General features: G+C 50.0%; 9 protein-coding genes and 1 long non-coding RNA gene across 20 annotated transcripts; 5 read left to right on the forward strand and 5 right to left on the reverse strand.

Moving 5' to 3' along the window:
- The first annotated feature begins 2,764 nt into the window (after positions 1–2,764).
- Positions 2,765–53,924, forward strand: FERMT2 (FERM domain containing kindlin 2). Of its 4 annotated transcripts, XM_054826306.1 has the most exons (16): positions 2,765–3,144; positions 21,031–21,264; positions 34,084–34,218; positions 37,859–37,891; positions 38,386–38,611; positions 38,775–38,877; positions 39,216–39,323; positions 41,152–41,286; positions 43,129–43,178; positions 45,846–45,970; positions 47,169–47,275; positions 47,639–47,860; positions 50,082–50,102; positions 50,639–50,763; positions 50,990–51,131; positions 52,527–53,924. In XM_054826306.1, the coding sequence occupies exons 1-16, from the start codon at positions 2,988–2,990 to the stop codon at positions 52,698–52,700; spliced, it is 2,097 nt and encodes a 698-aa protein (XP_054682281.1). In that variant the 5' UTR covers positions 2,765–2,987; the 3' UTR covers positions 52,701–53,924. The 4 variants fall into 4 exon arrangements, with proteins under 4 accessions (XP_054682281.1, XP_054682278.1, XP_054682279.1 ...); XM_054826303.1 differs by lacking the exon at positions 37,859–37,891 and having other exon boundaries at positions 2,776–3,144; XM_054826302.1 differs by lacking the exon at positions 50,082–50,102 and having other exon boundaries at positions 2,798–3,144.
- Positions 21,300–27,005, forward strand: LOC129206670 (uncharacterized). Its single transcript, XR_008577256.1, has 2 exons — positions 21,300–25,419; positions 25,687–27,005. It is a non-coding gene; the product is annotated as an uncharacterized LOC129206670 (long non-coding RNA).
- Positions 53,925–67,325: 13,401 nt separating the features above from the next.
- Positions 67,326–73,982, forward strand: GNPNAT1 (glucosamine-phosphate N-acetyltransferase 1). Its single transcript, XM_054826327.1, has 6 exons — positions 67,326–67,414; positions 69,922–70,109; positions 70,818–70,880; positions 71,541–71,668; positions 72,200–72,261; positions 72,491–73,982. The coding sequence occupies exons 2-6, from the start codon at positions 69,938–69,940 to the stop codon at positions 72,636–72,638; spliced, it is 573 nt and encodes a 190-aa protein (XP_054682302.1). The 5' UTR covers positions 67,326–67,414; positions 69,922–69,937; the 3' UTR covers positions 72,639–73,982.
- Positions 73,983–77,756: 3,774 nt separating this feature from the next.
- Positions 77,757–96,009, reverse strand: STYX (serine/threonine/tyrosine interacting protein). 3 transcript variants are annotated; one of them, XM_054826328.1, is made up of 11 exons: positions 95,705–96,009; positions 85,641–85,673; positions 84,789–84,842; positions 83,649–83,746; positions 83,043–83,103; positions 81,707–81,743; positions 81,107–81,146; positions 80,977–81,027; positions 80,094–80,166; positions 79,128–79,221; positions 77,757–78,261 (listed from the first exon to the last, which is right to left on the reverse strand). In XM_054826328.1, exons 1-11 carry the CDS (start codon positions 95,759–95,761, stop codon positions 78,188–78,190), a joined length of 672 nt encoding a protein of 223 aa, XP_054682303.1. In that variant the 5' UTR covers positions 95,762–96,009; the 3' UTR covers positions 77,757–78,187. The 3 variants fall into 3 exon arrangements, with proteins under 3 accessions (XP_054682303.1, XP_054682305.1, XP_054682304.1); XM_054826330.1 differs by lacking the exon at positions 95,705–96,009 and adding an exon at positions 94,416–95,698 and having other exon boundaries at positions 79,073–79,221; XM_054826329.1 differs by lacking the exon at positions 95,705–96,009 and adding an exon at positions 92,684–94,390 and having other exon boundaries at positions 79,073–79,221.
- Positions 96,010–97,789: 1,780 nt separating this feature from the next.
- Positions 97,790–110,148, reverse strand: PSMC6 (proteasome 26S subunit, ATPase 6). Its single transcript, XM_054827498.1, has 14 exons — positions 109,992–110,148; positions 109,173–109,252; positions 108,784–108,823; positions 108,533–108,585; positions 104,901–104,968; positions 104,347–104,461; positions 103,676–103,763; positions 103,441–103,502; positions 103,220–103,343; positions 102,818–102,879; positions 101,676–101,796; positions 101,505–101,585; positions 99,423–99,494; positions 97,790–98,264 (listed from the first exon to the last, which is right to left on the reverse strand). Exons 1-14 carry the CDS (start codon positions 110,116–110,118, stop codon positions 98,146–98,148), a joined length of 1,212 nt encoding a protein of 403 aa, XP_054683473.1. The 5' UTR covers positions 110,119–110,148; the 3' UTR covers positions 97,790–98,145.
- Positions 110,149–110,908: 760 nt separating this feature from the next.
- ERO1A (endoplasmic reticulum oxidoreductase 1 alpha) lies at positions 110,909–132,144 on the forward strand. The gene is made up of 16 exons (XM_054828195.1): positions 110,909–111,239; positions 117,804–117,923; positions 119,509–119,592; positions 121,505–121,543; positions 122,019–122,095; positions 122,186–122,259; positions 122,738–122,858; positions 123,618–123,655; positions 124,888–124,899; positions 125,634–125,660; positions 125,831–125,923; positions 127,835–128,081; positions 128,842–128,911; positions 129,278–129,364; positions 129,926–130,059; positions 131,537–132,144. The coding sequence occupies exons 1-16, from the start codon at positions 111,129–111,131 to the stop codon at positions 131,595–131,597; spliced, it is 1,395 nt and encodes a 464-aa protein (XP_054684170.1). The 5' UTR covers positions 110,909–111,128; the 3' UTR covers positions 131,598–132,144.
- An 855-nt stretch (positions 132,145–132,999) lies between these two features.
- Positions 133,000–149,421, reverse strand: GPR137C (G protein-coupled receptor 137C). 2 transcript variants are annotated; one of them, XM_054828460.1, is made up of 7 exons: positions 148,872–149,421; positions 141,378–141,421; positions 140,395–140,623; positions 137,506–137,655; positions 136,811–136,933; positions 136,548–136,663; positions 133,000–135,804 (listed from the first exon to the last, which is right to left on the reverse strand). In XM_054828460.1, the coding sequence occupies exons 1-7, from the start codon at positions 149,241–149,243 to the stop codon at positions 135,633–135,635; spliced, it is 1,206 nt and encodes a 401-aa protein (XP_054684435.1). In that variant the 5' UTR covers positions 149,244–149,421; the 3' UTR covers positions 133,000–135,632. The 2 variants fall into 2 exon arrangements, with proteins under 2 accessions (XP_054684435.1, XP_054684436.1); XM_054828461.1 differs by lacking the exon at positions 136,811–136,933 and having other exon boundaries at positions 148,872–149,420.
- A 299-nt stretch (positions 149,422–149,720) lies between these two features.
- TXNDC16 (thioredoxin domain containing 16) lies at positions 149,721–191,515 on the forward strand. Of its 5 annotated transcripts, none has more exons than XM_054827678.1 (21): positions 149,721–150,376; positions 154,770–155,567; positions 156,390–156,593; positions 157,502–157,584; positions 158,581–158,654; positions 159,458–159,532; positions 159,864–159,985; positions 160,500–160,590; positions 162,346–162,502; positions 163,875–164,041; positions 165,151–165,211; positions 166,563–166,701; positions 167,533–167,679; positions 168,161–168,220; positions 174,325–174,493; positions 175,003–175,139; positions 180,889–180,973; positions 185,371–185,509; positions 186,077–186,237; positions 187,796–187,986; positions 189,425–191,515. In XM_054827678.1, exons 3-21 carry the CDS (start codon positions 156,425–156,427, stop codon positions 189,706–189,708), a joined length of 2,511 nt encoding a protein of 836 aa, XP_054683653.1. In that variant the 5' UTR covers positions 149,721–150,376; positions 154,770–155,567; positions 156,390–156,424; the 3' UTR covers positions 189,709–191,515. The 5 variants fall into 5 exon arrangements, with proteins under 5 accessions (XP_054683653.1, XP_054683651.1, XP_054683655.1 ...); XM_054827676.1 differs by lacking the exon at positions 154,770–155,567 and having other exon boundaries at positions 149,721–149,940; positions 150,259–150,376; XM_054827680.1 differs by lacking the exon at positions 154,770–155,567 and adding an exon at positions 189,089–189,203 and having other exon boundaries at positions 189,425–189,546.
- A 17,791-nt stretch (positions 191,516–209,306) lies between these two features.
- Positions 209,307–215,379, reverse strand: PTGER2 (prostaglandin E receptor 2). The gene is made up of 2 exons (XM_054828616.1): positions 214,498–215,379; positions 209,307–212,232 (listed from the first exon to the last, which is right to left on the reverse strand). Exons 1-2 carry the CDS (start codon positions 215,347–215,349, stop codon positions 211,990–211,992), a joined length of 1,095 nt encoding a protein of 364 aa, XP_054684591.1. The 5' UTR covers positions 215,350–215,379; the 3' UTR covers positions 209,307–211,989.
- Positions 215,380–220,947: 5,568 nt separating this feature from the next.
- On the reverse strand, positions 220,948–224,845 carry PTGDR (prostaglandin D2 receptor). The gene is made up of 2 exons (XM_054827273.1): positions 223,910–224,845; positions 220,948–221,587 (listed from the first exon to the last, which is right to left on the reverse strand). The coding sequence occupies exons 1-2, from the start codon at positions 224,720–224,722 to the stop codon at positions 221,321–221,323; spliced, it is 1,080 nt and encodes a 359-aa protein (XP_054683248.1). The 5' UTR covers positions 224,723–224,845; the 3' UTR covers positions 220,948–221,320.
- Between the last annotated feature and the right edge of the window lie 1,294 nt (positions 224,846–226,139).

The following is a 226,139-nucleotide window of genomic DNA, read 5'->3' on the forward strand; positions in this document are numbered from 1 at the left end:
AAAAACCACCCAGGTGGTTTGAACCTCTCTCACCTGCTGTTAGGCGGTGCCGGAGATGCGGGAGCAGGCAGTAAGTGGTTTGTGCTGCTGTTCAGTCGCTGCCCAAGAGTATTTCTGGTAGGGTATTTTTTCAGAGGGGCTCCAAGTCCCCCATCGCTTAAGGGATGTCTGTAAAGAGCTCAGAGTAAAACTCAGGGAGAAGTAAAGAGCTTGCAAACCCCGTGTGAAGAGGAGCGGTACCAGTGGCAGTGGGTTATAAGGGAGCACGCAGGCAGGGAGGTGTTAGACACAAAAAGTGCCCGGGGGAAAAACAAGCGTCTGCATTTCTCCTTTTTTGGGTTTTCTTTTGATACTTCGCCCTTGTTAAGGAAGGAGTTGCAGACGGGGAATATTGAAACCCAGGTGAACCGGAGGGGCGATGGGGGCCGAGCAGGGGCTGCCCACCACCCGGTCAGAACACGTTGCGCTTGGCCGCACCGGAGCGTTTGAGGAAGCGGAGCTTTCATTTACACGGAGGTTTGGGGAATTTCTCTGTATATGGTGACAGGCTGGGCACTCTGTCGTGCTGCTTTTCCTGCTCCAGTCACCCAGCTGAAGCACCCAAATGCACAGGGCAGGTTTCCGTAGCTGGTCACCCTGGAAAGAGCCAGTCTGACCGGCTTGCCTGCAGCCCCGGAGCAGCCAGGCGGGAAAGCCAGCTGGTTTCAACAACTGCACGTAACAGTTTAAAAACAAACAAAAAAAAAGGTCACAAACAAAAAAAAAAGGCAAAACGAGTCAAATAAAAACCCGCGACAGGGAAGGAGCCGCTCAGCTTCATCGCTGATTTCCCAAAGATGCCCGTTGAGTCATTTCATCGGAAAAGCATCCCGGTTTCTGCGGAGCAGAGGCAGAAGGAGCGGTGGGCCGGGAGCTGTGCTGCCGGCAGATCTGGTAGGTATCATCCCTGTCCCAATGGAAGCGGCTCTGCGTTTCGGCACCTTATTTGGCTATTGCTGCTCGGATGGAGTGAGGACTTGTTGCAAACAGTGGGAAGAGCCCCGGGGATGCTTGGCTGCCTCTGACGCAAGAGCCTCGCCAGTGCATTTTTGACCTTGCTTTGCGTCTCGGCCGAGCATTGGAGATCACACTGCCCGCCTCTCCGCACACCCACCGCCGAGCAGCGGCACTGGGAGGAAAGGAGAGTCTGCGGGGACGGAGAAGGCAGAGAGAGCGGCTTTCCCCTTCCTCAGGGAAAAAGAAACTCTGCAAATTGTTTTAAGAGCGCAGGGAACCAGCAGCCTCTACCCCACGGCAGCAATCAGCTGTACTAAAAGGTTACTCGCTCCGGCGGCGTCGTATTGAATTGCATCAGCTGGGAACCTCGTCCAAACCGTTCTGGTTGAGAGTAACCCTTTCTATTTATTGCCCTATTGTTTCACACTGGAAGAACACCGAGATACAATCTGTGAAAGCTTTATTGTTACAGACCGGCTTTCCCCTGCCTTCCCAAGCCATCACCCTGTGAATTATGCTCCAGCTTTCACGTTTGGGGGGATGAAATGGGGGTTACATTGACAGGGATTAAGGCCCCGGGAGGATTTGGTGGGGGATGTCATCTGCTGTCCGTCCTCCCACCGTTCGGGGCAGCATTACCCAATTTTCCTCTGGCAGCATCAGCCACGTTAGCCCAAATCCTCCGCACTGTTTATGTGTAAAACCTGGCTTACTCTGCCCAGAGCAACTTTGGGAAAGCTTTTATTAATGTGTACGGGAAAACAGAGGAACAGACCTTTAGAAATATCTCCATTATAACAGCAAAAGTGAAAAGGTGGTGAGACTTTATCATCCCCATTAAGATCCCCTTCAAAGCGGCAAAGCTCCCACTGCCGTTTGCAGGAACCGCGCTCCTGGAGAAAGCTCTGGGCTGGCGGAGCCGTCCCCGAGGCTGCCAGGCTTTGTCGGGATGCAACTTTCTACCAGCCGTCACGGTGCAGGACACATCCTGCCCACCGCCACTGACCACCATGCTGGACCTCAAAACGCATCTCCTTCCGCGTGACGGTTTTTCAGGAAGCCCGGTTGCCTTGGCGGGATGTATGTATCATTGGGTGGAGAGCTACAGGAAGCGGATAATATTTTTTTTTTCTCTCCATTTGTGTCGGTTCAGACTCTTATTTAAAGACAGTTCCTATTTCCTAGATTCACAGATGGTAAGGACGGAGGGAACTAGCACATCGCCCAGCCTCAGCGAGGGCACGGCGCAGGCCATGGACCGCGATGCTAAGGTAAGGGGTTTGCCTAACGAGAAGTATTCTGCTTATGAATTAGGGGCTTTTCAATGGCCAGCGTTAAAAAGAAAAACAACAGAACCAACCCTAAAGGCAGCAGAGCGGGCAAGGCTGCTGCGGAAAGGCGCTCAAAGCATCCACGCGTGTTTGGGACACGGAGTTTCCACCGGCCCTAGAGGACGCTGTCCGGGCCGGCTCATGCGCTCCCCTCTCCGCACGCTCCGGGGCGGCCCCGCAGCGAGCCCCGGCCCCGCAGAGAACCCCGGCCCGGCCCGGCTGCCCCCGCCAGCAGCACCAGCCCCCGGGCCAGGCCGGGCCGCCCCCCGGCGAGTCCCGGATGTTGGAGCGGCCCCGCTTGCTCCGTCCTTCGCTTCCATAAAAGGCCAAGGGGGCCCGGCGGCGCGGGGCGCGTTTTTCCTTTAATTATTATCCCCCTCCTCCTCCTCCTCCTCCCCCCCCATCTCCTCTCTCCTCCTCCCTTTCCCCGCCCGCCCCTTCTCCTCCCGCGGCGGCCCCGCAGGCAGCGGCTGGGGGGCGGCGGGGCAGCGCTGCACCCCCCCGATCCCGCCCCACCGCGCCCCCATCCCACCCACACCCACCCCTTCCCGGGGCGCGGAGGCGGGCTGTACCGTACCGTACCGTGCCGAGCCGTGCCGAGCCGAGCCGTGCCGGCGAGCGGGCGGTGAGGCGCGGCTGGCGGCGCAGGAGGCCGGGGCCATGGCGCTGGACGGGATCCGCATGCCGGACGGCTGCTACGCCGATGGGACGTGGGAGCTGAGTGTCCATGTCACCGACCTGGGCCGCGACGTCACCCTGCGGGTCACCGGCGAGATCCACATCGGCGGCGTCATGTTGCGCCTCGTCGAGAAGCTCGGTGAGTCCCCCCCCCGGCACCCCCCACCCCCCCCCCCCCCCAGCCCAGCACCCTGCCCCGGCATCCCCCCAGCACCCAATCCCCGTGCTGTGCTCCAGCACCCTGCCCCAGCATCCTGCCCCAGTACTGTTCCTTAGCTCCCAGCACCCTGCCCTGGCACTCAGCACCCTACCTGAGCACCCCATCCTAGCCCCGAGCAGCCCCTCTCCCCCATGCACCCTTCCAGGCTGCTCCCAGACACCCCCCCCCCCCAGCCCCGGCACCCCCCGCTCCCAGCCCGGCCAGCGCCCAGCGCTGCCGCCTCCCAACCGCCTCGGGCCAAAACCGGCCAAACTTTCCCCCCCACCCCCCCTCGGGGCCGGTTTGACTCTGCCGGGGGCTCAGCCCCCGTCCACCGGCTGCTTTGCACGCAGGGTTTTACACAGAGCTGGGAAAGTTTTTAATTTATGGGGTGATGGGGCGGGGGGGGGGGGAGGTATTTTTATGGTTGCTCTCCGGTTTACAGGAAAATTTAATTGTGAAGTTGTAGCTGGCTCTGTGCTGTTTCGGACAAGGAAGGCGCCTCTCAGGGTACTTTGGGAGCATGGGGCGATTAACGGGGTGATGTGGGCGAGGGGGGGCTTAGGCTTGGGGAGCGGGGACACCGCGGTGTCCGGTGGCTTTGGGTGCGCACCTGGACAAAGAGCCCGTTTGTCTGGGACGCGTGGGAACGCGTGGCCGAAGCCACCCGGGATGGTTTCGTGGTGGAAGAGCCAGCTTGGGCGCGCTCCCCGCCGAAGAGCGAGCACCCCAATCCAACCGGCCGTGGGGAACTCTGCCCCGCTAAACCTTCCTCTTGGGTTTTTTTTTTTTAATCAGCTTGTTAGGCTCGGGTGTTTACTCAACGGTACAGTCTGGGATGATGACTGTAATTGCTCAAATAAAGTATTAATTGCAAAGTCCTCGCGCGTGCCTGCGGCTGTGGGAGTAGCGGAGCTGTCAGCTGCGCCTGCAGGTCCCGGTTCAATGCAAAGCCCTTGTGCGGCTTTAAAAATACCATCTTCCACCATGCTTAGGTTTTGATTTATTAATTATCTGAAGTTAAAGGAAGGAAGAGACGGATATAAATATGCTTGTTTCAAAAGGAAGCAAGTGCTCGCATCAAAGAGTCTCGTGCTGGAGATAGCCTTGACTCTCCAAAAACTTAATTTTTTTTTTTTTTTTTGTTATTTTTATGCTGGAGCTGCAGAAAGATTTGCTGAAGTTGAGCACTCAGTGGCTAGGGAAAAAAAAAATAAAAAACCCAGCTTTCTAGAAACAATAAAAAACCATCCCGTTGATCAGAAATGAGTAAGCGATGCTCCCCTCTGTTTCGAGTGGCGCTGGGTGTCAGGGCTGGGAGATGCCGAAGCAGAGCCGGGGCCGACTCGTGTGCCGAAAGCCGGGCGCGTGCATGGGGACGAAGCCCAGCGAGGACCTAAATTAGCGCCTGACGTAATGCATCCCCTCCCCTAAATGTGTTTGCCCGGATCCTCTCCACTTGTTAAATTAGGGATTGTATTAGAGGGAAGGAATCCAGCGGCCGCAGCGCTGGCCCTGGCAGGGGGGAGCGAGGCTGGTTGCTCTCCCGGGGGGCTCAGCCCCAATGCCCCCCTCCCCGGGACGATATAGACCCTGGATATCTCCGGCTGTTGCCTTCCCTTTCCCCTTGGCTTTTGTCGCCGAGCCAAGCTATACGTATTTAGTTCCTTTTAATCTTCCTGCATGTCAGCTCTTCCAGCCCTCTCATTATTTTTATGGCTCTTTGAGCTCTTGCCAGTTTATCAGGGTCGGGTTTAGCAGAGCGGGGTGGGACGGGACTCACTCCTCACCCTCATGTGCCTCCTCAATACCTTCCTTCATCCAGCCTCTGCCGCTGCTTCGTCTCCAGATATATTAATTTTGCAATTTTTCCACGTCGAAACCCTTTCCCTACATTTTTAACCTGTTCCTCTGTCCCTGCCGGTGTTTGTTTCCCTTTGTTAACAACTCCCAGCATTAAAAAAAAAAATTATTCATCTTTTGCAAAGCGGATTTTTTGCTGTGAGTTTTAAGGAAATGTCTTAAAAATAAACTTTGCCTGCAGCTCTGGGATCCCCTATGAACGGCTCCGCTTGCATGTTGGGGGGGTGGGGGGGAATGGGGGGGGCTGTGCCTTGGGCAGGGGTTTGCCAGCCCCGTCCTTTGGGACAAAACTCCTGTAGGCTTCGTGCTGCCGGAGGGAAGGGAAAGCAGATTTTTGTGGCCTGCCCAGAGTTCCACTGAAGTTTAGGGCATCGCTCTGAATTTGCGGCAGACCAGCCCTGCTCTGGTTTGTAGGATGCTGGTAGAAGCTCTTCAACCTTTAGTGAGCTGGAGGGGGGGGGGAAATGCCTTTCCCCCTCCCAGCAGCAAGGGGAGCTTGGAAAAGGGAAAAAAAAAATCTAGATTTACATTAGTAATTTCTGATGTTTGTAGGAGAAAATGATCGCAGTGAATAGCCCTTTGCCTTGGAGAGGGCTGGGGTGCACAGGGACGTGTGTTGGGGTGCCACAGTCGGAGCAGGAACGCAGGAAAGTCTTTCCTCCCTAATTGCAAGGCTGTGGATATCAGTAAATCTTGTCGACTCGCTCCTTGCCTGCGCAGAGCGGCTGCGGTCGGACTATTTGGGAATAGGCAATTAAAATCTGTCACTAATGCAGGCAGGGATTGGAAAAAACCCAAGCGGCAGATAGGGATTCTGGTTACTCAAGTGAATTGCAATGACCTGTTCGCTCCCCTGTTATTTATCACCCCGCTGGAGTAAGCCACTTCGTTAATTGAGCAGTGCCGTATGCTTGGCAGAGTCATCTCTGAAAAACAGGCAAAAAAAAAAAAAACCAAACCTGCTGAGGTTTGAAGGACAGCAGTATTTAGTTGGTCCGTGCGGGCTGGGGTCTGTACTGGCAACTCCTGGTGTTCACCCAGGGGTTTTTTTAGGAGTTTTGCCACTATTGACTTAAAAAGAAAAAAAAAAATGAGGCTTAAAATCTCTGGGAGCAGAGGGAGGAAGGAAGGAAGTGAACAGAGGTTATTGTTGTTGTCAACTTCAGGCTGTTTTAAACGCATGCAAGAAAAAAAATTGCTTTTTTGAAATGCGCTTGGGTGAGCTTTGTGGGATATACGTTAAACACAGGATTGCGTTTGGGGGATGCTCTGTCCGGTAGTGGGAATAAAAGGCTAGCTGACAGAAACAGGGAAGGGGGGGACAAATGGTGGCTGGCAGAAGAATGGTTTAAGACAGATGACCTAAATGTGCACTGAGCAGATGCAGAAAGTCCATGGGTAGAAGTTTTGCAATGGAAATGCAGATTTCTCCCTAGGTTTTTTGTACAGGCAGTATGTGCATGGCAGCCAGCTCCAGTTGCGGGGGCTCACTGGGAGCACTGGGGGAGGACTGAGCACCTTTAGGTGTTTGTACCTGAAGAAAACAGATAAGTGAACAAAAAAAAAACCCCAAAACCCACCTGGGTTTGGAATTCCGATACTCCTGGACCAAAAGGCTGTAAAGCTTGCTGCATCCCCTGGCCAGGGCGGGAGGGGAGGGTGGCTGGCGGTGCTGCCCCGCGGCGTGGTGGCATCCCCATTTTATCCGGCGTGGTGGCATCCCCATTTTATCCAGCCAGGACGGGCACACGGGCTGCACCAGCGATAAATGTCAAAGCAAACCCCCTGCCCTCCATGGAGAGCGGCTGATAACGCCAGGCAGTGATGACATCTTCTAAGGCCTTGGGGTTTTTGTGACTCACGTCTTTGATAAGGGTTTGGGCAACTGTTTTAAACTCCATTGTTCCCCGTGGCAGCTCCCTCGCTATCTCCTTTCCATCAGTTGGGAGAGGGCGGGACGTCACCTGAGGACTGGCACAGGAGTTGTCACATGCAAAGTGTTTTGGTTTAGGTGACATAGCACATCGTAACAGATCAGGCTTGCTCTTTTGCTGGTTTTTAGCCCGCAAATGTGTCTGGGGTTCACCCAGGAGGCTCTGTTCGCAATCGAATGGACTCTGCCCACGTTACGTTGCCAATGACTTCAGCTGGACTTTTTGTGAGATCGATTGGAAGTATTAGCGTTCTCCCTGTAAAGTCTCATTTTCTTAATGGACCCCTTAAAGGGTTATGAATAAAACACCAAGAAAGTGCAGCGTCATTGATTTCCCCAGGTTTGCGTTTGAGGTTTTGCAGTGCTTATAAATGCTCCAAGCCGTCGTGAGACGTGCTGGGGAAACGCTTTGCCTTGAAACTGGAATGAACTCTTTGAAACAGCTTAAAGCTGTGTGAGAGAAATGCAGAGTCCTTGTCCCAGCCCATTCCTATTGCAAACACAAGGCAGGATGAGTCTGCAGAGCTGTCTTGCAGGCGACTTGGTCCTTTTGCTTTGGCCATCTCCGGGCAAGCTAAGGGCTCACTAGGTGACCATGTATCACCTCGCTGTTAGAGGAGGCGAGAGAAGTGGTTGGAGGCTGAAGAGAAATAAAGGAAGGGTTTTTATTGTAGCCATGCTTTCCAAAAATACTTACCTGAGCATCAGTGCTTGGTGCCTGGAGTATGGTCAGGACATTTCTCCGGTCCATGCTGCCAGGATGACAGCTGAGCATCTTCATCTGCAAGATCTGCAGATATTTGTCTGGCCATCAGCTGTCAGTCGAGACGAGAAGGATGTTTTGCTTCAAAATCGGTGCTCAGTCACCCCTCAATATTGCTTTTCAAGTACGTGGCATTCAGGAGAGGACTCTGAGTGCCATTTAATATGCCGGGAGGCTTGTAAGAAGCTGTTTGAATTCCCTTTGAGGCGGGGTGGTGAGCGGTTGTCTCAAATAACGTGATAAACGGTGGCCGTGTTTGCTGCTGAGGGCAGCTCGGGCTGCTGCGGTTTGGGCAGGCGGGACTCCTGGGATGCTCCGCACTGACCCCCCGCCACGTTTCCTTGGAGAAACCTCATCCCAGGCTTTTAAACAGCTAAACCTGCACAGCTGCGGGGAGGTGGGATGGTGAGCACAGAGGCTGGGGGGGATAAAGTCCTCCTGCTCCAGAAGCAGGCAGGGGTTTGGGCCATTTTGAGGCGAAAGTGGTACCCTGGAGGCGGCCAGACGCTGCCCAGCAGAGATGCTCCAGGCACAGACGCTCTCGCTTCTGCAGCATCTTCGTGGAGACCGACGGAGCTGCTAATGCACCCTGCATTTACATCCTGCCACTCGATTAAGACCTTTGCTAGTGACCTGTGCTGAATCCTTGTCCCCCAAATAACACGTTTTTACTGACATTTAAATGAGAATATTCAAGTGCCTGCTGACACGGATGCTCTCTGGCTGCGCACATTGATCTGTGTGGGGCTGGCTCTTTACATTAAGTCCAGCTTTTGCCTCCAGGAAGCTTCCACGTAGGCCCACACCAAATTACAGGATTGTGTCTCAAATAATGTCCTCTTTGTTAGGCTAAGTGGAATATTCAGCTGAACTGCCAATGACCAGAGGAATTTGGGGCGGGGGTAGGTAAGAGGCATATGCAGGCAGCTCCAAGCTGCGGTCACGGCAATTAATATTTCTACCCAGAGCAGTGATGACTCTTTGGAAGCACAAAAAAAAATATTAATTTTTTAAATTTTATTTTTATTTAATTTTTTTTTAAAAACTCTTTCACTACGAGCTATCTGCTTTGGCTTGAAAGAGCCCGGCCGATGACACAGATCCCGGTCGGAGGGGGAAGAGAGCGGGACGGGAGGCGGCGACGGCGTTCCCGCGAATACCAGAGCCTGGGTTTGTTGTACCACAGACAGGAAATTGTTGGGTTTGCTGCTCCCACCCAGCCCAAATCAGTAGTTTCCTCTTCCAGCTCCGTCAGGTTTCGATTTGACGTAAGGCGCGCGGGGAAGCCGGTGTGGGGAGCTGCGTTCATCATGCTCATGCCACTCCAAGGCAGCTAAAATGATAGAAATCATCACATTCACGCACTTCCCTTTTTTTTTTTTTTCCCCCCTTTCTTTTTTCCCCCCCATAGCCATCCTTTCCTTTTCCCCACCCTTCTCCATCAAGGCTTGCATTTCTCCCAGGCATCTGGCTGAGTCTCCCTCAACCCTATAAAAACCCAAACAAATTGTACTCAAAATAGTTTTAATATTTCCGTATAGAAGCCAAATGCCTCCGGGTGTTCCCTGGCAGGGATTTCTGAACCCTCTCCGTGCTGTTACGCGAGTGATGGTTGCGTTCCTAGCAGGCACCATCCTCCTCTGGGTACCAGGGTAAAATCGTGCCCCACCTCTGATTTTTGATTTAAAGAAATGGCATTTGGTAGCTGTCGGTCTGTAGCTTGCCGAGCGCCGCGGGTTTATGAGCAGCTTTTTGCAAACCCGCTATGGGAAGTTATAAAAAACAAACCAGGGATCTGCGTTTTAACCCTTGGTCTGTGATTAGGGATGGGGGGAAGGATTGTGGATAACTGCATGAAATTGGGGGAGGATTGTGGATAACTGCATGGAATTGTGGATGTGGGGAGTGTTTACCGAGTTGGGAAAGAGAAGAGGGAGTATTTGCACTGCAAACTTCAGCCGTTTCGACATCACCCATGACACTATCACCGTGAGCTCCTATTTTGGGTGTTTGGGGGATTTATTTATTTTTTTTTTATTGGTGGTTTTTCGTAGAGACAAGGGGAAGGAAGGAGATTTATGGCGCTCGTGGGGCTCTTGGCACACCGACTGCGGCCCAGCATCCAACCCTGGGCGTGCCTGGGGGAAAAAGTCTCGTAGCGTTAAAACATCTTAAAGAAGATGCATTTCTTCATTCTTGTTCTGAAATGTGAATTAACCGATAGCTTAGAAAGGGGCAGAGAAACAAAACCGAACCAAGCTCCTCAGCTGGTGGGATTCGGTTCTGAACGTTCTTTGTGGCTTCCAGGGTTTTTCAAGTGTTACAATTCAGAAAAATACCGAGATGCACAAATTCCTGCTGGATGGAGAAATGATGAGGTTGAGCAGAGTTGCCGTAACTTAGTTTTCTTGCCCAGGTTTGCTTTTGCACATTGTTCTGGTTTCAGTTGTCCAGGCTGGAGCTTCCACCAGGTAGAAATGGTGGGGAAGGGGAAGAGAAGAACTCAGCAAACCAGAGGAAAGCTTCTTTATTTTCTTTTTTCTTTTCGGAGAACCGTGCTCCTCTGCTTTACTTGGCGCTCGCCCGTTTTCCCGTTGACTTTGCAGCAGCTCTGGGTGCAGCTCACGCTCGGCGTCCGTTCAAATACGAACCTCGGTCAGGAGCTGTGTGCATGGCGTGTCCGTGTGCCAGCGTTCGTCCCTCTCTTGCAGACAAGGTGGGATCTTGGAGGCTGTCAATTTTTGGTAAAATGCAGCCGAATTTGGACAACAGGTTGAGAACAGCATTGGGAGGGGGTGTGTGTAGGCAAACAGGCACAACGGCAGTTGCATAAACCTTCCCCTTTATAATCTCGGGTGGTTTTTAGCTTGCAAAACAGCTACGCAGCAACCAAAAATCCATCTTGCCCATTATTACATTTTAAGTCTCTTACCAGCCGATTATACGTGTTTGTTTGGTGGTTGGGTGGGGGTTTTTTTCCCCCCCCTCGTCCCTGCAGGCATATGTACTTTTGGAAGGGTTAATTACCAAAACTCCAAATTCAATTAGAAAGTCTGCGGTTTATGACATTGCCTAGAAAGAGCTATATCGCTGTCTTGCTGAGCTTCCCTCGCTCGCTGATAATACACAGAGCTTTTCTCAAATTGATGTCCATCTCGAGACCCGTCTGCAGCAGAAATTGTCCTCGCCGCCGCTCTGCATGTCCTGCCCTGCGGCTTTTGTGTCTCAGCTTGGTTGTGTGATGGTGAGGTGGACCCAGGCTCAAGGTTAGAGATCTTAAAGCCCTTTAAAAGTGTGTTGCTTGCGTCAATGGGCTTGGGCTGATGTGCACGAATAAGTAAGAAAAATGGTGGGGTTTCCTCCCAGGGCATCTCCCCATGGCTCTGCAAAGGACCCCGGGCAGAGACCGGCTGCTCCCCCCAAATCTTGCTTTGCCCCAGGAGCTCATCCTGAAACTCGTGCAGGGCAAGGCTGGTGGCATGTGAATTGCTTTTGGCTGCCGTCGCTGCCAGGGAGGGATGAGACTCCTTTCCCTGACGCTCTGCCTGGGGGGGATGCACTTTGGGTGAAACCTGGAAGGTTTGGTGTCCCTCTCCTGCAGACCAGGACCCCCATCTGGACCAACGCTGGCTCACAGGTTTGCTGTGGGGTGAGGGTGCCCAAGGCATCGCCACGGTTGGAAACCTCGCTTTCCGGGGGGTGAAGCTTTTATCGGAGAATAACCGTCATTCAGACACACTTCGGGGAATTGCCTGGCGAGAATGAAGCTTCAGACGAGAAGTTGGGAATTCAGGTTGCCTCTTCCATCCTCCTTTATCCGCTGTACACATCCGTCCCGCCAAATGTCCTCTGGCCCTGTTATTGGGTATGATGTCTTCTTGGCAGGGACGGCTCCCTTATGCCTTGCACGTTCATTGGGGATGAGTCAGGATTAACTGCTGGCACCGTCACCCTGGGGCACTTTTCCTTTTTGGTGAGGGAAGCATGATATACGGCTGGAGGGAGAGCCAGGCTGGTGGTCAAGGCAGTGCAGTGCTCCCTGGGGAAGTGGTCTTCCTTCCTTCCTTCCTTCCTTCCTTCCTTCCTTCCTTCCTTCCTTCCTTCCTTCCTTCCTTCCTTCGCTGCTGTGTTTCTGTCCGATGCTTCCTATTTTCTGCCGGATGAATCATGGAAACCATGTTCCTTAATTGAGTTTTCTGCCATTTCTCGTGGTTCCATGGGAGGCAGGGAGCAGCCGCCGGTGAAAGCCTCCTCTGAGGGGGGGGGTGCTTGATGGGAAACACTCAGCACAATCAGGTTGTAAAGATCCTATTGCTTAAAAAAAAAAAAAAAAAAAAAAAAAATCCACCCTTGCTTTCCTTTATTCCCTTCCATAGAAAAATGAGCAAGCCAAATTGCTCTGGGGTGCTGGGGCAAGGATTTAAAGCAAGGATTTAAAGCAAGTCTGCGCGGCGCTGGCAAAGACCTTCCTGAGCTGCTCGGTGCTTGTCAGCGGGGGGGTGTTGGGGAGCCGAGGTGACCCTGGCTTTTAGCTCCTCCAGAGGATTTCCTGACGTTTCAGCTGGGTTCAGCATCGCTGCAAAACTGCTCTCCCTGCTCAGGGGGTTTAGACGGGGTTGGGAATGGCTTTACTGGGCAAGTGAGCAGCTCGCAGAAACCCGTAGACCTCCTGCTGCAATAGGTGCTGAGAAATAAAATAGATTTTGTTATATATATATGTATGTATGTATGTATAATGAATGCATGCAGAAAAACATAATAAATGTACGTAGGTACCTCTAGGGCAAACAGCATATGCTGGGTTCACAGCTTGGGGTACGGATTGCCGGTGCCTTTTGCATTTGTGGGGTAGCATCAGCGGTGTAAAGCAAATTTAAAAGGGGTTTTGCCGTTCTTTCCGCAGGTCAGTGACATCCGTTCCAGCAAAGGTGCCTTTCGGCGTGGCCGGCACGAGATAAATCGTTTTGGCCCTAGGAGGAGGGGGTATTTGGGTTTCAGTACGAGCAATGCAAGTAGTAGATACTGCCGTGGCATCTTAATGAATTAAATTTCCAAGTGCTAGTTGAGTAATCCTATTAACACTGAAAAGAGCTTCCTTCCGAGAGTTTACTAAAAAAAAAAAAAAAAAAAAAGGAACTTTCAGGCTCGTTGGGATTTGCTGTTCTCCCTGAAGCCTGTGTGCAGACCTGGCTCCGGCAGAGACGCTTGAAGGCTCAGCACCCCGTGGGTCGAGCAGCTCGAGCCCCTCCACGGGGCTTTGGGTTCCGTGTATCAGCCTCGTGCTTTTATAAAGATGCTCATCCACGGGGTGGGCTTGTACGGCATCCCTGCTCCGCGCGCGGATCGTGAAACAATACCAGTGATTTAGAAACCAAGCGGTAAAATTTCACGGGGGCTTTTGCCGTGCCTTGTCGCTGGGCTGTGCACGTGGTGGGCTCTTCAGGAGGGGCTTGGTTTGGAGCAACAAAAAATTGACTGCTGCATTTATTTTGGTTTTTTGTCACCTCTTCCGTGCTTCAGCTGTCGAGACATGGGCTTGCCCTTGTGAGCTTTACTTATAAACTCAATACAAGGACATTTCTTTCTCGAGCAGCGTAGCAGCACGTCCCCTTGTTTGCAGAAGATGCTCCATAATTTTTCTGAGCAAGGACACGTTGAACGTCTGCATTCAGCATTGCATCCTGATGTGCTCATGTTCTCCACACATTGTTTTTTGTTGGGGTTTTTTCCTCCTTTTTTTCATCGCTATTGAATAGCTCTCTGCAATGACACGGCGTGCTTTGACGTCAGGATTTTGCAGCGATGAACCACGAGCGTGTCCCCTGGCACGCCGGGACGAGAGGGAGGTCTCCTGCCCTCGGTCACGCTCGCAGGAATCACAGCGTTGGGAACAAGGCTGCTTTTGTCCGTATTTATTTTTTTTTTTTTAACAAGTCAAACTATTTTTTTTTAATGCAAGAAATGTTCTTCTTAGATTTAAATTCCAGTACAGGTCTGCCCTGTTTTGGACACCTCTCTGGGTGTGTTTATGTTGTCCTTAATATTTGTTCTCCTGAAAACAGAGAAAGATAAAATTTTGGTGATAGTTGCCCGTGGTGGTAAATAGAATTCAAGGTACCACTTTGCATTTGCCAGTGGGTAAAAGCCCTTCTGCAGATGATTCCTGCAGGGTGGCTCCTGTACACTATATTTTTCATAGCGTGTGTCAAATACGTATGGGGCACGCGATTAAAAACCCCTATTAAGTCTCATTAGTACCAAGAGCATCAGATTGTCGTGCCTACAGCTTTATTACGGTAGTCTGATAATAATTTTATAGGACGTTTATCTCCGTGTTTCAAAGTATAATTTTTCAAGTGTCGTGACCAGAGGCTGGGAGGATTTTCATTCCAATTTGAATTTTGCTCTGCAATTAAATCCCCGTCGAGGGATGGAGGGGACTCTACTCCGGTGCGCGCCATACCCCAAAAAACTCGAATCTGCGCTAAAAAATAGAACCTGCCCCAAGAAAGCAACCGTGTCACCCACCAAAACACATCAGCATTTCTGTTGGGCTTAAAATACATGTAAACAATTCCATTTTTTTTTTTTTTTCCGTAATTGTCCTAGGAGTGGCTTTGGCATGTTTAAAGGAATCTGGGTGTAAAGAGGTCAGTGGGAGTAGCGAGGAGGCGATGTCCCATCCCTCCCCGTAGGGAGCAATGGGTTCAGCTATATAGATGTACGTGTGTGTATATATACACCCATAAACTATGGGTACAGCTCTGTGTGTATGTATGTGTACGCACGTAGCTGTACTCATATTTTTACATATAAAAATATGTGTTTGTATTTATGGATATATAGAAAACTATAGCTACATGAATATAAATTAATATATTTAATCTATCAATATAGAGAGGTGAATATAAATACATATGAATACAAATGAATATATTTAATATATGAATATATATATAGTTAATTTTTTAAAAGTAAAAATTCCAGCTTGCTTTTTTGCTGTATTTTGGACCGCAGTGACATTAGCCCAAAATGAGCCAGTTAGGTCCCTGGCACTGTAGGGTCGCAGAGGGTCCGCGGGCCAGCACTGCAGCCTGGGCACATCTATCTGATGAAATCCCAATCCCTGCACCGGTTGGGAGGACTTTCCAAAAGCAAGTGATGATCTTAGAGCCGTCCCCAGCAAACCGCATGGGTCCGGATCCGATCCACGGAGATGCAGAAGCTGATCCCTGCACCAGCGTCAGCAGGCAGGGGAAGGAAACGTAGTGGAATTCAATGGTTGCATCAGTAGTTTCTGAAAAGTAAATAATATTAATGAGCGTGAGAGCAGGCGCTGGATGGAGCGGGACCTTCAGCAGCTCTTTGCTGTAAAACGCTTCTTTATTCTTGCCCGACCCCAGTGCTTCTGTCCTGCTCCGCGCACTGGAGTAGCCTTTTCTTCTTTTCGGGAACATTAGCAATATGCTCTGATTTTTTTTTTTGTTAGCGATGTGAAGATATGCCTTCAGCCCTCACTGACACGCACCGCTCGGTAGTACGTAGAAAAGGAAAACCTACCAAAGCAACCGCATGAGGTCATGCGCAATGATTTTTGCTGTTGGGTTGTGGGTTAGGTTTTGGGGTTTTTTTCCTCCCCTGTTTTTTACTTTTCATCTTAAATTGCTCTCCTTTTTCAAGTTTGTAAAGACTTCTGCCTTGCTTTCCGTGCAGGGTGGCCACGCGGTGCATCCCGATGCGCTGGGCATCCCCTCTCGGGGAGCTCACCCAGGGCACGAGGCACTCCCCAGCTATTTATTGCTGGACGTCTCTTTTTTTTTTTCCTTTGAAAGATTTTTTTTTTTTTTTTTTTTTTTTTTTGGCCCGGTCAGCTTCCCAAGAGGGGTGTGTAACCAGCCAACACCCAGCCTCTGGTTTGGAGAGCCCCTGGCCGCTCCTCAGGGCTTGCGAGCGCTGGATTAATGCGTTATCAGCAGGTATTTGAGTTTAAAGGTGCTTTCATCTCCCAACTGCTTCTCCAGCTGTCTGCTGCCTGCCGTCGGGCTTTTAAATGTGCTGTCCACATCTGTATTTTTTTCAATGAAATCCATATTAATATTGCATATTAACTTAAAAAAATGCAGCCCACTTTTTTTCTTTCTTTCTTCCGTTCTTATAAAACCCCTCAACCAATTTCAACCCATCTGCACCAAACGCATTGAAAACCCGGACAGTTTTTTGGTTTCGTTTGGGTTTTTTTCGGTAGATTACCAAGTACAAAAATCACTTTTTGCAAGAGGGAATGCTTGGCTTGCGAGTTGGTTTCAGTCCTTGCACTGCATCTTACATAGATAGCATTTGTATATGTATGTGTGTGTCTGTACAAACATATTTGTATGTATATATGACACATATATATATTTTATATATGCAGATATATTTTATATATGCATATGTTTTGTGTGTGTATATTATATATGCATATATTTTTTATATGTGTGTATATATATGATGTAAATATGTATATATGTATGTTTATATGCATCATATGTTTCTATCTATATCTGTGGAGCAATTTGAGGTATTGTGTGGGTAACGGAAAGGCATTTTGCTACCTCAGCTTCCCAGCGCGACTGGACCAGAGCAGGGATAATCATCGGTAACGGCACCCCTGGTGCACGCTCGCCGCTGGGGATGAGCCAGGACCGGGGAGGGCTGCTCTGCTAATTCTGCTCCTATGGAAAAACAACCGGCGGGATGGATGGGCTTTGGTTCTGCCGTCTTTTGTACCGGAGGCGGATGGTCCTTCCGTATTGCTCCCCCGGGAGGGCTGAAGACTTGAATCCGTTGCTCTAAAAGCCATCAATTATAATTAAGAAATGAACTGAAACCTCTGCTTCGGCTGCATCCCCCGCCCCTCTTAAGGTGAAGAGTGTTGCAGGGAAACCAGCTTCAGCTGCCCATCTTTGTTTCCAAAAAATCAAACACACAAAAAAAAAATTAAAAAAAAAAAAAAGATGCAAACCTACGTACCTACTCAAGCTTATGCAGGAGCTTTGCAATAATTTGCCTCCGCTGTTAAGGTGATGGAGGCATTTGTAGGCTCTTTGCTGTCTGATGGATTTAAGGGATGTGTATGTGAAAGGGGATCTGGTGCTACCCCGTGGGATCCTTTCCCAGAGGTGGAGAACACAGTGTCCTGCTCGCCAAACCCAAATATCCATCTTGTGGGGTTTAACCATGTACCAGGGAAGGGGGGGGGGGGGGGGAAAGAGGTTTATTTGATCATGTCAGGGCTCTATTGTTGTCCTGAGCGGTGCACGGAAGGAGGGTCCATCTGCAATAGGGGAAATCCCGAAATAACAAGGCAAATGCAGTGTTTATGTAACGCCGGAGACTTGTATACTATTGCTAGTAAGTCATAAGCTCGCACCGAGAGCCTGCCAAGTGACGGTAATGCTTCTGAAGAAGGGCGATTCAATAGCTGCTGCAGAAGCAGAGCAGAAAAGGGACTTTTAAAATCCACGGATTGGCAGAGGGAAAGCGTTTGGAGCAGCCGGCTCCCGGGATAAATGGGATAAACGGGTCGTCAGGCAGAGCGGACGGGGCTGCCTCGATCCTCTTTGCACTTTACCGAAATTCAGTTTTGCTGCTGAAATGATGTATCTGTGCAGTAGCAAGCCCAGAATTAAAATACGCTTCGTACGCATCTCAATTAAGACTTATTTTCTGCTACTTGAATTCTAGATGTGAATTTAGCGGTAGCTGTGGGAATAAAGATCTGCAATTGTAATTAAGCTGGACAAGCTGGTGCGATGTGACTGCGGCGAGGCACCGGCATGAATTGAAAGCTAAGGATGTTTAGGGTTTAAAACACTTTTATTGAGCAGCTCTTCATCTGTTCTCATAAAGTTCTGTCCTCGCGGAGGTCTCTGCAGCCGTCTGGGTGATTTAAGATGCCTCCTGCATTTGCAGGACCGTCTGAACAGCATTTCAAGGTGGACAGCAAGTTTGTTCCGTGGGTTTTACTGTACAAAATGTCCTCAGCATCACCCGTGCCGCCTCTCTGCCTCTTGGCACGGTTTTGGGAGACAAATGCAAAACCAGGTTGTTCCTCAGGAAAAAAAAAAAAAAAAAAATCACAGCCGGGTCCCCCAGCCCTCCCAGGTTTCCAGCAGCCCAGGTTTCGGTTCAGGCTGCTCGGGGAGGTGGAGGAAGCGGGGAGCGGGGGTTATTTTTGATGCCGAGAAGGAAGCGCCGTGCTTCCCTTTCCCGTTGGGCTCCTGGAGCTCCCCGTGCCCTCCGCCACTGACAGCTCCAGGTCTCCACAGCCTCCCCGAAAGCCCCGCAGCCTCTCCAAAAGCCCCACAGCCTTCACCTGGCAGGTTCCTTGCCTGGAAGGGGAGCACGGGTGGCGATGATTTGCTGTGACCCTAAAACGCGTGCGGCTCATTTCCAGGGATCCCTCCGTGCTCTCCTTTGCCCAGGATGACCGTGGTGGGAGGACGCTTTTTTATTGTACCGAGGACGCCTAAATCCTGGTGGCTCTGCTGTTCTCTCCCTGCCGTGCCATAGGCAGCGATCAGCCCAATTTAGACTAATATGGGTGGATTTTCCCACCCCACCGAACAATTCTGTTTCTTTTCCTATTTGCTTTGATTGAGATGCTGAGGAACGCTTGCCAGCTCTATTTCCGCTTCTTCGCCTGACGGCGTTGCCGTAAGGCTGGTACGCTTCGTGGCTGGAAGCAGTAGCTCAGGGATGTGCAAGGAGCATTTAACAACTCAGAGGAGCTTCTGGATCTACAAACACCTCCGCTGAGATTTGCGGCGTGGTCGTGGACCTGTAGTAACCTTTCGAATTTGAGGTCTGGGATCTCTAAAATGAGTTTGCAGCGCTCGGAGACCTACGTGGGCTCTCAGCTCGCTTTCCGTAAACGCGAATTGGCCAGTGCTGCGACTGACAGTAGTATAATGGGAAAAGACTGAGCCGAAATAATAAGCCTCGTCGTAAAGCCGTAACCCCGACAAATCAGTAACTCGTGAATTGGGACGCCGGTGAAGATTTATAAACCTTTGATCAGATTTAACCAGGCGGTTGGCATTCCCCGGTGTGCCAGGGTTGCTCCCAGCCAGCAAGGGAGCCGCTGCCTTGCAAAGCACCAAAGGTTTCTTGTCAACGTGTTAGTGTTAAACTCAACTCCGCAAGTCAGCTGCTAAACATTTGCCAAGCTCTTTTATACGTAACTGCCCCGTGGGGCAGCCACAGACCTTTACCTTTCTGGCCATAGCCAACATCTCACTGTTAATTCAAAGTGTTAATTGCTCTCCGGCTGAAAGACGATGCTGTGCCTATTCGTGCTGTGGCCTGAAAGGTTAATCTGCAGTGTAAACCCAAATCCCCTCTGTTAGGCATAAGTGTTAGTGATTCAGAATGCCGTGGGTTTTTTTTTTCCCCCTACCCCCAGACTTTCAGTGCCAGGTCGTTCAGCTTTCAGTAGGGCAGAAGTTGGACTCCGTTACCAAAGTCCATTGTAATGATTTCTCAGATTTTTTTGAGAGTAGCCAAGGTTGTGCAAGTTTGCGTGCTTTTCTATATTTGGTTTTGTTTAATTTGATTGTACAAAGCTGTTGAAAAGTCTGGCTGAACATTTCCACTTTCTGGCTGTATGATTATGCCATTACCAGGAGTTCAAAGAAAAAAAAAAAAAGCTTCTGCTGGCTTTTCTCAGTAACCCTGAGCTCGAGATCCCATTTTCAGATAGGGACGAAAAGAAACTTCATTTGTCACACTGTTCTCGTCTCGATTAAGTTCACATGTGGCTCGTGGCTCGTGATGTCTGTCCTGGAGTGTGTTCCTTGGTACCTTCAGCCTGTTTGGTGGTGTGTCTGCCGGGGCGTCACTCCTGGGCTCTGCTGGGTTTGCTCTGGATTTCGGGCTGGTGCCCTGCCGCGCACGAGCATCGATGCCGAAGGACGGGGGAAGGAGCTGTTGCGATAAATGTCGGCTGGCAGTTTTAATGTGGGTTAAACTGATGTTTCGTGTCGGGAATCCGGGATCTGAGGAGGATCTGGAGCTGAAAACTGGATTATTTTATTACCGGTGCCTTAACCTGGAAAATGCCTTGCTTTCTAGCTTCTTTTTGTATTATGAAAATTAAAATAATCCTCATACAAAGTCCATAAGCTCCGAACTTACTGATAACTCTATCATTTGCACTATCGAATGCAGAAGCATCCCTGTAACTTGTCCTGCAGCCTCTTGAGGTTCTCGTGTGCTTGCCCAGATGACATCCTGCAGAAACGTTTGGTTTTTCCTTTGAAACGAGAGCTTTGGCTGTCCGCACTGCTGTGGCCATCGATGCTGACACACCCCCCGGTCGGTATTTTTGGAGATAGTGGGTTTAGGCTAAGCAGAGCTTTGCAAAAAAGAAGCTGCAGCGCCTGGATCATTCCCTCCCCTTCTCCTTCCCTTACTCCTGCGTGGTGGAGGGACGTTGCCAGTCGGTGGTTGTTGGACCGGAAGATGCTCCGCAGGAATGGCAGGGGAGGAGGGAGAGCGGGGCAGGTGTTAGTGACAAATATTCCAGATGTTAAGGGAAAATATTGCACAGTGTCTGTCTTTTGGAGTTATCACCATGCTTTCGTTCCCCAAGCGCTTCCCAACTTGGACGTGACCTTCAAAGAGCCCGTGGTTACATCCCTGCTGGGAGGAGACGTGGCTGTTGGGTTTTGCACTGTTGTTCCTCTGGGAAGTAACTTTTAGTTTCATTTGGGAACGTTCCAGTTTCGTTTGTAGAAACTGAAAGATCTGGAGAAGACACGGCATTGAATTCTTCTTGCAGACCTCCTTCTAGTTCTGTTTTCTGCGTGTGCCCAGCGGGGCTGGACTCACCTTCGGGTAGCGGAGGCATCCTATGTGGTGGGGATGGGGAAACCCAAGAATTGATAGTTAACTTAAAAAGCTTTGCAAAATCCCTCCCGGGGAAGATGTCGGGTCGTTCACAACCCCCTTGACTTCATGCTCCAGCCTCATCGCTGCCGGGCTGAGTGATCCATGGACACGTTGTGTCTCACCCTTATTCCTCTTGGGTTCTTTCCTGCTTTTATCTCCAAGGTGGCTTCTAGATGCTATTGAGTACAAGCAATTATTTGTATCTGAAAAGGGCTGCCGGCGTTTTTGGATGGATAGTCGCTTCTCGGTTAAATGCATTTAAACTTCTGCTTTTGTCCTTTGAAGGCTAATTCTGGTGCCAGTTTTAACTGGTAAAACGGTTTCTTTGTTCTAGATGTCAAGAAAGACTGGTCGGACCACGCGCTGTGGTGGGAAAAGAAGAAAACTTGGCTTCTTAAAACGCACTGGACGTTGGACAAATACGGGATACAGGCTGATGCCAAGCTCCAGTTCACACCTCAGCACAAGCTGCTTCGCCTTCAGCTGCCCAACATGAAGTACGTCAAGGTGAAAGTCAACTTCTCGGACAGGGTCTTCAAGGCGGTTTCTGACATCTGCAAAACGTTCAGTAAGTAGCGAGTGCCGAAAGCCGCCGGTGGGGAGGTTGTCGTTTGGTTTGGCTCCTGCCTCTCCTTCGATGCGCGTGCTCGTCTCATAAATTTACTAAATCGCTGGTATTTTCCAGCTTCAAACACCAAACAGTCACTTGGGCATCAAGCAGCCTGGATGTCCGCTCTTTTTCCCTTGTACATCTAACCTTTTATGTGCAAATATTTCAATAACGGGACCGATTGTAGCAGAAATGTAAGAAGAAATATGTTTTCTGTGCTGAATTCTATTTCGTAGCGAGGTTGTTCCAGTTTTCTTTTAGGCGAGGTGGTAGCAGCCCTGCTCTGTGTTAAAGCTGCTGGTGTTGGGTCATAATTTTTTTTCCTGCAAATTTATGTGCTAGATGAGAAACAAACCCTGAAATAGGAAACCTGCCAGCTCCGTGGGTTCTCTTCCAGTGGAAAATCATATTAGAGATTAAGTGATGATGCTTCACTGTAAAACTGTCTGGTGGAGGGAAGGAACTGAGTCTCCCTCCCTCCTCCCCAACTCCTCTTCATGCTGCTTTCCCTTCCTGAGAAGAAACCTCAGAAGAAAGGGTGGATCATTTCCTACCAGGTCCACAGGTTTTGTCCCAGGCTGCTGCTTTCGTGCATCACTTTTTACCCATCTTCACAAATTTCTCATCCCAGAAGCCGGTGCTTCTCTCTCCGCCCCCCCCAAAAAAACCAACAACCCAGGAGATGGTGACTGCATCCCGAGGAATCAGCGCTCGGCATGGGCTCCGCACCGGTATCCTTCCAGCTTGCTCCCCTCCGAAAGGAGCCTGCAACCCGACCTCGGCAGTAGTAAATCTATTTCTGCTCTCAAAAAGCAGCCAGGGTTACTCTTGGCTGACCCAGTTATTTTGTGAGGCAGGAAAAGCTCGGCCGTACGTGCGGTGTTACGGCGTGGCCTCCGGCGCATCTGTGGTTAGGTCGGTATATATAGCTGATTACGAATCTTTGCTATTTCTTTCCTGTTTTTTTTTTTTAATATAAATATTGGGCAATTTCTCCTTTAAAATAGAAAAGGCTTAGCCAGCATTATTTCCCAGTCGATTTTGCTTCCCCGTCTCCCATTGCTGTTTTTAATGCCATGCTAGACAGAGAGGTCACAGGCGCCCGCTTGGTTGCTGATGAATCTTTCTAGCAGTGAGTCACGTCAGGAAATACTGATACACTTAATCACGTAACGAGAGATCTGTCACTGACAACGCTGAGCAGTCAGAACCTTACATGGGCCTGAAGCAGCTATTTCTTCAACTCCAGGGCTCTCAGTGTATTTACGAACGAACCGGCAGAATAATGCTAATATTTAAAGATGTGGAAGGGGAAAAAGCCGCTCGGGTAGCTGCAGCCCACCTCTCTGCAGCAGGCAGGGGGGACACATCTGTCGAGGCTGGTTCTGACTTTTCCCACCGCGGCATCCAACGTGCTGAAATAAAAGTTCCTGATTTTGGGGAAAGCAGGATTTTTGCTGGAAACTTCGCTCTCCTTTTAGTGACTCTTACCAGGATGGACGGAAGCTACGTGGCTGAATACAGTGATTAAATCTTGTTTAGCCCTTGCCTTTGTGTTTACTGGGAGCCAGATGTTCAGCAGAGCTACGGGGAAGACGGCCGCGTCGGCTCCACATCGCCTCGAGGGAAGGGGGGATCGGGATGCAGGGAAGTGCCGGTGCTGGAGCTGGAGGGGCTGGAAGCTCTCCCCTGGACCGCAGAGGTATTTGGACACCTGTATGATATAGATACAATAGCTGTATTTGGACACCTGTTATACGTAGGTGTATATATAATAGGTGTGTTTATAAATCTCTATATAATAGGTGTCCAAACACAGCTATTATATATACACCTATGTATCATAGGTGTCCAAATACCTCTGTGGTCCGGGGAAGAGCTTCCCAATGGCATGACATATATATTTGTATTTTTTTCTCTATATATATTCCTATATATACTATATAATGGAACTAAGAGCTACTTGGAGCAAACACCAAACCAGTCCATGCAAATCCCGGTCACCGCCTGTCCTTTCTTCCTCTGTGTGTGACCTTGGTGCTGTGCCGTGGGTCAGACACGTCCTCGAGCGCGGGGTCCCGGAGCCGAGCGCTGACGGAGGCAGGAGCTAATCTCAGCCGGGAGGTCACGCGCTTGCCGGGCAAGAGGGGCTGCTGCTTTCCGGCATGCAAAAGCATCCCAGGGATGTCATGCTGAATTTGCACGGGGCGTTTTGTTCCTGGAAGGCAAGGGGGATATCTGCCCGCACCTTGGTGCCTGCTACGGCTTGCCAAAAATTAGAGCGGCTGTAGGATGGTGGGATCGTCCCTGCGGCAGCCCAGGGAGCTTGCATTTTCCTTTTTCTCCAACACAACCCTCTCCTGGGGTCTTGCAGACTGTGCTATAACGCTTTCCCAACCTGCCTGTTTCCCTCTTTTTGTTTTTGTTCCCCCCACGTTAGTGTTTACGCTGCCGCGTTTTTCCTCACTACGTTTTCCTGCCCTCCGCGGCATCTCTGCACATGTTGGCTGCAGGGAGCACTCGTACCCCATATTAATCATTTCCCCGTGGAAAACTGAGTAGATATTTCAAGGCAGAAGGGGAAAGAAGTAGTCCTTGCCCTAACAGCATAGCTCTTGTCCCTGCAAATCCCTTGATTTCTAAAGTTAGGGTCTGGTGTGGCTTGGACCAATGTCCAGCTGATGGAACCGTGCTGGTGAGTTGCTCGTATTTTGGCTATAACTATTTGCTGTCTTTGCCTCCGGAGCATTTGATTACACACTTCAGTAATTTTAGCATATGGCATGATTAATGAGTAATGTAATTCCTCATGTTGCCAGGACTCTAGCTGGTTACATTTATAAAATCCTCTCCGTGCAAGTAGGAACACACTTGGGTGAATTATTTAGGGTTGTGCCTTTTCTTATATTCCCTTTAAGTTGTACCCAGAGGTGTCACCGTTGCAGTGTACGGTTGCTTTTAAAAGAAAAATCTCTATTCATGTGCAGAGTGAAGTTACTGCAAAGGGCAGCTCTCGCCGCTGGCCGGGCTGAGGCTCCCCAGGGACAGCCCGGAGGTGGCTGTGGGAAGACGCTGGAGCCGCTCGCACATCCCTCGCTTTCTTGGAGGTCATGCGAAGCAGGAAAAAAAACCGATCTCATTCCCAGCCGCTGAATTGCAGCTCCTCAATTCCCACAGCAAGCGGTCGGGAGGGTTAACGGCACAGATTGACCCTGCCTGCAGTAGGAGCAGGCAGGAGCAGGCAGGAGGAGAGGAGCCGGGCGATGGATGGGATGGGCAGCCCTCGCCCGAAGGGTGGCCTGGAAATCTGCCCAGGAGCAGCTGCTGGCAGGCGGCGCCGGCCTGAAGGGCCAGCTTTGATCTGCAATTAAAGACCAGAGAAAGAGAAAGTAAAACTTCACTTATTTTATTTTAAATTTTTTTTTTTTTTTTTGGAGCGGCAGGGTTTTGTGCTGCCTGCCTGACCGGCAGCCAGGGCGCAGAGGTTGGAACGGGGTGCTGCTTGCGGGGCTCCCGTGTGTCCCCCTCCTCCCCTCATCCCTGTGGGGAGATATTTCTGCCCAGCAGACAGCCCATCAAAAACATAAATGCAATTTGATGTGGCTGCAATCAACGCTTTATTGGTGTGGGTGGGAATATCCTCATTGGAAAGCGGGATTTGGGGAGATAGGAGACGTGGCTGCATTGCAAAGCTCCCGCTAACCCATCATAACAATGAGCAGAAAAATCCTCTTTCGCCCCCCACAACAGTTGCGTTGCGGAGCTCCCGCTAACCCATCATCCTACGAGCGGAAAAATCCTTTTTTTCCTCCACAACGGCTTCATTCGATTCCAGGACAGCAGGCGCCTTGCATCTCCTCATGCCCTTAAGCTGCTTCCTTTCAGCATCCCCTTTCTCCTGCTGCTGCCTGTATTTTTTTTCCACGTGTCCTGGGAGCAATAAGGGACTCCGGGCAGGATCCACTGCTGCTGCCTGAGCACGTGGGAGAGGAAAAGCAAACAGCGAGATGCAAGCGTGAAGGTTTTTTCCCATGCCTCGGCGTTTCCTGCCCCGGTGATGTTGCTTCTCGTGGGGAAACAGCATTACGTTGCAGAGCCGCAGGGCGAGGGGAGGTATGTTGGCATGAAAGCTTGCATCCTTCTCCTCTTCTTCTGGCTGTGACGATTTGGGACCTACGCTGCCCTCCAGCCTGAGCAGAGGAGCAGGGATCATTCCAGTTGGTGCTGGTGGGAGCTGGGAGGAGGACGTGGTGCTGGAGCCGGGAGGAGGCAGCTCTGGGAGGAATTGCTCCAAAATTCATGACCGCTCCCTCCCTCACCCACCCTGAGGCTGTGCAAGATGAAGAAATTCCCTTCAGGTCATTTTATTTTTTTCCCCAGGGGCTGGTAGGGCATCACACCCAGCTCCTGCCTCGTCATCCTCAAAGAGCTTCATGTGAATTAATCACCTGTTTTGGAAAACAAAGTCTGCGGAGCATCCTGTGTGGAGCAGCGGCAGTTTCCATGCCCGCATCCTGTCTTGCTCCAGTCCCCAGCTCCCCCGGGGGCGAGGGACGCCAGGAAATTGGGACCCCTCTTGCGTAGGGTAAGGGTGGTCCCGTGCCGAGGAGCTTGTGGGGCCGAGGGAGGAGGGACGGGATGCGGAGAGTCCGGTATGGGTGACGGTTCCCCTCGCCCCTGCCTGCCCCAAATAGAATCACAGAATCATAGAATCTTTAAGGTTGGAAAAGACCTCTGGGATCATCAAGTCCAACTGCCAATCTAACACCACCGTGTCTACTAGACCATGTCCTGAAGTGTCATGCCTACGTGCTTTTTGAACACCTCCAGGGACGGTGACTCCACCACCTCTCTGGGGAGCCTGTTCCAATGTCTGACCACCCTTTCAGTGAAGAAGTTTTCCCTAATATCCAACCTAAACCTCCCCTGGCACAACTTGAGGCCGTTTCCTCTTGTCCTATCGCTTGTTACTTGTCCCAAGAGGCCAATGCCCACCTCACCACAACCTCCTTCCAGGCAGTTGTAGAGAGCGATCAGGTCTCCCCTCAGCCTTCTCTTCTCCAGGCTAAACACCCCCAGTTCCCTCAGCCACTCCTCATCAGACTTGTGCTCCAGACCCTTCACTACTCCGTTGCCCTTCTCTGGACACACCCCAGCACCTCAATGTCCTCCTTGTAGTGAGGGGCCCAAAACTGAACACAGAACTTGAGGTGCGGCCTCACCAGTGCCCAGTACCGGGGGACAATCACTGCCCTGGTCCTGCTGGCCACACTGTTCCTGATCCAAGCCAGGATGCCGTTGGCCGCCCTGGCCACCTGGGCACACTGCTGGCTCATGTTCAGCCGGCTGTCGACCAACACCTCCAGGTCCTTTTCCTCCAGGCAGCTTTCCAGCCACGAAATAACGAGGTGCCCGAGGCTGCGTGACTGATGGGAAGGCCGTGGCCAGTCTTCCTCGCTTCAGCCTCCAGCCACGAACGCAACCCGAGATGAGGTGACGGTGGCATTTGGGAGCGGCATGATGCAAGCCCAGCCCCAGCAAGGCGACACCGTCCAGCAGTCTAGACGCCGAATATGACCCTACCTTTTTTTTTTTTCTTTATAAATGGTCTCCACTCCAGTACAGAACGTCCTCTGACTTCTGAAGTATTTGTAATATTTCCACGCCCTCCGTTGCCAAAAAAACTTCTATAAAAAGCCGCTGGTTGGTTTGTTTTTTGGGTTTTTTTGGGGGGTTTTTTTTTTTTTTTTTCAAAACTGAAACCCTGTGGTACTCTGAGATGCACAGCGTTCCCAGGGCTCTGCCCCGGCACAATTGCTTTCCAGGAGGCAAAACTGTCTGGAGTTACTCCTGGCTGTCGCAAACCTCTTCAAACCATTTTTTCCTTCCTTTACGCCTCACTGGAAAATAAAGTAGCATTTTTCCTAAAATAGTGGGGCTGAAACGAAGTCCTGGTAGATGCACGTGAGAATCTCAGGGGGTGTTTGGGGGGGGGGTGACCCCAGCACCTCGTAATGCAGTCTCCGGATGCTCAGTAGCACGGCGATGACGCTTGGGGACCGGCGTTCGCGTACTGGCACGGAGACAGACGCGGTGAAACACCGAGGAAGGGTTTGCTGCCTTTTGCTGCCACGAGCAGAGAGGTTTGGCAGTAGCGCAGCTATTTCTAAATATGTCTAGGGGATAGGTGTGGAAGGAAATCTTACCATTTAGAGAGTCGGCCAAATTGCAATGCGCTCAGCTTTTTAAATTGCGAGGCCCAAGTGTGCCGCTGCCAACTTCTTCATTTTGCTATTTTCCTCTTTTATTGCTTTCCTATATTCGGCTGCAGCTGTTGTGTAGGATCCAGACGAACATCAGAAACTGGACTGTAAGAGAAATGACGAAATTTAATTGCAAAGTGACTGAAATGGAAAAAAAATATTCCCCTTTCTTCCTCCCCGCCCCAGTCTCTGTTCTGCCTGTTGAGCAGCATCAGGTTGTATGTCACCGCGTGAGTCAGTGAATTTTTTTATCCTTACTCTGCTGTTGACAGAGACCCTTTAAATAGACTTTCATCCTGAAGACATTAGGAGATGCTGGCAAACTCAATGCCACCGCCTTCCTTAAGATTATTCCGATTGCTCTTTATGGTCCAATGCAGAGGGTGTAAGTGGATTTATTCTCTTGCTTGCGGTGCTTAATTTAATTGAGTTTGATCTGACTTTAGCTGCAGTTCAGACACTTCAGGGGCAAGGCTCAGAGTGCTCTCCGTGCTCTGAGAGGCATCCGGATAACTGGAGTCTGGGGATTTCATCCCACTTGCGGAAAAAACCACCCGAACATTGGGCGTTTGTTGACTCCGTCTCTCCGACGGCCCTTTGTGTCAGCCTCGCAGTAACGCTTGGCTCCATCGCCGCTGGCTCCCTCCTCCTGAGGTCCCCCCGGCCGACGGTGCCCGATTTCGGCTCTGGGTACCGCTCGCGCAGACGGCGTTTGCGAGCGGCGGTCGTGCCGCTGCGAACCCCGCTGACCTCGTTTTTTGGGGTGGTTTTGCAGATGATGGCTCCGGCGGCAAGTTAATAAGTCACCAGGCGCTTGGGTTTTCCACGCTGAATTTGGGAAGGCTCTGGCAAAGCCCCTGCCAGGGTCAGCCCCGGTTTGGTCTGGCCGTGGCACTCGTTGGGCATCTCAGGAGGTTTTGTGGGATGTCCTGACATAGCTGCATGGCCCGGGGCAGCGAGTGGAGAGCTTGGCTTTTACCCAAATAAATATTTAAGCACCCAGGCAGCTGAAGAACCCATAATAAAATGTTCTGAATGTAGGCGGGTGTACAAAGCTAGTAAACTGTGTGAAGGGGGTGAGGACCTGCTCCACCATCAGATACTGCCCAGCGTCTGGTACAACCATGGTCTTATCTCCGGGCACTTCAAGAGTTATATAAGTCGTCTTTTTTCTTTTTTTCCTTTTTTTTTTTTTTTTTTTTGCCTCTGGTCTGTTTTGCAAAACTTTTATCTCGAGTGAATTTATGTTGAAGATAAGTCGGGTACTTAATTCTGTAAACTCACACCATGAAGCTCGATCCATAGAATTCACTCATTCCAAAGAAAAATACTTCTTTTTTTTTTTTTTTTAAAGTCTGAACTGGGAAAGAAATGGGGTTTGAGGTCTCATTTTTCTAAGAATCGTCATGGCGATGCGCAAAGGCTGTAATTTTTATGAGTCATTGCTTCGAGACAGCAGCGATCCAGTGCAGAGGTATCCCACTTGATTCGAAACACATTTCCTGATGGAGGGTGACTGGATCAGCATTAAAGAGAGGATTTCCCCTAAATGCTGTCTGTGCGACAAGTAAAATGATGGAGTTTTTATGCTTCAAAAGCTACCCAGGCGAACCAGCCCTCTGGCCTTTTAAGGGAGCCAGAAATCGGGTGGAAAAATGGATGCTAACAGCTTCTTTGGAGAATTTTTCTTGTATATCGAAACTGGATATTGAAACTAGTGTGATTTCCCGTCATTTTAATTTTGGGGGAAGTCGGTACGTACTCAGACAGCCCTTCCAGTGGGTGATGCTGTGATGCGTACGTAGGTCATGCAGGAAAACCATAGATTTGATGCCTCACGGCGGTGTGAGCCCATCCCTCGGAGCACTGAAATCGTCACTTGAATGTCCCCCGACCCCTTGGCGTGCTTCTTGGCGGGGGCTGCAGACCCCACATCTTGGATGGGGGACGAAGCAGCAAGATCAGCCGTTCTTCCACGCCGAGACACGTGGATTTCTGACCACGACTGCTTTCCCATCACGATACACTGTGGCGGTTAAAGATGCAGCAGCTGCAAGATTTACTTGGTGGATTCGATGCAAAAGAGCATAAATTGTGGATTTTACACCCTGCGAGGCGGCTGTTTTTCTTTAAAGCCGGTTTTCTAGGGGCGGTTGGTGTGGTGTCCTATGAAAAAAGGAGGATTTCATCCCAGTTGTGTTGTTTGTCTCTGGGTGGGAGATAAATGGGCACAGCTGGGCTGGGTGAGCTGTGCAGGGGCTGGATGAGAAATGAGGGATTACACAGGGAAAAAAAGGCCATGGATTTGTCTTCGGCAGGAGACAGCACAGGCACAAGTTGGTTCTTGGAGGCAGATGGAAAAGAAGATGCTGTAGGGAGTAAACTGTCTTCGTCCAACAGTTGGGAAATTTTTTCTTGGAGGTTAAAAGCCGCCTTCCCGGTTGTGTTTTTGAAACGCCACCGATGAAATGCCTATATGTGTGGTCTTTTTGCCAAAGGGCGTTTCCTTCGCTTGATAAAATCATGGAATCCCAGAAGGGTTTGGGTTGAAGAGACCTTTCAAGGCCATTTGGTCCCTGCAGTGAGCAGGGACATCTTCAACTAGACCAGGTTGCTTGGAGCCCCATCCAGCCTGACCTTGAATGTTGCCAGGGATGGGGCATCCACCACCTCTCTGGGCAAAAAATCCCCTAAATTTGACAAAGCCCTTCTGCTAGGACATGGACACGGAGCTGCAACGATGTTAGGGCTCAGCCACGGCTGCAGCTGGTCCAGCGTGGGCTGGAGGAGATGTCAAAATACAAACGGTTCTTGCTCAAATCCAGCTGAAAAATGGTTTTGGACCAGATTTTGCTCGGCGCTCTCCTCTCCGTACAAAGGGTATCCTCGCAGACGGTTTCTGCTAGCGGCTGCCACCAGCGACGCCGGGGATGCTCAGTAAGAGGCTGGATAGCTGGGTTTTCGCGCGCTTACACAATAAATAGAAATAAAATGCTAAAAGGAACATTTACAGTAATTTCTAGTAGACGTTGCCAGTGCCATCTGTCTCGTGTGTACAGACACGGAGTTTCTTTTAAAGCAAACACAGCCCCCACCGACGCGTCAATTGAAGAGTCAACACATTAGCCTTGTTCAGAAGGTCACTTCTCCTGGTCCGTCCGCGTTTCACTGTCCCTTTTTCCTTCAGAGTGACCTTTGGCAGGAGCAGCGTGGCTTTGGCTGGAAAACGGGGCTGAAATCGTTAATGGAGGGTTTCGAGTGGGAATTTGGGGCTGAAGTCAAACCCTGGGGAGATGTTTTACCCCAGGCGAAGAACTCCAGCAAACGGGCTCCTCCGGGTGCAGTGGGATTTAGTAAAAAGCCCAAACCTATATAAAGGACTTTTTACTTTTTTTGCACCACTTGGATACTTTAAGGGTCTTTCTCTTGCTCTTACGGCCAGAAAACAGGGGCTGGGGCTTTGGAGCGGTTCCTTGTCCCAGTTTCCATTTAACTGGAGTCCTACCGTCTGCAAGCCCTTACACCCTGGGATAGGCTCTGCTTTAGCTACAGCAACTAAACACCACGTTTGCCAAGCCCAGCTCTGTTCAAAACACGCTTTTAAGACCCTTTGTACACTTATTAATCGCAAGTAGCGGCAAACGGTTTTTTCACCGGCAGTTTACTGAAAGATTGAAACGTTCAGCCAGAAAACGTGCAAAGTTGCTTCTCGCTTTTTCTCGAAATCTGGGGTGGGAAATAAAAACAGCGTCGCGCTCTTGCTGCTTTTCTCCGCTTTTTAGCATGGTGGGCTTTATTTTTAATGTCCCCTGCAACCCTCAGTTGGCTTCAGCGGGTTTGTAAAGTCTCGGAGACGATGGTATGTCCGGCGGACCGCTATTTGGGAGAAATGTATAGCTCGTCAATGGGAAAGGCGCTCGGCTGCAGGGGAGCAGGGATGCTCCGGCATCGCTGCCTTCGCCGTGCCCCGCGGCCGTGCGCCGTTCCGAAGCAGCTGCCGAAAACTCACCCGTCTCCTTTGTAACCCGACGATAGCGTCACGAACAACTGAGGGACTATAAAAAGTTGCTTTGAAATCAGATGGTCAAGCTTTGGGCCGTCTCCAACAGATTGCTTTCAGGAGCCGAGCTTGGCCCGGAGCCCTTCTCTTGGCCTCTCTGAATGGTTTCAGCTGAGAGGCTGTATCAGTTGCTAATGCACCATAAATAAACATCAGAGTAAAACCTTGCTAGCAAAATACCAGGGGAACTCCTCATTTTAGGCTGTGCCGCGTGTCGTCCCTTGTGAGTGACCCTGGTTGTCCCAGCAGATTTTTTCTTCGTGAGGTAAGCCGGCTGTGATAAATGGGAATGCGAATAGCTGTCTGGATTCATCCGGTAGGTATTTATTGCTAGAAATGGTCAAAAAGTCGTGCGGTGAAACTTCGCCGTTGGTTAGCGGGTGCGGGGATGGTGTTTAGCATGGTGATGTGTAGGTAGGAGTGACAAATCGGTGTTAAATTAAAGCTTAAATTAAGTAAAGCTTATATCTAAATAAATAAATATATAAATGTTATATAAGTATATAAATAAAGCTTAAATTAAAGCTGTGCCAGATGACGGTTTGGGATGGGAGACCCACGATACAAGAGAGAGTTAAATCCGGAGATGCCCAATCTCTGGATTTGGGAACGCCAGGGCTAGCGGGCTCCCTCCCTGGAGGTCACCTAAAATCAAACCCCCCAAACATGACAGGCGCAGAGGGGTTGGTGGTGGTGTATGGGCAGTTGGTTTTTTAAAAAAACGGGAAAAGCAGAGGTTGTTATGTAAAATAGCATTGCAGGGAGGCTGTGGCGGTGTCCTCCCCAGGAGGGGATGGCCCGTGATGCTCACCGTCTCTGCAAACAGGGACACGAAGCCCAGGGATGTGACCTGGCAGGGAAGCCGTGCTTTAATTAATTAATTAAAAACAAAAACGTAATTATTGCAAGGTACTGTTTGTAATGGCAGCCATCCCCTGACAAATCTGGAAGAGCTCCTCCGGTTAATGGGCTCGCGGCGTGTCGCTGGCTGGGGCGAGGTGGGGAGCCGAGCTCGCTTCCAGCCTGGCATTCCCCGGCTCGTTTGCAGTAAGGAAAGATGCTGGGGGGAGATGCAAACCCTCTAACTTCTCCTCGTTAGAATAATGACTTATTGTCTCGTTCAGCATTCCTCTTGGTGGGAAAATACAGCCTGGCTGCAACGCAACCAGCTCCTCACCTACCCTTGCAGCTGCAGCTCCGGGCTTCGATGTGCAGCAGGGACGGGACCGGGGGCTGTTTTCCTTTGGGCATGCCGAAGGCAAAGCTTTGCGCATCTCTGAGCCTTTTCGGGTGATGCATGCAAAAAACAGAGCTAGAAACAACACAGGGGCTTGAACATGGACAACCAGCTGCAGAGGAGAGCTCCGAAACTCTCCCCTCCAGGCTCAAGCGTGACCCATAATCTCCTTTTTTTCCAATCCAAGCTGTGTTTCAGAGCTTCCCCGACCTTTTTGCAGCCTTTCATCATTGCAGTAGGATGGCTTCGTGCCCAGGTGAATGCTTTTCCAGGTCAGTTCCCACATATCGACTGAGGACGGTTTAGAGTAGATGGAGGGGGTTGGGGTTTTTTCTTTTTTCTCCCCTCTTGGTTTTTGCAGCACCGGCGAGGGACTCCTGGCTCCCCTCCAATCCCTCGGTGGTTTTGGTGGTACGACAGATCGTGGGCTCCGCTTTCCCGGAAAGCTCCTTCCAGCTTGGAAGCGACTGCAGCAAGCAGAAGCAAAACCAAAGTACCACCTTTGTGGGAAATGATCCCAAAATTCTCTTTTTCATTAGTCCCCCTCGTACTGCCATGGCTTAACACACAAACACGCTGTGATGCTCTTCGTTTTAAATATCATGGGTTTAAAATTATTCAGGCTGGTTCTGGGCAGGGAAAGGGGAGAGGCTAGAATTTTGCTGTGAAAAGGAAACACTTTGGCCAAGATCTCTTTAAAAAAATGGGTGCTTTAAATATAGGCTCTAAAATTTCCAGTCTGATAAGTAAATAAATTGCATAACTCCTGGATTGCTCCTCTGGAAGTGAGAGTACCTGGCCTGTCACCTAGGTGCCTAAATAGGGGGTTACATGCTGGTTAATTATTTATATTTTATATTTATATTTATATATTTATTTTATATTTATATTTTTATATTATATTTAAGATAATGGGTGGGGATGGTACTAGGTTCTGTTGCGGGACTGGCAGTGTTTGCATTTGAGAGACTGTGCCTGGGAAATTCTGTATTTTACCCAAACGCTATGTTACCTCTCCAGCCAAGGATGGTGTTTGTTCCTGATAGACTTGCAGGGGAAAATGTTCTCAACTTGATTTTTAACCATTGCAAAGCAGGAAAATCAGCCGAGGGAGATACTGCACATTGCTGGATGTTGTTCCTAAAGGAAGGATATTCTTTTTTTCCCCCCCTTTTTTTCCATCCTACCTTTGTAAAAGTGGTCCATTTTCTCCCCAGACATCAGGCATCCAGAAGAGCTCTCCCTTTTGAGAAAACCCAGAGATCCGTCCAAGAAAAAAAAGAAGAAGTTGGATGATCAATGCGAAGACGACGCCTTTGAGCTGGAGGGTCCGCTCATCACGCCGGGGTCCGGTGAGCCGGGGCTTGCTTTGTGATGATGGGCTCGCAGGGACGGGGTCGGCAGGAGGCAAACAGATAATAAAATGGGGAGAAAAACGATATAGCGGTATCGGTCTCACCTAATTCCGTAAGGTCTGTGCAAGAAACGGACCCCAGATAAATGCCACAAATCAGCCAAGGCTGCAGCACTCGGTCGCGGTCGCACAGATGCATGCCCGAAGCTGTCACGCATATAGGGGAGCAGAACAACGCCAGGCTTTATAAAATAAACCAGAAACCAACTGTGACCACTTTAACACTCAGATTGCCTTACTGAAAGGTTTTCTTACCCTGTTAAGAAAGGAATTAAATGGAAAATAGTTCCTAATGTCAAATTCCAGGTGTGTTTAGGCAGTACGACCGTTCTACTCCTTACTTATTAGCCCAGCAAAACCAGTATTTTATTAATTGCATTAGTGTTTCCTTATGTTAAGGTCATAGCTATAGTTCGGGACGCTAAAAAACGAAACCTTTTTATTGCTGGAGGGGGTAGTTTGCCAGTCTGGCTTACAGAACCTGAGCAGAGCTACTAAGAGAATCGCTGATGGAGTAACGTCGCTGATGGAGTAACGTCGCTGATGGAGTAATGTCGCTGATGGAGTAACACCTCTTGCCACAGGCAGCAAATTGATGCAGGGAGGTGTTTGCAAGCGGAGAGGTTTTTCAGCTCCGAGGTCTGGTGTTTGAAGGCAAACGGCAGGAGCTTAAACCATAAAGTCGGTCGAGTGGGAGCACTTTAGCCCAAATGGACTTGCGGAGAAAGCCACAGAGATGCACGCTGACGGGAGGGTGAGACGTGTCTGGCTGCCAAAGCTCTTGGTTTTAAATCCAGCGAGGAAAAGGAAGCAGGGCAGCTTTAGTTAAGGAAAAAAAAAAAATATCTTGGAATTCAGTAAACTTGTATTCGTTGGTCTTAAATTAACTGAAGTACAGGGGAGGGTCAGGCAGCGCGGTTAATGCCGCTGGTGGCTCTGGGCTTGCAAGCAGAAAGGTTTTGGCCGCACAGGGCACGGGCAACGATACCCTGGAGCTGCCGTGCCAAAGTGGTGTGCACCACGGGCTCTGCAGCAAACGGGTCTGGTGCAGGGGACAAATAATCCTCCTTTTGCTCCGGTCTCGCTCTTTCTCCTCTCAGTTACTTAAAAACACTTCTGGGCTAATCCTCTCCCACTCTGGGCTCAGGGAGTTTTGCCTGCGTCGGGCAAGGCTCCGGTCAATTTTCATTTGGCATTTTCATCTTGAAAGTCCGTAATTAGCCTTTCCAAAAGTCACTGTTGATGGAGAGCATCTCCCTTAGATTAATAGGAAATACTTGGCCTGCTCTGGGGGAAATGTACGCGAAAGATAGGTTATTATTTTAATTATTTGTTGGTCTTTCAGCAAGTCACTTTGAAGTGTCTTGCTGGTTTTGCTTTCCCTGTGAATGAAATTACTTTTACTGGAGGTTTAATTACTGCAGCTACCTGCCATGTTTAGGTGCCATTAGTTACAAGTAATGGTTTTAATCTGAATAAACTTGTTTCTAGCGTTGTTCCAACATTAGTTTGTGTGCTGAATGCTTCTGTAAAACGAGTTAATATTTTGAGATCTGCTTAGTTCAGTGCATGTAGATGTAATGGGCATGTTTTGTCACTGAGCACCCCGTACCTGGCAGTGAAACCGTTTAAATCACGGTAGGCAGAGCTGTCAATACACCCACAGTAAATGTTGCCCAACACTTTCCATTAAAAGACCTGTGTTCACTTGTTTATAAGTTAGCCAAACTTAGAGTTATTTCACCTGGAACTTTCCATGACATTGCCTGCCTCAGGCAAATTTTTTAAGGGAAGCTTCTTCTGAGATGTTTGAGATGTTCGGAGGTGATGAGGACAACATCCGAGGGGAAGCTTTGCTCCTCTGGAGCAGACACTCGAGTGGAGGAATGTGGGGGGATGTCCGTGGGAAAACCTGCCCGATTTGGGGCGAGAAGTGGGGTTTTCTTTTGTTAGTCCAGTTTACGCTCAGCCCCGTCTGCTTGAGCCACGTGAAGGGTGAGGCTGGCAAGAGGGCAAGAGCGTCTTTCAGGGTATGGTTTATGGATGGTGGTGGTGGTCTATTGCCGGTTCTTGTTGGACCGCTCTGCTCCAGCGTAACGGCAGTCCGTGGGGAGAGCACGTTTCTGTTGCTTTTATAATTGTAGAATATCTCAAGTTGGAAGGGACCATAGGGATCGTCGAGTCCAACTCCCAACGTACCTGATAGAAGTACCTGGCAAGTCACCCCCAGCCTTCTCCTTGCAAGCGTGAAGCTCCGAGGTGGATATCTCCATCCCTTCATCATTTCTGCAGCTGGTTTGCTCCCGCCCAGTTTGCTGGGTCTGTCTCGGTGGCAGGTTCCCACGGCGCTTACCGGCCCCCAGGCTTTTTGTCAAAAGAGTAATCCAGACCAGGGTGCCAGCAAAAGTAGCAGGAGCACTAAAAGCATCCTGCAGTTTTCTTGTTAGGTGGTGACTGCCAGTTTTCACTTCTATTTTCTATCCCATCAGACAGTTTAGAATCGCGTGTCTGTATTATTTAAGTTTCCTAGCCGAGATGTTGGCCGTCATTGGCGTGCTGCTGCTGATTCAAACCATTCGTACCGCTCCTTGAGATACCCATCACAAAAAAAAAAAAAAACCAACATAAAAGAGTTTGGAAAGGTTTTTCTATTATTTTGCTGTTAGACTTTTCCAGGTGTTTAGCTCAGCTTTCGGTCATTTCTTGGGCGTTCAGGGAGGAGGGATCGTTCGGAGCGAGGTGGTTTGGGGCAGCAACAGGAGGTGGCACAGAAGACCTTGCTTCTGGCATCTCAACCCTGCCACGCGCCCCTTCAACACCCTCAGTAGTGTTCTTGGAGGACGAGTTTGGGTGCCTCGAATCGCACGTCTGAACAGGCTCGTGATCGAAAAAGGACACAGCTCTTTCCCAAAAAGCCAGTGCCACTTATTGGTCCTTCCAGGTGCTGGTGGATTATAGTGGATTATAATCCATTATAAATGGTGCTGAGCTCATTGCCTGACGTGCGTACGCAGTGGAATTGCTGACATTAGAATACGGTCGTTGAACCTCCCTTATTTTGAAAATCTGGATTTTATATTCTTAACATAAAAATCAATGCTCCTGTGAGATGAATAAGGACTATTTAGCTCTACCTAGCTGGGTCCCCTTTCTTCTCTTCATATTTGTAATTTTAAAAGGGTGGGGATTTTTGAGTGTGTACGAGCTGTAACGCTGTGAGAGCCCTGGGAGGAACATGTGCTTCGGGATCAGTTTTGCACCAAACCGCACCACTCGCTCGGCATATTAATACCAAATTTGTTTGGCCGTCTCAGCAAGCTTTTCCGTCCGTGAAATACCGCGTTTCCGCGCCCGGCTGTTTCTCGTAACGTCGATAAAATAACCGCGGAGTCACTTTGGTTGCTTTGCCTGCCGAGTCCACCGGCGTTGCTGCAAACACTCCGTTTGGGTGGTTAAACCTCACCTGTGCTATTCTGCTCTCTTCCAAAAAATGCCTGGTTTTGGCTTCTCTCCTGTCCTACTCTCCGGGTAACTTTCTCTCGCCTTCTCATTTCCCTCCTTTCTTTCCCTCTCTATAGGCACCGATATTCTTTACATCGGCCCCGTCAAAGGTGAGCTCCACCTCAGTAGGACTTTTGCGCTCTGCCTCTGGTCTCTTTGGCTGCGCCCTTAGTTTATTTTCCTGCTCCTCTAAAACTTTTGACTTCCAAAATCTTTAAGCAACAGGTAATACCGGTAAGTCGGGGGCCGTTCGTGTCCCAGGTGCCACCGAAACGCAGGGGGCAGGAGTTTCCCGGCGTGGGAGACCTGTGCTTTTTCCCATGGATTTGGGCTGGAATGAGTTTTCCATCAGTTTTGCTCTCGGAGAAGAGCTGAGAGAGAGGGGCAGCTTTTCATGGGAAAACAAGCAGCGCAGTGTTTTCCCATTGCGGGGGAAAAAAAAAAAAGGTAAAAAAAAAAAATGGTAAAAAAAATGGTAAAAAAAAAAAAAAAGGGAAGGTTTTTTCATCCGCTGGCTTTGGGTTTGTGTCTGAGTTGGCTTGGTTGGGAGCAGGCAGGGCTTGGCCCTAAGCTAACTCCCAGCTTTTATTCCTCTTACTGGTAGGAAACATATATTCGAGCCCAGGACTGTATAGCAAAACGATGACGCCGACCTACGATGCTCACGACGGCAGTCCCCTGTCACCCACTTCAGCCTGGTTCGGTGACAGCGCCTTGTCGGAAGGCAACCCGGGCATCCTGGCCGTCAGCCAGCCCGTCACCTCCCCGGAGTCCTTAGCAAAAATGTACAAGCCACAGGCGCTGCTTGATAAAGCCAAAATCAACCAAGGGTGAGTTAAGGATTTGTTTTTCTGCTCTTTTCTTCTTCTTCTTTTTCTTTTTTTTTTTTTTTTTGTTCTTTTCAATATGCGGTTTTAAATTGCATTCTTAAAAGAGTCATCACGACTTCACCAGAGCTTTTTGTGTGTGTTATCCCGTCTTGACAATTTACAGATGGCTGGATTCGTCCCGATCTCTTATGGAGCAGGAGGTGAAAGAAAACGAAGCTTTGCTGCTCCGGTTCAAGTACTACAGCTTTTTTGACCTGAATCCAAAGGTACAGAGCTATTTGTTTTACTCGCGTCTTGCAAGCAAAGGCTTTGAGCAAAGGATACCTCTGTCTCTAGCGGGCTTTTGTGGGGGTAAATCCTCCATCGCTTTGGAAATTGGTCTTGCAGGCATCAAACCTGGCTTTGCGTGCTCCCGCGTACCGGTTTGCTAATGCTGAGGTGTTGCTGGAGATGTTTAAGGGTTTCTTAGAGCCACCCTGCTTCGGTGGCAGAGGCTTTTCAGTCTCGGATTGAAACGTGGCGTGCAAATGAAAGATGAAGTGGGTTGCCTTGAACCGGGCTCGTACGTTTTGCAACCGGTCCGTGGTTTTGTGCTGTGCCGTAGTACGACGCGATCAGGATCAACCAGCTGTACGAGCAGTCCAAGTGGGCTATTCTGCTGGAGGAGATCGAGTGCACGGAGGAAGAAATGATGATGTTTGCAGCGCTGCAGGTAGGAGACGGCCCGAGACGCTTACGGTTTTTGGCTAAACTTGATTTCGTAGCTTTGCAGACTTCTCTGTTGATGATTATTGATTAACACCCTAAGTGAAATCTGCTGTAACGGCTGTTTTAAGCCTCACCTTGTCTTTGGTGGGAGCTTGGACTTCTCGTGCTGGGAGAAGTCGGATCGTTTCCCGTCTCCCAGTCCTCACTTGAGCTTATTAGGTAATTTAAATATTTGCTGCTGATTACTTCTCATGAAAAGGAACTTGGCCTTCTTTTACCAAACATGTTTATGTCTATCTTAACTTTTAGTTTTGCCCTTCTTAACAAACCCCACTAAGTACACTAGGTTACTGAACTGTGCGTTTCTGGCACGCTGCCCCCCCAAACAGCTGCTGATAATCTGTGGGTTTCCCAGAACTATTTATTTATCTGTTTTATTAAATACTCGTCGTGATTTGGCATAAATGCTACACCTGCTATTGACTTGTGTGAGACGGGTGGCAGGCCATTTACTACGTGTGGTCTGGCGCTGCCTCGTCGCTGTAGGGTGCAGAAATATCCCCATCAAGAGCAGGGCTGTCTGCTCCTAGGACCCCTCCTAGGAAAAAAAGAGTGAAAACAGAAATATAAAGACTCAGTTTACTTCTCCAAGGAGTCCAGAGTGGGTTGGGCATGGTCCTTAGTGTGAGATTTTGTGGATGTTGTGGTTTTCTGGGGTAAAAACAGACGCGATGCATCCTCCCAAACCGGGAGGTGTGGCGGATACGCCACAGGGTCGTGCTGCCGTCCAGAGGGACCTCGGCAGGCTGGAGGAATGGGCCAACATGAGCCTCATGAAGTTCAGCAAGGGGAAGTGCAAAGTCCTGCCCCTGGGGAGGAACAACCCCAGGGACCAGTATATTCTGGGGGCCACCCCGCTGGGAAGCAGCCCGGCAGGAAAGGACCTGGGGGTGCTGGTGGACACCATGTTGAACGTGAGTCAGCAAGGTGCCCTCGGTGCAAAAAAGGTGCGTTGAGCAAAGCGTTGCCCACAGGTCGAGGGAGGTGAGCCGTCTTCCCCTCTGCTCAGCACTGCTGAGCCCACGTCTGGAGCGCTGGGTCCAGTTCTGGGCTCCTCAGTGCAAGAGAGACATCGTGGAGAGAGTCCAGTGAAGGGCCGTGAGGATGATGAAGGTCCTGGAGCATCTCTCCTTTGAGGAAAGGCTGAGGGAGCTGGGACTGTTCAGCCTGGAGAAGAGGAGGCTCAGGGGGATCTTATTATTTATCAGTACCTGATGGAGGTAAAGGAGATGGAGCCAGGCTCTTCTCAGTGGTGCCCAGTGGCAGGACCAGAGGCAATGGGCACAGATTAAAGCACGTGAGGTTCCCTCTGAACATCAGGAAACACTTTTTTTACTGTGAGGGTGACCGAGGGCTGGCACAGGTTGCCCAGAGGGGTTGTAGAGTCTCCATCGTTGGAGATACTCAAAAGCCAACTGGACGACGGCTGCAGGTGGCCCTGCTTGCGCAGGGGTAGAACCAGACGACCTTCAGAGGTCCCTTCCAACCTCAACCAGGCTGCGATGGTGTGAAAAGAGTAGCTCTGCCCTGCGGGGTCCAGAGCGGTGCCCCAGGGTTCGTACCGCCGACTCCTTGGACTGAAAACAGCCAAGCCGGTCATTCCTGACTCAACTGCGCTCAGGTCTCAGCGCCTGCCAGCCTCTGCTCCCACGGAGGGTACGGCTCAGGTTTTCCAGCCCGCTTCCCAAGCACGGTGGCTGTGTCACGACGAGCCCGCGCCATCCGGCAGATCACAGGAGCATCCCGGTGAAACGCTGTGCCTTGCCTTTCAGTACCACATCAATAAGCTGTCCATCATGTCCTCGGAAAACCACCTGAACAACAGCGACAAGGAGGTGGATGAGGTGGACGCTGCGCTCTCGGATCTGGAAATCACTTTGGAGGGCGGCAAAACGTCGACGATCCTGGTAAGGATCTTGCATGTCCCCTTTGCCTCGCACGAGGTGGGAATTTTTCCAGGCATCCAGGCTTTTCTATTTCCTTCCTCTCCCTTTATTTCCTGTCTTACAGCATGAGAAAGTTGCACACAGCCCAGTGGAGAAATGCAGAACCCAGAGCCCAATAATATTTTCTGAAAAATAATGTTTTTTAAATACCGAGGGGTTGTAGCCATAAGACCGTCTTTTATTTTTAAAGATTTGATTTTAGTTTGGGTTTTTGCAGTGAATTTAGCAGGGAGAGCTCAGCCTGTCCCACGTGCCCAACTCTGCTGCAGAGTCAAGTGCAATAATGAATTTTTCCTGCTGGGACTGTAAGACCCCCCGCACCAAGCCACCTTCCTGATGAAATCATGGAAAACTCGGATAAAATTAATTTAGTTTCTGTTCTCGCTACCGACTTTCCAAAAATACTGAATTCTTCACGCCGAGGTTTCTCTTCCACCGTTTCTAATTCATGGCAAAGTTTGACAGTATCTAAAACAGCTGCCGTGATTTTCAGAAATAACTTACACTTATGAAACCCTATTTTTATTAGGCTGGGCTTTAGTCTGGACTGAGCTATGACTGTATTTCAGAAGATTTTTTTTTTTTTTTCCCTGATACGCTGTTTTAACGCTGGTTTTTCCACCTTTAAAAATGTAAAGCCCAAAAACTAAACTGCAGAAAAGGGAGTAGGTCTGGTCAGACTTGGCACAGCACAGCTTTTCCAGGCGTTTTGCACATTTATATCATCTCTGAGTTTCATTTTAAGTTCTTTCAAACCCTAAAATCCCTGTAATTTTCCAGTCTCACTCTTTATAAAATTTTTTTTAAGTGTTTACGAAGTGTCTTTTTGAAGTTAATGTCCATACTTAGCCTGCTTTGCTAGCGTTAATAACGGCGGGGGTTTTACAATATTAACCAGTCGCCGCAGGGAGAGCAGCGCCGCTTCCCTGCGACGGAAATAACGACAAATTTTCCTCGCCGAGAGATCTTTTATAATTTCTTTGCAAACCCAGGTTTGAAGCACAGTACTAAGGAACGGTCCCTGACAGAGAGGAGTGAAGACAAAAATGATTCATCAAAAAAACTCCATCCCTTTCCGTAGGGGTTGCTAGCAGTAGCCATTTCCAGATGCATTCGAGTAATTGAATACGGATAATGGGCAATTACTGGATTGTTTGTTTAGATTCTGCATTTTTTTCCCCCCCGTGGTATCTATAAACAGCATTGCTCACTGCAGACAGAAAGTAAACTATCTTGCTACTGGAAGCTGTCTTTGCTTTTTCTGTCCTTCGAAAACCCTTTAGTTCGAGCTCGTGGGAATTGAAAGTGCCACCCAGTATATTTTGCTCATCCAATGTGTGAAGATAAACTCGGTTTTAAAAAAGCTGGGGCGGGGGGGGAAAAGCCTTTTGGGCTGTCAGAAAGCCCTTCCCCAGTTCTCTGTGGAGGTGCAGAGCAGCATCTTTTCCTTATGTCGGGAGCGTAAGGAAAAACGAAGGGAGGAGAAAAATCCCCGTGCGAACACGAGCCGGTGTGACCGCCGGTGACCTGACGGGTGGGAATTGGCTCCAGCGGCAGCAGGAATTCCTCAAAGGGAAAGAAAACCTTGTCCTCTGGTTTCCAAACAGCACTTCTGTGCCATAGATTTTTCTCCGCTTGCTCCTCCCATGAAGTGGATGGGGCTTTCTGAGGAGTCCTGCACCCCGATGTTGGCTGGCGAAGCCGCCCCCAGCTTCCTCCCCTGCGCAGCATCCCTCCCCTCCCGACCCACCACCCCGGCTCCGCTCAGGCAGGCGGGTGAATGAGCTAATCTCTTCTTTTCAGGGTGACATCACTTCCATCCCCGAGCTCGCCGACTACATTAAAGTCTTCAAGTAAGTGCTGATGGGAAGAGGCGCTTGTGAAACTGGTAATGTCTATGAATAATTAATGGACCTGCTGCCTAATATCCTTCTCTTTTTTATCTCCTGGCCTTAAGCTCTTGCTGCGCACCACTACGTTATCTCGTGCGAAAAGCCACCGAGCGATGGCTGTGTCATACCGCAGCTCAGAGCGTCTGCGCTCTCTTGCTATTAAAACATTTTACTACTTGATCCTGTAGCACAGCCACTGAGTATTTCACACGCTATTTGAAGCATTCGATATATTTGATACTGAAGTTGATCAGTTGTTAAATATAAACCCCAGGGTGTTTTTCCCACTCCCACCGCCCCGGCAGGTATGCATCCCTGCGGGAGAGCTTGCTGCATTCCGTAGCCAGCAGCAGGATATCTCTGTAACGCAATTAATGCCCGTGAAATAATCAAGCCATCCTAAAATTAGGAGCGAAACCTAGAAACCTTGCTCAGATACTTCTCCTGGTTTGCAAGAGACTGGATGAATTCTAAACGGCCGGGATCGCGTTCTATCTGCCCTCCCCTCGCCAAAAGGAGCAGGTTAAGTTGACTGTGATTTAGGAGGTTTTTTTTATTTTTTTATTTTTTTATTTTGCTTTGACTTGGACGGCGGTACGTGGAAACCGGGAACGGCAGCGTCTGGACTTTGAGTAACATTTTGGCAGCCGCAACTGTCTTTTTGCAAATTATTATTGCCTGCTGCGGCAAAGGACACAGTGAAAGTTCTGGAAATAACGATGAGATTTCACGGCATAGCTATAGGATATAGAAGAAAAGCTATAGGCAGCGAAACAGCTCTGGAACAAGCCTTTATTTTATTAATCGTTCGGTTCTGGAGCCAGAACCTGCCACTTCCATTCTGAAAAACTCTTTCTCCCCCTCCAAAGGCGAATTAATAAGGTCTCCGCGTCCGTCTGGGCTTGCGATCTGTCTTAACTGGGGCAGAGTTTCAGGGCTGCAGCCTGTGCCCTGCATCTCGGGGGGGGGGGGGGGGTTCCCCCCTTGAACGAACAAACAAACAAAACTTGCTCTTTCCTTCGATGTGCTTATTTGCCAATAAAATCAGGCACGATTCCAGGAGCTATTTGCTTGCAAATTGGAGCGCCGGTTGGTGGGGCAGGAGACAGAGCAGCGAGAAGCTGCCGGTTCCCTCCCCTCGCCCGGTGCAGCCCCGAACCCTGAGTTGGGATTTGGGGCTGTCCTGCCGCGGCGGGGAGGCACAGAATTGCCGTTTGCTCCTAAAAATGAGGACCAGGAGGTATTTTACTGCCAGAAACGCAACATAAATGATGCGATGTTAGGAGCTGGCGCAGCTTTGGACATGCCTCTTGTCATCGGGGAGGAGCTGCAATATATGTCCCTAGTATGCCTTATATATAAGTCCTATATATACATCCCTATACGTACCTGGTGTTGCTGCAGATACGTGGGATGTTTCTCTTGCCCCTGCCAGCCGGGTTACTGCCTGTGCCAGCCAAAATGCCCTGCCTGCAATTTAAAGGAGTCCCCCAAAAAAAGCTCAAGACAGTAAAAAAAAAAAAAAACCACCCCGTATTAAAACATCTTTAGAGAAGGATGCGAAGCAAAGGATGGAAAAACCCGCGCATGTAGGATGGCTTGGCTGGAGGTTGGTGACCCGTTCTGTTGTGGGAGGCAGCTTTCAAAGGAAATTGCGGTTGTAAAGTTTGCACGGGGCAGGGCTGTGCGTGCCAAGGCTTCGGGAAGAGGAAAAACCAGGAAAGGCAGGAGGAGGCAGCAGGTGCCCGGAGCTCAGATGTCCATCAGAGGTGTGGGAGCAGCAGGGTTCACGCAGACACCGTGTTTCTCCACCACCTCCCGAATTTCCCCGAGCAGCCCCCAACACGCTTTTGCTTGGAAATGACAGTGCAGAGCCTCGCGGAGAAGCAGTTGGGGCCGTCGCAGATTTGATCCTTACAGATGAGGGTTGAGCAGCTAATTCTGGGATGGAGACGCGAGAAACGCATTGCAGCGAGAGGCTGCAGGTAGAGCCTTTGAAGAAATCAGGAGGGGGTTAAGAAAAATCAGAGACTTGGAGCTCTGTGAAGGTCCTGGGCTCGTGGTGGGATGAGCAGGGTCAGGGTACCACCGCGTTTGCTGCGGGCTTGCAGAGCCATCGCTGCTTCTGCAGAGTTGGGCAAAATCCGTGTTTTCCATAGGAAGGAACTGAACCTTTTCTGATGCTAAAAGTCGAGTATTTAAAAAGAAAACAAGTGAACTCATGCATCTGCCTGACGGACAAGTCTTTTAGAATTATCGCTTCCTTTCAGAACTTGAGCAAAGTGGTTCCAGTTTAACGTGGCAGGTGAAGAGGCAGATCTTGCAGCAGTTCATGGACATGTCTGGTTTTGTAATACAGTTCTCGAGCTCCCCCCACCTTGCCCCACATTAGCGGGACCTCCATGGGCCTTAAGAGTCCAAATTTGCAATTGTAGCTCAATTTCTTGACTCAAAATTGTAGCGAAGGGATGGTGAGCGGTGGCTGAGCTCCAAGGCAGGACTGTCCCGGGGCTGAGCATACCCCAAGGCTGCTGGCACCAGGTTTTCAAGGGTGAAATGAGTTTCCCACTCCAGCAACTTGGTTTAGGAGCTTAAACTAAAGGTAATGTCCCTCAACCTGTCTGGCAGGCCCAAGAAGCTGACGTTGAAAGGCTACAAGCCGTATTGGTGCACCTTCAAAGATACCTCTATCTCCTGCTATAAAAGCAAAGAGGAATCCAACGGGACTCCCGCACACCAGATGAACCTGAGAGGTAAGAGAAGCGTGAGCGCCGTTGCATTTTATTCCAGTAATAGGCTGCTCCTCTCGCATCTTGTTCTCCCAGTGATTTATCTTCTTGGTATGCCATCCCAGGGTTGGGTAAATACGTTTTAAGGACTGAGGGTGACTGGGTTTGATAGCATGGCATATATTTAGACTTCTAGAAAGTGAGTACGTGGTACACGTGACCCCAAGGGGAAGCAACGCCAGCTCCCCGATACCATGGGGAAACAACTTGCCGTTCTTTTTGTCGCGGCTATCCGAAAGAATCCAACCGGCTCCCACGGCAGAGCATTAAGTTTGAGCACACGCTGCGCTGGAGAGAACAGACTATTCTCTTCCTCTGCTGCCTTTAAATTTTTTTCCTCCTCTCCCTGGTGGCGGTTGTGAGCAGCCTCGCTCAAGCGCTCCCTGTGAGCCTTGCTTTAAAAACAGGAGTTTTTAAATTCCTACGGTTGCTGGTTTGTCTTATGTCAAGTTAAACATTCCTGCTCCGGCAGCCACCAAACGGCAGAGAGCTCTTTTTTTTTTCCCCCATTGAGGCAGGAGCAGATGTGATGCCAAGCGACCTCAGGCTGCAGTCGGAGCGAAGCCCGGCCCGCAGGACCTTTTTGGGAGCTTTTGACATATCTGCTGTGACGGCACTTTTAAAAAATCTTGGAGGCGGCGTTGAAGCGACGCCCGGGCTGACTTGGCTGCTTCAATTCATCACCCCCTGGTGTTTATACAACCGCTTGTCGTTCTCTCCGGACACCGAAAGCGGGATGCTCGCACTATAGCAGCGATGCGCCCGGCCACAATAACGTATAGGGGTTTCAGGGTGAGAGTCAGCACCCATCCAGCTGCCTTTTCCTACCCTTTCGTGAAAATTTCAGGGTCACGGGGTATTTGCCAGCCATCAGGTCCACTTGTGAGGCCAGGCAGGACCGGTGAGATGAATCCTCTGGGCGTGCATTAGCTTTGGTTGCTTTGCTTTCAGACCAGGTCTTGTTTTATTTCCCCCTATTTTCCTGACACTTGGAAAAAGAGACATCTGACATGGTTTTTGTCCTTGCTGGGTAGTGTTTGTCCCATCGGAGATGCGGCGTAAGACCTTTGCAGCACTGAGATGCTGTTGGACACCCTTTAGTTAAAGTGCTTTGCTTTTTCTTTCCCTTTTTTTTTGTTTTTTGTTGGCTCCCTCATTGCAGGATGTGAAGTTACCCCCGACGTGAACATCTCTGGTCAGAAGTTTAACATCAAACTTCTCATTCCAGTAGCGGAGGGAATGAATGAAATCTGGCTTCGCTGTGATAATGTAAGTTCATCGCTTGGGCCGGTCCTCTCTTCGCCCTTTGCCCACCATCAGCTCACGCTCGATGTGCCGTTAGCTGGGGTTAATTAAAAAAAAAAAAATACAAAATGCACTCACATGCGTCTGATCTCGACGTTCAGAGCACGCGTGTGAATTTGGAGTAGAAAGTCGTCCCCTGCTCTTCCTTGGCTTTGTCCCGTGGTTATAGTCTGCGCGTTGGCCGGGCTTCTGCCTGCCTTTGTGCTTGGGTCTCCTGGGGCTGGAAGGAAAATAAAGGCTCCCCGGAGTTTTATTCGCGGGGGGGGAGGAAGGTGGCACCCCCACCGCTCTGACGGGCACGGGTCTCTGTTTCGGGGGGGGACACAGGAGACGCAGTACGCCAGCTGGATGGCCGCCTGCCGCCTGGCCTCCAAGGGCAAGACGATGGCCGACAGCTCCTACGGCATGGAAGTCCAGAACATCCTCTCCTTCCTGAAAATGCAGCATCTGAACCCAGACCCGCAGCTGATCCCAGAACAAATCACCACCGACATTAATCCCGAGTGTCTGGTTTCTCCTCGCTACCTGAAAAAATACAAGAACAAGCAGGTACGCGCTCGCCCACTCTCCCGGCGCGGTGTTGGTGTCGGTGTGGACCGGGCTGACCGTGCACCCGTTTCGACGGTAGCTGGCGTCTAACGTTACGTGTTTGGGATGTTGTCACTTGATCGGATGCACGCGGTTACTAAAATGAAATGCCGACTGAAACGTGTGTGGTTTCGATCCAGCACCTGGCGATGGCACCCACGACCTTAATTACACCGTATATTACGCGACGGTGCACGTGCACAGCCTCGGCAGCGGGCAACCGTTTATTTTAAACACATTTGGAATTTATGTACATTTATTTTAAAAACGTGGGGAATGGTTTAAAACAGGGGAGCGGGTTTTTTTTTTGCCCCTGCTGATACCGAGCGACGGTGCAGCAAAGCATGGGTCAGCTGCCCACCCCCGCCTCATCTCTCCCCATGCGGATACAGCAGCGATGAGACAAAAATCAATCCCTGGTGCTGGGATTAAAACCCTTTCCCTTGCACAGAGTCCGTGCAGAAATCCTCAGGATCAGCGGAGTTGCAGTTGCTTGCAGCGCTTTATCCAGACTTGGCTGTAATGCGGTTTGCGTATATCTCTCTTTGCTTTTCCACTACTTCCAAATGCCGGTCCTTGAAACATTGCTTCATTTTGAGTTGCTGTGACTCGTGCTTGAACTCCACGCTACATTTGATCCGTGCATGACAGGGCCGAACTGTTCTGCGCTGGAAAATAAATGCATGACTTTCTGAAAGACGTTATATGTCGGTACGGCGGCAAAAATAAGTAAGGCATTGCTCCGTGGCCTTTCGGTGACTTAATCGTTCAGCTGTAGCTTCGCAGCCTGCGTGTTTCAGGCTGGCTGTGGCTGTATACGATTTCTCAAAAACCCAGAAGAAGGCTGCAAGTCAGAGAAGCAGGAAAAATATAACTTTTTATTGGCACAGCACGATGATTTCCTGGCAGCGGAGTTGTATTTTATATAGCCCTTATTAATTCTTCTGAATAAGCCTTTATATCCACTTGGATGGAGGAGAGGCTGCATAAATATACCATTTTAACATATAGAATACCTTCTAGGCCTGAACTCAGTAAAATGGGGGCACCTGGAAAAATATTAGCTCGCGGAACTTGCTTACCACGCAGGTATCCTCGTTATAAAAATAACCTCCGTGGAACCGCGGGGACGGGCACGAGCCCTCGCCCTGCTCCCAAACGCCGGGTCGCCCGCCGACATCGGCTAACGAGCAGATTTAGAGCTTTTCATTGACGGCCAGAGGCAGAGCTCGCAGCAGCGGAGGCTGTTTGCCGGCACAGCTGGGAGGGATGGAGGGACGGAGGCTGCGGGAATGCAAGGAATTCGACCGCGAGGGTCCCTCCGCTGCCTCGCGCAGCCCACGAACGGTGCCAAAATGGGAACTGGCAGTGGGGCTGGCTGGAGGATTTCTAGAGATGCTTGGTCCCACAGCAGCCCCCGACCCGCTGCGGGGGGCGGGGGGTGCTGGTCCCCACGAGCCCTTGCTGGAGCATAGGGTTGGCAGGTTGGGTTTGGGGAGAGCCAGATCCTGACTGCCAAATAAACCCCAACGCCCAAAATAAACGTATTCAGAGCTCTCAGGTGCCTTGCTGGGGTTCGGTGTCGGAGCGGCGTCCAGCCGGTTTGCAAAGGCAGATGCCTCCCCAGGAAGCCCCCCGCCCCCCCCCGCAGGGTTGTCCACCCCCAAGGCAAAGCTACGTCCCTCCGCAGCCCCGCGTGCTCCGGCTGACGGTATCCGGTATCCTCCAGCCGCTTCCCTGCCGGTCTGGGATAAAAGGAGCTCTTGAGCTAACGGCCCCAGGGAGAGCCTGAGCTTCCCCTGCCAGTAAGCGGGCTCGCCAGGACACAAATTCCCCTCTGAGCCGGCAGCTTCACCCTCCCCTTCATCCACCAGCAGAACCAAAACCATCTCAGGACCAAAACCATCTCTAGATGATGCCGGCTAGCCGGGACCGCACCGGTGCTCAGGCAGGGCCGGTACGAGCGGTGAATCTCTGCTCGCTTGCTCCCTCTCCATCCTTACGTTCAGTTTGGCTGCTTTTCTGGCTAAGAAATTGTGCATGTGTTTGGTTTTTTTGCTTGAACTTTGGTTTGCAGATAATTTACACTTTTTCTTTGCTTTGTTGCCATATTTCTGATTGCTTTTTTTTCTTTCTGCCTCCTTTTCTTTTTTTTTTTTTTTTTTCGCCTTGCCATCTACAGCCAGGCTATGTAAGAGACTTGGTAAGTGACAGCAATGATAGAATTAAGCTAAATTTAAAATAAAACTTAAAATAGTCTAGAACCCCTTTGGTTTGGTGAGCAGCAATGAAAAGACTAACAAAACCCACCCACCCCACCCACCCCCCGCGGAGAAACTTGGGCCCTGTTTGGGTTTTAAAATGGTCCCCAGTGATTTATGCTGCGAAACTGGAAACCCTACACCAGAAATTTGCCCCGCCGTTTGCTCAAATCCTGCCTCTTAAACTAAACGAACCGGAGCGGCTCTTTGCCTCCAGGCAGCTCAGATCTATATTTGCTTTTATACGTCTGGAGATACGAAGCCAAAGCAGCTCCACGTTTATCAGCCGTGGTCGCAGGTTGTAGCTGAAATCCATCCTCAGGGTAGAAATTATCGATCATCTGCGTTGTTCGTAACCGCGCTGACTCGCGCCGACCCCAAATACCTCCCGAGTCGTTACCCGTTGGCACGAGGGTGACAGTCGCGATGCCGCTAACGACCCCCCCTCTCTAAAGCCGGTGTGTCTCGCCACCCGCAGATCACGGCACGCATCCTGGAAGCCCACCAGAACGTCGCTCAGATGAGTCTCATCGAGGCGAAGATGCGGTTTATTCAAGCCTGGCAGTCGCTGCCAGAGTTCGGCATCACGCATTTCATTGCAAGGTCGGTGGGTCTGCTGGGCGGCAGAGCGGGAATTTCATGAGTAAATACCCGGAGCGTTAAATACGCAGCACGTCCTTAGCCGTGGAACTTGCACTGGGACTGAAATTAAAAGCGTTAAGTGCGTCGACTTATAAAACCGGTTTTATAAGTTAACTCAGCTGCCGAATTCAACGCGCGTAGCCGCGTATCGCAGGCGCGCGTTTACTAATCCCTCGCCGTGTCGCAGGTTCCAGGGGGGCAAGAAGGAGGAGCTGATCGGCATCGCCTACAACCGGCTGATACGGATGGACGCGAGCACGGGCGACGCCGTCAAAACCTGGCGGTTCAGCAACATGAAGCAGTGGAACGTGAACTGGGAGATTAAAATGGTGAGATGGTGTTTTATACCTCGGCCGCTTCCCCCGCTCCTGTTACGTGAGACGGACGCTGCTCTCGGGTTATTTTTTAAGTCGACTTTGTAAGTCGGCTTTTAAAAAGTCAGGTTTTCCCGTCACTGTTTTCTAAAGCGTGTCCCATCCGGCTGCGTTAATGTAATTAGTTTTTCCTCCTCTCTTTTCCACCCTCCTTGGAGATTTAGCAGAGCTTGTCCTAACTGCTGCTAGAGTTGAGTACGAGCCTTAAAAAGAAGAAAAGGAAAAAAAAAATAAAAATCTTTCTTTAACGCAGCCAGTTACACATTTAACGCGTAACGATTTTCTCCGGTCTCTGAACACCAACTCAAAGGCAGCTAAATAAAATCGAACTTCAGAACCGCTGCTCAGGCTTTATCCTGACCAGTAACATAAAAGTACTGGGCCTTATCCGTACTAAAATCCATTTTATTTGCAGTACAGCTCAGACTTTCATGCGAGGAACGAAAAGCAACAGCAGCCCCTTCGCGAGGCTCCGAGACGGGCTGTTACCCACCCGTTACGTTTGGCTGCACAAACTTTCTGCGATCCTTTTCAGCACAACATCCGAGGAGAATTGCCAGGGCTGCACGAGGGCTGCTCTCCTGCGGTTTGCGGCTCGTTAAAGAGTTGCCGGTGAAATTATTCAGCTTCCCCTCTGCATCGGAGTCTTTGTTTTGACCCAGTTGCAAGCCCCGCTATCCCAATTATTCACCTTGGATATTCTGCTGGGAATCCCCCTCCCTCCCGCAGAGCTGTCACCGATGGGGACAAAAAAATAACGGGCATCGATAAATGGACAGGCTATTCAGTCACCCCAAAATGAGCTCCCCCAGCCCCCGTAAAGCGTTTCCACGGCCAAACTTCAACTTACGAAACCAGAATACGCTGGTAGGGAAAAACTGGAAGGAAATTCCAGCCCTCGACAGGTCTGTGCTCGGTCTCTGTTTCTCTTGAAGCAAAGAGGATTGTCGCCGCGTGCTCACTGCCGAGGGGTGCCAACACGCTGGGTAATTGTCTCTTGAGTCACGAGAGAATAAAAGGTATAATGAGAATTTAAATAAATAGCTAAATAAATTAGAAAATTAAAATAAAGGAATAAAAAAGCAGTAAAAGGTATTTCTGTATCTAAACATTTGAACGATGATCATTGCATCATAGAATCGTAGGATATCTCAAGTTGGAAGGGACCCGTAAGGATCCTCGAGTCCAAATCATCATTTAACATCACTTTTTCTTTTTTTCGCTCAGGCAACGGAAAAAGGTACCTGGCTTACCAGAAAAGAAAAATAAGGCAGAAGGGAAGAGCGTGTGCCGGTGTGGCTCCTTGGGGAAGGCGCCGGTGAAGCTAACCCCTGTGGTTTTACCCTCTAGGTGACGGTGGAGTTTGCAGATGACGTTCGGGTGTCCTTCATTTGCACGGAGGTGGATTGCAAAGTGGTTCACGAGTTCATCGGCGGCTACATCTTCTTGTCGACGCGAGCGAAAGATCAGAATGAGAGTTTAGACGAAGAGATGTTCTACAAACTGACCAGTGGTTGGGTGTGAGTCCCATGTACTGTACACCAAGAGGAAACCCCATGGCCATATTAATATTTAACTTTAAAAAGCTGTTCTTTGAAATATGCTGCTTAATAAAGTAAGCTTGAAATGTATCTTTTTTTTTTTTTTTTTTTTTTTTTTAGAAATGAAAATTTTTGCATTACCAGACCAGTTAATCTGTGTGCACTAATGAGCACTTCTGTTAATTTGCTATAACAAGACCGTATCTGGGCCAGGTGATCGTGCCGCTGGCCTTTGGATACAGAATCTGATGGGCAGATCAGGATAAGATTTGACTGACTTAGAATAGCCAATTTTCGAAGAGAACTCTAAGCCATCTTCTTGTAAAGCCATCCAGGGCTTAACCTATATGAAGTCTATTTATCATGTTTAATGCATGAGTGTTTTCTTTCTTTTTTTTTTTTTTTTTGGTGTTTTTTATTCTGTACATTTGACCTGTTTTGAAGTCATCCTACCCGTAAGGAGAATTTGCCATCTCTCCTTTCACACTACACGCACCAGGACTGCGACAGGTGCCTGACATGACTTTGAAGATAGTTGCGCGTGGCCTCGAAGACGACCTCCTGTTAGTCTGTTATAGCTTGGTTTATTTGTTAATTTGCCTTTTGATAATCATTTATATTGTCTTTTTTTTTTTTTTAAGTTTTATTTTATTTTTACACCATATTGTATTATGACACTTTTAGTATTCACCAGCATAGTCACTGTTCTGCCTATGATATGCAAACTTTTTCATTACCATATGAAGTAAAGGTCTATGAAGTATAGGTTTTGTGTAACTAATGTAAAAAACACAAATTTTATAAAATTGTACAGTTTTTTTAACTAGTCTCACAAGCCAGCTAGAATATTGCATAGATCTGATGTATCAGCATTAACTATAGTATGCCTGTACGGGGTAAGGGGATTAACCGAGAAACAAAACAAAACAAAAACAAACCAAAAACCCCAAGATCAGTGCAGTAAGTTTTTAATCTAAGTTAAAGAGGATTTCGGAGCTGCGCCACAACACCCTGGATAACTGATACCTGGGGCCGGGACCTCCCCGTTCGTTAAGCCAGCGCAGCGTTAACGCTAACGGGGAGCCCTCTCCTGCCCTACCCGATGCCGAGGAATAACCAGTGTTGCGTTCCTGTAGTCTGTGGTTTCAAGACTATGTACAAATGCATTTTATTTTAAATAAAAGTCAAATCTTTTATTTAAGATTCACCTGCCACTCCTGGTTTTTTGTGGTTCAGCTGTGCTCCGGCAAGGCCGGTAAGTAGCTCCCGTATGATACAGCCAGCCCGGTGCTCCATCCCGCTGCTTTATCCTGAGCTTTTCAAAACCAAATGCCACCAAAAACCCAAGGAAAATGCAGGGATGGGGCAGGAAAGTCGGAGGCGGCGGCGGCGGCCCCGCTCCGTGGCCAGGCAGGCGGTGGGGAAGCAGCCCAGGGATGGGGGAAGGATGCTGCCCGGGACGCGCGTGGTCCATGCCCTGCTGTCGCCTAATTTGAGGGGTTGCGGATGGAGCGCTGGGGTGTAAAACAGCCTCGGCACGCTGGGCTCAGTTACAGAGGTGAGAAGGAAAATCGATCTGTTTGCAAACTGGGCTTAAAAACTGCTGTTTCAGCTTTTTGGCAGTGGAATGAAATTGGGTTTGGCGCCGGCGAGGCCCCTTGACCCGCTGCCCGTGCAGCTGGGACTTGGCGAGCGGCGGCGGCGGTGCTGCTGTGCGGGAACAGGGATGCTGCCCGGGAAAAGGCACCGGCGAGGGATTCATCCCCCCCCTGCTCAGCACCATCCTGCTGCCTGCCGGGAGAGCTCCGTGGCCAAAAGCAACCCCAAGAGAGGGGCTGGGGATGCTGCTCGGCCACGTCCGGTCCAGCTCCCAGTTTCAGGTTATCCCAAGCCACAGCGGGACCGGAGGGAGGCAAGGCGGGATGGGAAAGGGATGCCAGAAGCGGGTCAGGACGGCTGCTTCCCCGTGCCTCCGGGTCCTGGGGGACACCAAAGGGCAAGCGACTGCCACGATGCAACACCTGCAGCATCTTCCCTGGCCGCAAGCGGAATTTGCTCCCTTGCAGGCAGATGCTCGGAGGAAATAATGCGTTTTCCCATCGCTGCTGTGTTTCTGCAGCCATCTTCTGGTTTTTGCACCACGTGCCCTTGAACAGGTTGCGCCCTTGCTCCATAAAAGCAGGGAGAAGGGGTGGCCCGATGGTGCCGGGCGATTCCTCCCACTCCTTGGTCCCAAACGAGCCACGGCCAGAGCAGAGGTGTGCTCAGGACGTGCCAGCGATGCTCCCAACCCTGCCCCACGCCCGCGGGCTTGTTCTTTTGGGTGCTGGCAGCTCCCAGCTGCCTGGCAAGTCCAGACAGCCCCGGGAGACACGCGAACGGAGGAGCGGCGTGCACGCTCCTGGCAGGAGGCGCCGGGATTTTGGCTGGATGCGGGAGCGGGTGAGGCACGGCAATAAAAACGTGCCTGGCCTGGAATAGCACCAAAGCTGGGCGTGTGATGGGGGTGGCTCGCTGAAAAATATTTACCTCCTATTTCACAGCCTGAGGTTATGCAGGATGGGGAGGTGTAACGCGGAGTGGAAAAGTAGGGGGAGAAGATGTGTGTCCCCCCCGGGGTCCATCCATCCCCAGCCGCCTCCACAGGGCTCCGCTACGCTGAATCGGGGCCCGATTTTGCAGCTGGGGGGGCGATAAGGCAGGAAACGCTGAGCAGAAAAGCAGAGGAGGTCGGGGAAGGGGCATGGGAAGGCAGAGGCTGCTTTCAACCACAGCCCTTCCCCGCACGGCCCCCCGAGGACGGGAGCCGGGAGAAGTTGGGTGGGAAGCGGGGAGCGGTGCGGGCGCTTGCAGGAGGCTGGGAAGCAGCGAGGGGGTCGCGGGGGGCTTCGAGGTGATCCGAAGGAGGCTGCCGAGTTTTCTAGGATGTCTTTCCTTTCTCCTTGGATGAAAAGATGCAAATGAAACCGAGCTGTTGGAATGGAGGGGGCAGGGAGATTAAAAAAAATGTGTGGTTTACCTACAGTCTGGAGAAACACCAGATAAAATAGAACACGAAGCTAAACTCAAACGCCGGGCTGGCCGGCAGGGATGGGAACCGCCGCATGCCGAGGACGGACACGGGGGGGTGAGGAAGGAGCACGAGGAGCACGTCGCAAGATGGCTTGGAGAGGGAGGCGGTGAGGGCTGGAGCTCGTGGGAGGAGATGGATGATCCACCCCAGGGACGGGCGGCAGCGACAGCAAGGCGGCGTGGGGACGAGGAGGACCTGGGGCTGTTTGCTCTGCTGCTCCTCCCGTAGTCATCAGACATCGCTGGTGGGGTGATGCTGAGTCAAAGGGAAATCAGGACGCGGTGGGTGCAGAGGGTTTCCAGCCATGTGCCGGGGGGAGGTGTCGGAGGCCGGGTGGGTTCAGGGGTGTTTGGGCATTAAAGCCAACAAAGGAGGATGAGGAGGGTCTTGGCAAGCCAAGGCGATGCAAATCCCAGTTCCCGCAGCACCAGCGCTGAGGGGAGATGCGGAGGTTTATGCTGCTGATGCAGTGAAATCTGGCTGTGGGTGACCCTTTTGGGTAAACAAAAAAAGTAAACCGAATTAAAAACAAAAGCAAAACCGAGGAGAAACCAGCCCGTGGGTGTCCACAGCCCCCTGGGGTGACTCAGCCTCGGGGAGGAAGAGCAGTAACCGTCTGGTATCCACAAACTGGTGGCTGCCCTGGGGAAAAAAAAAAAAAAAAACAACATTATCTCCAACTATTTTGATAAGCACATGATGGGGAGGGAGTTTCAGACCCAACAGGGCTGCCTAAACCCCAGTTTAACCAAAACAAGCAGCAGAGTTGCCTGAAGACGGGATTACTCCAGCCCTACAACAGCGGGCAGGGCCAGGGGGATGGATGCTCCTCCCTTGCCGCCCCTGCTCTAGGACCTTGATGGAGGGGGGGGGAAAGGAAAAAATAAATCACTTCACCAAAAGGTACTGATGCAAACCGGCTGCCGGGGTGAAAAACCGCTCACTTAGTGGATGCAGGGGATTTGCATTCCTGTCCGAGCAAGGTATCGGCTGGGGTGTCGGCGGGGATTCACGCAGCTTTTTAAGCCCCAAGTAATTTAATATCGTGCAGATGGGCAAGTGACGTAGAGGTTTTAAGGCAGGAACAGCAGTTTTATATGGGGGAAGAGATTTGCAGACCCATGGAAATTCGAAAAGCAAAGCAAAAAAAAAAAAAAGAAATATCTCCAAACCAGGGCTCTGCAGCGAGGGCGGGGGTGAGAGCTGCAGGGCCCCGGTACGGAGGCACATCCCGCTACCGTGAATGGGAGGGAAGAGGACATTTGGGGAAGCCAGCGGTTTTTGAGGGGCATTAAGACAAAAATAGCCTAAACAGGGTCGTTGCCTGTGACCGGGGCACAGATCCGGTTTCTGAGGGTGCTGGGGGAAAGCTGTCCCCCACGGGACGGCCACCCGGGGCAGCGGGGCTTTCCTGCGGCAGGCAGGGGCTGAAGAAATTCCTCAAATTAATCCACAGTAAAACCAAGCCGGATGAGTTATTTCAGCGTCTCAGCCCTGCAGGAAGCACGTTAGGGACTTTCCAGCCTTCGGGCCGGGAAGGGGCTCCTGGGTGGCCGGCACCAGCTCCCCGGGACCGGCTGGGTGCAAAGGCACCTCCTGAATCCCCGGGGGGATGCGAGCGCCTTCCCCTGCCTCGTCCGGCCCCTCCAAGCCTCTCGCTTGGTCCAGCATCGGGGGCCGGGAGCCCGGCGAGCCCGGCGGGGCTGGGATGAGCAGCATCTCTCACCCTGCCCGCTGCGTGAGCCGGCCGAGAGGGGCCCTGGGCAACTCCGAGGGCACTCAGGGCCACTGGGGATTTGCCCGGCGGTGACCAGGGACGCAGGAAACCCACCGCCAGCCGGGATCTGGTCCAGAGACAAAACCACATACGGATGTGAATTGCCTGCTTCGGTCCGGCTGCCGAGAAACCCTCCCTTCCCGGGTGTATTAACGCTCGTCTCCGATGCGGGGAAGGATGGTGAAGAGCTAAAGCCCTCAGCGACGGCACCAACTCGGATGGCAGGAGCGGTTTCATCAGTCTAATTAAATTCAGACTGATCAGCGACAGCACTCACATGGCTCAGAACCTTTCTGGAAACCAGTGGAGGTTTTTATTTGTTTGCTTTAAGTATCATAAAAGCACTGTACGCTTTTATTTGTAGCACCGAGGCACTAAAGAGATAAAAGATCTATAAATATCAGCTGGATGTTATAGATTTTAAAAAAAAAAAAAAAAAAGCGCCTCCTTGCTTGCATCTTTTCCAGTAAGCACCAGTGCAATGCGGTCCGAGCAGCCCGGCCTCATGCCTGCTCCCGTTTCGATTGGCATCCCAGCCTTCCCTTTGAAATCCTCTGCATCCCTCCAGCTGTTCAACATATTTCAGGCTTGAGTCTCCCCCCAGAAACTGCTCCTTTGGTTTCTCTTAAGCTCTCCCGTCTGGTTTTCATAACTGCAGAACACAAGCAGGGACTTTTCCCAGGGTGTTATCGAGGCCGCAGGTCTGCGGTGCCCCGGGGATGCAAACCAGGACCTTCCCCACGTGGGGAGCCGAAAAAACTTGCCTGGGGGAACCGTGCCGATGGGCTGCGGAGGGAGAGGATGGGAAACACCAGTTTAAAAAGAATCGAAAAACCCAACATGCCAAATTCACCCCAAAAAAATCTGCCAGGGAGCTGACATCGGTTTGATCAGCATTTTATCTGATCCGTGTAAGAGGCCGCAGCGTTTGCACTTTGGGGGGGTGGGGGGGTGGTTCTTTTTTTAGCTCGACACAGGAGCATCAAAATATTTTCCTAAAGCCCAAATGACTCAGAAAGGCCAACCCCATATTTTACAGTAACTCAAATATGCGAGAACCTGTCAGATACTGAAATCCTTCGGGAAGTTTTCCCTTTGATCCATAGTTAAGAAAAAGACCTGGAAACGGAGTTCCCCTGCGCTGTCGGCTCCCGGCGAAGCCACAGATCCCCGGCTGGTGGGAAGGCTCCAGCTGGAGGACTCCCACTCCCCCTCCTCTGAGAAAGCAGCAGTTTGAGCAAATAAAGCATTTGCTCTGGGTTTTGGGTGGTTTGGGGTTTTTTTTTTTTTTTTTTGGCTTTTGGTCAGCAGCTGGTCAGCCCCTAATGAGCAAGCTGGGCTTTGATTTCCTGCCTGGGAAAGGGGGCGTAAAAGAAACAGGAGAGGATCTGGGTTAGAAATTTGACTCAGGCAAGCGATCCCGGCTGGGAGTTGCTCCCCTTCATCCCTCATCCAGGGACGTGTCCCAGAGGCAGGCACCGCATCGGCTCGGGGACAAGCCTAAGGGGCCACGGGGGGAATTGCAGCGGTGCCCAGGAAAGGTGAAGCCTCCTTGCCCCAGTCTGCCCGGGAAGAGGCACCGCACGCCCCTGCCCTCCAAACCCGGTTTGCGCCGGCCAGGGCTTGCAGGATGGGACACCGGCAGCTGAGCCCCCCCCAGCCAGCTCCCAGACATCTACATCTGCCCCCAGCCACCTCCCCACAGGGCTCCTCTCCCCGCATGCTCCTCATAGGGCTTTCGCACTCCCGACGTCGAGCATCCCGAACGCAATCCGCAGTGCCTCATCCCGGCCAGACAAGGCTGGAGATAGCGGCAAGCCCCGGCCGTGCTCCCCACATCCAGCCCGGGAGCAGGACAGGGAGGGTCTCAGCAGCCCAACCTGTGTCACGCAATGCGTTCAAGGGACTTTCTGGCTGTGTTTAGAGGGGGTGAAGCCTTCCCTTGCCCCTTCCCACAGTATTTGTGTGTATTGTGTCCCAGGTGGCAGGGATGGCCGGTCCTCACCTGGGACACAGAGTAAAAATTGGGTTCCTGGTTTCCCTAATGGCTCTCAGCAGATTTAGGCAGGGGGGCAAAGAGGGAGCTGCTGTTCGCTATCGGTGGCCTTAAGGAAAGAGTTTTGGGTGTTTTGTTTTTGCCCTGATGAGGCAGCGAGGGTGAGGAGGGCTCTCCGGAATGGTAAACCTGGAAAGAAGCAGCCCGGAAAGTCTTGGAGAGGCTCTAGGTGTAACGCCAGGAGCAGGGGTTGTGCCCAGGCTCAAGCAAAGCAGGATGAGAGGGGGTCACTGCAACCAGTCTGAGACCAAGCACAGCCCGAAAGGGAGATGTCCCTTCCTAGAGCTCGGGTCCCAGCCCACTGATGAGACCGCCCGGCTCCCCCCCACGATGACAAACACCCCGAGATGCTCCCCCCCAAAGCAAACACACGGTACAAACACCCTCAGCCAGCCCAGAGCCCAAGGTGTCCCCATCCTGCCAGAGGGACGGAGCCACCGAGGCCACCTCCAGCCCCCCCTTCCGTGCTGTGCCCCATCCCGGGCGACCGTCTGGAGGGACCGCATCTGAGTCACATCGCCTCGCAGCTGAAAATCACGTGTCAGGCGCTTCAAAGGGCACGGCCTTCCTTGCAGCCGAGGGGCTCCCCTTGAACTCGATGGCAAGCCGCCCCGCCGCAGGGTCCGGGTGACAGCCGGGGGCGGCTGCTTTATCTCCTGAATGTTTTTTTCCCCGTCCCATAAACAGGAGGAGCGGATGGGAACATGTCTGAGACCGACGGGGAAATGACGGTGGAGGGGAGGGAGAGGGGTGTTAAATCTTCAAAAGCCCCAAAGTGCTGGATCCTGGAAGAGACCCCGAGACCAGGGAACGTCGCTGGTGGGGGAACGAGCTGAGCAGCAGGGAGAGCACTGGGCGAGCACTTGTAACATTTTTCTTTTACATAGAGTTGCAAAAAAAGAAAAAGAAAATCATTTCAATGACCTAAAAGATGTGCGGACTGACCCTCTCAGCCCTGCAGCAGCAGCACGTGGTGGAGACGAAGGGCCCGAGGGTGGTCCTGGCCCTGGGCACAGCGTGGTGCACAGTGCAGGGTCCGGCCCCGACTGCTCCCCCAGCACCCGCAGCCAAACCCCCCGCTATCTCAGATGTCCGCTCGGCCTGGGAACGAGCACATCTGGAACCAACGCCTCCCAAATTGTCCTTCAAGCCCTCTGCAGCCAAGCCAATCCCGGCCGCTTAACAACGCCGTGAATTAATCCGGAGGACAAAAATAGCCCTGCAGGATTTCCTGCCTCCACTCCCTCCCCTCCAACCGCACCACAAGGTAAAAGGAAGGAGGAGAAGCTCATAAAGCAGAATTAAGGGAAGGTGCTCCAGCCCATGGTACGTCCCCACATTATCACTCTCATTCCATTTGGAGAGACCCCGGTCTCTTCCCTGCCCACGCACACCCAAAGCACAGCTCATCCTTCCCATCCCATGCGGGCAAAACGCAGGTGTAAGCCCCCCAAGATACGCTGGGCTTCATTAAATTCAGGTCATTAAATTCCCAAGAAGCACCCGGATGCAGACAGGGTGACAGGCACCTCACCGCCCGCCCGGCTGCTCTGCGGGAATGGGAGCGAGCCAAAAGCTGATGTGGAATAACTCCAACTAGAGGGAAAAGGGATGGCCGGGTGACATGGGCCACAGGTGACTGCGGCACGTTCCCCGTCGTCTGCTGGCTGGGACCGAGGGATCGCTGCCCGGACACGGAGGTGGCCCTGCTGCAGGTGGCCCCGGGACACCAGAGTGAGCATCGCTCGCTGCGGCAGTGGCACGGTGCTCAGTCCCACGGGTATACAAGAAGCCACCATCAGTGCTCAGTGAGCCCGCATCCTAGGGCACGGACATCTCTGTGGACAGGCCACACAACAAATTCAAAACTGGTGGGGAAATTAGAGCAAACACACGTCTTGCCACGGTGCTCCGATACACCCGGTGCTAAAATACCCCCCGAATCTGAGAGTTTGTTCTCCGCACCCACACGCTCTGGCTTTCTTTTTTTTTTTTTTTTTAAAAGCAGATCCATCTGCAGTCTGGTCAGAGATAATAAGAGCTGGGAAGTGCCTCCTGTCTCATCCAGCCCCTCTGCCCATCTCCAGCCAGGACGGACTCCACCAGAGCTGGGAGTGGGGTGGCCACGCTCTCCCCATCCGTGCAATGGGAGGGGGGGGTTCCTTCCGAGGGAAATTTGGGACTGCTCTCCCTACTCCTGGCTGCATCTGCCTGAGCCCCAGCACAAAGGAGGGTCAAGGATGGAGGATACCCAGGGGTGGGAGGAAGGAAGGGCCAGCCCAGAGCCCAGGAGGAGCTGGAGGAGGACCATCACCCCGGGCAGGGGAGGTGGGAGCACCGCGCAGGAGCAGCCCCCCTCGGCACAGCCCCTGCAGAGACCTTAGCAAACTACTGAAGTTTTCACGGCCTTGCTGATCCTCCTCAGGCGCGAGCAGGCGGCCGGCCGTCACCGCCACGCGATTCTGAGAAACCCCCCGTGTTTTCTCCTCCCACACTTCGCAGGCCCCCACCTTCGCCGACCCACTACTCATCCTCTTTCAGGCCCCGCTCACTTCAGCCCCGCTGCCCTCCCCGCAGGACTCCTGCCCACACTGTGCCGGCTCTGGCCATGGGAATCAGCCACCGTTTTTTTTTTTTTTTTTCTCTTCTCTGTAACCTTGGAAATAGGAGACCAAGGGAACATCAGCTTCAGCTTCTGTTTAACAACTGCCTCTTATCACTGCTCGCACAGCACAGCTCAGGCGGAAGATAAAGCATTTCCACCGTGATGGATAAACAGAGATCCAGCCTGCGGAGCGGCTTGCCTGGCAATATTGTCCTCTGCCCGCTCGGCTGCCCGGATTTGGGGTGTGCTTCTTCCCAGGCCCCACGTTCCCTGGCATGGTGCAGGGTCCGGCAGGCCAGGCAGAGCCAAACCCCTTGCTCCCGGCTCAGCCGGTTGTTAACCATTTACTTCCAAACTGCTGCCCGCTTTGTCCCGGCAGCCGGCTGCCAAGGGACGCACCAAGGCTTTTCTGCTGGGGCCGCTGCCGAGCCTTCAGCCGGGGCGGCTACAGAGCTGCCGTGCTGGGACTCACGTACAACCGGGGTGTGAGAGCTCCCTCCTGTACCGCCCCTCTCCAAAGCCCTTCCTGCTGCTCGTCCCGCCGGAGCTGCATTTTTGTCTTCAGGTTTCGGATGACCCAACGGTGCAGGCTGGACACCCACCTGTGCCCAAACCCCAGCTGCCCCACAGCTGCAGAGAGGCTGGTTTTGTCCCAGTATCCCCCAGCATCCATGGAAAGGGAGGACAAGAGATCAGGCCTGTATTTCCTTTGAGGAAGCTTTGATCCAGAATTTAATCAAGCTTATAGAAATACGACCTTTGGGAAATACAGGAAGGTCCTTCTTAACTGGCCCGCTGGTGGGACATTGGGTGAGACAGCATCCTTGCAGAGACAGTCACTAGATAAATGCCATCTTGGTGCCACCAGCTTGTGTTTGGTGGAAGGGAAAAAGGTAAAAGCTGTTATTTACTCACTAATCCACCCAGAGCGTGCTCATTTTGTACGGGAAGGCTGGGGAGATCTGTCATCCAAAGGGCTCTGCCTGAGGCTGATGAGAAAACGTCCATTTACCTGCGGGGACCATAAATCCCCGGCGTTACCTGCGATGCACTCACCCTCGCACCCACTGCGCGTGGGCTCGGGACACTTTGGGATCAGAAGTACCATTTGGGCTGTGTTCCCCAACAGCTCAAGGCCAGATCTGTGCTTGATCTGATCCCAGCTCCAAATTTTTGGGGTGAGCTGATGCTATTTTACTTCTCATAAAATAGCCACATCCAAAGGAGGGTGATGGCAATAAATAGGTTTCTTGCTGGAGCCGCTTTCACTTGTTTTTTAAGCCCTGACTTGGACTCTGAGCCAGGATATTTGGGTACTAACAAGGCACAATGCTGTTAGCCTCAGGGGGATATTTTGTCTATTAAAAAAAAAAAAAAATCATGTCTGGGCCATGGACAGGAGACATGAGAAAACCTGAAGACACGAACACACAGTTCTTCCAGCCTCTGCTTCCCCCAGAAAGCGATAGCCGGGGCAGGGGGACGCGACACACCTGCGGTTCCTAACACTTCTCCTTCCCCTGCAGTTTAATCACATTTGGCTTCTTGGCTAAAGATGGGATAATTATTTCCAGCGAGGCAGACAACGGTCCAGATGCGCTTCTCCTTTCAGAACTGCACTAACACTATCGTAAACCCCAAGGAAATACCATTGCCCAGGTCCCAGGCGGCCATCTGGATGGCGGTGGAGCTTTGCCAAGGACTGCCAGGTTTCCCCTACGACTTTATTAAGTTCGAGCAGGTATTTAGTTTCTCATTATCCATCCGCAGGCAACATTTGGAGAGCCACAGCAGCATCTTTCCTTCCTCTGGCAGACAGATGGGAATTAAACCCTGGGTCCTTCTGCAAAATCCAGGTGCCCGGAGCTGGTTTCTGCAGTTCTTCTGCAGATATTTCCACCGCTCAGGATTTATCGGTGGCTGGATACAGCCCGATCTACGAGAGGTTAAAAAGAATCAAAGAGGCTGGTCCCTAGGTATATCGAGCCCTGAGCATCTGTTTCCAAAACAGAATGTAAACAATTTTATTGTGGCAAGGATTTATTCGTTCTTACTGCCTTGTGTCATACAGCCAAAGGAAAGGAGAATGCTTTTTCTCTCCTCATAAAGCAGGGTGTGTTTCAGACTCGGACATTTACATCAAGCAAGTGCATGGCTCCTTTCCCATCTTACTGACTGTCCCGCAGTCACGAATTCGCAATTTCCCTGACTTGTGACGGCCTTGTTCCAGTGCTGGCAAATACGGAGCGGCCAGAGGATATCACTTTACTGGGGTTTTGTTTGGTTTTTTTTTCCCTCTGTAACAAAACAGACCACAGTGGAACCGGCAGAGAGGAGATGAACGCATCTGTGACACAAGTGGAAATGTGTTATTTGAACTTTCCCCTTGCTCTCCAGCAACCAAATCCTGGCCTCGGAGGTACCGGGGAAATTTATCTGTTTGGCTGCTGTGAATCCTCGCTGGCCTTAATCACTTGACCTTTAAAAAGCCACCGGGTGGGACTCAGAGATGTCTTAAGGAGACGTGAGAGCTCATCAGCGGCCACGTGCCTTTCGCCAAGCCTTCGGTAAGAAGCGAAGCCTGTTTCGTGTGTGGACTTCGCAAAGTGGCTGAGCCCTGACCCAGTTTCCCCTTGCTGGGTACGCTACTCCAGTCCTTCCCCGCTGGCCACCTCTTCTTTAAAAGCCCGTAAGAGCACCACCACCTCCTTCCAATGTGGTTAAAACTAGGGAAAAACCTGGTAATTTGGTTTAGACTCCTGCCGCTACAAAATCCACATGTAGAAAGGTTTCTGTCCTCAAGCCAAGCTCAAGTCGGTACCTGTGGTGGTAAATAGGACAGGACTGGTCTCCTGGACTAACAAAACCAGCCCTGCCAGGGCAGGGCAAGAGATTTAACTAAACCAAAGGATTTTTCTCCTCATTCTGCAATGTTAAGCTGCAGCACAGGAGCTCTAGAGGTCAGAAGCACAGAGGATAGCACCGTTCAGCTATTAATACCACAGGACGGATGTACCTTCTGGGTCAGGATGTCCCTACACGGCCGATGGCCAGAAACTGGGAGAATGTGTCTGGATAAGGCTTGTCCAAAACCCGCCGTATTCCCAGGCTGGTCCAGGACCTCTGCTCTGAGCCTCACTGGGGAGAGCTGGGCTGACCCCATGTGGTCATGGCCTTGTTATGGCAAGGTTTTGTTTTTTAAAAAGCCATTGACTTTTCAGTTAACTTAGATAAAATGCAGAATCTTCCTCACATCCACAAAATCTTTCCATCAAGGAAAAAGCACCATGGAGGGAGTTAAGCTAAGCCCCCCGTCTGTCATTTTTCACACCGTAGAAATTTGTCCGCACTCCCAGTTTCACCACTTAACCAAAGCAGCGCTTCCTCATTTCTTTTCGTGCACAGAAGCAAGAAACAGTGTTTATTTTTTAGCACAGATGAGACATTCCCATTCCTCTTAATCCCTTAAAACAAAGGAAATAGAGAAGGAACAGGCAACTCACACCCAGTTTGTGCCTTTCCCTTGCAATAAAAGGTTAATAGTTGCAGTGATTCACCGACACAGCCCCCAGCCCTGGACAAGCTTGGGGCGAATATCGCCCCCAGACTTTGGGTGTGCCTGAGCCCAGGGAGGTTGGCGTGTGTCATCTGGTCACTCTGGACCCAAAGAAGCAAAAAATAAGTAATGTTGATTGTTTCCACGGTAACAAAGAGTGATTCATTCTGAGGGTAAAAGGGGAAGAAACATGGAAAATGAAAATCATGTCTCAGAAGCATGTAGTGTAATTATCTTGTTCAGCAGGCCTCCTGTTCCATGCATGTCTTGACCTCAGCTATTTATAAAACAATCTAAGATGATCTCTAAGTTGTTTTTTTAGTGAAGAAGAACCCTCACACATGCTGCCTGCCACCTTGGGGGCTGAACAAGGCCCATCCCAGCAGGTCTTGCCCAAAGGGGAGCAACAGAGCCTCCAGAAGCAATCCCCCAAAGGCATAAATTATCGAAGCATATGATGCACTCATGACAAAGGCTGCTGCCACCTGCAATTGTTCAGGAGAAAGAAGAACCTTTGTATAGCCCTTTCATCTGAGCCGTCCCTCCACAGGTACCTGTGATCCCCTCCTGAGCTGCGATCAGCTCTGGGTTAACACGAGCAGCCCTCCAAAGCCACCAAGAAGCTTCCTGGAGGAACTGTGGAGGCCAAACCCCAGGGAAAACGCAGGGAAACATATGCAGAGCAGCCAGCAATTACACCCTGTGAGCTGCCTAATGATCTGTTGCTTCCGAGAAGCATCATACAGATGTTCACTGACCTCACATGGCCTGGGGCTCAATTTTACCTTTCCCCCAGAAGAAAGTCCTGCAGTCAGTCAAAACAAATACCAAAATATTCACGGTTAAAGGCAGCTGGCTGAAAAACACCCTAAAAAGCTGTGAAGAGAAAGCAGGCACGGATGATGAAGATGTGACCCAGCAAAGACCCCTGGCGCTGCGAGGCGCAGGGCTCCCCACACCCCACTGAAGGGGAAATCACCCCCCATGCTGAGGGACACTGCCCGCTCCCCAGCCACCCGTCTCGCTCCTGGGGGCACGCTACTTCAGAGAGACCGAGCCATTTTCTTCTAAAACCCTCCCAGGGAACGGCAAAAGCCTCAGCCTTCGCGCCTCCGAGGCGGAGCGGGACCGCTCAATGGCTCCCCATCAGCCTGAGGCCTGCCCGGCCGGCCTCGCTGCCTTCACCCTTCCTCCCGCCGAGCCCACCGGGGCCGCCGCCGGGGTGAAACAGCCCTTGCGGCCCGGGGGGTGTCGGGGGGGCTCCGCGGGAGGGACGGGGCCGCACAGAGACTGCGACCCCCGAGCACCCAGCGCCATCTTGGCTCCGCGGGCTGGAGCGCTACGTGCGGCAGGGGCGGGGCCTGTGGTAGAGGGGGCGTGGTCATGCAGCCCACTATCCAATCCTCGCGCAGGGGCGGGGCTGTTCCCGAAGGTCGCAAGGCCGGCGCGGGGGCGGTCCGGAGTTCCGGGCGCGCGGAGTCGGGGTGGGGCTAACGGACGGCGCCGGCGGGCGATGATTGGCTGCGCTCTGGCGTGCGTGCGTACCGGGCCCCGCCCCCCCGCCACGTCCGTGCGGCGCCTGCGGCGGAGCCGGTGCGGGCGGCAGTTGGCGCCGCGGCCTCGTGCGCAGGTGAGTGCGGGCGCCACCTTGGGGGGGGCGGGGGGACCCCGGCTCCTCAGCGTCCCTCCTGAGGGGCTGTGTGGGGGCGGGACTGCCGGGACCCCGCCGGGGGGCCGGGTGTGGGGTGAAGGGGTGAGGGGACCCCCCGAGGGGCTGTGTGTGGGGTGAAGGGGTGAGGGGACCCCCCGAAGGGCTGCTTCAGCTGAGGGAAGCCGTGAGGGCCCCGCCGAGGGGCCGCGCGTGGGGGCGTCTGGGCCCTGCCGGGGGTCTGGTTCAGGTGGGGACCCCGCCGAGGGGCCGTGCGGGGCTCTCTCGCCCCGTCCCCCGCCGTGTGGGACCCGGCAGAGCTCTGGCCCAGCACTCACCGGCCCCCCCCGGCAGCTGATCCCGGGGGGGACCCCAGGCGTACCGTGCTCCTTCCCCGCCGGCTTCCCGGAACGGAGCAGAGGGAGGTGGGATAGGTGAGAGGGGCCGAGCGTGTCCCGTGTGCGCTCGTACGGCCCCGTCCCGCTCCCGACTCGGGTGGGGAACCCGGGATGCTCCGGGGGACACTTCAGGTGTGTTTCCTGGAGGGGAAAAACTGGCGACACATTGAAACGGGCTGGAGCTCTTCTTCCTCATCGTACATTGATCCTTTTGTTTTAATTGGCCAACACATGTTTATTGAGTCAGTCATATTCCTGACTCCAGAAAATGCATGAAGCTCCAAACTTCCTGCTCCAGCTGTGCTGAATGTAGTTTGAAAAATAACTCTTAGTTTGCAACTAACTGCTTGAAGGGCATACAAAAATTTATTTCCTTCATGTGCTTTTCTTCTGCTGTGTGTGCTTGGTATTTAGTAACCCGGAGCTGAAATTAATTAGATTTATTTTATTCTGTACAGGACACTGTTTGAATGTCATTATGAACACTCATGGGTTCTAGGAAGGCTTTGTAACGGGACAGGGTAACGGCAACATTAGAATAATTGAGATCTAGGAACAGAGATGCTAAACGTATTGCTGGAACCAGGGAGACTTCAGTTTTGCGTAGCAGTGACATAATTAATACGTGGCAATGGGCTTGCAATCCTTTGCACATGTCGGCGTGATCTGATCACTAAAGCTCAGGACTGAGGCTCCAAAGACCTGGATTCTCACTTCTGACTCTCCCATCTATGGAAATGTTTTTCTTTGCGCTTCATTTTTCCCACTGTTTCATTTTGCAAATTCATGTGGGATGAGAATTTGTTTTGTTGTTTAATTGCTCTTACAGCAATTTTCTTACTTTTATATGCAAGATTGAGATGAGAATGAGGATTTAAAGACCAGTGTATACCACCAGGTGGCATAAAACCAGATTTTGTGGTTGGTTGAGTTTTGGGGGTTTTGTGGGGTTTGTTTTTTTTTTTTTAAATAAGCTTTTTTGGTTTGGTTTCCAGAGCCACCTTCAGTTTTGAGGCTTGCATGCTGCAGTTCCGCTGAGATGCTCTGTAGCTAACATCCTCTGTACTTAATCTGGGCAGCTTAACAGGCTGTAAGATGTCTTGTTTTGAAAAATATTCATCCCAAATACGTTTTTCTTTCTGATGTTTATTTGGCCTGTCCAACAGTGCACGACTACTGTATCTTTCATGGCGCAGTTAAGTTATTTTGAAGATGTATAAAGAACTTAGGAGAAGTTCCCATGATACACTCTGTTCTTACCCGAAACCTGACCAGGTATTCCACAGGTGACAAAGTAAAAATTATCTTCCTGTATTTAGCAATGAGGAAAATTTATCCCTTAGCTTCCTCTTATGCCTAATTACAAATAATGCACAGTTCCTGAATCTCTCTTTAATCATTAACAGGTGTCTCACCGTCATCTTAGCAGTATCTGCGCTGTACAGCTGAGATGGCATTAGGTTTTGTAAATATACTGAGCAAACACGACTGCATGAGAACCACAGCACAGGCTGAAAGGGTGCATGCAGGCTGTTTTATCATCTGTGTTTTCATATGTGTGATGTCACTAAATATTTATGTGATGGGACTGGCTGAAAAAAGTCTACTATTCCTACCATCAGCCTTAAATGGAAAACTAATGCAAATCATAGGGTATTTGCATTAGTCTGATCTCCTCTATACTCAGTAAACAGTATTTTAGGGAAGTTTCTTGAGAGCGCGAGATGCTTTCCTTTTCAGAGGGCTATGCAGGTTCAATATCCTATAGTCAATGTTTTACCTGTTTTCTTTTTTTTTTCCCCCCAAGAGAAAAACCTTCCCAGATGAACACAAAAGTGCCACACATGTTGACTTTAGATAATGTGCACGGCATCAGTGTGTGCGCTCTTTGTTTAACCCAGTGGCCTAGTCCGGTGAAGGTTGAGGAGCTTCAGTTGCAGATAAAGTGAACAGCAGTTCTGGTTTCGTTCACCTTTCTTTACGTCCCTGAGGAACATCACATGGGATGATATAACCAGAGGAAATAGCATTTTTAGAGACTAAAACAAGAGCAAACCAAAATGTTCCTTACTCATGTGCGTTCTGTTCCAGAACACCTGTTGCAGCCATGATGCCTGTTGCAACCATGATGCCTGATGACACACCGATGTTTGACCCAAATATTCTGCATGAACTTGACTGGAGTGAGAACACGACAACGTTTTCTCCTGCTATTTCTCCTTTAGATCCAGGAGATGGCCTAGTTTTGAGACCGCTTTGCACAGCTGATTTAAATCGAGGTAGAATCCTGTTTAAAGATCACCAACCAAAGCTGGGTGCTGAACTAGATAATATGTATTTCTGCATGATCTCTCAATAGATTAGGATTGCTTGTTTTATCTGATTTGGGTTATTTTTATCAGTAAGGAATTTGAGTGCTTGGCACTGTGGATTGGTGCTGTGTTGGGTGACCCTCAAAATTGGCTTTACTGTTTTAATAACCTCAAAAACAATCTTAAAATTCAAGTCAAATCTTCCAAATAATCCACAGCTTCCTATTCACCACAGCTTCCTATTCACCACAGCTTCCTATTCACCACAGCTTTAGAGAGGGAGTACAGCTGTTCATACTGTTCCCTTGAATATAAAAGTAACGTGAACCAGCGTATTATTCATAGTGCATGGAGACAACTTTAATTCTTCATAATTTCAGGCTTATACTTTTCTTGCTTGAATGTATGCATCTTCTGCACTCAAGCTGTGGTTTGCTGCTCATGCATTAGCTGATCCTTCAGCATTGCTCAAGGCGAGAGCTTGATTTTTAAGATTACAGTCTAGTTCTATAATATGCAGAGCACAGGCTTTTACATAGCACTGAATCAGATGGTGCCGTAGGGATGTTACCTCTCCATACAGCCGTGCCAGGTTGTTCTGGGCTATTTGGAGCCAATTGTATGTCTCTGTCCCTCACTGAAGGTTGTTTCCCCCTTTCCCTTCTTTTATAACAGGTTTTTTTAAGGTTCTGGGTCAGCTGACTGAAACTGGAGTTGCAAGCCCAGAGCAGTTTATCAGTGAGTATATCATTATTTCTTGGCATTTCCATGGGGGTTGTGGGAACCAGAGGGTACTGATGCTGATGGCAAAGCTACTTGGGTGTGAGGCTCCCGACTGCCTGATGCTAGAGGGATTTATTAGTTCAGCTCCCGAGGCAGCCTTTGGCGCTCAGCGTTGGCTCCGGTTGCAGCTATCCCAAAGGGCATCTTGGCTAGGACAGGCTTAAATTGTATACCTGCTTTTGAGACTGAGCTTTAGATACCTGGCAGAAGGGACTACTGGGTGATGGCTTGTTTTGGCTGAATTATTGCAGCACTGGTAGCAAGGCAGAGGCTTGCCTTTGATCGTAGCTCAGCAGTGTCCTGAGCTTGCTTCACTGGTTGGACTGAGGTGTAAGAAAACTTAGCAGTGCTGCCACCTTCATCTGCGGAGATTCTGGGGAAGGAGGGTTCTCTTGGCAGCTGAGGAAAATGCATTTGTTTAATTTCTGTGTTTTCCTGGCTCTGTCTGGTTAATCTGACTCTGAGTCTTTCAGGTTCTGGGGTCTTGGGTGCATCTTCCTTGTGATCCCGAACCCTGTGGTGATCTGCAGGCAGAAGCTGTTGCAAGCGTTAGACTTCACAGCGATTTAATCTGAGATTAACAGTGACTGTTCCGCTGTCTGTCTGCTCCCACAGAAACCTTTGAGCACATGAAGAGATCTGGCGATTACTACGTTACTGTCGTAGAAGACACAAATCTTGGACAGATTGTCGCTACAGCAACGCTGGTGATAGAACATAAGTTCACTCACTCCTGTGCAAAGGTATATTCTCTCACTGAAGCTGTAAAGTGAGGAAAAAGATCCCGTCCCCTGACTCCCTGGCATGTTATTTTTACAGTGTCACTGTGTGATGAAGTACCTTCTGAGTCAGTGACAAAGGTGCTTTAAAAATATCTCCCATCCTTGGCTGCTCTGCTAAATAGTAAAACGAAGTTTTGGCTTTTCTTAAGGAAAAAGAGCAATTTGATATCTGTCCCGTTCTCCCTCCCAGTGAGCTTTTAACTAGTCAGACTTGGTTCTGATGGAGCAGATGGCCAAGGATCTCGCTGCCTTGGAGTACCAGCTAGATGTGTGAAAACAGGGAGCTGGAGAGATACAAATCCCTCGGCAGGGAAAGGCTGCGGTGGGACTGCAGCTCCTGCCGGCTGCTGCGAGGGGTGTTACGAGCGGGTAGACCACTGGAGGAGTTGTGTTTAAACAGACTGTGGAAAAATTCAAGCGTGATGTATAGCGCAGTAGGGAAACTAACACAACGGTGTTCTGTTCGACTAACGCTTGCCTGTATTTTCACAGAGAGGAAGGATAGAAGATGTTGTAGTAAGCGGGGAGTGCAGAGGAAAGCAGCTTGGGAAACTGTAAGTATTTGCCACCTTTGCTGTTCATAAAATTGTCTGTGAGATGCTGGTACTTTGCCCTTTTTTTTTTGGTGGGGGTAGAGGATAGCAACTCTCCTGCATAGTGAAGAAAGTGCAGAGTGCTGTTAAACTTCAGTGCTGTAGGTCTGATAACTCCAGCTAGTTAAATGTTAATTGATCCAGTGTTCAGGGCAGTTTCATTTAACCGTTGGTTTTCTGTCTTTTTCAGACTAACGTCCACCCTGACATTGCTAAGTAAGAGACTGAACTGTTACAAAATTACGCTTGAGTGTCTGCCAAAAAATGTGGATTTCTATAAGAAGTTTGGCTATTTGGTATCTGAAGAAAACTACATGTTTCAACGGTTCTTTAATTAAGAACTTCTAGTCTTTTTTTTTTTTTTTTTTTGTAAAGACTGTTGGTGGAGGAGCTTGTGCTACAAACGTTCTCTTCATGGAAAATTTATATAGTTTATTGCTGCAAATATAACGATCCCTATAAATAATGAACATCAAATGTGTAAATCCTGCAAAAAAAAAAATTACTGACAATTTAGAAGGGTCCTTTGGGTTAGGAAATAAGAGCTTAGAACTAATTTTTACTACTGTTCAGTCTAAGTGAAGCTTTTTTGTTCTAGCGGAGTTACAAAGGACTCTTGTTAAAGGGATGGTTTTTAACCAAAGGTATATATTTTTATCTCAAATTTTTTCTTGCATTGTATTTTTCTAAAGGTTTGCGCTTCTTTTCTCAGTAGTTGAAGTACAGCTCGTGGGATTGCGCTCCTACCTGTACTTGACCGAAGGATGATGTAGCTCGGGTAGGGATGATGCTTCTCGTGCAGAATTAGTGATACAGAATGGGCATTTGTTTTGTTCTTCCCGTGAAACCTCACTGTCGATGGTAGCGTGCCGAAAGTTTTACAGGCGGTTTTCCAAAACTGAATTTGTTACTGTTCATGCGGGTAGGGGAGAATCCTCGTGGGCTCTGCTAAAGCTGATGTTCTGCATCTAAAAACAGATGCATACTTCTTACTGCAGGCGTCCTGCACTTTAGCTGATAACTTACTTGGTTTTCAGGATAATTAACTTGTTTTCTGACAAAATAACCTGATGGTTTGCGACGGGGCAAAGGTAACTGGGAAACTGGAACGTCTGACAGAGAGTGGGACTCTGGCCAGCACTCAGCAGGAAGGTGGTTCGGCTTCACCAACTCGCTGTACACAAACTCCCGTGGGCCGCGGTTTTGCTGGTAACAGCTTCTGCCTTCGGCATAGCGAACCGACGGAGAAATCCCAGATCAGAAATCCCTGATCCTGATTGCTGCTGCTTTGGAGCATCCCTCTTGCTATAAGATTGGATAAATAATTTTAGCACTTTTGCTGGTGACGGCAAGCAAATAATGTACAAAGTCCTGGTTTCAACAGTAGGGTTTTGTGTGAAGGGAGTGACAAATCCTACGTCTGTGAATAGGGCATTATAAATTGGTGAAGGTTCGTACAGAACAGCCAGTCTTGTTTGTGAACAGTTAGGCCTTACAAAATGTTCTTTTGTTGTGGTGTGGAGAGCTACTTTAAGCTGTGGTGGGGGTTCTATTTAATGTTCCTGATGGTACTCCACTCAATATAGTGTTTCCTTGGTGATGTCTGTTTTATTTATTGATTTTTTTTTTTAAAAAAAATCTTTGTTTAAGCTGAATAAATGAAGACTGCCAAATGTATCTGATCCATTTGTTGTATTGCTGTGCCTGGCGGTAGGTATCCAGGATGAGTGTGTATGTGTTGTCTTTCAGAACAGTACCGCCTGCTGCAAATACCTTGGTTTTCCTTAAGACTGAAAAGAACACTTTTTGAGACTCCATATTGACTTTAAACATGTGTCTGATGTACACTTGCATCTTTGCAAGTATGCCTTCTGTGAAATTCTTGGCTCATTGTGGTGGTGGAGCCTTTGCCTGCAGGCACAGACCCCAGAGGTGTGCATTCAACCAGGACAGCAGCCCAGGGCTGCCAGGACCACTGAGAAAACACCTCTCAGAGCCAGGCTGAAGTTTCTAACCGGCTCATGTCCCTGCATTTAGGCTTAGGCTCCCCATTTTCTTAGGCTTGAGCCCCAACTCTGAACCGATTGTATAAAATCAGCTACTGATACTGACTGAGGTGGATTTTTCTTGTCTCTCACAATTGTAATTAATTCTGAGTTTCCACTACTTTAAAGTGTATTATTTGAATTCCATATCTTCACCATCTAAATAGCTCCAGGCCCTCATTAAGAGTTAATGAAAAGATTAGTACAAGTGAGGAGCAGGTGATTGTGCACCCAGCTTAGATCATGATAAAACAAATGAATTGGGTTGAAAGCTTGGTTTTGTGGCTGCATGACAATGCCTCTGCTGGGCAGAATCCAGCTCATCAGCATCCCTTTAGCTTTGAAGAGCTCTTTGTTCTGTGCCAGAGGTGACATTCCCAACCGTGGGTACAGCAGCTCTGTGGTGAGAGGACTGTCACCTGCTGTGTCACACCTGGTTATTCCTCTGGAGGAAGACTGGGCTCACTGTACAGTCTTTTAATAAGAGGAACAGGCAGAAACTGGCCCTGGAAGCATCAACCAGCCAAGGCACTAAACATACTTTACAACGTGGAGGCAGATGCTGTAGAGCTGGTACTACCCAGAGTGGGGACTTACAAATGCCAGTGGGGTTTCAGGTGCACTCCAGGCAGCTAGAACACGTAGTACACAGGGACATGTATTTTGAACTGTCCTGGTTTGCAGTAACCAGGAAAGTGCCACAAATAACAACATTTAACAGCAACAGGTGCTGTTAAAATACATTATGCATCTCCTAACTGAAGAACCCTGTTAATTTATCCATGGTACAATTGGCTCAGCAGGAAAGAGCAAGACCAGTGAGCAAAGGAATAGGAATCTTGTCAGAACTCAACAAGAGCCACCTCCTAACATAACCACCAGCTTCTCCTGAGGTTTAGGATTACCTCCATGGGATTTCATGGTGTGGGGAGGAGATCTCCAGCTCCCTCCCTCTTTTTAGCACCTTAACATAGGTCTGTGTCTCCCCAAGGATCTGGGTACTGCAGCTTTGTGTCAGAACCCAGGAAAACAAGAAAATTCAACCTCCACTGCTACTCCAAGGCCACAGTGAGGGGCTCCTGGTGCCAGTTCCCACCTTTGGTTTGATCCCAGAAAGCAAACAGTAATTGAAATACCTACTGGCAGTAAGCTAAATGAGACATGTTAACAAGTTTTAAAGAAGAGACTTCATAATAGATATCTGAGGAAAACTAATCTCAGAATCCCTTAGGATCTGAGAAGCTGTTATCTGCAAGGCAGCCAGACCAGAAGGACTGTAGAAAGCAGCAGTGGGGGGGTAATGGCATTAAAAAAAAAAAGATTAGTGGAAAATCTGTAGTCATGAAACTTGCTAGTTTGTGAAACAGTCTCCCCAGGGAAGCACCAGGGCCTCGGTGAGGTAATAGAACCAGACTACACATGAACAAGCCTCTCTGGCAGGAGAGTTGGATGAATCAATAGTGTTCTTCCCTCCGTGTTTCATCTCTACCCTTTCCCAAGGGAGCTGAAATGGAAAGGAATTTTATGCAGAAGTTCTGGTTCCCATCCCCGTTTCATCAGAAGCTTGGAGCTGCCAGCTTTTGGTGAGTAGCGCAGGAGAGAGATACCAAACATGGGATAGCCCATGTGGGGGAAGTGTTGAAAGAGCTGAGAATGTCTTTCCCAACAGCCCCAGACGCGTTCTTTTAAAGAGAGTCAGTTAACAGCACATCATAAACCCTACAACTGCAAAACCAGCACTGCATGCTTAGCCGGTCAGCCTAACACTGACAAGTTGTAGTTCTTAAGGAGATAACAATAACACTTCTTTTTTTCAAGCTGAACATTTCCTAAGGCATCATACGTTTCTTAAAGATTTTTTTTCTGAAGGATGTGTGCTGCTCCATCACCAATGTAGGTGGCAGAGGACAGACAGCAGGAAAAGGAAAATGCTGCTCGACAGTGTTTCAGCTCTGCTGAAGCTGTGAACCCTCCCCACAGGCAGCACTCCAGGGCCTTCATATTCCACCTAAGAGGAGGTTATTCAGCTATAAAGCCTCACCCAGGTGTCCTGGCTCAACCATTTCCTCCTCAGGCATCACCAACATCTATTCAAACCAGAATCTGCAAACTACTTGTAAGAGCCTTGACAGGGGCCAGGAGCTCAGACTTGCTCAGGAGGGACTGTCCCTCAGCAAGGCTTCCGAGGAGCTGCAAGACAAGGCAGAGGATCAGTGACTAAGCAAAGATCAGCAAGTCACAGGCATGGTCCACTGGCCTTGAATACACAAAGTGAGGAGGAACTCCTACAAAGTCAGTAAGGCACTGGAGGATCCTCCAGCGAAAGGCAGCAGCAGCAGAGACTCTCACAGTACAAAATGGCTGCACTGTTGAGATTCATGCCTGCAAATTCAAAGCTATCTGCCCTCAGGTTGCTCGTTCCAAGGCTGACGGAGGATGCTGTCCATTCGCACACAGCCGTATCAAAGCAGAGGGAGATGGCTGGATGCTCAGATCCCCAAATGTATTTTATATTGATTCAACTCTTGAGCCCACCTGTTCCCTGTTAAAATACAGTCCACAAGCTCACATTTCCCAAACACACAAGTTCTTCTAACAGTTTTGTAACTTGCTCAGCCACCACAGTGCTCTGAAGGAGCCATCATTCCATTTGTATCTTTTATGCAACAGATTGATCGGCAAATAGAGCCGAGATGCAGAACGGAGGCTGTACTCACACAACCAGTGGTTGTCACAGTGCTTCTGAGAAGGGAGAAGAGTTAAAAGCTGCATGAACCACCTTGGCAATTCCCAATTTGAAATCTTTCAAACACCAACAAGTGCATGGCCTTAATTGACTCTAATGCTTTAGAAGAGCTGGAGGTGAATCCCTTTGGTCTTGATACGGCCGGCCAGTGCTTCAGGCCTCAGTTTGCAAACACCAACCCAGTTTTTACCTCAAATGATGCAACTGTTGTCTCACAAAGGGTACTACTCCTTCAATACCAGTTTGAAGATGCACTGTTCTAGTAGACAGATGAACCATACTGACTCATCTAACTTGAACCTGTAACTAATTTAACAAGCAGCTTTTTAATGCTAGCTGAAAGAATTCAGCCTTGATGTGTGTAAAATTGGTAGCTGCCCTCTGTATTAATTTAACACATGACTATTTTATTAAGTAATTAATCAGTACTCTGCTGAAGTTTAACTTGCATAAAACAAGTAGAGATTTTTAGAACAGTATTTTGTCTTAAATTGGTCTCAGAGTGTCAGTCTCAAATAATTCAGTATATAATGAGGTTTTATAACAAGAATTAAATACTGATTAGATCACTGCTGTTGCTCAATTGCCAGTAGCAGTGCACAGTGCAGTTCATAAAGCACATTTCTACAAGCATTGACCGTAATATATACTGAGAACAAGGTGAGTTTTAGCAAACTTTTTCTTTACTAAAGTCTCTTGTTATAAATTACACAAATAACTTTATAAACAAATCCCCCCCGCTTGCATTTTGTTTAAAGTAATAACTTTATATCATACAAATAAAGAAATTTCAAGTATGAAAAGTGCATTATTGCAATAATACCTCTTTGCAAGTCCAAAAATCTTGGTTTAGAATAAAACTGTAAAGTGTAAAAAAGGAGTAAAACAATCAGTGCCATCTATTCATTCAAGAAGTCCGACATCTTAAAAATGATGCTTAGTGTGTTGCAGAGGCAGATTTACATCTGAAAGCAACATGTAATTGAAAAGAAGCTATGTGTGTGTTCATCACTTTGCATTATTGATTCTTTTTCCCTAGTTTTCTTCACCTTTCTTGGCAGGGATTCACAATACAAACAGTGCTTGTCCTCAGATATCATCCGTTCTGTGCTGCTGCCACTTGCATGGTTCCGAGTTCTTCATCCTCTTCATGCATTCGCTTTAAACTTCCTGCAAAAGGCAAGAGGAATGAGGATACAGTGGGAAAAATTAGCTCTAACAATACACAGCTGTGATAGGACTACAGGGCAGTTGTTGTCTCCTGTAAGGACTCTACCCTTCGGAGACACTCAGCCAGTCACTAGCAGCACTCTTCTTCCCTCACACTTCTCCACACAAAAGAGAAATTTCCTGAAATCCACTAGTTCTTACACTCCCTATACATCTCCCCCCAAAACTCCATTTCCACTAACCTTTAGCAGGGGTTGCTAAACCTCTATATGATCAAGGTAAGATTTTTTTTAGATCCCTTAATCGCCTATTATCTGTTTAAAGGCACAGCAAAACTTCTTTTTCATAGACTCATAGAGTTTAGCTTTCCTGTAGCCCTTTCAGGGACTGGAAGGGGCTCTAAGGTCTCCCCAGAGCCTTCTCTTCTCCAGGCTGAACAACCCCAACTCTCTCAGCCTGTCCTCATAGCAGAGGTGCTCCAGCCCTCTGAGCATCTTTGTGGCCCTGCCATGAGCAACTGCCTTAAAATTAAGGACAGCAATTATGTCATGAATATTGGCTGCTTTCAACCTGTCAGTCTTGATTCCCCTAAGGAACTCGGGGGATTTTCGAAGGACAGGGAGAGGCAGGGCCCTTCTCCAGCATGTCATGGAAGTGCAGACAATACAGGAAAGTTCAGCCATAGAACAGAATATTTAGGTGCTGCATGCTGAAATTTGAACATAGATTGCACACTAACCGCAGCCATCCTCTTCCCAAAAGTTTGGGATTCACTGCTGCTAGGGGTTTACTCTAGGAGTGCAAAAGTCACCTTGCAACAGCGGGTAAGACAGGCAGCATCACACACAACAGGAGAGGCTTCTGACCTGTAGTACCAGGTGGAACCGCAAGGGATCTCTCCAATTGCAGTGGTGACATCATCTGGATGGTTAATTTTGCTAGATAGATGGCTTCATATTCCTGAAAAAGTTTAATAATACATATTGCTATTAATTTGGCATAATGATTTGTAAGGATGAGAAGGACTGATTCAGAGTTCACTAGGAGGAACTAGAGAGTATCTTATGATAAGGCAGAGATTTTAGAGAGTTCTTTGTTGCTTTGACATGAACAACAAAATTGTCAGGAAGACAGAGCAAAAGAAAACTTAAAGGATGACAAGAAATGGCTTGAAGAGAGTAAACTTTCATTAAAAAAAGCTCTGTGAGAATGTTCAGAGAACTCATTGTTGCTCCCCAGAAGGCAATTCAGACAGAAACAAACCAAACTTTGAATACAGTAGCTTCAGAGCTTTGTTGCAAGGATAAACTATACACAGCCTTGAAGTTGCCTGTCACACTTTCAGTGCTACACAACTCCTCCTCACAGGAGTTCCTTAAAAAAAAACCAAACCAACCAAAAAAAAAAAACCCCAACAACAAACTCAGGGGATATTCAGTTATCTTGCTGCCAGCCACCTAAGTAACAGCAGAGACATTGCAAATCTGTTTCACCACGCTGTCCTGATGTTTGCCCACCATTCACCCAATAGACTCCTGGAATATGATAAAGCAACTTCACAATACTGCTGTTTCAGAGCCTCTTAATCACTCCACAAAACATTAATTTTATTTCTCCTCCATTCCTGGATTTGCTTTGTCTAAAGCTTAAGTCTAGTAACTAGGGTACCCACTCATTTTCCTCCCAAGCTCTACTATGGCTTCTGACATTTATTTGAAGCATACTTCTACAGTAGATGTTAAGCCTAAGTAGAAATGGCTGTTTTCCTGGAAAGTGATTCATCAAATGGCTTTTGAGTTATGACCAGAAAAAAAAAAAAAAGAAAAAGTCACCTGAAGTTGATGGACAAATCCAGCATTCGGATTAATACAGAATCTTCTTTCTTGAACATAAGTAAATGCATCCCTTAAGAGGGGAGAGAAAACAATTCAGTGGAAAACAGCCTGTGACAAAAGTCTCTGTGGTTTCAGGAGCCTTTCTTCCTATTATCCATTCTTGGGATGCATACAACCTCTAAATGCTCCTCAGAACTGGAGCGTATAACCAAAATTGTTTGGGTATGACAGGAAGCAGTAGTTGTAACATACGATTCGCCCACCACCACCTCCAGTCTTCAGCTTGCTGGCCTGTTCTCAACGCACTGCTTTGAAGAGCTGGTACCCTGTTCCCATGACCTCCCTTCTTAAAGGATGTAAACAAAGGTGCAGTGAAGGGAAATGGAATAATCTGCCCCACGTAAAGTCTTCACTCAGTTGCAGTAGGTAACAACTGGCTTACTTGTCTATACATGACTGTTTACGTTCCCCTCCAAAATGATGATTCACTTCATAGAGTCCCAGACTGGTTTGGGTTGGAAGGGACCTCAAAGCCCATCTAGTCCCAACGCCCTGCCACGGGCAGGGACACCCTCCACTAGCCCAGGTTGCCCAAAGCCCCATCCAACCTGGCCTTGAACACTGCCAGGGAGCCAGGGGCAGCCACAGCTTCTCTGGGCACCCTGTGCCAGGGCCTCAGCACCCTCACAGGGAAGGATTTCTGCCTCACATCCCATCTCCATCTCCCCTCCTGCAGCTTCAGGCCATTCCCCCTTGTCCTGTCACTCCCTGCCCTTGTCACCAGTCCCTCTCCAGCTTTCCTGTAGCCCCTTCAGGGACTGGAAGGGGCTCTAAGGTCTCCCCGGAGCCTTCTGTTCTCATGACCATGCTCTATTCTTACCTGTACTTCACTCCAAATGTTTCCATTATGTATGCAATAACTAAGGCAGCACTGAAAAGAAAAAAAAAATTAGTAAAATGTATTTCCATTGTTTAAAAATAATTAATAAGCAGGATGGATAGTTTCCTACCTTCTAGAAATCCCTGCATTTCCATGGACAAGAACTTTTCCTGAGAAGGAAAAAACAAACAACCATACTTGTACAGACTGAAGAAAATTCTTTGAAGTGTAGTTTTCCCTTATTACGGAGAACTACACAGTAGCAAGGTACATCCTAAAAATAATAGGTGTGTCTGTCTTCACTCTAGATTACTAATTACACTGTTTATTACTGCCCTGGGATACAGAAGCATGGATTCCTGCTCCTCTGAGGATTTTGAGTAACAGACTGCATTCCAGGACCACAATGCAGATTTAAGGGCCTTCATTAGAGAGGGGACCAAAAAAAACCAGAAAACACCCCAACCAAAATCTCAACTCATGCACAGAACACAGTTGTGTTTAAAGTGGAAAACCCCTCAGATATACAAAGAAGTTTGTTTTCCACTCAGAGGCAAAAGAAATGAACACTTTGCTCTGAACTTGTATAATATAGCTCAAGTCAAGCACAATAAAACCCCAAATTTAAGAAAACCCTCATACTTAAGAGCCTCTAATACTTACCACTAACTCAGTTTTAAAGCTTTAACAACAATGTATTAGTAAATGGAGAAAGTTAATATGATTTTACCTCCACTTTGTAAACTTCCATCAATAAATTCTTTAGTCTAAAAAGAAAAAAATGACAAGACTCAAGATTTCAGATTAATTTAGATGTTGCTGCTACTTGCATTTAAATGTGGTAGGATTTTTGTATCACTCTCTATATACAGTGACAGTAATGCACTCTGTTTATACAGACTTAAACATCACTTCAACTGGACCTTTTGTATTTCTTTTGTACTTTTAATCATCCATAAAATTGTCAATGAAAAACAAAAACGCATAAAAATCTAGTATACATGTGTGCCTTTTACAATCATTACATTGCATGTTACGCCACATCAACAGCAATATGGCCTAGATCTCTCTACTGACACTTGTGTCTTCCTAGAAATGCTCCAGTGATATTTTCAGTTATAAAAGTAGGTCCAATCAACCTATAAGGCGAGATGTGATGTAGTGAAGTCTGTAGAATACTGCGAGGTTGAAACAGCCGATTAGATGAAAAGCAAAATGATTTATTGTGGGGAAAACTCAGACTAGGCTCTTAAAAATATACCAACACAGAGGTACTAAGATGTCAGTAACTGAGATTTGCAGAGCATGTTGTTTGATCAAACAGCATTATAGTTTAGAAAAGCAGCAAGCCATCAACTGATTTGCTGTCTTGTTCTGCAAAACCACGACCACCTCTGCCATACAGAGGGAAGCCACAAGAGCTTTTTGATGGTTTGGCATTTTTTGGGGGGAGGGGAGTAGGCAAGGAACAAAATGCTTTTGCTCTGTTGTAAACTAACCTAAATAAAGATACAAAACCATAGCTCGAAATTAAGGGTTTATTCTATTTGCAAATGTCAGTATGTAATGGGTACTGTTTCACTTAAAGTTACTTTTTAAGTTTTACAGTGTCTTGAAACATGTTTACTGTAGGGGAATTAGTTAGACCAACTAGTTACTATTTTCTGTTGAATTTGTTTTAGTATTTGATACAAGCAATGTAAATAGTCTTGGGCTCAAAAAGTAAGTTTCCTACAGGCCAAGTTCTCCAGAATCTCCCAAACACTAGCATTCTGCCATGACCTGATTTCTTTTTGTTTTGAGACCAGTCTTTTGGTGTTTGGTTTTTTTTTTTTTGAGACCATAATAAGATACAGCTCTTACAACTCTGCCTCAGTTCTTATACTTGTAAAAAGGAGTTAATTACACTTACTGAAGTGGCAATGAAAAGGTCACTTAAGATTTCGCAGCCCTTCCAGGTGCCTCAGGCTGGATATCTCAAATTTGAAACTGGTATCTGTTAGCTCAGAAAACTCTACTGGGCAACTCCATTCCCAATCCAGCCACATTAATGCACAAATACTTACCATAGGGAAAAATCGTATTATATTCTCAACTGGATTATCTGCAATATCCAAGACTAAATACCTACAATGAAAATAGTTGCTATGAGTACACAACACCACCAAGTTGCTGCCACCTGTACATGCACAGCTGATTCAGCCCCGCTACAATACTCAAACCTGCCGAAGGAAGCCAGCACCACCCTCCTGGCTTTACTTTCTGGTCTGAGATCCAGAACTTCTACAAACAGGTGACCTCTGGAGCTGTCCTTGTGAGGAAGCCAGCAAGGAACCTTCTCCAGCATCCCACAACAAAATCACCTCTCAGAGCAAAGAGATTCACAAGTGTGATGTTGCAAGTGACTCGAGTGTGTTTGAAAGCAGCATACTACACACTCACACACTCCCCATCAATTTGTAAATACAGGCCAGTGTTCTTTCCTGGGGCTCTACACAACTTTTTTCCAGACCCAGACACACACACACATTCTGATTAAACTACCTCAAATATTTTATTAGCAGGACAAACTGCACTCAGAACTAACAACAATAAAACTGAAAACAGTCACTGCGAACTAACGGATACTTCTTTCATTGTTTGCAGTTCTGCATATTATGATAATTTCTTACCTAAATAACTGCTGGAAGTTTGGTTTAATAAAATTTGCTTCAATGTTTTGCCGTATGCATATTACATGGGTTATGCCATGTTTCTGAAGTATAGGTAGCTGTGGAAAAAGAAAAACACACAGATTCTTTTTAAAAAAAATTACTGAATCGATCTATTGCAGAGCAATAAAAAGAAAAGCTATGCTTAAATACACAATAGGGCTATAACATGTCCTCAAGGAAAATCAGAGCTAGTTTTCTAATATTCAAAGCATAGTGTGAAAAATTTTGTCTTTCAAAAAGACAAAACGCAACCAGTAGGAGCTAAAAGAAAAAGTATTCCTGACAATGATAAACAGAATAGGCAATAAAGCAAGCATTCAGTGAACTTGTTTCTCTCTGCCCACCTTTCACTTCACCTGAAAGTGCAAGTCCCTACATGATGTAGTAATTTACAGCTAGCATTGGATTATTGCTGGAATCAGACCATTGAAAGTCAGATCATTTAAACTACAAGGTAAACTTGCAGATACAAGCTTTTCCTTAGCAGTACTCTACTGTAGATGCAGTTTACCTTATTTTACTGCATATGTGCAAGTTCACAGTTCTGATCTGTACTGCAACACTTTAACAAAGGAAATAGATTGCCCGATTGGTAACGTGCAAATCTCAAATGTTTTACCTTTTTCTAAGGAAAAAAAATATATTCAAGATTAATATATTATACAAGACTAATATATTATACAAGACTCAATTTTAATACAAAAAGCTCACATATGAATGCTCACTGCAATTAGTGTGCAAGTCACTTCATACTTGCGTTTTTCTCTGGTTTCTAAGGAGCAGGTAAAGCTGAGCAACTGGATTGAGAGAGCACACGTGTGTGTATGAACGCATGCAGAACTTCAAGCCGCACGAAAATCAGTCAGGGGTCTCTTACATTTTTTCTCCTGAAGCAACCCTTTAGCTCAGAGAATCCTGCAGGCTAAAAGGACCAGCCCATAAATGAACCATGTATTACTTATACTCTGGCATCTTTCATGTTCCAGTTCAGGACTGCAACCAAATTTACACCTATATAGATAACACTTGAACATATTGCCACAGTAACAGATCACCACAGCAAAGTTTCCTTATGAGACACTGTTCTGAAAATCATACCTTGCTTTTCATAGCTGAAGAATACGGGCCTAAAAATAACCCAGGTAAAATTTCCTAGGGGGGCAGAAAAACAGACATTTAATACCAACTCAAAATTATTTGAAATAATACATTGCACTCAACTCAAACTATGGCCACAGAAACAAGTCATTTAGATATTAGTGAGAGATGTGCTATCAAGTGTCATTTATAACAGAACAAGGGGGGAAAAAAATCGGTTTGGCAAAATAAAAGAAACATGATCTTGGTGCAGGAGATCTTGTTTTGGAACAGGAATCAAGTCCTTTATTTGGACTAAGTTCCAGTTTGATTACCACATCTTACCCAGCCCCAGATCAAATGAAGGGAGCTCTAACTTTGTATATAACCATGTCTTGTAATTAATTCCAAATCGCTTTCAAGGGGCGGGGGGGAGGATACATGCATGGTAAATCTTCTAGCTTTGTCCCAGTAGTAGGAAAATACCAATTTTTAACCATTTATCTCCCCACCAATAAAGACATGTAGGTCTGTAGATCTTGTGCAAAGATTTGGCAGATATCACGGTAGGAAAATTTTAATTGTTCAGAGCTCCTACTTGCAACTATCTCCTAAAAGCATTCATGATAACAAAACCAGAATATTTTGGGGATTCTGAAGAAAAAAATAAAATTGCCTTTTTTATTTTATACGTGCACAACTGAGACCCAAGCACACCAGCACTCTAAGCTGGCAATCCTTGCACACCTCTCCCATGGTGCTGCCTGAGACTTCACCCCAAAGACTGATTTTGATACCAGCTCTTTCGTAGGGCACTTCTTACTGAACGCACCATGGGTTTAGACTCAAATGGTAAATGAAAATGTGTCATACCTGCATCTCTCTCCTCATGGGATAGGTCCAATCCTTAAAATAAATTAAAAAAAATAATTATATAGGCACATAAAGGGAAAAACAAATTCAGAGATCTTATGTAAAAGAATCAAAATCTGTTTTCTGCAGATTGTACAAGCTAGCTGCCACACAACAGGCACACTGCTTATGCTTACTGTTAACCCTCCACATGGATACCAGTAACACTCAAGTGCAAGGAACACTATTTTGAAAGCTAATATGAAGAAACGTCAAGTATTCTGCATAATCAGTGATGAAGCCTGCACAGAACAGCCAGTGTGTTGTAAATCCACACCTCAACTTTCTGCTTAGAAGCTTCACTCTAGAGTGGGGAGGGGAAAAAAAAAAAGAAAAAGGAAAAAAGTTTTATAATATTCTGTATTAGCCATAGAAGCAAAAAACCTTCCCTTGTCTGGTCCACCCATTGAAAAAACAGAAGATAACAAGTATAGCAGGTAACTCCCTTAAAGTCTACACTGCCTCACCTGATACATTCACACTAACTTTATTTTGAATAGTCAGGATTTAGTTTTAACAATTCTAGACAATCATGTTCTCTGTGAACACAGCAAGCCATCCAACTGAACTTCCACTTTTCTCCATCCTCAACAGTTACACTAGGAAGGACCCTGGCACGGTAAACGCATACGCTTGTGTTCAGCCACAAAGACGTGATACTCCTTGTTGGTAAATTTACAGCTAGCACATCACACCATTCCACAGAATCTCAGACCCTCAAGTCTGTGAGGAAACCACTTGGGAACCACTCGGGAACCGCCCCTTCCCAGCTGGCTGTTTACTATCATCCAACTCAACCTATCAGAACTGTCCAGAGCAAAGCCAGCATCAAAATTTTCATCCTTTGCTCCATTTTACAGAACTGCCAAAGCTGAACAGAAAAATGCTCAGACTCTATTCCTGTCTTTCCTTCTTTACAACTCCCACCGTCCTCTATTAACAGGCTCTTACTCATTCTCTGACCCTCACACACGAAGGAGTTGTATCTGAGATCACAGTTACCAACTGGAGGAAAAAAGGAAATAGTCAAGCATATCAAATTGACTGCATACATTTATTTACATAACTTTCTTCTTTGCTCCACACACCAGCAGCTAAGAAAAAAAAAACAACCAAACTTTGCCATATGTTATGCTCCAATCTTCTCAAAACTATGAGAAAGTTAAACTCTAAATATTCCACCTCTGAAGTGAGGTCAGGATTACACCAAAAAAGATCCAGGCCCTTAAACAGCAGCAATGCCCACCTTAGCACCTGCAGTTGTACCGATAGTAAAAAGAGGATTAATGTGAAACTGATATTAAGAGACACAAGAAAAATCCAGTGCTTCCCCTGCGCGCACACACACACAGTTACACAGTGAGGTTTTGCTAGCTCTTGATTCTGGAAGCCACTTGAATCTGGGACAGCATTTCTGAGAAAGCAAACAAACATTAAGCCACTCAAAACAATTCTTTGAATACTCCCTAAAACAGTTGCACAAACAGGGAAATAAAATGCACCAAAATTATCTTTGCTAAAGACACAGAGAGGTAGCTAAGTTATTTCTGCATGTTCCAGCTGTAGGAGTAAAAGCTCCTGGTAGTAGAAAGTAGAAAACCTGTGACAAAAGGATGATATTTACAGAACTGTATCCTTTGAAGGTTGACCTAAGGGTGTTTTAGCATGACCCTGTTTTCTCATTGCATATACAAAAGCATAATTCACTCAAAAAGCAAGAAAACCCCAGTTTTGTCCAAGTATAAAAACAACAGTAAGCGTAATCAACTCTGTAATAAAGCTTAAGCTATACTCCAGGAGTATACAATCACTTAAGTGTGTTTATTACTCTATTTGTAGAATTTAAAAGTCTTAATCTGGAGCATAATGAAAACACAAATTCATCACTACTTTGGTCAAAGGGACTTAACAAATGACAAATATTCCTTTCAAATGCATTAGAAGCAGGAAAATGTGTTAGTCCCAACAGCTGTAAGCTGTGCAAAATAAGTAGGCAAGAATTTAGCAATACACAGTCCAAAGGAAACCAAAACCCAAAAGACAACAGATGTTCTGAACAAGAAAAAAAGGCCAGTATTGGCTCCACATATTAGTCTTCAATGCTCTTCAAGAACCCAAAAAGGTACAGTTTCCAATGGGATTTAGTCTGCAAAACACGTATCTGAAAGATGATGTCTCAGAATAAATGTTTTCTTTCTACAAGTATACAGAAAGAGCGATTCTGGTGATTTCCTGAAAGCCCTGCAAGGCTTTTAAAACTAACAATGCAAGATCATTCAAACATTATGCAAAATTATGTTAAAAAAATCTGTTAATGTAGACTGAACCCAAGCAGAGGTCTCATTTTAAGGAATTAATTCATCAACCACATTTTCCATACTGTCTGAAGCACCCAGCAGACAGATAACAACTGAAAGTTTCTCTTTTTATCAGGCCAAATACAAGAACTTCACTAATAAAACAACTGATGATGCCTGAGCTGGATAGAATAACGATATTCCTTACTGCTAAGTATTTGGTAGGTTGTAGAGAATAAGTGACAACTCACTCGAAGACATGATCTATAATACTCTCAAGACACAAAAGTAAAGAGAAGAAATGCAAAAAATAACTCCCACAACTCCAAAGTTTTAAAGAGACACTCACCTCTAACAGATCTTCCCAAACTATACTGTGATTCACTGACAGACAAGTTTAAGATACCTCAGCTGTTTGGCTGAGGGTGTTCACAGCATGTACCTGCTGTATTTTGTATTTGCACAAATGAAATGCCAGGGACTATCTAAAGCACTTCCACTACTGTCCCAGAACAGAGCAACTAGCAAGAGAAAAGGGAGGAAAGCATGTCTCAAAGCCCTCCCTTCCCCATCTACGGCCAATCTAGCTGAAATAAACTGAAGATATGAATGAATAGGGGAGACTTGTCTACACTACAGGCAGTTTCTTGGTAACCAATATCCAAACTATGTCAAGAGTTACTCTGCCAACACTTATGGTTATTTCTGTCAATATTTTGCCATAGCTACACCCGTTCTTCTTTCAAAGAAGAGTTTAATGGCAAATGACACTTTACATTGACATGCGTAAATGCACATACACGTGGACTTTTTCCTGAGTCACCTTGGCTAGGACTTCATATAAAAAAATTATAGTATGAATTTTAATTACTTTAACAGCCCTGACATTGAGACTTGTGTATGCTCAAGATCTGCACAAAAGCAAAGACTGTGGTTTTTAACCACAGCACAACATACCTTATGTAATCTACATATGCCTCACCAGAAGGAATGCAGTGAAATGGATATACGTGACATCGCTTAACTGGTCCCTATCCGACAGTTTAAGTCTGAAGACCCATCTAATTTTCACATATAAAAGGTATATCCTAGCTGGTCTCTGCCAAGGCTCAGCTTTCGTTGAAAAGCAATCTGCAGTACTGCACTTTCATTACTATGGTTAAACTCCTGCTGCCTTCTAATTAATAGAGCCTGCAAACCACAGACTATCCTAGATGAAGGAAGAAGCTCTCAAAGGTGCTGAAGAAAAAAACCACTAGCAAAATAAATCAAATCAGTAGTTTAAAGAAGGAGAATCCAACATCAAGAAGTATCTTTTCAGGATTTTTAGCTGCTGCCCCTTATCTGCTCAGCATCACTGGGCATCAGCCACTATCTGGAATGACTCCCCCCTGTTTTCAAGACCATTACTCAAGTCCTTTTGAAAAGCTGCATGCAACTCCCAGTAAAACTTTCCTGACCACTCCAGGTTTCTGACCCTTTTCCAACACTCAGACAGCTCTTTTTGTTGTTGATTAATAGCATCACTTACCTCTGTACAGAATTCTCTTCCCATCACAATTCATCACAGCAAGATTTCTGCATGATTGATCGTTCCTCGTGTACCTCAAAAATCTAGGGCTGTCAGAATCCTCTTGCCTAAATTTGTTTCCCTGTCTAGTGGAATATTCATAGAAACTACAACACTCAAAAGTCTCTCCTCCAAACCTGGTACAACGTTCTTCCACTTCTTTCAAGTTGTGAAATCAAAGCTGAAGACAACTGTTACGGCAATAACAGCCACACATTCTGCTGACCCGCTTCAATTCCTTCATCTGCTCTGGTCAGCTGATCTCTTGGCTATAACTCTGTACCACTCTGTATAGGAAATTAAAATTACAGCTAAACAGTGTTATATCAGAACAGTCAGAGGGCATGATTACATTAACTGCCAACACTACTGTCACTCCCCTTAGCAGGCTACAGCTTGGATTGTGGATGGGTCTTGATCCCTTAACGATTACCTTGACACAAAAACTTTATGCTTAATTCCAAGGCAGTTTTAAGTCTAATTTACACAATGAAATGAAATCACATCTTGGTTTTGAAAGTATTTTAGATTATATTTTGAAAAATAATAATAATAATGCATACTCATTTGCCATCTTTTAATAAGAGACAAATTAAATCAAATACTGAAAATAAATTCAAGAAAAATATTTGCTGAAACCTGTCACATCTATCACTGTGAAGCATGCTACTTTAAGGGCCTCAAAATTAGCTACAAACGACTGAAATGAAAGGCTGTATCTTCGGTTCTAGTCATGCTTCATGTTCTTGGACACAGTTATTCTGTTAAGAAGCTTGCTTTTTTTTCTTTTTTTTTTTGAGTGTGTGTATGTCTATATACAGGTAGAAGTTCTAGTGCAAGTATATAAAATATAAAAAATTCAACCCACTCTTTTTGTTCACTCGAGATGTGGGCAGGGCACTAAAATAAGACCAGAGCTATACTAATGAAGTTAAGGAAGGCTTTGACAGAACTGCTAACCCAAAGCAGCAGCTGGTTAAAGGGTGAGATTACATTCCCACCCTTGCACGGTTGTCTAATCCTGTGGATGCCAAGCTCAGGAAACTATAATGGCCCAAAACTAACAGCTTTTTTAGCAAAGCTAGTTGTCTACCAAGTAAGCTCCCTGCTGCAGGTCACCACAGGTCAGCTAAGCATCAGGACAAAAACAGTGACAACACTGGACGGTTGGCAGGACGGGTAAAGGCACTTTTTAGCAAAGCCAGCTATTAGATGGGCTTTGCTGTAACAGTAAGTCCCCCCTCAGTCACAGATCCCACTTCAGTCAGTCTCGACAATGACAAACACGGGTTGGGAAGCAGCATTTAACAGCGTTTTCTGTATGTTTGCAAAGAAAAGTTGGACAATGGGAGGTCCTCATCATACAGACATTTTTTGCTTTTGAAAATACAAAGAAATACAAAACCAGGAAGGTGGAGAGGAAAAACAATAGCAGGTGGGAATGACAGAGCACACAGAGGAAGGAAGAAGTGCACAACAGGAACATAAAGGTTATTTTGGCCAAGAGGAAGACAAGCCACAGAAAAAGGATAAAAGGTAGACTAAGGTAACTAAATGGAAAGTAGAAACATAGATAAGAAACAAATGTTTCTTATTTGTCCCATTCTGTAACATTGGTCCAAAACATACCTCTACTAACTTGTTAAATGCCAATTAGCACACAGGATCATCAGCACTGCCTTTTATTAAAGCATGATAAAGCAGTGAAGGCAGAATTCTTTGGCTTATTTGAAGCACATAGCCGAGTGGCAGGACTGCCACACTTTTCATATTATTTTCTTTTTAAATAGACTTGCACAGAAGCTGAGACTCATCTGATCTTTTTCTAGTAGTATTGCTCCTGCATTCACCCCACGGCAATTCTACCCGTGACAGTAATAGGTCTTGATGATTCACTTTTTACGAAGAATCTGTCGAATGTGCACTAATGAACAAGTTTTACCGGTAATGGAAAAATTGTATTGAGATTGCTATTGCAATCACGACTGATGAGACTGCTCAGCTTCAGCTGCCACAGTGCACTTCTTTTGATATATGCAAAGTAGTCTGAGAGTACCCCACAGAGTTAGGATCAAAATCTGTCACCTGATTTACATTTCCCAGCATGGCATAGCGTTTGTTTTAAATTTCTTTTGCACTATTATGCGAGCAGGTAAAATAAATATTATAATACTTCCTACTTATTTTAAAGTCTGCACAGGAAGGGAATCACTTTATGTTTAAGGGGGTTATTTGTGTTTCCTATCAAAAGTAGGAGTAAAAAAAGCTTAAGAAATTTGTTCCACCTTTAGATACACTGCACTACTGCATAGTTTAAAAAGCAGTTAAACACACATTAGCATTTCAGACTAAATACAGCTGTCAAGAAATGTACATTTCTTCAAAAATCACGTGCCAAAGAGAGCTCAGTTTTTACACACATAATAAAAAGGCAAATATGACTGCTTAGTCAATAAGCTGATAATTTCATTACAAAAACCATAGAGAGTCCTAAAAAAAATTTTAAATACATCATGAATACTAGTTTACTCAGCCTGCTTGCAAGCAAATATGCTAATGTTTTAATAAAGAAATGATCTGGTAATTATTGCTGTGTTCCCATTACATACATCCTAATGCTATTTTGTTGTTGTTGTTTAAAATTTAATGGGAAGATAATTTCCATTAAATTCCTTGAATTATTCCAGTCCTTCTTTACCATCTTTCCAAAAGTGCTAAGATGTCTCAGTACTAACACACCAGCATGCACTGTTATTAACTCAACCTTCTTTTAGCCATGCATGTTAATACTGGAGAAAAAAAAAAACACCAAACAAACCAGCACTTCTCAAATTTAAGAAAGTTTGAGATCTCATCTTGGAAAGTGTGTCAATTTTAGAAAAAGACATTTAAATCTAGGCTTAGACGTTATTTCCATGCCATGTACGATCACTATTACTCATAAGACTTTGACATACTCACTATTGCCAATCTGTAAAAGAACACGTACAGTTTACAGACGTTCATGACATATACCAGAAAAGCTTTGCAAGAATGACGAGTTACAGGTTGAATATCCAAAAATTAAAAGTAGAAAACACCCAGATGGTATAAGACCCTGTAAAAAGGAGTTCAGCTTTTAACTGCCATAGACTCACCACTGAAAGATGGAAGCTGGTTTATCCCAGACTTCATTAGCTCATCTTGCAGAACTGGACAATTCACCCAGACTGCAGCCAGCACATGAGAGCGGACTAGAGGAAGCACCACAAGCCAGCACTGACACACATTTGTATCAAAGCGTGGCAGACGCTGGCGAATACCTGTCTGTGCTTGACCTGTAACAACCACGGTTTCACCGCCTGTACGAACTTTAAGTACACACGAACTGCAGCGAAAGAGTGACGCATGTCGCTAAGAGTACTCAGAACAACAAACTTCTGGTCTGTCAATTCCTGAGATGGTATCAGATCAGGAATGCAAAGAAGGCACAACTCTCTCTGGCAGGTAAACATTACCAGCATTTCTTAATGCGGCATTTCAGAAGCTCCAAAAAGTACCAATGGCCAAGTAGTTTAAAAAAACAGCAATTCATAATACTACGTATGGATTGGGGACATTGCAAACAATCTAGAGGGCAGAAAACTGACCTATTTATCCAGAGTACGTTTCTGCAGCCTAAGTCAATCCAGCCACAGGCTGCTGTCCCCCCCTCAACAGACAGCCTTGCCCGCTCTCTGAGTTTTCCTTGTGCCAGCACTAGGGAGTGTGAAGTTGTGCAGTCAGCCAGATCAGCTCACTGATTTGGATGATTATTATTATTTAAGCTGTCACATGGTTACTGGTGTCCGCCAGCATAAGGGAGCTAGGGGTGGCAGATTGCCTTAAAATGACCACAAAGTTGCACTTACTCTTGAGCAGCCTACTTCAGGAAGTAAACCAGGCATTCCAAGTTCGCTCTCCTCCACTTCCCCCCCCCAGTATCTTGAAATCAAATCTACCAAGACAGCATTAAACCATATATAAGCAACTTGCTGAAATATTAGAGACCACTCCTCATTAAAGAGCCTCCTCACTGTAATACACAAGAGATGATCTTCAGCTTTCCACAAATAACTACATTTTGTAGGCAGAACGACTTTAGTTGCCTTAGTTTGCTTTTCTAAAGCATCTTCTTAAGGATTGGGCTGAAGGCCCAAGACAGAAGTCTCTTATGCTTTGCTTAAGAAGTTAGCTCCACAAGAACTCTGACATTCTTACACTGGCTTTAACTTTTCCGTTTCCCACAAATATTCCAACTATAGTATATCTAGATCAAGTCAGACACAAATGTAAGGTTTTGGAAAAAAAAAAAAATGAACTTACAGTTTTTAAAAACAGTCCTTGAAATTCTCCACTATGGTCTTGCAGCATGTCAAGTTCTAACATTCTATACATTATACTATTGAGAGATAGAGCATGAAAAAAGCAAAAAATAAAATCTACTCTGAAGGACACTGTATTACAATTTCAGTTTTCATCAGCTAAGAGTTGTTAGACTAGCAGTGACCTCTGGTTTTAAAACTATTTTAACCGCACGCTCCTTTTTAGCCATTCTAGTTATAAACAGGTTCAAAAAGCCATCCAGGCTAATCTAGTTCACCATTTTTCAGAAGTAACTGTAGATAATATGATTGGTTTCTCCAGAAAGAAAAAAATATTTTAAATGAAACAAATTATAAGCCTTAAGATGGTATATAATTTGTGTTCAGATACAAACTGATTACAACTTTCTGAAAACAACCAAAATGACTTGTAAACACCTCCACAGCTCTGAAGAGGGTGTTAAATCTTGACAACAAAACCAAAAAAGAAAAAAACATAGTAACTTCCATATTTCAGGTAACTTACCACAATAACAGCATTCAACAATAACTCTGTTAAAATAGAAATAAATGCTGATGTTTATGAAAAATGCAATCTATAGACCTCTGAGGAGCTCAGATACTATCAACTTCCTGCATGAACACTGTGACATTTTGCATTAAACATCTGACGCTATCAAAGCGGGACACTCAAGGCTGTTTGTGACACATGAAAACATACCACCAGTATCCAGGGTCAGAGCGGAGAAGCCAAGCCAAGTTCAGAAATCAGACACCACACTGACTCAACTCCTCTGACACTGCGCAAGGGTGCAGTTTAGCCTTAGCAGATATTGCCACCTGTCTCAGTTTGCAGAGAAGTCTTCGCTCTTAAACACCATAAAAATGCCTCCCCAATAGACTCACCAGAGTGCCAGATTGTTTCTTGAGTATCTAAGAGTTAGTAGACACCAACTGTTTGGAAGGGGACATGCAGGTACTCACTGCTAGCTGCTCCTGCATGTACAAAAAGGGGCAAGCAGGCAAGCCAGCAGCAGATGGAGGACAGGAGTGGTGACCATACAAAGGGAGAGGGAACACGAAGTGGAAAGCAAAAGGGCAGCTAACAGGAAGGCCACGACACGCTGAAGCACAGAAGAAGGGACAGCAGTGACAGCAAGCTGAGTAGGGGCCACTATCAGAGGGCAAAAGGCCAAGGGAGCGGCAGTCAGGTGAGATGAACCAGTGGGCTTCCGTGCCAGCAGGCACCCTCTCTTCAGCGGGCAGGGCTCGCTAACAGCACCGAGAGCAGGCAGGCGGGGAGAGGCCGGAGGCACCGGAGAAGGGGAGATGCAGGAGGGAAGGGGGTCTGTGAGGGCAATGGAGACGGCAGAGGACAACAGGCAGGACCGCAAGATGTTGGTTGGTGGTCCCAGGGGGTGGCACAGCGTCCGGCAGCGGGGCCTGCGGACGGGGGTGTCACCAGTACAAGGGGGAGGAGGCGGACCTGGCGGGGACCCGCGGGGGCGGCCAGCGAGGCCTGCACTGGGACCTCCACGGCCAGGGCGAGGCGGGGGGAAACGGGACGGGAGACCCCTCAGGGCAGGGAGGGCTGGCAGCGGGGACCCGCTGCGTGTGAGGGGGTGGACGGACACGGCCCCGCAGCCCGGGCCGAGGACGAGGGGGGAGGGAGGCCGGGACCATCCGCGCCACGCGGGGCCGGGCGCGCACGAGGCCGGGGCGGCAGCTGTCCCCGCGGCGGGCGGCTCTCCTCAGGCGGGGCCGGAGCGGCGGGGCCGAGCGGCGGCCCCTCGCAGCTCCCCTCACGCCGCTCACCTCAGAGTCCTCTTTGGCCTGCGGCAGCGCGGGGAAGGCCGGCTTGGCGAGCTCCATGGCCGGGCGCTCTCCGGGCGGGGCAGGACCGGACAGGGCGGCTATTTGGGCAGCAGGCCCGCGGGCTCCGGCTCGGGAGCGGCAGCGGCGGCAGAAGGAGGCGGAGGAGGCGGCGGCGCGCTCAGCCGCTCGCGCCCAGCCGCCATGCTGCTGCTGCTGCTGCTGCTGCTGCTGCTGCTGCCTCTTTCCTCCTCCTCCTCCTCCTCCTCCTCCTCCCGCCGCTGCCGCCGCCGCCGCCGCCGCTCCCCCTCCCTTCCGCCCGCCCCCGGGCTCCGCTCCAGCGGCGGCACCGCCTCCGCCCCCGCCCCCCAACGGCCGCGGCGCGCGGGGGCGGTGCCGCCAACGGCCCGAGGGGCGGGGCCCGGCGCGCGACAGGGGTGGCGACGCGCGCGCCGCTTGGTACCTCCCGGCGGCGGGAAGGCGGTGTCTCCTCACGGGCCGTCCTCAGGCGGAGCCCGGGCAGCGCCGTTAGCACCCCGAATTCGTTGATTAACTCCTCGCCACCCCAATTAGAACCCCTTCAACAGGCTCTCTTCCAGCCACAGGTTCACAGCGATCGAGGTCCAGCTTCGGCCGACGGTCAGGCCTGAAGTACTTCACGCCTCAGCCACACTCCGCACCATTAACGCTTCCAAAGACGTTGTTCTCATGACCTTCCCCTCACCCTGCTATTGCTTATGGACTGTTTCTCCTCGCACGCAGATCAAACCGCTTCCATTCTGGTGAGCAGGCACTTGGTTTGTTCACCATCAGAAAGACGCCTCAAACACAGTCAAACAGGTCTTTTTTGTGCATGGGAGACACCCTCCAACACACCAGTCTTGGGACTTGAATCTATTTTTCCACTTTTGGGGTTCCCTGGTCCCATGCTCTACTGAACTCTTTAGAGATCACCCCAAAGTATTTAAACATTTTGTTCATTTGCTCATTTCCCCCTTAAGAAACCTTCAACAATCACATTTCAGCAACCGCTCTTTCAGCACTGCAATTTCCTTTCAGTGAAAGATGAAAAATGAAATGGCGAAGGAGAAAGCAACAGTAAAACTGCAGCTCCCACCTCCAGCTGCCATCTGGAACAGGAAAAGAGATGGGCGTTGGTAGCCTCTGCTTACAGCCCAACCTTCAGAAATGAACTATAACCACTCCCAGGGCTTCAGGAAACAGTTTGCCACCTTTTACCCTTCTCCAAGGTAATACCAGAAGCTCAGCTCACTGTTTACATCACTGTAGTGCTCAGAAACTGAGCATTTATTGCATTTTCTAATTGTTCCAAGAACATTGGCTGTAGCACCCAGACCTAGCAGCTATGCTAAACCAAAACTGAGATTTGCATCTTTACACTCCTAACACAATCACGACAGGAAGTTTTCATACTAACCAGAAAAAAGGTCTGTAACAACCATTAGCCATATAAACGTGAAAATATTGTTGCCTGTCCTGTTGGAACTGTGCTACACCTTACACTACCTGTTTTGTCTCACGGCGATGGTGAAAGAAATACAACCGCGGCTATTAAAACTGCCAGGGGGATGCTGTTAAGCAGTGCATTTCCTGGCAAATCTAGAGTTAATCTAATGTACTTGTCTGTCAGCTGAGCATGCCCAGAGTAATCCAATTAGGCTAATTAGAAGTAGCCAGAAGTAGGGACTAGTCCACTACTGTTGCAGTCCAACATTTCAGTAAGCTGCACAGTGCAGTCAGTCAATCTGCGGGCACAGCCCTTGGGTTGAACTGCTGAGAAAACAAAAATAAGGCACAGTGACAGATGTCCTTAAGAACACTGACACCTTAGCCTCTGCCTTCTTGTTTCAGAAAACTTTTAAAAGGACTCGTTTACTTCTTGCATTCCAAGCAATTAAATGCTAGCTCAGCTAAATCCTCTTCCCTCCCGAGGGAAAGGTTGCCCCCATTTAGTATGTAAGGCAGAGGACTCCAATGCAATCCCTTCGCCAGAGAAAAGTTGCTCTGCAAATACCAAAGACACATAATTCAACTCTCTTGAAGAGTTACAGAGAAGGTACACCAGGATAAGCAGATTTAAACAAATTTTATTCATAAACTGTTTGGGGAAAGGAAATGTACTGATATAAAAAAAGTCAAGAACTGAACTGACTTTCTTACAGGCACATTTATAAATTCACACCATCATTGCTAAGAGAACACATCCCCACACATTGTACTTAACCTGGGATGTAATGAATATTGTATTTCAGAATTGTACAGAAAACACACTTCTGTAGCCAACTTGCAACTAGTGTTACCAAATTATTAGCTACAGATCACACAAACACCTTACAGTAATAATCAAGAGGTACATTATTTCTCTCTTTTTATACATTAACCCAGTATGATGTATGCAGTTAATCACAAATGATGTGGTTAATTTAAACAGGTTTGTAGTCAAGCTTGGACTCCAGCTTCTTAGAATCAGCCACTTTTCTAACAGCTTTCATGAAGTCTTCCTGAACTACAAAGTCATGATCAGCACGGATCGCAAACATACCTGTGAAGAGTAATTAAACAGCAAGAGTTAAGTTTGTGCTCCTTGCGGCAACAGAACAGAGAAGACAGCACGTAAAGATTCACTCAAAGTAAAAATGGATCTGAGTTACACTATCTGTGTGAAGACTTTTACATGCAGGTCTTGGATGCTAGGAAGAGGAGTAAACTTCAGTGAGGTCACCTTTCTGAACTAGGTGATCACTAAGAAATGTATTAACTTTTTTTAGACTACGAGTGTGTGGTTGTTGTGGTACTCAGCCTTCCCATGCAAGCAAACGCTAAGCGTACGATGAATTTACAATGTGGAAAAAGCCTAAAATAGCATTAACTCTCCAGTCACCCAGGTACTAAGAGACTTGGATTCTCCACAAAAAGGAAAAAAAAATGGGTATAATCACTGTTTCTGGAATGTATCTAATTCCTCTGAGATAGTATGACATACGTCACAACACTCGGCCAGTAAGCGGTTAAAGGCCAGTTCCAGCTCAGAAATGGTATGGCTGATTTACCCCCACATCGTGCTGAACTGAACTACAGAAATCTTTTCTACCATGCATGTCACAGGATAGTGCCCAAATCCGCACAACCCTGTGTGGATCCAGCCTGTGCACGGCAGGGGATATTAGCAGGTGTAATGTCACACGAATGCAGCGCTACTGCTCCTAACTGGCAGGAGATCTGCACGTTATCAGCTGGACTGTTTGTACGCCTAGCTGGTTTATCCGCACACCCGATAAGAGACTTGCTGTAACCTTAGAAGGACAATGTAAAGAATCAAGTTCTGCATGACTGTATAGGTCATAAGGAAACTTGGAAGAAAGAAAAGAGGGTTTGTTCAAGCTATTCCGCCAAGCTTCAGGGCACATCATCATGCTGCTGCTTATGCTTAACAGTCCAGAGACGCGTGACATGCTGTGAAATACACAAGTGTTTTGGGATTTTGCTACTGTCCAGGTGCTAACATTTCCATTGAGTAAAAGCTATCTAGCCCTACAGAAAGGGATACAAAAAGTGAGCATCAGTGCACAAGCACTGCATGCCAGCAGAGCATTTTTGACCTCATGATGTTAATCCATTTACAGAAGTATCAGAGAAAATAGCTCAAATGTTTAGCATTTACCAAGACTTAACATATCAAAGTTAAGAGTTAAGAAAATACCTGCTTCAGTACAGACATTTCTCAAGTCTGCTCCGTTAAAGCCATCTGAAAGCTTCACGATTGCTTCATAATCTATTCATAAAACATGAATGCCAATTAGAAATAAATTTACACTTCCCGTTACGGATGCCAAGGAAATACAGATCCAGTTAACAAAGAAACACTTACATTAAATTAACTGAAATAAATTAATCAGTCCAGTGGACAGCTATTTGCTCTGAAATCAATCATCTGTTTTGCCCTTTTCATTAAAACATAAATGTATTGCAGCCAAAAGCTCATATAATTAAATCCCAAAATTACTAACTTGTGGTTACGAGCATCACCATGAAATGCAAGAAAAGCTGCATCAAGGCGATGCTCTAATCATCATTTAAATGATGTAAAAACCCAGAAAACTTATCTCCAAGTGATCATAACTCAGTCCCTTTCCGCTTATAACAACTGCATCTACTAAAGGCATTTGATGTCTTGATATATTAAGCCTGATATTTTATGCACATATATTTACTAAAAAAGTGGATATGGTTATAGTTTCTAGAATCAATTTCTAAAACACTGCATCTATGGAGCCTCCAGCAAGTTCTGATTTTTGCAAGGCTGCTTATTGAAACTATTATCAACTTTCTGCAAAACTTTTCAAACCAGTTTACCTTCTGTATCAAATTCAGAATGAACTGAATGTTTTTATCTTAAGAATGCAAGAACTCCCTAGAGATTAGAAATTCTTCAACTTTATTTTAATTCCATGTAGCACAATGTGCTATAAAAAAGTCTACCCATAATTATAAAGTAAAAGAAAAAAAAAAACCCAAAAAATGAGGGGATTAAGCAATGTTGAACATTGCAAGGTTTGGTTAAGTTTAGAGTTTTCAGTAGACGCCAGTACTGGAGCAGGAGAATCTCATGCCTGAACACGGAACAGGTCATTATCTTTGGATTTTAATGCAATTCACACCCCACCTTGCCACTAAGTTCTGGTTTTCCTTTCAGATATTAAAGCTGAGCATCACAGTCTTCCCACATCGCGTTCAGAAACGTAGCTAATACCCATATGACATCTCACCTTGCTAAATGGTGTAAGGGAATGATCCTACCCTGCTTCCACTCCAGTGCCCGAAGATACAGGGAGAAAGAATGAAGTATTTTACCTCAGGTTCATGATTTGCTTTGGAGCTTCTTCTCTGTCTTAGACTATAGCCACGTGCATGTTTAAGCCATAGTTGCTACTAAGAAAGGCAATCTTCATCCCTCCCACCCTCCTCCCACTCCCGAGCCACCCCCCCCTACTGAGCTGCAGCTGTTTATGCAGCCAGATGGTGAACAAGATCAGTTCCACTACCAGGATCACGCTGCCCAGCTGCACGAATAGCTCATGTCAGCAAAGGGGCAGGTCGCACAGCCTGGGAACAAGCAGGCGGGGTCTGCAGGGCCTTACTGAAATAAAAGGCAGCCAATGTTGTTTTAAAGGCAAATCACAATTACAGATTTCTTGAGGGAAGCTCTGAAGTGTCACTGTGAAACTAAGACTGTGGTCAGAGTAACAGAGTCACTAAATAAACCTTCCCTGTTTCATCTGATGGATATTTCTCCCCCTTACGCTCTGGAGAGAGCTCTCTACACCACTGACCAAAGCCAAGCTTTGTTTCAGACAACAAGGTTTTCCTTACGCCATCTCCAAACTCCAAATTAAGTTTCTCCATCACTTTTCAAGATTCCTTATTGTTTTCACACTTCTGCAGCAACAATTTTTCTATCTTTGGGGGCCTAACGAAAACGCTGTTTACTTGCATTACGCTATTCCTTTAGAAATAGGAAACTACCCGATAAGAATCATCTTGATTTTCCATTTTACAACTGTGCTCCAAGAGTTTATATTCAGTTTTCCTTTGCAAAGGAAGGCTATGCTACAATTCAATCAGGATGCATTTTTTTTTAAAAAAAAAAGTAGTAGAATTCCGAGAGGGGAAGTTGTGTGGGTGGTGTAAGAGTAGGAATTAGAAGGGCAGAGTCATCATAACGCACCCTCTTCGTATTTTTTCAAACAGAAGTAGGAAGGATATCCAGGAGCTTCCTACTTACCTATTTCACCATGTTTAGTGATAGGCCCTGCATGAATCTTCAAAATGTCTAATCTGGCTTGTTCATTTGGTAGATCAATATCTAGGAAGAATTACAGCTTTAATAAAAACAGAAAACCACATTTCACATGGATAATATCCCCCTTCCAGCCACTGTGAAATAGTAACTCACGTATTTTTCTATCCAGTCTTCCAGGCCGCAGAAGTGCAGGATCCAGCGTGTCTGGTCTGTTAGTAGCCATGATCATTTTAACTCTGTGCAGAGTATCAAATCCATCCATCTGATTCAGTAACTAACAGAAAACAGAAGTTTGGTTTTTAAACAACCCAAAACCCTCCTAGTGTGATCTAGCGTACTTATTTTCTGCATAAGTATTTTCACCAAGATGTAAAAGCGGTAAAGATAAATCAGAAAAAAAATGCTGCAAGCCTTCTAGCAGAAGGCCACAGCTCCGCGCATATTCTATAAGCAATAAAGGAGAGCTTATGAGAGATGCAGAAAATGCTTTGCCCAGAGAAAAAGATGTTGAGCAAAGCAGAGCTCAAACGTGAAAGACTTGGCTGAAACAATAAGGCAATGAAAACAGTGTGAGTACTAAAGGAGCCAATGGCTGGCTGACACATTTTGGTTGTATTGCAGTAAGTCCAGGACATTCAAATCAGACATGGAGAACAGCCTCCAGAATACTAATCCACACATATGAAGACATTTCATTGTGAAGATGCTCTTTGATTGCAGCAATTTAATTCTTTATGTAAGGCAGACGCATTCTTTTGAACTGGGCAAACTGTTTGCAAACATAGGCCAATGAAGTTTCCCATTAGCTTCAGAATTCTTAATTGTCACCAGTGGTTTTAAAATTCTCTTCACACAACCCAGTTTACCAGAGTAATTAGTACAGAAACAAAGAAATACAGCCAACTTCTCCTAGTTTTGAAAATCAAATTGTAACAGTTCTAAAATTTTATAAAGTAAGCGTCTTTGGGACTAAAAGAGACCGGCTCTGCTTTCCCTTCTTTAAGAGGGGGCTCTCCAAACCTTCAAGAAGATGCAGAAAGCAGCAGCAAAGTCACAGTAAAAAGCAAAAATACCCCAGATAACTTTAGCAATTTTAAAGATTCTGTCAATTAGTCTCCAAGCTGAATTATCAGGATGTGCAGCTGCCTTTTGTCAAAGCAGCATCTAGTTCACTATTAGGTAAGATTATTAACTCAGAAAAAGTTCTACCAAGCCAGGTCATAGTGTAACAATTCACATCTGTGTTATTATTTAATGTGTGCTGTACGGTACGTAGTCAGGGTTTAGACACTCACCTCCATCAGAGTCCTCTGAATTTCTCTATCAGCTGAGGTGCCTTCAGAAAAACGACGACCACCTGCAACATACCAAACTTGTAAGTTATAGTACTTTATTTTTGCCTCCGTATAATACTAAGTCTGAAGCCAATTAGGTATCCCTTTTAGCTGGGGGGAAGGAGGGGTGGTATTTAAATGCACACATTTTTTAAATGCTTTTTGACTGTATGAAAAATATCCAAGCCAAATACAAATAGGTATGGTTCTAAGCTCCAGGAGGAAGCTGAACCACTTGTCCTGTTATGTTTCTTCTGAACAAACATGCATGCACACTCTCTTTTGAGAGGACAGACTGTAGCTTGATAGCTAATTTCAGTGTTAAAAGGAGACTCTAGCCACCCTCCAGGTCATCAGCCTTACCAATAGCATCTATCTCATCCATGAAAATGATACACGGCTGATGATCTCTGGCATAATTGAACATCTCTCTGATCAGTCGAGCACTTTCACCAATGTACTTGTCCACTATTGAACTCGACACCACCTTTTGAAAGACAAAAAACACGTGAGTGAAGAGACCTGAGTGCAAACAGATTAAACGTGCATGCATATGTGTAAATGCAAGAGTAAAGTTACACTACCTTTAGGAAGTTGCAATCAAGCTGGCTAGCAACAGCTCTGGCCAAAAGCGTTTTCCCTGTACCTGGACAGACAAGAGACTGAAGCTGTTTAACTAGTAACCCAACAGTGCCTGCCAGTGACTTTAACAAAAAAACAAAAGGGGAAAAAAAAAAGAAAGAAAAAGAAACAAACCAAGGCTATTGCCGCAGTTTGAGAGTGACAACTAAGCATTCATTACCTTTTCATGAGACTCACCAGGGGGGCCGTAGAGCAAGCAGCCTTTTGGAGGTATAATTCCCACACGCTGGAATAATTCTGGGTTTGTAAGTGGCAATTCTATTACCTGTGAATAGACAGATAAAACAAACCAAGACTCTGAGGTTTAAAATAGATCAGCAATCCCAGGAAGCTAATGGTACATTTGCCAGCCTGTTTTCCAGATACCTGTATTCTTATCTGTGCAGCATATTTGGTATGAGAAACAAGTCAGAAAATGTCAGATTGATCTAATGGATCGATCCACAACCCTGCCCTTGCTGTTCAGATGACAGCTCTCCAATGGTTTGCTTCTCTCAATGCTCTTTGCTCAAAACATGTTTCACTACTGTCATAATACAACTACCCAGAGCAATTCTAGTCGGTTTTGTGCAAAATTCAAACTTGGTTTGTTGGTTGCCAATCCCAGTTATGCACTTCCATCTGACTTTATGGCACTGCCTTAACCTAACGGGTCTCAGATCCTTCAAACTCACTTCTTAAGAGGATTTTCTTTGTTTTAGTATCAATCCAAGCTTCTCTAACAGTAGAGATAAGTTTGAGAACCCGGTTTTGGTTTTTAGAATAATCAGTAAGGCATGTTTGCACTGAAAAACTTCACTCAGAATGTACACCACTATTTGATAAGTGTTTGTGAGAACACTGGATACCTCTCGCAGCTCTCTGATTTGTTCTGACAACCCTCCGATCTCAGAATAGGAAACATCCCCTGGATCTTCATGAGACATATTATAAACCAATGGATCCACTTCCCTTGGCAAGTATCTGGAAAAAAAAGAGTTAAAAATAGACATTTTTTGTTGTGCAGACACATTTATAAAGTTATTGCAAAAAATTTTACAGCAACAATGAAAATTATTTCTTCTCCTCCCATCTTAATAACAAGTTTGTTAAAAAAACAGAATAAACTCCAAACCTAGTAAACTTTTTCAAGTTTTAAATCAAATAGAAGTTTAAAAAACTGCTGAAAATGCTGAGTTGTAACTGAATTTTTTTTAAACAACGAATTTCTTTTTAAACCATATCTTAATAGACACATAATCCTTCCCTCAAAGTAATTGTCCTTACCTAAGCACTGCTTTGCAGAAAACATTTACAAAACATTACAAAACTGATTATTCAAACCTTCGTGTAACCTACTCAGATCACTGTTTTTCCCCCTTTACATGATGAGCAGAAGAGCAACTGTAGAGCAGAAACCTACCTCATAATAGTCAGAGTGGTCATATCCAGAGCAACTCTTGTTCCCGGCTTCAGCTTACTTTTGTCGAGCTAGTTGCAAAGAAAGTATTTTTATTAGAAACACGCTCCAAAACAACGGCTGGTTTTAGCCAAGATGTTTACTGTAGCTTGCACTCTTTGCTCAATCACACACAGGAAGAAAACAAGGCTACTGAGCTACATGCCAAGCAGTTTGTATAGTAAACACTGTTTCCCCCTCACCACCATTTTTCTGGGAATGCTTAAACTGGGAAAAAACTGTTTCATGGGAATGTGATCTTTGGGAGAAGCAATCCAGGAGCTGGCCTAGACCAATGAACCTGTTGGTTGTCACAGCTGGACACCAGCAAAGCTAAACCAGACCACGGCAAGAATTTTTTTGAACCTTGAAAGCGATCTTGAACAGCAAGTAACTAACTTCTCTGCCACTTTTAAAAACAAGCAAGCAATCCTCCTTTAAGGACACATAGAGCAGCCTGCTCATTTGAGTCCAAACTTGCCCCCTTCTACTCAATGGCTTTCTCATTTCAGGACTGCCAAGAAAGGTGATACATCTTCCTAACCTATTTTCTCTAAGCCTTCCATCATTCGCACATTTTCGCATATCCAGTTATGCCCCATCTTCAAAGTCCACTGTTCCAGTTGTTACTCTTTTGCTATCATTTACCTCAGATGCCTCACTCATCTGCCTCAGCAGTTTTTGTCTGCTCACTCCATTTTTATGAGATTCTGAAACACATTACCAGACCTATTCCAGTACATCCTGCTAATTTCTGCTGGGATTAAAACTACTAACTTGTGTTTTTAAGAAACCTGACCTAGGAGAGCAGTCTCACTTCTCACACAACACAACCTTGAACAACAATCATAGAGATTACCTCACCACTCTAATTGGGTTTTTTTGGTTTTGGGGTTTGTTTTTTTTTTTAAATAAAGGTACTCAATCCACATTTGAATATAAAACCTAGTTATTCTAAGCTTTACTGACATGGCATCTGAACAACAGGGATTTCGACAACTGTTTGCAAGCACTGCCTGAAGCTTCCCATCACCCCCACTGAGGGGATTTGTAAGGTCCCTTGCCCACGTGGGTTCTTTAGTCTCTGGTAGCGTTCAGGATCAAGCTGTCGCTTCTCCCTTACTGGGGTCACTAATAAGACCTCTTTCCAGCTGCCTAATCTTAAGAAATCTGTAAAAGCTTGAAATTCTATCAGATTCAACATCACCCAATACATTTAAGTTATTCTGCAGTGAGAAGAAAACAAAGAGAAACCACTTGACCTTGAATTCCTTAGGAAATGCACTTTAGATAGGGAAGTAATTTTGTTTCGATTTAAACAGCGTTGCAGTGCAGCACAGCCACAAGGACTTTGATCAAAAACTAGTCTGTGAAACAACTCTGTGGGAAATCATCCGCCTCGATATTTTAACTTTTTTAAAACAATCGTGGATATGGGTTGTTTTAGTCTCCGGTATCAAATCAAGGATCTTTTAAGATCAAAGAGTGTTTTTACTGAAGAATAAACTTGGAAGTATGTGCTGCAACACCAGGCTCATCCAAGGACAACCTATTCCATAGCATTTATCTCCCGTTCAACACGAAACCTCAAGACTACCTAACGTATCCCTAAGTGGAATTAAGTATACTTATGCTCCAGAAAATATTTTGTTCATTCTGGTGAGAGAAAATAGTGAGTTTGCACCACAACATCTTGAAAGGGATGAAGCTTAAAATTAGGTATTTAAAGAGCATTTTGATACCAATAATTCTTGCAGATGTTTTATGCAAGCAAAACCGTATCGCATCGGTATGCTCGAGGAAAGTCAAGAATATCCGTACACATACTACATGAACTAACACAGTTATGGGTACCCACATTTCCCAGATACTTTGTCTCTAAAAGGAGGAGAAAAGGTCCATCCTCACTGAGAAATACGCAATCCATTAACAGTGAACGGCATAGGAAAATACTTGTTGCATGAGTTTTGCTCCCTGCTTACTGCTAAGTATTGTTAGTCATGGGCCTTCACCAAGAATTCCTCTGACAACTAGAAACGCCTCCTCCCGCCCCTCTCTTTAAATTCTTCAAAGTACAGCAGGCTCCCCACTCTGCCGCTTGCTCTTGCGCCACCGCAACACCTGTACGGCTGAATCACCTAAATAAAGTTGGTTAATTTTTGTACATTGAAGTTCCATTACACTGTTCTTCAGTTTAACTTCCATGTACAAACCTTAAGCTAATCCAGAGATTCTGGGTAATGGAAAACATTTGCAAGTTAGTCTTGCAAACACATTTTCTTTCTTTACAAAGAATCAGTAAGAGTTCAAAATTCTGTAAAGAAAGAGAAAGAAAAGCCACCTCTAACATCTCTACCACCTCTGTGCTCCTTTTACTGAAGGCATTTCTATTTTTCACAATTTCCATAATACAGAACATGCTACAATCACAATGTGTTAAAAGCTCAACTGCAGTTACCTTTCTCCACCATAAAGGAATCAGTTCAAGATGCACTGAGTCACAGCTGATAAAAGACCTTACACTTATTTGGGCATTAAAATAACTACGTAAAATGCTGCTGTCTTCTCAAGATATGTGATTTTTCCCTGGGGTCCCTATTCTCTGTTCAGAGATACCTTACAGTCTCATGCTTCATACACATTCCTCTTAGCTTCTGTTTCTCAGAGTCAGGGATGAGTATCATGAAAACTAACTAGAGATTCACTTTTGCTCCCCCAATCGCTCTGCACTTGCAGAACACGTTCACTAAGTATTGTGGTTTCTACTTAATAGGCAGCTTTGGTAAGGAATAGATGATCCATTAATTACTGTCAGTGGGTTTAATTACTGTCAGTGGGTCACATTCAGTGCTCAATTAACCAACAAGCAACTTTTAAACCACTTCTGCACTACACCCTTATACTTTTGTGTAAAAATTAAAAGCAAAGAGTACCTTAGTGGTTCTTGCTGACTATTGCAGAAGATGGATTATGCTGTCAGCAATGTTCTGTATTAAAGTGTCTAACTTCTGTACAATTTGGTGTAGGTAAAAAAAAAAACTGTTGTCTCATAGACTAGAAGTGATAATGCTTTTTTTTTTTTTTTAAGATCATCGAGAATAAATAAAAGCCCCTCAGAGCGTTTAGAACAGGGGATTTGCCTGCTGTAATTATTTATTGGAGTGGAAAAGCAATAGAAAAGAAATACATAAAGATTATATAGTTATATAACATTAAGTCTACAGCTCAGCACTACAACAGTAATGGTCACATGGCGTGTTCACAGCAAGAGGCACCTTCCACAGTTGATTAATTTTCACGGTGATGATTAATTTTCAGAGAGTTCAAGATCAGGCAGAAAGACAGAGCTCCAACTCAAGGAAAAGAATAAAACACATGCAACATTCCAGGAATGTTGTGGACTACTTCACCTCTACTAGGACATTACACTACTACCAGCTACAAAAGGAGAGGGCAAGCAGACACCAGTATAAAACACCCACATACATCTTAAAGAAGAAAATACTTAATCCCAGTAAGGACCCAGTTTATGAAAAGCAATGCTAATATTCAAGACCAAAGCAAACTTTTAATAAACATTCACATAGATCAGCTACCTGACGACGACAGCCAACCACGTATCTGGGTCCATTTGTAGCCTTCACAATGACTGGAAAAAGAAGGTCAAAGAAAAACATCAAATTTACTTGATTCACTGCTCTGAATTACACTTCTGAACTGTATTTTTTGGCCAATACTGAGATCACCAATACTCTTAATTTTTTACTTCTCCAAATCTTTAGCCAGATTTTAACTACAAAAGCTCATTTTCAAGATTTTGAAGACCGTAACAGTCCAGTGTACTTACATTTCTCTTCTGTCAGCTGTTTAAGAACCTCGCCAACAATCTGCAAAAGAATAAATGCAGTATTAGCCTACGGATAAATTACCAGTGCAAAACAACACTTAACATGTTTCAGGACACGGAAGATGACAGTCACCTTTTGAAATTCTTTCTCCTGCTTCACACTGTTCACCAGCACTTTTATTTAACACATTTCTGTCAATTGAGACAAACAGAAAACCTCTCTATCCCATATAGTGTGCCTGTTCCTGATGGAAAGGCCCCTGTTTTGGTTAGCTGTACCTGTCCAGTTTACTCTTTCTCGATATCAAAAACGGACTTAAATGCTACTTCCAGGCAAGTTCACTGTCAATCACTACCACCACCAGTTGCTATGACTGTTTCTTACGTACCTGCCCGACACTCTGCAAAGCCTTGAGATCATTTTCTGATTTTTCATATTGCTTGGTGAGCTCTTTCAACTGTTCCCTTACTAGAAAAAGAAACACAGAGTTTTCCTAAGCTTTCAATTCAACAAGAACTCAGAAAAATAGCAGGTAGAACTAGACCGTGGGACATCTGCACACCCAGTACATCACCTTCCTGCAATCACAGGGGAGCCCCTGCTCCAGGGCCTGCACACCCTCAACACAGTGGCATTTCTTACTAGTGAGAACACTCTGCAGAAGGCATCTAAAAACCCAATCCAGAATTTAAAAACACCAAATTCAAAGGTATCAGTGCCTTTGTACCACACTGACATTTGTATGGCGGGATATGCTACTGCCAGAACGATTTAACAGAGGACGTTTGCAACAGGAAAATAAAAGGCTGACAGAAAAACCTCACGGGGGAAAAGGCTGAGGAAAGAGAATGGCCCGGCTTGATTTGGAGGCGGCGGGGCCTGACCCTCCCGTCTGCCCCAACGCAAGGGGGGTCCCCAAGGCCCCGGCTGCCCCGCGGGGCTCTCCTGAGGGGAAAGGAAAGCAGCCACGGCGCTGCCACGGGGAGCCACAACACAAGGCTCTGCCGCCGCGGCCGGCAGCACTCAGGCCCGCCCGTCCGTCCGCCCGCCCTCCCCTCAGCCCAGCACCGGCGCTGCCCCACGGGGCCCGGCCCAGGCCCATGACGAAGCGCGGGCACCGGCGCGGCGGCCGTGGGGCTCCCTCAGAGCTCTCCGAACGCTCAGCAGCGGCGAGCCCCACAGCGACGGCCCTCGGGACGGCGCTCACACTCCTTGAGGCGACCGTCGATCTCCTTGTGCTCCAGCAGCTTCTTGCGGTAGTCCTGCAGCGCCTTGTCTCTCGGGTCCGCCATGATGAGCAGCCGCCGCTCATAGGGAATGCCGGGAAGGGCCATGGCCGCCGGGGGCAGGGCCGCGCGCCCGCCCCGCCCCCCGCGCGCGCCCGCGCCCGCCCTGCCTGCTCGCCCGCCCGCCCGCCCTTCCACACGCTGTAGCGCCCCCTGCCGCCACGGAGCGGGGGGGGGGGGGGGAATGCGCGGAGCGCATGCGCATTGCGACAGTCGCGAACATACACCGCCCCCTGGGCGTCGTGTCGGCCGCCCGCCCCGTCTACAACGTATGTCTGTATTTACCTGTATGTGTGCATACGTGTGTGTGTGTGTGTGTGTGTGTGTGTGTGTGTGTACAGCCGCGCACCATGGCGTCTGGCACGAGTAACAGCCAGGCCGAGCCTCCTCAGGAGCCCCCAATGGCTCCTCAGTCATCACCCCAGGGTTTCCTGTCAGGCGGCTCCCCCGGGTTTAGGCCGTTCGGCAGCTTTGAAGATGTCAGGGAAAAAGACGAGTCACTAGATTACTTAGAGCTGAATTATAAATTCCATTAACTGAATTGGCAAGGCTTTATTTTTAATGCTGACTGGTAGCAGTTTATGGATTAAGGCACGGCCACAGCCTGTGGGTACAGGAGAACCCAGACATGTCTCCTGCGCAGCCAGAGCCAGGACAAAAGGCCCGTGGGTCTGTGAGAAAATGGGACGAGAGCGGAGGCCGGGGCTGTTCCCTGTGCCCGGGCTCTTGCCGACGGTCAGGGGCACCTCTGCGGACGTGGGCCCCGACCACGGGTTGGCTTTGGCCCATCTTCCGGCAGTGCCACCCCGGCCCGGCCCGAGTGAGTCACCGCGGCTGAGAAGTTGGGCAGTTTCCCCGGGCCACCTCCCCGCTGCCCGGCAAGGACCCGGACGCCCTTCCGCAGCGGGTAGCCCCGCGGGCCGGGCCGAGCCGAGCCGGGCAGGCTGCGTGCGGCGCAGCGCGTAGCCGCCGGCGGCCGCGCCCCCGGCGAGGGGCGGTACGCGGCGCGGCGCGGCTTCTTCAGCCGGCGGCTGCTGTGGCGGCGCTGGCGCGGCGAGATGGCGGCGGGCAGCGGGTTGGTGCTGTGGGCGTTGGGACTTGCCACTCTGTTGTTACCGGTGGTGCCCCGTGGGTCGCCCAGCGCGGCGGAGCGACGCTGCTTCTGCCAGGTGGGCTTTGCTGGGGGGACGGGATGGGCGGCGGCAGTGGTGGTTCCTTTTCTGCGAGGGGTGCGGACCCCCCTCGTGAGCACCGCTGGGTGCAGATGTCTCAGTGCCTTGGCTCCTCTCCGAGCATCGGAAAGCCTGCTGGGATGTGCCTAGAGCAAGGGGTGGCTTCTGCCACTGAGTAGCCCCATGCCCTCTTCTTTGCCTTCTTAACTGTATTCGGTCCTTGCCCCTAGCAGGAAAGATGAGTGTTTCAGCTAGGGGAGCAGTTCTTCCTTAATCACCCAGGTGCTGCTTGTTGGATGTTTCAGGAATATGTGTCACTATAATGTCTGGGAGCTGCCTCATCCCCTCTCCTGCAGGTCTGCCTTGCTGTTCCTCCCAACACTGGTGTCCAGGAGAGAGTGTGGCTGCAGCAGGCCCCTGCTACCCTGCCATGCCCAGGGATGAGCTGCCCTGACCTGCTTGTTAAAGCTCTTCCAGGGTTAATTCCCATTGTTGATGTGCCAGGCATGTTACCATCTGGCCTTGTGCACTTGGTGTGCCTTCTGTTGATGTGTAGTAATGAGAGAACTGGATATAGTCAACCAAGAGAGGAGAGCAAACAGCTGGATTTGGGGGAATGGTTGCTATACAGATTCCTTTTGACTTAACTTTGCACAAGCATACTTGCAAGATCAAGGAGTAAAGATGGTACAATGTATTTAGTGTTTTGGTTTTGTTGCCTTTTAAAAAAAGAAGCTATTGTAAAGCCTACTCTTGCAGTAGTAAAATTCTAGTGCTTAAATGTGAGTCAGAAATTTGGAGTGGAGAAAGAAGACAAATGCAGTTGTGCACTTGGTTTGGGCTTTGCCTTCTGGGTGGCTCATGACACTTTAGTTTCATGTGGAAATGGTAAATAAAAGCTATGCTGATAAAGAATTGAAAAGCATGCATTTCTATTCTATATCTCTGTAGATATCTTCTTGCTTGTACGCTTCCTGCTTAGCAGTAAAGTTTGTGTCCTAAGGACTGAAGTTTGAGTCAGGAGTGTGGTGTGGGCTAAGAAGCTGAACCACTAAATAAACTGGCATTCTGGCATGGTAATGTCTTGCAGGCTTTTTTCCTTGGGTAGGAGGAACTGGCGTTGTACTTTGTACACTTCTGGTTTGTTGCAATGCACTTCTTGTTTATGGAGTAGCATATGCTTTGGTTTAGTTTTCAATACAAATGTTCAGGTTCAAGACTTTTCCAGACTTTATTGCCTTTGGGAAAGCATGTTATGTAGGGCAGTATTTCTCAGCCTTACTAACCACTTAACCTTTTAAAAATATACCCAAGGGCTGCCTCATCTTTTTGTAAAAAAATAATCTGCCGATCATCTTGTGCAGAACTGGTCTGGTGGTTTTTATTTACCACCAAATAAAATATAGGGTGAGCCTTAAATGGTGTGTTTTACCTTCCTTTGTTTATATATTTGAAGGCCTGGGCTATAGCTTTTGGTTTCTTCCTGTGAACTATCTCTTGCTGTCTCTTGCACTGGTCAGATTAAGAAACCTTGACATAGGGTGAATGGAAGAGCTTTGACTTGTCCATCAGCCCGTGTTGGGACAGGTGACAAGGACCGCTTTTGAGAGCACTTGCTGTAGCAATATTTCAGATGCTGACTTAAGCGGGTCATAATTCTGGAATGGGCGTTGTGCTCCTGTCTGTCTGTGCTACTAAGAGCAGTGCCTCGCCTGCTTTTTTTTACTATTATTTAGCTCTTCATTTACTTAGAAAGGTTGCCAACCAGTCCTGAAACTTTTATTGGAAATGCCCATCTGTTACTAAAACCCCTTAAGTTTCACATACTGTTTCTGCTTTCCAAGCTGTCTCATTAGCACTGAATAACACTTCAGTATCAGAGTTCCCTTGAACTTTACCGATAGCTTGTCCCCACCCAGATATTTCTGTTTGCATTAATGCTTTAGTCAGCCATGAATCGATTTTCCATATTCCTAGTAATTATTGCTCATTTGCTCTTTACAGACTGATGCAGCTGCATTAAGGATGTGCTGCAGGTGTTTGGCAGACTGGGATTTTGGCTAGCCTTCCGGTCTGGCCGAGGGCTGGTTTCCTTCAGGGGGTGTTTCTGTGGCCAGTACTGTCATTAGGGGTGAGTCCGGGCACTGAGAATTACCTTGTTGTTACCTGAACGGACTTTGAAGTTGCTCTTGCGTTCTTGTTGAATTGGTGTTCACTCAACAGCCTTCGGGGCAGGAATTCATACCTAGCACAGTTCTTGATCTCTGTGGGGTGACTGGAGAGGTGCAAAGTAGCTGCAGATCCTTTGCTAGCAGATGCTTGGAGGTGCCATGTGACAGCACTTCATTCTCTGTGGTTTAACCCCATTCTGAGGCTCCCATGTGAGGTTTGCTTCTGTGCGAGCTCCAGAAGCCCCAATCCTTGTTTTCTGGGCAAAAGATTGTGGAGAAAGCACGTGGGCCGGCATGTACTGCTTCCAGGGCAGAGGCTGGACATGACTGTCCTCACCTGTCTGCCAGCTACTTGCTCCAAGTCCCCTGGCAAGGATGAAAGGGAGACTGAGTGCCGCAGGCAGGCAGAGCCACAAATCGCTTGTGCAGGCGACTGCAAGGAAGCTTCTGCTAGGGCAGCAGGGAAAGCACCTGCTTGTTGTCAGGCTGGGGCTGGTGGGGCTTCTCTAGAAGAGCAGGCAGCTGCCAGTGAAGTTAGTACAGGCTAACAGCAACTCCTCAGCTGCTGTAGTATTCCCTTCCCTGTGCCCTGTGGTAGCTGCAAGAGGGAGATGCAGAAAAGAGTTTGCCTTCTTCCCTGCCCAGCTGTGCAGGGATGGTGATGGTGTACAAGTGTGGAACGAAGCACATAGCAAGAGAAGAAAGCCCCAAATGCCCAGGGAGCATTTCTGTGACACTGGGGGAAGCAAAAAGAGGTGGGGAGAGCAGACTGACAGGAGCCTGGGATGGAGGTAAAGGAAGATGAAGCAAAGGCCAAACCCAAGGATTATGCAGAGGCCACGTGTGGGGGTGTTTTAACCTGTGTTACGCGCACAAGGCGGGTACGTCAGTGTTATGGGATTGAGAACAGCAGCTATTGCGGAGAGCCAACTGAACACCTTCCTCGTTGCTGACTCAGCAGCCAGAACCACTTGTGTCGCGTCTGTCCCGGCGGCTCCGTTGCATCTCTTCCCACTCGGCAAACCCAGCCCTGCCCATTGCTCTCATGCCAGGCTCTCACACCCTTGCTGGGTGGAGTGAACCCATCGCTGCCGCTCAGCTCAGTGATTCACAGATGCCAGCAAGCACATGGCACGTGTTTGGGACTGGATGAATTTATGTTTCATCTTGAACAACTGTTCTAATTATTACAGGCTGAAGATGTAGATAAATATTGGGGTGGGGGGAAGTGTTTTAAGCCACCACCCGTTTTTGACACATGCTATAGCTCAACTGCTGTGACAGCAGGAATTGCAGTCCAAAACAAGTGAGTCTCTGGCTGCGTACAGGGCTGAAGGAAACAGGTGCTGGGTGGCAGGCATTCACAGAGCAAGAGGGAACTTCTGGGGTGAAGAACGTGCCCTGCCAAGTGGTCTGGTACACCCCGCTTCCCTTTGTCTTAAAGTGTGTCAGTGCTGCTTGGTGGCAGGAGCGCTGGGGCTTTCGTCTTGGTCTCTGAGGAGACTTGACTCTTGATGCTGTCTTCTGTACTCCTTTGCCTGTGAGCCGATATTTGGAGATCTCCAAAGGATGACTCCCATCTGCTCCTCAGTATTGTGGGAGCATCTGCAGTGCTTCACCCTGGATTATTTTCAGGCTGATGTTTTGCTGGGTTGCTTCTGGCTTCAATTGGTCGCTAGACATAGCGAAGACAGGCCTGGCGCAAATGATGCGTGCTGTTTCAGTTGAGGGCTGGCTGGGTGCTTCGGTGTTACCTCTTACAGGGACGTCGTTCCCTTGGAGTGACATGTTTGTCTAGTGTGGATACAGAGAGCGGCTGAAGATTATTCACAAGTATTTTTGTTGGGTCTAAAAGTGGCCTATCTGTAAGCTGCCTTCCTCAAAGGATGCCAAGTTTCCAGGAAATAAAAAGATGTGGTTTGGGTTTTTGTTGTGGTTTGGTGGGTTGTTTTTTGTTCTGTTTTGTTTTTATATAAATTTTGAAACAGTTTTAAGTTAGGTAACTGGATTAGCAAATTGCTGCTGGTTTTTTACAGGGGTGATTCAGGCTAGTGGAAAGCTTTATTGCTCTGCTATTAATCTTAATTTTCATTACCATGCAAAATGCATGACAGAATACAGTACATGTGTGACGATGAGGCAGTGGGCTTCAATGTGACCACAAGAAATAGAAGTGAGCCTCCAAATCATGGTGCCTAAACAAAAACTATTTGCTCAAGTGGAGTAGGGCATTCTGACACACTGGTAGATTTCCCTTTGCTCCCCCTTAGATCAGTGTGGCTGAGTCTGGAATATCAAAGCCCTTTTGAAAAAAGCTTTTTCCAAAATACTAATTCCCTCTATGGAGCAGTCCAGATGTAGACCATGGTGGCAGGAGAAAACTTGGACTTGCCTTTAAGGTGCTCTATGCTTAATCCAGGCTATTTTTCTTCCCCCTTCCCCATTTTGTGTGACAGTGTGCTCTGAGGGCAAGTGCTGTATTTCTGCCCTCCTTCTGAGAAGGAGCTTAATTTCCACAGCAGTAATTATAATGGTTTTATTTAAGGTGATGTTTAGGTCTTAGTGAATTATCTGGGGGCACTCCGGAAATGCATCAAGGCAGGTGACTCATGTTTCTCACATGGCTCTTTCTCTTCTGTCTGTATGTAATATATTTTTATTGTGAAGGTTGGAGTAACATCTTTGCTTTGGAATTGGGGAGGCTTTTCTTGAGGCTTGCAGGGTTTCACTCCCTTTCCTGGGTCTGACTGCTGAGATGCCTGTGACTTTGGTCATCTGCTGCCTTTCCTGCAAGAGGGGTGATACCTTCTTCTGTTTGCTGTCCCACAGCGCACAGCAACCCTTAGGCTGGTCAAGTGCTTCAGAAGTAAGAAAAGGGGGAGCCCCTTAAATACAATCCAGCACCTTCTTAGGTCTAGAGCATCCCCCATCTGCCTGTTTGTTCCTGGCCTCCCCTGGGGAGCTTTTATGCCACTGCTTAGCAGTGCACTGTCACACTTCACAGGAGCTGCCCATGCCAATGTTTCCAGGCTTATTCTGCTTGTCTGTGCTTCCCGCTTGCTGCCTTGTGCACAGAGGGAAGGCAGAGATGGGACACAACCCCTTGGAACAGTATAGTGTGGGGTACATTGTTTCTGTGCTGTCAGATTCTATAGGCTTCTTTCTGGGAGAGAAGTGGCAGGAGGGTTTCTTATCACGAACTGTGGCAAACATCCCATTTTTTGCTTCGTAAATCAACAATATCTGTTTAAAACAACTGCATTGGTCTTAAACCCCTGAATTTATCTGATACTGGGGAATGGCAGCTTGCCACATGTTGTATTGCTGTATCAACATCCAGGAAAAATCCCTGGTGTGCTGTTGAGAGTGAATGAGTAGTAATACTTGATTTTGGCCAGGGTAATTTCCCCAAGTACTCATCGCGGGTGTAGAGGAAGCAAAACTACTTCTGAGTTGTGCAACTTTGTCATCCAGACAGTAATCTACGTGTCAGAAAGCCATAGCTGAATTTGTACTACTTTTTTTTTCTTTTTTTTTTTTTCTTCAGTGCTTGCACACAGCTTGTTGAATTGTTCAGGATGATGCAAGAAGTATTGGCTTTCTAGATCAGATTTAGAACAAATGTTTTCTTGCCACATGGCTCTCTGAGGCAAGGGGAGAGACTCTTGCAGTTGCTGTGGTTCTGATTAAATCAAACAAATGGCTGCAGCGCAGTTGGTTAACAACAAGGACTTTCTTTGACTGCTGTAATCTTCAGTGGCATTATTGTTGCCTAACTGGTCCCTTATGCAATTGTCAGCTCTCACCTGTATGCCATCCTACAGGAGTGACATACTGAGAAGGTCAATTGTGACCCCGAGCTGGCAGTGTGTATGGCTCACAGCTGTTACAGCAGCCGATACCCAGCGTCTTGCTGGATTTGGCCCTGACAGAAACTTGCTGGATTTGGCCCTGACAGAAACATCTGTGATCTGTATAACTGTCTGATGTGTGGACAAGGCCTGTGTGTGTTTTGTGTATGTGTGTGACAGTCTAGTTGAATGTGTCTGTCATCTCTGCTTTTTAGAGATGGAAGTGTCCATCTGATGCCTGTTACTCAGACATCACCAAATTCTAATGTGTCAATGTGTGTTAGAGGAAAAGCGTTCCCAAAGCAAACCGCCTGTCCTCAAGCAAGAAGTACAGGACACATCCTAAAGGATTGCATCAAAAGTTCTCTGCCAGTTCAGCACAGCCTAGTTTAATGTTGTTTAGTTCTGGTTAAACTTAACTAGTTGACTCGCTGGTAAAAGGAAATAAATAAAATTGTGAGTTGTTCTCTTGTTTGCAGTGTTTAAAAAGTACTGGCTAAGTTGTTCATATTGGGTTGTTTGGGTTTTTTATCCAACAGGTTACTGGTCATTTAGATGACTGCACCTGTGATGTAGAAACCATTGATGCCTTCAACAACTACAAGCTTTTTCCTAGGCTGAATGAACTTCTAGAAAGCGACTATTTTCGATATTACAAGGTAATTTTCTCATACAAGAATTATATTTATTTTGTGTGCTGCTTTTTTTTTTTTTTTTTTACCTTCCTTGAAGTTATTGCTGATCTTCTTAAAACCAAATACCTACATTTCAATCCTGATCTTTTAGGAACGCAGTCAGTAAGTGACAGATTCTTCTATTATCAGAACAGTCTTAATGTGGTACAACATACTAATAAAATGCACAATTTTAAAGATATTTTCTTATGCATTTTTCCCTCTTAAGGACTTAAGCAGTAGACCAATGAAGTGACTTCTTTTGTTGAGCTGTGGCTCAAAAATGTTGATGACTGGGGATCCACGTTGCATAATGAGAGTATTGGTAGTGTCTCCCCATTGACATGGAATGCCTGGTTTAGCTACCAGCCATTCAGGTGACTTGATGGCTGTTACTGCCAGACCGCGGTCATTACATGGATTCCGCTCCGATTCAGTGAGATTGCATGTATGTGACTAAACGTGGGGTTTGTTTGGGTGTGCTGGGGTTATGGGGCAGTATTTTACCTGCTGCATACAGACAATGAACAGTGACTGTTGCCTGATGGTTTTCACAGACAAAATAAGTATTTATTCTTCTGTAAGAACAGTTTAAAAAGTTCCCAATTTCACTGCACTGCAAACTAGATGGGCTCATATATGAAATCACTGGGGTAGAGCTGCTTTTTCCTGCTTGTGGGTTTGGTAGAGAGGGGTAGATCTTGTTAAATGCTAATTGTTTTGGAAGATTGATACTTGATACCAACTCACAGAAAAGAAAGGCTAGGATTTGTTAAAGAAATTAATGTCCTTTCCCCTTCCAGTGTTGGGATTTGTAACAGAAAGACTAAGATTGGTCTGAATGGGAATGTCTGTGTGTGAAAGCACCAGAACAGCAAAGCGAGGATTAAAAGAATAACCTGTATTGGTAACAAGGACATGAGCGATAGCGATCAATCTGGTAAAGGCCAAGGAATTATTTGTTCCCATCAAGTCCAGATGGCTTGCACACCGACAAGTCCAGAACACATGACTTGACAGCAGAAGACCGGCACTCTGGCCTCAGGAGGATGGCAGTAAGGCTCCAGCACATTCTCTTCCTCCTGTGCTAATGGGAAGGCAGGCTGTAGTCCTAAGATGCCCAAAACAAGGAAACAAAATCCACGGATAGCAAACTTCCCCTAAGATTCACAGAGAATGAAGTGAGCCATGTTCCAAGGCCAAAGATTGCTCCATAGTAACTGTTGGCTCCTAAAGGGTACAAACCACCTGGCCAAGGCCCATGTTGTCATGGCTTAACAGGAGCCTCAGGATTAGAAATCGGTGGTCTGTGTCCTGTCTTCTGTGTTAGCACAAACAGCCCTGGCGAGGCTGCGTGGGTGCACACGTCTCATGAGAGACAAGGGAGTGAGTGTGATTAAGATAAATAACATAATCTGTTTTCACTCTCACTGCATTCTACCTTGCACTAAGTTTTGTTGTCCGAAGTCTTGCACTAAGGCACTGAAGATGTGTGTTGGCAAACTGTGGTGTGGAAGGTTGGCTTGGTTGCATGGAGGAAATGTGTAATAGGATAATATGTTATTTGTAGGTAAACCTAAAGAAACCTTGTCCTTTTTGGAATGACAACAGTCACTGTGGAATAAGAGACTGTGCCGTAAAGCCCTGCCCATCTGTAAGTACAGAATCCATTCTTTTACCTCTTTTCTATATTTGGCTTTTGCAAACCAAGAGGAGGAAGCAGGCAAATGACTTGCTCTTCTCATTACTGTGGCTCTGATGAAGCTTTCTTAGGTGCAGTAATACAGGTATCCATGAGAAAGGCCAAAATGCTAAATTCTGAAAGTTTAAATAAAGGTTAGGCTTATAATAGCTGACCCTCTGTGAATGGCCAAAAACTTGTCCTGGTCCCTCTTTTGGTATTAGTGAGATGTTTTTTGGGCAAGTTCACTGTTGTTACAAGAAGTGCCTCTTGTGTTAGTTGCCAGGATATTCACTCTGTTGGCCCATGAGCTATGCTGGGGTTTGCAGTTTCAGTTGATGAATTTGACCAGGCCCTTTTCAGCCCTCTATATGTGAAATGGCTCTTTCAGAGTCCTCTGTTTCCCAGTACAAAAGCAAACACTCCATGTGTCCTGGACAAAAGGGTTTTGTTTGCTGAGCTAAAAGAAAACATCTTGACTGCAGGTGTCTGCCTGAAAAGAAGGGGGTGAGAAAGTGAGTGAATCAGAACTTGGTTGCTGGGTTGATAGGCTGGGTGGCAGTTTCACCACCTCTGGCTTTGTGGGTTGGCAGCCAGCAACAGACCATCTTACACTCTCGTTCCTGGCTCTCCAGAGCAGTCAGGGATACACCATGCTGGTGGCACAATGAGTGCTGCTCATGGAAGAGGCCTCCTGACCCTACTTCTATGCATTTTTCCAACTCGGTGGTTTATTTTCACGTACGACTTCAAGTATGGTGTGATGAAGCATGCGTCTGTCCCCCTCACCTGGTAACTCTGTGGTAACCTGACGTAGTGTAGCTGTTGGCTGAAAAAAACATCTAAGCTGATATGACACCTTGAAACAATCTGGTTCGTGTGTGTGTGGGCATCGCTTAAGTAAATTCTGATATGCATGTTAAATTAGTTTGTCTTCTCAGCCATCAACTACCCTACCCTTCAAACAAGTTTCCTTTGCTTCTCGAGTCTTCAGAAAGCACCTGTTGTGGACCAAATTGTGGGGTGATGATTCCTCCCTCTCCCCCCCAATTGAAATAACCCTAAGTTTTGTTTAAATACTTTTTTCCTTGAAAAGGATGTTTTTGGCAATGGTCGTGACCAATGTGAAGGAGTAATGTTACAATTACGTTAGTAGCTAGAATTTGTTGTTATTTTAAGAACTGACTGTGTTGCCGCTGTTTTTAATTATTTTGATTTGGGTCCATTTCATTCTGAAAGCAACAAAAATAACTGTTATTCATTGCTTAATTTTTCTCATCTGTGCTGCTTGCCATCATAATATTTGCTCCTGCAGTGTAGAAGTGGTTTTAGTGCCTGATGGAGGAAATGGAGGTTGAGGAGAACATAGGGCCTGATTGTCTTGTGCGCACTGCTCAGGTTGTGTGGGGCTGGCAAGCCTGATGTTACGTGATGGAGTGGTAAAAGGGAAGTTTTTGAATGATGTGTATCAGGGGCTGGGAGAGGCAATACCTGAGGAGGTGCCTGGGCTCCTGTCGGGAGCACTGGCATCACCCGGAGACAGGATGACAGACATCAGCTGACCAGAGGCAACTCCAGCTCCTCTAAAGTTTTTATTGGCTTCCCCAACCTCACACTTGGGTAAACAAAACATAACCTGACGTAGCACTCCATGGAAGGCTGCTGACCTTTTGAGAAGTGTCTTGCGAAAAATCAAAATAAAGCACCACGAAATTGCTTAACCCTAGTCTGTGGAGGAGCCAGAAGTTGGATGTGTTGTAAGCTGAGTGCTTTGATTACCTTCTAACTTCTAGAAAGTGTGGTAACCTTCCTAATCTTTCTCCAAGAGTAGGCTGAAAGTCCACATCAGCCCCACATGTAACACACGCTCAATTTTGTCTTTCAGGACGAAGTCCCTGATGGAATCAGATCTGGAAGTTACAAGGTAGCGTGCCTGTGCATAGCCTCTGTGCACAAAATGACGCTGCTTATAGGGACAGTTTTGTGTCGCTGCAGCTGATAAAAGCTGCCTTAATCAGATGTTTGTCAGGATGCGCTTTGTGGCTAAATTTCTACCCTCTTCAAGTGCTTGGCATGCTACAGAGCCTCTGAGGTGGCTGTCCTGAAGTCAGGTATTCCCCTCCACCAACAGGCAGTTTAGGAGACTTCTCCAAGAGCAGGTATCATCAGGCACAAAATGCTCCTACAGGAGTGCCAGAGGCTGCTGTGAGTCCCTGCAACAATCATCACAATTGCATAAGCCTCTGAATATCTGCAGACATCCTGTGGAAATACAGGGTGGGATGAATCATTAAAGTGTTTCTGATGCTTCAGCTGGTTAGTGCATTAAAGGCAGAATTATAGCAGCAGCAAAACTGCTTTTTAATCCTCTTTCCTCACCCCTTTGCTTTTCAACCCAGTATTCAGAAGAAGCTAATAACCTTGCTGAAGAATGTGAAGAAGCCAAGAGGCTTGGAGCTGTTGATGGCTCTTTGAGGTTTGATTTTTTTTCCACAATCTTTACTTGTCTTGAAGGAAACCTAGTATCAGTGCTCTTCCTGACAGTCTTTTTCCACTTTCTTTGCAGCAAGGAAACCCAGCAGGCAATGCTCCAGTGGACACGGCACGATGACTCTTCAGACAGCTTCTGCGAAGCTGATGGTATGAAGACCTGTTTGATCTGACAAGTCTTGTAATGGGATTTTAAGTACCTCTGCAGAACTTTCAGGCCAATGTGTAATATCTCAGCAAGCCTGGAGACTATATCTTATTTCTTCTCTTTCCCACCCCACTGCCTTCAGTTTTTTGAAAATAATATGATGCAAATATTTCTGACAAAGCTCCACTGCTGGTCAAGGTCTTGCCATGTTTAGCAAGTTAGCAGCTTGGATGGAGCATGCTCATTTGGCTTTGCCATCAGTGGCCTTGCGCTCTGATAGCTCTGAAGGCCAGAGAGCTTTGTCCCGCTGCAATGGGTTCATGCATAGCAAATGTTATGCACCTGCCTCCCTGGGGAGGAATGAGCTGGTCTCTCTGCTAGGAAGACTGTTCTGTATGCAAAGGGGTGGCTGGATCAGCTGTGGAAGGTGTCATTTTCCTTCAGAAGTTTTTGTCCCTGACCCAGCACTCTGCTTCACAGACTTCTATTCTCCTGATGCGGAGTACGTGGATTTACTCCTGAATCCTGAACGCTATACTGGCTACAAAGGACCGGATGCCTGGAAGATCTGGAACAGTATTTATGAAGAAAACTGCTTCAAGTACGTGCTTTGGGAGACAGGTTCCACAAGCTCGCCGGCACTATTTTTTTTTTGCAGAGGGGCTGCATGTGCTTTAACTGCTCCATTAATCCCCATCCTCTTGCTTTTGCTGCAATGCTTGTGTGGTGTAGGCTGTCAGAGGAGGGGACAAGCCGTGTGGCTGCCCCGTGAGCTCCCCCCCTTGGCTGGTCCTTGGACCACAGCTTGCCCCAGTGCAGGCTCCCAGTGCAAGCCCTGCAGCGTGGGGAGATGGTAGCCTGGCAGAGGGTGCGCATCTCCTGTGTGATGTGGTCCTGGGCACGCAGCCCTGTCCTCCCTGGCAACTGCACAGGAGAGGTGAGCTCTCTCCCCAGTCTGTGTACCAGTTTGAACTCTGCTGTGGGTACCCCTGGGGCTGAGGCACAGGACTGGTGGGCACTGGTCTGTAGGTTTGCCTGCTCTGATCTCTCTAGTGATTTCCTCCCCATTTGTACTAGTACATCGTGTTGCACCAAGGCTGTGGGATAATGTCTGCTGGCACCTCTGTAGACACTTGAGTTTTCCTAGCTGTTCCTTCTAAAGAAAAAAGGAAAAAATAAAGAGAAAGCCACATTTTGCTCTCTCCCTTTCTTGTCTGAGCAAAGCTAAAGCACAGAAGTAGTTCTTAGCTCTCCTTAGGCTATTTCACTGCAGTGAAGTAACTACTTCTGCTGTGCTATGCAAGGAGACAGTCACTGATTTACATATCTTATTTACATGAATTTTTGTTTTTCCTCTTAGGCCTCAGAATGTAAAAAGACCTTTGGCGTCTGGTAGAGGTGAGTCATTTATTTATCTCACTAAGTGGTTTAGTAGCGTGCTGATCCTAGCTCCAGGAACAGTAAATGCTTTCTGAGCTACTTCAACTGACTGAGAAATATATTGTAGCTCTCAATCAGGTCTAGAATTTTAAGGCTAATGCAAGGGCACCTGGAAGTGTGGCTTTCTAGCATCCGTCATGGAGAAGGGAAGTCTGATCTACCACTCCTGGAAGAAATGTGAGCTTTGGAGGGACTGGGAGCAGGACTGAACCCTGAGCCCTTCCTGGGTCCCCAGTTTGGGTACTGAGCAATACCAAACCATCAGTGGTGGACTGAACCTGGCTGGGATCCTCTGCAGAAACCATCCAGTAAGAGAAACTCTGCCCTAGAGGCTAAGGCTAAATGTGTAAATGAAAGTAGAGAAGGATTTTGGAAACACAAGAGCTTCTTGCCCAAGGCTGCTAAGACATCCCAGTTCTCCTGATGCCCCATCCCACCCAGACATCTAGAACATCATCAGTCTTGCTCCCTTTTCATTTGCCCTGAATACCAGGTGCTCCAGCAGTACCCTCTGGGGTGGTCTCTTGATTTTTCCCTAAACTCTGTAGGTGCTTCCCCCCTCCTTTGACCCTTGTGCAAATGAGTGGCACTCCAGGAGCAGCACCAGTGAAGGAAGTGTACAATGTCCTTTAAAATATCAGTGCTTCCCTTGACCACCTCTGTTTAGGGCAAGATCTGAAAGAAATAACACAGGTGTGTTGAGAGGTGAGGGAGGGACTGCTGTTTTGCAGAGGAGGAAGCAGGAGGACATGAAAATAGAGGATCTGACCTGATACTTGTCAAAGTTGTTGCAAGTAACTAATAAACTGCAGGAAACAGGGATGGGGTCCTTGAGTATACTGTTGGAGGTCATACAGGAGATCTCTGGCAGAGGTAGACACCTCTGTCCCTGTTTTCTGGTCTCTGCTTCAGCTGTGTGGTGGTTTTAATTCCTTTGCAAATATTGATCCCTTCTGTGTTGGTCAGGTTATTCAGGAGGATGGCTCATCTGGAGTGTTTGTTGCTGCAGTTTGAGATGATATTTTCTCTGTTCGGAACATCTCTAAACCTCCCTGGAGAGGCTCGCTCTCTTGTCAGAGTAGATTAACAGAACAATCTTAATGCTTGTGCTTTGGAGTTTAATTTTGGTCACGTGTAATTTTTATCTCCTCTTTTTCTCTCCCTCCACCACTGGTGCTTTTTTTCTTCAGGAGATGATGGAGGTGAGTGGCACTCTGTTTGTTTTTACTGATAACAGAAACAAATGTGGTGTCTTTATCATGCTGTCACGAGCTATACCATTAGATAATGCACCTGGTTAGCAAAATAATTATTCAGGCAAAATCCAAATTTGTCTTGAAATTCTGCTGTGCCCAGGACCCTATGGAGCTCCCTGTCCCTGAGGCCAGTCCAGCCTGTAGTAGCGGGTAGCGTGAAACACTGGCTTGTGTGATTGTATGTGCTTGGTTGCGCTGTTTTATTTTATTTTTAATTAAAATACTTGTCTCCCATCCTGGCTAGAAGAGAAAAGTGATCTGTGGTCTGTGTTTCCCTTGGGCTTTCTGCCCCCCACCCAGCTGTTGCTGACACGGGTGGGAAGGACCATGTGCTATGTTTAGCTGCTGCCATGCTGTGTTCTAGAAGCATCAGTCAGAAGGGCGGGGAGGAAAGATATTTTCATGCTTTTCTAACACTCCTTTCCCTGTTTCTGCAAACGGCAGTGAGCAGAGGTGCTCTGGGGGCTGGCCTCCGAGCTGGTTTCAGGGCATCGGGCTTGGGCAGCACCCTCCCGTGCTGCAGAGGGGAGGGTACTGCCCTGTCTCACTCACGTATCATCCTGTTGTGTTCGGGAAGATGCAGCCAGAGAAGTAGCCTAAAACATGACACAGTGTGTTAAAGCCCTCCTGCTGCTACCAGGCATCTCAAACTGATGGGCTTCTCTTCCTTTCGTTTCCAGGTCATACGTTTTACAAGTGGCTGAAAGGTAATCTGTTTTCTAAACTTGGTTGCTCTTCCTGGGGTGCACACAAAATGGCCAGGGAGTGGGTAGGGATTGCTTGCTGTGCTCAAGTGGGATTAGATTTCTGTCTGACAGCCAGGAGAGGAAAATTCAATGTATGTTTTCAGTATCTTAAAGTGCCTGTTTCTTTTCAGGTGTCTGCATAGAGAAACGAGCTTTCTACAAACTCATTTCTGGTCTTCATGCAAGCATCAACATCCATTTGAGCGCGAGGTACCTCTTACAAGGTAACTGCTACTTTCTGCCTTAGCTCTCTTGCATCAGGCCTAAATTGACACTTTGGCTCCGCTAAATGCTAGCCAGAGCCTGTTCCGGCAGGGTTCAGGCCTACTCCTGTGCTCTCCTCTTCCATCCCTCAGCACACAGGTTGTGTAACAGATCAGGAATGCAGTTACCACGTGCCTTCAGGTCTGAAAATGGCCGGACTGTGCTTTGTACTGAGATTTCCAGCACATATTCATTCTGTTCTTCCTCCAAGGTTATTTTGGAGTGGGTTTCTAACTGTATATCGAGGCTGTCCCTCCCTAGCCTGTCTTTGTGATGGAGAGTTTAGCAATAATCTCACCTAGCCTGTGAAATGCTTGGCTAGGCTTTCCCAAGGCTCTTGATCCATTTCCATATGCCGTTTCCTTTGTCCATAAGCAGCTATCTGAAGAATCTAAATTTCAGCCCTGGGGCTAAAAATCCAGGGTGATGTGAAAACCTGACGTGTGCATCTCGTGTGGCCAAGGGCTGTGGCATGCCACTCGTGCAGCGTGGGATGCGGGTTCTGATGGACTTCCTGAAGGATTCAGTCACGTTGGTTGAGAGTGAGACCTGCAGACCAAGCCTACCACCTTTATTCTGCTCAAGCTTACAAAAATCAAGTACAGATTTAGAGATAGCTGTTGGATAAGTAATTTAGATTTAACTAAGTAATTATATTTAAGTCTCTACAGCCCACGTAGGCCTCACCTTAATGTGAGTTAGACTACATTAGAGCTGGGAGATAGAATAACAGAGAAACATTAAAGGCGAGAGATGAGTTGGGAGTCTGCAGAGAGGATTAGGAAAATGAGGCTGGATTTCTTTGTGTAGAAAGGGATAGCTGCTGCTGGTGAAGACTACAGAAGGTGATCTCTGCTCTGAGGTCTCCTTGGCTCAGCTTTGATCCATGCAGGGATTCCCATCTGCAGGTGCCGTGATCCCCTGGTAGAGACCCTACCTCAGCTCGGAGCTGGGAAGGAGGAAGGAGCCCTTTCCTGCTGGGCTTGGTTATTCATTGGTGATTTGCAAGATAAAGCTTCTCCCACTTTTTTTTTTTCTTTTCATTTTTTGGCATCAGCCTGCTATGATTGTATTATATCTTCCACTACGTACCTTATATGATCTGAAGTACACAATAGGATGAGCAAATGGAAATATTCTTTGTGAAACCTGTGGGCTTGATAATGAAAAACAGAGTCCAGTCTCCTCTGATCCTTGGCTGCTTTTGTCCTCTTGCATTTCCACACCAGAAGGAATTCTTTTAAGATGTCCCTGTCCATTAGGGAGCCTCCCAGTCTCCCGCCTCCTGCGCCGCTTCCCGGTGCAAGGTGATGAGGAGAGCTGCGCTGCCCGCCTCTGCAGGCGCTCAGACCGAAGCAGGGACCTCTTCTGAGCTCTGCAGTAAGTCAGTGGCTTTTGTGGGCAGGCGGGAAGGCATGGAGGGACATTCACAGCCTGTCTGGGACATCCATCGGCCCTCTTCGCTTGCAGACACGTGAGCTATTGCCAGCTTACTCAGAACAGCTCTCAGAAACAATCAGCTTGCCTGACGAGAAACACTTCAATGGATTTAACTCTGTTTAAAACAGGCAGCCTCCTTTTTTTTAATTTTTTTTTTTTTTTAAGCTTTTGCTTGTAAGCCTGGGTCATGTTTTAAACCAACTGACAAAGGTCTGCAGGAGCTCTGCGTTTACTGGGAGTTGTGTTTGGTTAAAAGCACGCCTCTCTTGACTCCCGAGCAATTTGCAGTTAGTGAAAGGGCTGTGACTATTGCAAAGCTTGGATCTCCCTGGTTAGAGTTACATCTTGCTGTTTAACTTGGGATGGTGGGAGGAGCAGAACCAGAGCCGTTCCCATCTGCCTCATGTCTTTGATTTTTGTTCCTCTCTCAGATACGTGGTCAGAGAAGAAATGGGGCCCCAACGTTACAGAGTTCCAGCAGAGATTTGATGAAGTCATCACCAGAGGGGAAGGTCCCAGAAGACTCAAGAACCTGTATTTTCTCTACCTGATAGAGCTGCGGGCCCTATCCAAAGTGCTGCCGTTCTTTGAGCGCCCAGGTTTCCAGCTGTACACAGGGAATGAAAGTCACGATGTGGAAGTGAAAAACCTATTGCTGGACATTCTCCATCTGGCCAAGTAATTGCATTTGGTAGCTGGGGAGAAAAGCTCTTTCAGCACTGGCATCTCTGAGCATGTTTAGCCTTTCACTAAAGCGCCTAGAAAGGCAGGTTCTGGGTTCATTCTTGTAGGAGGAGAGTGATTTGTGCGGTAGGGTAGTGTTGCTGGGAGTACATCGGTATCCATATTCAAATTGCAAACCAGGGTAATTAAGCCCAGAGTTTAATAGTCTAGACTGCCTTCTTGGTTTAGCAGGATTGAATTTAATAACTGCCTGTGTGTCAGCCCTGAAATTGGCTACCTGTTTGACTCCTCTGTGGAATAGCAATCCTGGCTTTGTGTTTTCGACTAGAAAAAAAAATCCTAAACGCATTGGTAACAGAGGTTTGGGCTATTGGACAGAGTCTGCAGTAAGAGGAATGGAAGATACTGGAACCAGATGGAAATGGGTGTCTCCTGATGTGATTGATGTTTAAATTTATCTTGTCGCGCTCCCGTGCCTTCAGTGCTGGTGTCTGTTAGAAAACAGACTGCAATTGCTTAGAAACCATAGAGCAATTGCTGAAAATGTCTCCAAGGTGAGATGCAAGCTAAAATTGAAATTGAAAGCCTCCAAGAGATCTAAGAAATAAGCAGCTTGACTTAAAATACATCTAGAGATGCCCACTGTCTGACACCTATCAGTTTCATTTGCGCACCTAACCAGATACTTCTGCAGATCTGGACTTTGGCCGTACAAACTGTGGAGAGAGAAAACACTTTTTCATTTCTATTTCAGGTCTTTCCCACTGCATTTCGATGAAAACTCATTCTTTGCAGGGAATAAAAAGGAAGCTGCTAAACTAAAGGTAATCGGCCAGCCCTTCCCTTTGGGGCGCTTGCTACCTAAAGGGTATTTTCAGGTGCATGTCTGGGCTAATACTAGATCCGAAAGGGACCCCAGTACACGCAAGGTACCGGATTGGGTATTTCCAGTTCATTTTTGCTTTCTGAATGGTTTGGATACTTGTGGGTAATGACAGACTGGAGGCTGTTTCTTAAGGGGAGTGGGAGACTGCTGCTGAGGACCCCGCTTCAGGAAGCATTTCCCTAACTCAGCTCCACTGAATTTAGCCTGAAGTCCAGGATTAATACATTATTAGATTTGGATTAAGAAACGGAGGAAGTCCTAATTAGTGCATAACCATGATCAACTTGAATGTCTTTTCCCCTAGGAAGAATTTAGGCTACACTTTAAGAATATTTCGAAGATAATGGACTGCGTTGGCTGCTTCAAATGTCGCCTGTGGGGGAAGTTGCAGGTGAGCTCTGTCAGCAGCTGGGGATGTGTCTGGAAGTGCCTCACCTGATGGGGCTCTGGCATGCGGATCTGGTTCTCAGGTACCGGTCAGCTCCCCCGTACGGACTGGGGCTGTGTGAGTTGTTCCCTAGCCCAGTCGGCAGGAAGCAGTGTGCCGATTCCAGCTTGCTGGGCTGGCGGCAGCTGCCTGTGGCCTCTGCGGCTGAAAACTGGGTTAATGTGCTAGAGCTGCTCCCCAGGAGAGGGGAGGGAGGGGGGTGCAGAGCCTCTGGTGCTGTAAAACTGGGGGTTCAGCGAGATCTGCGCTGAATTTCGCACATGGTCAAACCCAGACAGGAAGCCTCTGCTGGGTAGCTCTGCTGTAGCAGTAACGCTAAATAAATAAAGCATCCTGGCTCTGTTCCGCTCCCTTCTCTGACCTGTGTTCAGTGAAATCCAGGTCTTGCTCTGTCATAATGATGTCAACAGGAATCCTTGCAAAGATGAAGGAGGGAAGCAAAGCTAAACTTGTGGGGCCCTGGATGCCTCCCCGCTATTAAATGATCTCGTTTGTCACACACAGACACAGGGCTTGGGGACAGCGCTGAAAATCCTCTTTTCTGAAAACCTGATAGAAAAGATACCTGAAAGTGGCCCTTCCTATGGATTCCAGCTGACAAGACAAGAAATCGTTGCCTTATTTAATGCTTTTGGAAGGTTAGTTTGAGACTTTTTTTCTCTGCTGGGTTACATTCCATTTAAGCTTAAACAGGCAAGTTCTCAGCAGCAGCATTGGTGTTAACTCCTGCTCGGACCATACTGTCTCATAAAGAAGCTTTCAAATGTCAGGTGATGTTAATATGGAGTGCAATAATTGGAACAATTTTAAAACAACTTCTTTATATTTCTGTGAGAAATTTAAGGAAGCATTTGTGTTAAGATACAAAGAATTTGGTAATTTTTGAGACTGTGTGGCTCTGTTCTCATTCAATCTTCACTTTAGAGCTCTCCTTCAGGCTTCTCCCTTCCACCAGTTTGTTCCCAGATCCATTTGTACAGGTTGCATTTAGCAGGAATCCATCAGTTCAGCCCCTGTGGAGAGCTGGATGACGAGGTTTTTGCAGAAAAGGAGGGTAACAGGCCTTTAGGAGGGAGAGGAGATTCAGGACACTCAGGTTATACGTTACTGCTTAGTGGTGCTGACAGACCTGGAGTTTCTGGCAAAGGATTCTTCAGGTGATGTTGCTGCCGCTGCTAAAGCTCAGGGGTCCTGCTGTGTCTCACTGCAAACCTACCAGCTGTACCTTCTGCAGTGTGAGCTGCCGGCAATGGGCAGACCCCAATGTGCATCAGTCAAATCTGGAAAACCCCAAAATACCCTTCCCCAGGGATGTTGTGGTGTTCCCCTTACACCAGAGCAGCTGGGCTTCCTTCTGCCTTTCTAGTGCTGTGTCAACACAGCCTTTGGAAAACAGCACGGAGGAGACTCGCAGACCCTCTAACAGTCTCTGGTCAGAGGAAGCTGAGGGCTGGCAGCAAAGAGCCTTTCTGCCCTTCCCCCTCTGCTGCCCACCTAAAACCTCACCCTGGAAGTTCTGCTGCGAGCAAACACTGGGGCCAGGCACCTCATTCCTCAGCCCTGACTCCAACCTCACCCCCTGCCTGGCTTAGAAAAGCCTTTCCAAGCTGACCTCCATCTCTTGCTGCTGGTTCCAAAGGGATCTGGGTTATTTATTCAAAACCTCCCCCAAGCGAAGGCTGTCCCGGCTGGGAAGGGCAGAGCTCTCCCCACTCGCTGCCTGCATCTTGGCTGATGCTCCGGGGCAAAACACATTCAGCAAGAAAAATGAGGTAGGTGACTGAAAGAAAAAAAAAAACCTTCAGAAGAAACAAGCTTATATTGCAAGGAGAGTCTGCACCCTGCCTGCACAGCTGGTGATATTATGGTCTATTTCTTGATCTCTAGTTAATGGGTTTGTCTGATCACTGCTGAGCTCTCTGTAACACCCTGTTCCACTGTGTTTCTCAGTGGGCCTGGCTGTAACCAGGACCTAATTTAGCTGAAATTCTAAGTTCTCTCTTCCCAAGAGCTCCTTGAAGCTTTATTTGATCGCAGTCCCCTCCTCTTGAATTTTAAATAAGGTGTAGTGCAGATGTTGCTCTAACACTTCCCTCTTGCTCTCCTTGCACCCAGGATTTCAACAAGTGTTAAAGAACTGGAAAACTTCAGGAACATCTTACGAAATCTGCAGTGAATTTGTTGGAGAAAGAAAGACTTAAACTTTTACTGCTTGGCTGTTCTGGGTTCTCCAAAAATGGATGAACACCATTGTTCCATCACACTCCCAACCACTACATGGTGAAGATAACTTGCTGGATGTCCTGTTCCCAGCTGATTGTCCGTAACCTGCTGATGACATATTTTGTAAAAGAAAAAAAGCTACTTTTTTGTAATATAAGTGGGGACTATATGTAAAGTTTATTTTATATATTGGAAGATCATTCTGAATCACTTCTTTAAATATTGCTGTGCTGTGTTGATGGATGAGACCACTCTTTTGGCCTTCAGAAGCTGGAGGTAGGGTAAGAACTGTGATGCTGAATAAAGTTGGGGAAAAGGTTATTGTCTGTTCCATGATTCCAACCCCCCCCTCACTTACACTCTCTCTACCCTCCCTTTGTGCTGCATAAAAACAGACTGCAAGGGATGGTAGGAGCCCCATGCTTCAGAGCTGCTGCCCTACAACTGCGTCTTCCTCTTGGTGGAACTTTATGGCAGTGGGCTGTTGCTGATGGTCTCTGCTGCAGCAACCCTGCTGTGCGCTGACTGTGGGCCTCAGCAAGTGCCAGGACCTGTGTTACAGACCTGCTGGTCTTTTGTCCCTCCCAGGCTGTTAAAGTGGGGTGTCCTTGTTTGGGATCTGCTTGTCTGATGCTGGTAGCCAGGCAGGGCTAAAAAGGGAAAGGATGAACTGGCCACAGGGATGCCACTCCTCTGTTGAAGCTGGATTTTGCTGTTCCAAGGACAAGCAGCTGGAGAGCAGGACAGAGGTCAGCCACAGCCCCCCCTCCATCTCAGCAACACCAGGGGCCAGACCCCCCCATCCAGCTGCCAGCCAGGGCCCACAGGGATGGAGCCAGCCCTGATTACACCACCCACCTTCGCAACAGGGGCAAAGGACAGGCTCACGCATGGTCAGCGCTGCCAGAGAAGACACACCCCTGGCACAGCCCTGTGAAGGGGTGCAGCAGCCCCAGCCACACTGCTTTGTACCCCAAAACACACTGTGGGGGCAGGTACCGCTGCACAGGAGGATGCAGCATGTGCTCCAGCTAAGCTGCTGCTGTTTGCAGCGAGCTCAAGGCCACACAGATAAACTTGTGTGAGGAAATAAGGGAAGCACCACATTACCAAGTGGGATTTTCAGCTCCCCCACAGCTCAGTGCCACAGAGGAGGCTGGAGGGACAGCAGGTCCCAAGAAGGGGCCAAAGCACAGCCCACACCCAGCTGTGCTTCCCACCCTATACCAGGCCAGCCTCAGCTCTGGGAGCCTGACAAAAACCAGCCATACCACGTTACCAGACACAGCCAGCAACCCCCTGGCCAGGGGGACAGCAGGACCACAGCTGGAGCAAAACACAGCCATGCCTCCAGCGACCTAGCACAGAAACTTTTTTTTTATTTCAACATAGTAGTGCTTGGTTACAGTTTAGTGAAGAACAAATAGGTACATTCATTGGCCACAGCTTCCTGTTGCAGCCAGCTGCTGCCTGACTGCAAAGCCAAATTACTGTTAAACCATACCAAAAAAAGAAAGTTTAATGAAAGGCAACTATGCATTAAAAAAGTCATTGTACTTCTCAGCTATAAATTACTTCAGTAAAACACGGGACCAGCCCCAGCAGGAGCGGTCAAGAGTTTCGAAATTAACAGCCATCCATACAAATGAATAAAACCAAAACACTTTGCCAGTCACTCACTAGTACATTAGCAACAAGACTCACTGCCCCGACCTGCCATCCTAATGCCAGGAAGATCATATTGTTGTTGTGTGCTTCAGTGCAATATGAACAATGAGCCTGTAGCCCTTTAATTTTTTATTTTTTAATTAATTTTTTTTTTTGCACTACACTCCTTTCCCTCCAAAGAAAAACTTAAAGTGCTCCTAGTGCTTTGGAATTTAAGCAAGAACAAGGGCCACTAGCATCACTTACTGTCTTTGGTGACTTATGGGAGAAGAAAGAAGGGCAATGCACCGAGTCCAGGTCCTTCATTAGCTTTGCCATAAGTCAAGCAGCAATTGAGATGGAGCAACCCATTTCTGCAGCCAAGGCAAGGAGACAGGTCCCTTACGCCACGTAAGGTGGAGCAGCCAGAGGAGAGCCACGACAGTCAGGGTGAAGCTCTCTGGTTCAAGTACTAGAGCAAGAGGGATGTGCTGAAAGTTGTCATCTCAGAGCCTTCTCTAAAAAGAAGCAGAGGTTGCTCCTTTCTTTTGGGCCAGCAAGAGTGAAGCAAGTTGGCAGGGAGAGGCCCACAAGCCAGCACAGACCACAGAGGGACAGGGTGTTCTCAGTGTGACAAGTGACATCTAGCTCAGTACAAGTGAGGTGGGTGATGGGGTGACCAGGCCATACTAGTGAGCAGACAGCAAGTGAGGAGAGGCCAGGGCTGCCCCAGTGCATGGGATTCCCTCACACAGCTGCAGACACTGAGGCTGCTCGGGGTCCCTCCCACACCAGCATCCCACAGCCAGGCAGCACCATACCACTCCATGCACAGGTGAGTCCTTCACCCCAGCTAGGTCCTTCAGTGTCAGACTTGGGTTTACAGAGCAGGAGCAGCTCTAGGTAGGTTAAAAGCAGTTCCAGTTCAGGCTGTCACTAGAGGCCAGAGCAGCTGCCCTCCCTGGACCAGTGCCTCCATCCAAGTCCATGTCCAAAGCTGCTTCACTTATCCCCGCATCAGGCTCAGGGACAAGCAGGGATAACATCAAGCCTCATCTCCACAAGCTTGCTGGAGGCATAGGCCAGGTCAGCCTTGGCAGAGAAACCTCCTCCCACACTGACCCAGCACATTCAAACCCTATGTACACCACTAAGCACTGATGACACAGTATGTGACAGTGCAAGGACTCCAGGCACATGGTCCTGCCCTGCAGCAGGGAGCAAGAAGCCCTGGGACCAGATCTGGGCAGTGTCTGCTACTTCCCTCCACAACAGCAGGTGTTGCTTCTGCAAGCAGACAGACACCTCCTGTGCCTCAGTGCAGACCCCACTGGTTCACATTCACTTCAGATTAAAAAACTGGTTTCCTGCTAAATGCAATTAATACTGAGGGGGAACAGGGAGCCCCACGACAGGTGAAGAGGCAGAGCAGCCCTGGTTTTACATGTGCTTTGGGCCACATGTTCCTGCACACACACTCTTGCAGAGCCAGCTCCAGCCCCATGTTTCCCAGAAGAAAGCAGCCTACAAAGCCTTGCCCCCCAGACTTGACAGCAGCTGCCATCCAAGCCAGCCCTCTTCCTTTGCCATAAGCTAGTGGGTTGGTTACAACGTGGTGATCTTAATGCCAGTAGGAGCACTCGATCTCACCCTCACAGGCCTCCACTAGGATATGCTTTGAGCTCAGCTTTGAACCCACAGTCCTGCCTAGGACAGTTCAGCAACCAGGTGAAACAAGGACCAGCAGTCAGAGCAAGGCCACACTCAGCCCAGAGGCCTCAGCCCTGCCAGGTGTGAATATGGCACAGTATGCTTTAACATTTGCCACAGGAGGCCCTGCCTGCAACGCACTCAGGTGACAAAGCTTCACACTCCCAAGTGAGTCAGGATGCAGAGTACTTCACAGAACACGTCTTTGCAGGAAGACAGTGCCTCTCCCAGCTATGGATGTGCAATTAAAAGATAACTAGAACAGTCTCAGACCAAGCACAGTCTGAGCAAGATTCATTCCTTCCAAGTGTGCAGATAAAAGTGCAAATATGCATTTGATGTTTCTTTTCTAGTGAGGAAGCTCTGGTGCATTTAGCTGCCAACATCTTGAAGACCAGACCAAGAAAAAGCTTCCAGAGAGTTCAGCTTCACTTTTGCTACATGGTACCTTAAAGTCACAGTTCTCTTGCTTACTGCCTGCAGCCATAGGCTCAGTCCTGCTTACAGCTGCAGCAGGTAGTGGAATGTTTGTCGATGAATTAGATGCTTCAGGGAATAAGGAAAGAGAAAACCAGGTTACGATCCTATACATGAATGCCACTTCTGGGAAGAAAGGGACCTCACAGTCTCTTCAGTTCTGTGGTGCAGGGTATGAGCTATGGTGATTATTCATCTCCGAGCCGCCCACAGCAAAGAGCAAGGGGGCACTGTCTGTAGTGGTTCCGCCGAGATGGGGGCCCACCATGTAGCTGTCATTCCCGGCCAGGGACCCATAGCAGCCAGAGCACTGAGGGGTGGCCAAGCTGGGAGGAGAAACAAAAAACAGACATGGACTCTTAGAAATAATTTGGCTGCAGCTAGTCTCCACTGCTAGGAAAGACTTCTGCTCCCAGCACTGCTCAGGGTGTCCAAGCCTGCAGAAGCAGGCTATGACATGCAGGCACAGCCATCTCCAAGGAACCTGGCTTTGACAAAACAGGTACAAGAGCACCAGGCCCTACAACACTGGTGAAGAGCCAGAACCTCTGAACCTCTCATTAACCCCTGGGCAGGCACTGGGCTTTCAGGTTTCCCTGTCCATTTTGCTGGGGATACCTGACCATTCTCCCCCACACCAGGCATTCCTGCAGCACTCTGTCCCAGTTGGCTCCCAGGGCCCATGTCCCACCACCTCTCACTTTCCAATGGAGAAGCTCCTCTGGGGGACACATAAAAGCCCTCTGCCCCCACAGCTGAGGGAGGATCCTAGTGAGATCAGCCGTCCTGTCTGTGGCCTCCTGTCTGTAGCCACTGCATATTTCTACCTGTGAGCACCCAGCGCAATCCACCTCAGAGCTGGTCACTCCTGTCTAATAAAAACAGCTCCTTGGGAGCTGCAGAAGGGAACAAACCAGCTCAGTCAGGAGGCTCCCTGCCCCATCCACCTTGCCCAAGCTGCCTCTTATACCAAATTTTTTTCTTAAGAGCAGAAACCAAGAGCTCTGTTGCTTCCACACAGGACAGCAGAATGGCAGCTGTGCTTTCCCATGCCCAATACAATGCTTACCCTCCTTCTCTGGCCCCAAGCCGTGACAAGTCATCATCACTGTCGTAGCGCCTTGGATTGTCAAAGAAGTAGGCTCTGGAGCTGTAACTGTGACTGTTGACCATCCCCGCTGGAGTCTGTGACAGAGAAAGGAGTTAGGCCAGAAGTGAGATATTTTGGACAGTCTTCCTAAAGGCCTGCCCCCCCACTCCCAGCCCCTCAGAGCTCCTCCTGGGGTACTCACTACAGGGCTACTCGAGCTACAGCAGCTTGCTCAGGCCTACCAAGTTCTGACTCCGTCTCTGAGCCCGGAAGAACAGCACCACAAAAGTTGTTGGCACCAGCTCCCAGAGGAAGAGGACTACTCCAAACACCACATACTCCTCACTGCTCACTTCCATGTGCACCTGTGGACACACATTAGAGGTATCTGTATAATCCTGGCCATCAGCAGGGCTACACAGCTCCCAAAGCTGGGCACAGCACACAGCTTAGAACTAGGAATGCAGAGAAACTCCTATGAAGGCAGGAGTCCCTAAACAAGTCTAGTGATCCTTACCTGACTGTTGCTACTGGTTTTAGTGAGATAGTTCTCTTCAGTGTGCTACCAGGGTACTTCTAGCTCCCTCCCCACACCAACAACTCTCCCTTGCAGACAGCCACGCCTTATTAAGCATTGCTTTTCTGCTCTAGTTGACTTGTTCCTCCTCTCCCCCAAAAGAAGAGTTGGCAGGCTACAACTGAAGAGCACAACAGGGAATCCCTGCTGAAGAAGTAGCCACCAGATGAGGAAGATTCAGGTTTGCTCTGAGGGAGACAGCAAGTAGGGCTTCTGAAAGCAGAAAGCCAGCTCGTCCAGGGATTCAGCTAAACAGACACCCCCACATAAATTCTCCTTTTCCCCTACACATGCCCTCACAGGACATTAGAGTGACTGCCTCTCACTTTACTAGCTCTGATGGAGGGCATAGACACTTACCTTGTCTGAAAGGTTGTCCCAGCCATAGTTAAAAGGACCAGGAACATTGTCTGGAGATATGGCCACAGCTACCAGGTTATAGCAAGCCCTTGAGGAATACAGAAGAGCGACTACAGATCCCACAAGAATAGCCTGGCAGACAGATGTTCCCTAGGACAGGAAAAAAACCTCAGCTTTAATACAGACCTTCCTACAGAGCTGCAATCCCCCCCTTAAATGCATGAGAAGCTGCACAGGCAAGAATGACCTAGAACATTTGCATGCTGTTGCTAAAATATTCAGAGCTGGTTAAGAGCTTCCTTGTGTGATGAGTTCACTGCAGTAGCAGAGCTACACAGCCAGCATCACCAGGAAAGACTCAAGGCACAGGACTGTCATTCTCAGGATGTTACCAGTTGCTTCAAACTGCTGGTCCAGAGATGCTATCCCACTCACCACCCTTCTGTGGCAGTCTCCAGAAGGCCAGCCAACAACCATTAAAAAAGAAATCATCTTGCTGTTTCTACACCCTGATCAGACTCTACAGCAGAGATGTCCACCCAGCTCATTCACTCTGCAGCACTCTGGCACCCCTAACATTGAACGCAATGTTTGTCTAGGAAAGAAGGCCAGATATTTGGGGTGGGCAACTGAGAACAGGCAGAAAGACCCAGCACCTGAACTCCAGCACTGCTGTGGGACAAACCAGGCTTTGCTGTGCACAGAGCAGTGTGCTAAAGAGTGGCTAGATGTTGCAGGACCTCTGCCTCCTGCTAGCTGTCCTGTGCTGGTAAAGAGCTGCTGCTTTCTCCACAATGTTTCAGATGCAATGCTGTCAGAGGGATAGCTGCATGAGGTACCTAAAGGTACCTTTCCTGGACAGCTAGCCAGGAGAGAAGCAGCTACTTTTAGATCTACAAGTGTCTCCATTTCTTTGCTAAATACACCCATGAAGACTTTTAATAGGTACTAATAACCACAGCAGAAGCCAGTAAGTGGGCAGACAAACACATCACAGCAGCTGACTTGCCTTTGCATTTAGAGAGACAGTCTGCTCAGGAAGCTCATCTCATTGACCTGCCCCACATCCAAGCTACAGGTACACGAGCTCTGTTTTCCTAGCTTTACAGCACTTGCTCAGGACAGCATCTTGGAAGACAAAGCATGAAGTGCTGCTAACAGACAAGCCCCTGTGACATCACTGAAACACAAGAACACAGCCTGCTCTAGCACCGTTAGCTGAGCCCTTGGTATTCACGACAGCAGAATAAGAAGCAGAAAGGCAAGTGAAGCAAGTCTCCAGCTGACAAGGACCATGGTGTAGGATCTGGCAGCAGCTCACTAGCACAGCCTCCTTCTCAAGTGTCAAATGGCTCAAGCCTTCCTACCTTCCTTGGATGCAGCAGCCTCACCCAGCCCCTCCAGCCTAGCTGTATTGCTTTGAGTCAGCAGGTTCACAGCTGGAGTTCAGGAGACAGGACAGCCTTTTCAGGCATTTGTGTAACACTTCTGCTCATCCCCACCCTATTTTTGCAGCTCCTCCACAACACAGTCAGAGGATGCCTCCAAGGCAGGGAAGGGAGACAGCATTTGAATGCAAGAGACCTTTACCAGACAGTCAGGCTGAGTATTCAACCCCAGAGCAGGCTTCTCTAGAGCATGTTGTACAAGAGCAGAGCCCCACAGGCAGCCTCGGGCATGTAACCAGAGGAACTTACTGCATTCATAAACTACTGCTGGGTGAACCTGATAAGTTAATAGTGTCCAGAGCCAGTCAGAGCTGGATACCTGGCCCATTCAAGCAGGATGTGAGCAGGTTCTCAGCTTAGTCACATCTCCTGTCTCAGTTCAGATCACCTGGCTGCAATCAGCAGCCTCCATGGGACAGCTCTCATCTGAGCCAGCCACAGCAGTGGCTTACACCCATATAGATTCACCTGATTGAGGGCACATTGGAAATAAAGTCTCTGCAGGAGGCCAGAGCCCCACCTTCTGCCCCCTAGAAAGAGGTGATTCAGAGCACACAAGGTGAGGAGCTGTATTGCTGGGAAAAGGCAGTAGCTCAAGAGTACCAGAGCCAGGCAGCTGGCTTCCCTGAGCCTGAGTATGCTCAGGTGCTCAAGTTTTTCTATAGGTGTTTCCAGGCTCATCAAAAGACTGCTGTCTGCCTTTCAACAGGCCAGGGACTCACCCTGGGATCACTGCCTTTGATAGGGGCAATATGGCTTCCCAGAGGAAGAGGAGGCAGCTCAAGTGCACACTTAATTGCAGCCTACTGCTATACTAAGATAAGACTGCTGGTGGCTTATCAGCTTTCTTACCTGCTTGAGAAGAGCTATGTTCAGACCCTCACCTGTCCTTCTGCCTTGGGGCAGAACATCAGCAACTTCTCCCCTTCTAAGATGCTCATCTCAGCCAGGAGAAGTGAGCACTGTCTGGCTCAAGCAAGCAGGCAGCTAAAACTAGATTGCTGGGGGGATCCCCTTTGCAGGAAATTGTTAGGCATCTGCCAGAGATAACAATATGCTGCAGACTTCGCTGTCCTTAGTGACAATATACTGCAGAAACTGCATCTGCTACTCTTAGAAAGCCCTCTCCCAGTCAAACCCTAAATGATACTGCTAAACCTGAAAAGCATAAGCAGCTCTTAAGTCTCCTGCTGTGCCAGCAAAGCTGCAGACAGTGTATTCCCCTAAAACATGCAGGGTGCTTCATTCCTACAGCAGGAGCATGCACTTTTTGGAGGAAGGACTCCAAGAGCTGCCACCTCCACACTGGAAGGAATATTTCAGCAAGAGTAGCTCAGGTGCCACCAGGCCAGCGTTGCTCTGAGTAAGCACACACAGATCCAGTTGAGAATCCAACTGATGATTGTGCAGCTCCAGCTTAGCTGACAAAGCATTTACCTACCTTAGACTCGAGGTAGACATTCGCTGAAGACATCTTTCCCAGTTTGCACATGCAGCAAGCCAGTGAGATGGCACAGAGGATGAAGAGGCTGTCGTTGACTAGGGCACGGGCAAGGACTGTCCACCTCAGCTGGTTCTCCGGGACCTCACCATGGATTAACATTGCACAAGTTAAGTTCACAACTAAGAAGAGGAGGCTGGTAAATATGGAGCCCAAATACAACAGGACCCTGGAGAGATGGTGGGGGAAAAAAATGGAGTTCAATTCAGACAATTCTGCACACCCTCCTGTCTCATGGGGCAAGAGAACCTCCCAGCATGCCCACTGCTCTGCTTGCTATGAAGATCAGACATTCCAGCAAGTTCAGTGGTTGTATTGACAGCCCAAGTCTGCAGAGTATTTGTTTGAGCTGCTCTCATAATGCATGAGCAGTGTAAGTAGTCATGAGTTACAAGACTCATCTTCTGACAGTCAGGTTCTTATCTTGCAGATTTTAAGTGTTGCTCTAGCTCTGCATTAACTTCAGTCAATAAGCTATGAGTCATCACAACCACTGCAACTTCTTTATTGAAAGCCACTGGAGCTTGCATTGTCCATTGTGGGTTTCCCTGGAAATGGGCTGGAAGCACATGGGCTGCACAAACATCGGTCTCACCTATTGCTCAAGCCTTACCCTGCAGATCTTTTCTGGGGGTGGGACAGCTCAGAATGACCTCAAGAGTTCAGCTAGTTTGCTAGCAGCACCAGTACTGGGATGCTGATGACATGCATGGAGGCATGCAGCATATGCTTTAGTTTCCTTAGTACTCTTGAAGTTCCCAGTCCTGCTCCGAGGCACACCACTGATCCCACTGTCAGAGCACAGCTAGGTAGGGCATGAGCTCTGTTCAGTCTTTGGGGTCTGACGTTCCCATTCCGAGCACTGCAGCATGAATTCAGACCTTAAGCCAGCTTTTAAAGTAGCATTAGAAAATATCACTTACTTGTACTTGTTGAATTCAGCTGCACATTTCACTTTGAATATGACCTAGGGAAAAGATTTGCACAGCATTATTTCACATGACCCACAGTTCTCCTTTAAACTTAGTAAAGATATATACAACCAGGAAGCCAGCATCCACTTGGACATCTTGAAGGACTCTAAATTATCTGTTAGCACCAGTCTCGCACTGGACCCACTTGCAAGAAAGACCAGTATTCTTTTTCCTGCAAGAGCCAAGCCCAAATGTAGGTGTCCAATAAGCACAGAATCATAGAATCATTTAGGTCAGAAAAGACCTTTAAGATCATCGAGTCCAACTGTTAACCCAACACTGCCAAGTCCACCACTAAACCATGTCCCTATAAACATATTTAACATCCCATATGTGACAAGGACTTTAATACATCATACCTAAGGACTTCAAGAAAAGCAAGGAGTTCAGTACTCAGTAGTCACTAAGAACATTCAAAAACACATCTACTTCGCCTAGTGTTCTGTGCTGCATATTTTAGGACCTCAATCATGCTTGGTTTCCCTGTTAGAAAAGGCCACTTCAGCTGCTGTACTTTAGCAAGACAAATAGCTGATCTAAAATAGCCCTCTGGTATTGGATTATGGACCTGCAGGCTGTAACACGCATTTGGAGCTCACAGCTCCTCCACCCTTAAGATGTTAGTATGCCAAATACACCTGAAGAGTAACTCTGAGATAGCAGGAAGTCCTCCGTGGATAGAAGGCCCAGCATGCCAAACTGCATGGCACACTCAACAGACGAGTGTCTTAGTCTGCAAATAACAGACTGTCATCTATTTCACTCTTCAAAGCAACACACACTCTGTCCAAGAGTGGATCTGGGTTCTGTGAATCTCCTTACCACACAAGGTATTAGGAGACTCAAGCTGAAAGTTGCACAGGAAGGACCAGTGCTTCAAAGCAAAGGTTTATAGGCCTCTCCTCAGACTGCAGGTTCTGCACCCCTACCTGCACCCCCAGCCATTTGGGGTGCGTAACAGCTCAGGTGTTACTTGTCCTGCTGCAAGGGGACAGCTAACTGTGCTCACACATGGTCAGGATAAACAGCAGAAAGCAGTATGCTGGCAGAGCTACACGGAGCTCACTTGTCACACACTGACTGCACGGCTGTGGCAGGAACTGGGTTTTGTCCTGTGAAAGAAGCAGATCCTGGTACAGATCCCACCAGGAAGGATCCCAGAGCTGAGGTCACAGCCTCAGACAAAGCTCGTGTCCTGACTACAGACTTTGAAGAACTTGGGAAGAGGTAGAAAGCCATCTACCCAGATCCAGCAGACATGTACTTGTGGTCAACACAAGACCACTGTGGGATCACCACACAGACATAGAGATTTAGTTTCACTGCTTCTGCAAGGAGCCCTCCCTGTCAGCTTCCAGGCTGTGGCTGCAGTGAAGGATCACTCATCTCTTACAAGGCACCCTTAGTCAGCTTTTTCCTGATGGGACAACTTTGCTCCCGCCTTCTAGTCAGCACTGAGGTAGCAATGGCACTCTGAAGCTTCAGAAGTCAGGCTCCTGTCAACAGGACTTCCAGAGACATTTCAGGATTTGAGGGTTGTCTGATCCATTATAATAGTTTTAAGCACTTGAAAGCCCTCCTACAGGGCATCAGGACAGCTTCAGCAACCCTGTTCCAAGAGCTAGTTTCACTGCCTGGCTCCTCTCCCCCCGTCTGAGGGAGGATGAACTCAAGAAGCACTTAGAAGCAGGGAATAACACATGGTACATCAGCAGAGGGAGGTATCCAGCCCCCATGGCTGAAGGGCACAGCACTACAAGCCATCTCTGTAGCCCTCTACCCTGTTGTCCTGGCCTATATCAGCCCAGAGAAATACAGAACTGTGGCATAATCCATGCTGAGCCTCAAAGCTCATCAGTTACAGGAAACCTGGGCTTTGGAAGGACCATGTGGTAACTTCAAAACAGAAAAACCCCTGAATCCTCCTCTGTCCTTAGTTTGCCTGTAGGCTACATTCAAGCACTTTGCAAGTGTCAAAACAGACATCAAGGACATCCAGCTGGGAAACCTCTTGGTTCAGCACCCATTTGCACAGCACAGAAATCCATCTGAGGTATGTGCACTTCTGCTCTGACTCCCAGAAGAGCAGTCTGTAACCACAGCCTCTGAACAGCAGTGCTAAGGGAGTCCCTGGCTTGTATTCCAGCCAATTCCCCCAGGTGAGAACAGCCCCTCAGCTGAGCAGGGAAATGCCACTGGCTAACAGAAAGAAGACGCTGGCTTCTGCAGCAGCCCTGTGCAATGCAGTCTCCCAAGATCTTCCCTACAGCCCTGGGGACTAAGGCACACAAAGCTGTCTCAGGGTTAAGAGTGCAATGGCAACCTGAGACTCACACTTGGACTGCTGCCACAAAAAGCAGAGGGAGACCATGGCACCTGCCTTACACTTTTATTAGCCCCCCAGCTATTTAGTCCTATAACTTCAGGAAAAGAACAGGCATTGCTCAGTTTACAGTGGTTTTAGTTATTAAGACATGATAACTCATCTGAAGGTTGCTTTTTTCCTCCCTACAGAGGCTGGGTCAGGAGGTGACACCAGTAGTGTTCATGATGCACCTTTGGGTTCTTATCCTTGAGACAATCTTGCAAGCCTTTCAGCACTGGACTATCTCTGTTGCTTTCAAAGCCCAAGGACAGCTGATGCAGAGGGCTCTGCTGTGAAAAAAATAGCACAGAGAGCTCAGGAGTAGTCCTATTCATAAAAATAGGGAATAGAGACTCCTGCCCTCAAACAGGTTCATTATGCCAAGTTGCTAGTAGCAGCCCTTACAAACTGAACAGTTCCTAGAGGAGAGGCCAGCCCCAGAAGTCATACAGTTACCTACTGACAGCAAGGAACAGAGGTCCCTGCTAGCCCAGAGCTGCAAGGCCTGAGAACATTTACTCCTAAGCAAGCCTTTTAGAACAGTTAGGCAATAGCCAGTTGTCTTTCTGGAGCCACAAGTCCTTTGAGCACTTCGCATCAGCCACAGACTTGGGAGGGAGGCAAGGCCAAGAAGAGCTGCAGCCTCAAAGTCCCCTGTGATGCTGGAGGCTTTTGGTTTTGTGAAATATATCCACTCATCACAAAAGCGATTACCTTGCCCATGTCACTGAGCCCAGAAAGTAAACTTGCTAAGGGTATGTTCTCAGAGCATTGTTTAAGAAACACACCCCTTCTAAGAAGGTGTACCGGAGGCATCACAGCTGCTAAGAGAAGGTGACAAGTGACAGACACCATATCCCTCAGATGGCTCTAAGGACCACGTTCAGCACTTGTACAAGCCAGAACCTTAGCCCTAATGTTGAGCCTCAGATAGCACTTGAGCTTGGTTTTGGTACAGCCATCCACAACAGATCTGAAAAATGCAGGAGAGCCAGAAACTTGTTATTGTCTGATGGAATCAAAATCTCTTTTGCTCCATAAAGAAATCATGGGTTTGGGCTCTCCAGATACAAGACAATCACATCCTGCCTTGACACGAACACAGCCCTCTCAGTTGCAAGAGCACCCACAGAGATTCCTTTTTCACCACAGTCATTCAGTAGCAAGCATCAGAGCAGAGCACAGACTATTTTGGGACAACACCCCATAACAAGTGTTCGAGCCCCCCACCCCCACCCCAGAGAAAGAGTTGGAACTATCTGTGAGGAGGATCTCTCACCATCCCCACTAATACTGAGATCATCCTATGCCACTGTGAACACAGGGTACAAATACATGTACCCTCATTTCCTAGAATAGCTGGTTGCTGGCATGGCCACCTGTTCATTCAGGAACCATGGAGCCCATTGGAATCATCAGCTATGGGATGGAGCAGTTTTGAGTTTAAGTGACCCCTTACCAGCTGTCCCTCTGAGGCAGAGGGCACAGGCTAGGTGTCTGCTAGACAAGCAAGGTGGAAGAATGCAAGAATGGATGGAGGCTTTTCAAGTTTCCCATCTGAGAAGGCAGGAAGATACAAGACAGCAAGGGCAAACAGCTCCCAGGTTGGATGCTCCTTCCATGCATGTCTGCTCCAGTGCAATTAGAGCAGCAAGGGATGAAAGAGGCTGATGTCATCTAGTCAGATGGAGCACTTAACGAAACCCAGACAGGTTAAGGGTTATGGCCACAGCAGTCTGGCAGAGCAGCCTGTCAGAGCCTCACCACTCCAGCAGAAGGCCTTACTCATTGTTGCACACAGTTGCTGACTCCCAAGTGAGACAAGGATGCCAAGTGCTCAAAAATGTCTTTGAAAGGGTAAAGATGGAGGTTGTGGCTACATTTCCATGTGCTATGCTCCTGACAATGACCTGGGGAAAAGCAGGAATTGGCAGACTCTTGGGAAAGGTAACATTACTCAAGCAGATGTGTAGCTGGCAGCAGAGGAGCTATTTGAAAAGCAAGGCAGAAGCACCCTGGATTGGATATCTGAGCCATTGTTCTGCCCATTTGAGGCAAGAGTGGGAGTGGATCTGAGGAATTCTGACCCGATGCACTGTGAACTCCAGCATTTCTAGAAGGGAACTTGTTCTGTTACAAGCTGAAGCAGAAAGGAAGACATGCTCCCAAGCATTACACCTTTTGATGTTTCAGGTGGAAATAAAGGCAGTGACAAAAAGAAACTGTCACCACCAAATAAGCATTCCACATGCATTTTGTCAGGCCTTCACATCCCCTCAGGAATCTCAGGGTCAGGAGGGAATAGGAAGAGGACAGCCTCTCCCCACAGAACAGAGGAACACTAGCAGTCTCACTAGTTTGAATTTCAGCCCCAGAACAGCCTGGAGTGCAAAATAATGCTAGCTCTCCACGGGTATTTGTTGTTTCCTGGAGCTCTTTCCCCACCCAGCACCATTTCATTCTCAGCTTGTACACAGCCTGAGGAACTCCTTAAATCAAGCAAGATTAGCTCAAATAACAGCACAAGTCACATTTTCTTCCACTGCTTAGACAGATGCCATTTCTCCAGCATCTCCACAAAGGAGGTACTGTGTACAAAGACAATTAGCCAGGCCTTCAGCACAGAAGCAGCCTATGCTTTTATCTGAGGACATACCAGACCAGGATGACACCCTCCGAGTAGCAGAAGCCCAATGCCCTTCTACAGGTTGCTGCCAACTGGCCTTTAAGAACTGGGAACGGATGGGCCCACCACGGCAGGTTCTGCTTGAAATCACACTCAAACATACCAGTCATCTCTAGATCGTGAGCCACTTCAGCTCAACTGCTTTGGTTCCACTGTAACTTCTCTCCTTCCTCCAGGCACTAATAATTCGTGTTTAAGTACACCCTAAGCCCCCTTAACACAGCTCCTCCTGTGCTTTAAGAGAAGCACTGAACACAGTCAAGGCAGGCACACCTCAAGTGGCTGCCAGCACATGGCACCCTTCTGTTTAGGGAAGGATGGGCTAGTTTTACCAGCCTGTTACCCAAGCAGAGGAGGCCCAATATCACTACTTGGCATCATTTCTTTTGTTAAAAGAGAAGCCAGAAAAGCACCAAAGGCTTTCAGTCCACCTAGCCGCACTCTTTCTCCAAACCTCAGGAGCTACAGCTCTTCACCACTTACCACCACTGCGAGATCACCCACAAACACCACCACGTGCTGGACACCCATTCTGCTTGCAACAGCCAAGCGTCAAACCCTCTCTGTAGCTAAGCATGCACACTCATTTTAATAAGTCATTTTATCCTTCCCCACTCTAGATTCTGACCTCTTATTTCCTCAGACAGGATTCCCCTTGGCTCTAGGTCTTCAAGGAGAAATGGAGTATATTCAGCCAGAGTCCACTGAAAAACAGATATTGTGGGAGGAAGGGAAGCCTGAACCTATGTGAATTTACTTTGCTGTTCATTAAAGGAACCTTTTAACAAGCCTGCAAAGAGGGAAATCTGCTGTCAAGTCCAGTGACTTAAAGAAAAACAGAAATCCAGCCACTTTGTGGTACCAGAACACAGGATCCCTTCCTCATCTTGCCTTTCAGGGAACACACAAACACCTACTGGCTGGAGCAATTGGTAGGTCAGGCTCCCTTTAACAGACAAGATGGATTATGCACACTATGCACCATTTGTTATTTTGCTGCCACTTGATCGGCAGCATATCTAACACCAACAGCTTTTGCAATGGACAGTTTACCCCAGCTTCCAGGTGTTTGTGTCGGAGGGGAAAGAACCAAAACAGCTGAACAACCCAAATGCTCCAAGTCTCACATTATCATGTGAACGTTGATGTCCTCGGGAAAATGAAATCATAACTCCCATTGGTGACACATCGGAGCGATGGAGCGATTTCGCTGTGTGTTAGCGATTCCTTTGTGAGGCTGGTGAACAGCTGAGAGCTGCAGAGCAAAGAATCTGAACAACAACAACAAAGCTGGAAGGAAAGTACTGCCTATTTATGAAACAAGTCACCAAACTGGAAGGCAGGCAAGCAAAGGGCTGCTCGCGAGAAACCGGAGCAGAAACAAAATATTCCAAGGAGGAAGGGGAGGGGAGAGCTAAGGCTTTATAAGATAAAGACAAGTGAAAGGATGAGAGAAAAGAGGATGGAAAAAAAAATATCACAAAACAAGCACTGGGAAACCCAGAAAAGGAGGAATATGTAGCTCAGCAACAATAACAAGCAGCTCTGCACTGTCCCAGTAGCGATCATTGTGCGAGGAAGGGGCCCACCTCACCAGCCCCAGGCTGTTGTCTGGGGAGGCAGAGAGATCTCAGGGTTTTTGTCTGACAACAAGCTGCAGAACAACAACCCCAGTTCACAGCAGAGCGGAGAGATGGAGAGAAGGAGGGAGTGCAGCAACAATAGCAGAAGAGGCTCTAGCTGGTGACGTAATGGTTGGCATCACTCCAGGCCAGAGCAGCCCCTGCTGCTGCCACTTTCTGGTCCCCTTTAGAGAAGGGGAATCAATTAAAAAAGATGCAAAACAGTCCTTCAAGAGACCCCCGTAGCACTGCCACCCCTCATAGGGCTGCAAAGGGGAAAGCCCCACCCGGGAGCAGGGCACATCTCTGCACCCCCAAACCCCAGATTCAGGGCATGTGCCTGTCCCCTCCCCGTGCCACTCCAGAGTCTGCATTCCAGGCACACCCTGCACCCCACCACCCTGACACTAGGATTCAGGGCACACTTTTTACTCACCACCCCCCCATCCTTCCCCACCCCCAAGCCTGGATTCAGGACATAATCTCCATGCCTGCCCCCCAGCCTGGATTCAGGGCACACCCCTGCATCTCCCCAACCTGCCACAAAGCCTAACTGAGGGCAGACCTCTCAGCACCCTCTCCCACCCAGTCTGGTGAGGGTACACCTCCACACACACCCCCCTGCATCCCACCCCAAAGCCCGGCTTCAGGGCACACCTCTGTGCACCTCCAAGTTTGGGGGGGTGGCTGAAGGGGAGCCTTTAGCCCCAGCGTCCTGCAGGGTGTGGGTTTGGTGTGTCCCTCCCCCCTCCAGAAAAAAAAAAACTTACCTCAGCGAAATAGAGGTTGAGGAGGCAGAGGCTGGAGAAGAGCAGGCAGCCGGGCAGGCAGTAGAGGAGCCAGTGGGCGAAGGGCTGCTGGAGGCGGAGGGCCTGCAGGGAGTTCTGCAGGTAGAAGGAGAAGAGGGTGGTCCTGAGGGCTGCCCAGAGCAGGCAGAGGAAGAGGCAAAGCGTGTGGTAGCTCAACCGCCGCTCCCGGTAGTAGAGCAGCAGCCAGAGCTGCAGGTAGGCGAAGAGGAATACGGCGGCGTAGAGCGCCGTGTGGAGCACGGTCAGCCCCAGCTCCACCGCGTAGGGCACGGCGGGCCCCTCAGTCAGGGCCGCCCCCTCAGCGAGGGCCGCCGCCGCCGCCGTCGCGCTCATGGGGCAGCGGGAGGCAACGGCCCGCCAACGGTCGCCGCGCGCGCCCGCCCCGCCCCTCAGCCCCGGCTGGACACCCCCATGCAACAAAGGGGAGCCCCCCCCCGCCCCTTCCCCTTTCTTTCGCTCGCCCGCCCGCCCTCCTGGCTGCGCCGCGCTCCCGCCCGCCGCCAAACAACTCTCTGCCGGGGACAATCAGCTGAGCCCGATTATTTGAGGCGCTCGCTCCTGACAGCGCGCGCTCCCCATTGGCTCCTCGCCGGCCCGCCCCCACCACGCCCATCCGCCGAGCGGAGTGGTCGCCGTCGCCTGTCACTCAACGGCCTCCCCCGCTGGGCGCCTCTTGCTTCTTGGGTTGCCGCCGCCGCCCGCCTTCCCCTCTCTCCCCGCCCCGCCTACTTCGAGGGGCGGGCGGAAGCACCGCCTCCCGCGCTCGCGGCCCCGCCCCCTCGCGCCCTCTCGACGGCGGGGCGGAGCACGCGCGCCGGGGCTGGGGCTCGCGCCGCGGGGCGCGCGCGGGTGCAGGCGCCTGCAGGGGAGGCTGCGGGGTGCGCCCTGCAACGGGGTGCAAGCAGCTCCAGGGGCGGCCCTGGGGAGCCCCCAGCACCTGGGGGCAGCTCTGGGGGTCCCCGCAGCAGGAGGGGCGGCGAACCTTCGCCTTGTGGGCTCGGCTCTAGCAGCGCTGCACCTCCGGCGGCAGGTCTGGGGTGTCTGTAGGAAGCAGGGGAGCTTTCCTAGAGGGGTCCCTGGGGCTGTCGGGGGGATCCGGGCACCCCCAGCAGCCTGCGTGGGTGTGCGGGAGGAAGCCCCACTTGCTGTAGGTGCAGGTTGGGCCTCCGGTGTTGTCTGTTCCCCATGGCTGTAGGGAAAGCGAGGGGTCATTAGCAGCCAGGGGAGCAGTTGAGAGACCCCCGCTACCAGGAGATCTCAGCTCGGGTCTCAGGGATCCCACTGCTGGCAGGGCCGGGCCGCCGCTGACCTGCCAGCTTTATTTTTGGCATCCCATTGCCGCTCACAGATTCTCCAGCCGGACCACTGACCTCAGGAGACTGCTGGGGCCAAGGGGAGACCTTGCCGTGTGATGCTCTCCTAGCAGCTGCGGTGGAGGAACAAGGACTTCGGCTCAGGACACCAAGGTAGGTGACATCCCTGAGCCATCCTGGAGGCAGCTCAGCAATGTCCATCGTCACAGTGCCGGCTGCTCTCCAGGGACTTTGGGGGGGCTGGTCCCCAGAGACAGACTAAACGGGGGCAGCGGTGCAGCAGCAGCGGGTGATGCTGCGGGCTGTCTGCTGTGCACAGGCATCGAAGCGCTTCTCTCCCGGTGTGGACAGAGGGAAAGGCTACAGCGTGTCCCTCCCGCAGCCTTAGCTAGCAAGCAAGGCCCAGCAGGGCTACTGGGTGCCGCTGGGAAGTGAGACCTGGAAGTGAAAATGAAAGTGAAACTCTCCGGGAAGTGGCAGGAGATGGGGCAGTGTGGGAGCATCACTGCAAAAACCCCAGCGTGGGCAACAGGCTGGGGTGCCCTTTGATGCCGATGTGTTTCCTACCTCTGCTGCTGATCCTTGAGAAGGATCCCTGCGCTGCGAGATGCTGCTCCCGCAGCTCACCGCAGCCGCCCCTGTGGGCACCCTTGGCGCCTGACTGCAGGCCCGTATCTTGTATTTACATTGAAAATCAGACGCGTCTGGTGCAGGGGTCAGAGGCTGGGGGAGAGGCGGCGGCGTGGAGAGGAGCTCCGTTATCATCCGACATGGTGTGCCAGATGTGCCTCCGGTCTCGTGAGCTGCCCCAGCTTGGATTTGCGCCGTGGGCTGATTACGCAGCAATCTGCAACGTCCTTAAAATGCCGCCGGTTAAAAAGTGCGCCTGCCTGTGCACAAAAGGCCTGGCAGCGCTCCGGCTTGAAGGCATTTGTGGATGAACGCAGGATAAATACCTCTGCAGCGAGGCTCTGGTTTCTGGCTGGAAGCAGTGCATGAGTCTGCTGTGGGTCCCGACATCATCCAGCACGGGTGGAAACATCTTCCCGCAGCCGTAGGGTCACGGCCACGGCAGCACGCGATGAGGGGGGGCCGGCCGTAGGGACCTCGAAGTTGCAGGTTGCAACCCCCACCTCCTCCGCAGGCTGCTGGGGAGAAGGGACGGGTAGGAAGGGCCAGCAGATATTTCACTCCCATGATTTCGGGCCCATCCTGAAGCGGTGGAGAACAATCTCAACTCCGTCCCGGCTCTAAACGTTGAGGAACTGCAGCTTTTTGACCTTGTTGAAGTCAGCCGGGTCAAAGAATTTGCTTTTGGAAAATGTGAAAGCTGGCTGATGAGCCGTCTGTTCCAGCAAAATGGGGTGGTGATAATAAACCTGACTTGGCTGCTGCTTGGGAGAGGGCTGGTGCTGGCCACTTTCTCAAAGGTGAGCAGGGAAGGGGAGTGCGTAGTGAAAAACAGGCAAAATAATGCAATATCTGGTAAGGAAGTGAGGTTATTGCTGGGCAGCCATAGGATTTCATAAAACTAACACATAACCTCACCCCGGGGGGAAAAAGAAAAAAAAAAAAAAAGACTTAAATATTGCTTGACATAAGCAATATTTCACCAGTTGTCAGCAGTATATGTCAACAGTTGTCAGGCACGTGACTTGGGGCTGCGTGGTGTTTTGATGAATTAAAAACCCGCAGGCAGTGAAGTGGCCACAGGGTGACAGTTTCACATCGTGGGTTGTCGCCGGAGAGTCAGCGTCATGCAGATACACTTTGGTGGGATCCTGAGGATGCTTTCTTTGGCCCTGAAGAGCCAATTTATCATCTCTTCAGCAGAAAATAAATTTGCAGACAATAAAGCTGTTGGGACAGCTTCCGTCTTCGGACAAGGTGCCTGCAAGCAAGTTGGATGCGTTTGGGAAGGGCTTGCTGATCGGGCTGGAGGGGTTCACGTGGATCTGCAGAGCAGGAGGCTGGAACAGAGAGCTTTTCAGGGAGTTTTTTTGGATCCCCTGAAGGAAACCTGTGTGCACAGTCCAAAGTGCAAGAAGAGCCATCAGCGTTACGTTCTCCCTTGCATTTTGCAGCAGCAGCGGGTATATTTGTGCTGGGGCATCCAGCCGGTACGGGGATGGGTGGAGCAGCGTGGGGTGAGCATCCTGCTGCACCAAAAGGCCTGATCTGTGTCGATCGTCACAGGAGTGATGAAGTGACTCCATTTAGCAGCATCCTAAATGCTCCTGGTTTAGGAGCATCTACCTAGGGATTTAAAACTTGCCAACTGAGGGCTCTGCAGGTTGGAAGATACTGATATAATGAGGTAAAACCACGGGGAAGCAACAACGTAACACGGTTGGACCAGACATAAAGTGTAAGTTTTTTGCAAGAAGATTGGTGGTGTTTCTCCTGGGTTCAGGGAGGTCCATGGATGATGAAGATGGTACCCGGCTGGCTGTGCAGTCCATGATTCCAGTAGGAAAGTGGTTCTTCGTTGTCTTGTGAATCTTAAAAACTATCCCACATCACCCTCTGTTGAAAGAAATGTCCTGTAGCTTCATAGACTTGTAGAATCCCAGACTGGTTTGGGTGGGAAGGGACCTCAAAGCCCATCTATTTCCAACCCCCTGCCATGGGCAGGGACACCCTCCACTAGCCCAGGTTGCCCAAAGCCCCATCCAACCTGGCCTTGAACACTGCCAGGGAGCCAGGGGCAGCCACAGCTTCTCTGGGCACCCTGTGCCAGGGCCTCAGCACCCTCACAGGGAAGGATTTCTGCCTCACATCCCATCTCCATCTCCCCTCCTGCAGCTTCAGGCCATTCCCCTTGGCCTGTCACTCCCTGCCCTTGTCACCAGTCCCTCTCCAGCTTTCCTGGAGCCCCTTTAGGGACTGGAAGGGGGCTCTAAGGTCTCCCCGGAGCCTTCTCTTCTCCAGGCTGAACCAGCCCAACTCTCTCAGCCTGTCTCTATAGCAGAGGTGCTCCAGCCCTCACATCATCTCCGTGGCCTCCTCTGGACTCTCTCCAACAGCTCCATGTCCTTCTTGTCCTGGGGACCCCCGAGCTGGACGCAGTGCTGCAGGGGGGTCTCGCCAGAGCAGAGCAGAGGGGCAGAATCCCCTCCCTCGACCTGCTGGTCACGCTGCTGGACACGCAGCCCAGGACACGGTTGGCTTTCTGGGCTGCCAGCGCACATTGCCGTTATTCCTCGGTAATAAATATTGGCAGGCGAGGACTCTGTGAGGCAAGGTGTCTGCGAAGGCAGCGGAGACCACAGAGGTGATGCGGGGCTCCCAGCCCGTGGTTACCGCTGCAGGATTCCTGCAGAACTGATGTGACACAAACAATTTATGCCAACACAAGAGTTTGTGCTGGGTGTCTCTGGTGTATTTGGTTTAGTTTTAGGTCATCTGCAGTAGACTTAACCACCTTGCCTGGCTCTGTCTTGGAAGTATGACCATGAAAACATGAACCAGGTCTCGCATACCATCCGTGCCGTGCTGGGCTGCCCCATGGTCCGTGGCTTAAGGGTTTCCCAGTAGTGACACAAAGCTGGTTCACACATCCCTGGTATTTTCACACATCTCTGGTAATCCTGCAAGTGGCTGCGGTACGGGGTTCTGGCTCTTTCCAGCCCCACGGTGTTAATTTTCCATTGATGGCAAAGAGGTGACAGAGGAGATGACCTAAAAGCTGAATATTTGAGTCTGGATTGATGGGGCACAGAGGGAAGCTGCTGGGCAGGACGGGGTAATGAGGAGGTGAGAGGACGGGAGTAGGGAAGGGATGAGTACAGTTTGGTGTGAAGGGCGAGAAAAGCGTGGGGAGGAGCGGGGCTGAGGGTGGTGGGACAGCGCGAGGGGCCGTGGTGGGGCAGAGGTGCAAGGAGAAGAGCAGCAGAAGTCACACAGGGGTGTGAAATGCTGTGAAATCTTTGAGTCATTGGAGACTGCTCCTCTTGCCTCCTTGACGGTAAGCTCTTCCATTTGTCCCGGGCTGGTTCCCACATGCCAGGATTGAGTTTATTTTTCCATTCTGCTGTAGCCAAGTTTGTCATTTAATAAACATCGCCCCCCCGGCCCCGATCTCTGTCCCCTCTGTAAGCGAGAGGAACAGATGGGAGGGCAAAGGACTAGAAATGCCTGGCACTTCCCAGAGCTGGAAGGGAGAGAACCAGAGATTTTTTAGATTAAAAAAAAAAAAAAATCATGCCTTTCTCAGCTCTGTCTTTGTTCCTTTGTGCCGTTCAGTCCTGATCCCAACACCTCACCTGCATGGGAGCGAGCCTGCGAAGGTCGAGCGTGCCTGGCTGTCACCAGCTCCTGGCTCTTGGAGCAACGCAGAGGGACTTTGCCCGGTTGTTCTTGAGCATTTGAGTCTGGGTTCATCACAGAGCAGCGATAGTAAGCTGACGGCATCTGACAGGGTGTTGGAGGGGATGACGGTGTATGGACACAGGGGCATTTGTTAGCGAAAACAGCTGCAGCTCATGATGCAAAGCAAACAGCTTCTACATGGCTTCAATTCCAGCTTTGTCTCTTTGTTGAGCAGGGACCAGCCATGCTCCGGCACACTCAGCCACAAAGACCAATACCTGAGGGGCAGGCTGCGAAGGAACCTGCTGTTAAACAGGGGAATGAAGTGAGCAGAAGGTGTTTTCTCATCCTGTAGCGGTTGTCCACGTGAAGCTCTCCTGAGCCCCTCAGTCTGAGCAAGAAGAGTTACACGCAGTGGCAGGGCAGCCTGGGGAGGGCTGCTGGTGAACCCTGGCAGCGGGCTTGCACGCTTGGTCTTTGCCCTGTTCTCTGAAGCATCTCACAAATTTCCTTGGCTCCTCTCCTAACGAGATCCACGTGAAGACCCGGTGTGGAAAGGAGACTGCCGGGACGGCCCCGCAGCCTGGTGCCGCTCGTGGGGTTTGGCTCCCGTGCCGCCGCCGTCACGTGAAGCTGGACCGCGCAAGGTGTGACAAGCCTGAGGAGTTTGCACAAACCCTTCTCCCGTTTGGTGCAGCTGAAACCTCGAACGGCGGAGGTTCCAACAGCGCTGACCCTTCCACCCCTGTAAAAGTCAACTTATTTGCATGCTAACGCAACAGCGTCCGAACATAACTGCTCTCTTGCTTGTCAGAGCAAGAGATGAAAAATTCAGAAGCGGAGCCTGTGTTTGGTGGCGCAGATCCTTTCCTTTGCAACTGACTGTAATTTCCTGGAGGAAGACTACGAAGTTGAACCAATTAATGCTTATTATGCGGAGCTATTTCCCTACCCTGGAACTGATTTTCTAAACAAGGAGTTACGGCAGTGCTGGAGAGGGGGAAGTGCACGTCAGGGAGAGCTCAGTGCGACGGTAAGGGCTTTGGTTGAACACTGAGAGATTTTGTGTTTGGTTTTTGTGAAAATCACCCAGCAGTTAGCCGATTCCTGTAATGCTTACCTACAGAAAATGGGATTTGTGATCAGCCTGTGAGAACTCTCCCACCTTTTCTACATTTGTCGTCACTAGTGGTTGCATATTCCCATCTTCCGGCAGAAGGATTTAGGAAGCAAGTGGCTTTGCATTCTTATATTCAGAGAAGGACAGTCCCTGTAGCAAACCACCAGCTTCTTCCCAACCATGGTGGCAAAAAAAAGCGTGGTTTATTTCCAGGATCTTAAACTAAACTGATTCGTTAACTGCGATGCTGTGACGAGCGCTCTTGAACCTCCCCGCATCATTTGAAGTGACCAATATGGCCCGTCCCTTTGTGAACACCTCCTTCCGTAGCGCATATAATGCTAGTGGCATCCTCAAAGCTTTATAACAAGAATTCAAGCAGCTTGGGTGAGGTTTTTTTTGTGTGATATGGCCACTGTTTTCTTCCTGCGCTTGTAATTTCTGTTTGACTTGGAAGGAAAAGAACGGAGGGAAGGAAAGCAGCCCTGCACTGAAAGCACTGAGGGTCCGTGCCCTTGCAGATACCGCTCGGAGGAAAGGGAATAGCCTTTGCTGTCATCTTTACAGTTGTCTGAATCACCTGCTGTTCTAGTGACTAATTCATGACGTTTTCGAGATATTTGTGTCACACCTGGAAATTACAGTCACGCTGCACCTACCTAAGCAGCAGACACTCATGTATGTATTTGTGCGTATATGTATCTGGTTTCGATTTTGGGTTTTTTTTTTCCCCAGCTGTGACTCTCCTGTGCCTGTAGCTGATAACGACCATGTCGGCCCCAAAGGACGGATGGGTTTCTTCCTTCTCTTTCCTGCTCTTCTGTGCTTCCTCCATCCCAACGTGGGGAAGTGCGAGTCTGCTGCAGGAGCTGAGCCCCCAGGAGTATTTCAGTAGCCTGCAAGCGGGCAGAGCATCCCTGGCTTATTTCAGCCATAATGGTATGTATTTAACAGTATGCATTTATGTCAGCCCGGGTTTTCAGCAAAGGGTGGGTGTGAAAGTGGAACAAAGAAGAAGCAATTCTTGAGATTTTTAAACCCAAAGAGATTTTGGCAAATCTGAGTTTGCAGAGCCCTGAGTGCTCCCGAGAGTCAGGGACATGTTGGGTTGGATCTTTCCCGGCTGTGTCCCCAGGCACGCTCTTTCAAGCCTCTTCATTCATTTTCTGGATTATTTTCTGGATGTACCACGGAAGAGAAACCCAGCCTGGTAAGGAGTTGTCTCCTCAAAGGGACTGGGTTTCTCTTCCATGGTACCTCCCTGGCAGAGGGGGATCCCTGGCATACGGGGGAAGTAAGGGCTGTCAAGAATTACGGGGAGATCCTTGACCTTGCCTCTCTTGTCCTGCTCCATCGTGAGCCCCAGCTATGGTTTCCCAGAGACATCGGTGTGGGTTGAGGCACCAACGCAGCTCCCACGTCAGCTCTGAAGGCTGGGTGTGTTAGAAAGGAAGGTGGGCAGTCCCTGGCCATTTGTGTTGTTGCCCATAGTTAGTTTTATTTCAGTAAATACCTTGCTTTTTGAGTAAGAGCAAGTCCATATTGTGTCCAGCACTGTCTCAGCGTGTCGCAGGAGGATGCTCTTGACTCTGAGGACCTGCAGCCCAGCCCAGCAGCACCCATCTGACAAAACCAGTCCCAGTCCCTGTGTCCCCCCTAGCCGTGTCCCCACAGGCACCTCTGCCAGCAGCATGCCGTGGCTCCCCGTTTGCCCTGCTCAGGTCTGCTCAGATGTCCCGGGGGTGTTTGCACGGGGACCTTAGCGTGCTGTTACCCTGAAGGTACTCTCATCTGCCTCAGCCGTAAGGGGAAGGGATGGAAACCAGCGGGTTTTGTTGTTGTTTCAGTTTCTCCTGGTGCCCAGCCCTTCTTGGAACAGATTGGGAACTCGGCCGAGGCCCTCCAGGACTACGGCATTTCGGTGGTGAAGGTAACTGGGGATGAGGAGCAGGACAGGCTATTTCTGCAGATTATTTCTGTAGGACTTCTCTCACCCCGCTTTGGGGACTGACAGCAATGGGACCCCACCAGAAAGCAGGTGTTGGCAGACCAGGACATCCCATTTTATCCCTTGACCTGGCCTTACATCTGCTGCCTGTGGGTTGCGTCACCCTTTTTGCCTACGGGACACGAGCAGGCTCCTGTGTCCGGGGAAGGCTCGATGTTGTGCCTGTGTCTCCAAACAGTGAAGCAGAAGACTGGCAGTGCCCTGAGCTGCTCCTGGCCACCCAGTTCAGTCTCAGTAGATGAACCCGTGCGCTTCGTGTGCATTCACGGGTTGAGGGGACATTCAGCTTCTCGCATTTTTTCCCGCAGATCGGTCTTTTTCATGGGCGACCCCACGTTCCAGGTTCAGCCGGCTGATCTAATCCGGCCTCCCAGCAGCTGCACGGGGCGCGTGGAGTTGCCCGGCCGTTGCTGTGTGCCCACGGGCACGGCGCAGGGGACGGTACGATCCCCAGCGCGCTGCACGGGACGGCATCAGCCCTCGGTCTCAGTCACAAGGTGGGATTTACCCCACTCCCTCCCTTTTTCATGTTTCATATGGAGGGGGTTTTAGCTGAAGTTTTACACAGATTTAGGTGAGGGAATTACAAATTCAGGCAAGTGTAATTAGGTTATAAGAAGTGCTTACGTATACGTGCGCATGTATTTAATTTCCTCCAGATACAGGCTGAGTTTAATAAGCAAGCGGCGATCTGTCACGTTGAATATGCCGGGCAGATCCTAAGATCTCTTGATCCCGTCTGACCCAACTGAAGCACAAACTCCAGTCCACAGCTCTGGACTCCATTTTATTGTGTTTTCTCTCCCAGCAGGTTTGGAAAGGCTGTATTTATACTCTGGAATGGAAGAAAACCGTAGTGCTGTATGTTTGTAGTCATTTGTGGAGCTGAATGTCTAATTACGTGCTTTCAATGTCTAGGTTAATTGTCCCAAAGAGGATGTCTCAAGATATTGTGGAAAAGAAAATGCATTAAGGAAAGCCTACCTGTTCAGGTGAGGCGGGGGTTTTCTGGGCACCACACTGTGATTACTTGCCAGTCCAAACGTTGGGGAAAACGCTGTTGGTGATCAGAGAGATGTCTGCACAGGGAGAGAGGAGCCACGAGGACAGCAGTGACATACAGAGTTTAGCAAAAAGTACCCCCAAAAGGTCCAACACAGACAACGTAGGTGCTTTGTCCTCATTGTGAAACCTCCCATGCTGCCCTACGTTCCTCTGAGCAGCAGAGGGTTGTGCCGCTACGTGAAACCATGAGAGAAATCCTCCGTCGGCGTTATTCTGTCCCTGTGGGCTCCCACCACCGGGTCCTCCAGAGTTACACTCAGTCCACCGGGTTTTGGATCTACTCCTAGAAAGAAACACTCTTTGGTGCTCTTTCTGTTGGTGTGGTTAGCTCATCTGCCCTGGATGAGAAGGTTTAGCTCTTGGTCTCTCCGTGGGTCGTCAGCTGGATGCTTCTCCTTGCATCAGCTCAGTTCTCACTGACCATTGGACATGTCCCACAGAAACATTTCTTCTGGTGGTAAGGGTCTACAGGGTGATGCTTGGTATATGGAGACCTTCTGTCAGTCTGTGCTAGGCTTCTCATCAACAGAGTGAAACGGCAGTGACAGAGGTGACTTCACTAAAACAGCATTGCCTGGACGCCAAGTCCTACAAAATCCCCAAATTCAATCCTGACATTTTCTTTCCAGCCATACCTGCCAGCAGACATCTGGAGGTATTTGGCAGAATGAAAATTAATTTAGCTAATCTTTCGTCAGTTCTTTGGTGATACTCTTTCTTCCCTCCCCAGAGGTAACGTGCTGATCAGAGAGTTCCCCACCGATGCCTTGTTTGACGTGAACTCCATTGTTGCTAACGTTCTGTTGTAAGTACAGACCAGATGCATCTCTGGGAAATCATTTCCTTTCCATTTTCACTTGTTGATACAAAGTTTTGCATAAATACAAACCTCACGTATTCCAGAGGCTGCTCTCGGCCAAGCAGAAGGCTGCTCCTCTCTTTGCTATGGTTTGACCCTGTTACATCTACGCCCTTGAGATGACTCACCAGCACACATCTGGGCAGCTGTATTTGGCTGTGAATCTTCAATCTGCCAGCAAGAAGCTGGAATTTTACCTTTTTTTTCCCGTCACAGTTATGCGGCTACAAATTCACTCTTAAAAGAGTTGCTAATGAGTGTTTTTCTGACTCCTCAGTGCCCTGCTCTTTAATGAAGTTAAATATGTTGAAACACTGGCGGATCTTCAGAACATTGAAAATACGCTGAAGGGGAGGTCAAACATGGTCTTTGCCTATGTACCAGCTACCGGGACAGCAGGTATTAGCACTCAACTTTTCATCTTTGCTCTCCTCCCAGCACTTTTTTCACTAAGGTGGAAGGGAGCTGGGTTTCTGACCCAAACCCCTGCAAATGGACAATCAAGGAAACCTGAAAGGGCCGCCTAGACCCAAGTTCTCCACCTCTATCTGCCTTGCTGTGTTTCCAAAGGGATCAGGTGCACCAGAAAAGTTTTGCTGGGAGCACACAAACTTTCGGAGATGGACTTGAGAGGGAAAGCAAGCCAGTGGTTGCTGTCTTATTAAATAAATAGACCCATTGGCAGATCTCTGGTTACGCAGTAGCGTGGGTTCACTTACACCACGTGTGTGTGGATCAGCAACTGGGTTCAGCTCCAGTTACTCAGTTACCTTCACAGTGAGTGTCTTCAGACAGCTGTGACTTTTTACTGAGAGTTTCTGAAAGCCTGGGCATTGATATCTACAACTGGGAAGGATGAAGAGGGAGATGTGGAGGGAGCTGAGATGAGTTCGTCTTGCCTTTCTCTTTCCAGAGCACAGAGCCGTGATGGAGGTGGCTTTTGTCTATGGGACTGTCCACCAGTTTGTTCTGACAACTGAGGCAACACTGTTGAAAGACACTGGGTATGTCCAAACCGCACACACACGCACCAGGTAGAGCTTCTCCCCTGCACTGTTTGCTCTACTCTTGGTTTCTCAGCTTCCCAGACCAAATCTGGGATGATATTAGGATGATATGCCAAGGGTGGACAGTCAGATCTGTTTTGCTTTTCCAAAACCAGTTGCTGCTTGTGTTTCTGGACTTGGACTAGCCATGCCATTTGTGACTGTTCATTGAATGGGATTTTACAGGAGAAGAGCCCACTGGCTCCTTTCCATAGCTGATGGATCAAACCTCAGCCGTGGGTTTTCAGGGGGGCTGATACAGCTGATGTTGCAGTCTCCAAACACTTGGCCTTGTGCGTTGGTGAGAGCATCTGGCCAGCTGAGAAGGGTAAGAACTGTTATGGTGGGTCAGCGCAAAGGCCACCCAGCTCCGTATCTTACCTCTGCAGTGGCCATAGCTGCTTACCAAGGGGTATGAGGGTATGGATGTGTGTTGCCTGCAGCCTTCCATCTTCTGGCAGTCAGAGGTTTCAGGACTCTGAGAGATGGGAGCTGAACCTGCATCATGGTGTTAACAGCCACCAGAAGTTTTTAAACGCATTTTTATTTTTCATCTCAGCAACTTCTGGCAGCATTGAGTTCTGCAGTTGGGCTGCATGAGGCACTGCTGCCTGGAGTGTTGCATTTGGCACTTCCCACCCCATGGCTTCACTGGAGCTGGCCAGCTTGGGCCATCCCCTTCCCGCGCAGGAGGACCTGCATTAGAAGGGCAGATCCTTCCATGTGACTTGCTGCTGCTGTGACCCGCTGCGGTCAGGAAACCGAGAGGGAGGAAGGTGGGAAGACCACTTTGCACCTTCAGCAAAGCATTTATACAAGGATCTGCCTGCTTTCACAGCAGTCCTTCCCTGAGGTGCCATCCCGTCCTTGCAGGACCAGGATCGTGATCAGGGATAGCATTTTGTGGCTGCCACTAGATGGCACGCTTGTCATTTGGACAGGAATTGGCTTCATTCTGCTTAAAACAGAGAGGACACCAGCAAGCCATCTCTTTAGCTGACGAAATGGTGGTAGCTTCACCAACATGAACAGCTTTCAGCCAACCGGGGCGTCAGGCTTTGGGGTCTTAATACTACACACAGCTCTTCCACAGAGAGGTCTTAAAGCCCTTACAAAGAAGGTGATCCCTGTTTTAGAGGTGGGGAATGGGTGCGTAGGAAAAGAAATGTGACATCCCAAAGCTGACCAGTGATGGTGTCAGAGCAGGAACCACTAACCAGGGAACCATCCAAGGAACTCGATCTCACTGCGTCCTTTGGCACAGACAAAACCAATGCTGTTCAAAAGATGGAATATTCCTTATACGGTCTGTAAGATGTCATTGGTGAGGTAAAAGACATGAGCAAAGCTGTAGACTTCAGCTCTCCTCCTCCTGCCAGGGTCTCCACTGCAGTGGCTTGGCTGATCCCACTGAGAAAAGCTTAATTTGTGTCCTTCTTGAGCTGGGCCAATTGTTCTGGGGTTGGAGTCATTTACACCTGGTGAGCCAGGCTCTTCATTAGATGTTCAGCACAATTCTGAAAGGCACCTGGACACAATTGTACCCATCAGTAGTAGGGCTCTTGAAGAGGTCCCACAAGCCTGGCAAACCCTGAACTTGAGGATCACCTGCCCTGTAAAACATGTCAACGAACATGCGTCATTCCATCAGGGCATTTTAAAACCCAGCAGTAGATCCCTAGCTCACCATGGTTTTTGTTTTCTCTCTCACAGCAATGATGAGCCTGATGTGTCATCTGCTCGACTGTTGTTCTGCCACTGCCAGCAGGCCACAGACCTGGCACAGCCCTGCAGGAGGACAGCCATGGAGCAGGCTCTGACAATGCTCAACATTCACAGGCACCTCAAGCTCATGGGGGCTCCTCTGGTGGTATGACTGGAGAAGAGGAGCCGCTTGGGCTGCGGGCATGAGGGCAGTTGGGGTGGATGTGAGGATGAGGGAGGTGTGAGTGGAAGGTGAGAATCTGCCCCTTCCCCATGAGGTTAATGACAGAGCTCCCAGGATGGGTCCAAGCAAGGAACGGGCATGGAGCTGGAGAGGAGCGACACTGCATTGCACTGCTCAGCTTGCTTAGACCTTTCCAGGGAGCCCTGGCACCAATGTGTGCTCCTCCAGCTGTCTGTGAGCACCATGAGTGGGAATGGGGTGGTGGTGACCCTTGGACTTCACTGGGATATATAGAATAGCATAGCATAGAATAGAATGGATGGAATATTTCAGTTGGAAGGGACCTACAGTCTGGTCCAACTGCTTGACCACTTCAGGGCTGACCAAAAGTTAAAGCAAAGTATTAAGGGCATAGTCCAAATGGCTTTTAAACACTCATGGGCTTGAGGCATCAACCATATCTCTAGGAAGCATGTCCCAGCATTTGACCCCCCTCTCGGTGAAGAAATGCTTTCTAATGTCCAATCTGAACCTTCCCTGACACAGCTTTGAGCCATTCCCACGTGTCCTGTCACAGGATACCAAGGAGAAGAGCTCAGCACCTCCCTCTCCACTTCCCCTCTTCAGGAAGCTGTGGAGAGCCATGAGGTCGCCCCTCAGCCTCCTTTTCTCCAAACCAGACAAACCCAAAGCCCTGAGCTGCTCCTCTAGGGTCTCCACGGGAGTCTGAGCACCTTGGGGAGAGAGATATCGGTGATTCATGCCTTGGGGAGCACAGGGAGCAGGAGGCTGCCTCCCATCTCCTCTTCCCACTGGGCAGTGATCTTCAGCAAGCCTCCAGTTCCCACTGGTGACATCTCTGCCCAGCTGGAAGGATGGGTAGATGAGCTGGGAAGTGCCTCCTTCAGCCGGGCTTCTGGGTTAGGCCCATGCAGGGAAGGCACTTCGTTAAGCAGGTCCATGCTGTCATGAAGCAGCATGTCCAAGGCAGGAAGGGAGAGGATGCCAGCTCTTGCACGTTGTGGCCAAGTTTTTCAAACTGCTCTGGGGAATGGGTGCCAGGTAAATAAAAATTAATGGAGATTTGACATCTGGAGTTGCTAAGTCACAAAGAACATGCATAATAAAGCCCAGGTTTTTAACAGGGAGGGTCATGACAGGTTGGGACAGTTTAACCAGGGTTGTGTGGGTTCTGCTTCGATGGCTGTTTTAGAATTGGGGTTGGAGGCTTTTTCTTGAGGTTATCCTTATTTCTGTGGCTGCGGAACACATGGTGGTTTGGACTCTGCAGAAGAACTGAGGCACCTTCAACGGTGTGGAGATGTGCTGCAGTATAACCATGTCTCTTCTCCAGACAGAGGTTGCTGAGGACCCAGAGAAGGTTTCCACTGTTCACTTACAGCTTGGGCTACCACTTGTGTTCATCCTCAGCCAGAAAGAGACCTACGAGGCTGACAAGAGGACAGCAGAGTTTGTAGCCTGGCAGCTCTTGGGGAAAGCGGGAGTTGCCCTTTTGTCCAGGTATTTGATCTCAGGTGTTTTGGGGTTCTCCTTCCTTTTTGTGATGTTTCCGAACTCGGTTAACCCACAGCCAGGGTGACAGTCAGTGGGCTTATTCAGATTTGTATGAGAGGCAGTAAAACTAGGCTATATCCTGCGAGAGGATGTCACATTTAAGAACATGTCCAGAATCAGATTGGTTTGGTTTCAGACTGGCTGGAAGTGAAGAAATGTTTGAATCTCTTGCTGAATTAGAAGTGGAAAGTCAGACTAAGAGATTTTGGAAAGGAATCTTGGCACAGATGGAAGGCTTGTATTTTGCCATTGAATTAAGGGCAGAAGGAGATCCAGTAAAGGAGGTGGACTGTGGGTGCTGGGATGTGGCAGGGGTCTCCGCTCAGTATGTGGTGCCTCCTCAGTCAGTGAGGGCTCTCCCACTTAGACCAGCACGCTCGTTCCCCAGGAGGACAGGAGGCATGCTTGTGGCTGGCCATAGGGCAGCTGTGCTGTGGAGATCTGTTGACTTCCTCTGCGGTTGACCACCGGTTACTCATCTCTGCTCCACGGGATCAGGAGCAGCCTGTGTACACCAGGCTGCCTTGTGTTTGCAAATGCTTCCATGATGTCTTGCCAAAGGAGGTGTGTAGCCCCTGTAGGCACGGCTGCACGGCCTTTGGGCATGTCTGCTGGCAGCCGTGTGAGTGGGAGGAGATGGAGGAAGGGTGGGGGTGGGCTTTCTTCTTCCAGCTTTCTGCCACCGTGGCACCTCCCTGTGTGGAGGCACTTCTTGGATGCATTTACTCATGAGCTGAAGTCCACCAGCAGATCAGCTGCGCTGGGATGTGGCTACCAGTGCTTGAGCAAAGACCCAAATCACAGAAAGGGAATCCAAGCCCCTTGCAAAATAGGTGCACTATGCAGTGTGGTCCCACCAGAAGGTCACTTGGAGCCTGTTTCTCCCCCACTGACATTGATTGATTCTGGGTTCCTGCAAGTTCTGAGGGGCTCTGAAGCACAGCTCCGTGAGGACGTGGTGCTGCTGAGAGAGGTGGGCTTGCCAGCCAGGCAGGCTGAATGGAGGAGTGACCATGCATGTCGTACCAGCTAATGTTCACTTTGTGTTTTGGAAGGGACCTCGTAGATTTGAACATTCTGCTCCGGTCAAACGTCGCTCTCAAGACACCGGATGAGGTTAGATGCTGGATTTCTTTATTTCCCTACTGGGGCATGGTGCTCTTCAGAGGTGTTGGGGTGTTGGTCGGCTCCGTTGTTATTTGACAGCCTTCCCAGAAGCTCAAGGGAAAATGTCTTTGCCCAGATGCACGCACGGATTTGGAACTGCCTGAGTTCAATATTGCAGAGCAATTGTGCCTGCTTACAGGAGACAAAAGAAAGTGTTTATTTTGGGTATAAAATGTAGGGTGACATCTCCAGTACACCTTAAGGCAACACAAGGTTGTGAACTACCTAAGGTAGTAGTCCAAGTGCAAATTCCCAGAAGGTTTGGACTTGTAAAGGCCCTTGCCCCCTTAGGAAGGGCGTTCAAAAGATGGGAGAGGAAATGAATGTGAAACCAAGAGCAAACTAAAGGCAAAGAACTAAAGGTCTGTGCCGAATTGATGTAACCGAGTGCTGCTGGCAGTGATCTGGGAAAAGGGCAGGGTGTAAGTTAAATGAGGCTGATCAAGATGAGCTAAACTCTGGAGGGACCTGACCCAGCTTGTGAGGCAAGATGGAATTCAGCGCCAGCAAATGCCAGGGAGCACACGTTGCCCCAGATTACCTGAACTGTCACACTTGTGATTGCAAAGATACAGGATCAGACCTGAACCTGAGCATCCCCCGAGGGCTTCCCATGCCCTGGTGAGAGACGTGCGTGTTGTGTTTCTCCTCTTAGAGCCAAGGGGAGGTGCCAGCAGTTTGTCATTTCTCTCAGTTCATTAAAAAATTCATTTTCTCTGAAGTGCCTTTTGCTGAGACAGTGCCAGAACTGGTTTTAAGGTCTCATTTCTGAGAAATACATTTTGCTCTTTTCTTTCTGTGGGTTGGCAGCCCATGTACACTTGGGAGCACTCTTCTTTGTTGAGCTCCATGAGAGAAAGGATTTTTTGGTGCCAGTTTCCCAGGCTGTGATGGGCTGCTCTGACCCAGCCTGACCCCTTTAGAGCGGGGAAAAGCCGAGGGGACCCTGTATCTCACCACTCTCCTTCACTGTTTGACCACTGGGCACTTTCTTGCAGTGGTGGATCCACGTTAAGATGCTGGGAGGTGGAGCAAGTGTTCGCTCTCACCACTCCAGGCACCGGATCCCGTATAGCCACAATTACTTCCTCGCAAGGACAAGTCAGTCTGGAGTGAGAAAAACTCATGCGCAGGTGAAACCGGGCCAAAGAAACACACCCCAGAAGCTCCCCTGTTTGGCAGCTTATACCCAAAAATAAGGAGTTGGGTGCTGGCGCCCCATCAGCCTTGAGTTTGGTTTGCGGACAGCATAGGCAAAGGGTGAAGTTCTGCTCCCACTGATTTATTCTGTTTGCTTTAGGGAGTGCCAATCAAATACCTGGTCTTGGAAGACACTGATGAAGTTATAACCCTGGTGGAAGATAAGAACAAGGTCGAGCAAATCCAGGAGGATGAGGAGGAGGAGGAAGATGAGGAGGAGAAAGAGAATAACAATCAAGGTGTGCAACTAAAGAGTGGAAAGCTGATTGTCACCAGATAGGACGTGCAATCAGCATCTGCTAGAGCCAGCAAGCGTATGGTGAAGCATTAGAGAACACTTCTGCAAATCCGAGGCAAACCGTCACAGTCAGATCACGGTTGTAAAAAGTGGCTCTTTTATTCTCTGCAGATCACTGGGGTTTTGTGACAGACAGGCATAATTTTTAGGGGAAACACTAGGGAAGAAAACCAGCAGCTGTAAGAGGAACAGTCGCAGAGGTGCTGCATGAGGGACAGGGATGCTTCTGCTTGAATGCATCCAGCTTCAGGGGCACGAGGGGTTTAAAGTGTACCTGATGCGATCTCCTCTTCCAGCATCAGACAAAAAGCCTCAGAATTATCAGTCCCTTTGGAAAGGTTTGACACAATGTTTTTGTAAGAGTTGTTCCAGACTTGCCTTCCCCAGGGAGAAAACACTGGCCCCTGCAAAGCTTCCTTAAAAACGCATTCGTTTTCCATGCAAAATTGGTTTTGTTTTCCAAAAAAAAGCGGCGCAGGATCCAAGAGGAGCTAACATGCTGAAAGAACAGTGTTGAAATGAGAGGGCAGAACTGGCGTGAGATGGCATAAATGCGTTTCAGTGAGTTCGTATGTCTGTCGGGGAGGCTGTCCGTGCCTTTGCCTCCACGCCTGCATATCACGCAATTACTTACCCTGCTGACAGTCGCCACGTCTCTGCTGAGAGGTGCTGGCTTACTGAAACGTGCTGATGGGGTGGCACGGGGGGCTGCCGTTCCCTCTGTCCTGCCTCTGCGTACCCGTGTTCACGCGCGCCTGTGGGTCCCTTGCAGATATTCAGGATGATCAGGTGGTGGAAGCGATTTCCAGGGATAAGAAACGAGAGCTGCCCCTGGAGCAGATCCTTGTCCTGACGGAGGAGACCTTCCACTCTACCCTCCTGGATTCTGCCCGGACGGTGGTGCTGTTTTATGCCAGCTGTGAGTATCAAATGTGGCTTGGCTGTTCCTTCTCTAAGCTTGTGCTGCTCACCACGCTTTCTGTACTAAGGCGATCCTGTAGACAAATTTAAATGATAAATAAGTGCCGCATCCTGTCCCACGGGCCTCCACCCATGGTTAGCAATTAGATTAAATCTGTTCCTCTCATTGACTGATACTGTGTGAAGACAGTATCTCTCAGTATAAAAGATATCAATGTTTGTAGGTTTTTAACCTTCATTTTACAGGGACCGAATGTAGGACAAGAGGGGAAATTGTGATAGCATGGGCCCATGGGATAGCCTGGACAACCTAGTTGCTGTCTGCTGCGCGGAAGTATAAAGTCCAATTTTCCTTATTTCTTTTGAGTCTTTCAGAGACTTGAAGGACCTCAGGATGCAGAGAATCTTTGTCAGAGAGCAAGGTGGGGCTGGTCCATCACCTGTATGTCCCTCAGGGCTGTGTCTCTCCTGTGTTTCAGGGGAGGCAGTGTCCCTGGCGGTGCTGCGGTCCTACACCGAGGTGGCCGATCTCCTGAAAGGTAAGGCGCCACAGGTCTGAGTGCTCTACAGCTGGCGTGCACCTGCCCTGGCAGTAGGAACCAGGAGACTGTGAAGATATTGGTGGTACCTCACTCCCTCACCCAGAATGTACTCATTTTTCCTTCCCAAACTCTTAAGGAAGGCGTACCCACATCAGTTGCTTAGGAAGAGTCCTTTGTTTCTTATTTAGGGATCTTTGCGGTCCATTTGTGCCTCTGTAAAGTCACAGGACTGGGAATGCAGCCTTCTGCAATCGCCTTCTGTTGTTGGTGTAAATTGGTACACACCAGCTGCCCAGACTGCCTTGCAGCTGAGATGGCGATGTTGGTGAGCACAGTGACTGCGTGATGAAAGGTGGTGATGATGGTGGTGATGGTGGTGGGCACAGTGACTGCGTGATGAATGGTGGTGATGATGATGGTGGTGGTGGGCAGAGTGACCACGTGATGAACGCCCAGCAGCATGGGGAAGGCCAAGGCAGAGCACCAGCAGCAGTGGGTGACACAGGGTGGGCTTTGGACCGGGGAGGGGCAACCAGCCGGTGCTGCATCATGGAAATGGGGTCCTGTTTGTGCCCCTCAGTGCTAGGTCCTGCACAGAGCAAGGAGACATGCTACATGCTGCACAGCAAATCAATGTGCTGGGAGGCATATCAGATCTCCTGCCCTTGGAAATACTTGATCTGGAATGGAGCAGTAATCGGCCCTGGTTTTGGTGGAAAGCATGGCAGACAGGTGTGGGCAAGTCCAGATCCACCAAGGTAGGACCGTGTCAGAGGAAGAATTTACAATGATGGTGCCTTCAGGGCCTGGAGACTGGCTTAATTACATGGGAAGTCTTGCAGGCGGCCATAAATACTCCATAAATAACACATGATGGTGAAGAATCTGCAACACTTAAAGAGAGCACACACCAGGTAGTCTGGTAGGAAACACAGGAGGGACTGGTCCTTCAAGAAGGTCTGTGATATTCCCTGAGCAGTGTAAGCCCCAATTCAACTTCATTCAGGGCTTCGGCCCCATCCCTCTCTGTGGTCAGTGGAGAGAGGTGGGTTCTTCTGCACATCCATCAGGCTTACATGGGCTGTATCTCTTCCAGAGGTGCCTCTTTTTTCGCCTGTCTGCAGGGAACACTCAGTTGGCTTCATCCCCAGCTCATGTCAGCACAGTAGGGAAGTCGCATGGCTCTGGGCCAGAGCTGTTCTGGCACCCCTGGGGGTGGCTGGTGTCTTCTCTTGGTTTTTCTTCTTCATCAAGGCTCATTTCTCCTAGCGATGGCACTCCCTGGGGACTGGGCACCATGTCCCACAGAGTACAAGCAGGATTCAGGCTGAGCTTTCAGCAGAAGAGACATTTATAGAGTCTGCAGAGGACCCAGCCAGCTTTCTGGGAAGCAGATGCAGTGGGAGTTGCTTACAAGAAACCCTCCTGGGAACGCTGCGGACAGTGCTGTGGTTTGGATGAAAGCAGTTCTGCACTTATAGTTTGCATGAAGGGAAAGTCACCAGCAGCTTTGATCTGGACTGAAATCCCGGGAATAAACAGCAAAGCTCGGGGAGGGTTGTTGTCGTTAGAGATGTTATGGCTGTTGATGGTTTGGGGTTTCTTTTAGACTCCCCAGCAGTCAGACCAGCTAGAGAAGCAACCTGGGAGAGTCAGTGGATGAAATCCTGCTTCTTCCTGAGCCACTGACCAAACCTTGGCTGACTGTGCGCGGCCAAGCTTTCACCATGTTTTTCTTGAGTCATTTGATAACAATCTCAGTACGTGGAAGCAGCAACGGGCAGCTTCTCAACAGAGATGAGGAACTGAGTGGGGTCAGGGCCTTTCCTCTGCAATCAGTGAGGTCCCACCAAAGACTCCCAGGCCAGATGTGACCTGTGGAATGACTCCAGCCTGCTTTTCTTTCTCTGGCCTCAGAGAGGACGGAGAATGGCTCTGTTAGTGGATCTGGAGATTTGGAGATCTGGAGATCCTTTGTCTCTGCTGCTGAGGGAGCCTCAGTTGCAGGCAGGGCTACAAGGGGAGCTGGAAGACCTAAAATGATGGGGGTCCCCGGGCTCTCAGTTATGGCCAGGATGAGGGAAGATACACCAGTGCAAGAGGAAGAAGCCGGGATCAGGAAGAAGAGCTTGATCTGTGCAGGACTGAGAATAAAACATCAGATATGGCTTTGGGGCAATCTCTCAGCTCCCCCAGAAGCGCTGCTATTCCTGTCTGCTCTCTGGGCTGGAGCTCTCTTCCTAAGGGCTGAGAAGCCAAGACCAGCTGTCTGAGGCATGAATCACCTGCTCTAGAGGCACATTTTGAGTTGCAGAACCAGGTCCCACTTTTAATGCCAATTCTCTGTGCTGAGAATAGGCCATATGAGATCAAGCTCAAGACAACGGAGGAGGTTGGAGTCTGGAATGGCCCCGTGAATCATCCTGTAACAGATGTTCAGCAGATCATCACAGAATTAAGTTTATAGCCCCCCAAGTGTTTTCCCTTTGTTGAGAGAGCCAATCTAGCATGAGATAAAGAGAAGCAGCTCTGTCTTGCTGAACTGAGCACATTTTCTGCTCTTGCAGCAAGAGCGTGCCATTCTCGCTGCCACTGGGGCTAACTGCTGCAGCTCCTGTTTTCTTTTGCAAGGTGTGAATTTCTGGGGCAGGAGAAGAGGATGTGAAGGTGAGACAGTGCTGAGCGTTTCTTAGGTGTGTCATTGGCCTTTTTTTGCAAAGAAGAGAGGAAACCAGTATCTTAGAAGAGCACTATACTGGGATGAAAAACAGTTCTGCTTCCCTTTTTTGTGCTTGTGGAGTCATCTTTACCAATGAGTTCCAAAGACAAGGTTCTGAAGGCGTAGTTCAAGGCATGAAAGTCACCTGCATGATTTAGCAATGTATATTCAAGGAACCTAAATCTGAAGTAAGGGTTTAAGAGTCCATTGCGTGATGCTGTCCTGGTAGTCGTTTCCCATTCCGTTTTGGATTCCTCCTCTTGAAGTGCAGCACTTCAAACATAACTTACTTCTCCTTCATGTGGTAGCCTTTGGACCAGCTCGAGTCAGCTCTTTCTAATGCCAGTCCTGCCCTCCAAAGAATTAGAAGTTTAAGGGATTCTTGATTTTTCTTGTTCCTTACAGCCTTGGTGATTTGTCTTGTCCTGGTTTTGTAAGACCCCTAGGACAGAAGTTCTCACTGTTGCTGGTTTTAGTAGCACCTAAAATCACAGAACAATAGGATCTTGTGTTCCTCTCTCACCTTTTTTCCCATCCAGCAGCTCAACAGTCACCACAGGGCTGAAGAGTCTGTTGCTGAGTTACTCAACTCCTGAAACCACTGCTTGTCCAGTAATTAATAATTAATATGGTGCAGATTGGGATAGGAGAGCAATCATCCTGTACAACGCATTCCTCAGGCCAAGTGGGGCTCCCTTGGAGATCATGGTCACGTTTGCTACGTAATCCCCCAAGGCAGTATCCCAATACTGAAACTCATATTTTAGGGACCTTAGAGCAGCCCTGCAACTCGATTTTATCAAGACATCAAAGCCCTGTTTCTGTGTCGTTATTTTTCAGAGTTGGGCAAGACACCAAATTATGTGGTAACAGATGATGAGAACCAGTTACACTGAATCAGAGGTGTGAAATAAATCCAGGGGCAGGCTCTTAATTTGAGGTGTTATTTCAGAACCTGGAGAATGACACAAACCATTTCTGCTCTTGTGGAGTGTTTTGACAGCTCCTGACTGAGTAGAATTGCAGACCTATAGCTCCGTGCTGCCGCTTGCTTTTTCTGTACATGTGTTTGACACAAGGCAGACCAGCAGCGAACTCCTCGTGTGAAAGAGCTGCAAAGCAGAACCTAAAATGAGGGTTGCAGAAAATGGTCCAGTGGGATGCCAAGGAAGAGGGGATGGGAACACAAGAGAAGGTCACCTCTGCCTGTGGGGATGCCTTGGCCATCCCTGGCAGGCACATTTCTAACCTGTGATTAAAACCCTTCCACAGCTTCTCTGCCAAAAAGACTCAGCTGTGCTTGGTTCTCAGTAGTTTGTTTTAATATTTGGTCAAACCTCCCTACGTGGGAATGGGTTGTTGCTTGTCCTTGCCCAGCTCACTGTTGCCTCCAGAGCAGACTTTACATATTGTTAGATTTTATTGTTTCTTTCTTCCAGGCAATTTCCCATCAAAAGAAACCCAGTTCTTTGGGTTTTTCCTCAGGAGACATGTCTTCCAAACATCTCCCATCTCCAGATTCTCTCTCATCTGCTTACACATCTCCAAAATGACGTTTCCCAGCCTGATTTGCTGGACTCCTCAGAGGGCTCACCGGGACAGAAGAGCGTCATTTTCCTCCCATGTCTTGCAGACTCTGTTGAGAGTTCATCCCAGAATGAGCTTTGCCCTTTTCTGCAGCGCTGATGATATCTCTGCACCCTGTTTCTCGTTACAGAACGCTGCTGTTATAACGCTTTGGCCTTCAAATTGCTTTCTGCCCCTCTGGGCTTGGGATCATTTGCAGATTGGATGTGTGTGTTTTATTCCATCAGCCACACCTTTAATGAAAATAGTGATCAGAATCAAACCTGGGACAGACAGAGAAGAAAGTTGGCTGTTTTGATCTACCGTACTCTTGAGAAATCCTCATCACCTGCCCTGACCCTGGTTTCTGAAGGACACTTTGCGATGGTCTGCCTCCATGCGTGTACTTGTCTCTAGGTTTCATCCCATCTTTCCCATGTAACTCTTGAATCCTGTTCAAACAAATTTAGGGAAGGCACGAAGATTTCTGAGATAGGGCGTTCCTGCAGTGGGCATGGATGAGGTACAGCCTGAGGACTGTACCCAGCCCTGCTGTCCTTGGTCAAGCCTGCAAGTAGGTAGGAGGCAGGTTAGGCGAGGCTGGCAACCAGGGAGTGGTGGCTAGTGAAGCTGGTGATGATGGTTCACCTGCCAGCTGGTTAGCACACACTTAGCTGTGGACCAGCAGCAGCGTGTGCTGGTCATCACCCAACCTGCAGATGGAAGAAAGGCTGATAAGGACGCTGTGTCTTGGGCTCAGCAATGGAAGGAACCAACCTTCGTTTGTCTCACCGCTTATGAATCCCTTGAGTTTATCGCTTTGGTGAGACCCATAAAAAGCTTTTTTGTACCAGGAACCAAAGTTGGACTGACCGTTCTGTAATTCCCAAGTGCTTTCCCTTTCCCTCTCCCTTACCTGTGGGATCCCAATCTCTTTCTTAAGGTCCTAAAGGTACCTGCTGGTGGCTTGGGGATGAGCAGCTCACGTAGGCAGGAGGGGGTGAATGCCGTCAGATTGCCAGCCTCTATTACACCTGTCCTGTTTATGTGACCTTTACCTGCTCTGTGCAGGAGCTTTGGGTAGAACAGACACTTTTCAATACTGGGCACCTTAATAAATGAAAAAGTCTTGAATGCATCAGCATCCTCCACGCCAAGCTTTATCTTCCTTCTTTCCTGTAAGTGAAGGCCTGCATCGTTTCTTTGTCTTGGCCCTATTCCTAAGGTATTTCCAGTACTTTCCCTTTCTGCTTTTTATGCTTCTGGACAGTTGCCTCAGGGTTTCATGGCGTTCCTTTGAGTAACCAGCCAGATGGGAATGTCTCTGGGAATTTCTTTCTGAGAAGTGCAACCTAACCAATTTCCCAAGTTTATTCTCTCCATGGTCTGTTGTTTGGATCAATCCATACCTTCTGGGGTATTTAATACACTCACAGGCTGGAAATAGTTACTGTTATGCTCAAACTTGTAAGGCATATCCATGAATGATTTCAAGAGGAAGATAGCCTGTACTCAAAGGAGTTGTGTATTTGGGGCTGGATTTTGACATCCTGCCCACACAAAGCAGGATTTGACTCCAGGAATGATCCAGCAACTTCTCAGTGGTAGCCCACCTGGGCTCGCTCCTCGTGCATGCCAGGTGTTAGGATCCAGCCCTGTAGGATGCACACCAAAGCAAAGAGGAGTTCTGGCAGCATTAATACAAATATATGCAATAATATCCAAAGAAGCTTACAAATAATTCTCTTTTCCAGCCATTTCTTTTCTTTTTTTTTTTTTTTTCATATTATTTGTATATATTTGTTTTCCACTCTAGGAACTCAAGGGGTTTTGCTGTCTCGGGTAAACTGCTGGGACTGGCCTGGCGTTTGCACCAAGGAGAACGTCACTCAGTTTCCTACCATCAGGATTTACGAGAAGGGAGAGCGATCAGTGATGTACAATGGCATGTGGGGAACCGAAGAACTGACCAGCTTCATCATGCTGTAAGTGTCCGTTAACGACTCCCCATGCAGCAAGATTGGAACATCTGCTGGGTGATGTTCTGGATACTTCACGGCCTGTGTAATGGAACTCTGTTTTGGAAAAATAATGTCAGATTTGGTTGTAGACCTGGTTTGGAAATTAGCTTAATAACTTCTTGTGCTTTTCAATGTCAGGGAACATCTATTCTTTCACAATGCATCCATCTGTTGTCACCGTCCCTCTCTCTTTGCTGGAATTCCTTCTCTGTTGTTTTTAGCGGGGATGCCAAGGATCTCAGAGCAGCCAGTTTGGCTCAGGGCTGTCCTCTCTTCCCCATAGCCAGTCCTTTCTGTGACTAGGCATTGCCCTTCCTTCCCAGGCAACCAATTTTTGTCTCTAATGCGGCATAATGGTTGTCATATCGGGGTGGGGTGTTGTTAGTATAATAAGGATTGAGGTTGCGCTTTTGTCTCCTCATCCCAAAAGTGCAGAAGAAGGCAGCCCGTGTCGTTTCTGTCCCTTTCTGTAGGAGCCGAGTTTCCTGCCCTCTGAAGCTGGCCACGATTGAGGAAGCAGAAGGATATTTAAGAGGAGAGTTTCCATCTGAGCTGTCCTCCTACCACCACACTTCGGTTCTAGGAGTATTTAGCACAGCCACTAGTGAAGGTTAGTGCGGTATGTGTGGATTAAACACTCAGTTTCGTTCCTGATGGGAGAGGGATGCTTCCAGGTGCTTGGAAGTTCTTCCGTGTTTGATTTTCTCTAAGTGTGTTTGCTCATATCACAGCCTGCCTGGCACCACCCTTTTTATTTTTGCAAGTAGAAGACTGTGGGTGATTCCAGATGTGGGACCTAAGGTCCCTCTCCTGGCTCAGAGGACATCCAGTTGCCAGGCATGTTTACTACACCCACTGTGGTACCACTGAGACGTCATGCTTGGCGCAGTATGAAACAAGAATGCCCTGGGCGACCTGTCTCTGCAACGAGATTTTTGCAGATGTCCAATCTGAACTTACCAAGCCACAATTTGTGCCGGTTGTCCCCGTTGTATCTCCTGCCTCTTACCATGAAGACTTTGTCCTCTTTAGAAGTCCCCTTCAAAGTAGTTGTAGGCTGCCATTAAATCCCCTCTTAGCCTCCGACTGAACAAGCTCAGATCCGTCAGCCTCTTCTTGTAGACCATGTACAACATATCACAACACGCTCTTTCTTAAAGAAAGCCCTTTTCTCTATTGCACTGATAGTTATCTTCCTGACTCCTTCTCCTGCAAACGTGGTAGTCCCAGTCCTTGCAACCAACGCACAATCTGAAACCTTTTTTTTTTAAAAAAAGAAAAGCAGCAATAAGGTAAAATACAAATTTTTAACATCAAAAGGAATGAAATGCAAATAACTCAATAAAATCCACATTGAAATAGGTGGGCACAGCCCCCAGAGTGGTGGGCATCAGCTAGAAATGTTAAGCAAAGGTGCTGGAAGGAGTGTTCTGAACTTGTTTGAATTTGTCTCGCTTTGTATTCTTGACCAGTATAGTCCTGGCCAGTGCTGGGACAGTAGAGTGGCTGAAATTCGGAGCAGTCGTGCTTTCCCTCCCCTGCCTGCTGCCTAGGGTGCTGTTAGTCACTCCGATGCTGCTCCGGAATCATTCCTTGCATGCCATAGCTGTGTTCCAGCAGCCATTGGGTTTCCACAGCCTTTCTGAAAGACGGAGAAATGGACCCGAGAGCTATGGTGGTTTTTCATGTGGCAATCGTATGTGTTAACAAGGGCAATGGAATAAAGTCAGTCTGGGAAAGGAACATCGTGTCATGCTTCTGTCAAATCCACAGTGGAGAGCTAGGACCTACAACCCGATGGTCTCTCAGTTACCAGCTACCCCTGGGAATTGCTGCATTCAAAAAAGAATTTTCTGATCTTTCTTCAGATCAACATTTCAGACTGTTTTTTATTTTGAAGCTCTGTTGGGGCTGTAAACTTCAGTTCAATGCAAACCAAGCTACTTTCTCACATGAGGAGGTCTGGAGGGAATCCACTGTGCTCAGAGGTAAGAACAAAATCACACGTCTGGACCTGACCAGAAAACACTTGGGTTGTGTTCACCAAGCTGGCTGACAGCTAATCTGCTCGCCTTCTTCCAGAGGGTCTGTTAAATACAGCATAAAATCTTGCTGATCTCAAAAAAAAAAAATCTTTAGCCCATTTCTCCCTGGTTTTCATCAGCCGAGCTCCAAAATCTCCCCTCTATCGCTCATATTCCACTCTCTGCGGTGGTGGAGACTGGATTAGCCCTATGGTAGGACCTTGGGCAACGTGGGGATGGTGAGAGGGGTTCATGGAAGGAACCTGCCTGGATCTGGCTGGAGGCGTGAGCTCAGACTCATAGAATCATAGAATCATAGAATGATTTGGGTTGGAAAGGACCCCAAAGATCATCTAGTTCCAACCCCCCTGCCATTCTTCATGGGACCTCTTGGAAATCACTGATGCTAACTGCCCTTCTTGCTGCATTGTAATTAAAGAATGCTCTAGCAAGTTTGTTTGAATTTTTTTCTTCTGCAACATAAAATTCTTAAGAAAACTGAGAAGACTTGAGTAGGTCATTTCCTTCTGTGCAAACAAGAGTCTTGGAGGTTTCCAGACGTCTCTGTGTGGAGCCCACAGGATTGCCTCTTCCCTCGGGGCACGCTCAGTCTGCAATCTGGAATGGCATCCGCAGTCTGGGGTAACTCAGCCGCAGATGCCAAGGCAGATGAAATACGGGATGCTTTCACTGCCTGTAACCTGAGGGGTGTTCAAGCCTGATGCAGAGCAACCTGAGGGAGCAGAAAGCTGGAGCCAGCTGTTCTGGCACCAAACCCAGGCCAGAATCAGGGAAACCACATTGCTGCTCTTATCAGCCTGCAAACTTATCTGGAATTTCCAGTGATTTTCTCACGGCAAAAATTCCTGCTCTAACCTGAACCAGCAATGCACTGTGTCATTGCCATTTCTAGTTAACTGAAACAGAGCAAGGGGATGTCCAGTTAAATAAAGCCCTGGATTTTTTCCAGCACTTAACGTCAGAACTATGTTAAGAAGCTCTTCAGCAGGTCTAATCTAAAAGAGGCTCGTCGGAAAAATCATAATTAAAATTTATTACAAAGAGGTGAATGGTATTACTAAGGCAACGAATGAGCATTTTCCTGGAAACTTGGAGAACTTATAGGAGAGAAATTTGTTTGCTATGCAGAAACGGGAAGCATACTTGGAAGTAAGACTCTGTCCTAAACCGTGCAGCAAATGGTTTAAAATCCACCTGCGTTCTGCAAAGCTCTGGTAACATCGTAGTGCTTGCCAGCATCGGTGTAAACCAAGTGAAGAAGGCGTGCAAAGATACTACAGGTGCTGCTGGAGAGTGTGGTTTCATGAGATGCCTTCTGCTAGAGGGATAAGGGGTGATGTTCAGATCCTGCCTCCGAAAACTCTGCAGGAGCTGTAGACCCTTCCTCGTCTGGCAGTTTTATTCCTTCCTTTTCCCAAATCCTGCGGTGAAGCTGGGATTGTGCAATTCACAGCGCTCCGTTGTGGAAGGCAGCTGGGATTCCGGCTCGAGGCATGCGCTGCAGCGGATGATCAGACCCTGCGGGGAATTAAAACCGTGTTCTCAGGAGGCACTAATTTTCTAGGAAATATTTGAATAGCATCTTTGGAAGTGCTTCATGTCTGTTCTGGGGCTGTGTGAATTTAGGGGGTTTCTTGTGCAGGGCTAAGAGACGGTTGCTGTGAGCTGTTGAGAAGTGAAGGCTGTGTGCGGCTCTGGGTCTCGCACAGCCCCCAAAATACAGAAACATTTGGAGATGTGATAGGGAGGGAAGATCTCATCAGGAATGACCCTGATCAAAGGAATAAGCCTGGGCTCTGCTGAACGTTGTCCTGATTTAGGAGAGAATTCTTGCGGCCAGGGACGCTGCGGGGCAGCACTTCAACGCGGGCTTATGTCTCAAGTGAGGGCTTAAAATCAAAGTGCTGTCCTGAGGAGGTCTGGATGTGAGCCTGCTGTGTCCTTTAGAGCCTTATGGCACGGGGCATGCTCAATCTTCCCCATGGCCTTTTCTCCAGGAGCTGGGCAAGTTCGTAAGGAGTTTGTTGGTGAAGTTCTCAATGTTTCTTATCGGCTGGTCCTGTGGGTTGCTTTTCTTTCAACGCTGATAAAATCAAGTAACCAAAGAGCTGGAAGCCAACCTCAAACCCATCCAACAGTGGTTTCTGTGTATCAGAGGAAGAACCAGCCAAGCTGTGTCACCAGCTTTGTTGTATGCGTGTTGTTTCCTGAACTCTCAACGAGCCACTCCTTTAAGGATCTAAGCTTCCATTTGGAAAAGAAAATACCATAAAGTTTGTGGTCCCTGTGGTTCCAGGGAAACAATGGAAAATACGGCTTTGAGCGTAGCAGGAAAGCAGGAGGCAAAGAACCAAAAAGTGACCAGTTGTGAGCCAGCCTCGGTCTATCAAGGTCTGAGTCAGTGGTCCCAAGAGCTTGGGCTGGGCCAGTTGTGATACAACGGTGAACGTTACAAGGAACACTAAGCAGTAGCTGAATGAGATCTTACTTAAGTTATAAAGCCACACGTCAGGGCTGTATCTGAGATATAACCTTAATTCTTGGGAAAACCTGACTTCTCTAAAGCGTGTAATTTCTCACTCTCCATAAGTCAGAAGAGCCTGTTTTGTTACTTTCAATTGCTCAATACAAAAGAGGAGGGGTGGTGGTGTTGAAATCCGCCCCATTTTCACCCTACCTTTGGCAGCAGCAGTTTTGATCTCTGATCTATAACTACAAGCTCACGCACTATGACTTCATGTTCTCACAAAGCTTGCCTCTCCCATGGATCCAGCTGCCTAAAAGTGAGCCTGTTTTACAAGGGCATAAACCAGCTCTGGAGTCAGCTTCATTTCGGGGCTCTGCTCTCATTTCATAGAATCATCAAATCCCAGACTGGTTTGGGTTGGAAGGGACCTCAGAGCCCATCCAGTCCCACCCCCCTGCCATGGGCAGGGACACCCTCCACTAGCCCAGGTTGCCCAAAGCCCCATCCAACCTGGCCTTGAACACTGCCAGGGAGCCAGGGGCAGCCACAGCTTCTCTGGGCAACCTGTGCCAGGGCCTCAGCACCCTCACAGGGAAGGATTTCTGCCTCACATCTCATCTCCATCTCCCCTCCTTCAGCTTCAGGCCATTCCCCTTGGCCTGTCACTCCCTGCCCTTGTCACCAGCCCCTCTCCAGCTTTCCTGGAGGCCCCTTCAGGGACTGGAAGGGGCTCTAAGGTCTCCCCGGAGGCTTCTCTTCTCCAGGCTGAACCAGCCCAACTCTCTCAGCCTGTCTCCATAGCAGAGGTGCTCCAGCCCTTGGATCGTCTCCATGGCCTCCTCTGGACTCACTCCAACAGCTCCATGTCCTTCTTGTCCTGGGGACCCCCGAGCTGGACGCAGTGCTGCAGGGGGGTCTCCCCAGAGCGGAGCAGAGGGGCAGAATCCCCTCCCTCGACCTGCTGGTCACGCTGCTGGACACGCAGCCCAGGACACGGTTGGCTTTCTGGGCTGCCAGTGCACATTGCTGGGTCATGTTGAGCTTCTCATCAACCAACGCCCCCAAGTCCTTCTCCTCAGGGCTGCTCTCCATCCACTCCCCGCCCAGCCTGTAGCTGTGATGCAATGGATCAAGAGAACCCCAACCTGGTCCATTCCTCCCCGTCCTCTACCTGACCTCACACATGGGTTTATGCTGAGCTGTGACAGTGGAGGTGCTGCCCTCTCTTTGCAGCTGCACAGAGTGGTGGAGCACGCTGTGTCTACAAGGCATTTAGCTTTGTAGATCCTCCCTGCCCTAGCTGGAGGCCTGTAACAGACACTGCCTACTCGGAGGAACTGGATAAAACCAAAAGACACTTGGGGGAGAGGTTGGTTTATCTGCTGGGCTCTTAGCACTACTCCAGTTAAGTCATCATCAGTCATTTCCTAAAGGTCACTGGTATTTATAAGATTTCTATTTAGATTTATAATTGGACTCCTGTTTCTAAGAACACTTATGGACTGTAAGTCCTTAAAGACATTTCATTTTCCATCAGTGCTTCTGTCTTGTAGATCCTGGAAACTCAGTGCTGGTGGCTAAAGAGCGTATACTGTTCTCATAATAGGAACTTCCCTTCTGATCCTTGCTGCCGCTGCCAACTCCTCCTCCCATAGCCTGCGGCCATGAGATGCAACCATTTCTCATGAGCCTCTAATCGTTGTTTTGTTCCCAACTGACAGTTTGCTGTGGGAGGCTGTTATGTATGCAGACAGCAATTTGGTTTCCAGGAGGAAGCTGACACTTCTCTTATTGTTTGTTTTTGTATCTTTGTCTTTTTTTTTTTTTCTTTTTTTTTTTTTTTACAGCCAGGGAAGCTTTCAAAGAGGCAGGAAACATCTTAAGTGGCCACGTAACCATGGGGATGTATTTTGAAGATGATGCCTTGGCTTTGTAAGTTGTTTCTCTTTTTCTTTGGGGAGAATTCAAGCCGATCTGAATTTAATAAAAGCCAATGCCTAGAGCAAGAATCGCTGGCCCTACTGAGCATTTAGCAGCAGCCCCAAACAGCTACGAGTGACTTAGTCCTGTAGAGAGATTGGTCAGGACTCAGCCAAAGGGAGGTGTAGCCCTGGCTCTGCCACTGATTTGCAACATGTCCATGGTCAACTCATCTAGCCCCGTTGAAATGAACGGCCATCTCCCTTCCTGCTGTTCAAGTTCACCCTGGGTATTTTCAGTCCTCCAGCCCTGCCAGTCCCCATGCATCTCTTGGGTTCCTCATACAAACAGGACCAAACTTTTATGGAGGAAAAAACAGGCTGGAAAAATGATACCCTCTAGCTAGGATCAGTGTGTGAGGAAGGCAAAACAGTTCTGCCCTTCTCTTTCCATCAGGAAGAAGTGACGAATTGTTACTGGTCTTCCTCTTTCTGCGGTCCCTTCACCTTCTTGTCTCCTCTTCCCTGCCCTGATGCTGTGAAAGTGCCTGCTGAGGCGGGAATGGGGAAGGGGACCGTAAGGGGATTGCTGCAAAGCCAGGGGCGTAAATGTCAGTCTTACTCCGATGGTTGCCCCCAGTTGCCAAGAGCAGCCAAAATGGAGGTGGTTTGTGACTACTTGCAGGCTTTCTTGGCTAGCAGTGGAGTGGGGATGGTGTCTGAGTGCTGGAAAATGGTTTGAAAGCCCCGAAATAAATGCTGTGTTTCCGTGGAGCTGCCTTGGCGTGGAGCAGATGGCCTTCCTGCAGCACTGTGAAAGGCGTTAAATCCCTTTGGTCTCATCCAGCTTCCCGGTGGGCGCTTGCATCTGGCTGTGAGATGTTTGCATCTGCCAAGGATGGGGAAGAACCTACCTCTATCATTTCACCAGTTAATCTTACCATGGATTTTTTTTCTTGAAAGATGTGCCCTCCTGTTTCCCTCCCCTTGGTGAGAGCAAGCCATTATCCCCATTTCCAGGCAGCTTTGGGGAGGTGCACCCTCTTTCTGGAGGAAGAGTCCCACAAGAATATAGCAGCCTTCCTCCTGCAAATATGGTAAAGGCGATGTCAAGGCTTCCTTGGTCAGTTCTTGATTGAATAAGAGGATAATCGCAGCCCTAACTTTGAGCCAAACTGGAGCTAATGGGATCTGAGCATGTATCAGTCCATGCACCTAACTGTGTCATCAAGACTCACCCCAGAAGGGGCAAAGTGCTTTGGATTAGGCTGTGAGAGATGCTTCAGGGCCTGTAAATGCAGCTAGATCCAAGGGGAACCTTCAGCTTGTCCTGGCGTCTCATTTCCATCAGGAACTAGCTATCAAGGCAGAGTTAAAGATCCCAGAAGGTCCTTGGCTTGTTTTCCAGGTGTGGGTTAACAGCCAGTAATGCAACGGGGAATTATTTTCATTAGTCTCTAGCGATGCAATGCATCTCTAGCGCGTCTGATGAGACATGGGCATTTTTGTGGTATGCACGGAGAATAAAAATGTAAATATCTTGGTAGTACATCTCTGTTATAACCAAACTGTGCTTAAAGCACCAGCCGTGGTTGGGTCTTAGAAGCGAGGCAGTGCCAGGCTTGTTCAGTGCTGGGGTGGGGGACCAGTGGGCGATGGCAGGTACAGAAATCACAACCAGCATCATCAGGGTGCAAAACCCGACCCCCTGCCCCGACCTAAAAGTCTTTTCTCCCCTGAGGATCTCAGCCCAGCTGATAGAAGGGAAGAAAAACCCGAAGGAGGGCAGGGAGATCTTACAAAACAAGATACGAATAGAAAACGCCTGTGTTCTCTCAGCAACGAGAACACACCTCCACCCTCCTGCTCCAGCCACGGTCTGCAGCGTGCTCCTGTTTACTTGGAACAGTTTAATACAGTTTATATACATATTCCTTCTGCCAAGTTTGGATTTTGGCTGTGATTTGTGGGTGAAGCTACTGTAGATGGTCATCTTCTCAACTGTAAGTAGAAAGTAAACACTTACAGGAATTCCTTATGCAAGAGCCGGGCTCACTTCCCTTCTTAAGCAAAGAAAAGCTATTCTTCTGCTGAAGGCTCAAGGAGGAAATGTTTGTGGCTCCCAGGTCAGGGAGAAGAAGGTATACAAAATACACAAAGAGTGTTGTTAGCAAAACTGTTTGCTCAGCAAGCACCTGCTCAGTTGGTAACTAATGAAAAACAAACCAAAAAAAAAGCATTAAGAAATGCTTTGAATGAAGTCGTTATTTATTTCTCAAATACTTAGATGTCGTAGATTCCTGCCAAGTATTTGTTCGCAGATGTTTTTGATTTAAATGCAAGTCTCATATTACCCATCGAATGCCCCTGCTGCATAAATAGAAAGCTGTCGTAAGCAACAATACAACCACTTGGTACCAGTAAGATGAGAAGTGATTTCAGGGCAGGCTCTAGCTATTAGATGGGGAATTGGTTGGTTTTCTGGCAGTACATAAGAAATATATCCTTATCAAAGGCTGCTGACAAGTTGATCTGTTTAGACCTGGGGAGCAAGAGTCCCTACCTCCTCTGAGAACTGATTGAGCCAGAGAGTCTCTTTAAGAACTGTGGAAGTTCGAGAAGTTCAAAAATCCCTGAATTTAAAAATTTTCTAGGGTTTTACCGTTCTTAATTGATGGCAAATACAGATCAGTTTGAAAAATGACAAAGATGAGAGTTAAAGACCTTCCTAATAGATCAAAGGACTCCGAGCCATGACCAGAGGTGTGAGACTCAACTTCTTTGAGTACCGGAGCTTGGGAGTCCAGACAGAAAGGGGAAAGCTTAGCTCAGGGCTGGATTTACAAAGAGAAATCAAAAAAGCAGAAGATACTGTAAAATGAAACTGAAATGGCTCGGATAAATCCAAGAACAGGTTAGCAATGGATTCACAACATGTGAAGGCCTCGGCAAAGTTCGCAGTCAGTCATTACTGCTGCTCTTTATCAAGACATCACTGCAGATCTTGGGTGCCCCTGAGAAATTTGCAGTGGGTGTATTATTTCCAGACAGATAAGTGCTGTGATGGGGGAAGTGAAAGACCTACGTATGAGCTGAACATCATGGAAATGTGTTATCTGCAGTTACCTCCACTTGCTTCGCCATTGATGACCTAAAACACCAAACACCGAGATTTTTAAACCAAATTTGACCAAATCTCCATCCCGTTCAGAATGGCTAAAATAAGCGTCCAAACTGAACTGGCCTGGGCAAACCACGGAGGAAAGTGCAATTGGTTGTAACATGACTTTTCTACGAGCTGCCTTTGCAGTAGGCTGAGTTTGTGTCGTGTTTTCTCCGATGGAGAAAAAAAAAAGAGATGGACCAGATTACTTTTGAAAAGGAAATCAAAGGCTTTCCACATCCCCACCTCCCCGGCCCAAAATCTCCTTACACCTCACTCACTTCCCCAGCAATTCTGGTGTCACAGCCTCTGAAAAATTACCAGCAGCCTTTTAAAAATAAACTACAGATGCCCCCAGAAAAGCCTGTAGAGACAGCTGACTTCCCCCCGTCGCACCCTTCCTCTGGGCACTGACATCTGGAGCCTTCAGGACTCAAGTTCCTCAAACTTCCAGAAAATTGCTCTCCCGTCTTGGTGTACCCTCTGCCCTTTCATTGCTCAGACTTCTCCTATTTTTTGCTCTTTCCACTTTCTCAGCTTTTCTTTAAATACCCTTGAACCCTCTTACGAGAAGAACATTGGGGAACAGAGGATGAGCTGGCTTCTCCACCAAGCGTATACGTGTGCAGCCTGTGCGTGTTGCTCTAACGTGGGGCTGAACTTCAGCAAAATTGCCCGTGTTCACCAAGCCAAAAGTCAGATCTCCTGGAGCCTAGTTCCTGTAGGTTGGTGTCCCTCGGATGGAGTCTAAGACCTTCCGTTTGCCTTGGCTTGGGAGGCAGAGTGAAGCTCTGGGTGGGTATTTGCACCACCTAACCTAGGTGTGAAGATGAAAACGAAGTGGCAGCAAATAGTTTAGGTGGTGGTGGTTTGGGTTTTCCCTGTTATTTAGCTGCTGCTGTCTTTTTGCAGAAGAAAGTGCTGTTTGTGTGTGCGCGAGTGTATTTAGCGCGTGGTGCGAGCTGGGTAGGTTCTTGTTTGAGAAGGGGATGATGGAACACGTCAGCCCCGTCTCTCCCCGTTGGCTCGAATCAGGACGGTGCAGGGACTGGAGAGGGGGGGGGACATGATGTGCAGGGGAGGCAGCTCAGGACCCTTTTATTCCATGCCTCTAACAGCAGCCTTTCTTTCCCTCCCCTACGTCCCTGTCCCCACTTTTCACTACGAGGATGCCAGCTCCGCGTGCAGCAGATTTAGTTTGTGGCAAATCCCCCGGCCAGTTCTAGTTACCATCCCTCTTTTTTCAGATCCCGTAAATACGCAGTGTCTCCCCCAGCCCTCCTCCTTGCCAGGAGCGGAGGTCAGAGCGTGGAAGGCATCACTTTGTCCAAACAGAGTGCGCAGGACATGGTGCAGATGATCAGATACGAATTGCTGGAAGTTTTTGTAAGTTAAAAAAAAAAAGTGTCCTTTTTCCATTGCACTCATTTGCAGAAGCGCTGATTACAGCATGGAACTGTGCAAAGTAAGTATGTTTGCTCTTAATTTCTATCATGCTGAATTACATTTGGTTTTAGATTTTATGGCTTGGGCCAGACAGTCTGGACAGAAATTTGTTGTTCGCTGAGTGGCCTCGTGGGAGGAGACCCTGAGAGTCGATGGCCTGGCTTGTGCCGGTCACAGACCCGCTGCTGTGGTGCCTTGGGTCTGCTCCCTGCCTCTTGCAGATGCCTTCGGAGACTGGTTGTGGCCACAAGACGCGGGGCTGGGCTGAGCTGGCCTTGCTTCTGCCTGCTCAGGCAGGCTTGGCTTGCGATGGGCAGGGTTGGGCGTAGACATCTCCAACGCGCACCGCTATCCCAGCACCCACGCTTGTTTTCGAGCTGCTTGCGTCCAGCGTGGACCCTACAGCCTCGCTTAGCCCCTGCACCCCTGGCGTAAGGACAGAAAGTCTAATTTTGTCCTGTTCTCTCCTCCCCGTAAACCCCAACTTCTTGTTTTGATGTCTTGCAGCCAGAAATCACCGTGCAAAATCTGCCCCGCTACTTGGAACTCAGAAAGCCCTTCCTCATCTTGTTCAGCGATGGTGTCATCGGTCAAATGGAAAGCGAGGAAATGCTGAAGCTGGCAAAAGGAAGACCCTGGCAAGCGTTTGTGGCTTGCTGGTTGAACTTGTAAGTGTAAAAAAACCTCTTTTCTTCTTTCCGTTAGCTCACTCTTAGCATTTCAGGGGGAAAAAAAAAAGGAAACACTATCTAGCTGGTAATGTGATTCTTCAGTCTGAAGTCATCCTGAGTTGGGAGGTCAAATCATTTAGCAATGATTCAGTATGTGTTCTGGGCAGCTGCAAAATTGCACGACAAAGTAAAATTAGTAAATGTTTAATTGATTGCAGAAATAATTTTCAGTAGAGTAAAATGTTCTCGAAGATATCACGTAGTAGTTTGACCCTCGCTCTGGTGTTGTTTGCATTTTTGTCGCATGTGGTAGAAAAAAGTAAATTTGCCCTCCTGGAGGGTCTGATTTTTCCATCGGAAATTAGAGGGATGCACAACAGGGCAGTTACTGGTTGTCGACTGGGGGGAAAGAAAGTTTTCAGAAGAAGGGATGGCCAGAAGAAGCCCCATAAGACAAACTTAAAATATTCAAGCAACAAAATGAATCCAGGAGCAAGAAATAGAAAGTTGTAGGAGAGGGGATTTTTTTTTTAATCCTCCCCTCCCTAGTTACGTTTTCAATTTTTAGCCTCTGTTTGTTTTGCCCAAGCCCAGAGACACCTCACCGTCTTAATCATAACTCGCTTTGAAGTCTGGGAAGCGCCTCGCAGCGTGGGCTGAAGTTGAGCTAGTGGGGAATGCACATGTTTTCAAAGAGAAGGCGATTCGTTTGCCAGTAATGCACAAGACACGAGAGCCCGTGGAACTTCCCCACCTACACATCTGCCTTTGCTCTGAGAAAGAGCGAGCTGTCCTTTGTCAGAGCAGAAGCGCAGTGCCACAAAAGAGAGCAGAATGTGGCCGTTGGCTCGGAAAACGTAGCATAGTCCTAGAAAGAGGACTTCATTCCCAGGGCGAGAGCCAGCTCAGCCCTCGAGCATCACTCTCAGCCTGGAAACAGCGCTGGAAGCGCTCAGCATCTTCATGGCCCGCCTGTCCCTCCATCTCAATGTCCTCTTTTCCCTTGCTCTATGCCGCTTGGGGATGTTGCACTCCCGGCTCCTCGGGCTGTGGGGAAGCACCCGGCAGCTGCCCAGGGGCTGGACCGCCCGAGCACAGCCCTCTGCATCAGCTCCTGCCTTTCCACCCCCTGCAGACTTGCTGCAGCCACGGGGCGACGGCAGCAGCTGAGCTGGAGGGAGCTGGTAGCTCCCCCAAACAGGGACTAACCACGGGGGGGGGGGGCTGCGGGATCTGTCCCCCTCCTCTCTCACCTCTTCTTAAAAACTTAGGGTGGAGAACATTTCACACCCTCCTGCAGAGTTTGCCCCAGCTCCTCCTGCTCGAGGATTTCTTCACACATCTAATCTGCTGTTGGCTCCCTCTCCATCGGACCCCAAAAGCTTGCTTAAGGCATTGAGCGTATAAATAACGCGGTGAGCTTCTACAGCTGTCCCACAGGCAAAACCGTGTGCTTTGCTGGATGTGGCCCAAGGGCTTTGGTGCTTGTTCGCCTCTCCATCCTGTTGTGCTGCCAAACCGCTGGTGAGCAAGTAGAATCTCCTCTTCCCAACAGGAAGAAGACTCCGGTGGGACGCGGGGTCTTGAAGACGTACTTTGCCACCACGCCTTCGCTGCCTGTTCTTGTCTGGGTGAACCTTCATGCCGGAGGTCAGGTATTCAAGTTCCCATCAGAACAGGCCATCGCTGAAATGAACATCTTGTCTTGGCTGGAGAAGCTAAAAGCAGGACTAGAGATTCCCAGCAGTAAGTGGACACACGTTTGTAACGTTCCTAAGCGCACGCTGTTAGCTCCGGTCTATTTATGAGAAGATGCTACGTGCAATAAATTGTCTGCCCTGGAATTTAATGATGGAAAAACTAGCTATGCTAGTTTGAGCCGGAGAAGTACAAATAGTCCGGGCAGAAGAGAATACCCGCACTCACGAGTTTGCTTTGGGACTGTTTAATGTTCAGAGCCAAGCGTGAATAGTTCTGAATCGACATCTTTTCCCCGTGATCATCCCCAAACCTGGCTGTGCTCTCCGGTTGCTGCGACCAGACCTTCTGAAACACAGCTTGCTAATAAAAACATCTCCTGGCTCCCAGCTGTCAGCGTAAGAAATAGCTGCTCTTTAGGTGCCTTCCAGCATTTTTTTTGGACAGGAAAGGATAAGGAAGCTGGTGCTTTGCTGTGGTCTTTGGGACATAAAGGGTTGGCTTGTACCATGGAGCTTTTCACTGTGTCCCTCCTGCTTTGATCAGCCCGCTGAGGCTTTGGAGGAAGGCAGCGCAGATGTGCCTTTCTCACGTGTTATGTGTAGCCATAGGTGATGCAGGGATCTTGGGAACTGCCGGCTGCCAGCCTGCTCCGCGCTCCGGAAAGGCGATGGGATTGACTCCACTTGATCCCTGTGAATTTTAAAATGAGCTTTTCCAAAGCGAGTGTTTCCAAAAGCTGGCGTCAGCCTGGTGAGGTAGGATGTATAGGCTTTCTCCGGAGCTGAAGACACCATTTCTGTCCCAGTAATCGCTGGGAGAACCCGGTGAGCCAGCCATCCCCCCCCACCTCTTTCCATTGCCACCTAAAGGCACCTACACCACCGTGTAGTTCTCTAGGTAGGGACCTTCACTTTTAGGGGTGTCAGAGGGGTGAGCTGATGGCTGAGGAGCTCACTGCATGGCCAAGGGCTGTGCCAGCCGTCACAGCCTCCATCCTCAGGCTTTTAAGTGCTACGAACCGTGTGGTCACTCTTAGAAGCATAAATTAAAGAGCATCCTCATGTAATGGGACTGCTTCCTCCCCACGTAGACAGCAGTCTCCCCTCACTCCTAACGACGTGTCAGTAACGCGCAGTCATTAACGCAGCGATCTGGGGCCTGAACGATGAAACATCCACCCACCGGTGGACAGACACCGAGCGTGACCTGTGCGGTGGGGCTGTCTGAGGACAGAGGGGACCCCACGGCCTTGGCCAGCTCCGGTAAATATGAACGCACGCTTGGCTGGTTTAATTTGGCTGGTGTAATTAGTTTTGGAGGAAAGAGGGTGATCTTTGAGAAATGATCTTTAATTTTGCTTTCACCAGCAGAGAAAAAAAAAAAAAGCCGTAATTCCTTTGAAAGGGAGTTATGAAAGGGAACTGTGTGGAGCGGGGCTGCCCACCTCTCAGCTCATTAACACGGGACTGTCTTTGCTTCTCAGGCACCTTGTCTGAGGAAGACTGGAAACCTCCTCTCCCTGCTTACGACTTCCTCCAGATGATGGAGACCGCCGTGCCCGAGCTCCCCCCCCACACCTCCCACCGCCGTGGGGACGTACCGGAGCGGTGCCCACCCGAAAGCCCTGGAGGGGACACTGCTGTCCGGGAGGAGCCGTCCCTGGAGACCAAGGCAGAGAAAGTCGGGTCCCCTGGGAGGGACCTGCGGGGCACAGCCCCGAGGCTGGCAGCGAGGGAGAAGCAGGGCAAGAGACACAGCGAGCTCTGAGAGCTGGACATCCCCCTGCCCGGTGCAATGACAGATGTGGAACAGCGCCCAGAAAAACCTTCTCACTTTCCCGCCCCTCCGTGAGCCTTTGCACCAAAGGGAGGAGTGCTTTCAGCTCTAAATTAATGGCGAAGGGACAAACCAGCCCCGAAGTCTCAGCGTGAGTTCCCTGCTGTAGCGTGCTGGTCGTTCCGCTGTGGTTTCCGATGCCAGAAACGTGTCCGTACACCCCGCACCGTGCCCCCCGCCCCCGGCTGCTGTTGGGCTGACATTTCACAGCAGATCTGCAGGGAGGATGCTGCGGGGGAGCTCAGCCCACCCCATAGCTGGGGTCGAGACGGGGTGTGCTCACCACGCGCCGGAGGCTCGCCCGCACAACGAACTACGCTGGAAAAGTCGAATCAGCACAACCCTGCTCTATAGTTTCTATATGTCTCACATAGGCACCTCAATTGCTGCCAAGCAGGAAGGGGTGAGTGATTCCAGGATAAAAAGCACATTTCTTTCCCCACCAGTTGCGGTAGCGGCTCTGCTGATGTGTGTCGGCAAGCCCCGCTCTCAAAAAGCGACTGCATCTGCACTGTGACCACGTGGAGCTGGGGGGGCAAGCGTGCCACCCGCTCCAGGGCTGCTTAAACTGGCACCAGCTTGTGTGTACACGTGAACCGAACTCGTGAGCACATTCATCCTCGGGGGTAACAGAAGTATCTGGTTAAAGCAGTTTTATTACGAAGGCCGGAGCTCAGGTCATCGCAACAGCCACGAATAGCTGAGACAAAAATTTGCCAGCAAATCCCAAGGGCGGGCAGGTTGGAAGATGGCTTTGCTCAGTGTTGGCATTTTCTTGGTTACAAGCCCAGGAGGTTATTTGCAGCCTCGATTCTTTTTTTTGCTGGTGCCTCCTGAGCTGGGAACAATGTGGGGAGTGAGGTCTGCAGAAAGATTTTGGAAACGAGGAGAGGGAGATGAAGGGCAAGGCTGGCAGCGCTGGGGACAGACCCTGCCGAGGTGGGATGGAGCTGCTTCACATCCATATCTGGATGGGGAGACGCAGGACCTGGGGAAGTGGCTTTCCAGCCTCTGCCCATCTCCCGGGGACAGCAAAAGCTCTGTCGTTCCTTGCTGGAGGACCTGAGCCTGCAGGACAGCGTGGGATGTGGGCTGGGGAGAGCCGTGTGTTTGGGAGGGAGCTTCGTCTAATCCCACCCATGCCACGACGATCTTCCCTTCAATAAACATCTGCTCCCTTCCGCAGCACCGCTGAGATGCGCCGGGAGGGTCGGATCCTCCTCCTTATGGCTCAGAAGTTACTGGGAAGGGGAAAAATTGATGGTAAGGAGCTGCTGAGAGCATTGTAAAGCCTGTATTTCTCATCCTGCAAGCAGCCCACATGGTTGGGAGTATTTTGAAATGCCCAGAAATAAACCATTAGTCCTGGGCTCTCCTTGAAGCCCTTAATTGAAACAGCCCATTTTTGGACTTAAGGACAGGCTTAGAGCCAAAATGTATGTATTTAAAGAAATAAACTGTAGCGTGCAGATCGGAGCCTGCCATGCAGCTGAGTATTCCCAAGGGAAGGAGTAGGTCAGGGTGCGAACAGATCCTCCGTGAGTTCCCGGCATTCCTCTGCTGTATAAGGTCGTTACGCTGCCGGGCTCTACGAGCTGTACGTCGGTCGTTTCCCGTCCTGTCCCTAATGACGTCACTGCTGCGGTTACAGCATCGCTCTCCCGCTTGGTGCAGGTGAAGTGCGATATTTGGACTTGTCGTTGATGTCTTAAATAAAATCCTTCTCCGGTACAATAAATCTGCATCTGTCTTGGGCACAGCGCGGTGAGCGGAGGGGCTGGTGTCCTGGGGCGGCAGGGCTGGGATCTATCCCTACGGGAATGCTGCCCCAGCCTGCCGAGCCCCGCAGCAGGAGGATCCCTTCCTTCCGCAGGGTTTGTGCAAGGCGAGGAGCGTTCCCACATCCCCGCTCTTCTTGGCCGCGCGTCCCTTTTCGATCGCAGCCCTTCTCTTGCGCAGCATTGGGGTGGGAGCTTGTCACTAGGGGTCAGTGCCACATCTCGCTTATGGCTGCAAAAATTGCTGCCTGTCCCGGAGCGCTGTTTAATCGATGCTGGAGCATTGCCACCAAAGCGATGGGGGGTCGGGAACAGCTATCTGCTGGGGTCCTGGGGGGGGTGCTGGTGGCTGAGGGACTGTGTGCTCCAGGGACAGTGGCTGGGGAGTCCCAACTCTACAGGCTTCAGCCCCCACATCAAGGGGATCCATCAGCCCGAGCCTCCGGGCTGGGGTTGGGGGTGCCAGGAGGGTCCCTGCAGCTGGCGGCACAGGTACCTGCGGTGACACGGGTGAGGGACGTGCTCGTCCATCTCCCACCGCTGCTAGCATCCAGCTGGGTCTGCAGCAACGTTTGCCGGAGCTGCTGACTGTGGGCGTGGGTGTTGGTCGGGGTCCTGGACCACATCAGGGTGCACGGGCCTGGCTTTGAGTTTGTTGGGTTTTTTTAAAAAATACAAAGTGTCTTTGTCATTGCATAGCACAAGCAGGCATTTAGGAAAATCTATCAAGGCGTATATGTGCCAGGATATTTATGGGAGGGACAAAATGTAAAGGGGTGTTGGGGACAGTTTGATTGTGCATCCCACAGCGCGCTCATTCGCTGAAGGAACCGTTCCTGCACTAGGTTCTTTTTAATAGCTACGGCTCTGGGGACAGACCAGTGTGAAAAGAAATATTCAGTGGGTGTTTACGGCCTCGAACGAGAAGCAAGTCGGAGGAAGGTGAGCTCTAGACCTGGGGGGCAGCCGCGAGGGATGGAGAGCATCCCACCGGGCTTGAGGAGCGGCATGCCGTCCTGCACGCACCGCTCGGCAAAGACGTGGAAGGCAGCCCGCGATCGCGGGGGGGGCCGCATGTGTATCCACCACCTCTCTGTGTCTCGGCACGTACTGAGCGCGAGTGAGGCAAGTGAGGCAAGATCACAATGAACGCTGATGCTATCAGCTCCTTTTTCAAAAATTAACGCTAAAAGACATGTCTGTTTGGGTAAACCACAGATCTGGCTCTCTAGATGAAGCTAGTGAGGCGCACACCGAGCTGAAAAACTGATAGATTTCCTGACAGATATGGTATTGTCTATTTACGGCTTCAGACCACTCTGATGGTACTTTATTTCAGCGCCACGCCAAAGGTAGACGTTTGCATGTACTTTGTGCACCTTGGGAGGTGTTAAAATATCAGTGGTTGATCAGAAGATAAAATGATGATACACAAAAAAAAAAGAAAAAAAGAAAAAAGGATTATGGGCTCATCCTGGAGAGCAAAACAACTTAAATTATTGTCCAAAACAACAGGAAATTCTCCATGCGCTGTGGTCTGATTGATTTTTTTGCCATCCTCGATGAGTTCTGCAGAGCCATCATCATCAGTTAGGAGGGAGGAAGGCTTGCAGCAGCAGTGCTCGCTGCAGGGCAGAGGGAACATTAAGGGTGCGTGTTGCGTTTTCCATGTTTAAAGAGCTTTTAGAAGAAGGGTTATGGAAGTGCCCGCTGCGTGGCTGGGCCAAGGGGTGGTGCATTGAACAGCATGAGAGCCCCAGAGACCCGGCTGCGGGACGGAGGTTCTCATGCTGGCTGCCGTCCTCAGGCATTGGGTGCCGGCAAGCTCCCACCCGCTCCCACCGACGTCTCTGCTGGGTGCTCTCCAAACCATGGGACATGGGGAGCAATCACGGCGTTTCTCCCAGCTTTTCAGCCTTTTGAGCAAAACGAGGACGGTGAAAGACAAGTCCTTGCGGTGGAAGGTGAATTTTCCAAATGGGCTGTTCTCAACCCATCCTGGACCGCTGATGGCCACAGCCCTTCCTGGTGAGCCTTGCTCCGTGGCCAGGCTGTCGTCTGGCTCTGCCATAGGGCTGCAGGACGGCGGAAGAGAAGGCTGTGGCAGGGAGGAGGCTGGAGAGGACATTGCCCCCAGGAGGGAGATGCTGCGAGGCAGGAGCGGGGGCACGGGAAGGACACATAAGCCTGTGCGCAGGCAGCTGCCACGCCAGCGATTCCTGGCAGTGCTGCCAGGATGTGAAGCAGGACATAGACCTGGTGGGCTGGCTCGTGTCTCTTGGGCTCATCGGTGCCTGGTGTCGCGCAGGGACGGGGGGTCTGGCAGGGCTGGGAGGTGGCAGGGACCAGTCACTCCATCCTATCTGGCAGTTCAGCCTGGCAGAGATGCTTTCTTTGCCGTCACTCAGCAGGGCACGTTCCTCTCCAGCCCGACTTGGCCACGATCCCTGCTGCGGGGCACCCTCCCCTGCCACGGGGCCCTGCCGGCAGTGACGGAGCCGGGGCTGTTGGCCCAGAGTTGCTGGGTGAGGCTGGTCTCCTGCCGAGGCTTTCTTCAATCGCCTGGGGCAGGCGGACGGCCAGACCTCAGTCCAACCTTGGGGGTGTCCAGTTTTACAAGGGTGATGCAAACCATCCTGGGGTTGCGATCCCCGTGCCCTTGGCATTGCCCGAGGGGATGGGAGAAGGGTCCCCTGGCTCAGCAGTGCCTGGGGTGGTCCGTCATTGCCAGCGGGTCCTCCTGCCAAGACCTGGGGGGGAAATCTGGAGACAGACAGACAGACAGGCAGACGTTGGTCCAGGGGTGGGACGGGAAGCAGTCGGTGTCGTATTGGCACGGCTGGAGGTGGCAGAGGCGCTGTGCTGGGGAAGGGAGGGTGCAGGGGCAGGATGGAGCTGGGATGTGAGATAAAGGGTGGTGACTGGGCAGGATGGGTTTCCTCGTTGCGCCTGGCGCTTCCATTGCTAAAAATACAGCTGAGCTCCTGGTGCGGGCTCAGGGCAGGTACCTGCTGCACCCAACCCCATGCTGCCCATGGTAGCTTGCAGGCTGCCTGTGGTGGGGCCTCCATCCCTTCTCTCCCATGCTCCGCATGGGCAGGGGCCGGGTCTTAAGGGCACCACTGGCTCCATCCTCCTGGAGCCAGGGATCAGGATGGAGCTGGGATGAGCAGTACAAACCAGCTCCTCCCTGAACGCCTTCTCTATTTTCCCTTCCCAACAGAGGTGCTCCAACTCCAGCATCTCCTTCTAGGACTACCCCATGTCTAAGGCATCCCGCTCCATCCCCAAGCCAGGTGATGCAGGTGTCCATGCAGGGACCTCGCTGCTCATGCCACTGGCCGGTCAGGGTGACACTCACACCCAGTGGGTGAAGTCAAAGCAAGGGGAGACCAGGCCAGAAGAACAGCAACCCCAGTGGACCATCCCACGGCAATCCCTCCACCATGTCTTTCCTCCCTGGGAAGCAGGAGCCCCTGGGGTTCCGCAGGGCTGGGAGGGGAGCAGAGGTGGCACGTCCCCCGGCGCCACGTCGCTGGCTCCATTGTTCATTGTTCCCTTTTGGCTCAGCAGAGCCGGCGTGGGGACGGGAGGCGATAAGGGGGGAGAGGGCGCCGCTCCAATTCCTGCTCTCTGGCAGGTTTTTTTTTCCCCACTTGCCCGACCTCTCCTTAGGTAAACTCAGCACTTTGCCTCCCTTAGAATTTGCTTTGCTCTACCGCACTCATCCAGCATGGCATGGGGAAAACAGCATGTCTCTATTAATAGCCCATGGGGTTGCCAAATCCCTTCTGTATGTTGAAAGAGTGGCTGCAATACCATGATTCAGCCTTCGGTGGTAACAAACGGGCCGGTTCCCCCATGGGGCCATGCTGGGAGGGCTCCCAGCTTTGCTCCAGAGCTGGAGGGTGATGCTCAGCTCTCCGGTGGGGTGGGGAGGTGGGGAAGGGCCTTTGGTCCATTGGCTGGGGATTTCTTGGCTTGCTTGCAACACAAATAGTCGTATCGCTAAACTTGGTGGTGTTTCTCTCCGTTGGCAGCTGCCCAAGCTCACGGGCTGGACTTGCTCTGCACATGGACCCACAAAGAGTAAAAACCAGGACCCCCGGTGAGGGCAAAGCCATGGACCAGTGGCTCCTTGCACCCACGGCTGAAGTGGGCTCTCGGGGATGAAAGCCATGAAGTCCCTGGCTCAGCCTTGCTCCATGCACAGTCCTGCCTGGAGGAGAGCGGACAACAGAGCCTCTTGGTACAGTGCATGGAGCATCTCCTCAGGTCCCTTTTGAGTTTTAACTCTTGGAGTCTTCTCTCCCACAGCTGGGCTTGTGAATGACCCGTGTGGGGTAGTGGGAGCTCTGGAGGGTTGGATTACCCTGGAGAGATGCTCTGAGTGACTGTCTGTGGACCCTGGACCAGCTATGGGGAGATGGGTGGGAGAAATGGCCCATGGGGAGAGGCAGGATCCTGGACGTGGAGGTACCAAGGGGCTGCCCAAAGGATGCTACGGCTGGGAGAGTTCAGCTTTGCACGGCAATCAGCAGAGGAGGGAGCCCCAGCTGCAAGCAGGTCCAGGCACTAACACCAAAGCAAATATTTGGAAAGGCAGTTACTGCCCAAAAATAACTATAAATTCTTTCAGGAGCAAAGCTGGAACAGTGTCCCTGGGCAGCGGCCAGAGTCCCCCAGCCCGGGGCAGCTCCCAGTGCGGGGGACAAAGGTAGGGCAGGGACATGGCCAGCGCCTGGCCATTTGTTACCCTTTCTGTGGCAGTGTGTGAGGTCTACGGGGCTTCTTTTGGCTGAGCTTTTTGGACACACCCCATCCCCATGGACCTGGCTGCTGAGGAGGTAAAAAGTAGCCTCTCCTCCCTTGTCGGTACATGGATGCTGAAATGTGGGTACCAGCATCCAGGAATCCGCAGCTTTAGGTTCAAATTCAACCTCTCTGTTTAACTACAGCCAGGAGAGGGTATTTGAGAGCCTAAAGGGATTAGCACCAGCTGGGGGTCCTTAGGCAGGGGTCCCTGTCCCCACGGAACTGCCCAAACCCAAGTGCAGCAGGGCTGGAGCCAAGGCCGTAGCTCAACCTCATTGTGGGGGAGCCAGATGTGCTGCTGGCAGCTGTCTGCGGGCAAACACGGGACTGCAGCCACAGGCCGTGACTCACCAGCCAGCATATTGCATCTTCGCAACGCGGGGCAGCCTGCTTGCTCCCCCTGGGTTTGCAGGACCCTGGGGAAAAGTGGGGTGCATGAGTCGCCCGGCCAGGTGCAGAGATTTCGACCTCATCATGAGACATCAGCCTGGTGTCTGGGTCACTTGGGAACTATCTGAGCTGGGAGGTGGCAGGGAAGGGACCATCCCCTCCCAGTGCTTGAACAGCCTGATTCCCCAGGGACTGAGCTGCTCTGGGAATCAGCCCTGTGCCAGGGACAGGAGGGCGCTGGGTGGCTCGTGGGGACACAGGGAACCTGGCAGAGTCGCTCCGATGGAGTATTTCCACTGGAGAGCCAGTGTGAGGACCACAGGCTTCAACTGAGCTTCTTCCCCATCCTTGCCAAGCACTCAGGTGGCCCCAAATCTTGTCCCCAAGTCCCCAATCCACCCACCATCCCCAGGAGCAGCCCGGCCAGGCAACCCTGGGGTGGGACATGCGGGAAGCACTGACAGCGACTGTCACAGGTCCGCTGCCACCAGCTCCACTGGCAGAGACACCTCTGGGGTGGGAACCTCGGCGAGGAGCCAGGTCCCACCAAGCTGGGGGTCTGGGTACAGTCCCCCTGAAGGCATCCTGCCGAGAAGCATCCTTCAGTGACCGAGGGTGGGTTTGAGCTTCCCCGGGACTGTGAGTTGTTTGGGGGTGTAAGGGGGTAGAGGCTTAGGGATGCAGCAGATTCCCACTCCAAACACCCAGCTTGGAGCTCCAACTGGCTTGGAAAACCTCAGCCAAAGCCCCTGCCCGCTCCCGCTGAGCCAGCGCTGGGCGTAAACCCGCATAGGCAGCGGCAGCAGGCGCCCAGGACATCTGGATGTAATTCCTCATCGGGGCGATGCGCCCAGAGCCCTAATCCTGCCTCTTCCTGAACCATCCCCAGACTTCCGAGCTTCCCTCCTGCTGACCCCCCCTTCTGTCCCCAAACCCCCACCCTCTCCCCAGGAAGAGCACAGCTCCCAAAAGGACACACTGTGTCGACACCCATCTCCCAGGTGTGGGAATGAGCTAAGATGACAACCGGGGTGTGAATGACTGCGGTTTGACCTGCTGGCCACTGTCCCCTGCTGCGGTCCCCACCCTGGTGGCACTCATCCTTCCTCCTTGTGCTGCAGGCAGCAGCACCCGCGGGCAGGCATCGCTGCCTGCTGCCAGCCCTTTGCACAGAGCTGGGTTTCTCCGAGGTTAATTGGCCATGCTCTGAGCCCTCCCCATGTCCATCCTCTTGCCCCCCCTTTAGCACGATGCCACCTCCTCCTCCTGCCCGTGATGAAGAGCATGAAAAATATGAGCTTGCAACCCTCCAACGCACCACTCTCAGGGGCTCTGGCTCCTGGGGGACACAGAGGCCAGCTGAGGACCCCAGAGGGACAAATCCTAAAAGCTCCAGGTCTCTCTGCCTCTCCTGCAGCCTCTTGCTCTTCCCCTCGGGTCGGGGAGGAGGCAGCAGCAAGGCACCACAGGTTCCAGGTGCAGGCAGGAGCCTGCTTCATTTCTTCTTCTTCTCTGCAAGAGGACAGGCTGAGCTCCTCACCAGAGCCTTCCTCACCAGGGATGCACTCAAAGTTCCTTTGAAGCCTTAATTACGTGCTGGCAAAAGCTGTGACGGCACATCGGGGCCGGCTGTGACATTCATGTGTTCCTGGGTCCCACTTGGCTCTCGGGCAGTGCTGCTCCATGTTCCCACTGATCCCTGTCCCCACAGGATCAGCAAAACCCAGAATCCACGAAAACAAAGCCACCAGAAACCCAACCTGTTCGTTTAACCTCACCCCATGATTTGCAGCAGGGTTCAAGTCAGGAGCTGGGGATGTTTGTGGCTGCCAGCTCAGCCACGATGCCGCAGCCTCGGGCAGTCAGACGTTGGAGCAGGGCTCAGAGACTGGTCCCAAGGAGCTCAGAGGTCCCAGCACCCGTGCTGGGGATGGGTCACCTCCTGTGTGGCACCCTTACTGGCCACGAGGACACCAGGATGGCCATCCTGGGTGGGACCAAGGCTGCATCTGCAGCAGAGACCGACAGCAGCAGTGTAGGGCAGGACGGGGTTGGCATCCAGCCTTGCCTCTCCCCATCCATCCAGACAGATACCCAGTCCTTTCCCCCAGTTTGCAACTGGTGGGCACAGGGCTTTCTGCATCAGATGGGTCCCTCACTCCCTGTGCCTGGTCATAGCAGGGCTGGGATGCCCGGCAGAACCTGTTCCCAGTGCTTGGACTGGGCAAACGGGGATCTCCCTGGGAGGGAAGCAGGTGAGGACAAAGCCAGGACAAGCCATGGAGAGTGAAACAGGAGGGTGGGAGCGTGATTCAGGCTGTGTCACCCAGGGCAGTGCTGCACTGGCTGGAGGAAATCCCTCTTGATTCATGGCTTGGGAAGTCCTGTGGCTTATCGGGACCGCGGTGACCCAGCGATGCCACCCCACAGCAGAGAGGGCTCTCGGTGACGAGGCACAGCCAGACACCAGCGCCTCTCCCCGGCTCGCCTGCAGCCTGGCCGCAGAGGACGCAGCAAGGCAGCGAGATGCTGGGGGCCACACACAGGTCGCTAAAATGATGCATGGGCTGAGTAAGAGAGAAAGCTGGGATTTTTCACCAGGAGGGATTTCTCTCTTCCTTTATCGCAGCCAGGAGCACAGCACGGTCCATTTTAAGGACTCGGCTCCAGCTGAGATGAGATCTCAGATATTTTACTTTATCTCTGCAATTCAATTCCCAGGGAATGGGAAGGGCTTCACAGCACAGCCCAGCCGTCCCCGGCTCCCTGTGGCAAAGCTTCAACTATTCCCCTGGCAAGCCGTGTCCCACAGTACCAGAGAAGCGGGGCCAGCTGGCTGCTCTTCCCAGCCTTTCGCCCGTGCCAATGGCCCCAGCGACCTGGCAATGCTGGGGGAGCTCAGGGAGGACACCCCACCACATCCCCTGTCCCTGCGAGGTGGGTTTCCCACCCATGGGTACATCCCTGGCGAGACCCCAAGCTCCTTGGTGCGGGGTGGTGGTCCCTCCCAAAAGGGGGTCGGTAAATTCAGGGGAGCTGGGTTCGCTCTTGGTGACTGCTGACCATCACCAGCTGAGGTTGCTCTGACTTACCCTGTCCTTGAACCCATTCCCTAAATCCCAGCTAGTGCCTGCTGATGGAGACAAGCTACAAAGAGACCTTCAGCGTGAGCCAGCAGGGCCAGCCTCACATTCCTCTCCCCAAGCAGCTCCCAGAGTAGGTCTACGTTTTTAAGCCATTTAATCACAATCCTCCCACTGTCCATTTCCTTTGGAGCTCCTTGGCTTTCTCTGATTTTTTTCTTGAGCGACAATCCCTCTGAGATCCTGAGGACTGTTGAAAATTGAGTTATTGGCAGAGAGGACCACTTAGCCCTGCTCTCCTCTCCCCCGTGCCACGGGTCATCCCTGATCCACCACGGTGCGATGAGGGAAAACTCCTCTGTGCATCCACCCTCCCATGGTGTGTCCAGGGATTTCCAGGGAAAACAAGTGCTCTGGCAGTGCCGGAGCATCCTGCAATCTCCCAGGAAAACAGGGCTGGACTTTTAGCCCAGGGGGTTTTGCTTACACTTTGCCTACAGCCACCAACCCCGGTGACAGTGCTGGCTCCACCGGGGACAGGGTCCCTGCCACTCAGCCTCAGCAGGGAGTGGGGCCACTCTTCATTCAGAGAACTATCTTATTTTACCAAGCCTGGTCCCCCAGTCTGGGCTCACTAGCGGTGTCCCAATGCCATGGGCACATTAATGTCCCCGGTCCCTGCACCAGCCTGAGGTTATTGAGACCCAGTTGCCCCAGCTCTTTGCCCAAGCCTTTCCATCTGCTGCTCGATATCAAGGATAGGAGGTATTTTTCTTGGACTTAACACATAGATTCCCTCCATTTTCTTGCCCAAATAGAGAAAGAGATTTTTTTTGTTCCTCCCAGCCTGCAAAATCCAGCTGGCAGCGGGCTGATGACGCTGCTGTCATTGTTTTAATCTCTGCAAATCTCAGCTCTTGCTAATTGCTCTTTGCTCTCCTGGCTGTTGCCTACTTGTGGTGAGCTACGCCTGCCCTGGGCCGCTCCAACGCCCTTTGCATCACGTTGCGTGGGTTTTTCCAAACCGCAGCGGCCATTGGTCTGTGTTGGGGCCGGTTGGGGGGTCCCACGAACTGGGGTGGGACACGCTGCAGAGCTGTGGGCTGACGGGGAGTTTTCAGCTGGCTCCTCATCCCCCTCCATCCTGGCTGTCCCCCGGCATGCCAGGCCCTGGGATGTGGCTCCCTGTGGGATGCAGCCCGCTGCAGTCCCCTAAGGACCCCCTATGAGGACAGGGATGCCCTTCTGCAAGGACAGGAACCCCCTATGAGGCCAAGGGCACCCTACAAGGGGTTTAGACCCTCTGCAAAGATGAGGACCCCACAATGACTCCCTACAAGGACTGAGACCCCCCCTCTGAGAACAGGGACCCCTAAGCCAGGACAAGTACCCACAGTGATGTCCTAAAAGGACAAGGACTCCACAGGGTCCCCCTGCAAAGACAGGGACCTCCTAGGAGGACAGGGTCTGCTCTGCAAGGATGGGGACCCCAAAGGTGTCCCCTATGAGGTCTGCTGCTCCGACAGCCGTACAGCCCCATGGGACTGCACTTCCAATTCCAGAAAGGCACCAGCAAGTCCAAGCCAGGGGAAAGGGCAATTAAATATGATTTTAAAAATGTACCATGTGCTGCTGTGCAAAGGCAAGTCTCAAAGCAAACACACCCACAAGAAGAAATCCTTCCTGGCTTAGCACGTCCTTCTAAAAATGCAGAATGACTTCAGAAAAATGTGAGAAAAACATGAGCTGATCTTCTTTGAGAGGGAAAAAATAGAGCAAAGCAGCAACATGATGGTGTTTGCTGACCAGACCTGCGTCCTTGCCCTGGCAGGGGACGGGTACTGCGCTCCCGGGACCTTTGGGTGGGCTGGATGGAGGTGCAGGGGCATCGGCAGCAGATACCCCTGCGAATATCGCTGCAATTCCCGGGAAAAGCTGATCTCCCTTAAAAAGCTGTCAGATGCTGAATATACACTTGAATGTGCCCAAACATCCTGCAGAAGTGATGCACCGCACCAGGGCCCTTCATCTTCCTCTGAGAGAGAGATTATCGATTATAAACTTTGCAAATCTTCATGATTTATTCTAATAGTTACAGCACATTAATAATAAATAATTAAGAGAATCAAGAGCCTCTTGCGTAACTATTCGAGAAGCGTTTGGCATCGTGGCTATTTGAAGCCGAGCGCAGCAGCAATGCTGGATTGCTGTGGCTGGTGCTGGTGGGATGCATCGGCAGAAAAAAACGCAGTGCCCGGGGAGGAAGAGCTGGCTCCGGTGCCTCGGTTTGCGCAAGCAGCTCCAACCAAGGGGGAAAGTGCTGAGCAAGCCGCCCCGGGAAGGATGCTCAGGGTGCGTGGCAGAGGGAAGGACCTCTCAAGGGGGTAACCAGCTGCTTGAACCAGCGGATATCCTGCCATGGATTTCCCGGTATTTGTTTTTGACCCCTGAACCCCTCTCAGACTTGTCAGGGGCTCTGTGTTTCGCTGTCCTGGGCTGCCCCCAAATGCCCTGGTGGCACGAAGCCTCCCGCTCCCAGAGCATCTTGCAGGGAGCGTTCGGGTTTCTCGGCTGATTTAGCTGCCAAAGCTTGAGAAGGCAAAACGCAATGAATGGGGGGCTGACGGCAAAGTACTACCTGCAGAGACACCAGCCGGCCGTGGCAATTTCCAATGGCCAAACACACCAGGACAGAGCCTGGAAGCTTTTGCCCTCTCCCCTGTCACCTTTCTCCCTTCTCCTTTCCCTTTCCTCTTGCCCCCTCTCCCCTGTCGCCCTTGCAGAGCTGCAGGTTTGCAGAGGCTTCGTGCTCTTTCGTACCCACGTCGCCGACACGGTCCTGCAGCAGAAATGGTGGTCAGCGATGACCTTGCTGCGAACAGCCCCAGGGGACCAGGGGATGTCAGACAGCGGTGACCCGGGGTACTGGAGGAAGCAGGAGCACTCTCGCAGGATGCAAGAAGTTTCCCAAACTGATCCCTGATGCGATGGCTCCGAGTCCCTGAGCAGCTTCCTCCAGCGGCCCCCGTGGACCGCTCGGCAGGGCCCCTCGGCCAGGGGCACGGGCCGTCCCTGCCTTCCCCGAGCGCTGGCCGTGCACGAGTTTGCTGAGAGTAAGCGCTGAGGACTCATCCTCACGCAGCTACGGATCGGTCTGTCCTCCGCAGGGTCCTCGGAGAGTCCTCACAGCTGTCAATGAGCATTTCCCAGCCCCGATTGGATGAAAAAGGTCTTTAGCAGAGGAAATAGCAGCTGCTCATGACAAATAAATGTTCTCTCATATATACATGCACTCGGCATGACAAACTCCATCGCTCTCAATTAGCTGCGTGGCCAAAACTCTAGTAGCACGAATGCCTGGGAATAAACACAGGCAAACAAAACAGCCCTGGAATGGTTTCTTGTAAACATAGTTATTTCTCTTTTTAAGCCTGTTCAAAATGCTGTCTGCTTTGACATTTCACATCTGTCCTGGCCAACACCATCTCCCCCTATCGAGAGATAAAACCTTGTCCCTGGCATGCCATGGCAGCGGTATTGGGGATATTGGGCTCCCAGTAAATGGCATCCTTAGTGGTTTTTATCCATCCTGGTTCTGCCAACTATTGCTATGCTGCTTATCCAGCATCTTCTAGGCGGTTTCTAGGGCTGAAATTACAGTGCAGGTGATAGCAAAGGAAGGAGGCCAGTGAGGATGCTGGTCCTGGAGCAGGTTTGGGGAGGGTGATGGGCTCGATGAGCTCTGGGGGTTTCTCTCAGTGCCATTTCGGTGCCTCTAGGAAGAGGGCAAGGAAGCAGCAGGGAGCAGAGCCCTCCTCCCGTGCATCCCTGCAGCGCTGTGCATTGATCCTGCCCCCTCCCCGGCATCCCAGCTAAGCAAAGAGGTGTGCAAAAGAAAAATAATTCAGCGGCCAGGAAGGGCCTGTTGGGAAAAGCCCAGCTGGAGATGTTTGCATCTGGCGAGTGCTCTTTGGGAGAGACAAATCTGTGGATGCTCAGCATGAGGAACAGCTCCACCAGCCCTGTGGGAACCTCGCTCAGCCAGGGCCGGCACGGCGGCTCGGCCAGGCTCCTCTCGGCACGGCACGGTGCCGGCAGCGTGGGGCTGGCTACGGGAAGGAAAAACTGAGCCAGAGCAGGGACCGTTCATGCTGCGAAAGCTGCCAACGCTAACAGGAGCGAAGCCGGTCACAGCTGGAAGCCGGAGGAAGCCAGCAGGTTCGGGCTGGCAGAGCCCTGTGCCCGGGGGGCACATCCCCAGCCCTGGCACCCAGGCAGTTTCCCCGTTATTATTTCCTCTTTTTATTGCCTTTATTATTTTTCTGGAGTTTCCCCAACTGATGCAGGGTGCTGGGGGAATGGCCACGGGAGGGATGCGGCTCCCATGCTGGGAAGAGATGTTCCCAGAGCACGGAGGGGAAACTGAAGCAGAGAAATGCAGCGTGCCAGACTCATAGGACCGGAGGGTTGGTGTTTTGACCATGACGGGACCTCGCTCACAAACTGGCTGCTCAGAGAAACAAGTTTTTTTCAGGTGGTTTGTTTTGGTTTTTTTTAAGAGGGTTTTTACTTCAGCCACAAACTGGCACCTTCCGCAGCTGGGGCGGCTCAGCAAGAACCGCAGCAAAACCAGAGCAGGCAGCGGCTGCTCTCAGCCACAGCGCTGGGACCCAAAACCCTACACAGATTTATGGGCTGACGTGCTCGGAAACCCTAGGACCTTTGCTCTCTTCCTTGCATACGCTCAGCTCACGAGGCTGCTAACGGGGTCCTGTGTTTACCTAATAAACGGGGTTTGCAGGCGAGGTCGCAGCATTTGGTGTGCGGGGCAGGGTGGCCAGCGATCCATCACGCTCAGCAATGCCTCGTAACTTTTATGGCCTTTTTAAAAGCCTGATGCTTGACATGAGTTTGACACTGTTTAGTCTGTTGTTTTTGAAGATGTAGTTCGCTTTGGGAACCACACCAGCACTGGCAGATCGGCGGCATTTCCCTGCAGATTTGATGGGCGCGGATGTTTCCACATTTCAGGGAAATCCGGTTAAAAAAAGCAGCTCGGCATGAGAAACCCTTGCGACTTCAGGAGCCTCCCCAAACACGTGCCCACCTCGGGCTTTTGAGTAAGAACGCGATGTGCCCCTTTCAAACCTCTCATGGTGCCTTCGCCCCCACGGCAAAGCCCGTGAGCATCGGGGAAGCGTGGTCCAGCCCTCGCCACCGGCTTCTCCCGCTCGGGGAAAGGCGACGTCTCTCCCTGCAGCGCGCATCGGGGGTATAAAGAGCGGCAAGGGAGAATTTATGTTATCACATGCCCCATCTGGATGCTTTTAAGGGAGAGGACTTTCTCTGGGGGCGAGTGCCAGGCCCGCCATGCGTGCACATCGCCGCAGCAAACAAACAAGCGGTGGCCTTGGATGTCTCGCTCCCCCGCCTAGCCACGGCAGCTGTATTTTTAGCTCCACATCCCAGTTGGGTTTGTAAAACTTTCCCTCCTCGTGTTTTCAATCAGTCGTAGATCATCTCCGAGCTCGGGCTGGATTTTTCCCAGCGCGTCGGTTGTCCCCTTGGTTGGTTTTCCCGCAGCAGCACGTCCCCCAGCCGGAGAGGAAGGACCCTGGAGGGGCTCTGCTCCAGCCCTTCCTCTGCATGTGCCTTTGGGCTTCAGGATGGCTCAGGGGCCAACGGGGATGCATGGCTGCCCTTGCCATCCCGAGGCTCAGCACCATCCCTGGCATCCTCCGGCTCTCCTCTCGGGACACCTGGATCCGGCTGCGGGAAGAAACAAGCCCGCAGGAGCTTTTGGCAGCGGCAGGGCTGCACCTCCGTCCCACATTCCTCCCTTATGCATCAGCTCCTGCAGCCGCAGCCAGGTACCGGGGAGGGACAGAGACCCGGGAGCGTGCCGGAAACCCTCGAGCAGCCAAAATAACAGCAATTCGACCAGCTTTGTGGAAAACTCAGATGAGACTTTCACCCCCCTGCAACACTGAACCAAAAAGCCAGAATGAATTTTTTTATTATTATTCATACTTTGCAAAAAAAAAAAAAAAAAATCTTGAAAATGTGGCTGCAGAGAAGTAATCCTGCTCCAGCCCTGCTGCTTCCCAGGCCTGGTAACCCTGCTGTGGTAATGACAGGGGACGGGGCACGAATTACTCGTTCTGGGTCTTGGTGTTGGGCAGCGGGCTCTGATTTTAAACTTTGGATGTTTGGGGTATCCCCACAGCCTTCCCGAGGAGGGCTGATAGCCTTGTTTACTGGATTGTAAGGTAAAATACAGCCTGATTTAAATTGCAAGCACTCCCCTCTGGGGATGCTGCAGCAGGACAGTGCTTGGCATTAGTCCCCAGTGACCAAAAAGGGACCCAGTGAATCCAGGAAAATGGGAGACGTGGGGTGACCTGAGGGACCCAGAGGAGCTGGAAAGGTTTTGTGTTAATAAGCAGGGATGGAGAGGTCTGAAACCAGCTGCAAAAGCAGAAGGTAGCTACGGTAAAGCCAAATCTTTCTCTTCCCTGCTCTCAAGCCGTGGGGAATTGCCATCAGCTCCAACATCTGATGCCAAGGTAAGCCCTGGCACCACTGCAAAGCTGCTTTGGGAGCCCAGCCATGCCATCTTCCTTTAAGTCACTTCCTTGCCTAATTCATTTAATCCAGTTTAATAGCTATCGCTCCACACACCCTCCCGGAGCCCGGGGAGATGGGCTCGCTGCCAGCCCTCTGCCCAGAAACGCGGCCGTCTCGGCAGGGCAGCTGCCTCCCGCCTGGCTCTCCCCTTCTTCCCGGGGCTCTGCTTTCCTTCCAGCCTCCCGAAAGACCGGACCCGCAATCCCAGAGACGCTCCGGAGGGATGCCCGTGGCCTTGGCACGCAGCACGGCATGTCACCCACCTTTGCAGGCTGTCCCTAAACGTCGCCCACGTTTGCTGACACCCCCCCCCGTGAATGGGGTCGCGGGGCTTTCGTGATCCCCGGCAGAGCCGCGGCTGAAGCACTGGGGCTCAGCCAAGAGGGCAAAACAGCTGAAAAACGAGGGCTGGCTCCTTGCTGACAGCACACAGATCAGGAAGAGATGGTCCAAACAAGCCAGAAAAGGAGCGAGCAAGAGGGAAGCTCCCCTCCCTTCTTCTCTACTCACCAAAAATGCCCATTTTCCCAAAAACGCTGCATTGCATCACCATCATTTCCCACCCAAACCATGCCCCACTGCCTGGACCCTTCATGTTTTTTCTTTTTAAGGGAGACAGCCCAGAAGGAGAGGCGGACACTGGCCTCCCCGCTGCCATGGGGAGCAACTCGGAGCCACCCCCGGGCTGTTCCAGCCGACAGGGAATGTCCCGATCCCCTGGATCCCGCAGCTCCCAGCTCCCTCCAGCAGCTGTGGAAAGTCTCTCTCCATTTTTAAGAAGTCTGGTGGGCAGGTGATGCCATCCCTTGTCCCCAAGGGGTGATTTTTTCCTCTCTCCTCTTTGGCAGCTTGATTTCCAGACGGAAATGCAAACGTAAAGACCCGCCTGGCAGTTCCTTGCGCTAGCACGTCTCCGGCTCTGCTCCACGACATGGAAATAAAAAATCATTAAGGGTCAGCGCAAAGAATGAAATTAGACTTTGGCATCTTGCGTTTAAGCTGAGCAGACGTCGATTGAGCCGAAGAGAGCCAAATTAATTCGGCTTTCGTAATAGCTCCTGTGTGATGCTAATAAAAGCAGGGTTTTGTGCAGGCTCATGGCTCAGGATGCAGAGATTCATGGCCCTTCTTGTCTTTGCAGAGCTCTAATTAAGGCCTGGTTTTTGTCTGAAAATCAGGAGGGCTGATTGCTTTTTTTTTTTTTTTTTTTTCATTTTCTGGGCTCAGGAGGTGGCAGCAGCTGGGGTAACCCATGGCCAGTGGGCTCAGAGGTTGGGACCCAACCGGGACCCCCCACTCGGCGAGGCTGATGCCCCATCCCTCCCCGAGGAGTGGTGTGGAAAGCAGTCCCGGAGCAGAGCGGTGCCCCACAGCATCTCCGGGTGAGGGACCCATCTCTGCAGGGTGCACCACAGCAAAGGGACTCGGGTCTCGGGTGGGGGGGGATTCCTCTCCTTGCATGCACTAAGCCTCTCCCTATCTCATAACCAATTTCTCTTCTTTATTTTCGCATTAAATTTCAGCCAAATCATTTCCATGACCCCACTTGTCAGGATTGCTGTCCCTTACTGGGGACACCTCGCATCAGAGTGACTCTGCTGCAGCATTACCCGGGGAAAAGCAGAACCCAGTGGGATGGATGCTGGGAGGTTGTACCCAGCCCCGCGTTTCCTGATGAGGAGCCATAAAACTCCCAAAAAAACAAGCAGCCAGCAATTAGTGGTCAGCAGCCAAGCTGGCAGGCGGTGGGAGCAGATCCTCGGAGTGAGAGCCACCAGGAGCATCCCGCTTTCAGGTTGTTCCCCTGTGCTGCCATGGATGGCCCTGGGTCCCCTTCGCACCGCTGTCACACAGCTCAGCAGGCTGGATGTGACCCCTCTGCCACTTCCAACGTGATGTTTTGGGGTGTTTTTTTTTTTTCTTTTCTTTCCATCTTTTGCACGCCAGGCAGCCTTTCCCTCTGGCTTAGAAGAGGATTAGGCAGCTGGTCCCAAAATTCCAGCACAAGCAACCAGGTCGCAACCATCTGGACAAATAAAACGCATGGACCCACTGCTCTTCTCAAAGCTTTTGGCTGCTTTTCAAGCCAAGCACCCACTGAGACACAATGGGGTGCACAAGCCCTGAACCCAGAAAGTGTCTTTGCTGCTGCTGTGGTATGCACGGATGGGGAAATAATTGGGGAGGGGGTGACCATCACCTCCGAGCGGCGGGTGGGAGCCTGCCAAATCCGGACAGCCAGGGCTCAGCAACAGGGTTAATGACTTTAATTGCACGAGTTACGTGACAGCGTGGGGAGCACCTCAGCTGCAGCGCTGTGTGCAGGGCACATCTGCAATCCTCCCCCCCGAAACCGTCCCCCAAAATTTCCCCCCCCTCCTCGAAACCCCCCAGCCGCAGGGCGCTGCCAGAAACCCATCGGCAGGGCTTGAGCAATAGCAGCCCATGCCTGACATCTGCCCACACGCATTTCGGAGGCCAGTAAACTTCCTGTGGATATTGGCTGCCTGACAAAAAGTGACATAAATTCTGCCTTTTTTTTTTTTTTTAGGTTGGGTATTTTTTTGTGTGTGTATTTTGATAACAGGTAGGAGCTTTGTCTGCCTCTCCCTGGCTTCAGGATATACAAGTTTTAGGGAAGAGCTCAGAGGTGGGGGTATTTCTGTAGCTCAGGGGCCAGGTTGCAGAGGTAAGGCAAAACTGTCATCACACATCTATAAAACACAGTTTATTTTCACTTTTTAGGAAACTGGAGGCACACGTTTCCCCTCCCAGCCCCCACCTCCTGCCCTCTCTCCCCCCTCCCTGAGGCTTCGTCCCACTGATGCTCCAGGCATGTGACACATTTCCTCTGGGAGCCAGATCTACCCTGAGGTGCATCTTCAGCACAAATCCACACGCGACTCAGCAGGCTCCTTTGAGAGATATTTATTATTTAAATAATAATATTTAACTTTACATCATCTCAACTACTGTATTGCAGAAAAGCCCCAAATCTCGGCACCTTTGGGCTTTCCGAGCAGAGCTGTAGCTCTCAAACAGACGACGAGACGCCCTACTCGCAATAGCACAACGACACTGCGTTTGTCGGATGCTGCATGAACAGGAGCCACGAGCCACCCCAGCAACCCCCTAACGGCAGCGACGGCCTCGGGATAAACCCAGCTCGCCCGTGGGGTCGGATGCTCCTTCGCCCAGTGGGGACCAACCCGGAGACCCGAAGAGCAACAGGCGCATCCCGCAAAACAAAACAGTGGCACTGAAGGATGCTACCTGATGGGACGGGATTGATGACCTGGATGTTTCTGCACTTTGTGGATTTCTTTTTTTTGTTTTCTTGGTTTGGGGTTGGTTTTTTCAAATAAAATCTCTAGAGAAGAGATGCCCCTGAGCGGGTTTTTCCCAGGCAGGCGGGAGGATGAGCAAAGGCTCAGGACGACAAGCCCTCCTCTGTGCCAACCCAAAACCCATCATCAGCATCACCCTGCATGTGGGTAAAGCACACGGCTGTGAGCGGAACCTCCCATTCCCTGGTTGGGCTCTTCATTATAGACTCGTAGACGCATAGAATGGTTTGGGTTGGAAGGGACCTCACAGCCCATCCAGTCCCACCCCTGCCATGGGCAGGGACACCCTCCACTAGCCCAGGTTGCCCAAAGCCCCATCCAACCTGGCCTTGAACACTGCCAGGGAGCCAGGGGCAGCCACAGCTTCTCTGGGCACCCTGTGCCAGGGCCTCAGCACCCTCACAGGGAAGGATTTCTGCCTCACATCTCATCTCCATCTCCCCTCCTGCAGCTTCAGGCCATTCCCCTTGGCCTGTCCCTCCCTGCCCTTGTCACCAGTCCCTCTCCAGCTTTCCTGGAGCCCCTGCAGGGACTGGAAGGGGCTCTAAGGTCTCCCCGGAGCCTTCTCTTCTCCAGGCTGAACCAGCCCAACTCTCTCAGCCTGTCTCCATAGCAGAGGTGCTCCAGCCCTCGGATCATCTCCGTGGCCTCCTCTGGACTCTCTCCAACAGCTCCATGTCCTTCTTGTCCTGGGGACCCCCGAGCTGGATGCAGTGCTGCAGGGGGGTCTCAGCAGAGCAGAGCAGAGGGGCAGAATCCCCTCCCTCGACCTGCTGGTCACGCTGCTGGACACGCAGCCCAGGACACGGGTGGCTTTCTGGGCTGCCAGCGCACATTGCTGGGTCATGTTGAGCTTCTCATCAATCAACACCCCCAAGTCCTTCTCCTCAGGGCTGCTCTCCATCCATTCTCTGCCCAGCCTGTCGTTGTGCTTGGGATTGCCCTGACCCATGTGCAGGACCTTGCACTTGGCCTTGTTGAACTTCATGCGGTTCACATGGATCCACCTCTCCAGCCTGTCAAGGTCCCTCTGGATGGCATCCCTTCCCTCCGGCGTGTCGACTGCACCACTCAGCTCAATGTTGTCAGCAAACTTGCTGAGGGTGCACTCGGATCTCACTGTCCACGTTGCTGACAAAGATGTTAAACAGCGCCGGTCCCAGCACTGACCCCTGAGGAATGCCACTCATCACTGATCTCCACTGGACATAGAGTCGTTGACCACAACCTTTTGAGTGCAACCAGCCAGCCAATTCCTTATCCACTGAGTGGTCCATCCATCAAGTCTGTGTCCCTCCAATTTAGAGTCAAGGATGTCGTGCGGGACACTGTCAAATGCTTTGCGCAAGTCCAGGTTTATTCCCCTTGTTGGCTCCTGCACAAACAACGAGGTGAAGACAACTGCAAACGGGTGCTCAGGAGGGGTCTCACCGCTCCTCTGGTCATCTCAGCGCAAGGAAAATGCCACAATTTGGCTTTTTTCTGCCCCGGTGCCCCTCAGACGTGCTGGGCTGGCACCCACAGGAGCCTAAAATCTCTGGGGGTGGGCAACATACAGACAGACACACGCACACAGACCTGATAAAGTGCATTTCTTTAGGCAACCAGCCTACCAAATAAAGGGGAATATTTAGGGATACACTGCTCCCTTCCTGTCCTACCCAGTCCCTGGGGACCTGGGGGCACAGACTGGTACTTTTAGCGACGGTGGCTGCCCAGCCCCCCCTCCAGGACCCGTACCCCTGTCTGCACACTGCCTTCCGCCCAAAACGACCGTGGGAACCTTGCTGGGAAGCACAGCAGCAGGAAGCTCTGCTCCCCAACACGGCCCCCACAGCGGTAGTGTAATATCTTCACCCCCCCCCGACCCTCCCACAACATGGCCAAACACAGCCTGCACCCTCCGCCGGGTGGGAGCAGCTCCATCTAAGGGCGACAGCGATATCCAGGTACTGATCAGCCCTTCCAATCTTGTCCCACTGTATTTTTTGCCCTGTGAGAGACCGCACTGGCTTGCCAGGGGCTTCCCAGACACGTGGTGACACCTGGCCGGGCCACCCATACTTGACCCACCCTGCAGCAGGTACGTCTCTTTATGAGCCTTAAGGCTTTGTTAACATCTGCCAGGGCTGTGCTTCACCTGGCAGATGTTTTCTGGAATGGCTGATGGATCTACTGCCCACAGGGGTCCAGGCGTACTGCCAGTTTTGTCTTTGCGGGGGACGGAGTCCGTCTGTCCTGGCTCGCGGGGGTCACCTGGCAGCACAGCACGGAGCGCATGAACCTCAGGATCGGTGGCCTCAGGATGGCGAAGACCCAAGGATCAACGATGGAATTAACAGAGAGAAACCTCAGAGCTAGGAGGTCCCAGTCGGAGGCAGCTCCCTTGCTGAACTGGTTCACGTAGGCGCAGATCTGCAAAACACGGTGGGGAGAAATAACGCCGGGTCTGGGCTTCCAGGCTCCAGCCCCTGGGCAGCTTCTTGGGGAGACTTGGGCTGTCACAGCACATTTTCTGCCTCCACCGGTTTAAATAAACTTCTTGCTAACGAAAGCCAGGCCTGTGCTCTGCTATCGGCACGCAGCGAGGCTTTGCTAATTAAGCCAGCAGTTGCTTGAGGAAGTGGTGGGTCTCACCTTGAAAACCATGCGGGACAAATAAATGTGCAAGATGGAGAGGATGAGGGGTGCTGGACCGCTCTGGTCCTTCCTGCAACGTGCCGACTCATAGCAGCTGACGGGGCTTCCTGGAAGGGTGACTCAGCATTTCTTACTCATACGGGTCAAATCACCACCCCCTCACTTTGGGGGACAGGGAATGCTCAAATGGGGACGGGAGCTGGGGGCACAGGAGATGTGAGCATCCCTCCTCCAGCTGGGACCTGTTGGGTACCACCCAGGGATGGTGCATCCCAGGGCACGAGGTGGCCACGGATCAGCTGGTCCCTGGGGCTGCCGAGAGCGCGTCACTTCTGAGGGTTTCCCTGGGCTTGGGGCTTTGTGGTGGAGGATTTTGCGGTGCTGCGGCCCGATGGTCTCTGGGTTCATGTCCTGGGCTGCTCCTCACAGGGTGGCTGCTGTGGGCAGCCAGAAGAAAAAGCGTCGCACCAAGGAGGCAACGGCAGTGTTCGGGAGCTCGGTTTGAGACTCTGCCAAAACACAGCCCAAACACAACCCCACATGGGAGCTGGGCAATGGGAAAAGAAAAGCCAGCTGTGCTTCTGGATAAGACTATATCGACTACCACAGCACCCATGGGATCCCCACCAGCGGCACTTTCCCATCCCATGTGCCCCCAGCAGACCCGTAGTGCCCTGCCCACGTGTCCCCACCAAGGAGTCCCACTTCATAACGACCACGGCACCCAAACCCGGGCTTTTTTAGGACTTGGGGAGAGCCACCCATCATGTGTAGACCTATTGACGGGAGCTGAAGTGTCTCTCAGGATGTTGAGTCTGGTTCCCGGGATGCTTGCGAGCGTCTGGACATTATTACTTTGTCTTTTCTCTGTCTTAAAACCCAGGCAGCCTGGCTCGGCTACAGCCTGTGGTTATTTTCTTTACCCTTGGGAAAAGAAAGGGCGCACAAAGGGAAGGTAGCATCTATTTAACTTTGTGAGCACAAAATTAGCACTGGCTGCGCTCCCAACCTTGGTGGAGCTTGCTTCTAATGGGAACAAAATAACCTCCCGCAGCAGTAGGCTCACACACATGGGCAGGGGACAGGAGCGGCTCGAGGTGCTCTGGGGTCCACGATGCTGCTGGTGTAATATGGCTCGGATGGATGAAAAGCAGCCCTTTGGTGGGGAGAGCCTGGGGCAGAGTCAGGGCACCCGCTCTCTCCCCTTCCTCACTTGACTGCGGTGTTTCGATCTTGTATTTCTGCTGGAAGCCTCACGCACAGACAGCGCACAGGATGTGGGCATGACCCTTGGGACAAGGGATGCTGTGGCCCATGTGCCAGATCTCCATTCCCAGCGATCATTTATCTCCGTGCCCACACCCCCGCGTTGTAGAGGAGTGGGCACACCCTCAATCTATGGGTGAGGTCGGTGCTGCCTGCCCGCATCTCCAGCTCCATCCTTCCCTCTGGGATAACTCTGCCCAACAGCACAGATACCCACTGTCTCCAGCCCAGCAGCATCTCTTTCATCCCCATCTTTGGATGTCTAATTTATTGCTCTGCCACCCCTCACACCTCCACCACGAGTGCCCGGCTCCCAGGACGGACTGATGGACTTAGAGGTCTTCTCCAACCTTAAAGATTCTATGGTTCTATGAACCGCAGTGACGCCATGTAGTCCAGGGGACCCCTACCCCGGACCCCGCCTGGGCCGTGCTGCCTGGCCTCGGAGCCTCTGTGGGACGGGAGAGCACCTCTGCTCCTGCCACCCCATCCTCCTGCCACCCTATTGTCCTGCCACCCCATTCTCCTGCCACCCCATCCTTCCTCTGGCACTGGGGATATGGGGAGTGGTTCCCCCAGTTCCCCAAGGGATGTGCAAACTGCCTAGAGCTTGTGGCAGAGCTGGTGTCTCCCAGGCTTCAGGAGGAGATAAACTTTGACCTCAGCCCTTGAGGTCTGGGCAGTGGAGTGTGGGGGAGCCTTATAAAGGGAGGGAGAGAAACAGGGGTGCTAGGGAGAGGGACCTCACCCCAGGGGAGAGGTGGTTGCACTCACCGTGAATGGCAGGGAGCAGATGACGAAGGTGATGGTCATGATGGAGAGGAGAAGGAGATGGTCAATCTCTTCGGCCATGGAGAACATGCGCCGGCCACAGCCGCTGGCCGTCCGGGGCTGCTCGAGTGTGGCCAGCCGGCGGGTCTTCTGCCCGCGGCGGTGCATCCGGGCCAGGTTGGCGATGACGCTGAGGTTGCAGAGCAGCACGGAGAGGATGAGGAAGAGGAGCAGAGTGGCATAGAGCAGCGAGAAGGTGACATCCAACTCCGACACCTCCGTGCTGCCATTGTGCTGGAAGTAGTTCAGGTGCATCTGGATGAAGCACCAGGTGCCGGGGCAATACTGCACGTACTGCCCGAAGCCCACCAGCGGCAAGGAGCAGAAGGCCGCGGAGAAGGTGTAGATGGCAGGCAGGGCAACCAAGCCCGTGCGGGGGCTGAGAAAGCGCTCGTAGAAGTACGGCCGCCCCAGGGCCAGGCATCGCTCCAGCGCCATGGCGAAGAGGATGAGCATGGTGGCGAGACCGAAGAAGCTCATGGCGAAACCGAAGTAGAGACAGATGTGTCTTCCTTGGTCCAGGGCGTTCAGGGTACGGTTGCGGTGATAGGAGGCCAGGACGAAGGGGCTGACGGAGCAGGTGCCCAGCAGGTCGGTGACCACCAGGGCCAACACCAGGACGTGGAAGAGGGAGGGCGGGTGGGCGCGGGGGCCGCGGCGGCAGCGCAGCAGCAGCCCCAGGGCCAGGAGGTTGCCCAGGAGCCCGGCCGAGAACATGATGGCGCTGACCAGCGGGTGGGCCCCGGGCGGCAGCACCCCGTCCAGCCCGCACTGCTTCTGGCCCGTCCCGTTCATCCCGCCGCCGCCGCACGACTGAGCCGCCGCCACCGCCCGCCGCCGGCCCCGCTGGCACCGCCCTCCCGCGCTGCCTTCCCCCCCCCCCCCCCGCCCCTCCCGCCCCGCCCGCCGCCCCCGAGCCCGCCCCGCACCGCGCCGGGGCCCCCGGGCCGCCCCCCGGCCCCCCCCCCCCTCGCACGGATGACCCCGGCACCGGGACGGGGAGCCCCGGGGCTGCTGCGGGAACCCCGACGCCGCGCTAGCCCCGGGGACGGGACGGGAGCCCCGCTTACGGCCAGCACCCGCCCGGGCTGAGAGTACCGGTACCGGGCCGGGAGCGCCGGTGCTGCTCCGGGAGCCCCGAGGCATGGCGAGTCCCGGGGCCGGTCCGGGAGCCCTTCGTACGGCCAGCCCCGGTGCCGGTCCGAGAGTTCCGGTACCAAGCCGGCCCCCGTGGCCGTTCGGGAGTCCCGCTGCTGCTCCGGGAACGCTGGCTTAGCCCCGGTGCCGGGCTGGGAGCCCCCGGGCATGGCGAGCCTGGGTGGCAGGCAGGGAGCCCCGGGCTCACAGCCAGCCTTGGTCCGGTCCGAGAGTCCCGGTGCTGCTCCAGGAGCCCCGGTGCCGGGGTAGCCCTGATGCCGATCCGGGATCCCCGAGAGGCACAGCAAGAGCCAGTGCCGATCCGGGACCCCGATGCCGGTGTGGGAGAGCTGGGTTCACGTCGAGCCCCAGTGCCGGTGCTGCTCCGGGAGCCCTTGGGGGGGGGCAGCGAACCCCAGCGCCGGTCCGAGGATGCAGAGGCACGATGAGCCCCGGTTCCGAGGACCCCAAGGCGTGATGAGCCCCGGTGTCATCTCCACCAGCCTGGTGCAGGGCGGGCTACCGGGGAGCTGCAGCTGAGCCTCGGCTGTGCAGGTGGGTGCCCATGGCCCGAGAGCACTGACAGAACACGGTGACCCCTGGCCAGCCCCCCACCATGTCCCCATTGCCCCCCTCTCCCATATGACATCAGAGTTCCCTATAGGAGTGCAGCCTGCATGTCTGGTCATGACTGGGGGGGACACACACACATCAGAGAGAGGGAACCCCCTTTCCCATTGCAAGCCTGGCTGAGCGCAGCTTATCTGCCCCAAATGCCAGCTCCAGGAAACCTCCTTCTGTTGGGGCTTCGGGCTTGCCGGATGGCACAGGAAGCTCTCGCCGTTGCATAGTATTTCCCCAGTCATGACCCAGATCTTCTCCCCACCTCGCTGAGAGCGAATCCTTTGCTCTTGGCCTCCGAGCTGGGATCAGCTGGGGGTCAGGCAGGGCTCAGGTACAGCCCTTCATCCATGATCTAATGGGAAACTGTCCTCGCAAGGTGCTCCGGTCCCCCCAAATCCCAGTGAAACGATGCAGCATTCATCGACTCCAGCATGGACACGGCAGGTTGCTGCTACAAGTGTATTTTGGCTGTTATTTTTAAAACCTTGATTTTGTAACAGGAACTTCGTAAAGGAAATACAGTATACAGCAAACTCCAGGGCCGGGTGAGCTGTGGTTTGTGACAGCACCTCCATTTCCGACAGGCTTGTTCCTATTCCTTGCTTTGGTTTCGTTCGTCACACGGTTCAGAGGCTTCTTCAGCACGACACCGAGGACGTGCAGTCACCTTGCCAGTGGCAAGGCATCCGCAGCCTCAGCCCTCCCCGTTCCCATGGCCAAAGCGATGGGTGTGATGGAGGGGAAGGTGTTTCAGCTCTCTCAGACTAACCCTCCACGCAGGTGGGCAAGAAAAACGTACATCTCAGGACTTCTTTTAACTCCCCTCCCAGCCTTGCGGAACCTGATCCAGCAGAGCACCAAAGCATGTGGACACATCTGATGGTGGGAACGATCCTGTTGGCTTCCCAAGGGCTGGATGGGACCCTGGCACGTTCAGCCCTCTGTGGTATCCACAAAAATCAGGTTAAAAAAACGGAGCTGAGGCCAAATCCTGGCCTGATCCATCCAAGCAGCTTCCGGAGGCTGCAGTCTGCTTGCCTGGAGACCTTTTCCGAGCAGAAGGCACCCCGTAGGGTGGTTGCTCCAAGGCTTTTCTCAGCCTCCCACTCCTTTCTGGTGTTTTGTGTCACAGCTCAGGAAGGGGTTTTGGCATCTTCTGGAGCTCATTTTCCTGGCAGCTAATGGAGCCTTAAATACCCATTTGGGGCTTCGGGCTTCTCAACCAACAATCGCCTCTGATGGGATATTTTTGCAATAATAGGGAAATTGCTTAGCTTTTGGGTTTTTTTTCCCCCTTCTGAGCTCAAAACCAGGAACATGCCACTTGGTACAATCTGTCCGTTTCTTGGGAAGTGCTTGTTTTCTTCCTTTTGCTTCCATGTTTATCTCAGGTGTCTTGCCTCTAACAAGGACCATATGTCCTCCCAAGGGTCGTTGGCATTGTTTTCCCTAAAAGAAGATTTCCAGGGTTGGCCCACTTGAAGAAAAAACTCTGGGCTTGTAGGAAATCTGCATGAATTTCATATAAACCCTGCAGCCAAGAGAACTCAGCCTCTGGAGTTTGCTGCCTATGGTTTGGGAGAGCGCTGGGATCCTGCTCCATCCTTGGTGGGTTTTCAAGGACAGCTTTGGCACCACAGGCAGGGAGGAGACCAGCCCTCCTGTGCGTGGAGGGATGGACAGCATGGATGGATTTCAGCCCTTTTAAACCAAAATCCCATCTGACTTGCCTTCAGCAAATCCAGACATCATTTTTCTTCCAAAGCCTTCCCAGCCCATCCCTTATCTCATGCACCCGTGCTGCCAGCAGCCTCACTTACTCCCCCCCCCAAAAAAGCAGGGCTGAGCACCAGCACGGCAGGTTCGAGTTTCGGTGCCTTGGCTTGTCGTCCTGTGCAAACACCTGGGTGCATGGGTTAAAGAAATCAAACCGCTCACCGGCTGGTTGTGTCTTACAGCACCCCAGGCTGAGTGCCCTGGCTCGGGTGCCTGGCAGCCCCGGCGCTGCTGCCTGCCCAGGCACGCGCCTTCCTGCTTCCAGAATGGCTGAAAAATGCAGGCAGACAATTAAAAAAAAAAAAAAAAAAAAAAGAGCTCTTTGCAAGAACTAAACAGTTTGCTGGGAAATGAGCATGTGTGAAGTTGTGCCTGGATTTCATAAGCTGGAAGAAAGAAAAAAAAAAAAAAAAAAGACGGTGCTTGATTTAAGTCCAGGGAAGGAGCGGGATGCAGGGTTAGGTGATGCTGGTGACACACAGTGACACATGAGCGTGGGACAGGGCAGCCAGCGGTGCTGGAGGGCACCAGGCGTGGTGCAACAGTTCCAAAAAGAGCACTGTTGGTGTGAGCCACAGCCTCGAGCCGAGCGGCGTCTCTTTATTGCCTCCATTAAGCATTAGGTCCGTCCCTTTGAGGATCGCTGGCACAGGAGCAAGCTGGTGCGGAGGGGGCCCGCAGGGAACGACTGAGCAGTGCAAGGAGCCTGGGAGGAGGATGCGACTGGGAAGGGCTCGCGCAGCAGCTCTCACCTCCTCAGCATTTGGCTGGAGAGCCCTGAGCCTCTGGGCTTTTATAATTCCTGTTTAACAACATTTACAACTAAATCCCTGCATGTTGCAGGGTTTTTTTTATTTTTTATTTTCATTTTTTCCAAGCCCAGTAATAGCAAGGGGCTCTGAGCTTTCACGTAACTCTTGAAGCCCCAAACCAAATGTGTTTGGGCATTAAAACATGGGGCGCCCAAGGGAGCAACTTGGGGTGGAGAGCGGCAGCCCGCTCCTTGGAGCGGCTGTGCCCAGCGTGCTCAGGCCGGCTGGGAGCCCAGCTCTGGCTGGGGACGTGCTGCCATCTCTGGAGAGGACGGCGATACGGCAATCCCGGGCCCCAGGAACATGCCAAGGAGTGATTTATCTGCTCGGAGGGCAGCCTGGCGTTCAGCCCCAAGTGCAAACCTTGTTGGCTGCAGCCGGAGCTTGGCTCGCCCGGAGGCAGCGGTGGCCAGCTGGAGACTCCAAGTCTGCTCCCAGACCAGGTAGGACACCAGTAAGGGCAGAACACCGATTAAAAGCGCTACCGAAGCCAGATGAGCGTGTCAAGGTCGCTGGGACATGCATGAGCCCAGCCGGGGAGCGGGGATGACGGAGGGACAGGGGGGTCACCCCGGCAGCCTGCAAGCCCCCGCCACATTCGGTGTCTCCATGATTTCTTTCCTCTGATGATAAACCCATGGATGGGTCAGACGCCGTGGTGTGTGCATCATCTCAGGGATGGATGAAGTCTATATCCATGCACCTTAATAAAGAACCTGTTGGGTATTTTTTACTTTAATTGCTGCTTTCCACGGAGCATGGTTGCCCTGGGCTCTAAATACACATATCGTGGGGCAGGGACTGTTCCTGGGAGGCTCTCCAGGAGTGAATCCTCACTGGGGTCATGGGCAGATGATGGTCTGTCCCAGCCTGGCCACACACTGAGTGCCCACGGCTCATGTTGCTGCATGCTCCTAGCCTGGCCGTGCCTGGTCCGTCTGTCCTGAGCGGTGCGTGGATCCATACGTCGGAGGAGATCCCAGGCCAGAGGGGACAACAGCAAGGTTTTGCAGAGCCATTATCTCACCAGGCCTTCATCCTGCCGCGGTGAAACAGGTCTGGTGAAAGCCACAGCGCAGACTTGGTGCTGTTGACTCTGCGGTCCCACGTGAGCCATCTCCAAGTCAATAACACGCCAGTAACGTGAAACCGATACCCGAGCCAACCCTCATTTCATTTCTTTCTCCTTAGAGAACCCCAATGAGAAGCACTGAGCAGGGAGCCCGCAGGTCCCCCCAGTACATCCCCAAATCCAGTCTGCCCTTTTCTCCAGCCAGGAGAGCCTGGCCGGTCAAACAGCCAGAGCCAACCTCACCTCCAAAAAGCCCCGAGATGGATTTGCATGAGTTTCTTCCTTCAAAAACAGAATCCATTTGACACCGAGAGTAAATATCGCGTGAGAACTGGCAGGAACACGACTACACCTTGCAAGGCTTAGCTAAATGGAGGGAGAGAAGTATTTGCCCTGTCTCCTCCAAGGACACTAAGCAGATCGGGACTTTGGACATTGTAATTTTTTTGGCCTAAGTGGTCACTTGAGGCAGATATTAAATCCAGTTAATATGTGTGGTTGAGGGGAAATGGATCTTTCATTAAAATGATTGTTTGCTTGCATGCTTGCACCGTGAGGTCATACATCCCAGGCTCTGTATTCTCTCAATTACTGCTCTTATTAGGTCTTGGGATCGTCACAAATACCGAATTAAAATAATTACATCAGGACAGGTAGCCATCTGAGTAACACAAATGCAACATTAGCCCTTGGAGGAATCAATTTTCGAGAGAAGAGCAAGCCGTGGCGGAGAAACCGCAGCCCTGCTCGGGGGATGCCGGGTCTGCCGGGAGGGACAACGGGCATCCCAGGGAGGGACCCCACCTGCCCTCCGGCTCCTCGGCACAGCCGGGACCTGCTGCTCAAGTTTCCGAGTCTCCACACCCCCAAAGGCTCCTTCACACCCCCCTCACCCAGGCTGGAGACACCCCAAACCAGCCCCGGATAACCCCCTCGGTGTGGAAGGGGCTGAGGCACAGGACGAGGCGATGGAGCAGGGCTCTGAACCACTTTTATTGATGGGGACACACACCTCTCCTCCCTGCGCGTCCCTGCCGCCCTGAAGCCACACGTCAACATCCTCCTGCTTTCCTGGAGCCGCGTGCTCCCCAAACCCTCCACAAAGTGCTGCTGCTCAGTAATATTCACGGGTACCCGGGAGCCCCCCTGGTTCCTCTCCGGGGCGAAACGCAGCCCGGGGAGGGGGCAGAAACACTTCACGCCCGCCCCTTGCTGCAAGCTGGACGCTGTCCCTGCCTGCGACAGCCCCGTGCTGCCTCGGGATGCTCCGGGGTGGGGGCGCGGGGGCCGAAGGCTCGCTCCTCATCCTCACCAGCAGCCGCCAGCTTCTACAAGACCCACGTGCTCAGGGGAAGCCGAGCTGCGGGGTGTCTGTCCTGCGCCAGCCCAGGGGGCAGAACTGGCCGTCCTCCCCCGGGCTGGGCCCTTTCAGGGTGGCTTTCCGGTAATTGAGCCTCCGGCAAACCCTGCGGACGAACATACGGAAGACGGAGGTGCGGAAGATGATGAAGACCCAGGGGTCCACGATGGAGTTCACAGAGAGAAACCGCAGGGCACTGAGGTCAGCATTCTCGTTAAAATCAGCAGCAAAGGCTCCCATGTACGCCCGGATCTGTTAGAAAAACAAAGAAATAGGGAAAAATGAAAAAAGATGTCACTACAGGGGTAAAGCTGAGAGCAAAATGATTCCCATGGGGGCAGCAAAAGTTTTAACCCCCCAATATCCTTATGCATCGAATCAGCATATGTCGTGGGGGTGCAGACGCTGAACCTGCAGTTGGGGCTGGGTCATGGACGGTCGTGGCACAGGGGCACCATGTCCCTAGCAGGCCCAGGAGGTCTGGGCTGAAGATTTGGTCCCAAGGACTGGGGTTGTTTCATGGAGGAAAAGGAGCATCACAACCTCCGCAGGCTGCGGCAGTGGGTGCTGCTCTGCCCCCGAGGCTGGGGCACCCCACTTGTGTTGCCCCCCCTGTGATGGGTATCGGACTAGGCATCCGTTGGATAACTCATCTAGCCTGCAGTCGGACGGTGGCCCTTGCTTGTTTGAGGACCACAAGGTTTTCATGGGGTTTATTACAAAACCAGTATGAGCCCAGTCATGCCAGGGCTGCTGGTGGCTAGCACGTCACGATATGGCTCCAGGGTGTGACAGAGGGGACAGGGAGTGGAGGTGGAAGTTGTCATCTAGGACAGTGGTAGCACCCGCACCTCCCACCCTGATTTCGGGATAGCCCCCTCTGCAGCACCCTACAGAGGGTGATGGCAAGGCGGTGCTGCAGGATCCAGCCTCGGGACATGGGGTACTGGTGCGGGGGGTGGGGGGCAACAAGGGCTCTGTCATGCTGGGGGTCTCCCACTCCCACCCCACCAGCAGGACCCCCATCCCTGGGGAAGAAGCGGGAGGACTTCAGGGAGTATTTCCCCCAGATCGGGAAATCCAGTGCGGTTCAAAGGGAGCTGAAGCTACCCAGCCCCTCGGGGCGGGGGGGGGGAATAGGGGGGTTATTGAAGGGTCTAACACAAGGAACAAGCCCCCCCAGAAACAGGCACTGGGGGGGGGAGTTATTTCAAGGGGCTAAAGCAATGAACCAACCCCCCCAGCACCTTCAATACCTCTGGGGCAAGCCCAGAGGAACGGGGGGGTGGTGACGGGGAGGGGGGCGGTGGCGGTATTCCAGTGGGGTTAAAGCAACGACCAGAACCCTGGGGTGGGGTAGGGGACACTCAGAGGGGGGCAAAGTAATTCCCCGACCCCTGTAAGACCTCTGGGACAGAGTGGTGGTGATGGGGGGGGGCTATTCCATTGGGGTTAGAGCAATGAACTAACCCCTGGGGACATGGTGCTGCTGGTGCGTATTCGGGGGGGGGGACGGGGGACGGGACGGGCAATGCAATGATCTGACCCTCCCTGGGACAGGGTGGTGGTGATGGAGGCGGGGGGGGGTATTCCAAGAAGGTTTAAGCAATGAACCAAACGCAGGGACAGGGTGGTGGTGTTGTGGTTATTCCAGCGGGATTAAAGCAATGAATTAACCCCCGCATCCCGGGATGGGGTGGTTGTGCTGGGGGTTATTCCATGGGGGTTAAAGCAACAGCCAGAGCCCTGGGGCAGGGTGGGGGACACTCAGAGGGGGGCAAAGTAATTACGTGACACACCCCCCCCCCAACACCTCTGGCACAGAGTGGTGGTGATGAGGGGTTATTCCATGGGGCTTAGAGCAATAAATTAACCCCTGGGGACGTGGTGGTGGGTATTCAGAGGGGAGCACACCCCCCCCCGGAACAGGGGGTGTCTGTTCTAAGGGAGTTAAAGCAATAACCCGACCCTTGGGGACAGGGTGGTAGTGGTGGTTATTCAGAGGGGACTAAAGCAATGAGCCCCCCTCAACCCCTCCGGGAGTGGGTGGTGGTGCCAGAATTTATTCCAAGGGACCACAGCAATGACCTGACCCCCCCCGGGACTGAGTGGTGGTGACAGGGGGGTTATGCCAAGGGGGCTTAGACAAGGATCTGACCCCTGCGGACAGCCTGGGGGAGTATTCAGAGGGGGACAAAGTAATACCCTGAGTCCCCAGGAGCAGGTGGTGGTGCCAGGGTTTATTCCAAAGGGCAAAACCAACAACCTGACACCCCCTCCCCCCCCGGACTGAGTGGTGCTGATGGGGGGGCTATTCCAAGGGGTTTTAGGCAATGACTTGACCCGCATGGACAGGGTGAGGGACTACTCAGAGGGGGTCAAAGCAACAATCCAGCCTCCTTGGGAGAAGGTGGCAGGGAGAGGGGATTATTTTCCAGGGGGGTTAATGCAATGACCGACCCCAGGGACGGGGTGGTGGGTATTCGGGGGGGTCAAAGTGACCACCTGAGACCCCGGGGGCAGAGGGCGGTGTGGGGGGCTGTTCCGGGGAGGGGAGCCAGCGGGGTTACTCACGATGAGCGGCAGGGAGCAGATGGTGAAGAGGGCGGTCATGAGCCCCAGCAGGACAAGGTGGTCGAGCTCCTCCATGTGCGGGGCGGTGGCGGGGGGCCCACGGTGGGGCTGCCGCCGCGCCATGCTGTAAAGGTGCCGCATGCTGCTCACATTGCAGGCACCGATGGCCAACACCAACAGGCCCATCAGGCTGGCGTAGAGGACGGGGAAGCCGAGCTGGCGCGGCCCGCCGCCCGCCATACGGATGAAGCACCAGGTGCCGGGGCAGTACTGCATGGGCACCCCAAATCCCAGCAGCGGCAGGGCGCAGAAAAGGGCGCAGAGCCCCGCTGCCGCCGGTCCCAACACGGCACCCAGCCGCCGGGTGAGGTGCCGTCGGTAGAAGTAGGGATGTCCCAGGGAAAGCCAACACTCCAGTGCCATGGCCAGCAGCAGCAGGGTGGGGGCCAGCCCGAAGAAGGCCATGAGGAAGGCGAAGAGCTGGCAGAGGACGCCCGGTTCGCCCTCGGAGCGCCCGCCCGGTCCCAGCTCGCTGAGGCTGCGGTTGTAGGCGTAGGCTGCCAGCACGATGGGGCTGAGCAAGCACTTGCCCAGCAGGTCGGTGACTGCCAGCCCGCTCACCAGCACGTAGAAAGCAGAGGCCCGCGGCGGGCGACCACCGGGGGACCGGGAGCGCCTCCGGTGCTGGCCCAGCAGCAGTAATGCCAGCACGTTGCCCAACAACCCGGCGGCGAATAGCACCGAGCTGGGCAACGCCGACTGCCCGCTCTCGATGTACCGGCTGCTACGGCACCGGTAACCCTCCGTCTCCATCGAGATATCCCGCACCGGGATGCGCCGTTACCGGGATGGGCTGTTTCCCCACCGCACCGGGCTGCACCGCACCGGGCTGCGCCGCGGCTGCCGGCGGCGACTGGCCCGGTGGGGGCGGGCGGCCCCCGCCGGCGGAGGGAGGGAGGAGGGAGGGAGGGGAAAGGCGGTGCGGCACGGTCGGGCACGGCCCCCGGGGCGGCTCCTTCCCGCCGCCCGGCCCTCCCCGGGCCGTCGGAGAGCGGCTGCGGGACGGGGGGACGCGGCGGTCCCCCGGGAGACCCGCGGCTGCGGGTGGGGGGCGAGCCCCGGGAGAGGGGGGACGGGAAGGGGACCGGGGCTGAGTCCCGGGGGGGGTGGGTACGGGGGTACGGGTAAGGGGATCGCGGCTGGGCCCCCGGGCAGGGGGGTTATGGGGCACAGGACAGGGGCTGGGCCCCTGGGGGTATGGCTGAGGGGCTCAGGGCTGAGTCCCTGGAGGGGGGTGCGGGGAGGGAGCTGGAGCCGAACCCCTCGGGGGGGTTGCAGGTAAGGGGACAGGGCTGAGTGTCTTGGAGGAGGGGGCTACAGGGTAGAGGACAGGGGCTGAGTCCCTGGAGGGGGGTTAGGGGTAAGGGGGGCACGACTGAGTTCCTTGGGGTGCAGGGGGTTATGGGGTAGAGGACAGAGCATGGGTAGGGGGGCACAGCTGAGCCCTTTGGGGGGGGTTGCAGGTAAGGGGTCAGGGCTGAGCCCCGGGGATGGTCACAGGTAAGAGAGTTGGAGGGAAGCCCCTGGGGGGGTTACAGGTAAGGGGGTCAGGGCTGAGCCCGTAGGAGTGTTATGGGGGGAAGGGCTGGGGACAAGTCCAGCTGCTGCACTGGGGTAGGTAAGGCAGGGAACAGAGTTACCCCAGGGCCATTTTGCTGCTGGGCCCCATTTGCTGCCCAGTACCCTCCAGTCCCTTGGGGAGCAGCGTGCCATGAGCCCTCGCTCCTTGGGGTGCTTGTGCATCTGTAGGACTCGGGAGACATCCCACACTTGAGCCTTCAATTTGGCAAGGCATCACTTCTACCTGCACCCCATGCTGCACACCTGCCATGTGGTGGTACCGCTGCTGAGCCCCCCGTTACGGGGCTCCCAGCCCCTCTATGCCCATGCCAGCGCTCTGCTAGCCCAGAAGCAAAGTCTGGGAGAAGCCCCCAAAGCTTCTTCCAGGAAAAGAAGTGGCCTTTCTTTAGCTGCAGAAACACCACTGCATAATGCATACCACAGCTTACAGGATACATGTGATGGTGAATAAGCATGAAACCGTGGTTGTCTGCTTTCAGGCTCCTTTTTGCTACTCTGGATGAGTGTACATGAAGCACAGGAAAGTATCGAGATGACAGGAGGGGCAGGAAAAGTGGTCTAAGGGGCCAGACATCAATCTTGGCACGTT

The sequence above is a fragment of the Grus americana genome, chromosome 5 (genome assembly GCF_028858705.1).
Source record: "Grus americana isolate bGruAme1 chromosome 5, bGruAme1.mat, whole genome shotgun sequence".
NCBI classification, from domain to species: domain Eukaryota; kingdom Metazoa; phylum Chordata; class Aves; order Gruiformes; family Gruidae; genus Grus; species Grus americana.

Coding starts and splice junctions, on each gene's coding strand:
- FERMT2 (XM_054826306.1), top strand. CDS start 2,988: ATGGCGCTGGACGGGATCCGCATGCCGGACGGCTGCTACGCCGATGGG. Junction 3,145..21,030: donor GCGCCTCGTCGAGAAGCTCG/GTGAGTCCCCCC, acceptor TCTTTGTTCTAG/ATGTCAAGAAAGACTGGTCG. Junction 50,103..50,638: donor CAGGCTATGTAAGAGACTTG/GTAAGTGACAGC, acceptor CGCCACCCGCAG/ATCACGGCACGCATCCTGGA.
- GNPNAT1 (XM_054826327.1), top strand. CDS start 69,938: ATGATGCCTGTTGCAACCATGATGCCTGATGACACACCGATGTTTGAC. Junction 70,110..70,817: donor CACAGCTGATTTAAATCGAG/GTAGAATCCTGT, acceptor CTTTTATAACAG/GTTTTTTTAAGGTTCTGGGT. Junction 72,262..72,490: donor GGAAAGCAGCTTGGGAAACT/GTAAGTATTTGC, acceptor TGTCTTTTTCAG/ACTAACGTCCACCCTGACAT.
- STYX (XM_054826328.1), bottom strand. CDS start 95,761: ATGGAGCTCGCCAAGCCGGCCTTCCCCGCGCTGCCGCAGGCCAAAGAG. Junction 83,104..83,648: donor AACTTCCAGCAGTTATTTAG/GTAAGAAATTAT, acceptor TTTTCATTGTAG/GTATTTAGTCTTGGATATTG. Junction 78,262..79,127: donor GGTTCCACCTGGTACTACAG/GTCAGAAGCCTC, acceptor TGCCTTTTGCAG/GAAGTTTAAAGCGAATGCAT.
- PSMC6 (XM_054827498.1), bottom strand. CDS start 110,118: ATGGCCCTTCCCGGCATTCCCTATGAGCGGCGGCTGCTCATCATGGCG. Junction 108,586..108,783: donor ACAGCTGACAGAAGAGAAAT/GTAAGTACACTG, acceptor TTCTTTTTCCAG/TCATTGTGAAGGCTACAAAT. Junction 98,265..99,422: donor AAATGTCTGTACTGAAGCAG/GTATTTTCTTAA, acceptor TACTCTTCACAG/GTATGTTTGCGATCCGTGCT.
- ERO1A (XM_054828195.1), top strand. CDS start 111,129: ATGGCGGCGGGCAGCGGGTTGGTGCTGTGGGCGTTGGGACTTGCCACT. Junction 122,096..122,185: donor GCTGTTGATGGCTCTTTGAG/GTTTGATTTTTT, acceptor CTTTCTTTGCAG/CAAGGAAACCCAGCAGGCAA. Junction 128,912..129,277: donor AGGAAGCTGCTAAACTAAAG/GTAATCGGCCAG, acceptor CTTTTCCCCTAG/GAAGAATTTAGGCTACACTT.
- GPR137C (XM_054828460.1), bottom strand. CDS start 149,243: ATGAGCGCGACGGCGGCGGCGGCGGCCCTCGCTGAGGGGGCGGCCCTG. Junction 136,934..137,505: donor GGGACAACCTTTCAGACAAG/GTAAGTGTCTAT, acceptor GTGTGTCCACAG/GTGCACATGGAAGTGAGCAG. Junction 135,805..136,547: donor CTTGGGGCCAGAGAAGGAGG/GTAAGCATTGTA, acceptor TTCTCCTCCCAG/CTTGGCCACCCCTCAGTGCT.
- TXNDC16 (XM_054827678.1), top strand. CDS start 156,425: ATGTCGGCCCCAAAGGACGGATGGGTTTCTTCCTTCTCTTTCCTGCTC. Junction 159,533..159,863: donor ATTGTTGCTAACGTTCTGTT/GTAAGTACAGAC, acceptor CTGACTCCTCAG/TGCCCTGCTCTTTAATGAAG. Junction 166,702..167,532: donor GAAAGAGAATAACAATCAAG/GTGTGCAACTAA, acceptor GGTCCCTTGCAG/ATATTCAGGATGATCAGGTG.
- PTGER2 (XM_054828616.1), bottom strand. CDS start 215,349: ATGAACGGGACGGGCCAGAAGCAGTGCGGGCTGGACGGGGTGCTGCCG. Junction 212,233..214,497: donor TCTGCTCCCTGCCATTCACG/GTGAGTGCAACC, acceptor CGTGTTTTGCAG/ATCTGCGCCTACGTGAACCA.
- PTGDR (XM_054827273.1), bottom strand. CDS start 224,722: ATGGAGACGGAGGGTTACCGGTGCCGTAGCAGCCGGTACATCGAGAGC. Junction 221,588..223,909: donor TCTGCTCCCTGCCGCTCATC/GTGAGTAACCCC, acceptor TTTTTCTAACAG/ATCCGGGCGTACATGGGAGC.